The 288,358-nt window shown below is 36.2% G+C and overlaps 1 protein-coding gene across 4 annotated transcripts; it reads left to right on the forward strand.

The window, feature by feature from the left end:
- The first annotated feature begins 27,090 nt into the window (after positions 1 to 27,090).
- LOC149542709 (uncharacterized) lies at positions 27,091 to 231,178 on the forward strand. 4 transcript variants are annotated; one of them, XM_089797587.1, is made up of 21 exons: positions 27,091 to 27,223; positions 27,359 to 27,687; positions 100,159 to 100,299; positions 101,255 to 101,329; positions 101,461 to 101,569; positions 101,688 to 101,758; positions 102,270 to 102,359; positions 111,781 to 111,846; positions 112,595 to 112,659; positions 112,813 to 112,900; positions 112,996 to 113,085; positions 113,196 to 113,280; positions 118,510 to 118,642; positions 118,774 to 118,846; positions 118,966 to 119,043; positions 119,285 to 119,418; positions 159,492 to 159,597; positions 165,376 to 165,434; positions 165,596 to 165,686; positions 230,295 to 230,397; positions 230,587 to 231,178. In XM_089797587.1, exons 2-21 carry the CDS (start codon positions 27,595 to 27,597, stop codon positions 230,844 to 230,846), a joined length of 2,010 nt encoding a protein of 669 aa, XP_089653713.1. In that variant the 5' UTR covers positions 27,091 to 27,223; positions 27,359 to 27,594; the 3' UTR covers positions 230,847 to 231,178. The 4 variants fall into 4 exon arrangements, 2 of the variants coding, with proteins under 2 accessions (XP_089653713.1, XP_089653714.1); XR_016355500.1 differs by lacking the exon at positions 165,376 to 165,434; XM_089797588.1 differs by lacking the exons at positions 165,376 to 165,434; positions 165,596 to 165,686.
- The last annotated feature ends 57,180 nt before the right edge of the window (positions 231,179 to 288,358 follow it).

The following is a 288,358-nucleotide window of genomic DNA, read 5'->3' on the forward strand; positions in this document are numbered from 1 at the left end:
TTTGTACACAGGACTAGTGTGGAGAAGGTCTAAAATGGATATTTGGGCTGGCATGTTCCCAAGGTGTTCCAAGATATTGTACCGGATTTTTGATGGAGCTGATGGTGTTGATGAAACTGGTGGGCCTGCGATGTTAAATCGCGCTCTTCGAGTGGTGACCGCACACTCATTGTCTGGTCCTCGGATATTGATAACATTGACTGAAGGCTCTTTCTCAGATATACAACCTATAAGGCTACCATAGTCTATATAGGATGAAGTGTGGTCATTGTTCTTCCCATGCTGTTGGTTTGGCTGGCGGTTGTTGGTGTTGTTTTGGATAGGTGCTTTTCCAAGATTTTGGTTGTTGTGTGGAGGAAAAGCATTTTGATAAATTTGTAAGCCTGCAATGGGAGAGTTTTGGGCACCAACAGTGATTTCCTTCTGATCAATGAGGTCTTGCACATAGTCTTTCAGTTTCATGCATCTGAGGGTGGTGTGACCATTTACCCTATGGAACTTGCAATACTCATTGTCCTTGTACCATGCAACTTTGGATTGGCTTGGATCAATTTGCTGGGTAGGAGGAAATTTGATAAGGTTTTCCTTAGCCAATTTCTCAAAAATAACATCCAATGGCTCACCAAGGGGTGTATAGTTTCTAGGTGCAGGTTGGAATCTGGGCTTTTTCCCTGCAGCTACATTGATGGCATTAGCTTGATTGTTAGACCCTTGAAAGTTGGGTCTTGTATTGTGGTTTTGATAGCTTTGGTTATTTCATTGTTGGTAATTGGTAGCTTGTTGGTTGTTTGTTTGATATGGTGGGTTAGACTGGTTTCGAGAAGGACCAATGATATTCACATGTCTGGTGTCAGTAACCCCATCTGTTGCAACATGCTTGTTTTTGTTCCAATACCTAGACTTGTCATTGGAATGTGATTGATTTTGGTTGGCCTCTTTGTAAATCTTTACCACACCATCTTTGATGAGTCCTTGCTCAAGGATCATTCCTTTCTCTTTGATATCCTTATAGGTCTGCAAATAGTTCATGGTCATGTGGTGAGCCAAGCTGGGATGTGCATTATCAATAAACATTTTCACCACATGGCGTTCTGGCAAGGTGCAGGATATGCGGGTGGTAAGGGTTTGCCATCTTTGCAGGTATTCGGCAAGGCTTTCTCCACCTTTTTGCTTGGTGTGGACAAGATCAACTATTGATAGCTCTGTTTCAACAAGATGGGCATATTGGGCTACAAATGCCTCAGATAATTCAGCAAAGTTCTTAATTGTGCCATAGGGGATTCTATAAAACCATTCAAGAGCTGGTCCAGCCAAGCTTTTGGGAAAAAGGCGCAAGAGGAAGACATCATTGTATGCCACGTCCTGGCAATGCATGTAAAATTCTTTGATATGTGTGACAGGGTCTCCTTTTCCTCTGAATTTGTCAAATTTAGGTACCTCAAAGTGTTTGGGAAATGGTGTTGTGGTAATGGCTCTGTCAAATGGGTAAGGACACACATTCTCAAACTTGAATGTCTTTGGATCATTCCCTTCTTGGATGGCTTTCAGGGCTGTCTTCATTTGCTCCCACTCTGAATTGATAGGTGATGGTTGGGGTGCCCCCAATGTAGGAGTGCCTTGAGGTAGGTATGTGCTGGATGGGGCCATTGAATATGGATGGTTATGAGGGATTTGCTGATAGGGATTGTACATTGTTTGGGCAGCTGCATGGTGGATGACGGGTTGTTGAGGGGGAGGTGGCGCATATTGCTGCATGTGCTGCGAGGCTTGCTGTTGATATGGGATTTGAGGTTGGGATTGAAGAACATAAGCTGGTTGTGGGTTAAATGGATTGCTTTGTGGAGGTAATGTATAAGATGGTTGTGAGGCTTGGGGAAAGGATCGGAGGGCTTGTGGGGTTTGACCAATATATGTGGGTTGTGCCCCCATTTGGGATGGCATCTGCAAATAATTGGTGGTTGGCTGGGGTGGTGGATTACCTCCTAGAAGTGGCATTGAAAAGTAGTTGGTAAGTGGAGGTAATGGATTAGTTGGTGGTGGAGGTGGTGGGAATTGAAAGCTTGGGAATGGAACTGATGGGGTTTGATAGCTTTGTGGCTGGATTTGGAAGCTTGGTAGAGTGGTGGTGGGAGCTAGGGTCACTTGGGAGCTTGGTAGAAGATTGGCAGTAGCTTGTGGGATTTGATAGCTTTGTGGAGTGAAGGTAGTAGCTTGTGGATTTGTGGCTAGTGGTATTGAGCTCCCGAGACCTAATGGAAATGATGGAATTGTGCTTTGGGCTGTGGTGAACAAGCTGGGGGCGATAAAAGGTTGATTACTTGGCCCCATGGGTGGCATCCCTGTTGTATATTGTTGAGGTTGGCCAAAGATGCTAGCACTGATTTGGGAGATGGGTGGATTTGGAAGGCTACGTGTGGGAGCAGTAGCAATAGTGAAGGGGGTGAACGGTGAGATGTTTTGGGTAAAGGGGGTTTGGAGTGGAGAGGTATGAATCAAGGATGGAGTGGTGGTGGCTGGGTTGGCTTGCGGCATGGAGATTTCAACTTGGGTGGATGATGGTATGTTTGGGTCTGTTGGGTCATACGGATTGGCTGGAGGCTCTTCTTTTGGAATATATTGAGGATAATTTGGATCATAAGAGCCTATGGGTGGTGGTAGCTGCCCAAACAATGGGTGAGATGGATCTAATAATGGAGGGGGTCTTCCAAAGTCAAAGGTTCCTACATTGTCCCTTCGAAAATTAGCCATGATTGTCTCTTTGTTTTTGTCTATAATGGCATTTACCAATACTGCATTTCCTGGTTGGTGCATGAAAGCTTCAATGTCAGTAGGTGATGGCATAGCTGGCTCTGGGCTGAAGGATGGCTGAGTGCTCAAGGGGGGTGAGGCTGTTCGATCTAAATGATAGGGCTCCATTGTTTCTTTCTTCTTGGCTAAGCGAGTGACAGGTGGCATGAAAAAAATGCTCCTAGGGATGAGATGCAATAATGCTGATGGATGCAAAAGGGGGAAGGCTTTTCTATGCAAATGATTTCCTAGGTTGAGGCAAAGCTATATGACAAAACCTAAGGAGGATTGGGTTGGGGATTCTAACTTCAAAGATATGTTGTCAAAGTACAAAAGGTCTACTTTCCTATGTGGAAGCTTGGTGGTGATTGTGTCAACTTAAGGATAGACTGATGATCCTTTAGGAAGAACACGAGATTGACCACTTGTGAATCCCAACCTTTAGCTCAAGGTGATGAGGGATAACAAGTGACAAAGCTAGATTACCCTAGACAAAGCTATGTCAAAGGGATAACCTTGGTGAGATTGGTGGATTTGGAAGATTTTAGGAATGGCAAACTTTTAGCAAGGTGACAACAATTTTGAAAGCTTAGATATGCAGAATTTCGATTACTGGCTAGATGGTATGATTCTAAATGAGATGGATGAGCTAATAATGCTTAAGGGGATAACCTAAGATGGCTGGCTTTTCTACAAAGATGACTCTAGAGTGAAGCTTATCCAAGAAGATGTGGAGAAAAAACAAGGGTGTCTAATCATAGAAATCATGCCTAGTTGGTAAGGCATAAGCAGGATTAACTCCTGGATGTTGGCTAAATTTGATGGTGCGCTCTAACCAGGCCTCTTGAAGTGCTTCGTCGATAGCTTTGTCCTCTGCTTTGTGGAGTTTGGAAATTCGTGGGCTTGGTGTTATTGCTTTTCTCTTGGCTGAAAGTTCTTGGTATGCTAGAGATGGCTTGAGTTTGACCTTGTGAAACTTCTATTTGGGTTTGGGTTGTTCCGACATAAATTCCTGAATTTGCTTGGCTTTGGAAAAAATCTCAGTTGTTTTGCTTCAACTTGTTCAACTTCCAAAATAGGCAGTGACTACGCTAAGTGTGCCCTAAGCTAGGATTGACCAAGTTTGGCAAACATTCATTCAACAAGTAAAATAAAAACAAGCAATAGATAGGAACACCCAGATAGAAGTTTGTGGTTCTCAGAATGTGGTACTTGCGCCAAGGAGTATGTATGTTCTACAAATGTTTCGATCAGTCACTCCAAACACATTAACATCCTAGATGGTTTTCTGCAAGGCAGACAATTGGTTTAGCTAGGGAGTCCTCGATATACGCAAGGTACGTGAGGCCCAAATCCGTAGATGAGATCAAAAGGATGTCACACAGCCGAGAGGAGCGGTAACCCACTTCTCCTCTTTCACTTCTCAAGGGTATAAAGTTCCTTGAGGCTTAGCCCGAATGACAAAATCTTGATCCCAAGAGAGGTGTCTTTCGATTCACCTCCCGATTCTTATACTCCGCCGGAACACTGGAGTTGAGGTCGTCCAAGGGGTGATGAAATCCCCAAGAAGGCCTCCTAAAAAAGAAACAAGGTTTTGGATCCTAATCTTATGCACCCAAGATGGCCTCGAAAGACGACAAGGGGAGAGAAGACTCGGATGACCTTGGGCTAAAAAACACGCTTGTTCTTTTACCAACTGACTCTTATGTGTGCTAATCTAGACTTTGCAAGCACTCATGTTTAAGAGACAATGTTTAATTCCAACTTGAAGCGCCAACAAAAGTAAATCGATCGAAGAATGCACACAATAAGAAGAGTTAGGGTCAACAAAAGCAAACTCGCGCGCCCGGAGGCCCTCCACGTCAAGTATCGATTAATTTTCTTTAAGGCATTCAAGATTGAGTGTGAGTTTGTTTTAAGCCCAAAACAAAAGTGTGTGAGATTCGATTTCAAGCACGCGCCCGGAGGCTCTCTACGTCAGTTGTTGTTCAATTTTAGTGCCCAAACTTGAAGTGTGATCGATTTAATCTAGAGTTTTGACCATTTAAGAATTTTGATAAAGTTAAAGCAAACGTTCAAAGACCAAGTGAGTGAGTTAGATTGTGGAACATTTAACACCTTTTTCAAGTAGACCCATCCCCATAAATGGCGCTGAGATTGCAACCAATGGTTAATATTTGATGGGTGATTAGAAAAGAGGTGAGTCCAAGGAACTACTCAAATTGATTTTTGTAAATTTGTATTTTAACTTAACAAAGTTTCTTAAATGTCCAAAAATCCAACTTTACCTAGATTGCATGTGAAAAAGAGATTTGTAATGGTTAATTGATCCTTGGCATTCAAGATTGGATTTTTTTGTTTTAAGCATGCATTCCAAAGAAAGTTGATTTTAATCCATGACATTCAAAAGTGTGTTTTTGAGCAACATTCATTCAATGAAAAATGTGTTTAACCATTCAAGTTCATTTTTTTATCAACATGAAAACTTGCAAGAAGCATGGTTAGTGGTTCCATATGTGCTCCAACCTGCAATGAGACAAAAAAAAGCAATTTAGTTAGTTAGCCAAAATCTTCAAAAATGAGAGCTTAACTATGGGAAAAAAAATTTTAACTTTTTTTGTTGTTTTTTCTACGCGTAAAAATGCTTAAAACGGTCTAAATCCTATGGAACCACTAAAAGTCAAATTTTCATTTATACTCTTTTTTTTTTTTAGCTACAAAGTGCAGAAATAGTAAAGCAGAAATGGAACATAAGCAAGCAGAGAACACAATCTGCCAAATTACGAAGATGCTGAACTACAAGGGCGCCAAAATATGAAGAGGACAAAATAGATTTGCAGCACAGAACCCAGGTGACAAGCAGAGATGTCGATTTTCGCAGACGCAGATTTTTGCAGACGTTGATTTTCGCAGACGCGGATTTTTGCAGATGTTGATTTGCGCAGACGCGGATTTTCGCAGAAGCGGATTTTCGCAGATGTTGATTTGCGCAGACGCAGATTTTCGCAGAAGTCAATTTTCGCAGACAGAACAGGTTGCAGACGCCAAAACCGCGCCAAAAAAAAGCTGAAAAATGCGAATTTTTTTTTTTTTTTAAATTTTTAGATGGTATTTCTTCTTCCTAAGTGCGTTCTTTAACCTGCAAAAACAAGAAAAACACCCTCACAACACACTCAAACAACAGCAAACATTAGATGGTTAGAAAAATGACATATAGATGAAAATAGATGATTAAATGACCCATAGTGGGATCCCACCGGGCGTGCCAAAATGTAGAACCAGAATCAGTATGCAAAGAACATTAACAAATGAAGTAAACATTCACAAACCAAAAACTAAATTCACATATATGCTTAGACTAAGAAAGAAAATAAGAAGTGCAAACCTCACAAGAGAAAACACTCCATGCTTTCTTGATTCTGTAGATGTGTCCTTTTGTTGTGGATGTATGCTCAAGATACTCAAAAGCTGCTTCAATGGAGATGGGTAATGGCAAATTGGTAGCTTTGTGAGCTCTCAATTTGGCATTATAAGGTTATGGTTGATGGCTTTGGTTCTCAAAATAGCATGGTAACTTTAGCTCAAATATTGTTGATGAAATGGCTTGGGATGGGATTCAATTTATAGGCTAAGGGGTAGAGGGATGGAGGGCTTAGATGCAAGGATGGATGAAGGCTTAAGGAGGGCTAAGATGCACTCAAAGGGGAGCACATGGATTGTGCTTGTTTAGCACCAATGGGAAGGTGACACTTGTCACAAGGAGGATGAGTGTGAGAGGGTAGGGTTAAGGGTTGGTTAAGGGCATGATGAGTGGGGTTGAGTATGTAAGAGGGATGTAAGAGGAATGAGTGTGGAAGATCGGTGTAAGAGTCATGAGTGGGCTTGTAAGAGTCTTTATGTTTTGTAAGAGCACTCATGACTTAGTGGTTGGGTTTTTTTGAGGGGAGACTTTGGTTTGGATTAGGAAAGTATTAAACTTGTTTAAGTAATGTGACAACATTAGGGGGTGGATTAGGCTTGGGTTTAGGATTAGATTAGGGATGTTAGAGATGTGCAAGTGGATGGTATTAATGAGGGTGGGTGAGTTAGTGGCTAAGCTTGGTTAGTATGGGTGGATGGGGTGGATTAGGCTAAATGGAGGATTAGAGATAGGTTAGGGTTTTTTTGAATTTGAGGATTTCATTTATCAAATAGATTTATTTAATAAATGGGGATTTTTGGAATTAGATAGGAGAAAAGGATTTAATTGATAAATAATAGATTATTTGATTTATCAATTAGGACTATAGATGATTAATTAAATTAATCAACTAGGGGATGAAAAAGGATTAATTAAATAAGAATTTAATTAATGATGCCTTTAGAGATGGCTAAATTAGATTACCAAAGTAGATGACCCCCTTTGACCCATATTACCCATTCGAATATGTCCCTAGGGGTCCGAGGACCCCTAGAGACATATATCATCGTTTAATGGGTCAAGAGGTTCATAGGTCACCCTATGACCCCCTTTGACCCATATGAACAATTCGAATATGTCCCTAGGGGTCCTAGGACCCCTAGAGACATATGTCGTCGTTTAATAGGTCAAAGAGAGTCATAGGTCACCCTATGACCCCCTTTGACTCATATGAACGATTCAAATATGTCCCTAGGGGTCCTAAGACCCATAGGGACATATGTCGTCGTTCAATGGGTCAAAGGGTTACCTATGACCCCCATTGACCCATATAAACCATTCGAATATGTCCCTAGGGTCCTAGGACCCTTAGGGACATATGTCTTCGTTTAATGGGTCAAAGAGGGTCATAGGTCACCCTATGACCCCCTTTGACCCATATTACCCATTCGAATATGTCCCTAGGGGTCCTAGGACCCCTACGGACATATGTCGTCATTTAATGGGTCAAATAGGGTCATAGGTCAACCTATGACCCCCTTTGACCCATATTACCCATTCGAATATGTCCTTAGGGGTCCTAGGACCCCTAGAGACATATCGTCGTTTAATGGGTCAAGAGGGTCATAGGTCACCCTATGACCCCCTTTGACCCATATGAACGATTGGAATATGTCCCTAGGGTCCTAGAACCCCTAGAGACATATGTCGTCGTTTAATGGGTCAAAGGGGGTCATAGGTTACCCTATGACCCCATTTGACCCATATTACCCATTCGAATATGTCCCTTGGGGTCCGAGGACCCCTACGGACATATGTCATCGTTTAATGGGTCAAAGAGGGTCAAAGGTCACCCTATGACCCCCTTTGACCCATATGTACGATTGGAATATGTCCCTAGGGTCCTAGGACCCCTAGGGACACATGTCGTCGTTTCATGGGTCAAAGAAAGTCATAGGTCACCTTATGACCCCCTTTGACCCATATGTATTATTCGAATATGTCCCTAGGGGTCCTAGGACCCCTAGAGACATATGTCGTCATTTAAATGGTCAAAGAGGGTCATAGGTTACCCTATGACCCCATTTGACCCATATTACCCATTTGAATATGTCCCTAGGGGTCCTAGGACCCTTATGGACATATGTCATCGTTTAATGCATCAAAGGGGGTCATAGGTCACCCTATTAACCCCTTTGACCCATATGAACGATTGGAATATGTCCCTAGGGTCCTAGGACCCTTAGGGACATATGTCGTCGTTTAATGGGTCAAAGAGGGTCATTGGTCACCCTATGACCCCATTTGACCCATATTACCCATTTGAATATGTCCCTTGGAGTCCGAGGACCCCTAGTGACATATGTTGTCGTTTAATGGGTCAAAGAGGGTCATAGGTCACCCTATGACCCCCTTTGACCCATATTACCCATTCGAATATGTCTCTAGGGGTCCTAGGACCCCTAGAGACATATATCGTCGTTTAATGCGTCAAGAGGGCCATAGGTCACCCTATGACCCCCTTTGACCCATATGAACGATTCGAATATGTCCCTAGGGATCCTAGGACCCTTAGAGACATATGTCATCGTTTAATGGGTCAAAGAGGATCATAGGTTACCCCATGACCCCATTTGACCCATATTACCCATTCGAATATGTTCTTAGGGGTCCTAGGACCCTTAAGGACATATGTCGTCGTTTAATGGGTCAAAGAGGGTCATAGGTCACCTTATGACCCCATTTGACCCATATGTAAGATTCAAATATGTCTCTAGGGGTCCTAGGACCCTTAGAGACATATGTCGTCATTTAAAGGGTCAAAGAGGGTCATAGGTTACCTTATGACCGCATTTGACCCATATTACCTATTCGAATATGTCCCTAGGGGTCCTAGGACCTCTAGGGACATATGTCATCGTTTAAAGCATCAAAGGGCGTCATAGGTCACCCTATGACCCCCTTTGACTCATATGAATGATTCAAATATGTCCCTAGGGGTCCTAAGACCCCTAAGGACATATGTTATCGTTTAATGGGTCAAAGGGGGTCATAGGTCACCCTATGACCCCCTTTTACCCATATGAACGATTGAAATGTGTCCTTAGGGTCCTAGGACCCCTAGGGACATATGTCGTCGTTTAATGGGTCAAAGAGGGTCATAGGTCACCCTTTGACCCCCTTTGACCCATATCAACGATTGGAATATGTCCCTAGGGTCCTAGGACCCCTAAGGACATATGTCATCGTTTAATGGGTCAAAGAGGGTCATAAGTCACCCTATGACCCCCTTTGACCCATATGTACGATATGTCATCATTTAAAGGGTCAAAGAGGGTCATAGGTTAATCTATGACCCCATTTGACTCATATTACCCATTCGAATATGTCCCTAGGGGTCCTAGGACCCCTAGCGACATATGTCGTCATTTAATGCATCAAAGGGGGTCATAGGTCACCCTATGACCCCCTTTGACTCATATAAACGATTCAAATATGTCCCTAGGGGTCCTAGGACCTCTAGGGACATATTTTGTCATTTACCTATGACCTCCTTTGACCCATATGAACGATTGGAATATGTCCCTAGGGTCCTAGGACCACTAGGGACATATGTCATCGTTTAATGGGTCAAAGAGGGTCATAGGTCACCCAATGACCCCATTTGACCCATATTACCCATTCGAATATGTCCCTTGGGGTCCGAGGACCCCTAGAGACATATGTCGTCGTTTAATGGGTCAAAGAGGGTCATAGGGTGACCTATGACCCCCTTTCACCCATATTACACATTCAAATATGTCCCTAGGACTCCCAGGACCCCTAGAGACATATATTGTCGTTTAATGCGTCAAGAGGGTCATAGGTCACCCAATGACCCCCTTTGACTCATATTACACATTCGAATATGTCCCTAGGGGTCCTAGGGCCCCTAGAGACATATGTCATCATTTAATGGGTCAAAGAGGGTCATAGGTTACCCTATGACCCCATTTGACCCATATTACCCATTCGAATGTCCCTAGGGGTCCTAGGACCCTTAGGGACATATGTCGTCATTTAACGGGTCAAAGACCTATGACCCCCTTTGATCCATATTACCCATTCGAATATGTCCCTAGGGGTCCGAGGACCCCTAGAGACATATGTCATCGTTTAATGGGTGAAATACGGTCATAGGTCACCCTATGACCCCATTTGACCCATATTACCCATTCGAATATGTCCCTTGGGGTCCTAGAACCCCTAGGGACATATGTCGTCTTTTAATGGGTCAAAGGGGGTCATAGGTCATCCTATGATCCCCTTTGACTCATATGAACGATTCAAATATGTCCCTAGGGGTCCTAGGAGCCCTAGGGACATATGTCATCGTTTAATGGGTCAAAGGCTATGAACCATTCGAATATGTCCCTAGAGTCTTAGGACCCCTAGGGACATATGTCGTCGTTTAATGGGTCAAAGGGGGTCATAGGTCACCCTACGACCCCCTTTGACTCTTATGAATGATTCAAATATGTCCCTTGGGGTCCTAGGACCCCTAGGGACATATGTCGTCGTTTAATGAGTCAAAGGGGGTCATAGGGACCTATGACCCCCTTTGACCCATATGAACGATTCGAATATGTCCCTAGGGTCCTAGGACCCCTAGGGACACATGTCGTCATTTAATGAGTCAAATAACCTATGACCCCCTTTGACCCATATTACCCATTCAAATATGTCCCTTGGTGTCCGAGGACCCCTAGGGACATATGTCGTCGTTTAATGGGTCAAAGAGGGTCATTGGTCACCCTGTGACCCCCTTTGACCCATATTACCCATTCGAATATGTCCCTAGGGGTCCTAGGACCCCTAGAGACATATATCGTCGTTTAATGGGTCAAGAGGGTCATAGGTCACCCTATGACCCCCTTTGACCCATATGAATGATTCGAATATGTCCCTAGGGGTCCTAGGACCTCTAGAGACATATGTAATCATTTAATGGGTCAAAGAGGGTCATAGGTTACCCTATGAACCCATTTGACCCATATTACCCATTCGAATATGTCCCTAGGGCTCCTAAGATCTCTAGTGACATATGTCATCGTTTAATTGGTCAAAGGGGGTCATAGGTCACCCTATGACCCCCTTTGTCCTATATGAACAATTCGAATATGTCCCTAGGGTCCTCAGACCCCTAGGGACATATGTCGTCGTTTAATCGGTGTAAGAGGGTCATAGGTCACCCTATGACCCCCTTTGACCCATATTACCCATTTGAATATGTCTCTTGGGGTCCAAGGACCCCTAGGGACATATGTCATCGTTTAATGGGACAAAGAGGGTCATAGGTCCCCATATGACCCCCTTTGACCCATATTACCCATTCGAATATGTCCTAGGGTTGCTAGGACCCCTAGAGACATATATCGTCGTTTAATGGGTCAAGAGGATCATAGGTCACCCTATCACCCCCTTTGACCGATATGTCCGATTTGAATATGTCCCTAAGGGTCCTCAGACCCCTAGGGACATATGTCATCGTTTAATGGGTCAAAGACCTATGACCCCCTTTGACCCATATGAACGATTCGAATATGTCCCTAAGGGTTCGAGGACCCCTAGGGACATATGTCGTTGTTTAATGGGTCAGAGAGGGTCACAGGTTATCGAATGACCCCATTTGACCCATATTACCCATTCGAATATGTCACTAGGGGTCCTAGGACCCCTAGGGACATATGTCATCGTTTAATGGGTCAAAGGGGGTCATAGGGTGACCTATGACCCCCATTGACCCATATGAACAATTCGAATATGTCCCTGAGGGTCCAAGGACCGGTAATGAAATATGTTGTTGTTTAATGAGTCAGAGAGGGTCATAGGTCACCCTATGACCCCCTTTGACCCATATTACCCATTCGAATATGTCCCTAGGGGTCCTAGGACCCCTGACAACATATGTCGTCATTTAATGGGTCAAAGGGGGTCATACGTCACCCTATGACCCCCTTTGACCCATATTACCCATTCGAATATGTCCCAAGCGGTCCTAGGACCCTAGCGACATATCTCGTCGTTTAATGGGTCAGAGAGGGTCATAGGTCACCCTATGACCCCCTTTGACCCATATTACGCATTCGAATATGTCCCTAGGGGTCCTAGGACCCCTAGAGACATATATCATCTTTTAATGGGTCAAAGGGTGTCATAGGTCACCCTATGACCCCCTTTGACCCATATGAACGATTGGAATATGTCCCTAGGGTCCTAGGACCCCTAGGGACATATGTCGTCGTTCAATGGGTCAAAGAGGGTCATAGGTCACCCTATGACCCCGTTTGACCCATATGTACGATTCGAATATGTCCCTAAGGGTCCTAGGACCCCTAGAGACATATGTCGTCATTTAAAGGGTCAAAGAGGGTTATAGGTTACCCTATGACCCCATTTGACCCATATTACCCATTCGAATATGTCCCTAGGGGTTCTAAGACCCCTAGGGACATATGTCGTCATTTAATGCATCAAAGGGGGTCATAGGTCACTCTATGACCCCCTTTGACTCATATGAATGATTCAAATATGTCCCTAGGGGTCCTAGGACCCCTAGGGACATATGTTGTCGTTTAATGGGTCAAAGGGGGTCATAGGTCACCCTATGACCCGCTTTGACACATATGAATGATTGGAATATGTCCTTAGGGTCCTAGGACTCCTAGGGACATATGTCATCATTTAATGTGTCAAAGAGGGTCATAGGTCAACCTATGACCCCATTTGACCCATATTACCCATTCGAATATGTCCCTTGGGGTCCAAGGACCCCTAGGGACATATGTCATCGTTTAATGGGTCAAAGAGGGTCATAGGTCACCCTATGACCCCCTGTGACCCATATTACCCATTCGAATATGTCCCTAGGGGTCCTAGGACCCCTAGAGACATATATCATCGTTTAATGCGTCAAGAGGGTCATAGGTCAGCCTATGACCCCCTTTGACCCATATGAACGATTTGAATATCTCCCTAGGGATCCTAGGACCCCTAGAGACATATGTCATCGTTTAATGGGTGAAAGAGGGTCATAGGTTACCCTATGACCCAATTTGACCCATATTACCCATTCGAATATGTCCCTAGGGGTCCTAGGACCCTTAGGGACATATGTCGTCGTTTAATGGGCCAAAGAGGGTCATAGGTCACCCTATGACCCCCTTTGACCCATATGTATGATTCGAATATGTCGTCATTTAAAGGGTCAAAGAGGGTCAAAGGTTACCCTATGACCCCATTGGACCCATATTACCCATTCGAATATGTCCCTAGGGGTCCTAGGACCCTTAGGGACATATGTCATCGTTTAATGCATCAAAGTGGGTCATAGGTCACCGTATGACCCCCTTTGACTCATATGAACAATTCAAATATGTCCCTAGGGGTCCTATGACGCCTAGGGACATATGTTGTCGTTTAATGGGTGAAAGACCTATGACCCCCTTTGACCCATATGAACAATTGGAATATGTCTCTAGGGTCCTAGGACCCCTAGGGACATATGTCGTCGTTTAAAGGGTCAAAGAGGGTCATAGGTCACGCTATGACCCCCTTTGACCCATATGAACGATTGGAATATGTCCCTAGGGTCCTAGGACCCCTAGGGACATATGTCATCGTTTAATGGGTCAAAGAGGGTCATAGGTCACACTATGACCCCCTTTGACCCATACGTACGATTTGAATATGTCCCTAGGGGTCCTAGGATCCCTAGAGACATATGTCATCATTTAAATGGTCAAAGAGGGTCATAGGTTACCCTATGACACCATTTGACCCATATTACCCATTCGAATATGTCCCTCGGGGTCCTAGGACCCCTAGGGACATATGTCGTCGTTTAATGCATCAAAGGGGGTCATAGGTCACCCTATGACCCCCTTTGACTCATATGAACGATTCAAATATGTTTCTAGTGGTCCTAGGACCCCTAGTGACATATGTTGTCGTTTAATGGGTCAGAGGGGATCATAGGTCACCCTATGACCCCCTTTGACCCATATGAACGATTGAAATATGTCCCTAGGGTCCTAGGACCCCTAGGAACATATGTCGTCGTTTAATGGGTCAAAGAGGGTCATAGGTGACCTATGACCCCATTTGACCCATATTACCCATTCAAATATGTCCCTTGGGTTCCGAGGACCCCTAGGGACATAGGTTATCATTTAATGGGTCAAAGAGGGTCATAGGTCACCCTATGACCCCCTTTGACCTATATTACCCATTCGAATATGTCCCTAGGGGTCCGAGGACCCCTAGAGACATATATCATCGTTTAATGCGTCAAGAGGGTCATAGGGTGACCCCCTTTGACCCATATTACCCATTCGAATATGTTCCTAGGGGTCATAGGACCCCTAGAGACATATGTCATCGTTTAATGGGTCAAAGAGGGTCATAGGTTACCCTATGACCCCATTTGACCCATATTACCCATTCGAATATGTCCCTAGGGGTCCTAGGACCCTTAGGGACATATGTCGTCATTTAATGCGTCAAAGAGGGTCATAGGTCACCCTATGACCCCCTTTGACCCATATTACCCATTCAAATATTTCATCGTTTAATGGGTCAAGAGGTTCATAGGTCACCTTATGTCCCCCTTTGACCCATATGAACGATTCGAATATGTCCCGAGGGGTCCTAGGACCCCTAGAGACATATGTCATCGTTTCATGGGTCAAAGAGGGTCATAGGTTACTCTATGACCCCATTTGACCCATATTACCCATTCAAATATGTCCCTAGGGGTCCTAGGACCCCTAGGGACATATGTCGTCGTTTAATGGGTCAAAGAGGATCATAGGTCACCCTATGACCCCCTTTGACTCATATGAACGATTCAAATATGTCCCTAGGGGTCCTAGGACCCCTAGGGACATATGTCGTCGTTTAATGGGTCAAAGGGTGACCTATGACCCCCATTGACCCATATGAACCATTCGAATATGTCCCCAGGGTCCTAGGACCCCTAGGTACATATGTCTTCGTTTAATGGGTCAAAGACCCATATTACCCATTTGAATTTGTCCGTAGGGGTCCTAGGACCCCTAGGGACATATGTCATCGTTTAATGGGTCAAAGAGGGTCATAGGTCACCCTATGACCCCCTTTGACCCATATTACCCATTCGAATATGTCCCTAGGGGTCCTAGGACCCCTAGAGACATATATCATCGTTTAATGGGTCAAGAGGGTCATAGGTCACCCTATGACCCCCTTTGACCCATATGAACGATTCGAATATGTCCCTAGGGGTCCTAGGACCCCTAGAGACATATGTCGTCATTTAATGGGTCAAGGAGGGTCATAGGTTACCCTATGGTCCATTTGACCCATATTACCCATTCGAATATGTCCCTTGGGGTCCGAGGACCCCTAGGGACATATGTCGTCGTTTAATGGGTCAAAGAGGGTCATAGGTCACCCTGTGACCCCCTTTGACCCATATTACTCATTTGAATATGTCCCTAGGGGTCCTAGGACCCCTAGAGACATATATCGTCGTTTAATGCGTCAAGAGGGTCATAGGTCACCCTATGACCCCCTTTGATCCATATGAACGATTCGAATGTGTCCCTAGGGGTCTTCGGACCCCTAGAGACATATGTCATCATTTAATGGGTCAAAGAGGGTCACAAGTTACCCTATGACCCCATTTGACCCATATTACCCATTCGAATATGTCCCTAGGGGTCCTAGGACCCTTAGGGACATATGTCGTCGTTTAATGGGTCAAAGAGGGTTATAGGTCACCCTATGACCCCCTTTGACCCATATGTACGATTCGAATATGTCCCTAGGGGTCCTAGGACCCCTAGAGACATATGTCATCATTTAAAGGGTCAAAGAGGGTTATAAGTTACCCTATGACCCCATTTGACCCATATTACCCATTTGAATATGTCCCTAGGGGTCCTAGGACCCGTAGGGACATATGTCGTCGTTTAATGCATCAAAGGGGGTCATAGGTCACCCTATGACCCCCTTTGACCCATTAAACGACAACATATGTCCCTAGGGGTCCTAGAGACATATGTCATCATTTAATGGGTCAAAGAGGGTCACAAGTTACCCTATGACCCCATTTGACCCATATTACCCATTCGAATATGTCCCTAGGGGTCCTAGGACCCTTAGGGACATATGTCGTCATTTAATGGGTCAAAGAGGGTTATAGGTCACCCTATGACCCCCTTTGACCCATATGTACGATTCGAATATGTCCCTAGGGGTCCTAGGACCCCTAGAGACATATGTCATCATTTAAAGGGTCAAAGAGGGTTATAAGTTACTCTATGACCCCATTTGACCCATATTACCCATTTGAATATGTCCCTAGGGGTCCTAGGACCCGTAGGGACATATGTCGTCGTTTAATGCATCAAAGGTGACCTATGACCCCCTTTGACTCATATGAACGATTCAAATATGTCCCTAGGGGTCCTAGGACCCCTAGGGACATATGTTGTCGTTTACTGGGTCAAAGGGGGTCATAGGTCACCCTATGACCCCCTTTGACCCATATGAATGATTGGAATATTTCCCTAGGGTCCTAGGACCCCTAGGGAGATATGTCTTCGTTAAATGGGTCAGAGAGGCTCATAGGTCACCCTATGACTCCCTTTGACCCATATGAACGATTGGAATATGTCCCTAGGGTCCTAGGACCCCTAGGGACATATGTCGTCGTATAATGGGTCAAAGAGGCTCATAGGTCACCCTATGACCCCCTTTGACCCATATGTACGATTCGAATATGTCCTTAGGGGTCCTAGGACCCCTAGAGACATATGTTGTCATTTAAATGGTCAAAGAGGGTCATAGGTTATCCTATGACCCCATTTGACCCATATTACCCATTCGAATATGTCCCTAGGGGTCCTAGGACCCCTAGGACCCCTAAGGACATATGTCGTTGTTTAATGCATCAAAGGGGGTCATAGGTCACCCTATGACCCCCTTTGACTCATATGAATGATTCAAATATGTTCCTACGGGTCCTAGGACCCCTAAGGACATATGTTGTCGTTTAATGGGTCAAAGGGGGTCATAGGTTACCCTATGACCCCCTTTGACCCATATGAACGATTGAAATACGTCCCTAGGGTCTTAGGACCCCTAGGGACATATGTCGTCGTTTAATGGGTCAAAGAGGGTCATAGGTCACCCTATGACCCCATTTGACCCATATTACCCATTCGAATATGTCCCTTGGGGTCCGAGGACCCCTAGGGACATATGTTGTCGTTTAATGGGTCAAAGAGGGTCATAGGTCACCCTATGACCCCCTTTGACCCATATTACCCATTCGAATATGTCCCTAGGGGTCCTAGGACCCCTAGAGACATATACCATCGTTTAATGCGTGAAGAGGGTCATAGGGTGACCCCCTTTGACCCATATTACCCATTCGAATATGTCCCTAGGGGTCTTAGGACCCCTAGAGACATATGTCATCGTTTAATGGGTCAAAGAGGACCATAGGTTACCCTATGACCCCATTTGACCCATATTACCCATTCAAATATGTCCCTAAGGGTCCTAGGACCCTTAGGGACATATGTTGTCTTTTAATGGGTCAAAGAGGGTCATAGGTCACCCTATGACCCCCTTTGACCCATATTACCCATTCGAATATGTCCTTAGGGGTCCGAGGACCCCTAGAGACATATATCATCGTTTAATGGGTCAAGAGGTTCATAGGTCACCCTATGACCCCCTTTGACCCATATGAACAATTCGAATATGTCCCTAGGGGTCCTAGGACCCCTAGAGACATATGTCATCGTTTCATGGGTCAAAGAGGGTGATAGGTTACCCTATGACCCCATTTGACCCATATTACCCATTCGAATATGTCCCTAGGGGTCCTAGGACCCCTAGGGACATATGTCGTCGTTTAATGGGTCAAAGACCTATGACCCCCTTTGACCCATATTACCCATTCGAATATGTCCCTACGGGTATGAGGACCCCTAGAGACATATATCATCGTTTAATGGGTCAAGAGGTTCATAGGTCACCCTATGACCCCCTTTGACCCATATGAACGATTCGAATATGTCCCTAGGGGTCTTAGGACCCCTAGAGACATATGTCATCGTTTCATGGGTCAAAGAGGGTGATAGGTTACCCTATGACCCCATTTGACCCATATTACCCATTCGAATATGTCCCTGGGGGTCCTAGGACCCCTAGGGACATATGTCATTGTTTAATGGGTCAAAGAGGGTCATAGGTCACCCTATGACCCCCTTTGACTCATATGAACGATTCAAATATGTCCCTAGGGGTCCTAGGACCCATAGGGACATATGTCGTCGTTTAATGGGTCAAAGGGGGTCATAGGTCACCTTATGACCCCCTTTGACCCATATGAACCATTCGAATATGTCCCTAGTGTCCTAGGACCCCTAGGGACATATGTCTTCGTTTAATGGGTCAAAGAGGGTCATAGGTCACCCTATGACGCCCTTTGATCCATATTACCCATTCGAATACTAGGACCCCTAGGGACATATGTCATCATTTAATGGGTCAAAGAGGGCCATAGGTTACCTTATGACCCCCTTTGACCCATATTACCCATTCGAATATGTCCCTAGGGGTCCTAGGACCCCTAGAGACATATATCATCGTTTAATGGGTCAAAGAGGGTTATAGGTCACCCTATGACCCCCTTTGACTCTTATATATTAATAATATACATATCAATATAATAATAATAATAATAATATATATATATATATATATATATATACATATACATATTACATTATTATATTTAATGAAAATATTACGTTATTATATAAATATATTAATAACATACATATTAATATAATAATATATAATACATATTTTATATATATAAATTACGTTATTATATTTAGTAAAAATAATAATAATATATATTATATTTATAGATTGTAATAAGATTAACATAAGATATTATTATATATTACTAGATTATATCTTGTATGTTTACATTACGTTATTATATATATATATATATAATATATATTAAAATATGCCTTTACATATTAATATAAGCGAAATAATTTAAAAATAAAAAACTAGAATGTTTAAATCAAATTTCCCTCCAAAATTTGAAAATTTTTGGAATTTGACTATCGAGCCGAATCGGATATCCGATGTCAAATCGGATATCCGATTTTGAATCGGATATCCGATCAGGCTTGGTATTTACCAAGCTTGCCCGGTCAACCCCAAAGACGTGTTAATAGAGAGTTTTAGTGATACTCAAACTTCGGGTAGCCGTCTGACAATGTTATTTTGATCGAAATTGAATGAAACGAAATGGGTTTTTTAATATCGCTCTCTAGATTCCATCAATATAATTTCTGTCAAATTCTGAGTTCGATAAGTATTTATTAGTTAATTATCAATGAAGATTATTGTAAAGTGCTGATTGACATACTGAATGAAAAATAGCTATAAATTTCAAACGGTATAACATTTTTTAAATCTAAAAGTTGCGTCACATTCTATACTTCACCTAGTATAAGAAAAAAAAAAAAGAAGAAAAATTTGATCAAATTTTCTATTAGTTAGGGTGGTCAGACACGGGACTTTTTTTAATCCGAAAAAGTTTTGGTAGAAAATTCATATTTAATTATTTATTTGTAATAAAAATATCAAAAAATATGCGTCACATCCGGGCATGAGTCTAGTTTTCATATCTATAATTATATTAAAAAAATATTATGATTTGATTTTGATTAAGGTGGTCAGACATACACCTACTTTTTATTTTCGCCCTGAAATTTTCTTAGTACTGCATTAAAATTCAAACTTTTGACCAATCAATTATTTTTTTCTCCTGATAAGGCCTAGTATTTTAGAAACTGAGTTCAATTTTCTACAAATTATTTTCTTACAACTTTTTGATATAAAGTCCATAACCACTTCAAAATTATGTGTCAAGTTGACATAAACCTGATTTGTTGATTTTTCACTGGCACTTAAGGCCATAGTTTGGTACACCATGATCTTGCACATACCCTTCTACCTAAAGGCAACCTTTTAAAACATGGAAACAACCTCCAAGTTGTGGGACTTGAACAATGAGGTTTAGTCTCTGGAGAAGGCTAGCTTACTATTAGGGTGCACTTAAACTACACTTGGAGAGGAGAAGAGGAAAAAGCATATGCAAAACATTTACCTAATCTATCCTAAGGAGGTGATGCACCAAAATAGAGTGTTCAAACCAATCTCTACCCATACATGTGCAACTAAACTATCATGACATCAAAAAATATGTAGATTCAAACTTGTTTTAATCCCACAATCTCATGAAGGTCAAATAACCAAATGAGTGGCACAAGGAAGAAGAGTTTCACTTATATATCATTCATAGGCCAAAAGAGAGATATAGTCGTGCAAATTGCAGATAATCACAATACATTGATGAGAGGTAATTGAATCTTACATAGTACATCAATGGCTAAAAGGGGTAAGGCAGAATATCATGAAGTTCAAAGGCAAAGGGAATTTACAATCAACGTGCCAAATAAATGCCAAAGGAAATAGAGAAGGATTGATCATTACAAGGGTTTCAAAATGTGTCTTTATAGATCTAGCATGGTTGAGATGGCTTCAACTAAAAGTTATTGGTCCAACCACTATTATTAAGTCCTCAAAGAACAATCAAGGGCGATCTAAGGAGTAGATTTGATTTGGTACACTTGCAGAGGCATGAAAATCATTAAACCTTGACGGGAATAAACCCTAAAGTGATAGAAATGATGCCATTTAATGCATAACTAGGAAAATGGATAACCCAAATGGAGGAGAGATGTCCTTTGCATAGTTTCTAGCCCTGCATTCATTCGAGAGTGATTGGGATCGATCATGGAGATCAAATCATGGAAAAAAACCACCTTCTTTTCCTTTTGGTTTGACAAATCAGATAAGTCATCAAGTCAACTAGGTTGAGCAACCAGACAAAACCATGTGGACCAACCATGTTATTTCTTTTTTCCACCTTATGAGGTCTTCAAAAGTTAATCACCATATCATATGACCCTTTCCACCCTTTAAGACTTAACCACAACTGCTTGTGAAACCACATCTTAATCGCAATGTTAACTGGCGTTGTCACTATCTTCACTGAGCCTATTGCATACACATGTCAACCTGTCATTATTTTATAGGAAATAAAACCTACACATCTTCACAAAGTGACAAAGTGACAACCATTGATGTTGCAAGATTTGACAATGATCGAAAGATGTAGAGAAAATGTTGGCCCACAAGCAAAGAGTGAATGAAAATTTGCCAACTAGACCATGTTATGACAACTTCACCATCTGCAAGAAGGAAGTCCCACCCTAGACATGAGTCATGTTGTCACTTTCTCACAAGAATAAATTTTGTGCTTTTTGGAAAAGTGAGATTGCAATGACCACAAATTTGGGAAGATTAGGCGATGGAAGAGATGCAAGCTTGTAAAATATTAAATCGCACAATTACTTAGGAAATAAGGTATAACCTAAGGTTTTATAGATTTGTTTTGCATGCCCTAATATTTGAGTTATTCAAATATATGAACGTTATATGTGTTCAAATTCAAATCTTTCAATTTTGGCGGGAGGGAAAAATATCTAACAATGACCTTACCCACTTTTCCCATCATCTTCCACTTCACCCTAAATAGTGGTCTTCTTTGGCTTGGTTCTTCCTTGATAGGTTCTTTAATAAATTCCCTTCTTATAATTAGATTTTCCCCTTCTTTTGATTCTAAGGGTACTTTAGATGGTTTGTTACGACTAATAGATTCTTCTTACACATAGTTGACTCTTTTTAGACTCCCTTGGGAAGTAGAGCCTTTCTTAAGGCACCTATATGCAAGGTGTTCCATTTGGTTGCAATTATAAAACTTCATGGTTGCAAAGTAGGATGCTCTATACGTTGGTTTTTGCTTCTTTCTCTTCCCCAGTGTTGGAGCTTCTTCCCCTACTGAAACCCCTCTATTAGAATTCCCTTCTTGTTGTTTAATCTACTTAGTTTCCCCTTGGCTTCTTGAGTTTGAACCTCTACCACCATTACCCAATTGATTCCTACCATCTCTGCCTCTAAAGTTGGTGTCAGATTTCTTCTTGTTATTTTCTTCCACCTTCAATGCTAATTGGAAACATCTATGGACTATTGTGGGTGTCCATAGGTTAATTTATTCTTGTACATGTTCCACTTCAACCAACCAGATACCTAGACACCTTAATAGGTTCTTCTTCTTGAGTCCCTGATTTGAAACATAACTTCTAAAATTCTTCAGTATATGTTGCCACATCCATATCTTTTTGTTTTAGGCTTTGCCTCTTCTTGTGTATTTGAATCTCATAATCTTCAGGTAGTTGCTATTCTTTTACCTTAGTCACCATGGCTTTCCAATTTGCAATTGGTTTCTTTGCCATCTTCTCCCTTTCTTCTTGCAGATACTCCCACTAAGTTAGTTTTGATCCTTTCAACCTAGATTTGGCTACCTTGACCTTTTGTGCCTTTTGTGCTTCAGTGCCCCCCTCACACTCAAAGTGGTTTTCCATCCCTTCAACCCATTCCACCACAAGTTTAGGGTCCATCTTCGCACTAAAAAAAGGGACTTCTTGTAGGGATTTTCCACCCAATGCCTTGATGGATTTTAGAAATGGTTCTTTAGATAATGGAGGGGTTGGCTTAGGTATGATGTCTTCCCCATCAACCTTTTCCTAACCTTTATTACTAGTTTCTCCTTCTTGGTCTATCTTCTTGGTAGCCTCAACAACTTCCTCCAATTTTGTCTTCATCTCCTCTAATGCTTCCTCTAGAAGCCTATTCCTTTCCTTTTGATCTTTCATCTCCTTGGCAAGTTTTGCATGAGTCACCATATTTGTCTGTCCTACTAACTCTTTAGTGTACAAAAACACGCCACTAGCCCCAAATCTTTGGTGGCTCTAATACCAATCTAATTTAAGTTGGATTGCTTAGTAGTCCTTTCTTTCTCTAAGGACTCACCTAGGCTCTCTTCTAGCCTATTAGGGTTCCCATTTGTCACCCTAACCTCAAGAGGATATCTATCCTACCCTCCACACTTCACCATCCAGCTACACCATTGATTTCACAACTTGCACTCATCTTAAGGACATTCACACCTGTTTCTCAAGATCACAACTATACCAAAAATGAACATTCTACCTTCAACATGAAGTGAGGAATGAAACTTGATGGTTTTTAGTCCTCCCCTAACCTCTTGGACTCAAAATCCATAGGTCTTCTTATCAATTTCTTCAAATTTGACAAAATTGCGCTAATTAGGCCTCCAAATTTTATTTTTGGGTCACAACTCCAAATTTCACTTAACAAGGTTTAAAACTAACTTCCATTATGGATACCCTTTTGAGAAAGCTTCAAGATTTTGTGGGCCTTAGGTCCCCAACCTATCTGTACACCTCCTTCCTATATAGGTGCCTAAAAATAAAGGTTTTGAATCATTCTTGTTGGCATTATCAAGAGTTTCATGAATACCCTAGAAAATCTTGTCATGGGAACATCTCCTCTCACATGTGGCTTCCTTACACATCCCTTCTCCTTCTCCAACAATCAGATTGAACTACCCAATAAATTCAATCCATCCAAATTAACTTGCTAGCACTGTGATCACCTAGCCATGCACCAAAGGCTCGCCTAGGGCATCACATCAAAAATAGTAGCCGTACTTTTCTAGGCCCCCCCATTGATATGTACACTATACAAGGGATCCTCTTCTATATCCCCAAGAATCTTGATGATTCCATGGTGAGGATTTATGGGGGAGCCATTCTTCCAAAAGTTGTTAAAACTAAACCAACAAACATACTAGAAACAAAAGATTTAAAAACTATGAACAAATGAACTTTAAGAAACTTGAAATCTAAATCAAAATGTACCATAATAGAAAGAATTAGAATAATCTAAAGAAAAATTGAGACTTTCAATCCATCAATGCATTCTTGCAATAAAAAAGATACAAAATTGTAACTCTGCAATTGTATTTCATGGCTTTATTATCAAAACTTCACTTCTTACCAACTCCAACCCTTGGAATAGGTTCATTTCATGGTTTTGTAGGTTTCCCAAGAGGTTTTAGACAGTTAGAGTAACCATCAATCTCAGATTCACGACATGTCTAATTCTTGCTTAAATGTTGTCATGCAACTTTTTAAAGTTGCTGACAACTTTTGCATTTTTGCAAATTTTGGACATTTATCACTTGGAACTTTTGAAGTAGGTCCAACATGGTTCATTTATGATGGCTATGCATGATTTATCCTTTAGAGCATCAATTCACCATTTTTACCTTTCTAACAACTTTTGGCTACAATTGACATCTTTCTCAACTTTTTTGCCCAAATGATAATGTAGGACTCCAATCAATGAAAAAGGATGTAAAAACATCATAAATGACAAGATAAGTTCAAAATCATACCTTCCTCAGACTTTTAGGGAATAAGACCCATAACCCCTAATAACCTAAACACAAGGCAAACCCAAAAAACTAGAATGGACTGAGCCTAGTCAAATCCACCTAGGAGAAAAAACACATGACCTTCTAAGGTCCAAACACAACCAACTAACTTGGCTAAGGTCAGTACAAGCCAAAAAACAAAGAGTAGAGTTAGGACTAGGAGTTAGCCTAGGTGCTCCTGCACCACATAACAACACAATTTTAGACATGAGACTTCAACCATCAATTTTGCCAAGAAATTGGAATCAAATAGAGATCCATTTGAGAACTCCATTCTTCAATTCTAAAAAAGAACCAATTTGATCCCTAAACAAAGAAACAAGAAAGCAATAACATTTACTAGAACAACTCCTTTAAAACGAGGAAATAAATAGGGCAAAATGAACTTAATTAAAACATTAATTTTAGAATTCAAAATCCAGTCTAAGTATAGCTTCAAATTGATATTCAAACATCAACTAAATTTTTATAAAATAATAATAAAATAATAAATAAGAGCGACTCTAATTCTACCTCATTTCTTGCAAAGAACAAGAAAGCAACTTCAAACTACAGTGTTCAACCAAATGCACTGCAATCCAATTCCAACAAGAGATGCAATGCGTCAAAGTTCCTGCCAATAATTAGAAAATAAGGAAAGCAGAGATTTATAGATAGAAAGGAAGAATATGAAGAGAGACCTAAAAAAGAGAATGATATATTATTACAAGGACAAGTAAAGGTAGAATGATAGAGAGTTGAAGATAATTTAAAAAATATTAATAATTATATTATTTAAAAAAATATATAAATAACAATAGAAATTATATTTAATGAATGAAATAGTCATTTCTAACAATTCTGTTATAAGTTGAAATATTTGATTTAAAAAATAAAATTGTTGATTACTTAATTCAAACGACCAAAATATCTAATTAGTTTGAGGGGTAGTATTAGTTTTACAATTTGTAAAATGGTATAAAAAATTAGTGTAAGATTGTAAAATAATAGCTAGTAAAATATAGTGTAAACTTAAAGAAATAACATTTTATTTTAAAGACAAGTAAAGGTAGAATGATAGAGAGAGAGAGTTGAAGAGAATTTAAAAAATATTAAAAAATATGTTATTTTAAAAAATATAAAAATAACAATAGAAATTATATTATATGAATGAACTACTCATTTCTACCAATGCAATTAGAAGTTGAAATATTTAATTTTAAAAATAAATTGTTGATTACTTAATTCAAACTACCAAAATATCTAGTAAGTTTGAGGGTAGTATTAGTTTTACAATTTGTAAAATGATATAAAAAAATTTAGAATAACATTGTAAAATAGTAGCTAGTAAAACATAGTGTAAACTTAAAGAAATAACTATCAATGTAAAACTAATAAATATATTTAAAATAAGAAATATAAAACATTTGAACTTGGTAATCTTTTCTTTGTCGATTTCGATTTAGTTTTAGTAATTGATTCTTTGAAAGAAGACTCTTCTTTTTATCTTCCCCCGAGGCATAAGATCATTTGCATATTGATTAGACATTCATTTTTGTTCAAAGTGGTGTGAGGTAGAAGACGAAAGATAAAAATGTTACTTTTTTGAAAATCTAACCAACTTGTCACAAATGTATAAAAGATAAAATTGTAATTAATGCATTCATTAATGCATGATAGAGTTGTTAGAAAATATTTGTATTTTTGTTGTAGAAAATTGAATTTTATCCATACCAAAAATAGTATGATCCAATAGAATAGATGAAAAATGTGATTTAAAAAATAATGAAAAATTAGAAAAAAATATAAACATTTGAAATTTGTTTTAATCTTTTAAATTCTATGAGTTGATTGGTCAACAAGAAAAAAACTAATTTTTGAGAACTCAAAGAGATAAAGCAAAAGACTCTAATAGTCCAACCTCTTCCCAAAACTCACAAATGAATTGTCACTACTAACTCTAACAACCATCCGACAAATAAAACTAGAAACAATTGAAAAGGCCTTCCAAAACTTGTACAAAACATGATAAGTAAAGAAAAGTTTTGATTTGATGCGATGAAGTTGCTTTAACTGCAATCAAAATCGTATGCTGGAAAGACGCACTCAACACAAGACAAAATGAGAATGAAATGGAGTATAAAAGAACAAAACGATAAAACGGATGACATTTTGAAGTCCAACTACTCAACTTTAAAGTCCCGAACAAGTGAACTTTGAAATTCACGATCCTAATAATTTGAATAATATTGACAAATGCATTAACGAATACTAAAAGTAGTCGACTCACGATTCCTCAACATTATTGCCAGGTTCGAGCAATTAAGGGACATGAGTATTCCCTACTCACAACGTCACACCGCTTTTGTAATGGCGATGTCGACAGGTTGGCCGCCCCCGTGTGAGAAGCGCAAGCGGGCAAAAATTCCCGTGATTCCTCAACTGCCACTGTCATTACCATATATTCGTCAACTTCAGGCAATTTCAAATAAATACCAGTTTTTGCGAAAGTGAGCATCCGCGTCTAATCTTTTACTTACTTTCGATTACCAGAATTGTCGTTACCTAAAATAGTCAAGAATTTTTTATTAGGACATCTTTGAATTTGTTTGTCTAAGATACTTTGTGCAATGCCGTGTCTCCAGAGGTCGGCCATTAATGAACTTCACGAGACTTGTCTGAAACTTTCAATTATGGAATTAAGGCAAAGATTTTCCTCCTGTCCGCAAGCGAATGCTATTGCACAATCCAGCAGATTGATGTAGGCGACAATGGAGAAACTAAACCAAGTATCTCTGTGGAATTGGAATGTTTGAAATTGCAGGGGGTATCAGGGAATTGAAACTTAAGACCGAAACAGAGTGAAATTGACAACTGGACAATGAATACTCGATACAAGTTACACTCTTCTGGGGGAAGCGCTGGTCGGACTTTTGACCTCAGGGCAATTGCAGCTGGCTCCAATGGGGAGCTGGTAAGTGAATCTTTGCGACTTAGTCTCCCACTCTCTTGCTTGAGTATTAAATTACTTCAGCTTTCTATGTATGTGGTATGATGCGTCTTTTCTTTCGTCAATTCTGCTGGTAGAGTTGGCAGCTGTAACTGCTAGGATTTGAAAAACAATACTTGCAGAAATATAAAAATATAGAAGAAAACAGAGTTGTTTAGAATAAAATAGATTTCTCATTATTCAATATTTATAATATGCATAGAATCATGATTTATACAATAGTAAGCGGTCATTTGAAGGACAAATTGTGGTTGAAAACATGCAGCTAACACCAAATTACGTTGAAAGAGTTTCCGTTAAAAACGATCCTTAATTTGAGCAGTTAACAAAAAGAAATCAAAAGTTGCATGTAAAAGAAACAATGATCCCGAAATAGAGCAAAATGATGGCATGCAGTTGGAATTAACTACACGCTAACCCCCCCCCCCCCCCTTAATTCCTATTGACAACCCTCGCTTGAGGTATGACCCTCAAGTGACCTTGTGTAACATGGGAACAACCTCCAAGTGTGGGACTTGCGCTTTGAGGTTGAATCTCCAGAGAAGGTCGGCTTCTTTACAATCAGGATGCATCTAAACTAAAGCTTGGGAGGAAAAGGGAGAGAGATTGCATGAAAATATATGTGGAAGGGGAAAGGGGGTGATGCACCAAATTGAAACAATGGTTACAACTCTGCCTATAGCTGCACTACACATCAATGGAAACTCAAATACACATCTCTCAACTCTAATTTATCTTCCAAGAAAACACATGGAGGTTTGAAACTAACCAAATGCTGAAAGGAAAGATAATTTTCACTATGCAATAATTGCCAGTAGATTAAACACAACATATAAATCTAAGAAAATAGAAAGAAAACATTTACTACAAGGCACATACATGCACTAGACAACAAAATGACAAGAGAAGGTAAGAAATAGAGATTCCATTAATGGAAGGCAAAAGGATTATAATTGCAAAGCATAATGTTGTTGCTAAATGCAAACAGAGAAGAACCCACGAATTATGTAGAAACTTTGCCTTTATAGATCAGGCATAACTTCGTTTTTATACGAAGTTCAAATCCCGACCACCATGGAGTTAAAGTTGCAGAGAAGATCATTAAATGAATATCAAAAGAAAATATGATCTTTGTGCAATTTGCTCTTGGAAGTGACAGGAAGAACCCAAAAATGAAAGCACCTAGCCGTAAGGATGATCAATCCCAAAAGATTTGATCATTACAAGTATTGAAGAGGCATGGAGATGCATTGGTATTGTGCAAACAAGGCCCAAGAAGCCGCCCAACATTAAAGAAATAGTCCCTGTAATGTTTCGTGGCCACAAGAAATCAAATCAAGCCGCTGTCAAAATATTGCAATGGGATAACATGAAGTTTAACCCACCCATGTACACTTGTAGAGTTGACCCACGTGGAAAAGATTAGATCTGCCCCAAAAGTGGTGGACCATCGATGTGGATCTTCCATTTGAAATGGACGACCTAAAGGATGCAAAAAATCTCCCAATGAATGATTAAAACACAACTGTTGATGAAGAAACCTTTTAATCTGATAGTTGACACATTTTCCAATGCACGGTGGAAGAAACAACATATACTTTCACTATTTCGTGGGCCGCTAAAAATGACCCTTGCGAAATAGCGCAATGGGATAACACAAAAAGTTTACCCATTGCCACATGGCACAATTCTGACACTTTAACCCTAGGAAAACACTGCAACACCACCAAATAAACAGAATGGAGACATGTGGTAGGAAAAATGTGGGAACACATAAAGTTAACCGATATTTCTATTTTGTAAAGACAAGGAAACTTTTTGAAATAGCGAACCTTTCTATTTCGCAAAGACAAGGAAACTTTGCGAAATAGCGAGCTTCACTATTTCACAAATGGCATGAAAGTGGCACTATGAAATAGCGAACAAGGACAACACGAAATGTTAACCGCAATTCTGTGTGTTAACCCACCAAAGAATCTAGCCCATTGCAAATCTCTTAGATCGGTTATCAGTGATGGGCTGAATGGGGTAAAAATAGCCAACATTTCTGGCAACTCAAAGGGGATGCTTGCTTGCTAAGCATGAGACCAGTGGCCTTTAAGCAATCCATTGGGCATAGAGTCACCAATAGAGAACGATGCGTTAGCTAACTTATAACTTCACAAAAATCTGCAACCAACAAAACTACAAAGCTTGCTATCTCCAGGAGGGAATAGCTGTGCACGCACACTTCTTGGAAAGATGAAAACAACTAATCTACTATGTATAGATATTTACAAACAAAATAATCAAACAAAACCATTGACTAGCTTGTTGAAATAGCTGCCCTTCCTTACAAGTTGATTTCTTGTTCCATGCATGCAAGCAGTCAAATGAATCAACAAGTATAACAAACATACTGTTGCATGGAATAGCCTCCCAATGTTGAAAACAATGAAGCTCTCCAGCATTGGGACATTGTCACTTTGAGCAAGACTTGCTCACTCTTGTAGAACTCACTCTCTTGCTCAAAAGTAAGCATGATTGGGGGCAAAATGTTGATTTGTTGCAGAGCTAGATGCCTTATGGGGCATCCTCCTGATGGCTTCGGGTCTAAGCAATCAACCTTGACCGTGTTGTGCTTTGCAATGGTGGTATCCTGCTGGTTTGGAAGTGGCTCCTTCTCTTGTGAAGAAATAATCTCCACCTCTTCTTTTTGTTCATGAGCTGTCTCCTTTGGAGCTACCGGTATGGTGTGAAGCTTTGAGCAGAATTTCATTATGATGCTGGAAAAATCATCCTCCAACTCATAACTTGCATTTATCTTTTCTTCCTCCTTTTTCTCATACTTGTCTTCCTGCTGCAATTGATGGTCTTGCTCTTCTTTTTCCTACAGCACGTCTGATCTTTCCTCGCCATCTGAAGCTTGATCAACTATCTTTGGTTCCTCAAGGGTGTGAACCACCTCATCCTCCTCTGTCTCCTTCCTCTCCTCAGGCGGCCACTCAACATTAAGCTGAGGAGCTCGAGGCTCTTGGTGATTGCAGTATGGAATGGAAATCTAGGGAGGTTCACTCCTTCTGAAGCTATTAAACTTGCATTTGGGTGGCTCTTCTTTAGATGGATTTAGCAATGTTTCTCGTGAGTGGGCCTTTGGCTCTTTTGTGGAGTCTTGCAGATTAGGAGGGCTTCTCTGTCTAAAGCTAGCAAATTTTCTCCTTGGAGGCTCTTGTGCTTTAGTTGCTTGAATTTGAGCAAGCTTGAGCCTTGTCTCTTCTTCTGCTAAAGCCAATCTTCTTGCAAGGTCCTCCTCAAACTGGGCCTTTCTTATCTCCTACCCTGGAGAGTGAATGAGAGCGTGATAATTAGGGTCTTGCTGTTGAGGAGAAGCTTGAAAAGAATAATCTTCTTCATACTGTCCCTGTTGGACCTCCATTTGCTGCTGCATATCAATTTCTTGCTGCCTCCATAGAGTTTTAATATCATATTCCTAGGCCTGCAACTGCTTAATATGTCCACCACTTGGCATTTGAAAGCCAACAACTGCTCACTCTATTCATGAAACTTCATGTCCATCTTCTCGTTTTTCTCATGAAACATCCAATTAGTACAAATTTGGTATTTATGTCCCAAACTAAGGGATATAAGGCTTTTGAAGTTAAAGGTCCAACTACATTCATTTAATCAGATTGAGTTATCTGTATATCCATTAAGACTCATATCCAACCTATTACTACTCCAACTCAAAGATGGATGGAGTAGGTGTTATCCAAGTTGCCTAGATACCAACTACAATGGGCTCCCTCAAAGTTTATAGATCCAATTCCTTTAGCCTTTCATGGGATTATGCCCGCTAGGCGCTTGGGGTCGCTGATCCCTACTATATCTTGTAATAGATAGCCATTGCTTGGATTTATGCAAGCCCCTCCTTGGACACATTTTAGCTCCTTTCTTCTCAGGCCGAAATAGTAATAATTCCTAAACATATGTATATTCATATAAAAAAACATAAAATTCATATAGAATTATGATTATTGTTATATAATATAATTATCTTGATTCGATACATGTATCATAGGCCACATCTGAGTTTTGTATGCTTAGTAGGATTTAGATATAATATTTTGTCATTAGTATTTAATTCATAAGTGCTTGTTAAGGTATGATAGCGTCAGTCAGAATCCAAGGATATACCAACATTGGCAACTGTATGCACGTGTGTGCATGTATGTATACCAGTTTCTGTGAGACCATCCTTGCATTAAACTGATATTATCCAGATCACTCGAAGTATGAAAATCTGAGCGATCAGATTTATCTATCTCTTGGATCAGGCTGTAAATCCCTGATCAATATCGATCATGTGTGCTACAGAACAGATCGAGTGAATGATCCATCACTCCTGACAGATCAGAGGCTGTAAGTGATATTTGTTTAGCATATAATCATGCTCGATAACCATCAGGTGCATTTGCAAAAGGTTTAATAATTAATCATACCCAATCAGGTTTGTTTAACATATTAGACTATGCCTTCGTGTCTCTTCTAAGAGACATATGCTTGAACAATCACAACTGTTTCTCCTTATGCCTTTTGGAGATATTATATTAGTTGACCAACCATAAAGAGAAGAGTATCGAAATCAATTAATGCTCTGCCCTTTGGAGTTCGGTGACTGCAAACATAAGATTCAGAATTACATAATAATATTCAGTATTTATCAATATTGAATTGCCATTTGCATACATAGAAATTCATAACCTGGGACTCTTAACATGGTATCAGAGCTGGTTATAAAGACATGAGAAAACTTATATGGAAGCAAAAATAGAAGGACCATCATCTACAGATGTGTGAGCATACGAAGGAGATCATTGCTAGAACATTTTTTTTGGTTGTCCCCGGACACTGGAGAAATATTAGATTGACACTCTGGATGACTAGGCATTTTGTGTACGATTTGATTCTACTGCAGTGAGTTGGTAAAACCTGAGGATACATCAGTTGCAGAGAGAATTGATCATGAGTTCAATATGTCTTATCTGCCTTTGTTCAATTTTTTTTTAAAAAAAGCACTCCAGTAACAGCATATGCGATATATGACATGTGACATAGTAACATATCCAACGGTGATAAATGAGAAGAAAATACAGTCAACGATAATTGGTGCAAATGATACTCAGCGATGGAATTTGTGAGCACTCAAATTAGAACAAATAATCAAGTATGCCATAAAGACAAATGAATATACATTTACCGGGCCTCCTAAATTATTATCATTGTATATGAAGATATGAAAGGTCAATGTATATATACAGCTCGATATATTTTGATGAAAGCACAACAAAATAAGGAAACAAGCATTTTGCCAAGGTCTCGATAAAAAAAGAGAGGATTTGATTAGTTTGGCTAGTACATACAAATGGACTGCGGGTAGTAACTAAATGTTTATTTATAGAGCTTTGAATTAAGTGGTTTACTAGAGTGATTTTTTAATTACAAACTAGAGACACCATGAAAAGTTATGTCCACTCAAATTAAGAGTGCAATATAAAAGCAAGGATACATCATTTGAAAAGGCTCATATTGAAGAATATGCACTGTTTATAGCATAAAAGTTTATGCAGAAATAAACAAATTTTCAGAAAAAGTGTTGTTTCATATGCATTTACATTCATATGTTGTGAGTGATTAAGATAACAATACATGCTTAGTGTGGATTCAACAAACTTTTTTGCTTTGGCTATGTCATTGGATCTGAAGATCTCTAGAAGTTGTGACTTGGAATGATGGGAATTATAAGAATTTTAATCAATTCCTAAGAAGACATTGCATCAAATTGCACTCTCCATTTCTGCAGATAACAAGCATTCCACTCAACATTAATTTGAAGGGTCAATCTGATTGCCTAAATAATATTTGTGAGACCATATAATTTTAGTGTTACCATCTGGGAATATATAGAGAATTTGATACACCTACATTGGTCATCATTCTTCAATGTGTATAAAGGAGATCTATTCCTACATTGTGACCTACCATGATGAGCAAAGATCACATTCTTGAGTATTTTAGTGGTGGAACAAACATGAGATATGGAGGATTTTTGACAGAGATAACAGGGATGTAGTTTGAAAGGAATGAAGAACATAATTTACCAAACATCTCAACAATTGATGGTTTATAACAAATGACATACACCAACATCTCATGTAGCATGATATTCCTACAGCCTTGAAAGGGAGCTTATTAGCATCCATTATGGCTCTCGACACTTAGGCTGCTACACTTAAACATGAGGTTTTCTCTAGTCATCTATTGCCAATGAAGTTAGAGATGAAGTCTTCCATATATGACGTGATGCAAACGATAAAGAGTGGGAATTTTACATTGTGGGGGGAATAATAACCAACGTTTCATTCCCACTTGAACCATCTTTAGAGGGAAGATGTTTCATTCTCAAATAAACTAAGATGGCATTTTATGATTTGATGTATATGGACCTTCATTGAAACAACTTGTATCAAGGATGCACAAATAAGTATCCATTATCTTTGAGTATTACTGTATTACATTTATCTACTCACTGAAGTTTCTCTCTTATTTGTACATCTAGATGTACTATAAGAGCTATGTTTGCCTTGATCTTTTCCTTTGTCTTTGAAGATGTTCATGGAGGAAAAGAAGAATGGTACATCAGGTATGCTACCAAGGCATTATAGAGGACTCAATCTTAGCACTGTAGCTCCAAAGTGGTTTTGGATCTAAGTCATATGTTGATCATGCTAGAAGATGCGAGTCTATTAAAGAAAATTATCTTTCTATGACAAGAGGGAGTAACTAGAGGATCTAATTCAATTGATATTAGAGGATAGATGGATACTTAAATGTTTACAGTCATGGAACTAAGTTGTTGGCTGAAACATTTTTGAAGAAGAGGAAAATAGCATTTCATTAGAAGCAACCTTGGACGAGGAGGTCAAGAGGTTGATGAATGTACTTGGAGCTTCAAAAGGAATCCAAATTAACATGAATGCCTGATTTGGTGGATCTACCCTCTGATACTTATTTTGACTTGATATCGGTTGTGTATCAATATGTTATTAATGAGATAATCATGGTGGATATTATGTGTCGTAATATCTGTGGACATGCCATGATATGTAATGGTAGACATCATGCGACATGATATTAGTGCACATACCATAACTAGGATATACGAATTCCATTTGACTTGATGATCTGTATACTCCTTGATAACACATGTTAGGTGATATCTAAAATGGTTCATACTTAGTTATTCTCCCTAGCTAAGAGGGAGTGTCAAGATATGATAGTGTCGGTCAGAATCCAAGGATATACCAACATTAGCAACTATATGCACATGCGTGTGCATGTATGTATACCGGTTTCTATGACATAATCCTTGCATTAAACTGATATTATCCATATCACTCATAGGTATGAAAATCTGAGCGATTAGATTTTATTGGGATGTAAATCCTTGATCAATATCTCGATCATGTGTGCGCTATTGAATGGATCCATCACTCATGATCCATCGCTAATGATAGATCAAAGGCTATTAGTGATATTTGTTTAGCATATAGCCATCGGCGATAACCATTGGGTGCATTTGCAAAAGGTTCAAAAATTAATCATACCCAATCGGGTTTGTTTAACATATTAGACTTTGGCTTTGTGTGTCTTTTAAGAGACATGCTTGAACAGTGAAAACCGTTCCTCCTTATGCCTTTTGGAGATATTATATTAGTTGACTGATCACAAAGAGAAGAGTATCGAAATCAATTAATGCTCTTCCTTTGGAGTTCAGTGACTGCAAACATAAGATTCAGAATTACATAATAATATTCAGTATTTATTAATATTGAATTACCATTTGCATACATAGAGATTCATAACCCAAGATTCCTAACAGTATAATTCTTTTATCTAAATCAAACTACTGGATACCCCAAAATTTATATTCTCATGAAGTATCAGATATATGATATATTTTTAGTTCTCTTATTTTCCATTCCGAATGGAGTATGCTTAGCTTGCTTAGCTTCCCATTTATATCTTGCAAAGCTAAAGGATAACATCTTTTCATATACAATGGGCCAGCTCTTTCACTAACAAGTCTTCTTAATAAAAAATCACACTAAATTTTTTTGTTATCGCGTCTCTTCCTTATTTAACCCTTGCAAGTTATAAACTATGGATGGATATTTAATGTCATCAAATATTTTTATCATGATTGTTTATTTGGCTGTTCCCTTCTTCTTACTAACATCAGCTTCTGATTAAACTATAATTGTACCTTATTCACGATCGCTCCATGTCACTTATTGTTGTCCATGGTTTAGCGGCATTGACAATACTTAGATGCTTTTGTCAATGTCCTTAGTATTTGCATAGTCAGTTATTATGACTAGTCTTATCTCTGTTCCAATACTTAAGTGATGTCAATATTCTTTGACCCGTTGTTGATTACATAAGTTCTTAATTCGTTCTATGAGCCAACTCACAATCTTTGACCATTAATCGATTAATGAGTTTGTCTTTTCCAAATTACCATTTGTTTTTTTGATATTAATCAAACATGAATTGATATCTGATAAGTCTAGCTAAAATATTGTCTTGGCAAGTGTAGTCACTTTTGTATTAAAGGGCTGCTTTCTTTCAATATTTACGTGCTTTGTAGAATAGATGAGATGTGACTTCTAATTGGAAATAAGCCCGATTTTTGTTTCTATAAATACATCTGCTTTTTGTAGCTAGCTTTTGACATTTGAGTAACAACGATAGGCTTTCAATAATCTAGCTACCTTTACCAATAGCAGTGTTAATCATACTTATGTACCGACTAAATGATTTCCTTGGACTCATTTATTCCTATTGATGTCGAACTATTAATCGATTCTTATTATGGATATGGGGATGTCATAGTCCTACCCTCCCCAAAATTGCTTGTCCTCAAGAAACTACATGTTTCTTTATTGTTTTAAGGTGATATTTTATAACTTAAGACAAGTTTTCTCTAATATTCTACAAAGATGATCTTAGACCGTTTAATAATGGTGTCGACTGAATTTGGCCAACATCTTATTTGAGTGATATTATGTCTTAGATTCATCCTCTCTGGTTATTCTATTACACTAGATAAACCAAAGTAGAACCATTTATGGATTATGCACTTGAAAATATGGAATATAAGAGTGCACAATGCATGAAGAGACAAAGGAAACACAAATTATATACATAAATGAATGAAGACACGAAGCATACATAGAGTATACACATAACACACATTCTAATTGATTAACAAAAAAAGTTAAATGCATCTTTTATTATCAATCACGATTTATGCCTATATATTATTCAACCCAATTAAGCCCAAGAGTGTGCAACATCCTACTATGACAACTCACCTATTGGCCCATAAAAGGCAGGAATGCATACTTTTACAATTCCCTAACCTACTTCCTCCATTCATTCACATGGTCTTTTAGATATTATCCATTCTTTATATATATTTATATATTTTATTGGTATAAATTTAGATTTATTATAATGGTTCTTTGTTTTATCTTTTTACTCTATAGGATGGCAAGATCGTGCTTTGATGCCACTTGTAATGCTTTAGTCTAAGTTATTTTCAAATGAACATATATTTGATATTTATGTCCCAAGCTAAGGGATACAAGGCATTTCAAGTTAAAAGAAATATTTATTTTTCTAATTAGATTATAAGTTATTTGTATATTTGTTCAGACTCATATCCAACCTTATTATTATTCCAACTCAAAGACGAAAAGAGTAGGTATTATACAAGTTTTGTAGATGCCAATTGCAATGGGCTCCCTCAAAGTTTATAGATTCAAGCCCTTTAGCCTTTCTTGCGACTATGCCCGCAAGGTGGTCAGGGTCATTGATCCCTACCCTATCTTGGGATAGATAACCATTTCTTGTATGTATACAAACCCTTCCTTGGGCAATTTTAGCCTCTTTCTTCTTAGGCCAAAATAGTAATAAGTGCTGAACATATGTATATTCATCCATAAAACCTAACATTCATATATAATTCTAATTATTATTATATAATATAAATTATCATGATTCTATACATATATTATAGGCCATATTTGAGTTTTGTATGCTTAATAGGATTTAGATATTATATTTTGTTATAAGTCTTTAATTCATTAGTGCTTCTAAGCCACATATATAATTCTTTTATCCAAGTCCAACTGGTCATTACCCCAAAATATATATTCTTATAAAGTATCTAATATATAATATATTTTTTACTCTTAGGTTCTATGCCAAATGGAGCATGCTTAGCTTCCCATTTATATTTTGCAAAGCTAAAGGATTGCACCTTTTCATATGTATTGGGTCAGCTTTTTTAGTAACAAATTTATTTAATAAAAATCATAGCTTTTATTTAAAGTTAATCTTCAAATTGTTGTTATCGTGTCTCTTGATTATATAACCCTTGCAAGTTATAAACTATTGATGGATGTTTAATCTCATCGGCATTATTATCATGATTGTTTATTACGTTCTTCTCTTAGTCTTACTTGTAACATACAAATTTTCTAGACTGAAATTAAATACTAAATTCTGAAAAATAAAAGCAGTTTGGAAAGTAATACATAACCATATTACCGAAGTAAACATCTTTAATACCTTACAATCCATTTCACTTGAAAATAACTATCTGATTTCTATAACAATACAAGAGAAAACTAAATCATTTCCATTCATTCCATGAATTATATATTAATTATGATAAAGAAATTGCATGATAAAGATTGGAAAAAGAAAAATACAAAATCTGGTTGAGGTATTTGATGATGTTGTGCAAACCTCGGCTTTCTGGTAAGAGGAGAAGCATTAAATTAGGCTTAACCTCCCAACTACGGACCTTATCAATCTCTACACAATCTTTTGACAAGAAAGGCTCTCCCTACCCTGGGATTAGGCTTGGGGCACTATCAATCTAACAATCTGAGCATACCAGTGTTTAGAATGTCCGCTTAGTAATAGGCGGGCATGCCTGATTAACTGGCACCACTGACATCATGTGATCAAATGGAAGGCAAACATGCCTTTAAATGACCTTGGACAAGGATTTAGATGGGTTTATGATACCCGATCACCATCAATCGACTTGACAACAGGGTATATAAATTGGACAAGCATGAGCTTACTTGGAAAATCTGTAGAAGATTATTATAAAATTTATCATCTATGGTAGTTCTGATTTCTGTTCTTCCTTTGCAAGGATTTTCTTTACCTCTTCAGCCTCTTTCGTTGGCCATTCCAGCTAGGGTGAGTCCTTGGTATTGTTCAACTTGTTAGTCATGGAATACTATCCATTGGCTAGTACATCGTTGGTGTACAACCGATTCAAAGATGTACTTCAAATCAGGCAACATGCCGCTTTTATGATTTAGAACCACACTTGTTTAAACAAAAGACAAACCACAAACGTATCACAAAAGGGAAAATACTTGTTCTTTATGAAAGTCTCTCATATTGTATATCGATCCCAATCTGATATTTGATAGTTTGCATTGATCTTGAATGAAAATAAAAGAGAATCAACAGAACGTAAGCCGAGTGTATAGACATTGAATGTACAGCTGATGCATAATTTAAAAAGAGGCGAATGCATGATTTATCCAACTAGAAAATACTTGCATCAATTAAGAGGTATGAAGAAAGAATATAGAAACACCAACATAACCTGAAACAAATGCTTTATGGGAATTAAGGAGCCTTTGTCGAGCGGCTCAAGCCGACTTGACTATGATTGAAATGCGACTACTGTTTGGAGAGGCGTGAGTTGAATTAGAGGTATTGTGCTCGGTGAGTAGGTAGAACAGTAAGAGCAGAGATAAGTAGAAGAATGCCATCTCCACCAGACATGAAATGTCTTAAATCTTCTTTGGGCTCGAATGAGCCATGGCTTAAGGTGGCAGTTTCTATCAAGACCATTAGTTTTAAGTTCATCGATTTAAAAGAAAAGGTGGCACCAAGTGTACATGGTCGCCTCTCATGAAGAGGTATAAGTTTTGAATTATTAAAGAGTTCATTTTTGAAAATCTTATATATATATATATATAAAATTTTCAAATGATTCCATCATGCTATTATTATACCGAAGGTCATACCTATTAAAATACGTATATCTATATACATGTGTAATTCGGAGAATTATGATTTATTTTAACCTCATATCCTCTTGATATATACGCATGTATATATTTATACATATATCAATAGGGACAAACTATAGATACTATTTTAATATCATGGTGGCATCATACATTTATATACAAAGAAAAAATGGAGACGCCATCATAGAACAACAAAGGTAATGGTTTAGAACATGAATTTTGATTATATATATATGTTTTATACGTTGTCCAAGTAGCGCATGCGTGTCCAATGTGTGTACCCTATTATGAAGTTGTTAGATCCTTACAAAGGTAGTTAGAGGCCATACTTGGCGATCAGGTAAATGGACTAGAGTAGTGCCCCATTCCTTAAAACTCATTTAGAAATGCTTTCTCCCCTTCGTCTGCTCTTGCAACCACCTATGCAACATTTCCACGATAATAACAAGTTCTTCCATTTTAAATCAATATTAGAATATAACACAAATAATTGTAACAATGAGTAATTACCATTATCAAGTAAATATAACAAGCAACGGCTAACTACCATTTTCATTAAGCAATTATTCATAATAACTGTTAACAACCAAGTTCACACGAATTAAACAGTTAGCTATAACTTCCCTTCTCACATGATCAAAAGAAATGATGGTTTTAACTAATCATCTCAATGGCTATAAATTATTTTAATTAGGTCAAATTTTTGGGATGTAACATTACTAACATCATCTCCCAATTAAACTATAATCATATCTCATTCATGACCACTCCATGTCGCTTATTGCCATCCATCGTTTAGCAGCATTGACAATACTTGGATACTTTCTAGTCGATGCCCTTAGTATTTGCATAGTTGATTATTATGACTACGTGTCTTATCTGTGTTCCAATCCTTAAGTGATGTCAATATTCTTTGACTTGTTGTTGAGTATGTAAATTCTTAATTCTCTCTATGAGCCAAATCACAATCTTTGACCATTAATTGACTAATGAGTTTGTCTTTCCTTGATTGTCATTCGCATATTTGATGTTAATCATACATTAATCGATATCCGACAAGTTTGGCTAAAATATTGTCTTGGCAAGTATATTCACATATTTAAAAAAGCGCTGCCTTATTTAAATATTTTTGTGCTTTGTTGAATAGATGAGACATGGCTCCTACTTAGAAATAAGTCCGATGTTTTCTTTCTATAATTACATTTGCTTTCTATAGATAGCCTTTGGCATGTGAGTAACAACAATAGGTCATCAATAACCTTGCGGCCTTTTCCAATATTAGAGTTAATCATACTTATGTACTGGCTAAATGATTACCTTGGACTTGTTTATTCCTATTGAGAGTTTTATGTTCGACTATTAGTCGATTCTTATTATAGATAAGGGGACGTTACAGTTCTCATCATTCAATAATTACAATATGCATAGAAGCATGATTTATACAATAGTAACCTATTATTTGAAGGACATATTATGGTGAAAAACATGTAGGTAACACCAAATTATGGTGAAAGAGTTTCAGCTAAAACAATTTTTAATGCACGAGCAGTTAACAAAACTCAATCAAATGGCATAAGACCAGCCATCTCCCTGCGTGATGCTCCTCTGACAATGTTAGATCAAAGAAATCACCTTCTTGGTGGTTGGGGGTTTCGTACGATCACTACACAGTTCAGAATGTATCTTCGGATGTGGATGGGTTGGATAGCTCTTTTCATATTGATCTCACTTTGGATGAGGATTCAGTTGATGTCTCTGATGATTTGAATGCTGTCCCTACAATGGTTTTGACTCAGAATGTTGATGCTGACCTGTGTCCTGCTGTCTTTGTTGATCCATTTGTTGTCCCTTTGGCGGCTTTGAGTCAGAATGTTGTTGCTGTCCCTTCTATTGCTGACTCTGTCCAGAACACTGTTGCTAGTGCTTCTCTTGCTGCAAGGGTTTTGGGGGTTAGTGGGGATTGGCAGAAAGCTATTGGGAAGGTGGAGGATGGTTGAACATCAGTTAAGGAAAAAAGGAAAATCCTCCAAACCTTCATTTGATATGTCTTTACGTTCTCAAAAGACTAGACCAAAATATAAATCTTGATAGTTTGTGGACTCTTGGGCTGTTTGCCTTCTTGTTGGGAACTTTGGTGTGTCCCTCTAGTTTGTTGGGTGGTTTTCCACAGCTGTTTTAATATCTTCATTGTTATATTTTTCTTGCCCCTTTGTACAAGGTTTCAGGTCCTTTCAAAACCTATTTTTACTTAATCAAAACAAAAAGCAATCAAAAGTTGCATGTATAGAAACGATGACCCCAAATACTATAACACAATAAAGGCATTTAGTTGGAATTTCCTGCACGCTAACACTACTTTTAACGCCATCATTGAGACCATGCCAAATTTTGAGGGAAAATAACTACTTTTTAGGTTGAGCGGTTATGCATGTTGATTATAAATAGTTAGTCAGATGGGCGGTCAAGAAAATACTATTTATTGATTATGGTGGATTCTAGGATCAAACTTTTTAAAAATGTTTATTTCACATAGAGTCTTATGCATACTTACGCTAGTTTTTTCAAATAAGTTATAATGTATTCTTATTTTTTTGATCGGTAAAAGGCATGATGCCCTATATAAATTGTATTTCCAAATAATTTTACAAAATATTTTTACCCTGTCTAAAGTGCAGGCACTGAGGGGAAAATAATGGGGAAGAAAACCTCTAGTATTGCCCGAGACATTTAATGTCCCGTATACGTGTTGATTCACTTGCCTATGTTTCTTGACATAAGTTTTCAAGAGGGCTTACCCTCTCTTACATTGCTTTTTCCCTAACATAATTTGGTGACTTAGGAAGGCGTACTTTCCTTTTGCAAATTTGATTTATACATTTAATAAGATCCCTCAAATGGGATTGCAGTTCAAAAATTTTATGACTTTTTTTACATTTATTGAAACTTCATAGATTTTGGATCAGAGCCTTTTTCTGTTCTATTGCATCATCTCATTATTTTGGCTTCTTTTGATGTTAAGTTTCTAGAATCCTTTCCCTTTCCAAGTCTTGCAGCTTCATACACACTTCAATCTCACTTATAAGAGTTATTCTCCAAAATCCATTGACAAAATGTAGTATAAGATAACAAAGGATCCATGTCCCTAATTATATGATTATCTTGCTGCTTAACTAATATTATGTTTAGAGAATCTAGCAATGTATATAACGATTTCGTAAATGGATGTAAAGATTTCTTAAATCTATTTTTATACTAATTTCTTAAGTTAGTGTATTCATTATTTAAGGCTTCAACATATTTTGAGATTGTAAATTAGAATTCCTTATTATATCTTATAATTTGAAATGAAGATTTATTAACAGCCTAATCATTTTAAAACTTAATATACGATACTTAATAGAAACAACTCCTTTGGTCCATCTACAACTTGTGACGTTTGTTATTATATTGTTAGGATACAAAATTTGTGCTTTTAAACGATTGACCAATCTTATTATTAGATTGTCAGAAAGAGTTCTATATTGACAGGGGGTCAATACTTCTACTTTCATTCATTTACTCAGCTTATCTGTGAGCTTGAAAAAATGATAGATATACAGCATTATTAAATATATAATCTAATACTATTAGTTCTATGAGTTGTAAATTTTGAAGTATCCTTATTCGTTCCTTATTAAGTATTACAATTTGTATGCTAATTTGTTAGCTAATTTGTATGCTTCCTTGTTTCCTTTGCGATATATATGAATAGTTTTGGTTTCTTCAAATTTGTCTATTAGCATTAAAGCATATTCCAATTTTGAATTGATTTTTCAATTGGGAGTTCTTCTTTGACGTACTGCATTTAGTATAATTTGCAAATCTCCCTCAATAATTAGTTTCTTTATTCCTAATTCCAGTCTGAGATTTAGACCTTCAATCAAGTCTCCTAAGTTTGCTAAATTATTTGACATTTCTCTTAGAGATTTAGCACATTTTAAGATCCAAGAACCTTCATCTGAATGAATGATACAACCTATTCCAGCAGCTCCTGGATCGCCTCTAGATGCACCATCGAAGTTAATTTTTGTCTATCCTCTTGGCAAGGGTTCCCATTGACATTCTACTCTTGTTTGTTTATTAGCTTTTGGATAGGTCATTGGAAGATTTATGAAATTGCTCCAATTTTTGCGCTTATCTGTATCCCAATCTGAAAATGACCCTTCTTTGTACGAATTCCTAAGAGCATTGTTTAATACTTCTTATATGATGGCTTCTACTTTGTTGAGAAAGGAGGTCATTGTCATTTTTTCATTAGCAAATATTCTTTTGTTTCTTTCCTTCCATATTTCCCATAGAATAATAGGAGAGATTTTCCACAAGTTGCTATAAATCATGGATTGTCCATTATTGGGCCACCTTTTTAAATGATTCCATAGGTTCTGATAGCCAATTGAGTTTCTGGCATAGCCATTGCCATCATTTTCTGGCAAAGGGACATTGAAAGAATAAGTGATCTACTGTCTCAGAATCATTTTCGCATAATGAATATCTTGAGGGTCCCTTAAATCCCATTTTTGCAAATCTAGCCATGGTGAGAATTATATTTTGCATTGTAACCCATAGGAATATGCCAGCCTTGGGAAGCATGCTAAACCCCAACATAAGTTGAGAGAGATGTCTACTCTCTCCCATCTATGTGAATTAATAATCACATCATAACCCCTTTTGGCACTATAAGTCACACTTTTGGATTCCCCCAAATTAATCTATCTGTTCTTTCCTTGTGATTAGGATGTCTTTGATTAAGAGATTGTTTAAAGATTTGTTTCTTCTATTCTGATAAATTTGTCTCTTCCACAGATTTCCACTTCTAGCTTTCATATTGATCATTAGTTATTATTTGTTTATAGTCACTTATGTTCTTTCCCTATACTTTTTTTAAAGTGTTTTTAATGTTTCAAGGTAAATTATAACTATTTAGTGATAGAAGCTTGTCCCATGAGTCTTCTCAAAATAAAGTTTCTCTACCTAGACCAATATCCCAAGTTAGGTTGCTGCAAATTAGGGACCGACATTGCATCATGAAATTCCATGTTTTAGAGCCTCTAGGCAAATTTCTGGTACGAAATATAGTTAAGGGATTTGAGTTATTTAAATATTTATAGTAAATGATTTTTTCCCATTTGTTTTCATACTCACGATACATTTTCTAGACTAGTTTTGTGCCCAGAGCTTCATTTTGCCAACTCAAGTTTTTAATTCCTAGTCCCCCAAATTCCTCAGGTTTACATATATTATCCCATTTTATCATGGCTTGTTTTTTCTTGTCTTCTGTCCCTTTCAAAAAAAATTCCTAAGTTTTCTATCTAGGTTTCTTTTAATACCTTTAGGGAGTTGAAGGCATGACATTTCATTTGTTGGAATAGCGGATGGTACTAATTTTATCTTAGTTGCTCATCCGGCTTTGGTTAGCCATTTCCCTTTCTAGCTTTCTATTTTTTTATCTATCTTTTCTGTAATTAGATTCCATGATTTATTTTCTCTAGCATCTTTTTCCAACTGAATGCCTAAATATTTACAAGGAAAAGTACCTTTTTTATATTCTATTAGATTACAAATGCTTCTTTCTATACTTCAATGTGTGTTTAAGATTTTTTTCTTTTGATTTTTCTATATTTACTTTTTGTCTCGATGCTTCTATATATGTTTTTATAATGTGTTTAAAGTTACGTACCTCTTCCATTGTACTTTGTCCTAGGAGAATAGTATCTTTTGCAAATTGTTGCTGTGCTATATTGGGTACACTTTTTGCTGTTGTAACTCCTTTGGCTTTCCTTTCTGCCACAGCCTTTTTTAATTTCTCTACCGAAAGCTTCAGCCATTATGATAAATAGGAAAGGTGAGATTGGATCTCCTTGCCTAATTCCTCTAGAGATACTAGAAAAACCTTTAGTTGTATGGTTTATGAAAAGCGGAATTTCGGGAGTTGAAATGCAATTAAAAATTAGGTTTATCCATTGGCGCGAAAGTCCAAAGGATTCCAAAGTTTTACATAGGAATCTGTAGTCTACTTTATCGTATGCTTTTTGTATATCTAGTTTCATTAGCATACAAGCCTCCTTATTAATTTGAGATGAATGAACAAGTTCTTGAATAATAATTATTTCATCAAGGATTGATCTATTCGGTACAAAGCTGGTTTGTTCCTTTGAGATAATTTTACGTAAAGTAATTTTGATTCTATTGGCTAAAGCTTTAGAAAGTATCTTGTAAATAGTATTGCATATCGCTATAGGTCTAAAGTCCCCGAGTTCCTCATGGTTACATTTCTTAGGGATTAAATCTAAAAAGGTATTATTGATTTCAGTTAGGAGTGATCCCGAGTTTCTTGTAGCCTCAATTGCTTTCCATAAATCGTCTCCCAATATATCCCAACATTTCTGGAAGAAACAGGGTTGAAATCCATCTGGGCTAGGAGATTTATCTGGGTTAACATTAAAGAGAGCTTCTTTAATCTCTTCTAATGTAAATTTATTGTTTAAAAACTTATTGTCCTCATTTGTAATCAGTTTAGGAATTGTACTTTTCATTCAATTTTGGGCTGCTAAGTTTGAACTATTGAAGTTGTTAAGAATATATGTATAATATTTTACAAAGGTTTTTGCTATTTGTGTTGGATTTTCCAATATGTTTCCTTCATTATCCTTAATTTTTCATAATCCTATTGATATTTCTATTATTAAGGGTGCTATTGTGGAAAAATTTGTATTACGATCATCTTCTATTAGCCAAGTTTCTCGAGATTTTTGTTTCCAAAAAATCATTCTTTTGCTAATATATTTTCTTGTTTAGCGAGAAGTTTCTTTTCTCGCAAATATTTTTCGTTGTTCATTCCATCTTTAATTACTTCTTCATTGAGCTTTTTTAATTCCTCTTTATTATCCAAATTCTCTTTAAAAATGTTATCAAAGCGTTATTTATTCTATTTTAATATTTTTTCTTTTAGGAATTTTAATTTGGATTCAAAACAAAACATCTTGGACCCTTCAGACTTGCCTTCTTGCCAACACTATTTTTTTTTAATGAATTTTCCATCTTGAAACTATATTTCTCATATTTAAATGGATTTCTTGATGGTTTTTGTTGTTCTACTATCTCAAGTCTCAGTTAGAAATGGTTTGAACCAGCATTAGGTAGAATTGTGGATTGAATAGCATAGTTAAAAGTGCTTAGGTCACCTTTGAATAAAAATTTGTCCAATCTCTCTTTGGGACATTAGAAATATTGGAGTCTTATTTTATATAATGTTAAAATTGACTATGAGAGCATATACTCAAATTATTAAAAGGTCAACTAATATTATAAAGAGGGCAAAAGGTCAAGGAGGAATAAGACTAAATGCCAGGGGGGAAGTTGAAGAGTCACAAGGGAATGAGACGAAAGCTAGAGTGGAATCGAAGAGTCTTAGTTTGTGTATTAAAAGGGGAAAGAGGTTCATTGTTGGGCATGCCTGATTAAAGATTTAGTTCAGTTTCCTCTCTTGTGAGAGTTTTTAGAAAGCTTCAGCTTCCAGCTAGTATGAGGACGTAGCCCCTCGTGCCAACACATAGTGGACACAAACCCATTGCCCGGGGAGACATCCATTCAGGTGTTTCATATGCGCTTACAAGTTCTTATTCTAGTATTCCAATCTGATTGTTGATCTATATTTAAGGTTGGGTTTTCTAGTGCTGGTTATTGTATTGCTGTTGTATAATGCAATAATGTGTTTATGGAATTGTACAAGAGTTTCCTGGTTTATATATTACTGGTTTGTGATGTACTTTCATATGTTCAAATCCTGAATAGTATCTTGGAAAGACAGTTATTTTCTTGTGGAGAATTTGTTGATTTTATTGTTGTATCGTATTATATCTATGTATGTTGAGTTTGAATATTATATGTAAGAAGAAGTTGGGTAAATATCTATTGAGATTTCTACTGTTTTCTATTGTACCAAGATACATCTGCAATGTTTTATTTTTGAATATATTGTTAAAAGGGGAAATTTAGTAAAAATCTAGTTTAGGATATTTCACTTAGGTCACCTTTGAATAAAAATCTGTCCAATCTCTCTGCAATGAGATTGAATCATGATCTTCTGTTGTTCCAAGTGTATACCCCATTCATAGATGGAATGTCTATTAGATTATCCCTCGTGAACCATTCTCCAAAGTCTATTGTCACTTGCATTACTATTTGTATGCCTACATATTTTTCTTCCAAATTTAACAAAGCATTAAAACCCCTCCTACGAAAAAGTTTTCTGCAGGATTTCCTTCCATAAAAGTACTGATCTCCTTCCATAATGTTTTCATTTCTACTTTTGGAATTGGTCCATAAACATTTATAAGTATAAACTATATATCACTTCTAAGGCTCTTAATTATCACCTCCATCCAACTATTACTAGATACTAGCCTTTTAAAATCTATCTTTCTTGGGTCCCAAACTATACCAATTCCTCCTGAGGCCCCTATAGATTCTACCATCTCTATTTTCCAATAACCTAGTTTCATACTTAATTTACTTCCCTCCTCTTTACTTAGTTTAGTTTCTTGTATTAATATGACTTCTAATTTGAAAAGGGTTAGATTGCACTTAAACAAGCACTTCTTGTGAGGGATGTTTAGTCCCCTAACATTCCATGTTGTGAGCCTCATTAATCCATGGGAAGGCTCGTCCCCTTCCCTTCATGAAGTAAATCCTTAATTTTCTATTGATTTCCAGATTTGCAAAAGATATCCAATTTCACCATTAGGTCTTGAATATTGTTTTCTTCCATTATGAGGTTGATTTGGATGTTTGAGATTTCCTCACCATTAGGCAAAGAGATGCCAACAACTCTGGGTGAAATGCGATTATCCTTAAGTATGTATCCAAGAGCATCGACAACTATTACAAACAATGGTGGTGCCAATGGGCATACTTGTTTGATAGATTTGGAGAGCAAAAATGATTTAGATCTACTGCCATTAATGTCAATGCATGCATTGGCATCATTAAACAAAGTATAAATCATGTTGCAATAAAATTCTGGAAATCCTATTTGCCTCATCATCATAAAAATGAATCTCCATTCAATTCTATCATATGCTTTTTCATAATCCAATAGAATTATGCAAGCCTGCTGATTAGATTCTTTAACCCAATCTAATGCTTCCCAATTGGTAAATAGATTTTCTAATATATACCTGCCTTTGACAAATCTAGTTTGGGTTGAGTTGATAATTTTAGGGAGGATACTTCTTAGACTGATTGCTAGCATCTTGGCAAGAACTTTATATAAGACATTAAGGAGAGTGATTGGTCCCCAGTTTTTTATCAAGCTTTTATCCCCTTCTGTAGGTATTAATTTTATCACCCCAACATTGATATTTTTTCCAAGGGAACCTTTTGTAATTGCTTCATTAGATATTGCCAGTAGTTCTTTCCCAATCCAACTCCTATTTTGTTTGTAGAATTAAATGGGGAGACCGTTTGGGTCAGGCACTTTATCATTGGTAATAAGTTGTATAGCTTTAAGGATCTCTTCCTTGGATATTGCTTTGTCAAGTTCTAAAATATCCTCTTGTGACAACTTTTTTGGGATTAATCCTGAAATTTAAGTTCTTGCTTCTTCCATACCATCACCTATATCTTCAGATGTAAACAAATCTTTATAGAAACTAGCAAAGACATTCAGAATCTCTTAAGGTGTCTTCAATTCTTTGTTGTTTTCTCTAATACATTCAATTATGGCTTTGGCCTCTTCCAACTTTAGGGTATCATTTGTAATAACCCTCAGCTGGTTATAGTTCAACAATTAGCTTTAACACATTTATTTCTTTATCAAATTAGAAGTTTGACATTTTGTCAAACAGTTGGCAAAGAACTCTCCAACAATGTGATTGAAAAAACAAATATTTTTATTGTTCTTTGAAATTTTGTGATGAAGAGAATGGAGAATTACAACAGCAGTATAATAGTAACAACTTTGTCATTCTAATTTCAAATTGAATAAGATGATAGCAATGACCCTTCAGCTACTGTTTTTCAGATTAATTAGAACAACAATTCACTGAAATATTTATGAAATGCTACTGAATTTATCAAATACCAAATTGGAACCTGATATAATTTGTTGCATCCAATATTGGTGCTTTAAGCCACTTCTTGATAGTATTGCTGCAAGAAATAATGCTTGAATACATGCAATGACTGGACGTGATCCTTGGATAATGCCAGTTCGCTACCTTATTGCTGAATGTAGCTCAGTACACCCAAAACACAAGCCCTTAATGTAATACAATGGTCTCTACAATGAAACCACAGGCCCAAATACAAATCGCAGATTAGAAATGAATAGACGCAAGCCTCTTCCAATACTCACACAACCCGTAATTTGTTACCAATCATCAAAATTGTAAATCGCAAGTCTAGTAATTATGGCACCCAGTCTCCTAATGCAAATTGGAATCGAAGTTTACCACCTGGCATCTATAATAATGGTGTTGCTGCCTCAAACATTGAATTGACAGCCTATAGCATAGAAATCATGGCCTCTAGCAATTAAATTCACAATCTTGAACACTGAATAACTTCTCAATGATTACCTTCAGAAATTTGATCTCCAAAGCACAATAAATACAGTAGGAGAATCAGACAATTGTATACTTTAGCACAATTGCCTATGACAACCTCAAATCCGAATCTTAGATCTCAAAAATTCAGAAACCCTTGTACTTCAGCAAGGTCACAAAATGAGAAACTCAGGAAAGCCACAAAGGCAACAAAAACAAGAGATAAAAAATAATCAGATGCTTTACTCATCAAATTGGCTCATATTTATAATCTCCAAATAGCACAAAGTTTCCCAAATGAACTTCAGTTAAGAAGCTTCCCACACACAACATTAAAACATAATAAAGTGTCATTATAAACTAATTTATTAATTGCTTTTGGCTCCGAAAATGACCTTTTCCATCATAACTTCAAATCTTGACACGTAAGTCCACTGTTTATTGTTTCCATGTTTTAAAAAATTTCGTCCCAGTTCCTACGAGCTATGATATTGAGGTGACCAACCAACAACACCAACAAAAATAACAACCTCCGCGTATTTAGATGAATAATAATAATTCACTCGTCTTGTGAAAACAACTAAAGAAGCATCAGGATCAAAATCTGACCACCAAAGTGATCTTGATGATGAAAACGATGAATGAACATGACAGGGTGACTTACTATAAATAGATGCTCCCTCTAGGATTCTTGGAGCTCAAACCAGAAGCCCGAAATAAAAACTGAGAGCATCCTCCAACTCCTTTGACTCAATTGAGCTCATCGAATCCAACATATTGACTTACTATAAATAGTGAGTGCCTCAAATGGAGCCAAAACACACCATAGGCTGTTGGAAAGCCTATAACCACACAACTGAGACCCTCAAATCCTATTGTCAGCTCACGAGGGTCGCAATGGTGAACTAACCTGGCCAATTGTAGGAACTTGCTAAAAAAGGGGACATTACAGTATCAAACAAATATTTGGATCCCCTATTCCCTTGACTAACCCAATTCATTCTAGTTCTTGTTCTAGTTCCCTGTATTTGACGGTGTTGAAGTTGCCTAAGGGAGTTTCTTGCATGCCATACTCTTTCATTAAGGATGTCACAATTTGGAATTGTCTGTAAGGCTCCCTTAGCTTCAATTAGTTCATTTTGTAGATCTAATTCTTCTTTCTTCCTGTTGAGAGCCTTTTTATAACCCACAGTTTGGAAAAGAGTTTTCTAAGATTGAACATTTTGGTCCCATTTTGCAATCATAGAACTTTTAACTCCTATTTTGTTACTAAACCATTTGATGATGTTGATTGTAGTATTTACATCATCATCACCGAGCAATGTGGTGTTTAGGCAGAAACAATCTTGCTTATCTCTTCCTTTGTTTTGGTCATTAATTAGGGAGAGACAAGCTACGATGGGGTGGTGGTCAGACATGGAGTAGGGAGTGACAGTGAATGGGGAACCTTGTGAGCCTAGTGCAAATTTGAAGAAGTCTTTGTTAGTGTAGACATGATCCAATCTGCAAAAGATTCTCTTGCCCCTTGATTGCAAATTGGACCATGAGTACCAAATGCCATCGGAGCTACCCTTCTCCCCTTCGAAGGGATCCTTAATCCTCAATTTGTTCACCGTTCGATACGAGAAAAATCTTTCATTTCCTTTTCAATCAAATATGTTGCCTCCTAGTTTATCACCAGCTTTGGTGACCATATTAAATTCGCCTCCCAAAATACATGAAATGTTGGGAAGGTCTGTAATCCATTTCCATAAATCAATATGTCCTGGTGGTCATTAGGAGTGTATATATTACAGATTCCAAATTCTTGACCATCTTTATGGCATTTGATCTAGATAGCCCTATTATCTGGTGAAACTCCCCAGCCAAGAATATGCTTATTCCACATAGGGCCTACCAAAATTACTGCAACTTTACTTCTAGGCCTTTCTTTGTGGCCACATACAATCTTTTGATTTTTTGGAGTGCTAGCTGTTGGGCATTGAGAGGTTTCGGTTTGGGGTTAGGGTTAGGTTGATCCAATCCAAAGGAGATGCTTTCAACAACAGGTAAATCACACTCAATTGGGGGTTGATTAGAGGGTACCCTAGGGTTGTTGGGAATAATTAACAAATTTTTCTTGTAGAGCATCAAGTTTAGCATGCAATTGACAATTAGAAGTAATTGGGTTATTCTTAGGGCTAGAGCTTGTATAGATAGAGGTAGGAAATTAAATTTTATCAGTTAATTTCAAAGGTGCGGAGCCAAAATAGTATTATTTTTCCTAATAAGACGGCAATTTCTCCACCTATGGCCCTCCTTTTTGCATAGGAAACATATGTTCAAGCCCTCGATAGGAGTGATAGGATATGAAAAACTGCAATCATCAATCTTGAAAAGGAGATTATTAGGGATATCGACTCTAGAGTTCAAGGCGATTAAAACCCTAGCATCAGAATGAGGAAGCAATGAATTAGTGTGGTCCACTTTGATAACAAAACCAATTGGGGTTAGGGATTGTGGGATAAAACTCCATATAAAGGGTGGAATGTAACCAACGGTAACCAAGGTTTTGAAGATACAAGGGCCTATTCTCCAATATTGCCTTCTACTGACTTCTTTCTGGTGGTTTTGATTGTTACAAAAAAAAATGCCCTTTTGAATCAGTCGAAACAAGGCGAAATGAAACCCAAATTTATTAACCCAAATATTTTGAATCCAATCATTCATAAACTTTCTTGAGGGAAGATTATTTACATTATGTGCTACCAAGAGAATTACACAATCTTTCAACCTATTTTTCTTCGCATTAATTGCTATAGACATCTAGGAATTAGGTTTTATGACACAGGTATTGGGAATCTTACCATCTTCCATTTCTTGAGGTCAAAGGAGCCCTAGCTGGTTCTATTTGAAAAAACATGCGCCATTGGGTAGAGGGGGTATGCCTTCCACAATATCCCTAAAGCTTCTTCCAGCAAAGTTGCTTCTCGCCCTGTTCTTGGAATGGCTATTGTTGCCATTATCAATGCCCATAAACAAAATGCAGGAGATTGTGAAGTTAATGTAATTACCTCATAAGCTGATGTCTTTTACTATTTGCATGTCTATTTATAGTCTCTCTTTCCATCTTATGAAATTTATTCATATGATAAATATTGTATTTTTATATCACTTATTTATATTTAATACAATATTTATTATTATTTTAATACATATTGGTTATTAATGATATTGATTAAAGTGGTTTAAATGTCAATAAATATTATTAATCTAATCAATACTTATTAAAATAATAAACATTAAATATTATAATAAATATTTTTATCCAATTTTATACTTATATCTTATTAATATTTATTACAAATCCATTATTATTTTTTTGTTTTTAATATGTATCATTTAGATTAATGATATTTATTAAGTAATTTAATTTATTACTTAATAAATATCATTAGTATAATTAATATATATTAAACATAATATATTATGAATTATGTGATATTATTATTAATTTGATATAAGTATCAAAAGTTTAATATTATTATTATTGAAAAGCATGCTTGGTTATTTTTTTCTTCTTTTGATGCCTTTGTGGCTGTTTCTTCATTTAATTTTCTCGTTATTAATTCTTTGTTTTTGAATTTTTTTTTGCTGTATTGATTCGTCACTTGATAATAATTTTAATTTTTCTTGTTTGCACAAATGTTATCTTCTCTGGACCTTAAATGTTCAACGCATGTATCTTTTGCATTTGAACCTTCATCGCTGACTTGGCAGATGAATCACTCATGATATCATTCGTTCCAAATGCCACAACAAGAACCGACCTCATACTCCAAATTGATGAGATCACAATCACTGCTTATCTTTACCATATAAACTTCATGACTCCTTGTTCAAGTCCTAACAGTATCCACATAAGGAGGACCTTTCCTGTCCTACTTTTTTGATTGCTTCTCATGTGTATCACAACATATGTATTTCTCCTTTTCCACATGTTGTCACTGCACACTACCGTCCTTATCGGGTTTTGACAACGTATTTTATTTCTTAAATATTTTTCCTTTATATGTTGTTTAATGACTTTGATGTTTGTAGAGATTCTACATTGGCTCCTTGCTGACCGAGAAGTATGTATACATCATTGTAGACTATTTGACTGCTTCTTCATCACTCACGCGCATCACCTTGGAAGGATATGAATTCCACTTTTCCTCAAATACAAACAATGGTCATTTGCAATGCTAACAACTGGAATCATCGATTCAAAGACAACAAAATATATCTTGCAGCCAATGATCCCTGTAGACATACGCATACAAAGAATTCCACCTCTTGACGATACTTTTGTGAGATTGCTATTTCTTATTGTTGCGCCCAATGACTTTTTAATATTTAACATCATATTCAACTCCTCTTAACACCTGAGTGCATTGTTTCTGCATAATCCATGATTTCAAATAAGATAGTAATCGTTTCTAAAAGCAAGTCATATCTTCTTGCATAATTCATATTTCAGAATCTTTCAGTATTGAAGTGGGGTAATGTTTCATATTTTGCCAAATAACATTGTTCCTCATAATGATTGCTATGCATATATGAGGAATTTCTTCATTTTCTTTTGCCTTTTCAATATGTTTGATGTGTTATCAGGTATTGTATATTAATATCTGATTCCTCAATGTCGGGTGTGTATGCTACACACTTTGATTACAGATTTGCTATTATCTTTAAAGTTTATCATCTTCTTATTACCACAATGGCCTATTGATCAATTTGAAATTCTGGAGCCAAATTTTGTATTTGATTCTTGTCTAACTTGTCTCTCCAAAATTTGAATCTGACTAAATGGATTTTCCATAGAGTGTTGATATTCAAAGCATCTTGGGATGGTGGAAAAAGCTTGTAGCAGTTGGTTGAAGTTGATCCTTCATAGCTGCATATGGACCATATTGTCTTCGCCAGAATAGAGATAGATGTGGGTTAATAGTTTGCCAAGAAATCCATTTGTCCTCTTCTTTTGGTTCCTTATATCAATAGCTAGAATATAAGGGCATTCCCTTCCGCTACCATCCTTGTTAAAACACATAAAACCACTAACTGTAAAGGCCTCAAACTTCTTTGCAAGGGGCTGGTTATAAGGGTTGCTACTGAAGTCATTACATATGCTGCATAGATCTTACTGACATTAGTGACAAATTTCCATCAATCTTTATTAAGTCTCTAACACAATTTCATAAATAGAGACCCTACAAAATAATTTCATTAGGTGCATCAAAATACTGTTCCTCTAATACTACATGTGGCTAAGGAGGATAAGATGGAATAGTGTTAGAGTTGTCATTTATGACAACATATACTTTGTGTGAAGAAGGCACTATGTACAGATGGAGATTTCACAGTTAAACATGAAAATTGTCTAAGTACAAGTGAGCTATCTAAGTAGAACTGAGACAATTTTGATGTGTATAGATGACAAAGACATTATTGGGGCATGCGCAAATGGGTACGAACAATACAGAGTGTCAAGATGACATATGTAAGTGCGCAAGTTAGTACAATCAGTACAGAAGGAGTTATGGCAGTTTTACTAGTTGCAAGAGTATACATGCATAACATAGCATAACAATAAATGGGTAATTACGAGTTAAAGAATTATTTTTTTTTACAAAATAATTACTTGACTAATTAGGGATGACATTCTAGATGTTAACCCTAAGAGAGCAATAGTTAGTATTACATTTTGCCAAGTGTGTGGAAGCTTGAAGGGTCGACTGGACAGTTTTGTAATTTGTAAAGGTATAAAGGAAAGATAGCAATATGTGAAGTTGCAAGTAAGTTGTAAGTTATATGCGAACTTATGTGAAAGCTGTATGTATGATATGCGAACTATATGTGATGTGAATTCTAATGTATGATTAGAGCTATGTGAAGAACAACAAAGTAAAGATCATATATTGAAGATATCAACATTGTAAAGAGGTTTTTTTATCAAGGAACTATATTGTATATTGCATGTTTGGGTAGTGGGTTCATCTTGCATTCATTTTGTAATTGTACATAACAACTTTTAAAAGGATTGAAGCTTTTAACAGGGCCTAGTCCTCTAACAAGGACCAAAACACTATATGCATATAATAGACTCCTAACAGGGTCAACATCCTTAACCAGATACTTTTGTTTAGTGGTTCATTTTGTGGGTACCATTCCCATCGGGTTTTCCCCTTGGCCAGAGTTTCCCTAATTAACAAAATATGGTGTTATAAGTTCTCTTTGTGTATGGTTATTTTTACTGTTCAACATTGTTAGTTTACTTTCATATGCAAGTTATAAGGCAGTTAATAATATCTAGTTTTGGGCAAAAGGTTGTAGAATATTGATTTACCCCCCCTCTTAGTATTCCCTATTTCTAACAATTGGTATTAGAGATTAGTTACTTAGAAGAGGCTTAATTGCTTGAGTAAGATCCCTATGGATATGGAATAGTTGCAGAAGAATCTTGAAGAAGGTCTTGAGCATATTGATATTCTTATTGAAGAAAGAGATAATCTAAAAGAAAGGTACGAAGATGCAAAAGACCATTGGGAAATTGAAAGACAAGATTGATCATCTGAAATCCATTAAGGAACCTAAAGATCAGACAAAAGATAGTAATGAAGTATCAAAGTTGAAGAAAGAAAATGAGATTCTGAAACATGAGTTGAAGATCATTGAACTAAAACTGAGTTTGAAGAAAGATGATAGCAAAGTTGAGACAGATCTGAAATCTGAGAATGCAGATCTAAGATCCCATCTTAGAAAAGTGACATCTGAACTTGAATCCATCAAGTTGGAACATGCAAAACTTGAGAAATATAATACTATTGTGAAAGGAGATTTAACCCAAGCTAAGCAACAATTAGGAAAGTGATATTCCAATAGTGAGAAAATTGATGAGCAACTATATTTTCAGAGACCTTCCTATGATAAGACTAGTCTTGGATATTTCATTGGAGAAAAGTCAACAAAGAAATCTGAGGCAAGAAAGGAACCAGATCTAGTTATTGAACATCCTGAACATATGAAGGATGACCAAGATAAGAATCCAGTCAATCTAAACATGCACCAAAAGAAGTTGAGCAAACAAGTCTACTTGAGAAAAGTGACGAACCTAAATAGAAAGAGCAAGTTGAATCATCTAAAGAGGCAAGGTTTGAATTTAAAGGTAGATTCTTTATATGTAATGAAGTCGGTCATATGAAGAGATTCTATATAGGTAAGTCATTCAAACCTATTACAAATTTTTATTGTTATAATTTTCATGGTTTTGGTCATAAAGCGGTTGATCGTAAGAAACCTAAATTTGTTAGTAATAATAGAAATAGTAGAATGTTTAAAGATACTAACCCTGTAAGTAATGAGAGAAGAAGATCTAGTGAGAGGACATCTAATGAAAGGAGATCAAATGAAAGACCTAATGGAGCAAGAAATCACATTGTATGCTACAAGTGCAACAACTTTGGACATATTGCCAGAAATTGTAGAGCACCAGTTAATCAGTTTGGACCTAATCAAAGAAGTACACTAGTATGTCAGCTATGCAACAACTTTGGTCATATAGCAAGATTTTGCAGAATGGGCATGAGGAAGATAAACAAGAATCCAAATTTCAGAAAGAACAATAACAAAATTTTTAGAAGGAATGATAGCAACAATAATAGTTAGAAAGATGAATTGAGAGGACATGTGGAAGAATTCAAAGAGGTATTTGTAAAAGAAAAAGATCCATCAAGTTCACATGTAGTATTAGAAGAACAATATTTTTATGCACATGATGAAAGATTGAAGTCAACTATTGTGTGCGATTTATCCTATTCGAATTAAACAACTATTTATTGAAGATCAAGTACCGGAGAGATGAAATTGCAGTCAGTGATCGAGTTTCGAGTTGCAAAGTTAATATGAGGTAGAACAAGACATGTGGAAGCTATGGTTAAGTGCGCAGATGATTTGGAGATCACATAAAGTTATACGAAAGAAAACAAGTTGACTGGTAAATAGAAACAACTTTTTATGGATTGAGCAGTTGCACAATTAATACAAAGATCACTTTGATGAGATCTAAAGCATACAAGCAAGATTGTATGTATCATTCAATCGTGTGAAGAGTTAAGGAGCAGTAAAGTGTGAAGTAAAGTTGATTTGAAAGTTAATTCAAGGCAATTTGCAATATGAAGATTAGAAAGCCATAAGTCACACGTCAAAGTGAGGTATTTTACTCTTAAGAAAAGATTGAAGCAGTAAATTTTGTTAAGAACTCAAGTATAAAACAGAAAAGTCGTTGATTCACAATGTTGAGGAGGTAGCAAGACCTAAGATGAAGATAAACCCTTTGAAACAAATAGTTGATGACCTTAGCACCGTGCTGTCTGAATTGCCTGAGAAGGTCATTCACTTAGAGGATGTGAGTAGGTACTTGAAAAGCAAATTTTAAAATGTATGACAAGAACACATTTCTCAAGAATTCAACCTGATTTACAACCAGGACATGAGTTACCAACAAGGATTTGAATACTTAAAGGACAATGATCTAGTTAAGTTTCTGATTTACTATGAGTTTGATAATGAGGAATGGACTAAAGTGATATTGAGCAGAATCCATGATGAGAAATTTTGGTTAGGAGACAATGTGATTGAAATCTCAGCTAACTTTATTCATGAAATTACTAGATTATGCAGTGAAGATAGTATACCAGTAAATGAAAAGAATGTTAAGAAGTTAGTACTCGATAACACTAAATCTGTTTATAATGGTAGAGGAATAGTCATCAGCAAAATTAAGCAAGATGATGTTAGATTCTTAAGCAGAATTATTGCAGCAAGGATATGCTATAGTTCTAGAGACGATGATATGGAAGCAGGATTTATACAAGAAGCTTACAAGATTTGCATTGATAGAGAAAATGTCAATTTGTGTGAAATCCTTAGAGCGCAACTCATAGAGAACTTGGAAAGAATCAAGAAAGTTAAAAACAACCGGTTTGGATTTCAGTCCTTGATCACACATGTTTTTCCCCCTGATCAAGATATTTCCATTTATGCAAGTTTTGACATTAATGAGCAGTGACAGATGCACTATGGAAAATATTTTAGAGATATACAATAGACACGTTATTGAGAAAGTCAATAGAAATGCTGATTTGATTGTAAAGACATTTCAGAATGAGATGAGGGAAAGGTTTAGGATCCCACACTCCATGACAGAGAAGTATAAGAATAATATATGTTTTATGGTGGATACAAATCTCTCATACATTGAAGTAGTCGTATCTAGAATGTTATATGTTGAGCCATTGGGCTATGAAATCACTGAGGAAGAAATTGAAGGTTATGCAAAGATAATCCTTAAATCGGACAAGGATGAGGAATTTGATAGACTTGGAACTTATGAAGAGCTGATTCAATCAATGAGCCAAATACAGCTAGAGAAGATAAGTAAGAAGAAAGTTGAGACTGTCATGAAAAGAACTATGCAACAAGCTGGAATGATAGCAAAAGAAGCAAGTGCTGTGAGACAAGCCATCTCAGGAATGAGACAGATTGGTCAACAAGGGATGATGTATGTTCCACCCTTGGCATTTGCAGGACCATTTAAAGGAGTGACAGTGGTTGCACCAGCTAATGCAACACCAATTGCACCATATGCAATAGTGTCTCAATAACAACCACTTATTACACCTGCAATCCCACTGACATAGTTATCAGAAGGAGAAGAAATGGAAATGTTTGAGGTGAAGAGGAAGTCAATAAGATTAGTTGAGGTAAAGCAAGAGTCACTTGACTCTTCTAGAAGGAAAAGAATGAAGACCATGGCAACTAGACGAGGAAAGAGGCATAAGGAAATTATGCCAAGTATACTAAAGAAGAAGATGCGAGGTCAGATAGAGCCAGAAAAGCCAACAGAGAAGCGACCTGAAGTTGCGAGCTTAGGAAGGCATGGAAGCATAAGATTAAAAAGCTGAACAACACAATCATTAATGAAGGTAATTTTGCCCAATTAAATAAGTATTATCACTTATATACAAGAAATGACAGATTAGAGCTTGAAAATGCTATTATTAAACACATGATACTGTCTAATAAGAAGTTTGAAGATGTTAAGGATGAAATCCCAAAAGATCTCTATGAAATATTGTTAAATAGAAGAAAAAGAGTAGTTGATGAAGACAAAGGCATAAGAGAAAATCAGTTAAGAAAGCTATGCCAAATTGACAATGATGAACATCTAGCCAACCTGATGAAGAATCTTGAACCTTATCTTAGGAACAGGACAAGGGCCATACTGATAATGGGAGGTAATTATCACGAAGTCAATGAGGCTATTGTGCAAATGATAGCAGATCTGAATAAGGCAGAAACATCACCTTAAGTCACCATACAAAAGGACTCAATGCAGATTGACAACACCAAAGTGACAGTTGATACATCTGAAGATCCTTTTAAGGATTATGGTACAAATATTGTTGGCAATTTATCCAACAACAATAGCTCTGAGGAGGAAGCGGATGAAGAAGAACATAATAAGGAGGAAGTAGATGTAATGTCCCCGTTTTTGGCGAGCCTATGCAGTTGATGGAGTTAGCTCATCATGGTGACCCTCGTGAGCTGACAGGGTGTTTGGGGGTCTTAGTTGATTACTTACTATTTTTAGTAAGTTTATTATGGGCAGTTGCTATTTTTAGCAGCACAGTGGATGGCTTGGCAGTTGATTGTCACCTGCAGTTGATTAGGTTAAATAATTACATGAGCTCTTATTTATTTATTCATTGAGTTACTAGTTTCATGAGTTGGCTCAGTTGAAGCAGTCTGGTGGATTGGAGAGTTACATCGGTGAGTACTAAAGGCTTTCAGTTATGGTTTATGATATCTCGGAGCGTAGTCGAGTTATGTTATTTATGGAGGGATTGACTGAGCCACTCTGTGGATGGGCGAAGTCCTTGGACCCATCTTCTCTCCAGGTAGTGACGAGGAAGGCACGAGACTTGGAGTCCTCTTATCGAAGCAAGGGTGCCTCGAAATCTTCTACTCTTCCAACGGATGATGAGACCCCACCAGTTCTAGAGGAAAAGGGTAAGTCAGTGGAGAGATCTGATGACACTCCTAGAGAGGATTTGAGGAGGCGTCAACTTTTCTATTGATGCAAGGGGCCTTTCTCTAAAGGTCATACTTGTGCATTGAGGCCGAAGGGAGCAGCAAATCATGGTATGTGGGTTTACATTAATGAGATTGAGGATCAGTCATCACAGCAACATGAGGATGTCGATGGAGATGATCATACTGATGATAGAGTTTATACTGTGATGAGCATTTATAGTTTGGTATTTGACTCACATGTTCAAGATTTGCATCAGGTACTGAGTTGGTCTGAGCCTAAGCTGGATTGTCTGTAGAATGATTGGGTAGCCACAATGAAGGAGAGCGTGTTGAGATCTCCTAAGGATTTGTCTATTTGTGATGTTCCGATTTTCACATACTAGCACAAGTATTTGGTGTTATATTGTAGGTCATGTTACTGGGTCTGTCATGTCCCCTCTTTTAGCTCAGTTTAGCAGAGACATGTGAGTCAGCTTATTATGGGGTCTAGTAGGCTGACAGGGTTGGATAGAGACCCAATATGGTTATTCAGTGTTGGGGGCTTGATGTTCTGGTAGGTATTGATCAGTTGGGAGACCTTCCTTGTTTTTAGGAGGCAGTTCCTACTTTTTAGGAGGTATGATCTTGCCCAAGGTTGGGTCTCCATGAGATTACTCTTTGGGTTCAGTTTCAGAGGGATAGGGCTTGTTTCCTAAATTTTAGGAGCAGCCCTAGATTTTAGGGATGAGACTGTCAGTGGATCCTTGATTTCTGACTTCAGTCACAGACAGGTGACAGGATGATTTTATGGTTTGTGATGTCAGTTGGGCATTTTGTGGCTATTTGGGTTATATTTTTAATATTTCCTAAGTTAGTGTTTAATAATTAAATAAGGCTAAGTTATAGCCATTTTGGAGTAATAAGGGGTTTTTGGCCTCATCTGGATTGCTTATCCCTTGGTGTAATAGCTCGTTGGAAAGGTCTTGAACTTTTCTAAATATTTTTCTTTTGACTCAGAGCATTTCGGTGAACGGATTTCTTTCAATTGGGAAAAAGGTCATTTTCTAGATACTTGACCACTTTAAAAATGAGAAATATATTATTTCATAACCCAACACCAAATGGAGACACTTTTAGGGTTTGAGCTAAGTTTGGTGAGTTATAAGGAGGCCATATTCTTTCCCACGTGCAGCACTTGAAGAGCTGGAATCTGGCCATACTTCTTTCTGGGCTCATATTTCTCATTCACGCCTTCAGGCTGGCTTTGTCCTTGGTTGAATTCATCTGGATATGATTATAAATCTTCATCCGGTTACTTATTAGGCATATATTCAAGAAATTCTGCTTGAAGCGACTTTGTTTTAAATATATTCAGAATACATTTCCAGAACTGGTTCATGTTATTGTACTTTTGTTATTACTTATTGAAAATCATCAAAAATACAAAACAATCAAACCCTTCTGCAACTTCTATCTAGCTCTGCAAGAAAATTTTAATAAACAGGGAAAACAAATATAAAAATATAAATTTACAGCAGATTAGCAGAAGAGATCCCTTAGGGATCTTTCAGTGGTATCAGAGCTTACATCTTGCCAGCCTGTAGGGTTTGTGAGAAATTGTCACAACAGATTTCAACAAAAGTCTTGATAATTCATTTTAGCATCTGGGTACTGGCTAAAAAGTTTTGATAATTCATTTCAGCATTTGGGTATTGGTTAAAAAGTTTTGATAATTCATTTTGGCATCTGGGTATTGGATAAAAAGTTTTGATAATTCATTTTGACATCTGGGTGCTGGCCAGAAAGTTTTGATAATTCATTTTTGGCAAGGGTTTGGAATAGACCAGGAACCTACCATGGCTAGAAATAAAAATGGGTGCTCTAAGGTTTCATCTTTGTTAACAAGCACAAGTAAGATGCCTCTTGCCAAAACATTCAATGTTGCAGTTATGAGCAACTACCATCAGTATTGTTCTCTTCCTAAGGAAATACGCAACCTCCTTTCCTTTACATAATTTATGGTTGTACCTGAAGTAGATGATAACTGGGTATCTACAAGCTCTTTTCAGCAACAAAAAGAGAAAGAAATATTAAATGATAATAAAGAAGCTATTGGTCACAAATTGGAAGAGATTACAATCAGAGGACAAACCATTAGAGATGTTGGAAATGTGACACCAAGGTGTGAGGCCTATTCTGAAATTTGTAACAGCAGTTCAAATCATGAGGTAACATTTATTTCAAATGGAGGTGATGATGTTGATGATGGTATTCAACTTAAGAATGGAACAAGTAATACAAAGGGTTAAGATTATTTTGGTGAGTTTGCACAAGAGAGTAATTCGGACATAGGCATTTTAGAGGCATTGGGTGATGAGACTTTATGTCATGATGAGTCTGATTTCTTAGACCATACCCTAGAAATCAGAGTAGTGTGTACTCATAGTGACACTGAATCCCAAGATCGTGATTCGGTTGTATGTGTAGACACATGGGGAGCTAATGAGAGTGAGCATAGTGTGGTGATAGTAGTTTCATCGTTGATAGAGGAGGTGGTCTCAGAGGTACAAAGTTGCAGTACTATAAATGAGGATACATGCATTAGTGAATGCATACTGGATACTCCTTACAGCGATGTACATGACTCCGACACAGTATTCTACCATAGTGCAGATTTAGAGGTAGTACACATGCCTAAGAACTATCATTTTCAGACTCCTCATCGCTTGATTAGACAACTCAGGGTTGATGATAGGAGGGTAGACATAGTGGTTGAGCACTTTGATGTCACTCGACAGATGTTATCTACACTCAGTTGGAGTGCTCTTATGATTGATGAGTAGGATAGTGGAGGATTTTCCATAGCAGATTCCCATGCTCTTCATAAGGCTATGGGGATATTGAAGCAAGACTTATACTATCAGTGTTGTGATAGTGCACTCCCATCTTCAAAGGATACAGTTATTGATTGTAGGCACCTGACTCAGTAGTTTGGGAGGATTGGTTGGTGGGACTAGCAAACGGTCCAGCATTATGTCAAGGAGGTTCCGACATGGGCTATCACATCTATATCACAGAGACTTCATCTGGGATCATGGTTACAGGATGATGTCGGTATTAGCAAACATGATGCTTTGGACAATTATTACTTTCATGGTGGTATCACAGTGGTTGCAGAGAGATATGGCATGATACAGGTTTCTAGTTATCCCTGTTTATACCTGATGGATGGGTGCTGGTTCAGATGGTGTTGGAATCTGAGTGTTTTTTTGTTTGACGACTTGTCTTACAGGAATTACAGTATGTTACCACCTTGGTTGTGGGAATACTCTCATCCAGTGTGGGATCCTGGTATTATCCTATGTAGTGCATTTGATTGGGCGATCCTTGATGTGTTGCTTCATTTCACACACCCAGGAGTGTATATCAGAGTGGGGCAACAGGAGTTTGTTCATTACTTGTGGGCAAGCATCTCCGAGAGGGGAGGACTGTCATATCCCCTCGTTTAGCTCAGTCTAGCAGAGACATGTGAGTCAACTTATTATAGGGTTTTCTAGGCTGACAGGGTTGGATAGAGACCTAGTATGGTTATTCAGTGTTGAGGACTTGATGTTCTGGTGGTTATTGATCAGTTGGGAGACCTTCCTTGTTTTTAGGAGGCAGTTCCTACTTTTTAGGAGGTATGATCTTGCCTAGGGTTGGGTCTCCATGAGATTACTCTTTGGGTTCAGTTTCAGAGGGATAGGGCTTGTTTTCTAAATTTTAGGAGCATCCCTAAATTTTAAGGATGAGACTGCCAGTGGATCCTTGATTTCCGACTTCAATCACAGACAGGTGACAGGATGATTTTATGGTTTGTGATGTCAGTTGGGCATTTTGTGGCTATTTGGGTTATATTTTTAATATTTCCTAAGTTAGTGTTTAATAATTAAATAAGGCTAAGTTATAGCCATTTTGGAGTAATAAAGGGTTTTTGGTGTCATCTGGATTGCTTATCCCTTGGTGTAATAGCTTGTTGGAAAGGTCTTGAACTTTTCTAAATATTTCTCTTTTGACTCAGAGCATTACGGTGAACAGATTTCTTTCTATTGGGAAAAGGGTCATTTTTTGAATACTTGACCACTGTAAAAATGAGAAATATATTATTTCATAACCCAATGCCACATGGAGACACTTTTAGGGTTTGAGCTAAGTTTGGTGGGTTATAAGAAGATGAAGACAAAGTTCGAAGGTATTATTGACATATTACATTTTGGATTTGGGTTTTGATCTCTGATTGAGCTTTCAACATTTGGGACGCCAAACCCTCTTGCTTTGCCTATTTGGGATGTAGCCCCCAAAACAGTGGTTTGGATTCTTAGTAGTTAGAAGCATCTTGGAGATTGTGCATTGTTTCTTTAGGGGAACGTAGAAATGAGTCAGAGTTTTAGCTGGGGTTTGGACATTTTATCCACATGTGGACACTTTGCAGCTGTACGGCCGCGCCTGGCAGCCATATTCTTTCCCGTGTGTAGCACTTGAAGAGCTAGAATCTGGCCATAACTTCTTTTTGAGCTCATATTTCTCATTCACGCCTTCAGGTTGGATTTGTCCTTGGTTGTATTCATCTGGATATGATTATAAATCTTCATCCGGTTACTTATTAGGTGTATATTCACGAAAATTTGCTTGAAATGGCTTTGTTTTAAATATATTCGAAATACATTTTCAGAACTGGTTCATGTTATTGTATTTCTGTTATTACATATTGAAAATCATCAAAAATACAAAACAATCAAACCCTTCTGCAACTTCTGTCTAGCTCTGCAAGAAAATTTTAATAAACAGAGAAAACAAATTTAAAAATATAAATTTACAATAGATTAGCAGAAGAGATCCATCAAGGATCTTTTAGGGTCTGATGATGGTATTGGCATTTAGTTGATTCAATGAGGACATGGACATCACTTGCTTCTTGTGGGATCTTGGTGGAGGTTTTTGCATGATGCCAAATTGCTTGAGGACAAGCAATCTCAGGGAGGGAGGACTATAATGTCCCCGTTTTTGGCGAGTCTATGCACTTGATGGAGTTAGCTCATCATAGCGACCCTCGTGAGTTGACAGGGTGTTTTGGAGGTCTTAGTTGATTACTTACTATTTTTAGTAAGTTTATTATAGGCAATTGCTATTTTTAGCAGTGCAGTGGATGGCTTGGTAGTTGGTCGTCACCTGTGGTTGATCAGGTTAAATAATTATATGAGCTCTTATTTATTTATTCATTGAGTTGCGTTATTATAATAATGTTTATATTATTATAATAATGACTTAAAGAGATATTTCTAAAACACAAGTTGGAAAGTTTCTAGTGTTGAGTTCTTTTGGGAAACTTCCACATTTTCTGAAGTGGAAATTTATGGAAACCTTTGCCAACAAAAAAGGTTATAAATGAGAGCTCTTTTCATCGGGAAAAGGCATGCTTGAATAATTTATTTTCTTTTGTTGCCTTTGTGGCTTTTTCTAAGGTTTTGAAGTTTTGTGCCCTTGCTGATGTATAAGGGTTTGGAGTTTTGAAATTGTGCATTGATCCTACAGCTGAGATATTATGGATCGATCTCTCAAAGTTTGCATCTTCCATTTTTGTCATTACTATTGCTTGGAAGAAAGTGTGTGAAATTCTGAGATGCAATTTCATTAAATGCTGATGTAAATTGAATTGAATTGAATTAAAATTTGCATCTGTTTTAGATTCTCCAAACTGTGGTTACTGTCTATTGGAGAATTAGTGATCAGAAGTCTGAAATTGTATTGTTGAACGACTGGCTCCATGGATTAAATCAGTTCTGGAAACACTTGGAAAGCAATCCAGTAAATTGGCATTTTGTGTTGAGGGTTCGAATTGGGCAAGTAGAGGCTATCATTGGCATCTAGTGGCAGCATGTGAGCTTCAACATTGTCTGAGCTCTTGTAGCAAGACTGGACGTGATTTCCCAAGGCTGGACTGAATTATTTGTGACCTGCAATTATGTAATTTAGAGATTGCAGGTGTTTTGGAAGTCAGCAATTCAATCTATTAAGTCTGTCGTTGGGTATTGGGGGTCAGGCACATCAAAGTGGACCATCAGCACTGCAAATTGGGCTGCAATAAGGGAGTTGTGACCAGCGTTTTGAGTTAGACAGATCTGTATATATCTACACGCCTGAATTTCAGTCAACCCCATATCAATAATTGGGAATGGCAATCATTTGGAACAGTATCCTTGCATTGTTCATCTACAGCAAACAAATCAGGTTCTTTTTTATTGTTTGTAATTTTTCTATGCAAGGGTAGAATAGTTAGTTACAGCTGGAGCTGCTATCAAATAATTGTAATTGCACTAGAAACGAGTTTGATGAAATAAGTGCAAAATAAACTTAATAAGCATTTAATTTGACTGCATTGAGAATTTTAATTGCAATCTAGTAAACACTTCATTCTGAAAATTCCAAGGTTAAATTATATCTGAGCTGCTAGCATGTTTTGGTAAGAAATTCGCTGCAATATGTTTGACCCAAATGCAAACCAAAAACAATTGGTGAGACCAGAGAGATTCAAGGTATAGCCTGAACAGGGTTATTATAGTAGAGAAAAGAAAGAAAGAAAAGGAGAAAAAGGAGGAAGAGGAGAAAAGAAAGAAGGAAGAAGAAGAAAAGAAGGAAAAAGAAGAAGAGGAAAGAAAAGAAGAGGAAGAGAAGAAGAAGGAAGAAGAAGAAAGGAAGAAGAAGGCAGAAGAAGAAAAGAAAAAGAAAGAAGAAGAATAAAAGAAAAGGAGAGGAAGAGAAGAAAAGAAGAGAAGAGGAGAAGAAGAAAAAAGAGGTAGAAGAAAAGAAGGTCAGTGTACCTAGCTCATCTAGTATATACCCCTAACTCTTGCAACTTTGACAGGATTAGATGATGATGATCAAACTGAGCTGCTCTTATCTTTGAGCAAGATAATTGACAAGAACAAAAATGTAAAAAGCCTACAAAAATCCTTAATGAATGTGACAGAGAAACTACAAAGCACCCTAGCTGTACAATTGACAGATCCCGATCCAGAGGATAGAGAAAAGACTGTGATTCGAGCTTTTGATGATGAATTCACTAGTCTATCTGATATAGCAGCAGTTCAAGCTCAAACAAGGCATGATGCTCAATTGTTTGATACTCTATGTCAGAATATCAGGAATGATCTAGGAGCTCTTGATGCTTGTATCAAGGATTTGACAAGGTGTGAACAAAAAGGAAAGGCACTGTATGCCAAGTGCACAGTATCATTCAAGTTCACCAAGGATAGAGATGATGAGCTGAAGAAAAAGCATGAAGATCTGAAAGCATTGATAGATCACCTTCAGCAGCTTGACAGAAAAAATGAAGATATCAAGGCTCAGATGAGCAAGACTTATGATGAGATAAGTCTTATAGAGACGAACAAAGAAAGAACAACAAGGAGGTTCTCACTTCTGAGAGAACACTTATCTTTGAGGATTAGTAAACTTGAGCAGCAATTGGAAGAATGTCTAAAAGCATGGACATCTTTTGATAAGTTTGTTTATTCAGATTTGAATGCCGTGGAAATAGCATCCTATTGGTTGTGCGCTCTACTCAGTATCTCAGAGGGAGTTAAGGACACATGGGAGAAGAACTTGAAGAATTTGAAGGCAAGTTTTGATGACTGCATTTTAAACCTATCAACTTGAATGCAGAGGTAAAGATCTACAATTTTGATTGTATATAGATTTTGACACCTTTGTCACTAATGTCAAAGGGGGAGTAATATAGGAACATTGTATAAAGTATAATGTAAGGCGGAGTAACAAAATAGTTGAATAAGAGTATGATGTACATACAAAGGGGGAGCAATAATTATGTGAGGTATAGGAATGTAATAGAAGATATAAGGAAAGATAGTTATAAATGTAATGATCCACAAGTTCTGAAATTTTGTAAATTTTGCAAAGGCCAAGTTTTGTAAAAGTTTTTGAACAACATTTTGGAACTTAGCCAATTTTTTTATATCTTGCCATCAATGCCAAAGGGGGAGATTGTTGGCAATTTGGCTAAGGAGGATAAGTTGTAATAGTGTTAGAGTTTTCATTTATGGCAACATATACTGTGTAAAGAAGGCACTATGTATAGATAAAGATTTCATAGTTAGACATGAAAATTGTCCAAGTACAAGTTAGTTATCTAAGAAGAACAAAGACAATTATGATGTGTATAGGTGACAGATATTATTGGCACATGCGCGGTTGGGTACGGGTAGTACATAGTGTCAGGATGATGTATATAAGTGCATAAGTCAGTACAGTCAGTTCAAAAGGAGTTATGGCAATTTTACTAGTTGCGATAGTATACAGACAGAATAATACATAACAATTAATGGGTAATTATGAGTTAAGGAATTATTTTGTTTACGAAATAATTACTTGACTAATTAGGGACAACATCCTAGATGTTGACCCTAAGAGAACAAGAGTTAGTATTTCATTTTGCCAAGCATGTGGAAGCTTGAAGGCCGACTGGACAATTTTGTAAATTGTAAAGGTATAAAGGAAAGGTAGCAATATGCGAAGTTGCAATTAAGTTGTAAGTTATATGCAAATTTATGTTAAAGATGTATGTATGACATACGAACTATATGTGATGCAAATTCTAACGTATGATCAGAGGTATGCGAAGAACAACAAAGGAAAGATCATATATTGAAGATATCAGCATTGTAAAGAGGTTTTTGTATCTATCTCTTTTGTATCAAGGAACTATATTGTATAGTAGATGTTTGGGCAGTGGGCTCATCTTGCATACATTTTGTAATTGTACATAACAAAGCCTAACAGGGTTGAGGCTTTTAACAGGGCCTAATCCTCTAACAAGGATCGAGACACTATATGCATGTAATAGACTCCTAACAGGGTCAACATCCTTAACTGAATACTTTTTTTTAGTGGATCATTTTGTGGGTACCATCCCCATCGAGGTTTTTCCTTGGCTAGGGTTTCCCTAGTTAACAAAATATGGTGTTATGAGTTCTCTTTGTGTATGGTTATTTTTACTGTTCAACATTGTTAGTTTTCTTTCATATGCAATTTATAATGCAATTAATAATATTCCGTTTTGGGCAAAATTTTGTAGAATACTGATTCACACCCCCCCCTCTGAGTATTCTCTATTTCTAATAGCTACGTATTCCTGTAGTCTAAAAAAACAAATAAAAATTATTAGAACTAGGAAATTTATAAAAAAACTAATGTTAGCTAAGGCAATTTTTTTGTTAAATAAATATAAGAAAAAAATAGAAGACGAGCAAAATTACAAAATATTTAAAATGTAGAATTACCTCTTCAAACTAGCTTGAGATTGATGATGAATTGCTTTAAATCAACAATGGTGTCTTTTAAATGCTCCATAGAATTTCTTAGATACATCAAGGGTGGCTACAAATCTACTCAAATGACATTCAATCAATGTTGCTGCTAGTTTATTTTTCTATGGGAGATAATATTGAGTTGTAGTGACATAGAAGGAGAAATTTCGAAGTTTATGGCAGATTCATTGGCAAAATATTGTCATAATAATCATATCATATCACTTAATCCTCATCACCTTTTTTCCACCTTTTTCATAGTGATTCTTGCACCCACATCAATGAATTATCAATGAGTAATGGATTGGCTAAGTGAATCATCTACTAGGGTTTTAAAGAAAATATCAACAAATATAATCTTATTATAATGATATGGTAATTGTGTAGTTATTATTGAAGTTTTACTCACTGAAGAAGACAAATTAGCAGTGCATTATTCTTCATGTCAAACTAAGAATGATAGTGAGAAGTTGCCATTCTCATTTATAGTGTTTTAAGGTCTATTGTTCGATTTTCATCAAAGGGGATTGCAATGTCCCTTTTTCTGGACATTAGAAAATTACTAGCCCAACTTATAAATGTTAGAAAGTAAAGGCCACCAAGATAACTAAGAGGGGGGTGAATCAATTATGCAATTAAAACAACTCTCAATATCTTCTTTAATTCTGAAACCTGTAAACAGTAGATGCAACAACCATACATAATAACTCTAGATTTTTAACTAGGGAAACCCTTGATCAGAGAGAAAACCCCAGTGGAAATGATGCCCACAAGATGATGTACTAATATTAAAGTTCCTTGTGAAAGGATGGACCCTATTAGGAGTTAATGGAATACAATCAGTACATATGAGTACTTGTTAGAAGACTTTGAATCCCTATTAGGAGATTCCAACCCTATTAGGAGTTGAAAGGAAGATAGATGGACCCATTGTTCAAACAAATTCAATATTATCCTCACTGAATAGTACAAGTGTACATCAACAACTGTCCAACAACTTATATTGCCAAATATAATTCCTTGTAAGCTTATCGTGCCTCTACTACACCAATCTCTACTTTGATCCAAAAGATATTCGTATTCAAGCTCGCACAATACATCACATAGATATGACTACATAACACACTTTACATCGAAGGAAATGACCTTTCCTTCATGCCAAGTCCTAGAATAAATTATTAAGGCAACCTTGAGTCTTTCTCAATTTACAATAATAGTATAGGACCAACTTAAGATATCACATTACACGTTACATTATAATATTACATCTTTTCACAATTACAAGCAATTTGTTGGCTCATAGTCTTCATAACTTTACACTCGCTGATCATCTGATTATGCATGTTTAACCAAGTCATATTCAACATCTCTTCAACCTTTGTCTCAACTCGCTCAACTAGATTCCATCTTTGTTAGGAGATAAGATCCAAATAACAATACCCACTTTCCAAAAATGCTGTATGAAAGCTACCTTCACCAAATTCTTCATAACTTTGTCTAGTCTTCATATTTCTGTACGCGCTCTTAGTTGTAGCATCTAGACATACTCTAGAGCACAATCCTAGGTGCGCATAAGATGATCTTCAATCCTTGAATTGCGCAAAGCCAAACTTTGTTTGTTGCTTTACTAGTCTTTATAGAATAACCAGTATGTCGACATCAATGAAAAACTCTATTATGAATGCAACGTATAACCATTGAATCATGTCTCTAACACTACTAGGATACTCCCCTACAGGAATACCATTAACATTCATGCTAACAATCTCCCCCTTTAATATTGATGGCAACATAGGTGAAAAACATCCAAGTTCCATGAATACCAAATATATCTCTTTTGTATCGGTTCCCCCATTCATGCTGTCCATGAATGTAACCAGTTAGCAACCAATATCCCTAAGGAAGGTGTTAATCTCCCCCATACATCAACATCTTTCAAATCATCTTCATCATTCAATATGAATCTCTCCTTCAAGAACATCTCTCTCATAGAATGTATCGAGTATAATGTACTCAACTCATGATACTACTCTCTCTCCCAATAGACACATTAAAGGATGCACATATCGCTCTCTCCCAAAAGATGTTTTTCATGATATTGCTCTCTCCCCCATTGACATCAATGACAAAGACATTATTATGTCAATTCTCTAAGTATGATCTACAATAAGCTCAAGTGTCCAAAGACATTGTTAAATACTAGTACCAAGAGTCCTTAATGACTCAACTCAAACATAGATACTCCCCCATAGGAGAAGCATCAAGCATCCAGTCCAGATAAAGAAATAGTGCTCTGCTACCATTAGAATGATGCGGTCTTTGCATCAACTACTCAAAAATAGGTTGGGGCATAACCCCCAAGCATACCTCTCAAGTACTAAATTGTGTCCTTTGCCAAAGGTTTTGTAAATATGTTTGCTATTTGCTCCTTTGTGCTAACATACTCTAATTTGATCTCTTTTCTCTGCAACTTTTTCTCTCAAAAATTTGTCTTTGAATATAAAATTAAATTCTTTTGACATACTATACTTGTGTTATCACAATGTATGTTAACAGGCTCTATAAATTCAATTCCAGTGTCTTTCAACATTTGCTTAATCCAAATAATTTGATTACAACGGTTTGCTACTGCTACATACTCTGCTTCTGCTGTACTATGTGAAATGCCGTTATGTTTCTTGCTTAGCCAAGAAATTGATCTTCCTCCCAAGAAGAATGCTCCACCACTGGTGCTCTTTCTATCTACACTTCCTGCCCAATCCGCGTCAGTGTATGCACATAGAGTAAAATCATGTGATCTGTCATCCCATAATTCATAATCAGATGTGCCTTTCAAATATTTGAAAATTCTTTTTACTGTTGCATAATGTCTCTTTAGGATCTACCTAAAATCTTGACACACTTCCAACTTCACTAGCTATATTAGGTCTAGTTTGTGTCAAATATTGCAATCCACTAATCATAAATTTGTACTTTTTCTGTTCAACAACAGGGGATTCATCTTTGCCGGACAATTTACATCCAATTATCATAGATGTTTCAATAGATTTACAACTTTCCAAACCACATCTCTTCAATAGATCTTTAAGATACTTAGCTTGTGATATGAAAATACCATCTTCATTTTATAGAATCTGCAATCCCAAGAAGTATTTCATCTCACCAATCATACTCATTTCACACTCTTTCTTCATTTTCTCTAAAAATGCTTCATTTCCTCCAAAAATAATGTCATCCACAAATATTCCAACAATTAGTATACCACTGTCATTCTCTCTCTAATAAATATTACTATCAACATTACCTTTCACAAATCCCAAACTTGTTGAGTACTAATCCAATCTTGCATACTAGGCTCTAGGTGCTTGTTTTAGTCCATACAATGCGTTTTTCAATCTGCAAATCATATCCTCTTTATTTGTCAAAGGAAAACCATCAGGTTGCTCAATGCATACCTCTTTAAGTTCTTTATCTAGAACAACTGACTTGACATCCATTTCATAAACTTTATGTTAAGCTTGTAGCTTCAGTTGGATTGATTCTATCATGAGATACATTTTTGATGGTAAATCATCATTTAGATAAATATTCTTATATATATATATGTATTATTGTCAATATATTATTATTATCCAATAATGATTAACCGTAGAGACATGTCTCCTCTCATATTTATAACTCTTCAAATCTGAATTTGGAATTTACCAATAATAATGGCAATATTATTACATTTACAGAAAATGATCTTTAATAAAACACTTTAAAATTCTTGTGAGCTGCATATGCCAAAAATTTATTGCTTGTAATCTAGCAATAGGTGCAAATGTTTCTTCAAAATCCATTACTTCTTGTTGTAAATAACCTTTATTTACCAATCTTGTTTTGTTTCTTACAACCTCACCTTGTTCATTCATCTTGTTTCTAAATACTCATTTAGCTTCAACAACATTCTTATCCTTAGGTTTAGGAACCAATTCCCATGTTTTGTTCTTTTCAATTTGCTCTAGTTCCTCTTTCCTAGATTTTATCCAATAATCATCTTTACAAGCTTCATCAACATTTTAAGGTTCAACTTGAGAATTTAAACGTAGTTCTTGTACCTTGTTTCTTGTCATAACTTTTAAGTCTTTTCTTCCAATGATGTGTTCAGCAGGGTGATTCTTTGCCAAATTTATCTTAAATGTCACTTTCTCAACTCTGACTTCTTTTTTAGGTTCAGATCTAGGTTCTTCTCTCTAATTTTCAGTCCGCAAGTTAGTGTTTGTCTCATAAAATAATTCCTGCTCAACATTCTCCTTGTTAGTTCTTGGATTAGTCTCTTCATTAGAATTATAATCAAGTATCCTTTCCTAAATTCTAAATTTTTCATCAACTTTCATATTATTGCTCTCAACAATAGTCTTAGATCTCTGATTAAAACATCTATAAGCTTTGCTTCTCAATGAATATCCAAGAAACATACCTTCATCACTTGAATCAAACTTCCCAATATCTTCATCTCTTTTAATGTAACATTTACTTCCAAAGATTCTAAAATACTTCACAAAAGGTGCATGTCCAAACCAAAGTTCATAAGGTGTCTTACCAATGCCTTGTCTGATTTGTACTCTATTCAGTGTATGCTACTCTATTTATTGCTTCTCTCCAAAACATTTTTGATACATTGTTTTCAAGCATCATTGCTCTTGCTGCCTTTGTTACTGTTTTGTTTCTCTTGTCTACTATCCTATTCTGCTCAAGTGTCTTAGGGGCTGAAATATGTCTCTTTGTACCATTATCTTCACAAAAATTGTTAAAGTCATTTAAAGTAAACTCTCCTCAATCAGATCTCAAGCATTTAATCTTCAAATCAGATTCATTCTCAACTCTACTCTTAAATATCTTGAATTTCTCAAAAGCTTCAGATTTTTTTATAACAAATGCAACCCACATCTTTCTAGTGAAATTATCAATAAGAATCATAAAATTCCTTTCACCATAGAATGTCCGTCTTTGTAGGACCACTCAAATCTATGTGCACAATCTCCAACTTCGCCGAAGTGGTAAATTTCTTGCTTGGAAATATTTTTTCTTCTATTTTGCCATTATACATTCTTTACACACCATGTTTGTAGGTTTCACTATCTTAGGCAAATCTCTAACTACAAATGTAGTACTAGTCTACACAATATTATCAAAGTTGATATGATAAAATCTCTTATGCAAAAACCATCATCCACTTTTACAACTAAACATGTCATCTCAGTAGGATTCAACTTAAATACATTACCTCTTATCCTTGTACCAATACCAATCAGCTTACCATCTCTATCTTTGATAATGCAGGTCTTCTCTGTAAACTGCAACTGATATCCCTTGTCAACTAGTTGTCCAACACTCAAAAGATTATGTTTCTAACCATCCACAAAATAAACATCATCAGTGTTAGTCTTTTCATTAAGTGTAATAGATTTTCCTTTTATATGATAGGCTGCATTATTTCCAACTTTAACTGCTCCATCATAGTTGAATTCAACATACTTATTCATATCTCCAATCATGTGATGGGAACAATCACTATCTATAATCCAATCAGATTTCTTCTTTGATACTTGTGATACTAATGCTTTTTCTTCTGTAACTTCTTCTTTTTCAAGTCTTTCTTTCTTCCTTAATAGCAACAAATCCTATTTCATTATCCTCATCATCACTTTCAAGTTTCAGTTAAGAAGTCTACCATTTTGAAATTAAGATCACCGTCCTCATCAACATAAAAGCAATCCTTTGGTACTCTTGATTTATAAGACTTTCTAGGCTTAAACTTCTATAACGAGGGAAAATCCTTCCTCAATCTTCTTGTCTACATTTTCTTTTGTTTTGTTGCTACTAGCATAATCTCCTTTTGTACTTGCACTTCTTGTCAACACAGGTCTATCTCATAGTACGCTGAAAGTAGTTTCTACTCTAGGCAATTCTCCACTTTGTCTCATCCACATTTCAGCTGACTGTAATCTCCCTAGAAGAGTCTCTCTTGTAAAATCAGATGTGCAGGGAATAACTTATTCAATCATTTGTGCTGTCTGTTTGTATGTAGGTGTCAAAGTCTTGAATATTTTCCAGACAACTTCATTGTCTAATTTCTCTCCTTCACAAGTTTTAATTCCTGTAACAATTTCTAATATTCTACCAAAATAATTTCTTATAGATTCATCTTCCATCATTTTGCCATCTTTAAATAAACATATACAACTCTGTAGTCTAACCTTCTGAGCATGTTTATCACCTTCAAATGTATTTTGCAAAGCATTCCAAATTTCATGAGTAAGTCTTAAAGATTTTACTTGACCAGTTTTAGGAAGAGCTGATAATAGTGCTTCTCTAGCAAGCATGTTGTACATGAATGTATCTTTCTATGTTGTTTCACAACCTTCGAGCTTGTCTTCTTTAATCACATCTTTACTATTTTTAGCCACCAACCAATAATCTTGACCCATGCATAGCAAATGTGTCTTCATCTTTTCTTTCCAACTCTCATAGTTAACTCCATCAAACTTCGAATTATCTTTCCAGAAATGACTTGCCAAAGATCTTCTTAAGCTATTAAGCTTTTCCTTCAAGTACCCGATGCTCTGATACCGATTGTTAGAAAGTAAAGTCCACCAAGATAACTGAGAGGGGGTTGGGGGGGCTGAATCAGTTATGTAATTAAAACAACTCTCAATATCTTCTTTAAATCTAAAGCATGTAAATAGTAATCGCAACAACCATAGAAAGATAACCATATGCAATAACACCTGATTTGTTAACTAGGAAAACCCTTGATCAGAGGCAAAACCTTGATGGAAATGATGCCCACAAGATGATGTACTAATATAAAAGTTCCTTGTGAAAAGATGGACCCTGTTAGGAGTCAATGAAATACAATCAATACATATGAGTTCCTATTAGTAGACTTTGAATCCTTGTTAGGAGATTCCAACCCTATTAAGAGTTGAAAGGAAGACAGATGGACCACTACCCAAACAACTCCAATACTATCTTCATTGAATAATGCAAGTGTACATGAATAATTGTCCAACAACTACTTATCTTGCCAAATACAGTTCCTTGTAAGCTCACTGTGTCTCTATTGCACCCATCTCTGCTCTAATCCAAAAGATATTTGCATTCAAGATCACACAATACATCACATAGATATGAACACATATCACACTTTACATCCAAGGAAATGACCTTTCCTTTATAGCAAGTCCTAGAATAAATTATTGAGATGGCCCTGAAGCTTTCTCAATTTACAATAATATTATAACACCAACTTAAGATATTACATTATGCGTTACATTACATTATTACATCTTTTCACAATAATAAGCAATCTATAGGCTCACAGTCCTCATAATTGTGCTGTCTTCATGTCTGAAAGCTGTCTTCACTAAATTGTTCATAACTCTGTGCAGTCTTCATATTTCCGTACATGCTCTTAGTTGTAGCATCTAGACATACTCTAGAACACAATCTCAAGCGCACATAAGCTGATCTTTAATTCTCAAACAGCGCAAAGCCAATCTCTGTCTTTTGCTCTACTAGTCTTCACAGAATAACCAGTATGTCGACATCAATGACAAACTCTGTCATGAATGCAACATATAAGCACTAAATCATGTCTCCAACACCACTAGGATACTCCCCAATGGGAATACCATTAGTATTCATGCTAACAATAAAAATTGTAAAAAGTGACTTTAGAGTTAAACTAAAAATATTTAAAAATTCTCTTTTAATTAAAAAAGAGAAAAGGTGACAAAGGGGAAATAAGACAAAAGATAGAATGAGAATTTAGAGTCACTATTGACCATTAAAAGATGAAGTCTCATTCATGTTGTGCAGGCTTGGTTATCGAATTTCAGGTCAATTTTCTCTCGAAGAAACTCGGAACCAACCTCTCATTTTTAGATTGAGCTGTGAGGAAGAAAACCCTCTAGTTGGACACTAGTGGATGAGAACCCATTGTTTGTGGTGATGTCATTTTATGTGTCTCACTTATACTTACATTTTTAATCTTTCCAATCTAACTGTATTTATGTTTGTAAGATTGGACTTGACTGTTACTGTATTGCTGATGTATAATGTAATAACATATTTTCTAAAGAATTTATATTGACTTTCTAGTTATGATTTTGTATTGTTGAAAATCATAATACAATGGAGATTTCAAAGGTTTTCTATATGATGCATTTGTTGTTTAAATCGGAAAGTTTATTGCATAATCTATCTGTTTATATTTTGAAAATTATTGTGAAAGACACTTTAGGGAAAATATCCATTATGGATATTTTAGTGGTATCAGAGCATCAATCTTGCCATCAATGTGGTTTTGGTGCAAATTTTTTTTTTTTCCAGAATTTATACCAGACCTATCTTCTATTCTAGTTTATGAATATTTATGAGTAACAAACATTTACGGAAGTTTGAGGATTGTTATCTAGCTATCGGAAGCTTGCATTAATATTTTGAAGTGAAAGCGGTGAGTATATATTTGAGGGCCAAGAATTTAGAAAGTTTATTTGGTGATATATTAGAAGTTTTCACATTTGCATGTGTGGCAGATTTCAACTTGAATATTAATGCTCAAGTCATCTTATCGCTAGACACTCTAGAGGCTAGATTATTTAAGTTTGTATTAATGTCATGTGAAGTTGCCGTGAATCCATGCACAACAAACACAACTAGTGAACTTTGAGAAGCTATGGATTCTGAGTGTTAAATATATGTTAAACACAATATTTTATTTAGAAAGTATAATTTATATTTAAAACATATTTATATATCTTGGCACGAGCTATCGGGACATATTGGCAATCCATCCTTGCAGAAGTCAAAATGGAGGAGGTTGGGAGTATAGTCCACTTTAGGCTTTAATGATGGTCGTGCCTTCATTTTTAAAATATAATATATGGTCACGAGCACTGGGGGCAATTAATATTTTCGTTGAGATTGAATATCAATTACAAATTTGATGTAGATTTGCTGAGGAGCTCCATTAATATTATATACCTTTGGAATTTCTGAAGTCGAAGATTTAGTTGTGGGCTTCTGTTATTGTTTGTCCAATAAACACGGCATATGGTGTTGGATTAAATGTTTGCAGTCAAGCGTGGAGTTTGTAAAGTTTATTCTATATCTTCTTGTCATGGAAATTGTTTTTGACAAAAAACTATAGCCAGAATTGAGGAGAATCAATGTTTTGAGAAACTTATGACAATGTAAAGAGATGTGGATTATTGTATATAGAATACCAATGTGCGATGAACAAACTTATTTCCGTGTATGAAATGCTATGTCGGGTTTCTTCTCCCTGGCTATAAAGAGGATTGACAGAGGTTTGGCATTTTTTCTAAAGCTAGAAATAAGAAAATTCCTTAAAGCTGTGGTTTACATGCTAGATCATGATTCTGTAGAGTAGTGAAGATTGTTAGTATTCATCAATAAACCTAAAGTGCAGGTAAAATGAATAATTGAAGCTGCCATAAATTTTAAATCATAGTGTTGGTATACTGTTAGAGTTTAAGAGCAGTCGCTTCACCATGGGCCTTTGCCAACGAACATTGTTTCCATTCTTGATGAGAAGTAGACGTAGCATCTCCTTACTTGCATTATTGGGAGTTGGTCAAAACCTTGGTAAAATCAATGTAATAGAAGTAGTGCAAGGGACAATATTACCGTTATACAACTTCTCCGAGAAAATATCATTGTCTAGGACGAAAGATGACGTCAAATGAATTAACTTTTTAGTATTTTGAACTATAACAACATGAATGATTGAACTTGCTGCATGACATAGCTTTCGTGCATTGGTGATTTTTATTGCATTGTTAAAGGCAGTATTATTTGTTTCTTATACCATATATAGGTTGCTTGTTGATAGCTTCGAGTGTAGGCTTCTCATTAGAAGAGGGGACAGGGGAATTACAATGCTCCATTACAATAGAGCTACGTTAGGTTTGGTATGAGGAAACATATTGGTGAAGAAAATATAATAGTATCGTTGAGGAAACAAAGAAACTATTATTATGAGCGGAAAGTAATTCTGAAGCAAAGTGTGAACAGAACAAGGCAATTGTGACAGACATCACCGTCAACAGGAATTTCATAGACCTTGAATTTCATGAAGAAGAGTTGTGTGGTTTCTTAATCTCATAGCATACTTCTCATCTTCTAGTTGCCACAGTGCATAGGGAGCTACCTGGTGAAGTATGTGGGCTGAGCTATTTGAATAATGAGAAGGTATTGTCTGTAGCTACAGGTATTTATAAATGAACAAACATTTGCGGTTGATAGTGACCCTTTTTGTAGTGGAGCTAGTAATGAAGACCTCTAGACATTCTTTATAGAGGGGCAATAACGTGTTCATCTTCTCCCATTGATTTATTCAAACACAATGGAATGATTGTAGGAATCTATAGCAGCCGTGTTTGATCAAATTCTAAATTTAATATTGGTCATTTGCTTGCAATTTGGGACTAAGCGAATGTGCCATCTAATTTATGTACTATTTGACGAAATGCTTTGTGAGGAAAAATAAAAGTGAATGACAAAAGTTTTTTATTGGAATTACGATGGTGATAGTTCCCAAGGTGAAGGCTGACTTAGACTAGTAGGGAATCGTTGATGAGTTTTGGGATCAGAATTGGCAAAGAATAGTACAATGATCAGAAGGGGTGAACATAAAAGAAAATTTAGATAATATACATTGGGATCTTGTAGTGGCAATTAGGCTTGTGTGTAGAGAAAATTAGAAGTCAAATTTTTGATTCAAACCTGAACTTGTTGTGTTTGTTGCAGTGTTCTTGAATGAGTTGAAGGGAGCTGTAAGCAAGGAAACTATTTCTCCACTAGCATTTTGAACAATTTTCTTTTCCTTCTGTGTGCCACATGCAAATATAAAGCAAATCGTGGTTGGGCATTGATTGACTTCATTAGCATTTTCAACTATAGAAATTCTTAATGGCATCAAATGATATATTAGAACTGGCCAAAGTACTCTATGAGACTAGTAGTAAGTTGGGTTCTGAAGCGCAAATATATAAACATGCTCCTATCACCAGTGTTATCTCAGTGCGGGGGGACGTCGGGACGAGTTTTGGGTGTGGGAAAAAATGGCTTCAATTTGGGAATGACGGGGGGGACGGTGGGGGTGTGGTGGCAGGGGAGCGGAGAGGGGGTGGGGGGGGAGAGGGTTACATAGTATATATATATAATATATGATTGAAAATGCTAATTATGAAATGATACTTCAATATATTATATAACATTAACATGCCAAATATAGTTGAATACAATGAATAGAGAAAATTGAAATGTGATTCACAAACCATAAGTTCAAACTTGAAACTTGAAACTTCATAACCATTTTTAATGACCATTTAACAAATTAACTTAGTTCAAGATGCAAGATTCAAAATTCATTGTTCAAGTATTATTCTATGAATATCATATATCATAAAGATGCTCATGATGACAATGAGCTTAATAGCATGAAACAATGAAATAATAATAATGTATCATAGCCATATCAAAGTGAGTACAATCAACAAAATGACAAAATGTCAATAATGAGAATGGAATCATCTCAAGTGCTCTCTAATCATCCCCTATACCGAAGTCCTCATCACTGGAACTACTAGACTCTTCATGGGTAAGATCCCGATCCTCTAAAGGAACACCAACTAGCCCTACATTGGCTTCTGCTACATCATCATCCTCATCAATTTGAGCTGGATCCTATGAATTGGCTATTAATCGACAAAGTGAAAAGACCCTTGAAATTTAAATATTTTAGCGATTTAAAACTTATTTCATGCACCCTTCATTGAATATAACTTAAACACACTATAACATCATCAAATAGAAGCTAAAGCCTAACATACATAAACAATAAATCCATCACATACGTAAAAAAATTTGGTGTTTTTTGGTGATTTTTTACCAACTTGACGATTTTTGGGGCCAATTTTGCTGATTTTTTGGCAAAAATCACCAAGTTAGGTGATTCAAGCGATTTTTTGCCTTAGAAATCAGCGATTTGGTTTAACGAGTCAGCAAAAATTGCCCATGCTTCCTCGGATCGCTAAATCGCCAAAATTGCCCGATTTGCGGCAATTCATGTTACTATGCCGCTGATCGATCTTGCTCCTATAGTGAGTGCATTGAGTTCTCACAAATGGCTGAAGCATTCGAACAATGAGGTAGGTTTGTTGGTTACTTCTTGATTGATGGAGGTTACAAGGATTTCAGCACCTTAAGAACCTTACGAAGATGTAATGAAGGAGGTACTTAAGTTAATGGTTGATAGTTTTCAAAATCTTGGGGACACTAGCAATTGTCATTAATCAAGAAGGGCTGCTATACTAAAGGCGTTTGCAGAAATTAGATTATGTAATCTTATGCTTGACATGAGATTGTATGATTTAATACATACCATGTTCCAAAATCTATTAGGCACAATCAAAGAAGAACACAATGTAGATGTTATTGGAGCCATAGAAAACATTATGGTTATGACAATTAATGAGATTGATGCTCGTTTCCAACCACTTCTACAAATATTGCTTACAATTTCAATTAGAGAACATAAGGCTTCAAGAAGTGCTTATAAATTGGCCAACAAGATGCTCAAACAATGTAAGCCAAAAGTTGAGGAGTAGCAACAACAACAGGCTAACAAAGAATTAAAAGCAATGGGATTGCATTTTTCAGGATCTCCAACAATGAGTAAAAACAAAATGAGAGAAGAGAAGCTGTATTTTACATGCCAACATACTTGGTCTCTTGACCAGATTTGTGAGAAGAACAAGGAAAAAGAATCAGCTCTAGGAGTGCAGATTAGTTTTGAGGTAGTTGATGACTCTTTGATGCAGCTTCAACATAATGATGGTCAAGATTGCAAGGTGATGGAATCAGCTATGATTAATGGTAAAGATTATTCTAGCATATTCTAGCATGCTATTTGGTGAACTAGAGGTTTTTATTGACACACATTATGGAGATCATAAGGCTGAAATTAAGTCTCTCCATAAGGATGTATTAGGTGAAGACAATGACATAATAGTTTAGGAGACAATACATTTGGAGATGGAGGAAAATCATGAAGATGGTGTAGTTGAAAAAGAAAAAGAATCTAGCATTCAAAAACTAGAGCAAGATGATGCTACTATAAGGGCTCATTTGAAGGACTAATCAGACATTTTATTTCTAGATGATGATTTTGGAGCATATAGTTTGGAGGATAAGCTGAAAGTATCGAATGATATGATCATTGCAGCCATAGTGCATTTTGTTAACACCCATAAAAACATTGAGGAAATCATGTGGGAGGTTAAAGTATTGAAAAGGAGAAGGGAATAATGAAGGGAACTAGTAGTGCAAACCTTAACACTCTTAAGAAGGCATTGGAAAGAACGAAATCAGACTACTTGAAATTGCTAAAAGACGGGATATAGCCATCAAGCATGCAAAAGATAAAGAAAAAGAGATGGATGAACTTTATGTTCAGCTAAGTATGACTCATTACTTCTTTTACTAGGCTGAAAACCAGACTTCCATAGCAGCCATTCACAAGGAAGATGGACCTAAAGATAGAACTACGGAGATAACACAAATTATTGAAGGAATGAATGCCATTTGTGTGCATGAAAACAAGAACAATGTTTCTACCATTCTCTATCATGATGAGGTACTTTGTGGTAATGACGACCATAGGACTAGGAAGACGTCAAACACACAAGTTCTGATTTTTACAACAGTAGTAACATGATCTCACCATATCATGAGGTAGAAGATGAACCAAGTGACTTTAAAAACTGTGTGTAGAGGTGATCATTTCACTGATGGAGACATTAATTTGAGTGATGATACTCATGGTGATGTTAAAAATTAAGAATTGTCCCTAATGTGTACTAATAATATCTATCAATTATCTAGATACATATCACCAAGTCTTCATGAGATGGTAGCTATTTATTTGTTAGCTGGTGATTTTATCTTTATGCATATTCTAACTATTAGTGGTTGTTACATCTGGTCTGTCATTGGAAATGTAATGACAAGCGACTGAGAGGGGAAGGTGAGTCAAGAACCAATTGAACTTTTTCCACTTAGATTACTTCTTTAGATTATCTAATCTACTTTCATGCATGAACATGAAGTAATAAAAAAATCAACACCATAACACTTTGACACAAGATTTTGTAACCTAGAAACCCTTTGAGAAGGTAAAATTGGGGTGGGGATGACACCCACAATACTTCACTACTGCAATAATAAAGTTGGCTTGTTAGGGCTTACAATTGATCACTTCTGGTGATCTACTCTGTTAGGAATATGAAGGACTATTAGGTCCACCTTGTAAAAGGATTTTACAATACAATGAATTATGTACTCTGTTAAGAGATTCAACAAAGGACTATTAGAGGATTTGACTGATGCACCTGTTAGGATGAATTAGCAAGATGATCTCTGCTTTGTCACTTGATTTGTTGAAATAGATCCTTTGAATAATATGATGATTTGACTGTGATGGATTAGTCTTTGCTCTGCCCTTTATACTGCCTTGTAGCCTGCTTAATCTGCTCCATATTCACTACTTGTCTTCATATATATCTCATAGTACACAACTTATTTATTTTCCACTGTAATGTCCCCATTTTGGCCAGCATTGAAATTTCAAGGATTAGCCTATTATTGTCATCCTCGTAGGCTAATTATTGTGGATAGAGGGCCTTTTGAGGTAGTGTCTTGACTTGGGAAGCTCTTATCTTATCCACAATTTAGTAAGCTGCAGGCTAGTCTTCGTTTGGCTCAGATTGGACTTTGTTTGGATTTAGTTGTGTGTACTTACTATTTGTGGTAAGTTGGGTGTTGATAGAGATAGACCCTTTCTTTTTTTGGAAAGTGCATTTGGTCACATGGAGAAATAATAGGTATGACTCCTATTGTAGACAACATATTTAAATGATGAGTATTTTGAGAGATTATATTTTTAGTGGCCAAATTAGTATTAATTATTAAATGGCTTATATAAAGTTATAATTTAACTTTATAATTTTACTTAAGTTGAGAGTTGAGTTATTATTGGAAAGTGCCATTTATTGATTAGTTAAGCCAAGTCAAGTTAGAGAATCTAAAGGAAGCTTCTAATTAATGTTTTGCGGTGAAGCTTCTTGAGTGAAGTTACATTTTGGCAACAAAAGGGAATTTGGAGGTTATAAATACAAGCCCATTTGTTGAGAAAAGCATGCTTGAATATTTATTTGCTTTTGTTGTCTTTGCGGCTTTTCTGTGTTCTGATTTTTATGCCCTTGCTAAATTATAAGTGTCTGAATTCCGAGTTGTTCTATTGGATCTACGGCTGAAGTATTGTAGATTCAAATCTGATATTTTCTTCTGACTTGGCATAGGCAATTGTGCTGAGGTATACAATTGGACATTTCTCCTACTGTTTTATTGTAGCTAAGGAGAGTTCTGTGTTGAAGAATTTCACTGGCATTGGGAAAAATTATTAAATTTGTACCTGCATTTTATGTTCAAAGGGATTGGCTGATTATTGAAGTCTACAGGCAGCGTTTGGTTAGATGAGTTTCAGATTTGGAGAATCGGGAGGCCGCGATTCATTTGGTTGTGCTAAGATTAGAATTTGAAGAGATTGACATCCATCTTGGCATTACATCCAAGCTACATTTGACGAGGAAGTTATTATGTGCATTTATTCATCTCCAGTTCATTTGCTTGAGTTTCGAGTTCACCTGCAAAGTGTTTGACGAATTGTCAAACATCTAAATAATTGATGTATTTTGAAGTTATAACCAGCTAAGGTTATTACATCCACACACTTAGACAAACAAATTTGTCTTCCTTATATAGCCTTCAATCAATAACTTCATACCAAGTTGGCTCACACAAGAGATATCTTCATAATAATCAAGTTATACCTTTAGGTCGGCCTAAATACTGCTACTCAGGCAATACTGTGCATCTGATGTTATGCTGATGCTCGGGCAATACAGTAAGCTCGGGTGACATTGTTTATTGGATGCTCAGATAACTCTGTGACAGTCAGGTGATACAGGAGCAGTTTGATTTGAACTAGTTAGCTTGGTTCAAGCTGAGAACTCGGCTAACACTGTGAACTTGGTTCACACTAGGAACTTGGTTTCCACTGACAACTCAGGTAACTCGGTTTATACTATGAGCTCGGTTAACACAGTATAACCTTCATCTGCTCGGGCTACACTGAAATCTGCTCTCTGATGAAAGCTCGGTTGTAGTATTAACCGACCTTCCTATATAGCTTAAGTGGTTTGTCACTAATTGACAATATGTCTTGCCATAGGATCAACAATCTCCCCCTTGGGCATTATCTTGAGTAGTTTTGTTTGTTGATTTCCTCAAATCACTACAAATGTAGTAGTATTGCCTTCTTGGTATATATTTTTCCAATGCATCAATCTCCTCTCATATATGTTAAGAATGACACATGGAGAGACATGTCTCCTCATGAGACATGTCTATCCATTAAAATTATTAAAATAACAAAATGTATAATATCTCATATATTAAATAAATATAATTAATACACATACATACACACATATATATCTCACACACACACACACACACACACACATATATATATATATATTTATACTCTAGTCTCATAGCTTTAACCGACAGAAGCTACCAAACATCAACACTTTCTCTTAGCTAGGGAGGATAAACAAGAATATGAACAACGTATTACCTCAATGTAAAAAATTGGTTTCTGGAATGTCAACACATTTGACTTCCTTCTTTATTGAATGCCAACTCATTTAGAAAATGTCAACTCATTTGACATTTGAAAGTCAATTCATTTGACATTTATGAATGTCAACTCATTTGACATTCACTAGCTGCTTAAATGTTCATAAGGCATATGCACTGGCATTCTCATAATGCTTACCATATAAACATCCACCATGCAAAGTATAATCTATCATGATCTGCATAGACATCGTAAGATATCCATCATAATAGATTAAGTTATTGAAAGATCATCACCTTTCAATAACTTTTACAAATACAAGTGATGATCATTTGGAAGTCGTCACTTTCTTATGATGTACACATGGAGCAGGCCCATTAAAACTATGTAGTCACACACATGATACCAAAAGTTTACATAAAATCAAAACTCCCTTTGATTATGATATGATCATGGTTTTCAAAGATCAATTGAAATATATTCTCTATTTGTTCCTTCAGACAGATGTGCAAGACTCCCTCTAAACGTGAATCTTTTGAGCTCCTTAACCTTTGAAGAAGTGTCAGACTCCCTCTGAGTCTGAAATCAATCTTTCCATTCCTGAAATAACATTCTCAGCAAAGATCAAGGTAAATAGCTCTTATAGTAATAAAATAAGAAAAGAGATTTACTATAGAATACTTGAAAATTTTACTAAAAAGAGAATTATCTTATACATTAGTCAAAAGATAATGTTCTTCACATGACTTCCTTATTCATTACTAATTTTATTTCTTATTTCATTTTATTCAATGACAGTAGTACTCAATTATATTGTTTAATACATTCACATTATATTATAATATAAGAGAGCATTATACTTATGTTCATTGTCCAATAATATAAGAAAACTCTGAATATATGTTACCTTAATATACTTAAGTCATGTGGTGGGGTCTGATATAACTTCACCCCAGATGCTTTTATCACTTATTTTGAATGCCACTTACTTTGGTTCGGACTCTTCCTTGCTTGTCTTCATTTTAAACTTAACCTTTGGGCCCACCACTTATGTAGCACTATTCCCTTTAATTTTTAATATTTAAAAATGAATGACCTAACCATGCGTAGGCTCGGGCCCTGAAACAATTCTTGTCAATCACATATTTGTCAGGGAGGTATTTGTTGTTCGTTTCAAACAAATTGTTCCTCAAATCTTCCATTCCTTTTTCAATGATGATTACCTCCAACTTAGATATTAGTCGTTTTACTTTGTATTCTGTTTTCATGGAGTTCAATTTTACTCGTATTTAATACCTAGGTTTCTCTTTGCATACACATCACACTTCCTTTTAAAAGGAATCCATGCTTGAGAGCTTGCACAATAATCTAGAGCCATACAATGGCAATTACGCTAAATATTAATGATTTTTTCACAACACTTGACTCCACATATTTCACCCAACATATTTGTGAGTTCTCAGCTCGCTTGGTCAACTCACCATATGCATGTCAAGCACATGGACCATAGGAAGATTCCTCATTGTGCGTGCACAGTGGAGTTTGCAATTGCTAGAACATTCAAGGGAGACCCACGATCCTTAGTGATCACCTTGCTCAACATTCACACTTAGTTCTTTGTATTTATCTCCAACGCGAGAGTCTTACCATAGTCAGCCAACATGGTTGCAACTTGATCAGAGATCTGCCCCCTCAATAAGAATAAATTATGAAGGTGAAGTTCTAGTCAACTTTTGAATCTCAAGGCTCTATGTGATTTGAACTTGTCACATCATTTTCTATCCAGTCAAAGGATTGGTATGCCTAACTTTCCGCTTGCATATCGGGTCTCTACCGGTCATGCCAATAATTTATTTTTCCATGATCACTAAATTTATTCTCTGACTGCAATATTTCTTTGGTCTATGCCTTGCAACACATATTTAATATTTTATATCTGTTCACTTATACATTTGTAGTTAGGCTCTAATACCATGTTGATTTTCTCAGATTGCTGCAAATGTAGTAGTATTGCCTTCTTGGTATATATTTTTCAAATGCATTAATCTCCTCTCATATATGTTAAGAATGAGACATGGAGAGACATGTCTATCCATTAAAATTAGTAAAATAACAAAATTTATAATATCTCATATATTAAATATATATAATTAATACACACACACACACATATATATGTATATTTATACTATAGTCTGATAGGTTTAACCGACTGAAGCTACCAAACATCAACACTGTTAGCAATCAAAAAATGTCTTGATCAAAAATTTCTGTCAAATTCCCCCTTTGTATGTGCTTGGTACTGTAACTCGGTTTGAATTGAAAACTGTAGCTTGGTTACAACTTATCTGAATTTGGATTTTTCAGAATTATTTTTGTTTGCATGTACATCTGATCATATATGTTTCCTCTATACATTTCTCCTTTATACATATTTTATTTTTCCCCCTTGTTTACATGTAATATTTTCCCCCTTGTTTTTGTTACAAATGCCAAAACATATAGTTACAAGGTAATACCAAAATGTGTGAGGAAATCATTATGTACTTTCAAAATTAAAGAAATAGTGTTATCCCAATTTTCTTGTAGTACCTTCAAGATGTGCAGTTCAATCTGAATTTCAGTTGATAGCTACATCATGAGATCTGCCATTGAGAAGTTGGTGTCATGCACTAATGTCTTTGCATGTACAATATGTTTTTGCATCACATCCGCGTGAGGAAGTATTATACTTTGAATATTTGATATTGTTGCCCTTATTTTGGCTTCCTCCCTCAACAATTCTGCCTGCAAATCTATCAAAAATCTGACCTTTACAAAATGATTTGAGCTGGAACTTGGGTCAAGTGCTAACTGACTAGCATTGGTCTTCAAGTCTTCATCAATCTTGATCAATTTATCCTTTCATTTCCTTAGTGAAAATTGAAGTATCACATAACTTTGTAAATAAGGAAACAACATTATTTACAACTTCTTCAAGAGTTCCAATGAGAGTGGACAATTCCACTTGATCAATAGCAATTTTTTTTGCTACATTCTCCAAAACTTTGCTTTCAAATTTTCTTTTTGCCCTCTGCAGAAGTTTTTCCTATACATCTATGTCCTTATTGAAAAATGTACAATATCAACTAATTGCTCAATTATAGGGGCCTTAGTATTTACCTCTATTTGCATAACTTCCAAGAATATGTCCTTGATGTCTTCAAGAACCTTTCCTTTGTCTCTTTTCTGCTCTCAACTTTATTTGCCATATTCTCCGACTCCATAGATCACTCAGGATCTCCATCTGATCAGCAAGGAGATTGGATTGATCCCAGTTTGGAATCACAATCTCAGTATCAAGTTCAATCTCATCAGAGATCTTTTCCTTTTCCTCTCCCTTTGCACTAGGAGAAACTATGATTGCTTTATCTTTAGCTTCATCCTCCATTTCTCCACTTGATTGACTCTTGGATTCTTTTATATTTTCTTTGTCAACCTTGTCTTCATGCTTTGGTTTTTGCTCGGTTAAAGCTGCCCTAGAGTTAGACAGAGTCTGCAACTCAGTTCCTACTTGGGTGGATGGAAGACTATGTTTCTCCTTCTCCTTCATTTCTGTATTTGATGGAATGATGGCTTGGCTTGGTGTAGAAGGTATAGTGGCGATCACTGAAGCTGCCATCATTTCTATATCAGACTCTTCTATAGTTTGTATCTCTTGCTCTTTATCTTTCTTTATTTTACCTTCTTCCTCAAAAATAGTTTTCCACAACTTTGTTGTGGACTATACAACATCTTCAATATTATTAGTCAAAATTTGAAATGCCTTGAACCTAGGAGTCTGCCTGATCTCATGCTTTTTCATGGCCTCCTTTATTTCTTCATTTGATAAGTTAGGCATGATGTTTTTCAATGTTTTCTCTCTGATGCCCCTCTCTATTTATATAACATTTGTCCATCTTTGTGTAATTTCCTTTAATAGGATATCAAGGGCTTGGCCTTTTAGCTCATTAGGGTCATATTTCCATTTGGTCATTTTCTCTACCAGAGCATCCTCTATCTGTCGTTGTTCCTGTTTTCCCTGGATTCATACTTGATGTATATGAATCCTTCCATACCACTTCCTTCTCTTAATATTTTCACTTGCTGCTCAACGGTTAGTGGGGGCTTCTTTAGTTTGATGATAGGAGTGTTATCTTCTTCATCATCATCGTCATCATCCTGAAATTTCAATTTCCTTTTGGATTTTCTTGCAGTTGTGATCACAGGGGTAGTTGCCTTCTTGGGTGTAGTCTTCTTAGGTGCTCTTATGATCACTTTGTTACAAGCTAGAGTTGCCATTGCACCAAAAGATAGACCTGTTAATGCTTGATACAACCACTAGACCTATAGAACACAAGAGGTGGTTAAGCCATGTCACGAATCCCGAAGGGGAAGGCTGGCGGTTAGTCCAACAATCCCTCTTAACGTTACTCGAGGAGATTCCAACCTATGACCAAGCATTGATACCACTTGTTACAAGCTAGAGTTTTCATTGCACCAAAAGATTGACTTGTTAATGCCTGATACAACCACTAGACTTATAGAACACAAAAGGTGGTTAAGCCATGCCACGAATCCCGAAGGGGAAGGCTGGCAGTTAGTCCAACACACTTTCCCTTTCTTCTTTGGAGGTTCTTGTTCCTCTTCTTCCCTCTTCCTATTCTTCCTCTTCTTTTTCCTCTTCTTCATCCTCATCTTCACCTTTTCCCTCAGTGAGCATGAGAGGGTTATCTTTCTTTTCCAATTTCTTCTTCAGGGTTTTCATCCTCTTCTTCCCTCTTTTCAAAACTTGAGGAATCTCTATTTGTAGAGATATCCTGGTCTTGGCTTCATCATAAGTACCAAAATATGTTGCCTTGGGGTCAACAGGCTCATACAGAAGAGCCTCGTTGATATATCTTGTATCATCTATGTTCACCTCATATCTTAAGGGTTTTACCCATGTAGTCCTAGGTACAACTGCCTAAATGTGAGTATTATCACAATCAACTAAGAAACAAATATCTTGAGCATATTGCTCAACCAATTGCTGAGGTATCCTATACCTATTCTGCATCTTCTCCTTGAAATTCTCAAAGTATGCATCCATGATACCATAAAAATTTTCTCCTAACTCTTTTATGAATTCATTAATTTGATAGATTATTGGTCTATTCTTACTCCGTATCACACTGCCTTTGGATGGAAAGAACTTTTGAACGTAGAAAAATAAACACACAAGGAGATATCCAAACTTACACACATTCTTCTTCGATGCCCGAATGCTCTCCATGTTTTTGCCTAGTTGGCTCAGCTGCAAGTCGGCAAGGTCTAAGGATAGATTGTCCTTCACCACCTTGTAAGCCAACTACTTCACAGGGAACACTATTTGGCCTGCTGGAGCTGTAGATCTTGTGTGCAATGACATGAATCCCGAATTTTATTTCCATGTCAGTGACATTGTTGAGCTTCATTCCTTTGCTATCCCTTTCTGCTGGGGTCTTCTTGGCCAGTCCACTACGAGCTAAGGTTTTAGTTGTTCTAGGTCTATCCAACATAGGGTAACCCGTAACTCGGTGAACCATCTTCTTGGTGATCTTTACAGGTTGCTGTAACCAAAAAGACATGTCGTGTACCCTACTCAAAACATATTTGATCCACTTTAGTTTGAAATCCTTCGGCATGTACAGGGCATGTGTCAACCCTTGACTTCCGGATGTTTATAATCAGGCTTCAAAACTTCATTCTCACATAGGGCATTACAAGCTTCATTCATCTCAAAAGAACCTAATTCCTGAATAGTGTAGTGATAAAATGACTTGATATCATTTATCAACAGTACCTTTGGTGGTATACTTGAGTGCGCTCCCATTGGATCCTTTTGCTCGGCAATTGTAGGATGTAGTTTGAATTTGAGTGCCTTGTAGATTGCATTCTTTACCATCTCTAAACCCTTCTTCACCTTCAAACTGGAGTTGGATGCCATACTGCTTGATGAAAGATGAATTCACAACAGTAGATAACCTTTCTTGCAACTTTGCTTCAACACCAATTCACTCTTTAATCACTTGGGAGCTTGAAATCACTCTGAAATTTGAATGCAAGGTAAGAAATAAAACCCTCGATTTCGCCTTTTATGAAAAATTTCAAAATTTTAGGGCCTCTTAAATGCATCGTACAGTGGTAGGTAAGAAAATTCGACAAAGTCATTGAATCGCAAGCTCGACATGAATTGATCATTGCACAACTCGGTTAAAACTGAGTTCTAAATTGTCTTTTCTTAGAGATAATAAGCAGCTCGGTTACAACTAAGTTGTAACTCGGCTAAAACATAATTCCTTTACTTAACCTTTTGCATCTTACTATGCAAATTTTTTAATGTTCTTTTTGCACATCTGGAACTGGTGTAAGATCTTCTTGACTTCTTAGTTCCACTCATCTCCTTGACTGCCTAGTTGGATGTAGATGCTTCAGCCAACTCGTTGGATTGGATGATAATAGCTTCATTGTCTTGCCTTGTGCTATCCTCTAATTTCCTTACCCATTTCTGCTTCCTCTAAGTTTTGATTTCTTCACCATTATTTGTTGTATCTCTATTCATACAGTTTCTTGCCAAGTGACCTATCTTTTTGCATACATAACATCTCACATTGGTATTTCTTTTTCTGAAGTGAGTCTCTACACAATTTACTCCAATGTGTCCATATTTTCCACAATGATGACATCTCCCCATATATTGTAGTCCCAACCAATAAATTCTCTTTGTCTGGTTTTATTGTGCTGAATGTTTGACCTGCACTCTGAAGATTTGTGACCTTGTTTGTAACATGTAAAACAATTCCCTTAAAACTTTGTTTTGGTTCTACATTCATTTTCCTTGTGACCATACTTGCTGCAATTGTAACAATGACCTTTGAACTTGGGTTGCATAGCATTGCTCCAACAAACATTTGATGTATGACCTACCTTTCCACAAGTGTTGCATGTAGGCCTTTTGTTCTTCTATGCACCTTGTTGTGATTACTTTCCTTGATTAGTATACCCTAAGATAGCAGTGCCTTTGGGTCTATTCAAGGTTTTCTCATATAGTTGATTCACACTTTCTTGTGATCTCAATCTTCTTTCATTTAGTTCCTTTTCAGCCCTTAGTTCATTCTAGAGTTTTTCATATTTTTCTCTTAGATTGGTGTCCTTGATTTGCATCATCTAGCTGATCTGCCATGTCTCCTTGATGTTGAGATAGTTGTTGAACTTCATTGGTCTTTTCTTCTAATTTTGTAGCAAGTAGTCTTCTGTCTTCATCTGCCATTTCTTTGTCATTTATTGCTTTGTTCTTTTGTTCCATGACTTTACATAGCTCGATAGAGTGACTTTCTTGTTCTCTTTTCAATTTTCTTACTTGTTGTAGAGTGAGATTTCTCACTAGTAAATCTTCTATGGCTACATCTACTTCTTCTAAACTTCTTTCTTTGCAAAAATCTATTCTTTTTTATATGTAGAGATTGTCATTCATATGTATAGCCAAATCCTTTCTTCTTTTCAGAGATTGAGTGAGTTGTTCATTGAATTTCTTAACTTGCTCCATAGCTATGTGTTGATCCAATTTTTCATTGTGAATAGCTTTCTCTAACTTGTACACTTCCATTTCCTTAGATCTTTACTCTCTGGTTGTTAAGCCTCTGATAGGAGAACCTTGCTCTGATACCAATTGTTGGAAATGTAATGACAAGCAAGTGACTGAGGGTTGGGGGGGGGTGGTGAATCAGGAAGCAATTGAACTTTTTCCACTTAGATTACTTCTTCTTTACTTCTTTAGATTATCTAATCTACTTTCATTCATGAACACAAAGTAATAAAGAAATCAACACCATAACACTTTGACACAAGATTTGGTAACCCAAAAACCCTCCAAGGAGAAGGTAAAATTGGGGTGGGGATGACACCCTTAATGCTTCAGTACTATAGTAATAAAGTTGGCTTGTTAGGGCTTACAATTGATCACTTCTGATGATTTACTCTATTAGGAGTATGAAGGATTGTTAGGTCCACCTTGTAAAAGGATTTTACAAACAATGAAGTATGTACTCTATTAAGAGATTCAACAAAGCACTGTTAGGTCCACCTGGTTAGAGGATTTGATTGGCACCTGTTAGGATAAATCAGTAAGATGATCTTTGCTTTGCAACTTGATTTTCTGAAATAGATCCTTTGAATAATATGATCACTTGGCTGTGATGGATGAGTCCTTGCTCTGCTCTTTATACTGCCTTGTAGCCTGCTTACTTAATCTGCTCCATATTTGCTCCTTGTCTTCATATATATCTCATATTACACATCTCATTTATTTTCCATACACTTAGACAAATGAATTTGTCTTCCTTATATACCCTTCAATCAATAACTTCATACCAAGTCGGCTCACACAAGAGATATCTTCATAATAATCAAGTTATACCTTTAGGTCAGCCCAAATACTATTGCTCGGGCAATATTGTGCATTTGATGTTCTGTTGATGCTCGGGCAATATAGCAAGCTTGGGTGACACTGTTTATTGGATGCTCGGATAACTTTGTGATACTTAGGTGATACAGGAGCAGTCTGATGTGAACTAGTTAGCTTGGTTCAAGCTGAGAACTCGGCTAACATTGTGAACTTGGTTTCCATTGACAACTTGGATAACTCGATTTATACTATGAGCTCAATTAACATAGTAAAAGCTTCATCTGCTCAGGCTACACTGGAATTTGCTTTCTGATGGAAAGGTCGGTTGTAGTATTAACCAACCTTCCTGTATAGCTTTAGTGGTTTGTCACTAATTGACAATATGTCTTGCCATAGGATCAACAGTCCAACCTTTCTAGTTTAGCGAGTTGCAGGTTGATTCGTGGAGATTCCTCATCTTGAGACACACACCTTATGACATGGTTACCCTTCCAGTACAGGGGCATAGTGATAGCAACGTCATCTTTTGTATTGCTGGTCTTGTTTATGACAATGATATGTGGTGGATTTATGAGTCAATCCTCATGCATTTTTCACAATTTTGGTTGGGCGGTATGTTTGTTTAGTTGGCTGACCTAGGATGATAGGTTGTTAGACATCCATTACTTTTGCCAAGATCGTATTCATAGGATGGTTTGGGATGTAGGTGTTGACTCAATGTATGTGTGGTAGTCTGAGGATTTGGTTCCAGTGCTACACAATTTGAGATTTGATGCAATTATGATTACAATCGTGTAGCCTACAGATGCAACAATACTTCACAAATTGACAAGGGATTTAGGGATTTGGTTGATGGATGAGTTGCATTTGGACACCTTGCTTTGCATTGTGGTAGGATGTGTTTTCAAATTGGGCTATAGGGCTACCAGAAGATTTATATGGGGATCCTGGTACTAATTGCTTGAGGACAAACAATCTCAAGGAGGGAGGACTGCAATGCCCCTTTTTGGAGACATTTTATATTAAGATTGTTTACATATCGGGTGCTCCTTAAGAGCAACAATTACAATTTATTCAAGCTCCTTATGAGAAATCACACTAGAAACAACAATTGGAAGACCAAGAGTCACAACTTAGAATCCACTTTTTACAATGAGACAAATACAACCAATAGAAGACCAAGAGTCACAACTTAGAATTCCACAAAGATGTCTGTCTTGGGATTTGAACCAGGGTGTCCACAATGAGAATTCATTGCTTCAACCAACTAAGCTAAACCCCTTGGACCTTTTTGGGGACATTAGAAAATTACTAGCCCAACTTATAAAAATATTTTAAAACGAATTTAGATTTAAATAAAAAATATTAAAAAAGTCTGTTTTAATTAAAAAGGATAAAATGTGACAAAGTGGAAATAAGATGAAAGACAAAATATGGGAATTTGGAGAGTCATTGTTGAGCATTAAAAGAGGAAGTCTCATTCATCTTGGGCATGCTTGGTTATTGGATCTCAGATCAGTTTCCTCTTGGAGAAACTTGGAAGCAGGCTGCTTTCATTTTTAGAATCAGCTATGAGGACGAAAACCCATTGTTTGTAGGAGACGTCATTTCAGGTGTCTCACTTGTGCTTACATTTTTAATCTTTCCAATCTGACTATATTTCTGTTTTTAAGATTGGACTTGACTGTTATTGTATTGCTGATGCATAGCAACATCAATAATATATTTTCTGAAGAATTCATATGGGCTTGCTGGTTATGATGTTTTATTGCTGAAAATCATAATACAATAGAGACATAAGAGGTTTTCTATATGATGCATTGTTGTTTAAATCTGAAAGTTTATTGCAAGAACTATCTAATATATTCTGAAAATTATTGTGAAAGACACTTTGGAAAAAATATTCATTAGGGATATTTTAGGGTTTCTCATAGAAGTTTGGTGTTGCAAAGAGTAGATAGAAAAATACAGAAACTAGGTTTTTGGTACTATTGCAATGCCTCTTACCTTCTCATTTTGACATTTATATTTTGTGGCATGATTCATATAGCCATACGTGTAAATTTAATTTAGGATTCTTTTTATCACCATTCTTTTCATATTGGCATTAGTATTCGATGCACTTTGTGAGACACTAATAATAATATTATTATATGTTTAGGATGATGTGATATTTAAGTTAATCATGACATGTATGTTTATTTAACTATTTTCTTGATTGTGATGTTGATCTCTTTCAAAGAAATTGTATGTGCTTTGGCTAAGATATATGTATATGCATTGTTACCCTTGATGTGTGTTGAGTGATGCAAATACAAGGTATTTACTTCACTTGGCTCCATAGGTCCATAGATACTTTGACCAATGGTTAGCATGAGATATCACATTGGTCAAATTTCACTTTACCTTACCTAACTATTCAATATGAGCATGAACCCCTAGAAAGTTATCCAACATTATACCTTGGGTACCATGATTGATATTACATCAAGAACCTTAATCCCCATGTGCTAAAAATACTTGTTAGCCTAATCTTTTCCTTGGTCCTTTAGACAGAGCATTACGACTATGCAGTAAATGTTTCAAAATCATTGAGATCACTCATATGTCAATTTGTTATTTACAGCAATGGATAGTTTAGACAATTTTTAATTCCAATATATTATTTTTGGTTGGAGATGGTCTAATTTTTTTGGCTACTTTAATTAGTTAATATCTTATTAATTGTTTAAAATTTTAGATTAGACTTTCCTTAAATCCACTTCTCCATATTTTTAGTAGCTTTTAAGCATTTCCTTTTAATGTCCCAAATATTGCGCATTTGTAACATATACTTAAGCGCTTTGAGCCGATAAATGCAGAGATGATAGTTGATGCTATGCTTATGTATTGTTCAACTGGTTTATTTCTGTATTCAAGTCTTTTAATTAACTTTGAACTGAGTAACATCATCAACTTTTATATTGATGTTTTCTATTCAATAAGTGGTAGCTTTGTATGCAACTTAACAATTTACTTCTAGGAATTTTTTTGTTCATTTCATTTTTCTTTTAGTCTTGTTTGCATTGAATATCTAGTATTTGTTTTAGATATTTGTAAGGTGTCGCTTGTGTGTTTAGTTTAGATTTTTTCATCCTTTGATAGCTAGAAATCTTTCTTGTCAGGAATGATTGTTAATAGTTTGGTAGATTTATCTAAAGCAAAAAGCATAAGTACGTAAATATTTCTTTTGTGGAAGATCCCTAGTAGAGAATATTGTAAAGTGTGCATATCTGTACATTTTGTCTATATTTTTCTAAGTGTCAGTTTAGCTTAGGTTTAGGTTTTAGATCACAAGGAGCTTCCCCTCTGATTTCAAAGAGAGATTTTAACTTACATCATTCCATTTTTCTGTTGTCTTGCAAAAGATAAATAAAAAATCCTAGCAAAACCATGTGTAATTTTTAGCTTATCTATCCTTTTTGCTGGAGCAAGCTGTTTTTCTATTAGTTTTTACAATTTTAGATCTTTCAGATTGATTTTTTAATTTTATGAGAGCTCTAGTTGCTCCAAAATGGACTTTACAAATGTAGCATCTCTTAGGGACAGCAAGAACTTTGAGGACATTGACGTGTATTTCCATGCATACTTTTTGAATACTTCCTATATCTGTATATGGTGTTATGTGTAATATCTGTGAACGAAAAATTAGTTTGTTTCTATATGAAATTCATTCTAGTTTGAAGTTAGTGGCAACATGGATGTGCTACAAAAAGAAACATTATGGAAATTAGATTTCTTTAAAATAGTATAAATGTTTGAATTCACATTTCTATTGAGGAGTGAATATGGCTGTCAGTATGACTTACAATTATATATGTTTAATAGCATGCAAAATGATGCCTAATCATCATGAGATTTTCTAAATAAAAGATGGACTAAGAAATTTATCCCCAGTTGATTCTAAATTTAAAGATCATTGGTGATGATTACATGATAGTCTATTTGAATATTAATATGAATGCAGGTAACAAGTACAAACAGGGCATGCCGTGTCACTGTCAAAATTTATCAAGCAAAAGATTTGAAGAGAAGACTTTTAGCATACGATGTAAGCGATCTATTTTTCAAATTAAGACTGGAGGATATTACACACAAGTCAAGAGAGGTAATTAAATATATTAAAGAACTCTGTTTAGCTACTTCTATATTCTATTTCTTGATTTCCATAACATGTTATGATAAAGTAAGATTACCCAGATCCAGGTTCTGCAGCTTAAAGGATTAGATAACAAGGTCCAGATGACTTGTGAAACTGTATGCATGATTATATTTCAACAGATCACTGGCTATTTAAATGCATCTTGCATGTGGAAAAAACTCATGGAATGATCCACACTCAATTAAGCTTATCCTTGATTATGGTTTTTAACATAACTGACATTTGAATTAAAGTTTTGATTATGTATGAAGTTTGAACATCAGAGCAAATACATTTGGTGCTTCAATTATACAACTGGGCATCAACTTGGTTCATTTTTTTATTTAAAGAGAAACTTTCCATCTGTTGGCTATGCTTCATGTGCACATAATATAGGATGTAAAACCATAAGTGGATGTTGGCGGTCTTGCTGCCCTGAGCCTTTGTAGTTTCCGTTTAATCTGCAAAGCACTGTTTGCTAACTGACATCATTCGCACAAGAATTTTTAGAACCCATACACACAGATTGCTTGCAAAAGTGGATTAATGTTATATGCTGTATAACAAAATTGGAATTTTGATGGTCCAAGAAAATTGTAGTGAATTATTGCATTTATCGGAAGTGCTTTGCAAGGAATAAATTCCAAAAGATTCAGATTCTGACAAATTTATTTAACAAATGCGCTAAAAATTTAAATGTTTGTTTTTGGATATATAAACTTTGATTGTCATTCTAGTTTTCAGCTTTACAATTTTTTTAAAGCTGTTCCTTTAGTATGCATTAGGAAAAAAATTGAAGTTTTCTGAATGAAATAATTTATTGTGATTGCTGGATGGTATTCTTGTCTATTAAAATTGTGCCATTCAACTAGACAATTAATTAAATGGAAATTTAACTCATGTTAATGTAGCATGTTTGCAGATCAAGGGTGTGGTTGATCAAAATGGAGTATTGGTGGTGAATCAGAATTTTACTTTTGATGTTAAAGACTTTCAGGTATGAAAATGGTGGATGTGTTTATTTGGAGAGAGTAGCTCATCGACGTTCTTTCAAACTACCAGAGAGTTATTCAAAGCAAGACACTGTAAGAATCCTCTAACTACCCACGATTCTGTTTTCTTTGTCAGAGTGCCCAGCTTTTAGTACAAGTATATGGAAAGGGTATGTTTGGATTTGATGAGCTGATTGGAGCAAGCCAAAATATTCCTGTTAAACTCCTGATGGATATTAATAATGGTAAGAGCATCTACATTTATTTCATTCAGATATTGTTCAACTTTATATTCAATTTTTATGATTTATTCTTCAACATAGCATCTCAAACAGCTTATTATAATAAGTTTTTTCTTGTCAGGGTATAGTGAAGGGGACGGCAAGTGGTATGATCTTTTCATAAAAGATGGGAAAAAGAAGTTACCAGGGAAGGTAAATCCACATGGCTGTCATACCTGTTTATGATTCATAACCAGATATTTTTAGTTTTCCATATGATGTGGCTACTATATTTTCCTCATATATATAGTTTAGTGTTTTTTTCCTATTAAATATAATAAAAACACTGAGGAGCAGTTCGGTTACAAGATCTCACAGCTTATACCATGCCATATTCTAGCACCTATACCAAGATACAATACATATCATTGAGTTTGATGTGCAATTAGCCAATTACAGATATCTGAAACAAGCAGATGCAGAATATGGGAAATTATTAAGCAAAAAAGGAACAGAGCTATGGTATCTTGAACCAGGCAGTCCATGGCATGGGGCCATCTGCCCATCATATATATAAATTTGCAATTTTCCTTTATTTATAATTTATGTAACTCTGAATTGATCGACAATATATGTCACTCTGTTTGCATTTATTACAATTTGAAGCTTTCTACATTAAATTTTCTACTTTTTATTTGGACTGAGTAGCCTTCTTTCATGCTAGGTTCTGATGAACATTGTGGCAGGCATAGCTGAACCAGAACAACAAATATGTATATTTGTTGGAACCTGGAATGTTGGGAATGCTAGGCCGGTAAGATTTAATGGGATTCTTGTTATAAATATAAAAAATGTATTTTTGGCAGCAAGCTACATTGTTGGAAGTCTAGCATACCTATATATCAAAAAAGTCTATGTAAAAGGCGTTGAGAGAGTTCAAATTTCAAAATATTTAACAGTCATAAATATGACTAGATCACCAGAGTTACTATAAATATTTAAAAAACCAATTACAAAAATATCATAAATATTTATAAAAAATTCTCTTTATGCTTTTTTTAATAGTTAGTCTGGTGATTGAAGATTTATTATTATTTATTAATGTTAAATATTTTGGAATTTGATATTTCTCAACATTTTTCAAGATACAAGTATGCTAATTATGTTTCATTAATAGATTAATGTAAATTTAGTAATGACTGTCTCACTAAAATATGTGATGTTACAGCATCAAACTAGATTCTGCATCATTTCTGAAGAATAACACATCAAATTTATTAGAGTTTCAATTTTATCAAAAAACTATTTTAACATAAAACATTAAAACAAAATTCTATATTATCTACTAAAACTGACATATTAAACAGTTTAGGGTTTGAATTTCATGTAATAACTATTTTGACATGGGCTTTCAGGCTGTTATGTTAACAAAGCTGGCCTGTCTTTATCAGTCTAGATGAACTTTGATATCCTAACCTAAATTGTAGTTTGATTGCCATATTTATTTCTTCTTTTGTTCAGCTTCCTTATCATTAAGGTTTCTTGCTATGCCTTTTTTGTTTAAAGGGACAAATGCTTTTGGTGTGGATCTATGAACTGGTATGGTTACAAATGGGGGTCCTCATCCCTGCTGTTAGCATTCAACAACACCACCACAATGGGCTTTGAACCTTCATGGCAAGTAAAAAATAACGACAACTTACCATCACACTATGCTAACACTGTCAAGTATGTCTTAATCTAAATATGTTTAAATAAATTTTAAAATTTCCCATTACATTCCAATATCACATAACCATTCTCAAAAATAAATGTTCTCTCACATCATAAAACAAAAAAAGGAAAATAAATCATAAAGTGTGGCACACGATATAATTTCTGTCCCTATTTTGTTTTCACAAAAGTTTTTTCCCACCTTTTTGTTACACAAGCTTATATTCGCCTATCAACTGTATTTTTCCATAAAACTAGGCATATTTAATAGCTTTTTGCAGCATTATTGTGCTTTTGCCTTTCAATTTAAATTAATTTTTGTTCCCACAAGCTAGCCACTACACAAATCCCTCTTTCCTTTGGACATACTCTTATTTTGATTTACATTGGAACAAGAAGACACCAAAATTGCCTTAAAATAATTGGACAACTCCTACACGAGCTGCCGATATTCTAAAAGAGTTAAGACATTTGTGATTATTACATTTGCATTAAAAATTTGTAAAGCATAAAGTTATAAACCAATGGAACAACCTCACAAGATGACTAGACCTGGGAGTGGGTGAATAGTGATAACTAAAATAATAAACTATTAAAAACTACATCTCCAAGTACCTTGGTCTCCTATCTCTCAAAAATAGACATGGTTATACTGGTACTAGTGTCTCATAACAATACTAGTACTAGTCTCCTGGAAACCTTGTTTATTGTTTGGAATGGATTTAGCCTATAGATGTCCTCGTTGCCGTCATATTAGTGGTGTATTTTGCCACGAGAGGTTCTTTCATACAACATAAATCCATTCCAAACTGAAATATCCCGTATGAATATTTTCTCTAGATTTTTCCAACTATTTCACAAGAATTTAAACAAATAATTTTTACGCCATTGCAAATCTATTTTCTTTTTATCCAATAGAATGTACTAAAAATCATATGGCATTAGATTAAACGAGAAATTTGGAATTGAATATGTAGATAAATCATTATAACCTTGTGTTTCAAACAGATATAAAATACCTCAATTCCTTAAAGTTTGTTTTCAAATGAAGATTTCACAAATTTGCCTAGCTACTGAACTTTGTTGTGTAACCACCAAGAAAATGAATTGGGTTTATGTTCAATCCACCAAGAAATCCTGAAGGTTACCATCCTCAGATTTCAAAATTAAAGCTAGAAGCTCCCAAAATGTCTAAGAGAAAATAATAAACCAAGTATGTCCTAGATGAGCCTCTGAACGTTCTTTAATAACCCATCCCCATGGCTCTTTGTTTTCACTTTTCTCATCTCTTTGTATTCCTTTTCTTTGTCTCTATCATCCTCCTTTAAATTACAACGACTTCATTAATTTTCGTTAAGCTCAATTAAAGTCATTTTAATAGTTTATTAAATATATAAATTAAGTTGTCATTAAATTTGATATAATTTGACAACTTAATTGTTTAATTGAGTTATAATGTCTCAAAAGGGGACATTATAGTCCTCTCTTCCTTGAGATTTCTTTCTATCAAGTGAATCGCACCTACATGTTGTAACCAATCCCTGGATCCCATATCAACTTGAGCAATGTTGCTCTGTCAATCTACTACACTACTCTGATGTAAACATTACCATACCCGGAATTGTGAAGCCCTCATCAAAATCCCACTAAAATAATGTGCCAAACGTACCACTGCTAGTGTACCAAATAATCATCCTTCACAACTATCAAATATGAAGCGGTAGTAGTAGCTCAATGAGCTATCTGTTGGATGATGAGGGAGATCGTTGGATACCAATTTAACTTGCTGATTGATTTACTTTGTGATCATCATATAGCAATTAAAGTAGACAAAAAAGCATTCACAAAAACTTTGCACAAAATATAACATGGAAACCCAACTCAGGAAAAACCACTACCAAAAAGGCTGCTAGGATCTATTGTCCTAATCGAGCCTGAAATTTGAATCAGTTACACTCTTTAAGGGCTTCAACCCCTACTCATAGAGCTACAACTCTTTCACCCAAGAATCTACTCCTTTACTATAAGCATCAACTCCATAGCATTACAATCAAAATAAGTTATATTTCAGTTTATAGTTTGAAGCTGTAATGTCCCCTTTTTGGGACATTGGAAATATTAAAGGCATATTATGTATAATATTAAAATTGACTTGGAGAGCATGGACTCAAAATATAAAAAGTCAATTTTATATTATAAAGTGGGCATAAAGGACAAGGAGAGATACGACGAAAAGCCACAAGGAAAGTCGAAAAGTCACAGCTGTGAGGATAAAAAGAGAAGAGGCTCTTTCATTTGGGCATGCTTGGTTTTATTATTCAGATTTCAGTTTCTCTCTTGAAAGAGTAATCGAAAAGCTTAAGCTTTCAGCCAATGTGAGGATGCTGCCCCTTGTGCTGGCAGACAGTGGACGCAACCCCATTGTCCGTGGAGATGTCATTTTAGGTGTCTGGTATGCGCTTACAATTTCTTCTTTTAATGTTCCAATCTGACTGTAAATTTTGTGTTTAAGATTAGATTTCGAGTACTGGTTATTGTATTGTTGTTGTATAATGCAATAACATGTTTGAAGGAATTTAATTAGAGTTTACTGGTTTGATTCTGTTTGTATGTAATGTACTTTCATATGTTGGTATTTTGAATATTAATTTGGAAAGAACGGGTTATTATCTTGTGGAGAATCTTCTAATTTTATTTTTGTATCGTATTACATCTGTATATTTTTAAGTTCTAAATGTATGTTGGGTAAGAACAAGCAAATATTCGGTTTGGGGATATTTCAGTGGTATCAGAGCGGTGTATCCTTCTAGCCTGCAAGGTTTACATTTGATCACTCATGTGATAATTTCAATTTTGAGAGTATTGAAGTTTTATCTAATATTGAGAATTAGTAAGTAATTTTCACAGAAGAAATATCTATTTGCTTTCATTGTGCTTTAAGTTTTCAGTATATTTCTGGAAGAATATGAGGCTATTGAAACAAGGAAGACAAAGTTGAAAGTAGATTTGCCGACTGCTGAAGAGAGTAAATTTTTATAAAAGACGACCCTGATAAGAAGTAGTGAATGAACAATCTGGAGAAAATTCTAGCATTGAATCAAGTTTTGAAACTTGATTAAAGTCCAACTTTATTGATATCGTGGGCCGTAAATATTTGAGTGGTCTTCATAATGTTTTCGGGGATAAATTAATATTTTGGAAGCAGCTTGATGGTAAATGTTTTAAAAGGACTTGATTGAAGGAAATCATTGACCAAAAATATTTAATATTCTTAAATAACGTTGGTGGTAAAGAATATGGGAAATTTTTAAATTATGAAAATCTAAGTAGAATTTGACGAAGGAAATAGAAATCAAGAAAAATAAATATCTAGCGCAACAGACTCTGGTGTAGGGTCAGATAACTCAAGGTGGATATTATTTTAAGGAAAATATCATTTCCAGGAATTTATGCTGATGTTGAAAGACCCTTATCTGTAAAGATCTAAGTTCAAAAATATGGGGTCGCTCTAGCAGTGAAAAGAAGAGTCATGTTGCTCAAGGAAAACATATTTTTCTATCAAAGGAAGTCACAAAGATCGTTCATTCCATTTACACCATAGAAAATTCATACAAGAGCAGGAGCAATTTGGAGAGTCCAAATTTTGGCAAACACTTACGATAATAATATGTTCATATTGGTCAATGGTCGGCATCCTACTATAGAGTTGCGAAGGCAGGAGTGGGAAATTTAATCATCCCTCTGGAAAAAAAAACGACTCCAACTATAGAGGAAGCAACTAAGCCGTTATGCCACCTATTGAAGTCTCAGATGAATATAAAAATTTCTGTCAGTCACTGTGATTATTGCGGGCATTACCATGAATGACTGTCATGAAAAAGATCATTCAATACTCATCATTTTAAATTTTGGGATCTTTTAGTAACCAGTGAGTAAGTAACGTCATTCTTTGAAACGGTAAGAAATATTGTGACCAATTGGTGAATCATCGACAAGTTTTAAAAGGAGCCATGATTCATTTTTTATCTGCCACGTGGGGGTCCATAGGAGTGGGAAAGTAACAGATAAAGACACTTATCAATGGACTTTGGCTGAGGGTAACGAGCTCTATAGAATGACTTGTCTCAAGATAAGACACATCATCATGCATAGAAGATACATGGCAGTATTAACAAAATGACTAATTACAGATTGTCGTGTGGTTTGTTGCTGTTATAAGTTCGGTGATTTTTTGTTTGACAAAGAGTAATGCTAGGTATTGAGCAGGAGAAACTTGCATCTTGACTGAGTCTTCCCATCTTCTTTGTAGATGTTATCTAAAAACCACAATTGGTAAAGGCTTTTCAGTGGTTCTTATAGTTTTCGAATATAATTTGGTGTACATTGTGTTTTTTGTGTGAAGTTGGGCATCAAATATATCAATGTGGTTGGAGGACATTAATATTATAGCATTTGCCATCAAATAAATTAAATCACGGATTACGATACTTGTTTGAATATTAAGAATTGGCATAGTAGTTGCTTATATACTGGTCCATATATTTAATCACCCCCTGGATATATCAGAGACAGTATAATTCATCAATATTTTCTCTAGAAAGGTGAAGGTAGAGATAATGACATGATATGTATTAGTGGATTAAAATTTGGAAGTCATTTCTAATTCTAGTGGTGATATCTATCCATTTCCTTGGAGGAAGCTTTTCAAAAAATAACACATGGATGACAATACATGCCATTTTTAATATATGAGACTTCTAAATTATGTTGTGATTATAAATGTCCTTAGACAGGAGTGTGACAACACCTGAAATGTTGACTATGTTCCTGGTTGGTGAAGACAACTACAAAAACAAATATATTATGCTCTTGTAGTTATTGTATGCATCTGGAGAGCAAACATATTAATTTGCATACATTTATCACATACCTGTGCATGAGCTATGTTGTTTCAGGTGGCATTGGTTTTATCATCAATGCATTCAGTGTTAAGTACCAAGGGGGGCAAAAACTACTGATACTGATTGCGGATTGGTAAAGACTTGGAAATCAACAAAAATGTTTTAGATAGCTGTTGAAGAGCTGAATATTGCTCAATGAGATATTTATTTTTTGGAATCTGCAATTTGTGAGAGTTGAGCTTGAAGATATCAATGTTAAGCGACAATAGTTTATATATGCAATGTGATCCTTGTTGCCTTCAAATAGCTAAACAACTTGGTGTCGGTCACAAATTTCCACATTCATGTGTACATTACCCATCTGAAGGTGGGATAGATTCTTATACTGTAAAATATTCAACATTGAATAGTCGGGGTGGCAATAGTGCAAAAGATAATGTGGAGATTGACTATTTGTATGAACTTCCTAAGGCCTAGATAGTTCCACACTATAATAAATACTATCCACAGGTATCTTTTGACAATAGTTGTGGTCTTGCTGTGAAGAATTCAGGTATTTGATTATTGGTGTTTGAACTACAGCTTTCTATTAGAAGTGCTTGATACGGGTGGGGAAACACTTCAAAGGAACGCGATTGAGATATTACCCATTTTAGGCAGCATGCTGAATCATCAACATAATGAAGGTGCAGATGGAATACTCGAGAATCATGATGCTGTTGTAGTGGCAACCTCTTCTATTATCTCTGCACGACCTAAAACAAGAGCAATCAATAGGCAACCCTTCATGAGTTATAGCAATCTTCAAGAAAGAGTTGAATATTCTGGACCATGGGTGACCCAATCAATAGATATAAAAATAGAAATACTCAACATTTACAAAGTGTATCAAAAACTTCCTACTCGAGTTCAGAATAACTTACCATTCAATGATTACTTGGAGCTTCATCTAGAGCAGCAAAATAAGACAAATATGGCAAAAAGAAAGTACTTTGAATTTGTTTAGGATATCCTTGAAAAAGACAATTGCAAAAATTTGTATGAAGAATTTCCAGTAGGCCATAATCATTTAATAGAGGATCTTGAAAAAGAAGAATAGTCAACCACCATTGATTTGCAGCCTTCTCGTGATCATGCAAAAGTTGTTACACAGGGTGCAAGTTTCTTCATTGGTGAATTGGAGGTTAGCTTTGACAAGCACATTGATGAGATAGGTTGCACACGAGGTAATGGTAGGTTGGGATCCTTGTATGATGAGCCCTTATATGCAAATGATAACATGGAAACACTTTGGCCTTTGCATACAAATCAAGAGAACAAGGGAAAGAATACCTATGATTTTGAGAGAGGTGATGAACCATAAATTTTCAATATCCATGACATGAAATTGGAGGAACAAATTGAGACGACACTGCAAGACGATGAACCATGTCAACATGACAACAATGAAATGCATATCTTAAAGAACCAACTGAAGGTTAATGAAGACATGGTTGTGGCCTCATTGGTACGTTATGACAACACACAAAAAGGTTGAAGATCTCTACAGGAAGGCTCAAAAGAGAGTGGAAGGGGATTGACTTGTTTTTGATTTACAGGTGATCAAAACAGCTCTTGAGACTATGAAATCAGATTACTTATGTTTTTTTTTCGACAAGGATTATACTCTTAAGGTTGTTGGATCCTATATCGACCAATTGAATAAAGAAAGGAATGAGATTAAGGAGCACAAGGAGCTTAAGTATGTTTGTGAGGCATTAGTTGATACACAGTTTTCCCTTTAAGAAGTGGAAAATCAGATTTGGAGCACAAACCATTTTAGGGAACATGAGGATACAGAGAGATAGGAATTTTTCCTAGAGGCAATTGATGAACTTGATAGCATTTAGTAGACCTATGATTTGAATAGTTGTCCCGAGCGACCAAGTTCCAAAAATTCAGATCACATTTAGGTTATGGACAACCTGTTGTTTGAGGTAAATGCTGTTTGGATTTTCGATAACCCACTTTTTGAGGTAGAGGAGAGAGTTCCTCTTGATTTCCAAGAAGAGGACGACGTTGACTTCAAAGATTCGGATCAAGCTATAGTTTTTAACATGAACCTTAGTCGCAGGATTGGTGTGGTGAAGTGACTATTGCGGCCCCTCTTTTGTACAACCTTTACATGGTTCCGAATTCTAACTTATATATAGGTCGGATGGATTTCTTATTTCAGCAGTTAAACAGGTCCTAGTGGAGGATTGAGGAGAGTTATGTGTTGATCATAGGGAATGCTTTTTTAGCTTCATTCTTTCTCATGACCCCTATGTTTTTAGGGACTTTTTAGAGTGATGATGGCAGTACTATCTTATAAGACCATGGTCCTTCATAAGTTCAAATATGCAATCTGGCAATAAAGCTGTTGGAAATTGGGTTTGAATTATTAATGTTATAATGATAACATATTTGTATAACTTTTTTATATTTACATATATATCATAGAAATGACAATTGGACTCATTGTGTCCTCAGCACGGCTGACCCGACCCGAGATTCAACAAAAACTAGGTTTCTAGGGATTCTCGCCTAGGGAGGTTTCTAGAGAGTCCTAGGTCCTTGGGATGTATATGTGCATACTTACATTCGATCATATAACATTACAAATGTAGTTTTTTATATTTATACACATACATTTTTATTTTCCTTGTGTGTGTGTATAATCATGAAGTTATCATTGTAAGATTGATAAAAATAATTGAATTTGTTAGATTATATGACCTCTGGATAAATTTAATTTGAGAGTTCTCTTCAATTAATCACATGGATTAAACAAGAGAAGGATCACCTTATCCACACTGAGAAGATGACTGACAACATACAACCACAACTCAACCTTACAACTCTAGGTTAACCAAACAACCCAAGGGTTTCTTATCTCCAAGTTCTAGGCAAGATGGCAACTTTGACCTTTTCTTGTGTTTCTGTCCCCCTCCCTGACTATACTCTCTCTCCCTTTTACGAGGGTGGTCCAACATCTTGCATCCACTTAGGCAGCCAAAGGTAGTTGGATGTAATCTTCCTACCATACTAGGTATTAATATATTAAAATATTACTTGCTAGCATTTTCATCATAATTCTATTAATCCAGCAATAGATGTATATACTGCAAACATATTTCAAATAGAAAAATTACATCTCTAATTATGCAATTTTAACAGTTATATAAATAGTTCATGAAGGGTTGTAACAATGACGACGAGAGTACTATCATTATCTTAAAGGCATTTATAAACATTTTCAGATGATAAGCTTTGATTGATGTAAAGCTACACAGTTCATTCATTGATATGTTCACAACTTATTCTATTCTTCTTGTGTTAAGGAAATCCATGTTCTATCATTAATTCAAAGGAATTATTACTAAGAAAATGCATAGGAAAAAGGAATTTTCTTTTTGTCTGAGGTAAATAACTGAGTGGGTTCATTGAACATTATACAGGGTCTCCAATTTTGAAACCTAAGTCATGTCATTCCTGCACTTTGAGACAAGCTTACCCATTTCTGTCTATAGGATCCCCTTTGAGACATATATTCTTGGTGAAATGTAAAAAATTACATTGTCTTTACTTGACTCTTTGCAGCCAGAAGACTTGTCTGCTTGGATTCCAATATCTGGTGCTTATCAAATAATGGCTATTGGCACACAGGTAAGTTTTCCTTGTTACTGAACTTTAATTTTATATGATTTTTGCTTTGGTTTCTATGAATATGAAATATCTGCAGACATTTTGGGTTCTTCTCTTCTAGATCTTGTCACTTTCTTTGTCATTGAAATCGAAGTGGCCTACTATAGAATGTGGCTAACTACATATTTATTGGGAGTTTCTTTTAGAAATTTTCACAGGTTGTGAGAGTTGATAGGTTATTGCTAAAAAGAGGTGACAGATTTGATTGCAGCCTAAAGTTCGGCAGGTTATATTTTGACTAGCATATCTTCTTAACAGATCTAGTTCATCAATGATTAATTTGATGAACTGCCTTTGGAAACTGAACCAAAAATTCATTAAAACTGAATTGTTTGTTTTACTTTTTAAAACTTTCATAGTAAGGGAGCCACATTTAGCTAGGTAAGAATTTGCAGGAGTTTAACTGTGCCAGCTATATTCTTTGTTTGGTTTGAAGGCTGTTTATACTAAAATTTTGCACTTTCCATACTGTTAATGATCTGGTTGATCATGCATGATTCAAACAATGAGAATTTCCTTGTTTTGATTTACCATGTGGATTACTTTTCTCATTTATTCCTCAGAAAAAAGTGTAGTATATTTTTTCAGTTAAATAATTCTATGCAGGTATCAGATGGATGTTTCAATCAGCTATTTTTAAATTTACATAGGCATCAAATAGTGGAATATCGTTTACTTGTAATGTTATCTATTCTCCTGGAAACAACAGGAATGTGATTATCCACCAAGGCCACCATTTACAGACTGTGGAAAGGATTGGCTTGAGACTCTTAGGTATGGGCCCGTATGTAGATTCAAAGAATTAGGTCTATGTGGAATTTAACCTTCTATTGCATAGAACAAATAGCAGAGTCATAGATGTATTTGAAATGAAAATATATTAACTCTAGAAAGTGTGTTGAAACTAAAAGTTGCCATTCCTGACAGAAAACATATTGGCCGACAGTATAGAGTAATTCGGTACACTTCAAGAGGTCAAATGCGGCTGATTATTTTTGTACGAGATGATGCAGAGGTACCAGTGGATCTTACCGAAACTAATTATCCCATCTTTAATGTCATATTATGTGCTTGAAGATTTTAATCGATTTATTCATTGTTACCGAGCAGAAAGCAATATCTGATGTAGATAGTGGAAGTGAAGCTACTGGTGTTGCAAATGTAATGGCAAATAAAGGAGGTGTTTGCATTGCATTCAAGGTCCATATAAATCAGAATTATATTCTCTTCATGAAAAGCTAATAGAGGTGAGCAGATCTGAATGCATGGATTTCATGAATATTAATAAATTTTTTAAATTGTCTTAGCAGTTCTGGGATACAGGGCTATGCTTTATAAACTGTCATTTTGCTGCTCATGATGGCCAGTGTCAAATTCGGAACAGCAACTATAGAGGTAGGCATCTACATAATGATCTAGTAGATACTGAGATATGTAGCTTTAAAAAAATTAACAACTCCATCTTATACACATATATAGATGCTTTTCATGTTTGGGTGCTTTCCTTGATTTGATCTTCAAAACATGTCTATAATCCTTTTTGATATTTTGTAACATATGCCCATCTATCAACATCTTTGGATTCATGCAACTTGCAAGTAAACCTTTTAGCTTATGGCATCTTATTAATGTGTTTTTCACTCCTGTTGATTAGGTTTACGAGTTAACATTTATTTTATACACATTTTAGGTTCCAGCTCTTTGTTTCCATAAAGAAGTGACAAATTCAGCAAAATAATCTCCCAACTGTAAACAGGCATGATATTTAAGAGGATAAATATTTTGAAGAACTACTTGGGGACCACAAGGAATGTATTGGTGGGATGCACACCCCATGTTATTCAAGATTACATAGTAGCTACTTATTAGGAAATTAGAAAACATACATTTTGTACAACAAGCCAATAAGGAAAAATCATGTAAGTGGGTCAATTAGATTCATGGATGATACACCTTAGTGAATAGGATTATTCTAGGATTAATAAAGCTTTCTATCTCAGTAGAATCTATGAAAAGATGCAGAAAGATGAGGGATTACATGGTATATATATTGTGTAAAACAAGAAAAACATTAGTGGAGCTTGTGAAAGGATACATAATAGAAATAATTTTATTATGCCATAGTTGAGTCTGGTGTTCTCTTTATAGTAATTTTTAGCATTTGATTTCAAATTTATATATTATGTTTGATGTTTTTATATGGACTCTTTGCAGTAGATATAATCCTCACTTTTTTTAATCAGTTTTTATGAATTGTGGATTCACAACTCTTCTCACATAATTCAGGCATAAAATTTATCATGCCATAGTTGAGTCTGATGTTCTCGTAATAGTAATATTTGGCATTTAATTCGAAATTTATAGATTATGGTTGATGTTTTTATATGGACTCTCTATAGTAGATATAATCCTCACTTTTTTGAATCAGGTTGTAGGCATTGTGGATTCACACCTCTTCTCACATAATTCAGGCATAAATCAGTATGGAGTTAAAAATCTAGTTTAAAAAGGATGCAGAGGATACAAGAACCCATTCATGCTTCTGAATAAAACTACATTCTTTTGTGCTTAGTGTCATAACATGAATATGTTATTCAAAAGTTTACTGCATAAATTGTGCTCAATGAGAACAAAGAAATTAGAAGTGGTTGGACGTTTTTTTTCATAGATTTCAAAATTTTCTAGTGCCAGTATCCATAGTTGAAAAACTTGTACTTGATAACTTTTTGCTAAGGCCCAAAAAAACTCGACAAAAAATCAGTGATAACTTGGCAACTTCTTGGCAAAAAACTTGGCAACTCCTCAACAACTTCAAAAATTGCTTAAATTTAATTAGAAATGCTTTTTTTTTTGCAAAATCCAATGAGGAGGTGAATTAATGAGTCAGTAAACGAGTAAACAAAAAAATAAGCTGAGTCTATATATATTTAAATGCAAATTGGGTACAACTTGGCATGTTTATGTGGAATGTTGATGGCTAGTAGCCTGATAGTCTGAAGAAAATTAAAATAGAAAACCGTCTTTATAAAACTATAAGTACATACAAGTAAAACATCAAAAAGTCTACATTTTCCTCTTCCCCTTCCTAGCAACTCTAGTAAAAGCTATGAGAGGGGTAGGGGGTCTAGTCCTGGGAGTCCACTGTGGCTACACCTTCCTCAACACAACTAGCTGTGACTAGACCTCCATCTCGATGTAGATGGTGCTGGCATGGGCAATGACTCCTCATCATACTTAACCTCCTCATCCTCCTCAATGTCTTCCAATTTCATTGCAAATCCACCCCCTTCCTCCATAGCCTACCTCTCCAAATCATAGATCTCATCCTCTGTAAAGAATAGAGGTTTGCTCTAGTGATCTCCAATTACGGTAAGGATTTATGTCATCCAAATCAAGCGTACCAGTTGGTGTTGTATATGCCTTCCTTGTGTGCAAATGAAGGTTTTTTTTTTGATTGATTGATGTGTGCAAATGAAAGTTATATTGCACATAGAAAAGGTCATTGAGGCATTTATGCACTAACTTCTTCTTCTTCTTCATGTGGATGGTCTCAAACAAGCTCCAATTTTGCTCACAACTAGATTAACTACAAGGATGGCATAAGATTTGGAGGAAAGCCCTTTGCATATTTGGGACATTTTCTCTCCAATTTTGCCACCAACCATCTACAAAATAAAATATTGAAGAGTTAAATTGAGGTGAAACCATTTACAAATTTTTATCTACTTATATGGGTTTGAAAGACTCCAAAATTCCAAATATTATACCTAGAGTTTGACTATTTCTCCTCCTTGGCCATGTCTGAAGAGAATAGCTGACCCTTATATTCTAGTACATGTTCAATTCAAAACGAATGAAGTCTTTCACCTTAAACTCGAGTAGCATCCTTTGCATGCATTCAATAAGACCCTTTATGAGCTCTCCATTGGGATTCAAATAGGATGACAAGAAGCAAAAATGAGGGTTGAGGAAGTACCCTTCTGCATGAATGGGTTAGTGGAGCTGATTGCCTGACCTCCTCTCAATAATTTCCCATATGGGGTTAGATGTGAGGCTGTCCCCCATATAAATTTTTATACCCTCCTTGATCCTATCCACGTCCTCATAAAGATACCCCATTTAGGTTTGATCCTCATCTACCTAGTGGAGAACTCTAACCAAGGGCATTTGTGGTCTGCACTCTAAAAAATGAAATTCAACATAAGTTATCAAGATTTAAAACTAAAAGTTAAAAGTTAAAACAGTTTAAAAATTAAAACAATTGAATTAACCTTCCGCACAAACCTGCACAAGAAGGCACCTTGTAGCCCTTTCCAGCCCGGTAGTTGTGGTAACCAAATTTATCCAATCTGGGTTTTTTGCAACACTGAAAGGGATGTTGGTGAAGTACCATCAATTGGCACAAGCAATGTCTACTCACTGATGTGCCTCTCTATTCCACCTAGCTCCCTCCAATTATAGTTGTGCTTTAGGTGTATTTCTATGCTCATTACATCTATCTATAGGTTGGAATTATGGAACCCATGGCAGTGCTCTACTAGAAGTAGCATAAGTGGTGTTTGAGAGGGTGTTGTATCTATGGATACATGTGCCACAAAGAGAGCCCACTATGCCCTCAAGTGGTGCTTCTTCTTCAAGGTTGATTGGAACATGTTGATATTCAATTGTGCATGCTCTCATGGCTAGTTTTTCCTTCACAAATTCTCCTCTTCTTGGGTAGCAAGGAGTTTATTTTTCTTTTTATTTCTTCTATGGTGTTGTCACAAGCTCTTGCATTGTGCTCATGATGTCTGCAATGTGGTATTTCAAGCAGTGTTTGCCTCCAGTAATTAATTTTTCACACTTGATGCAATTTACGGTATTATGTTCAGGGTCCTTCAAAGGCATACTTCCAAGCCTTTTCTCTAGCGCCTTTAGAGCGTGTGCCTACATATCCAGATGGGCATGCATCTACAAAGGTAGTACAGAATGTGAAGATGACCCAGTAATTACTTTTTCAGACTTGATGCAATTTACAGTATTATGTTCAGGGTCCTTCAAAGGCATACTTCCAAGCCTTTTCTCTAGCGCCTTTAGAGCGTGTGCATACATATCCAGATGGGCATGCATCTACAAAGGTAGTACAGACTGTGAAGATGACTCAGTTGTATAAGAATCTCTATTTGCCATCATCAATTAATTTTCAACTTACACGTACAAATTGAAACCACAAATTAATGTTTTAATAAAAAAGTTAGCAAACAAACTAAATCAGTTTAAATAATTTTAAAAATAGTTGAAACTTGACAAAAAGAAGAAAAGAAAAATTGTTAAGGTTTGAAATTGTAGGAAAAGTTGAGGGAGTAAACAATGAAAAAATTGTTGAAAAGTGGTGTCAAATCTTGTTCAGTACACTCTAAAACAATTTTAGAGTACTTAGGAAATGTTATTATAGAATTTCTACAAACCTAGATGCAACAAAGAGGAGATAAAATGACTTAATTTATTAAAAAGAAAAAACTGAAAACTTACCCGAGAATCAGCTTTTTCTTCAAAATCCTCTTCAAATGTGCTTTAAATCCACTCAAAATTGATTTAATTTCTTGCATGTCACCTTGCGATACCTTGGAAGGTTTTTTTTTTTTCCTTGCTTGGACAGCAAAATATAATTCAAAAAATTTAGAATGACCTTTTGTTATGACTTCAAAACATTTTATAAATCTGCAGCCGAGAAATAACCACTGACTTGCTGATTTCTCTGCAAGAAGTTGCAAAAAAATTGAGTGTTTTGGAACTTCTGAGCAAGAAGTTTCGGCAAGTAAATGTGGTGATTACTGACTGCCTCCAATTTCTTACAAGAAGTTAAAAAATGGTCAATTCGTTGGCAAGTTTTGCATCTATATGCTGGTATCAACTCGACTAGATACCTTGTGATTAGGCAGCTGACAGCAATATGATGTACAACCAGTATACATGCAACTGGAATATAATGACTTGAACCTACAGTGTAACAATTAGGCAGTAACAGATATCTTTACTAGATGTCGTCATAGTTGAGAAAATGTATGTACATCAGCTAAATGTATGTACATAGTAGTAGTATGATCTCTGGTATTCTTCTACATCTTGAATCAAAATACATTCATTGGGCACCAGAATAAATATTCTCTTGATCATTATTAATAATCACACTTAAAGGTGTCAATTATAGCTGATCTTAGAACCTACATATTTGCAATTTTTTTTGAGACTCAGAGGCTCTATGACATCTTCATGTTCAAGGTTACTATTATGATACCTTGGAAATGATGACAAAACACAAGAGAACCATTCTTGACTTTGATAGTATTTGTACACAAACCACACAATGATTAAAGCCCAACAGCTCTAGAATGGAGGAAAAGCATTGCTAAAGTACATCAGAAGATGGGAATCCCTTGATGCTCTCTGTGTACGGGGTCTTTAATTTGAGACTCCAACCAATGTGAATTCATTGTGTAACTTAAACATGTAATACACAGTTTAGTGAAATAATCTAAGATAAACACATGTTTTCTATGACTATCTTATACGCTCTTGTATGTTTTTTGCTAAACACACAGTAATAGAAGTATTTCTATATAAAAGAAACATTTTTGTTAACAGATATAGCTGGGCAGCTACAAGTAGGACTGCAAAGCATGGACATCTTGAATCAGTTTCACCATGTCTTCTGGATTGGAGACTTAAATTATCGACTTGACTTTGGGAAGCACGAAGAAAAGCCATTGACGCCGCAGTATGTTAACAGTAATAACTTGCATTATGATGCTTGGTTTAAAATTTTCCCATGATCATACAAAGATAACTATTTGTTTGCATGCCTGTAAAGTTAAACCCAACATATATACCTTATCACTATTTGTGTAGAAGAAGATTTTGGAGTAAAATGGTCAAGCAGATTCTTGATGGAGGATATAGAGAGCTGCTTCAGTATGACGAGGTACTGTTACTGTAACAATATTTTCTAGCCTTGGCACAAATTCCTATTTATATATTTTTGTGATGAGAAATAATTCTAAATGCAGTAGCAAAATCTTTAAAATGTTGGCATGCCATTAGCTGCAAAGGGAAAAGGCATCATCAAGAGTTCTCCATGGCTTCAAGGAGGGAGTTGTTCAGTTCCCCCCAACTTATAAGGTAAGAATATAGAACAGCTAAATGAATTTGGGATGCATTCTGATTTATACACTACTTTTTTCAAGCATTAAGGAACTTGAGTTTTCCAATAAGGTTTGAAAAAAATGAAAGATAATATTTCATATATCAAGGACAAAGAATTGTTATGCATGTTTATTCTTCTTGTATGGTGAGTGATCAAAAGAGTTTACAGCATCTGAAAAGACAATATATTGAATTCTTATTCCTTTTTCTGACAAAGATGCAAAGGGATTCCACACAAATGTATGATCAGAAGCGAATGCCAGCATGGTGTGATCGTGTTCTTTGGCGAACGCTGCAGGGATGCCACACAGACCTTATATCTTATACATATTCACCACAAATTGTAACAAGGTTATGTCTGATGTTCTGCTTAAATATTGTCTTGTAACTTATGGGATGTGATGCCTTGGCTAAATGATAACTGTCATTCAATCTTGCATTTAAATTTGTTCATGTTGCTGTACAGTTTAGTGCTTTGTAATAATTGATTATTAAATGAATATATTTTCTTGTTGAATTCATTTATGTGTCTTTCATTAGTACACAATAATACTATAAATACTTGAGCTTGGGATAAATGACACCGGATGCTTCTCATTGCTTTGTTTAGAAATGTGTTGCAATATTCCCATGTTATATCTATGTGAAATTTAGAAACTAAAATCAGGGACAGAAAGGTATGCATTTCTGTAATATATTGATCTTTTCTTATTTCATCTCTTTTTAGCTATATTGGAGCTAGGTAATAAATAGGTAATATAATTAAGGAAGGAAAGTCTAAGCACTGATACTCATGATAGGGTAGGGGCAACAGCATGCCAAAAAGGACTGAGTGGTCAAAGTGGTAAAGAATGTACCCTCAAGTCAGGATTGATATATAATAATATAGATTCATGATTTCTTTGAGAGGGGTTGCTCCTATCTATAGAAAGATGAAACTAGAGAACTAAACTGTAGGCCAACATGATAAGCAAGCGCATTGTAGGACTTGACTGGTATATGTCCTACTGAGATAACTAGGAGTAGGAGTTATGATATCACAATGGGCTCAAATTCCAATTATTGAAAAATATGAGCTTATACGACTATATAGCTGAATAAATAAAAGTATAGAAGTGTTGTATATCCATGCAACAACAATTACACATGATTCAGCATGTCCTAACTTCCCAAAAATGATATTTTTTGTTTGGATGTTTCTTCAAACATTTTAGCTTCGGATTTTGGTTTCAATGCTGTTGATAGAAGCTTCACTCTTATATGAACATTTATTTAAGCTCCTTCCATTAAATAAATAATATATTATTGCATTAGCCATTTCTGAAACTTACAAGATGTGTTTTTGTTGGGTGCATATTCTAGAACCTACAGTTTGTTCAAATTCAGTCACAAAATAGGATGACTAGCCATAGTGTGTGAGACAAAGTCTCTCCTACCTTGAAGGGAAGGCTCCCCCTTCTCACTGTTCCTTGGATCAACTCAAGGTAGGCAAGAAGTTAATGGTTTTTTGAAAGGTGTTACTAATATTCTTTCCTCTAGTTTCAGGAAAGAATCCACATACTTGTGGAGCTTGTAACGGGCAAGAATGTCATGTCCCCACTCTAGCTCAGTCTAACAGAGACATGTGAGTCAGCTTATTATGGGGTCTCGTAGGCTGACAGGGTTGGATAGAGACCTAGTATGGTTATTCAGTGTTGGGGACTGGGTTTTCTGGTGGGTATTGATCAGTTGGGTGACGTTCCTTGTTTTTAGGAGGCAGTTCCTACATTTATGGGGTTCATTCCTACTTTTTAGGAGGTATGATCATGCCCAGGGCTGGGTTTCCATGAGATGACCCTTTGGGTTTAGTTTCAAAAGGATAGGGCTTGTTTCCTAAATTTTAGGAGCATCCCTAGATTTTAGGGATGAGACTGCCAGTGGATCCTTGATTTTCGACTTCAGTCATAGACAGGTGACAGGATGATTTTATGGTTTGTGATGTCAGTTGGGCAGTTTGTGGCTATTTGGGTTATATTTTTAATATTTCCTAAGTTAGCGTTTAATATTTAAATAAGGCTAAGTTAATAGCCATTTTGGAGTAATAAGGGAATTTTGGCCTCATCTGGATGCGTATCCCATGTTATGATAGCTCGTTAGAAAGGTCTTGAAATTCTCTAAATCTTCCTCTTTGGTCTCAGGGCAATTCGGTGAACAGATTTATTACTATGGTGGAAAAGGTCATTTTCTAGTGACATGGTCACTTTAAAATAAGATTTAATTTTTTTTTTATAGCCAATGCCAATTGGGAGTCACTTTAGGGTCCGAATTGCTTTGCAAGGGGTTATAAGGAGATGGGCGCCATTTCTCATGATCATGCATATTTTTCAAACACTTCTTTTTAGATTTGCTCTACTTGAGCGATTTGCATTCTGGGACGCAAACCCCAGGGTAATTGCTGGCTGGGACGTAACCCTCAGTAGCATTGGGTATTGGTTTGTTAGTAGTTTCAACTTTCAACAATATTCAGGAGGAAGGTAGAAGCCACTTCAGCTTGGGCCTACAGTTGTTTTGTTGGGCATGTTCTTTGGTGTATGGGAGGTGAATTCTAGCAGCCGTACAACTTGCAACCGTACTCTGTCATTTGCAGCACTTGGATACATAGAATAATCGGTTACTCAACAACAGTTTCTTGCATCTTATCAGCCCGTTTTCATCAGCCAGTTGTGGTGTCATTGTTAGAGGAAATGTACTGGATCTTTTATTTGGCTCTATAATTCAGAGATCTGCCTGGTACGATTTGTATCAACTCTGATTTTACTACATATTGTTATTTATTTTCAGATTCTTTTCTTGCCATTTGCCACTTCTCATTTCTATGTGGAATAATCATCAAAAACACAAAAACAAACAAACCCTTTTGCATTTCCGTCTAGTTCTACAAGAAAACATTAATAAACAGGAAAAAACAAAAAAATAAAATAAATCTACAGCAAATTTGCAGCAGAGATCCATCGGGGATCTTTCAGTGGTATCAGAGCTTACATCTTGCCAGCCTGTAGGGTTTGTGAGAAATTGTCACAACAAATTTTGGCATCTGGGTATTGGATAAAAGTTTTTGATAAATCATTTCAGCATCTGGGTAGTCACTAGATGGTGTATTGAATACAAATCTATGCATCCTGGTGGAGAAATACACAGATTCTACGAGCGCAGAAGAAACCAGTGGCAAGCAGAGGTCGCCAGAGATGCACAGATACCAGCTATGGGTGAGGCACAGGGTGCTGCTGGCGATGGCATGCCTACAGAGGCAGAAGAAAGAGAGATGGTGCAGACCCTATTCACTACTCAGCCCAGGATCGCTCAGGCTCTAGACAGGTTACAGGATACCTTGGAGCATTTGGAGATGGGTGGACATAGAGGTAGGCAAAGTAGATCAGTTTTAGTGACTGGTAGTCAGCGCAGCCATCAGTCCCATTCTTCAGTTGGGAGCTCCCTTCATTCCAATAGGAGGCATCGCAATCATACACCTACTACGAATAGGCCACTGCTTCCCCAATTCATACCAGGTGAATGGCTAGCGCAGGTGGAACCACCAGAAGTGGGGTTTCAGGAGTCAGTTTTGGCGGCCACAGCTGAATGGAGAGCTCTACCTCATGAGGTTAGGGACGTCTTCCCTCTTCCCCAGTATTGTGCACAGCGTAGAGATACAACCAGGTTCAGGGGAGATCGTGGTAATAGACTACCACAACAGCAGCAGAATTATGACCTCAATAGAGCTACTGGGAAGATTACATTGGCCCCATATAATGGCTCAGGAGACACTAGTGCACGATCTTGGGTCCACAAGCTGGACATATACCTTTCATTGAGGCCCATGCCTGAGCGTGAGGCTATTCAGTTTGTTGTGTTGCATTTAGAGGGGATTGCCTATGATTGGTGGCACCATGGATTGGTCACCCAGGATCACGCCTTAGTTCACTCCTATGCTGAGTTCACCGAGCGACTCATTGCACGATTTGATTGTAAGGATACAGAACTTTATTACAGGGAGTTGGCTCACCTTAAACAAACTGGTCATGCAGAAGCCTATATTAATGAGTTCCAGCATATTGCAGTTATGGTACCGGATATGGCCCAGAAACATAGTGTGATGTTGTTCATTGAGGGTTTGTAGGATAGACTAAAAGGATTGGTACGTGCTTTCCAACCAGCTACTCTTAAGGAGGCTATTGATGTGACATTGAGATTGGATACTGTTCCCACTTCTTATCAGGCAGATAAGAAACCATTTAGAGATTCACGGCCTGCACAGAAGGCCAATACGACACAGAACAAAGGAGGGACCTCATCTAAAACTCCTTGGATGAATCAGGAGACGAGGAATGAATTGAGGAGGAAAAAGTTGTGTTTTTCCTGCAAAGAACCATGGGAACCAGGACACCGTTGCATGGGTAAAGGAAAGGTTCATTTGATTGAGGTGACTTCTGAGTTAGGGGATGAGGAGGTTCCTGATACTGATATTGAGGATAATACAGAGGATGTTGAGCAATTTCCAACACAGTTGGAGTTAGACACCGCTGAGCCTGTGGCATCAGCTAAAGTAGCTATGGCTACCCTCTCCAGTTATCCTAAGTTTCATGCCTTCCGGTTGAAAGGTACACTTAAGGGTAAGCGGATCACCAGTTTGTTAGACAGGTGCTACGCATAACTTTATTGATCAAAAATTAGTTGAGAGGCGTGGCTTACAGTACGAGGAGTTTGGTGGTTTTGGAGTGAAGGTGGTTGATGGTGCCATTTTGGGTTGTACCAAGCGGATTCCACAGCTTAGTATTCAAATGGGAGATTATACTTTGATTGATGACTTTTATGTGCTTCCCATAGAAGATTATGATGTGGTTTTGGGCATGCAGTGGTTACAGGGTATTGAGCGTTACATTATTGATCACCACCGTATGCAGTTAGAGTTTCTTTCTGGCGGGCAGAAGGTGATTTTGAGGGCAGTGTCAGATGGTGGACCCAGGGAGGTGACTTCTCGCAGGGTGGAGACCATCCTTAGGCATAATGATGTGCTTTGGGCTACACACTGTTTGGTTAAATCCAAAACACCCATATCTCAGGATGGCCATGTATTTCATTTGGACATTCAGTCAGTGATGGTTCGTCACAGTAGAGTGTTTGGTAATATACCTCCTGGAGTGCCACCAGATAGAGGGTTTGAGCATGGTATAGAGTTGGAGGATGGAGCGAAGCTAGTGATTACTACCCCATACCGTCATCCTAGAGCCTATAAGGATGAAATTGAGAAGACTATTCATGAGCTATTGGACATGGGTTTCATTCGACCTAGTTCCAGCCCCTTTGCTTCTTCTATAGTGCTTGTTAAGAAGAAGGATGGGACTCTACGGATGTGTGTAGACTATAGAGCTTTGAACAAGAAGACAATAAAAAACAGATATCCCATTCCGCGCATTGATGAGTTGTTAGATGAGTTACATGGGGCTGTCTACTTCTCTAAGATTGATCTTCGTTCAGGTTATCATCAGATAAGTGTCCGAGCAAAGGATGTAGACAAGACCGCCTTTTGTTGTCATTATGGGCACTATGAGTTTCTGGTAATGCCTTTTGGCCTTACTAATGCACCAGCTACTTTCCAGTCCTGTATGAATCATATCTTCAACAAGCAGTTGAGGAAATCGGTTCTAGTGTTTTTTTGACGACATATTGATTTACAACAGTACTTGGGAGGACCATCTCAGACATCTCGAGGAGGTACTTAGCATAATGGAGAGTCAGTCTCTATTTGCTAAGCTTTCCAAATGTGAGTTTGGATTGGGGGAGGTGTTATATTTGGGTCATGTGATCAGTGCTGAGGGGGTGAAGGTGCATGAAGAGAAGATTCAGACGATTCAGAATTGGCCTGTTCCTCAGAACATTACTGAGTTACGAGGGTTCCTTAAGTTGTGTGCTTATTATAGAAGATTTGTAAAGGGTTTCTCACAGCTGGCAGCACCTTTGATAGATCTCACAAAGAAAGGATCGTTCAGATGGACAGAACAAGCACAGGGGGTCTTTGATAGACTCAAGGAGGTTATGAGTACTTGCCCCGTTTTGGCACTACCTTATTTCTCGCAGCCATTTGTCCTGGAGTGTGATGCGTCAGGCTTGGGTATAGGAGCGGTGTTGATGCAGAATAGACACCCCATTGCCTATGAGAGCAGGAAGTTGCAAAACAATGAAAAGTTGTACTCTACCTATGATAAGGAAATGTTGGCTATTATGCATGCGTTAGCCAAGTTCAGACAGTATCTTGTTGGCAGTAAATTTGTGGTGAGAACAGACCATAACAGTCTGAAGTATTTCCTAAATCAAACAGAGCTCAATGATCGACAACAAAAATGGGTTAGCAAAATTCAGGCTTATGACTTTGATATCGAATTCATAAAGGGGAAGAATAATACTGTGGCTGATGCACTCTTTAGGAAACCTTCATTGGCTGCCCTATGTTCATTGAGCGAGATTTCAGCAGATTGGAAGGCTCAACTTTTAGTTGAATACTCCAAAGATCAGCATGCTTGTGAGATTATGGAGGGATTGATAGTGGATGACAGATACAGTGTGGTAGATGATATTATCTACTATAAAGATAGGGTTTACCTTGTTTCGGGTTCTCAGTTGAAGGAACAAATTTTGCATGCTCTCCATGATATTCCTACAGTCGGACACCCAAGATATGGTAAGACTTACAGGGTGGTATGTGAGAGATTCTCTTGGAAGGGTCTCAAAGATGATGTTTTATGCCATGTCCGTGAGTGTATGACTTGTCAGCAGAACAAGTCGGAGCATACCTACCTAGCGGGATTATTGCAGCCCTTGCCTATACCGAAACAGAAGTGGACAGGGATCTCCATGGATTTCATTACAGGTCTTCCTCGGGTTCAGGGGAAAGATTGCATCTATGTTGTTGTGGATAGGCTAACGAAGTATGCCCACTTCTTTTCCATTGCATTAGATTTTACAGCATCGCAGGTGGCTGAGTTGTTCTTCAGGGAGGTGTTTAGACTTCATGGTCTTCCCAAGACCATTGTGAGTGATAGGGACAGCAGATTCATGAGTTCCTTCTGGCAGGAACTTTTTACACTAGTTGGTACTTTGTTAACACCTAGTACTAGTTACCACCCTCAAACAGATGGGCAGACAGAAATAGTTAACAAATGGGTGAAGGGATATTTGCGTAACTATGTGTTAGGGCAGCAAAAAGCATGGGTGCGTTGGCTGCATTTGGGCGAGTATTGTTATAATACTACGCATCATATGTCCATTGGCATGACGCCTTTCAAAGCTCTCTATGGATATGAGGCATTATCTTTCACTGATTTGGCATTTGGTGACAGTAGAGTTCCCTTAGCTCAGGATTGGTTACAAGAGAACTAGGATGTCATGAGATCTCTTAGGGAGAATTTGCAGCAGGCCCAAAATCAGAAAAAGATGTACGCTGACAGGCACAGGATTGAGAGGGCATTTGAGGTGGATGATATGGTCTTTCTGTGTTTACAACCATATCGGCAGAGCACCCTAAAAAGGGGGGGGAGCTGAGAAGCTCAAACCACGTTTTTATGGTCCATACAGGATACTCAGGCGAGTGGGAGAGGTTGCATATGAGGTTGAGTTACCACATGGCAGCAAAGTTCATAATGTATTTCATGTATCTTGCCTGAAAAAAGCCCTTGGACAGCATATTATAGTTTCAGCTGAATTACCTCCTATGGATGAGGAAGGTAAATTGATTTTGGTTCCTGATGAGATTCTTGAGGTGAGGGAACGACGGCTGAGAAGTCGAGTGATTCGAGAGTATTTGGTTCGATGGAGAGATCTTCCCATAGAGGATGCCACCTGGGAGGGTGAGAGCATTTTACAGCATCTTGCATTACAGTTGCTTGTGGGCAAGCATCTCCGAGAGGGGAGGACTGTCATGTCCCCACTCTAGCTCAGTCTAACAGAGACATGTGAGTCAGCTTATTATGGGGTCTTGTAGGCTGACAGGGTTGGATAGAGACCTAGTATGGTTATTCAGTGTTGGAGACTGGGTTTTCTAGTGGGTATTGATCAGTTGGGTGACGTTCCTTGTTTTTAGGAGGCAGTTCCTACATTTATGGGGTTCATTCCTACTTTTTAGGAGGTATGATCATGCCCAGGGCTGGGTTTCCATGAGATGACCCTTTGGGTTCAGTTTCAAAACGATAGGGCTTGTTTCCTAAATTTTAGGAGCATCCCTAGATTTTAGGGATGAGACTGCCAATGGATCCTTGATTTCCGACTTCAGTCACAGACAGGTGACAGGATGATTTTATGATTTGTGATGTCAGTTGGGCAGTTTGTGGCTATTTGGGTTATATTTTTAATATTTCCTAAGTTAGCGTTTAATATTTAAATAAGGCTAAATTAATAGCCATTTTGGAGTAATAAGGGAATTTTGGCCTCATTTGGATGCGTATCCCATGTTATGATAGCTCGTTGGAAAGGTCTTGAAATTCTCTAAATCTTGCTCTTTGGTCTCAGGGCAATTCGGTGAACGGATTTATTACTATGGTGGAAAAGGTCATTTTCTAGTGACATGGTCACTTTAAAATAAGATTTAATTCATTTTTTATAGCCAACGCCAATTGGGGGTCACTTTAGGGTTTGAATTGCTTTGCAAGGGGTTATAAGGAGATGGGCGCCATTTCTCATGATCATGCATATTTTTCAAACACTTCTTTTCAGATTTGCTCTGCTTGAGCGATTTGCATTCTGGGATGCAAACCCCAGTGTAATTGTTGGCTGGGACGTAACCCTCAGCAGCATTGGGTATTGGTTTGTCATTAGTTTCAACAGTATTCAGGAGGAAGGTAGAAGCCACTTCAGCTTGGGCCTATAGTTGTTTTGTTGGGCATGTTCTTTGGCGTATGGGAGGTGAATTCTAGCAGCCGTACTTGCAGCCGTACTCTATCATTTGCAGCACTTGGATACATAGAATAATCGGTTACTCAGCAGCAGTTTCTTGCATCTTATCAACCCATTTTCATCAGCCAGCTGTGGCGTCATTGTTAGAGGAAATGTACTGGATCTTTTATTTGGCTCTATAATTTAGAGATCTGCCTGGTACGATTTGTATCAACTCTGATTTTACTGCATATTGTTATTTATTTTCAGACTCTTTTCTTGCCATTTGCCACTTCTCATTTCTATGTGGAATAATCATCAAAAATACAAAAACAAACAAACCCTTCTGCATTTCCGTTTAGTTCTACAAGAAAACATTAATAAACAGGAAAAAACAAAAAAATAAAATAAATCTACAGCAGATTTGCAGCAGAGATCCATCAGGGATTTTTCAAAGAAGAACTTCTAAACTACACTTCTATCTAAGAATTGGAACCAGTGATACCGATAAACCAACACCAACTCAAAGGCTGATTGAAAGCGTATTGGCTTGGATCTAAGTCCAGTTGGTCTACACTATAAAAGTAAATCACTAATATTGGAGGACAAAGACTTCTAGAAGTAGACGATCTCCTATAAGTTATTTCAGCTCAAAGACATGAAAGTAATTTAAATTTAACAAAGTGTACGAATATCAGATAGCAATATAACCTATAGTAAAAGCTTCTAGTTTTATATTACTACAATCACTCCCAATCAAAGTTTTGGCTCCAATTGTTTCTTTTACTCACTTGCTCTAATAAGCATACAGTAGTAACATGAATCAAAGACAATAGACACAAATCAAAGTCACAACTTGTAATTTTTTCTATCACAATTTCTCCCAATAAAAGTTTTGGCTTGAATTGCTTCTTTGTATTTACTTTTCTTCCAAATTGGTACTACACAATCAAAGTTATGCTTGCACAAGTTTGGTAGAGATCTCTTGCATAAAATAAAAGATGAGATTTACAATGAGAGGGGCACTCCTTATATAAGAAAAGGAGTGAGAGAAAGGAGGAAAAAGTGGAAGCAACTCAATCAACTTGACCTAGTCAAGCTAGGAAAGAAGATTTATTGAATACATGTGCTGAAGGTTCGTGTAATCGAATTACACGTAATCTATCTTCTGAAACTGCAAAGCTGAAAAACACTTAAAATATGTTTAAGTTGTTGATTCTAAATGAATCGATTCTGTTTATTATCAACAAAGGCCTTGTACTTATGGTGCAATCCTAGATGATCGTCGAATCGGGAGTTCTTGTATTCTGCGTCACTGCATTCCTTTTAATGAATTGTCAATTTTCATTTGAAAAATTGATGTAATCAAGCTTTTCCTCATTCCATAGTTGTTGTGAATTCTTCTTTATCAAATTCGCACATTCTGGAGTTTCTAACACTTTGAAAACCTTCTCAATGATGCCCAAATGTAAATCCGGAACAACTTTCCCATCAAGATCTTTAACTTATTTAAAAAAAATTTTGGATCAAAATGTTTGGTGCATTCCCACACGAACTCAGGTTCCAAGACTGCCTTTGGGAAAGTTGAGACCACACGAATAATTGCTTCTTGAGAATCAAAGCATGTCTTCTCAACGAGATGTCTCTATTTTTTGAAGAAGTTTTGATAGATTTTGAAGAGTGTGTCGCAACATGAAGATGAAAACATCTTCCAATGACATTGGATATATGAAAACTTTGGGATTTGAGTTACAATGACGGATCCATGAGGGTTGAGTATTCGAAGTATGGATTAGATACTTATTGACCACTTTGGAAGGCGGCAAATGTTTTTGACAACTTGTATTTTGGGCGAAAAATGGCCAAAATTGGGTTTAAGATGGTGGATTGCATGTGGGAAAAATGAGGCTTTTGCTTTGGGTGACGAAGAATGCAAGTTGGAAGCATATGGACATGTGCAAAATGAAAGTTTTGGCATTTTAAAATGTGAGTTTTTACCAAAAATTGGGTTTAGGAGATGCAATTACATGTGGTAAAAACTTATGCTTTTTACTTGATGTAAATATGTAATCGGGTTTAGAAGGTACAATTGCATATCTAGGAAGATGAAGTTGAAATGCATTTAGAAAATGGATTGAGTATGGAAGATGAAAGAATGGATATGCACTTGCATTCTTGGGTGAAAATTGTCAACATTTCTCCAAAAAAAAAATCAAAACAAGCAACAAGATGTATACCAAAATTAAAAACAAAAAGAAAGGCACACCTCTTGCTTTGACTCAAAACTTTGATAACTCCAAAACTTCTCTTTGCATGCAATTTCATTTTTGAGATGGAAGAGCTTTGCATTTGCAACAAAGATAAAGATTTTAAGCTTATTTGATAACTTAATGCAAAAAACTAGGGGTGCATTTCAACAAATGGATAGCAATAAGCCTAAAAAAGCAACAAATTAGCAAAACAAGAAGGAAATGCAAGAAAAATCAAATGCTCACTTACTTGGAGAGCAATGAGCAAAATCTAGAAGAAAGAGAAGTTAGTATGAACTTGTGTTCTCCAAAATTGGGTTCTCCAGGTGCGTTTGCATGTGGTAATCAAATGTCTTTGAAAAATTCCAAGTTTAGCTTCAAAATGTGGTTGCAAGATGCAAATGCATGTGCAAGGAATTGCCAATGTGATTGCAAATGTCTTCCTAAGTGCAAATCACACTTATGAGAAGAATTTTCATGTTTGAAAATGTGTCAATTAGGAAAGTCGTGGTCTCCAAGGGGAAACACATGCAAATGTGTTGAAAATGCTTTTTGCCTTCTTTATGCAAAATTGGGTTCTCGGGGTCCTAATACATGGGCATTTTTTCCCTTGAGAGGTAAATTGTGGTCTCAAACATTGAACGCATAAAGAAAAATGCATAGGAAATGCATGCTTTTAGGTTTTGTAATGCAAATTGTACTCTAGAAGGGCAAATGCATGTTTTAAAATATGCAAATGTATTGCCTAAGTCCAAGCGTTTTTACTTGGAGAGCAAAAACGGACACTTAGAGGGAAAATGCATGTAAAGTAGAAATATGTTCTTAAAATGCATTTACATGTAGCCATTTTGAGTGCAAGAGGCAAATCGCACTCTCCAAGCCTCTTTACATGTTTTTACAATGTATTAAAATGACATGTGTTTTGGGCGTTTTTGTAGTTGAAGGCCAAGATCAGGGTCTTCACATGCAAACACATGTTTTAAATATGCAACATGGATGCATGTAAGTCATATTGCAAGTAAAATCAGGGTCTCCAAACCCGTTAACATGTTATGTATTGGCCCCTAGAAGGAAATCACACTCTCTACATGCCATTACATGTGACGTTTTTAGAAGCAAATGCAAAATTGGGTTTAGAGTGATCAAATGCAAGTTTAAAATGTGCAAGGAATGTCATAAAACCCATCTTTAGACAAAAATCAGGGTTAGAAGGGCTCATTGCATGTCATGTTTTCTTGCCCTGCATTTACATGTTATGTACTTACTATTATTTTGACTAGAACTCCACCTCCAAGCCAAGATCACTCTCTAGGAGTGATTGCATGTTTTAAATATGCAAGGAAAACACATGCATTTGGGTATTTTTGGAGTCGAAGAGGAAAAACGTGGTCTTGGAGGGCATTTACATGTGCATCAAGCCAAAATTGCACTCTCTAGATGTAATTGCATGTTTAATATGCAATGCATGTGCACAGATTTACATATCTAGGCCAAAATTGGGTTCTCTAGATGCATTTACATGTATTCTATTGATTGTTGACATTTGTTCTTGATTCTATTGATTTCTTCATCATGTTTGGCCATCCAGGAATCTTGATTCTTCTTTAGCAATTTGTTTAACAACTTTGTATCTTCTGCAATATTATGATTAATCTTGCAATGTAGTTTACTAGGTCAAGTAACTACTAAAGTTCCTTGATAGAAGTGAGTCTCATGGAGGCAATACGCCTTGGATTGTGTTCTTGTGCCTCCATCTCTCCCCTGGGTAGAAGTTTAATTCCTATAAAAATGATGGATTCCTGGCAAAAGTGACATATATCTGGGTTCAATAGAAGACCATGTTGAAGACAAATAGATAGAAAGGTTTGAAGATGTTGCAGATGGGATTTTGGACATTGACTAAAGATCAAGAAGTCATCAATATATGACAATATAAATTTGGAATACGGGCGTAAGATGTTATCCATGTGGTATTGAAATATAGATGGTGCGGTTTTGATACCAAATGGTAAGACATTCCATTCATTTAAATGTTGTGGGCTAGTAAAACCAATTTTATATCTGTTAGCGGGATGAACAGAGATTCGCCAAAACCCTTTTGTTAAATCAAATCTGGAATAGATATTTGTACCTTATATAACTTGCCAAATATGATCCTTACTTGGCAAAGCGTATTGGTTGTCTAATATGTATTCATTTAGTGGTTTGTAATTCGCAGTCAATCTTTTTTTTGGAAGGTCATTTCCAAATTCATCTTTCTTGGGAACATATATGGCTTGGCATACAAAAGATGATTGGGTTATAGATATTATACCCTTTTGTGGGAGCTTAGCAGTCTCCTTTGCTAATTCACCTTCCTGTTTTCTCAACAAAAAATAATTTTCTTTTTCTTTTGGGAACATTTCTTTCCCTTATGCATCATTTTTCAGAGGAAGTCTAGCTTCCAAAGTTCTCCATAATTTGGTCAGGTCCTTTGATATGATTTTTTCTTTGAATTCCAGTTGTAGTTGTTGGTATTCACCCTATAATTGATCATCTTGTCTAGTAAACCAAATCCTATTATCCCTTTTCTTTGAAGTAAGTACTGACTTAGTTTTACTAGTAACTGCCTCAGGTTCATTTAGTCGCTCAAAGTTTGACCATTGAGTTTAAAATGATTGGCATGTAGTTTAACAAGAGAAGAAGAATCATGTGTATCTAATCTTGGTGTCAAAAGGTTGCCATTTGTTGGTAGGGAAACAATTGTATCTGGCTAGATTTATATCCAAACAAGTGTCCAATAGCATGTGCAAATCATACATTTTATGTCTTGGAAAGTGTATTGACAATGTTATACCAAGACATGGAGTGGACTTAATCATGGAACAAGATTTTTCTTTTGAAGATTCATGAGGATCATTTCCCTTTGTTTGAAGTTCTTCAATGTATTATTTTAATTTGACTTCTTGTCCAAATAGCTCAAGGGAGACTTTTCATTCCTTTTCTTGTTTTTCTTCTACTTGTAAATTGTCCAGTTCAATAGATACTATAGAAAGAACCTTTATGAGAAAATCGATCCTTTCATGCTGCCATGTTTGGCGATCAAGATATCCCAAAATTGTGTGGTCTTTTGAGCTTGTTGCTGCTACTGAGCTTCTCTTTTCTGTGTAATGTTCCCATTTTTGCCAGCATTGGAGTTTTAGAGATTAGCTTATTATTGTGATCCTCGTAGGCTAATTATTGTGGATAGAGGATCTTTTGATGCAATGGCTTGGCTTGGGAGGGTCTTGTCTTCTCCACATTTTAGTAAGCTACAAGTTAGTCTTCGTTTGGGTCAGATTGGACTTCGTTTGGGCTTAATTTTGGTTTACTTACTATTTGTGGTAAGTTAGGTGTTAATTGAGATGGACCGTTTCTATTTTTGGGAAGTGCATTTGGTCACATGGAGAAATAATAGGTATGACTCCTATTTCAGACAACATATTTAAATGATGAGTATTTTGGCAGTTATTATATTTTTAGTGGCCAAATTATTATTAAATAATTAAATGACTTATTATAAAGTTATAATTTAAGTTTATTATTTCACTTAAGTTGAATATTGAATTATCATTGGAAAGAGTCATTTATTAATTAGTTAAGCCAAGTCAAGTGAAAGAATCTAATGGAAGCTTCTAATTAATGTTGTGTGGTGAAGCTTCTTGAGTGAAGTTACATTTTTGCAACAAAAGGGCATATGCAAGTTATAAATACAAGCCCATTTGTTGAGAAAAGCATGCTTGAATATTTATTTATTTTTGTTGCACTTGTGGCTTTCCTGAGTTCTGATTATTTGTGCCCTTGCTGAAGTATAAGGGTTTGATTTTGATCGTCTTCCACTGCTGAAGTATAGTGGTTTGATTTAAGAGTTTGAATTTAGAGATCCCTCTTATTGTATCTACTGTGGCAACTTGTTTTATGAGGAATTTGGAATCAGAGTTATATATCGAATCTACTGTTGAAGTATAGTAAGTTATTACTAGCCTTGCTAAATCTGAATTTTAGTGTCTTCCTTCTGTATTTGTTGTGACTAGGAAGACTTTGCTAGTGATTGAGAAATTAATTGCAATTGTTCCTGCAAACTCTTGGAGTTCGAACTTGCAATTTTTATTGTTCAGAATTGGGGTTTGGTATGGATATAGGGTGAATGATTTAAATGCAAATTATGGAGCGAATTTCTCTTGCATTTTGAGTGATTCTGTGATTGCAGCTAGTGCCTAAGTTCTCCTATTGTTAGGTGTTTATCATTTATGTTTTGTGGGAGAAATAAATCTGCAATTGAGGCACTAGATTTCCAGCTCTGGCATCACAGTTAGCTGGGGTTCTGGGCAGCATTCCAAGCCCTATCAGGTGACTGAAAATTGTTACAGTTGGGCAATTATTACAGATTAATTTCAGGGCCTTTCTTGACATGACATTCAGCCTTGCTGTGGAACTGGAAATGGGTCAGGCATCCGTAATTAATGTCCCTGTTTGACTGTTGGAGATACTGGTTGCTACAGTGCCATGTTTGGGTGAATGGTGGAATCCTGTGTTCAGTCCAAAGCATGGTCTAACACTACAAAAAGGGAAACTGCTTGTCATCAATCAGGTTTCTTCAACCATTGTTTGCAAATTTTTCTATCATTACAGTATAAGTTGGTGGCTAATAAATTGTAAATCTCTCAAACACATTGCAGCAGTAATTTGTGAAAATATTCACATTGCAATATATTCAGTGTGGCATTTAGCTATGGTCATTTTCAGTATCTCATTTGCTAAATCACTAAATTGGAGTTGCATTCAGTTGATTTGCAAATACAAATTAGGAGTTGAAATAAGTGGAGAAAATAAATTTGTGAAATCTTGATTCTAGAATAATTTGAAATCTATTAATTAGCTTAATTAGTTGGAGCAGTCATTCGCATATATCAGTATTGTGCTTAAGAATTCATAAGTTCAGTAGTGTTAGCCAATAGGGTTCATTACATTCTGGCAGGATGTTTCCTCTAGGAAATCCTCAAACTCTTCTTCCTCATACTCCTCATCTATCTCTGCAATGTTTTCCTTGATGGTAAGTCTAGTGTAATGAGGTCTTTTAAAAGACTGGATTGTTCTTTTTTGTTTTCTTTTCTCAATGATAAGAGTTTCTAATTCTTGTTTTTGAGCCTTTAAATTACTAAGCTCATTTTTTTCTCTTTTCTACTATCCTTCTATTAGCATCATTTTTGCTAGTTAAGCTTTTGTATCACTTATGTGGATCTTGGAAATGAATACTAATCATCATTTTGTAGATGAATGACACTTCACTATCACTTGATTCGGTGATTTTGCACATTGGAAATTTTCTTCATCCTCTCATGCCTAAGCGGTTGGAATGTCATCATCAGAAGAAGGGATGCCATTAATATATTCATAACGCTCTTCGTCACTAATCCCTAGGTCTGGTGTGACTCTTCTAATCTTTTCTTTGCCCTTTATTTTTCACCTTTCTCCCTTTATTTTTGACCTTTCTGGGCGTTTATTTGCATAATGATCTCCTTCACAAATATAACATGGAGTCCAATTTGTTTTCTTTTGAATGACCTTGAACCTTTTCGACGAAAATATCCTTTCTTATACTTCCTTCTATGATTTTCTTTTATCATAACATGTACATTCCTTTCCTCTTCCACGTTTACACTTTTTGTTCTTCCTTCTCTTGTAATCACTCTTGTGTGAATAACATCCATAATTTGGAGTTAGGCTTTTAGAAGAAGCCCTAGTGATTACTAGTGAAACCTCTTTCTTCTTTTTCCTTTCTTTCTTTTTTCTACATAATTCTCCATTTATAGATTTAATGAAATTTAATAATTGTGGAAATGTTTTATCTTCAAAATTCTTGTCTTGTGCAACTAAGGATTGTAATACCTTATGCATATAGAAGCTTCCAACTTCTGGAAAGCTTTGCAAAGATGTGGTGTAGATATGTGCACAGTCAAGACTATGACCAGACCAATAAAAATTGAAGTATTGGTCATCAAAGTACTCATTGATTTTAGCCAAATCACAACGTTTTCTTTCAAGAAATCTTTTATAGCAAATGTTTCCAATTCGTCCCACATCTTCTGCAAAAGGACTAACTAATTGATTTGAGACCAAATCAATTCAAGATTTAATGAGATCAATCTTATATTGGGTATCTAAGGTATCCCATTTTTTTTGGCTAGACCTCTAAGGCATGACAAAGCTTGGTGTATATGTTGTTGACGTGGAATACCTATATTAGTGGCTTGAGCATTTTGTTCCCAACTTCTCATAGATTTGATTTCTCATAAGTTCTTTATTGGGTTTCTCGAATCAAAGTTGATCCACGATGGAGTAGATCCTCAAAATATTTGTGTATTATCCCATTGGGGACCTTCTGACCTGGATCATGTCGTGGACCTCTAAAAGGTCCTAGTGCAGCTGAAGGAAGAGGAGTCTCGAATGGCTGCCTTCCAAACAATGCATTAGATTTTTTCATAGTTACAAGAATTGGACTCGCCTCTGACTTGGAAAGTCAAGATCTGACTCGGACTCGAACTCAACTACTGGACTCGGCAAGGACTCGGAAAATTGAAAAACCCATGAAATTCAAAGATTTTTAAGGATTTAATTTTTTTTTCATGTGTCTTTTAGTCAATTAACATTACATACACAATAATTGAGATAAATAGAAGCTACTTAATACACACAATTTTGCATAGATTACATAAGTATAAAAGTAAATTTTTGAAGGAAAAAACTGAATAACACAAATTACAATATAAACTTAAACTAATAAACCTAGTGTCACTGCAGTGTCAAATGTCTACAATATTCATGGATTACGAAATCCATGGTATCAAAAGTTCAAAAAAATATCAAAATAACTAGAGTGCAGAATAGTAGAAGACTAAGGCTCATAGTAGCCTATGTCCTCCTCTGAGTATGCCTAAGATAAGTCATGGAAGACTATAGAGCCATCCTCTCTCCCTCTGTCTGAGGCTGAACCTCATCCTCATCCTCACCCACATAATCCTCATCATTAGACTCAGATCCATCACTCGTAGCCTCAGGGTCCTGCACTCTGTCTCCTTGTGCTCTAGCCTCCTTGACTGCCATCACTACTGCCTCAACTTCCCGATCCACTTGATCAACCCACTCCACATCTTCATCACTGAAGACAAGATCAACAATCTCCGTGTTCCACTTTGCATGTGGATCAACATTCTCTAATACAATCGGTGATATATTAGTGCCCAGGATCTGTCTATGGTGAAGGCGAAGGTTGTAGTGAACAAAGACAAGATCATTCAATTTTTTCACTGCCAACCTATTGCGCTTATTCGAGTGTATATGCTCAAATAGACTCCAATTACGTTCGTATCTTGATGCAAGAGATGGCTAGTTCAAGATGCGAATCACAATCCTTTGTAAATTTGGCACCTTAGTGCCAAACATCTCCCACCATGTATATGAAACAAGAAATTTTTAAATCAATTCAATAATTTTGAATTTTTCAAATTAAAATGGTAATAGAATTAGAAATTAGAATGTAGAATCAAAGATTTTGCCAGACATCAATTCTATCTTATTTTTCTTGCACAACTCCCGTGCAAATAAGTCCCCTTGAGCTTTCTTAAATAACTCAATCTCACAAACTACAATTGTTCCAACTCTTGAATCAAGTGACATTCTCTCTATGTCATAGAGGCCACTCCACAACTTATCATGAACCTTGAAATGTGGACTGAATTGGTATTCTGGATTAAGGAAGTAGGCCTCTACATGTATAGACCTGTGAAATAGATTGTGCCAATGTCTATCAATGACATCCCATATAAGCCCATACCTATCTCGATTCCTTGCAAAGGAAGAGCGAATGGTCTCCTTAACCCTATCCATGCCCTCATAAATGTAGCCAATTGAGGGCTTCTTTCCATCAACAGTTCGTTAGAGAACAAGCGGCTTTATGAACTGTAATCATTATGAAATTTGGAAGAGAAACAATCAACTTTAAGTTTTTTCTTTAAAAAATGAACACTAATTTATAACATAATTTCATAAACAAAAAAAGTTGAAATTAGGACAAAAAGGAAAATTACCATCACAATATCAGTGATCGGTGTCCAAAAGGAAGCCTCATCAAAAATGCGATCAGCTGCATCAGTCCCTACAATGGTCTTTGCCTATGATGATGCAATCCATTCCTCACTTACAAACATGCATCTCAAACCTCCCGTTGAATCAAGCAAAAGTTGCAATGTGAGAAAATTGGTTGCAAATCTAGTGACCCCTGGACAAGACAACTGCTTTTGGTCAATGTATTTCCTCATGAGGCTGAGGACCCATGTATGATTATATATGAATTTGCATACACTCCTTCCTTGCTCTATAATTGTTTTTTATCCAAGGGAGTTTGCCAAGATCCTCTAACATGAGGTCAATGTAGTGAACAACACAAGGGGTCCAAAATAAGTGAGGGTGTCTCTCCATAAGAAGCTTTCCTGTAGCAACACCTATAACAACATAATTTACTGCATTATCTATAACTATCTGCACCACATTCTCCTCACCCACGTCCTTTATCACTTCATCCATTACCTCACAATGATATTCAACATTCTTTGGTTTTCCTAAGGCATCAATTGATTTCAAAAAAATCGTAGCACCTGAAGAAAAAGAAACAAATTAGTATAATGATCAATGATCAATCATAAGTTCATAATTTATAAACTTAATCACTTAAGTACTAGTTCTACTTCTAAATTTTTAATGTCTACAATTACCTGATGAGGAGACAAGAAAGTTGAGTGTTCCACTCCTATTAGTCCAACCATCAATCATGATGGTGTAGCCCTTTGTCTTCCACACCTCATGCTGCTCTTTGATTGCACCTTCTACATCAGCCACCCTTGGGCCTCCTAGCTTGTTAGCAGTAGGGGTTTTGAACCTCGGACCACAAACAATAACAACATCGATTGCAATTTGCCAATAGGGGACTTAAAACAAATTAAATAAAATTTAAAGTGAAACAAATTAGTATATTATATTATTACTATTAAATTTGAAAATAAATTAAAATAAACAAAATAAGCATATTATTGTCTCTAGAAACTTGAAAGCAAGAGAAGTAAGATACAAATTAAAATTTAAATAAATAAGTACCTTGCTGCATTGAATGAAATGTTGTTGTAGATGAAGAAATCTCCAAGCGCCAAATTTGCATTATCATGCTTCTCCTTATTCCAACCCATGCTCTCAAACGATGGTTGTGCACCTGGAGCGGTGCGTGGAACAAAGATGGAATAAAGTGTCGATCTTTTCTTACGAATGCGAGGCCCAATGGTCACACTCGTAGAAGCAGTAGCAACAATAGGTGGACTAGGGGATAATGGGAAGCAAAAATTAGATCCTTGTTGGGGTGGTTGTGTCATTTCTTCTTGTTGCTTCTTTTTCAATTCTTTTTTCTCCATTTTTTTCTCTAGAAGATCTTGCATGTCTCGCATAACATCCTAGGGTACTTCTTCGCATTTTTTAGCATCACGCCTAGGTATGTGCTAGGTGATACTTCAATCTATTTATGCCTCCCGCGTTATATATTACACCGCAATTCCAACATGTAACAACTCCCTTTTTGTGGCCCGGGATGACATATTTCCAAGCCCTATCCCTTGCTATTGCAGCTAGGTTTGCATTAGGGTTAAATGCAGTCCTAGTTCCACTTTCAGAAGGCTCACCCTGAGGCATGATGTCAATGTGTTTGCTGCTGCAATATGAATATATTATAAATAGAAAAAAGTTAACATCAAATCAGATTTTTAAACTTTAGGGCCTTCTTACTTATCAAGTTTGTCATCAAGATAAATTAGAATAAATCTAAATAGTAGATACTAGAAGTATAGACTAAAACAAATGTATACAAAATGTGAAGTAAACAATATGAATGTAAAATAATTTATAAAACAACACAAAGAAATGCAACTTGTTGCTTACCTCTTCAAATTTTGTACAAACAATGGAAATGCAAGTAAGTTTGTAAAAGCCTCCAAATGCTTTCTTAAGCTCTTCTAAATGCTTAAGTGCAAGTTGCAAAGTTGCACAAACCATCAGCAATCGATATGGGAGAGCCAACTGGTTTGCTAATTTCTCTCTCAAAACCCCAATACTCTTCTCTAATTCTTTCCTCTCTATCACAAGCATTAGCAAAGGGTGGAAAGACCTTTTTAGGTCAAATAGATGTTATACAAACCGAAAAAATGCAAGTTAAGTCTTTGGTTTTTTTTATTTTTTCACTTTTTGGCCTTAGCCGCCTGTGAGAGTCTTGGGCTCAAGACTCAACCAGTGCACGTGGACTATGCCAGGCCTCGGCCGAGTCTGAGTCCAGAGACCATTTGCCTTAGAAAGGTTGCCTCTCCCTCGGACTCGTAGAATCCTAGAATACTGGATTTTTTCCATGAGTGGATTTAATTCACTCTTTTGTATCTTCCTTCAACTGGATCCCAAACCTATTCAATTTCTTTTCCTTATAGTGCAGTTAGCACATTAGGCTTGGTGATGAGATTGTCAGAGGAAGAAGTGGCTTTTGTAGGAATGGGAAATGATACATCATATTGCTTTTGTGTAGTGATAGAGGGAACAATTTGATCAATTAGAGGCTTAAATTCCTTAGTTTGACGAATTGTTTCAAAAACAATTAGCTTTTGAGTTCTCTTAACCTCGGTTGTTATTGTTTGTTGATCAACTGTCAATGTACTTACATTTTGAGAGATAGTGTTAGCTTGCTGTTCTATACACTGTTGTCATGTTGTACATTGTTTAGGAATTTTTCTTGCCGTGCCCACCTTGCTCCCATAGACTACACAAATTGCAAGTATTGGGAATGTAAGGTTTCAATTTTCTTTAACAAAAATGCCTGGATTTAGGTGAGTATGGATTGAATACACACAATATGGGCCATGAGCTCATGACTATGTTGGTTTTGAGAAATCTTAGCAAGGGCCTGAGCAACTTTAATCTGGTGTTGCGTATGGAAGCTATCTTGGACTAGTAAGGTATTACATTGGAGACACAAATTAGTCCAATTAGTTAATTTGGAATTGGATTATGGATATGGATCATTAATTTTGAGGATATGTTGTGCCCAATATTGAATTTTAGTATTTGAGTCAAGATATGCATAAAATAAATCTTGGATTGGAGGAATTGTTCCGACTGTAAGACTTCTCATATTGTGGCCAGCGATTTCTATTTCAGTTTCTTTTTTTTTTGTACTATAAGGGAGGTCTGGCATACACTTGATCATTCTATTGTATCTATTTTTGAACTGGTAAGAATAGTTGTTACACTTATGTCTACCAAGATCATCCATTGCCGTAAAGTCTGCATGAGAGTGGACTAATAATGGTAGTGCTAATACTTGTTGGCAAATATCACATTTATGTGACCCGGAGGATTTAGGAATAATGGGTCCATAATTACATTGTGACTTTGGCTATTTAGAAATAGTTAAAGGAAAAGATGTGGATTGTGCATTAGATTTTCTATGGACCAAAGGCGTAACTGGCTAACTTCTTTCTCCAAAATCAAACAAAACTTGATTGCCTTGTTCAGTGACTCTTAAGGCACGAAGTTGTTCTGGTTTTTCTTCAAGCTAAACAAATATAGACATAGCCCAAGTTTTTGGGGTTTTAATCTGACTAAATGGAATGATGGGTGGGTGCTAAGATTTTACCTATTTGGGATTTTGTTTTCTAGACAACACTATATTGCTCTTGTTAGGCCAAAGTTATGCCCTAGGGTCTTTCATGATAGGCATGGTTGTATTAAACAACCGGTAGTGAATAACCAAATGTAAGGTATGATCTATTGATCCCTTATGGAGTTTGAGATATCGAGTTTTGAATTCAAAGCTTAAGACATCATCAAGATTATCGTCCAAAACATTGACAAACTAATATACCTGTAGAGTGCAGACTCAATAAATTTAATATTTATATGATAAGCAATATGTGTAGACTTAATAAATTTTATATTTATATGATAAGCAATATTTGTCTTTTGCATACATCATTATTCCCCCACATCATTATTTGTAATTGCTGCCATTTTAAAAAGTCAAAACTTTCCATCACAGTTCTTATATTATTCTATACATAAAATTTTTTTACAAAATTTGGTGTGTATGTTTGTGTTTTTAAGAATATTTTAAGAAATTGTATATTTTCAAATGTTTGATAAAAACACTAATTTATTGCCCAAATTTATTTTCAAGTTTTTGCCGGTTTTGAGATTTTCAATTTTTTTGGGCCAGCCAAGATGTTGCCAAAACGGAATTTTTAAACTATGGAATACGAAGCTATGAACAGTGATTCTCCTGACTGGTAAAAGCGTCCATTATAAACTTTTCTGAGAGTGTTTCATACTTTGATGATAAAGTGATTATGGACTAAGAATATGAATATCAATCTCTATGTAATCCAATATTTCCTATTATGAAATTTAAAAAGAAAATGAAAAGAAAACTGCACCTTTGCACTACATTTGGCTGAACATGTACGAGTCCTCAACAAACTCATTTTGTGCATATTTTGCAATTGCAATATTCCATGAGCCAATGTATTAGTTAAACAGTACATACATGCCTTGTCTATATTTCTGCATTTTGCACATGTCGACTAGAGAATTTCTATGCTCTCACACTACTTACTAGAATAGTTAATTATTATGTAAATCTATAGCCTCCATGATGCTCAATGTCACAACCTTGTTCATGATCGATTTTGGTGTCTCACTTCTTCTATTGAGTAGTAATCGTTCAAGATTGCCTTACCAGCTATCTGCACCAACCCTCACATCGTAAGGAAAGCAGTCAAATCAGAAACGTCAAATAAAAAGGGAGAGCAACAAACATGAAACTATGGATGGATAGGATCCCTCCAATCACCTTCCATCATAAAGACATAAATCATTCTAACAATTGCACAATCCAACAATGAGTAACATTCTAATTGTCTTGCATGCCTCTCGTTATACATAGACCATTGATTTGAAAAGCCAGATGGTCCATTTCAAATATGAAATGCCTTTGGCGTAACTATGTTCAAAAAGTAACATTTCTCTTAAATGTTTTAAAATAAAACATCAAAGTAAATCTCAACATTAAATTAGAGTATATAGTGCATAAAGTCACTTGAGTGAAAAATCAAAAAGCAACTCAACATCAAATTATAACATTAAGTGCACTATAGTCACTTAAGTGATAAAGTAATTTAAAAACATAACATGAAATCATTTTAAGTTAAATTTTTCAAAAAGTGCAACTCAACATTAGAATATAACATTGATATTTTAAATATGCAATTAGATTTGGAGAACCCACTTTTTAGACACCGAATCAAAGGGAAAACTAAAAGCAATAGATTGAAAGAAACCAAAAGATCAAAACAATCTAACAAACACTCAAAAATGCAAAAGGGACTTTGGAGGCCTCAAAAATCAAGTATAGGCTAACAAACTGAAAAATCAAGAAAAACTTGATGATAACCTTCAATAAAAGGATTCCCTACCCAAATTGGGAACGATTGGCTGATCAATGTTCGTCAATTAAACAGTAAATTATCTCAGAAATACACAAAACTTAGTGAAGAAGTTTTGTATTGTTACCTACATTTTGTAGTGACAAATATAGGACAACAATTTTCAATTCTTCTCATAGGGAAGCTCATTGGATGGTGTTTGCACAAATTGATACCAAATGTGAAAATTTAATTGACCTCATGAAATCATGTATTGAATGAGTCATGAAATCCCAATAGCTACTTCGTGAATTACATTTTTGTGATTTTTATTTTTTAATCTAACATTCAACGATAGTTGTTCCAAAGAATTTACTTGGTCTTTTATTCCTATTGGCTAAGTATTTTTTAAGCCATTGTAACCACATCTTACAAAATGAGAATTTTGGGCAACGGTGTAGTAAGACAAGTCTTTCCTCTCAGCAATAAGGAGGCTCCCTTCTTACCATAGGTGGCTACAACAGAGACCTAATTGGAATTAACAAATGGGTGGTTGACAGGATCAATTCCCCTTCTTTTAGGAATGATCTTATACTAACAACAACTATTTGCAATTTAACAAAAGGAATCTACTGCTACAGTAATACTAGTGGCTTAAGGGTTGACATAAGAACAACCTTAAGACACTAGTTATAACTTAACTTATTTGATTAACAACAAGAACCCAGAGTCTCCTACAAGAAATCTATTTGAAACAAAAGGACGGACAACCAATAAAGCTCAAAATCTTTGTTCAACTATTCACATATGAAGTAATATACGAAGAAGTAAAGCTCAAAGTCTTTAAATCCTAGACTTGCAGCCACTATCAAACTATATGAATCTTGTTTATGAAAATTCGAAGTCTTTCAAGAACAACATCAAATACTCAAATGCTTCACAAAGAAAGAAGCAACAAAGATGAATCGATCAATACAAGGTAAGAGACAAAGATTAGTTCCAAGTATCAGAACACAAAGTTTGGGAAAAACTTGCTTCTTTATTCACTTCAAAGATTTGCAACAAGAAATACAAAACCTTCTAGTCACAAGCCCAACCTTCTCCTATAAAGAAAAAGTTGATTGTTCACAGTGAGCTCTCTACTTTATATAGGAAAAATGAAGAGAGAAAGGAGGAGGAAAAAGTGGAACAACCTCAACCATCTTAACTTATCTCTAACTAACTACTTGGACTTTATTCAAAGTTGCATGCGATTGCAACTTAACTACATGAGCTGATTGTACAAGTACATGTTATCTTGTACTGACAACATAGATACTCTTTACATGTATCTTTCCTACTACTATTCTACTTAAAACATATGAAAAATTGAAATGTTCACAGAGTCTCAACAATCTTTGCAAATTTTTGCAATGAGTTGTGCACAACCTCGACATTGGGCTCACTGGTGTACTCAACAACCATTATGATCCTTCGATATGTACTGGTTGCCGTTGCAACTTCCTTGATAGAATTTCTTTTTGCTTTGTAGCTCATCTAGTGAACATTTCCAGATTGCAAATGTATTCATTATATTGAGATTAAAATTATCTGCTTCAAGCTATAAGCGAATTGCTTTAGTGAACCTTGTGAGAATATCCTCTTCCTTCTTGAGTTCTCTTTTCTTAGTGATAACTCCACATGACAACCTTTTGTAGTATTCATTGATCATGTGTTCTTGCTCACCGATCTTCACTACCGTTGCCTCTGCATCCTTCATGAGTTGTTGCACGACTTGTTCCTTTTTTATCATCAGATGCTTGTAATCATGATACATCTCAACAGATGAGATGACTTCATAATCACATAAACCATCCAAATCAAGCTCCATCATACTTTTCCAAGCATCAAGCTCCCTGTCCAACAATTGTAATTGTTGTTTAAGTGACCCTTGAATATCACTTAATTGAGCAGCAACTTCCTTTCCTTTCCTTAGCACCCTGCAAATATCACGACTGAGTTGATAACCTTGTGATTCAATGCTGGCTGCCCATTCATCCACAACTTGTTCCTTTCTATTGATCTTCTTAGTAGAAGTATCTAGAACAGATTTAGTACTCGAAGAAGACTTCTCCAATTCCTCAATGAACCCTAGGAGACATACATTCTCCTCTGAGTTTTCTCTTCTTATCCCATAGTTGATCATTCTTCTGAGGTAAGAAGTTGACAACCTCATGCACATCTCGTTGACAACTCAGCCTAGTTTGTTTACCCAGTTCAACTCTTGTAATTCTAATCAGAAGGTTGCATGTCTTTAGTAGATTTCACCACAAGTGGTTCAGCTACTTCAACATACTTAATATGGTTTTTCATCAACCACAACTCGAGAAACTATTTGGGCTTTCTTATTGTTTGAAACCCTTGGTTTGGTCACCTGCTTGTCAGATTCCTTAGGTGAGATTTTCCCTTTCTTTCTCTGTTGCATGACAATAGTCAACCATGGAGGAAGGTTGAAAGAAGAAGCATTGGCTAAAGCGGTATTCACAATAGTTAATTCTAGATTGCTCTGCATGACAATAGTGACTATAGTAGGTGCCTCAGTTTGAATGGCCACGGGAGCAGGACTAATATGTGTAACTTCAGTCATGAATTGCTCAAACTAAGCTGGAGTCACATCAAGCATTGTCGAAGAACAAACTATGAAAGAAGGAATTGACAAGGAGTATGTATCAAAGGCATTCTCATAATCATATTGATCTTCCCCTGTTTTTAGTGCAAGTGCAGTTGAGGACAAACGCAATGCTATAGTAATGGTCACAGGATCCTCAAGAGATGGATGCTTTGTATAAAATGCATCCATTGCCATGCCTAGGGGTGAATCATGAGATTCATCTGATACTGGTGCTGAATCTGGAAGACAAGTCGTAGCAAGAACCTCAGGAGGACTTCCTCACTTCATCATCACTTGAGTCAACTTTAATTGATTGAATTTCAATCCCCTTTACTTCAAGTACTCTCTAGTCCTTTTCTCCTTTGATAGATAGCTTGGGAAAATTCTGAATAGGAGGTTCAAATGTAGATGATGATGTCCCATCTGATGGAACTCTAACTTTTTCAAAAGATTAGAGTCTCCATTTGAGTAATAGGATTGGAGACTTGTCACCCACATCAAACAAGGGCATGGAATCATACATTGTAGGTACAAGGGTAGAAGTGTGAGTGATGTCAAAACTTGAGACATAAGATGTTCATATAAGTAGGTGAAGAGGCAATGAAATTTTGATTTTTAAGAACAAATGTTTATGCATATATACTAAGGAGATGAATAGAAGATATATACATATTACACACAAAGGCATAATATTAAGTTACAAAGTTCATCCGATAAAGAATGTCTTTTTAGGAAACAACAACACATAACATTGTCATCAGTATATGCAAGGATGTAAGGGAACATCTACTTACTGATTTAAGCATCAAAGTATAAGTTCAGTCATCGATTTAGAGAATGATCACATGCTGTAGAAGGTTCTCAGAGATGAGTCAGCAATGATATTGATGAAGGGAGCACCATGTAATTGAAATGATGTCCAAAATCAAAGTCACGATGGATAGCAGTAAATATAGTTGCGGAGATATAAGATTGCATGCTCATAAATACAAAGTATCTAGGTCTGAAAATATCAATGAAGATGGAAACTATTATAATGCATACTTGCCATTTCTAAAAATGAAAGTATTGAAGATGGAGGACATGTTGCATTTCCAGAGGGATATACACCCATTTGCACTTGCACAGAATAATCAGATCTTGAGCACATATAGGAGGCATCACCTGAGGTGAAGAAAGCATAGAGAAGAACCATTACCATGCAGAGAAAAGGCGTGATTTGGCCCTTCTTCAGGATATCATTTCCCAGGTTTAAAGAATGACAGAGATTATTGTGCATGAGATATTAAAATACTAATCAAATGGTGGACAGAAATGGCTATGGACAATCAATTCAACTCTATAAATATATGGCCAATATCGTCTCTGAATATGCTTAGAACTTATCGCATTCATTTTTGAGATATATGGGAGTCTATTACCGTGCATTTGATATTGTCGCCTGGGTAGGGAGTTTTGATACTTCCTAGTGTTAATCACTTCCAGATTATTCACTCCTAATGTGAGTTTATGTTTTGTTGCAAATCTTTGAGCATATACGGAAGAGTCACTAGTAACATCTGCAAGTTGGAGACAAGGAGTTAAGCAATTTCAATGACAATAAAATTGAATAAGCACGAGATGAGGAGCCTACACAAAATCAAGTCATCTTATTCAATCATAGATGCAGAGTGATCATTGACATCTAATATGGGGAATATTTTGAAGTTCAGATAATCACTATATGGCTCCAACAATGTCGTCTACGCACATGTGATGCATACATAAATATTTACCTCCAGTTTGGAAGATGGAAATTACATCTATGATATTTCTCGTGATGATACCAAGACTACATCATCTGTTGAAACGATGTCACCCTGTTTGCCATGGAATCCAGAGGTTCACAACCTAGATTCTCAGGTTGGAACCACGCAAGGAAATAAAACACAAAAATTCCTATGTTTGGAGGCCGCATGAGAGATTTTGTCAAAGCATAGATTTGTCATTAGTTCATCAAATAATTTTAGAAAATCCATTTTACTTTCCAAGCCGCCTCTTTTAAGTTAAATATTATAATTTGTTTTGGATTCATTACAAAGGTGATTGTAACTAGGTGTTGTGAAGGGGTGTGCCCATTCATTTCACACTGTTTTATTGTTTATAAATATGTAATACAAATGGAGAGTGAGAGACAATTCATATTCATATATATTCCTACAAATTTTGCACACCCAAGTTATACGCGTGCACTTTGATATATTTTATTCTTTCATTGGTAAAGAAATGAAGTTTTGAACTAAGCCTGTGAATTGTGGTTTATTGAATATATTCATATGCGATTATGGAGTCAAACTGTATTGGATGGATCACCTGTAAGGAGTGTCTCCAGTACAATTTCCAGCATGATCAGTAAGAAATATTTATTTTATTTTATTTGCATGAAGCTTTAGAGTTCAAATATTATATAGTTTCGTCCATTATAATAATTATTTTAATTTTATAAATAATTTATATGATAGATAAGTGGACAGGATCAATTATAGCATTTTCAAATTGAACATCATAGATATTGAGAAATATTTAATTGTTTCTGAATCTATGTTTGGTTTGTCTCCAAACCACAGGAGTTAAAGCACATTCCAGACTATTTTAAAATTTGCATCCATATATTTGATTTGTCGCATCTTGATTACTAAATTGTTTATAATTAATGTGCGTAGAATTTTATAAAGTTGTATGTTTTAAACTTATAATACTGACTTTCACCCTTCAACACTAGTCTTTATATTTTCCATAGTTCGTAATCCATATGCTAGCAATTATTTCATATCTTTCCTTTGAAGAATTAATGTATTCATTTGTTGCATTAATCTATATTTATTCTAATTTTGAAAATATTCATATATTCATCTATTATTCTTAATTCGTAATTTGCAAACTTAAAGTTTTCTATAATCCTTGCCGTTTGCCATTTGGGAAACTTTTCATTGTATTCGTTTTCTAACCAATCTACTATAAGGATCTTGGACTTGAGTGATTTTTTCAGGATCAAGTACACCCACCTTGGTTTTGCATAGCTAGAAGTGCAGGGGATTTGGATTGTATCAATCAATCCCATCAAGTTGGCCATTAGTTGTTGGATATCCAAACATCAAGTTGGCAAGGCTCGTAGGATTCCAATCTATGATTTTTGGAACCAACAGATTGGCAACTTTACTAAGGAGAGTTGCTTGCAATAGGCGTTGTGAAGTTACCCAAAGTTTTAGATTTCGTAAGACTAGAATCAGAAAGTAGTTCTATCAATTTGTTCGGAAGCGCACTCTGCTGGAAGTGAGAACCTTGAAGATTAGAAATCAATACATTCCTCGAAAGAGGTGGCGACTCTATTTAAAAAGATTTCAGTTGGTAACTTTGTTGATGGAAAAGACTCAGAAGGAAGTGATTTGATCGTGTACTATGGAGGATACATACTATGATTAGGAAGTGGGTCTATGTTACACAATGGAGGAAGTAGACATACACCCCCTAGATGCCTTTTTCAATCTAGAAAGATATGAAGGTGAGACATTGGCACATTTGTTTATAAGGATGTTGAATATTTTTTAGGAGGTACCTTCAGACATTATGCCTCCACGTAAGGAACTAATAAGAAAATTTCGTCAATTGGGAATCTTGCCAAATGATCTTGATTTGAAGCTTCTCTTCCAAATATTGTATGAAAGTTCAAGTTATATAATTCCTTTGGATGCATTTTGGAACTTAGAAAAGCAAGAAGATGAATCTGTAACACAATTCTTTATGAGGATGTTTAATGCCTATCAAGAAATACCATTAGAATACAAACCTGCATCATCTGATCTTCTTAATAGGATGCAAGAATTAGGTCTCTTATATGATCATCAATTTCTTGACTTTCTCAAACTTATGGATAATGAACTAGTTGCAAAGGAAAATGAATGCAAGACTGAAGTAATAAATGAGTTAGGTGAAGCTTCAGATTTGAATGAAGATGAAAGTTTTGGATATCCTGAAGAAGAATTTACCCATGATGACATTCATATGCCTACAAATGACAATGAATGTGAAAATGAGGAAAAGGATTCTCTCAGCGTGGAAGAAATCTCAGCTTTGTTAGATATCGAATATCATAAGCATGTTGAGAAAAATGGCTCAAATCTTTTCTCGAATCACCATGGTGAGCGAGGTGATGGATTAGTGCATTCTCAAGAGGTATTGGATGAAAGAGCTTATCATTCCGAGGAATCATATAGTGAGGATGAATTTAGTACACTACTTGATGAAACATTTGCTGATCTGGATGAAGGATCTCTTGGAAATATGCTCGAACGCTCTATATTCTTGAGTTCATTGTTTGAAGAAGATTTTTAATATCAAATATATCAGCACTATGATAACATGCCTAAGGATGATTCTGAAAATAATTAAAATCATAGCGTATGTGGAGAAATGTGTTCAGAGGAAGAGCCATTTTCCAATCCATTTTATGTTCGATATTTGCATTTAAAATGTGAGGATGAGATGGAATCGAATGTACATAATAAGGACGTGTGGAAGTTAGTCTTGAAAGTTTTTCAAATATCTCAATTGATCAGATTCTTGACAAAACAGAAGTAATAATGCTTGAATGCGAGTTATATTCAAAATCTTCTTGTGAAGAGAATTATTCGGAATGTGGGGCAGATTGTGTGCAAAAGGAAAATCAAACAAAGGTGACTTGTTCTAATGCAAGTATGACTGATTACATACATACGAACTTTCCATTCAGTAAAGATCACAATACACTTAACGACTTCTCAACAAGAAAACAAAGGTCAAATAGCAAGGATTGCATTGAAGAAACACAATCAATAAGTATTGCACATAAGAATGATGCATTTGATACAGGTATGAGGTATGAGTAGCCTACTAAGGTAAGTATCCCTAAAGACTCAGTGATAATATTTGTTAATAATTTGCTTAAGGAGATTTTTTAAGTTCTCAACACAATTCTTTTGAGGATTTTTCTTCTCTATATACTAATCAAACAAATAAAGCAAGGGATCAGATTTTTGGATTAAATGATGATGACATTTATTTCTTCTCAAATGATACTATTGGTAAGGCTAATGAAAATTTTAATCTTGAACAAGAGATGCACATGTCATGTGATGATTGTTTTTTATTTTCTAATGGATTAGATCATACTAGGGAACAATATGATGCATCTACTTCAGCAAGGTTCAAAGTGTTCAAAGTGTTACATGATTAGAATTAGGTGTTCGATAGAGGAAAGAATCAGTGTTCACTTTTTTGGGGGGCTTGGGGGCCACCCAATTTCACTTTGCATCATGCTCAGCATGGGTGCTTGGTCTGCTCTTCCAAAGATAGTTGGAATCTCATTATGCCCACAAGGAGCATATGTCCCCAATATGATTCATTGATGGAACTCTAACTTTTTCAAAAGATTAGAGTCTCCATTTGAGTACTAGGGTTGGAGATTTATCACCCACATGAAACAAAAGCATGGAATCATATGTAGGTACAAGGATAGAAGTGTGAGTGATGTCAAAACTTGAGACATAAGATGTTTGTATAAGTAGATGAAGAGGCAATGAGATTTTAATTTTTAAGAACAAATGTATATGCATATATCCTATGGAGATGAATGAAAGATGTATACATATTACACGCAAAGGCATAATATTAAGTAACAAAGTTCATCTGATAAGGAATGCCTTTTCAGGAAACAACAACACATAACATTGTCATCAGTATATGCAAGGATGTAAGGGAACATCTACTTACAGTTTTAAGCATCAAAGTATAAGTTCAGTCATCGATTTAGAGAATTATCACATGTTGTGGAAGGTTCTCGGAGATGAGTCAACAATGATAGTGATGAAGGGAGCACCATGTTTTTGAAATGATGTCCAAAATCAAAGTCACGATGGCTAGCAATACATACAATTGCAGAGATATAAGATTGCATGCTCATAAATACAAAGTATCTAGGTTTGAAAATATCATTGAAGATGGAAACTATTATAATGCATACTTGCCATTTCTAAAAATGAAAGTATTGAAGATGGAGGACATGTTGCACTTCCAAAGGGATATACACCCATTCACACTTGCACAAAATAATCAAATCTTGAGCATATACAGGAGGCATCACTTGAGGTCAAGAAAGCATGGAGAAGAACCATTACCATGCAGAGAAAAGGCGTGATTTGGCCCTTCTTCAGGCTATCATTTCCCAGGTTTAAAGAATGACAGAGATTACTGTGCATGAGATATTAAAATCTTAATCAGATGGTGGATAGAAATGGCTTTGGACAATCAATTTAACTCCATCAATATATAGCTAATATCGTCTTTGAATATGCTTAGAACTTATCGCATTCATTTTTGTGATATGTGGGAGTCTATTACCATGCGTTTGATATTGTCGATACTTCCTAGTGTTAATCACTTCCAGATTATTCACTCCTAATGTGAGTTTATGTTTTGTTGCAGATCTTTGAGCATATATAGAAGTCACTGGTAACATCTGCAAGTTGGAGACAAGGAGTTAAGCAATTTCAACGAAAATCAAATAAAACAAGCACGAGATGAGGAGCCTGCATAGAATCAAGTCATTTGATTCAATCATAGATGCCAGGTGATCATCGACATCTAATACAGGGAATATTTTAAAGTTCAGATAATCACTATATGGCTCCAACAATGCCATCTATGCACATGTGATGCATACATAAATACTTACTTCCAATTCGGAAGATGGAAATTACATATATGATATTTCTCGTTATTATGCCAGGACTATATCATCTTTTGAAACCATGTCACCCTGTCTGCCATGGAATCTAGAGGTTCACAACCCAGATTCTCGGGTTGGAACCACGCGAGGAAATAGAACACAAAAATTCCTATGTTTGGAGGACGCATGAGAGATTTTTTCAAAGCATAGATTTATCATTAGTTAATCAAATAATCTTAGAAAATCCATTTTACTTTCCAAGCCACCTCTTTTAAATTAATTATTATAATTTGTTTTGGATTCATTACAAAGGTGGTTGGAATTAGGTGTTGTGAAGGGGTGTGCCCATTCATTTCGCACCTTGTTATTGTTTATAAATATGTAATACAAATGGAGAGTAGGAAAAAATTTATATTCATATATATTCCTACAAATTTTACTTACCCAAGTTATACATGTGCGCTTTGATATATTTTATTCTTTCATTAGTAAAGAAATGAAGTTTTGAACTAAGCCTGTGGATGGTGGATTATTGAATACATTCATGTGCGATTATGGAGTCAAACTATATTGGATGGATCATCCGTAATGAGTGTCTCCAGTAAAATTTTATATCCGGCATGATCAGTAAGAAATTTTTATTTTATTTTATTTACATGAAGCTTTAGAGTTAAAATATTATATAGTTTTGTCCATTATAATTATTATTTTAATTTTATGAATAATTTATATGATAGATAATTTCTATGTCTGATTTGTCTCCGAACCACAAGAGTTAAAGCACATTCCAGACTATTTTAAAATTTGTGTCCATATATTTGATTTATCGCATCTTGATTACTAAATTGTTTATAATTAATGTGCATAGAATTTTATAAAGTTGTATGTTTTAAACTCATAATACTAACTCTATCGCCCTTCGACACTGGTCTTTATATTTTCCATGATTCGTAATCCATATGCTTGCAATTATTTCATATCTTTCCTTTGAAGAATTAATAGATTCATTTGTTGCATAAATCCATACTTATTCTTATTTTGAAAATATTCATATATTCATCTATTATTCTTAATTCGTAATTTGCAAACTTAAAGTTTTCTGTAATCCTTGCCGTTTGGGAAACTTTTCATTATATTCGTATTCTAACCAATTTGCTATAAGGATCTTGGACTTGAGTGATTTGTTCAGGATCAGGTACACCCACCTTGGTTTTGCAGAGCCAAAAGTGTAGAGGATTTAAATTGCATCAATCAATCCCATCAAGTTGGCCATTACCGGTTGGATATTCTAGCATCGAGTTGGCAAGGCTCGTTGGATTCCAATTAGTGGTTTTGGGAACCAACACCATTGTTACCTTTACCCTTTATTTCTGATCTCAAACCAATCAGACCAATAGGATCAAAGTCTTTTCCAGGCTTTATTCTAATGCATTTCAGACCCCTTTTCATCCAAGTGTTGGTGTTAGAAAAAATAGATTGAAATTGATTCTAAATTGAAGTACCTAACTTACATGACCATGTAGGAGGAAGAATGGGTAACTTCTGCACATCATGTTGAAAATATTCAGGATCTAGAATTTGATCATCATCCTCAAAACTAGGAGGGATTGATGCTAAGTTGAAATTCACAATCTGCTTCATAGTCAATCAAGTAAAGTCCATGCACCATATGTCCACCTCAATACATACATCAATCCAAAGATCTTCTAGACTATGTATATGTAAGAATTGCTCCCTCATCTTATCATGTAGCCCTCTCTAGTCAAAAGAACCCCTGGCTTCAAATCTTTTCAGCATGATCCTTTGAAGTTCAAATTCCATGTTCTTCACTTTAGGCATAGTATCCAATGACTACCCACCAATCTTCAATGGGTTACATGATGAGATCCCCACTCCTGGCTGGTGCAAACTTGATTGATAAGCTTGTACCTCTATGAGTTGTCTTGCCAATTCCATGAGTATAGTTTTATCAGTAGGGTACTTAGGCAACGTTTATGGCTCTCCCTTGAAGCATCCAACTCGTGGATATGTGAAGTTGGGAAACTGTAAGAACATACAACTATACTCATTTACCTTGTTCCACACTTCATTAGAGACTTGCTTGTTTGGGAGTTCTTTATAAATTAAGCACATGAAATGCCCAAAAAAGGCATCTGAGCCCTTTAGAAATGTATCTGACTTTACTTCAAAGGCAATTGCTCACAGTTGTCCCACACATGAACTGTAGACATGTCATTTTTTGTTGACAAACTAGAAAAAGTACCTAGGGCATCATCAATATATACCATGTAGGAGTTCATGTTGAACACATGATAGACAACACATTCACCAACTACTCATAGATTGAATTATTCGCTAATTCAAGCCAAAACACATTCTTTTTTGACCTTATTATGAGTGAGATGTATTTATACATCCAGGGTTCGAAGGTGTTTGAATCCTTGAGCCCTGCCAAGTGATTGAGCAATGTAATGAGGTGATTGATTTCTTCCTTGAAATCACACCGACGCATGCCCTTTATTGGCCATCTAACCAGATTTGGCCTCTTAGAGACCAACCAATTATCATTGACAAACTTGGTACAATAGGAAGTATCCTCGTTCCACCACTCCATAGCCTTTTGTCTTTTGATGTTTGTAACAACTGGAGTATGAGAAACATGAGAGATATGATCAATAGTCTCGGGATCAAGACTAATGATAGTATTGCCATCCTAATATCTGTTGGTTCGAGAGGACACATCAAAGTGTTTCGCACATGCAAGGATATATTCCAGCTCATGTGCTGCCAAGGGAAAAGTAGACAATAGATGGATCTGCCATATTCTTGAGGTTGTTTCTGCATTGACTCTTGCTAGGAAATCTTCAATGTTCATGTGAGATATATCAATATTCCGCACTTCATCACAATAGGAAGTTACTTGTGACGGCGGAATGGAATTATGATACTAATCATATTGATACTTCATCTTCTTTTTGTCTTTACCCTTTGCTGTAGTAGGTTCTCTTGACATTGCAAAATGATACACGTACACAATTGTCACATTAAAATCCCATAATATGAGAACATCTTCATGTGAGGGGTCCATGATAAGTCTTTCGATATAAAAACACGAGTTTTGGACAAAATATGGATAGGGAAAATGGATGGAATGAGTAGAGATGGAGAATGAGCAAATGGGTTAAGCTCATAATGGCTCCAATATGAGTAAAATAGCCAAAAATGGGTTTTTTAGAGTGAATTGCATATACGAGCAGCAAGCTTGGAATTAAGTGAACAAGGGAAAAAATGAGTAACACGTTGAGCATCGCATGTTTTAACAAGTGAAAAATGTGAGACTTTATTTGGTAAGCATGTGGAAGAAACTTCAACCATAGGGCAACCATATGGAGGCACATGAAATGTATGATGGTGGGGTTTTAACTTGCATTTGCATGTGAGGCAAAAATGATTTTGCCTTTCTTTTAAAAATGAGATTTTACACCTGACTACATATGCAAGTAAAATGAGATCTTGCATATGCAACTTGGAGAAGAAGACAAAAGATAGAAGGAGCAACTTCATTTTCATAAAAGGCGATGCAAATCTGAAAATGGAACTGACAATGATTTGCAAGAACAATCTAAACAAATATATACAACTGCCTTTAGGAAAATAACCAAGGAAACTTACGTCAACTCCACCAAGAATGAGAAAAACAAGTCTATATCCAAAACTTGAGCAAATCTGAAATAAATCCAAGAGATTTAGGATTGTATCCAATGCCAAAGACTGAAATAGATTTTGAAATCCAAATAACATGGTTTGAATTTGGACATGTGGAGATGGTTAGAGAAATGCAATGCCTAAAATGTGGAACAAACTTTGACATAACAACTCAATGTGCAAAAGCATATAAAAATAATGTTTAGGGCAAGAGATTAACTTGCTAATATGATGAAAAACAAGTTTAAAACCAAAACACTTACCCTAGAATGCTTCATGAAGGTATTCAATGCCAAAAATGCCTTGGAAAACAATGTTTCTTAGTGAAGATCAAGCTCAAAATGGGCTGTTTTTGACAAAATGCATATGCAAACTCTCGAAAAATCGACACACAGCTCTTAAAGGGAAAATGCAGCCTTCAAACAACTTTTAGAAAGGCATTAACATTTCACAAAAATGTGCTTCCTTGGCGAAAATTGCCGCCTAGAATACATAGGGCAAAAAACACATTTTAGAGGAGTTCTTACATATTTCAAACAAATGTACTTCCAAAAATCGCCACTTGGGAAAGACGAAATATTTTTATGCCAAAATGCTTTTCTTGGAGGTCATAACACGTGTTTATCATATATGTTTTCCCTTGAAAAATCACCACTTCTCTCTATATGAAGGCAAACACATTTTATAAAGTCAAAACCATGAGTTTTTAATATATGCCAAAGCATCAAAAATCGCCACCATAACGAATGGAAAAGCAACTAAGTGTAGAACGCGTTTATAGAGGGTTTATGAATATCATTTAAAAAACATATGCAATAGGGTAGAAAATTGCCACCCTTGACTCTTTCCTTTATGACCAAAAGCATAACGCATTTTTAAGATGCATATACGCATTTGAAATGACATGCTTTTGAGCAACAAATCGCCACTTTCCTCTTAGTAGGGAAATATAAGTCAAAAATGCATTTCTCATAGCCATTACATGAGTTTAAAACATATGCAGTTGGCTTCAAATTCGCCACTTTGACTGAGGCCAAAGGGAACAATGTATTTTAAATCAACAACATATGTATTTGGGTCCTAAATTGCCACTTTGGCTTAATGTGGGTAAAAGCTCATTTTAAATTTACATTGACATGTTATAAAGATGTGCAAATGAATTTTGAAAGCCCACTCAAATGGTGATTTAAAATACATATGCATTTGATTATTGAAAATGAACTTTAAATACAATAACATATATAATCATATTTAAAAATCACACTTTCAATGATGCTGGGACTTCAAATTTATTGGGAGTGGATTTTCATGAAGTATTTTGCATGTGGATATATACAATATGAAATAAAAATTCCACTTTATGCACTTAAGTTGTCTCAAGTATTTATAGTTAATATTCAACTATAATCGTTAATAAAGTAACATGAAAAATAGCCAAGAAATAAGCTATTTTCATTATAAAAAAAACTATGCTCAAATCAACTCAGAACGAGTTGAAATTTAAAAATAGACCACAAAATCCACTTTAGATATTAAATATAATTTTATATCGTGCAATTGCCAATAAAAACCCACTTTAATGAGGTTTTTAATAAAAATATGCAGTTGACCTGGAAAACTCCATTTTTTCCCTTTAACTTGAGCTAAACAACTCTGATTTGGACCTAAGTTAGCTCCAATCGAGCTGAATTCTGAGAGCTATTCACCTAAGGAAAAAAAACAAGACCAAAAACTATTACAACATAAAAAAAAACAAAGGACATGAAGGTTCACCAAAAATCGAGTGTTTGCAATGTGAGAAGAAAAACTCTTACCAACAAACAATTGGGGATAATCTCAATGGAGAACCTTCAAAAGAACACAAAGACATGACTACATGAAGAACAATTCCGAGATAATGAATTTTTTTCATGGTGCCTCATCAATGCATTGAAACAAAGAGGATTTGCCTACGAATCCACGAGAAAATTGTGTAGTTTTGCCTCAATTTTGTGATGTCAAATTGAGGACAACAATTCCATAACAATACATATTAGTTTTTCCAAATAGCTTGTACACTTTATATATTGCATGACATCTAAAAGAAATCAAACAGAGATTGGAAGTATTTTTGCACAGTTTTATTGACCTCTAAAAGCGTTTGTAGTTGACTCTGTGTGGATAATGATATTAGATATTACCTTTTGCGTATATGCCCATTTGCAATACATAACATTGCATGGTGCATGGTTCTCATGCTTTAAAAATGGTGAAGGTGGTATGTGTGGTCCTAATAACTGTCACTCAGTGTGGTGGGATATTGAATATTTAAGGAACTTATCTTTTAATTTGTATTTTTTTATGAATGCAATATATCTTGATCTTTTTATTATCATCTTTTCATTGAATGTGTATATGCTTAATATCCTTTAAAAGAATCCTGTACTATGTATATATTGGAAGTTTGATGGTATCTACAGATTGTTGGAGGCAATTATTGCTGTATGTAGTGCACCTAATGCATCACAAATAATTTGATTTATCTGTACATATGTACTTATTGCTAACCATATGTCTATTCTTAAAGAGATACGTAAGCACACATTATGCATGAAACAAATCCATCAATACAACTTTTACTGAATGCTTTCCCGTTCTCTAAATTGACTGCTGTCTATGTGCAGTGACCACAAACCTGTTAGTGCAACATTTGGATTGACTGCTTATGCTCTTCCTTCATCAAAATCACGAGCCTCAAATGATTCTGATGATAAAAGATGGCATGTTCGAGTATGTAATTCTTTCATTATTACCTTCTCTAAAATCATGCAACGAGTTTTCTTTTTTAGCATAGAATACAAAATAAATCTTATGAGCAAGGAAATTGTACTTTCTTAAGGTGTATTTGATTTCCTAAATGCAGTAACCCCAGCAGGTTATCAAATATTTGTCCTAAATGTTCAATATGTCTCAGAGGGATTTCGTCAAACATTTGGCAAGTAAAGTCTGTTATAATTTTCTGAGTTACTATGTCACCCAAAACACCACACAAGTTACAAGTGCTTTCCATAGAAACTCTGTCAAACATTTATAAGGTCACAACATGCTGAAGTAATCACTTAAACCACAGAGACAATTCGTCAAACATTTGGTGTGCCACCTCTTGACATGAGAATTCCTCTTTATTCAGTTCAGGAAATGATTTTAGTAAACTGAACAATTATTGTAACACGAAATGAATTTATGACAATCTTGAAACCCAGTATATAAGCGCAGCAATGAGTTATTGTCTTAAAATTAGTCACAGCATAAATATGTGGCCCAAAAACATCTAGACGCCAAAGTATGAAGTTCAAATGCCTCTCAAAACCCACACACATGCGCTTGAATATTTGGCATCATTTCCAAGGACTCACACAGCTTAAAGTCAGAATGCGGAAACCGTGAAACACTCCATACACTGGTCTAGAAGGCTGCAATCTGGTTTTTAGATGTTCCTTATTTCTTTGATGCAATGCTCTTTGAATGTAATCATAATTTTTGATGCAATAACATGACTCCACAATACCTGAGAGGAAAATCATGAACACATGATTGCATGAATGTTGTTGAAGCTTGCCACATGCTAGATATGAAGAAGGCCTTGAATGCTTGAATACTTGAATGAATTGATGGATGTGAAAATGAGGGAGGGTAACTTGCTTTTATACATCTTCAATCATTTGGGGTGTTAATTTTGGGGTAAGCTAACCATTGAGTGGTTTGAATTTGGGCGAACATTGGCGAGCAAATTGCTCAAGGCGACTTACTCCCTCCAATGCAAGACTAAATTGAGACCAGAGGTCTGAAATGCCAAGGAGATGCAAGAATTTCGGTTGGAATTGAGCTATGATGTTGGAATCACATACCAAAGGCAATACATACTAAAATAGGGCCTAGGTAAATAAGAAATTTTATAAGGATGTAGTTTACGATGCTACAACTGCACAAAATGGTAATGCCACTAACTCGTTTTTGGTGTTACATGTGGAAATCCCATTAATCAATATACTTATGTCCCACTTCCTCTACTTTCCCTTTTCTCTCTCAAAATGTTAACCCTATTAGAGTTAAATCTCTCTTTTTTTGTTTCTCTCTTTCGTATATTTATTTCTATTTCTATTGGTCACTTCTCTTCCATGTTGCTATATTCTTTCTTTGTTCAATATGAAAACTTTATCTTCCTATTTCTCTCTTCAGAATGTTTCTATTTCACTCAGTTTGTTCTTTATAGAAACATTCTTGTGCATACATGTATACATAGATCATTTATGATCTTTGTTTAGTAACACATTCATTATTTTACCTTAATAAGTTATCAGAGCTTTTTTTTTTTTTTTAAATCATTATTAAAATTTTCTGAGTTATTTTTTGAAATAGGGTTTGAAAACCTTTAATTTCTTCTTGAAATTTTAGATTGGTAAGATTTTTAACATAATTTGCTGGGGTGTGTTCAAATATCAATTTGACTTGTCTCTCTGTCAATACCTGACTAGGATATTTTTTGAAAATTTCGTAGCCATTTTTTCCTACAAATCTTAGATTTTATTTTGTAGCATTCATTTACTTTACAACCTGGGTTTTGGCTTCTACAACTCCTGTCGATGGCCTAAGCATTTTTCACTGCATTTTACGATAGTCGTCTATGGTTGAATGCCCATTTTTTCTACCGTTTTCTTCTCGAATACCTATGCTCTGAGCTTTTTTTCTAGAGCTCATGCTCCTTCAGTTCATGAGTGACATTTCAAAAAAAAAAAAATTGTCTTGGTCGTTTTTGGTCATTTTTTGCATTCAAAGGGATTTTTTGAGCTTTTGTTTTTTGCAAGGGTTCTTGTCTCTGTCGCAATCTTCTCTCTACAAATTGTGTTTCTCCCTTTTGCAACCGGTGCAATTTCTTTTGCATTTGGTGTTTATTTTTGCTAATTTTGCAAAGAAAAGAGTATCCTCCCACAACCATTTTTTTGACGATATTTTGGTGACCCGTCTCTGCAAATTATCTCTTTGGCTTCTTCTGGTCAGTCTTGCTTCCTACAATTGTAATCTTCCCGCCAAGTCTTCCTACATTCTCTAGTCTTTGCTCAACGAGAGTTTATCTGAGCTTCATGGGATTTTTTTCCCTACAAATTTTCACGAGCTTTCTTTGCTATAAGAAACAAATTTTTTTCTTATTTTGTGCATGCAAGGTTGTGTTTAGCCTCCTCCAATAAGTTTTTTTGTTGCAGATGACATTATTTTACTGTTTTTTTTACTTAAACTTTTCTGATTCGCCCATGGCCGCCTAGGGTTTTTGCACATCTTGGCCAGGGTTTTCACCCTTCATTTCAAATAAAAAATTTATTTTTTCTGTGAAGTCTTTAAGGGAATTTTATAAGCTTAATTTGGGTGCATCATTATTTCGTGCCTCCATTTTTGAGCCAACGGATTCAAAATCTGACATCAAATTGTTTTTTGGGTTTTCAGCCATCTTCTAAACGTGTTTTTATTTTTTTGGGATCTTTCGTCAATCTACCTCATGTTTTTTTAGATATTGACATTTTTTGCTTCAAAAAATTGTGTCATGGTATCTCTCACCAATCTTCTCTTGGAAGGTAACCAATGATTCAAATGAAAGAACTACAACATTTGGAAGAAGAGAACGATGACAATCTTTGAGTATCATCGCCTTGAGGCGAATATTTTGGGTATCGCGAGTCATCCTACCACAGTTGATATGACTCGAGATGTTTGATGAGTGTAGCTGTGAAGTTGCTATGCTCATTAAGCTTTCTGTTACTGATGATCAAATGCCTCAAGTGCCATCTTGTAAGACAACTGCAACAATCTGGATTACACTGAAGGATCTCCATGAGACATCAAACAAAAGTAGAGCTTTCTTTTTGAAGAATGAACTATTCTCTATTATTACAGATGAGCACATGTCCTTATGGGAACATCTTCTGAAGATTAAGAACATTAGAGATCAGCTTGAGGCCATTGGTTGTACAATGGAGGAAGATGATATAACAGTCATTACTCTGAAAAGTCCACCACATTCCTATGAGCACTTTATTGAGACGCTCAATATTACCGTAGCTAATGTTGATCTCCATTTTCAAAATTTGTACACCAAACTTGTGCAACAGGACCGTTGAAAAAAGCAGTTTGATAGTAGTGCTGCTTTATCCTCCTTTGTACAAGCATTTACAGCCCAATCCTTTTGCAAGGATAAAAGTCACATCTCAGTCATCAACTTAGTCTTGATATAGCTCCAAGAAGAAGCAAAATTGGTGCAACTAAGCCAGAAATTTGGTCACATGATTATGATTGTAGGGCTCGCATTGCTTCTAAACAATGGAAGTAGGGAGGGTCTCAACCGCAGGCCAATAATGCAGAAAATGTAGAACTCACTTATCAACCCAAGTCTGCCTTTTACGCCTTCTAAGAATTCACTTGCAGATTTTTTTTTTGAAGTTAGATGACCATTAAGGGAGTGTATTAGAGTTAATTCTCTCTCTCTCTCTCTCTCTCTCTCTCTCTCTCTCTCTCTCTCATTGATTTATTTTTATATTTTTAATGGTCACTCCTCTACTATGTTCCCATATTCTCTCTTTGTTCAAGATGGAAACTTTTTTCTTTATATTTCTCTCTTCTAGATGTTTCTATTTCTCTCTCTTTGTTTGTTTAAAAAAAAAACTTGTGTATACTTGTATATAAGATCATTTATGATCTTTGTTTAATAACACATTGATTATCTTACCATTATAAACTCTTTAGTATCACACCGTATCGTTATTCAATCCCCTCCACATTTTACTTACCTTAATGTTCCACCACCTACAATTAATTCTATTCTAGCTTAAAATTCCACTCTCTGACATACCAAATCCACTTCCGATTTTGTCATAAACCAACTATAACTAAATGTGTCTTCATCATATAAACAATTAGCCATCATAAACTGAAGTCAATCTTAAATAACACTTCCATCATATTGTACCCATAGTGTATTATCGTGCACCATTTCATAGGCTCCTATTTCAAAAAAGATTTGGTCATTACATTTTAATAAATGCAATGGGTAAGGAGACCCTAACAATAATGTGTGCACTTTTACCACATTATGCACCATCTCATCCTTGAAGATGCTCTTCTTGCAAAACTCTTTCCTTGGTCATGGAAAGATATGGCCCTAGATTGGTTTTGCTCATTACCTAACAATTCAATCTTCTCATTCTCACAAGTTTTCAATCAATTTTTACAACATTTTAAAAATAGCATTGGACCTCAAATCATGTTAATCGACTTATGAGGGAAAACTACTCTAGATGATTTATTGAAACAACAGTCAATTCATAAAGGGAAATTACAAATACTAAATGTTGCAGGAACAAGGTGACCACCCAACAATAAACTAGCTATAAGAAAAGTCCATGTTTAATATGAAATTTCTTATAAAGTGTAGCATGGAACTGGTGTCTTTTCTGATGGAAACTAATCATGACTTAGTTATCATCCTAAATATTATGATGACAGAGTTTTGAAAGTAATAAGTTGAACCTAGACATGAGAGTGGCTGTGAGGTGCCATATGGAATTTCATTCATGCAAAATTCTTACTTATAAGAGCTCTTAAAATTCAATGGTGTAAAGAAGATAGAATCGCAAAGAAAAAAACAAAGCGGTAAGAAAAACATTGGAGATTATATAGACTCTAGAGTGTATGTATTTTGTGGAGTTACCTGAGATCACAGTTATTGATTTTCCTTAATTATTTAGTTGTCAACTTTAAATTTGCATTATCCGGCCACCCTTAAACATCACACGCTAAGGAAGCAATCAAGCTTGAAAAAATAAGGCAACTTTGACTATTTAGCACTTTTGACCTAGAAATTAAGTCTTAGTGTGTGATGTTTAAGCCATCCCACATTATCCACGTATGGTTCAATGATAAAATTGATGATGACTCCTTTATTTAGTGACAAGGAAACTAGGGGAGAGGACCTAGTACTTGAACGTGTTCCAATAGTTGTGATAGGAGTTGTTCACTTAATACCTACACTTATTGACTTAATGTCCAATTTTTTTGAAACATTGTACCAATACTTGTGACTTTACAGTTGTTAGTAGAATGCTAACTACTCAAAATTGAATAAAATGTACCCTTAGTTATAAAAATTAACCAATGATGTGATGCCACATCAGCTATTCAACTATGGGTACCCTTTATGCATGACCATTGGTCTCACTTATTTTTTGGGCTGTTTTGGACAACTTGGCAAATTTCATGCTGATGTGGCATCATAATGGGTGACGTAGACTTGAAACCTTAGTTATAAGTAGACGACTTGCCAAGTAAGCTGCTGTAAAAAATTGGGAGCGATTTAAAATTTTTACGTAGGATTTTGATAAGCGCAAAATTATGGTGTTCAAGTATTGGGTCCTCTCCCCTACCATACATGTCAATTGAAGATGGGTGTTGGTGGATTTGTAAAATATGATGGTGTTTCTTAACATGGTCCATATCCATGCTGATTTTGATTTTGTTTTCTAGTTCACATCTTTGAGAGCAAAAAATCTGCGGGCTTCACACATAAATGGCTTTTCAGACCCGTAAGTATTAGTTTCTTCTTTCCTACTCTTGATCTTTCAAATTACATTGGTGGGCTTGCATAATATTATGCATAGATAGATAACTATGTGAACTGGCACGAACAATATGTTATAGTTGTCAGCTGTTTGCTGACTCTTGTTATTTTTGTTTTCTTAAACAGATATATATCATTTGTTGGACCAAATCTAGTTCAAAGTTTCAGGTCTAAAGTGAAGTATCAGACCCTAAATCCTGTATGGAATCCCCTGAAGGTAGTACCTCAATGTCCCTATCACATCTTCGTTGAAGTAATAAAAAAAAGTTGGCTTCTCTTACAATTTCCTTTATAAATATATGCAATATGCATTGACATATCTCACCAAGTTTACTGTGTTTAGCATATTGGTTGGATTTTCTTAAGAAAATTTAAGGATTGATTTGTTCAGATTGTTTCTTGTGGCAATTCTTGAAGATTATCTTGATATATATTGTGCAAAGATAATTCATTGAATATAAACAATTGATTTTTAACATCCCTTATATCTGTCGCTTAGCTGGTCATTTTGAGCTGACAAGCTAATACTATTGAAGTGGCATGGAATTTTATTCCATTCTTACCAAAACTACTGTATTGAGGTACTTGCTATAGCTGAAAAAAGGGTGCTGATTTCCTTTGTCTTTTACTGTAAAAATGCAAGCTCAATAAGTGTGTGAAATTCCAAACTACTATATGTAATTCTAAGGGTCAATTTCCGGAAGTTGTTCTAAACATACTGTCAAGTTCTGAATATAAACTCTGAATCGAGTCTGAATAGTGATTTCATTTACCAGTACAAAATCTTTCTTAAATATGAACTTGAGTTGTATATAATACTGGAAAGTATTTATTGAAAGTATGCAAGGATGTTACTCTTTCACAAATTAATTCAGAATATTATTATAATTGTGTATCTGTGACATTGCATCAGTGATCGGTTGCTAACCAGACTCCTTGTTTGGAAGTTTGTCTTTACCATTGGTATAAAACTGTCACGATCGATTATTTCCAGTATTCCTCCTGCTTCTTGTCACGCTCCTAATTACACTATTCTCTTGTACGGTTCAGATTGTATGCATACCATTTCATCCAGTTCTAGAAATTAACAGACTGAAGGATATTGTTTATTTGCAGATATAAACTACGCCATTAAGTTCATACATCAACTTGTATTTGATGGAGAGGATACCAATTCCCATCTTTGTTTGTCTTCACAACTGGGCACCCTTCGATTCATACTGGCCCTTGTGTTAATACTTCCACTGAAAGACGTCGCACATTGACAAATAATCTCCTATTGAATCAGACTCAATTCTGTAGATAATAAACTGGACGTTTTCACCCATGTATTCTTCTTGGGCAAAATTGTAAGTCCATCTGATTCTTCCTGAATAAAATGGTTATCAAACCTCCATCGATTTGAGTAGAACTGTGATTGCTATGAATCCAATAGGCCAACAATATGTTAGCAAAAGGATGGAAATGATGTCTATGTAGCCCAATAGACCAGCAACACGTTGGTGAAAGGATGTGAGAATATATCTAAGAGACAATATGATTGATTTCACCATGTCCCTCTTTGAATTCCACCATCTTATTTAAATTGCAGGAGATGGGTAGAATTCCCGATAACTTCCTGCAACTCCCATAGGAATTTCTCACCCGATTAAAATAAACAAGGATTTAATAATCTTATTATTTAATTATTTATTTTACTAGAGATAAAATAATTAATTAAAAAATATTATTTGTCTTTATAGAGACAAATTGAAAGGGATATTGCAAAGTGATGAAAAGACTCATAACAATATTCTCTTTGGCAGTAAAGGATTTTTCTTTTGGTATTTGCAGATCACTATTAGTAAATAACATAAGCAGTACATCCTTAACTGTTATTAAGTTTAAGTTTATTCCACATGAAGCACAAGAATATGGACATTATTGGATCTTGACAGTTCGGCTATCCTAGTAATATCTTCCAACATATGCATAGCTAGTTAAATTTGTGAAAAAGCCAAAACATTATTTTAGGGAGATTTGTGTGACGTACACCCTTACTCTTCTTTTGTTGTTGTTGTTGTTCTGTTTGAGCATTTGTGTTATAGGAAGCTATGCCAAATATTTGTTTCCCAATAATATATTTATATAGCAATATAATAACTCAGAAAATGACAATATATGGAGAACTTCTCAACTATATAGCGTTCAGATTTTATTTCAGAAGAAGGGATACAACGTATTATCAAAATAGGCAATACCCAGAAAGCTAAGATGAATTATAAATACATTTCAAGCATACTCATTAACTCCAACACATAAGCCTGAGATGAGATGAAAATCAACAAACTAGCTTTAGCAAACTTGCATGTCACTCTCCAAAAACACTTTCAAAGGCCACAGTAAGGATTGGAAATATAAAGCAGGCCCAAAACATCACCAAGCAACAACATATACCCCAAACCCTAGCTGTCACCTCTCCCGTTGCACACGCTACTCCTAGGGCTGTATGACCAAGAAATGATGTGTGGCCTCTTTAAATGTCCTCCGTGGCCTCCTTAAATGTCCTCCAAAACTGCACACACCACAACTTCCTCCCCCAGTCTCCTCTTGTGAATGATCTCTAATAATAAGAAGCCCAAGATTGTGTATTGCTAGCAATGTCACAATTTGACTTGTAGTGGACATTACCTCCTATTCAAGAAGCCTTGAAATCTGAAGGCTGAACCAAATATCCATTAAGCTCTAATGTGATTCCTAAATGGAACTACCCAAAGCATGCAAGTGTTAGAGTTTTAGGTGACTTTACAACACCCCCAGGATCAAATGAAAGACCAAGATAACTTCCACAAGAGATTGGCAAGACAATTGCATGAAGATGCAGGAATGCTATTGTTGATAATGGACTTGATTGACATCCAATGGATTGATTTGAAATGTACATAATAGGCCTCCTTATATAGGAGAGGCGATAAGAGAATGATAAGGAGAAGATAAGCTATCACCCACACAAGGTGGAATTACATGTCCACCAAAGGTGGATCATCCTCCATTATGCAATGAAGTATGTGCAATGATGAGGTTGATAATGTGATAAGTGCACTAAAGGTGGAATGAGATAACAACTATGACCACCTAGAGTGGAATTCTCCTACACCATGTGTTTAATTGAGGTGCAAACTCCTAAGTGTCTCAATCACAAACTACTATGCAATGCATTATTCTAAGTAAGCTTAAGTAAGTGTAATTAGTGAATATTTAATTACACCAACACCCCCTCTTAAGTGCAACTTAAGGGAATGCACTTAAACTCACAATGTAAAATGGGTTCCGGCTACTAGGCCATTTTAGGTACCCATGTACAATATGCAATGCAATACATGAAATGCAATCTGTCATAAAATGGAGGAAGAGAGAAACCTCATGGGAAAAACCCTCCTCCAAAAAGAGAGATGAAAACAAGATGCATGGATGGATGGAGCACTCAAGATCCTCCAAAAAATGCATAGATCATATATATGCAAAGAATGATCCCCCCATACGAAGGAAATAAGGAGACATGATATCCCCCCAATAATGAAGAAGCTCCAATGTAGATGAAGAGTACCTGCAAGCAAAATATAATCCAATGCCTACAAGAAACATGTTTCCCCTTAAGAAGAGATAAATACATCAAAAGATGAAGAAGCCACTCCATGTAAAATGTGAGGAAGGAGGAAGAAGGTCTCCATGTATGCATCTCTAAAGACTGAATAGGTGTCTCCAACCTCAAAGATTCTGTCACACCATCAAACTGACCTATGAGATGTGAAAAACCAAGAGCACATGAAGATTTGGGAAATCCAATCTCCAAAGAGGTGAAGAAGTATCTCGAAGAGAAACCTCCTCAGATGTATTAACCAAATTTGCATTATGAGACTTATCTAAAAGAGCATCTAGGAATTCATCCCACACTGCAAAATTTGAAGCACAAAGATCATCCTGCTGAATAGTAGAACTCATGTTTGAAGAAGCAAGAGGTGGAGTAGGAAGTTCAACACTTGTCTCAAGATCAAAATGATTCAAATGTCCAATGTTCTCCTCACATGAATTATTCACCCTTGATAAAGGGTTAGGTACATCATGAATATCATCGTCATTATCAACAAAATGTGCAAAAGAATACAAGCGTGATGTATGATCAACAACTCCCATAGCTATGACATCTCTAGTCTCCATATCCTTAATATAGACACAATTAGGAGTGAACTCAACAATTTTACCTTGTGCCCCATGAGTAATCTGGTAAATGGAAAGGAGGTTAGTGGTCAAGGATGGTACACAAAGAACATCATTAAATGTACCCTCTCCCAAAGGAATAGAACTTTTTCCACAAACCTTCATGTATGTATTATTACCCATCAATATAGGTAGAGAAGTACAAGGCTCAATAAAAAAAAACATATCCATAGAAGATGTCATATGATGTGATGCACCTGAATCAAGAAGCCATTTACCTTGCTCAGGATGTGGTGAAGCAATGAGTGATTGTCCTTTGCCTCTGGATGATGATGTAGATGTAGTAGTTGCCTAATATTGAGAAGAAGGAGAAGACACTGATGAGCGCAACTGGATATTGTTCTTTTGAAGAATGTGAGTAAGCTCATCAATCTTCTTATGAAAAAATTTATGCTCATCATATCCAAACTTTTTGCAATAAGCACATTTATCTCTCTTTCTTCTCGATGATTCCTCTCTTGAAAAGGACTTGGATTCAATATTATGTTGTGAAGGAGAGTCATCACCTTTTTCATGATGCTTAGGATCCTTCTGTTGTTTGTTTCCCTTTCCTTTGAGAGCCTTTGGAGAGGAGTCATTTGCAACCAATGCTTGATGCTTTAAAGGCTTCAATTGACCCATGTGTGCTAACTTTGCTTGTTCTCTTGTGAGCTGAGCTGTAAATTCATCAAGAGAAGGCATTTTGTATGCACTACCAAGAGCATCCATAGTAGTGTAGAATGTGGAAACAAAGATTGAATATTCAAGACCTAGCATGGAAAGAATAGATAGTATCAATTGCTCATCATCTTTAGTAATGCCACAATTAGAAAGCTCCAATCTAATGGAATCAAACTTAGAGAAAAAGTCTTGAATATTGTAATGTCTCCGTCATAAAATAAATTAATTTAATTAAACTTTGTAATGGGCCGATTGATTTAATTTATCTTGGTCCCATTTTTATTTTTGTGTTCGAAGTTTGTGTCGCTGTCAGCTATCTTTGTACACTCTCGGAATGGTTTCCCAATGGGTATGTAAGCATGGCTTGCAGGAAATCTTAGGTATGCTTTTTGATTATATTTCTCTGTACTATGAATTCCTGTTGGAGTTTAGAAGTGTTTGGCATTTCGAAAGTGAAAGATCTTCTCTATTTGGCTCATGCAGTTTCGGTGGGATTCAACCCTCACCCTATTCCATTGTTGCATGTAATTCTTTGTTTAGATTTGGCAAATTGGAGCATTCTCTTCTGCAATTATTATTTGTATTCCAATCTCTATCATTTTGTGAATTTCATCTATTATTTGTGTTCGTATATATTGAATTGGTTTCCAGTATCCAACTGTGTGTGTTCTGCTCATTCCTCCCTTTTTGTCGGCATCTCTCACTCCCCCGCACATTCTCCCTTCCATCCTTGTCCCACACTTTACGCCTTACCTACTCCTGATGCCGTACAACCCAAATTTTAGGTACGACCATCACCTAACCCTCTCCGTACTGCACTTATCTTGTCGTACGGTCTGCTACCTTCTCCGTACAGACTCCCCACACAGTTCCTCACTGTACGGTCATTGCCTTGTCACCTGTGTTCACCGTACGACATCCATATTCATTGGAAGGCTAAGTAACCAACCGTATAGCTTAACTAGCCTGCTCTGTACGGCCTTTTAATTGCCACTGTACGGCGTGCAACTTCCCATCGTACAGCCATTATACTTCCAGCTATACGGCTTCATTCATTCATGCTTCTCTCTCATTTCACATTGCTATACAGTCTCAACTCGGGTGTAGCTGTACTTAATTGCTTTCATATGCGTCATACTTGTCCGAAACTTTACAGTGGTATTAGAGTGCTTCGATCGTGCCAGCCTGTCTACAGTGAATGAGAGTATAGCCAGAAGAGGACACATTTTGCTGATCGAATGGCTAATGAATAGGAACCGACCACTGCCGAACTTGTGGCTCTTCTGAGGGAACTTGCTAGGAATCAAGCACAGATCACTGATATGCAACGACTTATGGAAGAAACTCTCAAGAAGTTGGCAGAAAACAAAATATCTGGAGAACAAAATGGTCTCAGCGTGGACTTGGTGTCGGGGAAACCAAACCCTTAGCCAGCATACTCTCGACCCTCCATGCCGACTTTTTCACCACGGACGGAGGCACAACACGAAGGGAGACAACCAACTTTCGAAGAGATGAGAGAAGACTAGAAGAATGCAAATCTTGAAAAAGATATATCCTATAAAGATTATGCAGATCTAAGAATGAGATATTTAGGAGGCGGAAACAGAGGATACTTTAATGATGATCTCCGGAGAAAGTTGAGTAAGGTAAATCTGTCTCCATTTGACGGATCGGGTTCCATATTAGTGCAAGCGTGGAATATGAAAGCCGATACCTACTTCTAGCTAAATCCTATGCCAGAAGAAGAAGCAATCAAATTTGTCGCATTATACTTGGAGGGAGTTGCGCATGAATGTTGGCACCACGACACCATCACATTAGGGCATGATCAAACAAAGACTTATGCGAAATTCACGAAGAGATTGATAGAACGATTTGATGGTAAAGATCTGGAGCTCAATTTCAAAGAATTGGCTCAACTGAGACAAACTGGATTGGTAGATCAGTTCATTGCAGAATTTCAGAAACTCTCTATTTTGGTCATGGACATTTTCGAAAGAAGGCGGGTAGTACTCTTCATGAATGGAGTGACTGAACCTCTAAAAGGTTGGGTGAAGGGATTCAATCTGGCTACCCTGTTGGAAGCAATCAGTAAAGCACGAAGTATGGCATCATCGTCGGCATCATCCTTATCCTCTCGAAGTTACTCACATCCTAAATTGTCGTCGTTTTCGAGGGACAAACCTCTGCCCAAGAAGCCGTCGCTGGATGAAGCTACCAGATAGAAACTCCGAAGGAAGAAATTGTGTTTCAACTGCAAGGGACCTTGGGAGCCGAGTCACCGATGCCTCGGAAAGGCGAAGATCCATTACATTGAGGTCGTGTCCGATGATGAGGACGAACAGTAAGAAATGTCGGCCGAAGATAACCAACCCCACCATGACACCAACATCAGTCTAAATCGTACAGTGAGAATTGCCGCTTTCGTACAGCGCGGAGGAGCCATTGCATTGACTAGCAGCCCTTGCATTGACTAGCAGCCCGAGGTGCATAGTTTTTGTGTATGGGGTACCCTTCAAGGACAAAGGGTTACAGTGATGTTGGATAGTGACGCTACTCTAAATCTCATCAACTCATCCTTGGTAAAACAAAGAAGTCTCCCTACGGAGGCACATGCAGGCTTTTAGGTCAAGGTAGCTGGAGGACTTTTCTGCCCTGCATGCACCTTGTTCCTCAACTGAGCATCACAATGGTGAATCACACGGTGACTGAGGACTTCTTCATAGTGGACTTGGCTAAAATGGAAGTTATTCTTGGCATACAGTGGATGGAGACCCTTGATGAATACACCCAGAGTTCCAAACGGATGGACTTCACTTTTGTGATTGACGGGAAGAAGGTTGTCCTCCGAGGAATGGCAAATGAAGGTCCGAAGGAAGTTTCTGCACATCGGATGGAGGCAATTTTTCTGCACAATGATGTTGTGTGGGCTGTGCATTGTTTTATCTCAGCGAAACCTATGAAGGGACATCGAACAGCTCCACAAGATTATGAGCTTTAGGATATTTTAAGAAGACATGATAAAGTTTTCATGGATATTCCTCATGGCATACCACCACATCGGGGGTTTGAACATACTATCAAGTTGGAATCAGGAGCAAAACTAGTCATAACCACACCGTACCGCCGCCCAAGAAATTCAAGGATGAGATCGAAAGGACAATTCAGGATCTGTTGGAGAAAGGATGGATCCGTCCCAGTTCCAGCCCATTCGCATCATCTGTTGTGTTGGTCAAAAAGGATAGGATGATGCACGTGTGTGGACTACCATGCGTTGAACAAAAAAACAATAAAGAATAGATACCCCATTCCAAGGATAGATGAGTTGTTGGATAAATTGCATGGCACGGTCTATTTTTCAAAAATAGATCTCAGTTCCGGATATCATCAGATCCGCATGAGGGAAGAAGATGTGGAGAAAACGGCTTTCCATTGTCACTATGGACATTATGAGTTTCTGGTCATGCCGTTCGGATTGACCAATGCGCCTGCTACATTTCAATCATGCATGAACCGTATCTTCAACAAATAACTGTGTAAGTATTTGTTGGTATTCTTTGATGATCTTATTTATAGCAGGACATGGGAGGAGCACCTGAAGCATCTAAATGAGGTTCTAAGTATCATGGAAGAACAGTCCTTGTTCGCCAAGCAATCCAAATGTGAATTTGGTATGACAGAAATATTGTACTCGAGGCATGTCATCAGTAAATACGGAGTTCAAGTGCATCAGGAGAAGATTCAGGCTATCCTTGACTGACCTCCCCCAAAATCACTCACGGATTTGTGAGGATTCTTCGGACTATGCAGTTACTATAGGAGGTTCGTTAAAGGATTCTCGCAGCTCAGCGCACCTTTAACAGATCTGATGAAGAAAGGGTCATTCCAGTGGAACGAAAAGGCACAACTCACCTTTGATAAGTTGAAAGAGGCCATGAGCACTTGTCCTGTGTTGGCACTACCTGACTTCACTCGACCGTTCGTTTTGGAGTGCGACGCGTCTGGGGAAGGCATTGGAGCAGTACTAATGCAAGATAGACATCCCATCGCTTATGAGAGAAGAAAGCTTACGCCAACGGAACGCCTATATTCCATTTACAACAAAGAAATGTTGGCCATCGTACATGCACTAACCAAGTTCCAGCAGTATTTGGTAGGTGCCAAGTTTGTTGTCCATATGAATCACAACAGCTTGAGATATTTTCTGGAGCAATAGGATTTGAACGAACGACAATAGAAATGGGTAAGCAAAGTTCAAGCTTTTAATTTTGATATTGAATATGTGAAAGGGAAAAATGTGGTTGCAGATGCCTTGTCCCGGAAACCCACCATCTGCTCACTAGACTGGATTTCCATTGACTGGAAGGCACATCTATTAGTGGAATATTCCAAAAATACATTTGCCTGTGAAATAATGGATGGCCACACCCACGATGATCGGTACAGAGTGGTGGATAACATCATCTACTATAAAGACCAGATATAACTGGTACTAGAATCCAAATTGAAGCAGAAGATCTTGAAGGAAATGCACGACTCTCCTCCAGTTGGGCACCTAGGTTTCTTCAAAACTTACAGAAGTCTTTGGGAGAGGTTTTCATGGAAAGGACTTAAAGGGGACATGTTGCGGTATGTAAGAGAATGTACGGTCTGCCAACAGAAAAAGTCCGAACACACTCTTCTTGCCAAGCTGCTATAACCTTTGCCAATTCCCAAACATAAGTGGCAAAGTATATCAATTGACTTCATAACAGGTCTTCCCAAAGCGAAAGGAAAGGATTGTATCTTTGTGGTGGTTGACAGATTAACAAAGTATGCACATTTCTTTAACATCCCCTCAGACTTACAGGCTGCACAAGTTGCCGATCTGTTTTTTAGAGAAGTCTTTCGTCTGCACAGATTACCCCGAAACATTGTCAGTGATCGAGATGGACGATTTGTCAGTATATTTTGGACAGAATTGTTTCAGATGGCACGGACAAAATTATCGCCAAGCACAAGCTACCACCTGCAAATGGATGGTCAAACCGAGATTGTGAACAAATGGCTTGAAGGCTACCTTCAGAACTACGTCTCGGCACAATGATGAGCATGGGTAAAATGGAACCATCTGGGGGAATATTGCTATAATACCATGTATCACATGTCTATCAGGATGACACTATTCAAGGCTCTATATGGGTACGAACCCCTCTCCTTCATTGACACAGTTCTGGGTGACAGTCGCACACCAAGGTTGAAAGATTGGCTTCAAGAAGGACAGGACATATTGAGGGGCTTGAAAGAAAACCTACAGCATGCACAAAATCAACAAAAGATGTACACCGACAGGCACTGAATAAAGAGGAGTTTCGAAGTGGGGGATCTGGTCTATCTTTGGCTCTAGCCGTACCGACAATCTTCATTAAAGGGAATAGGAAAGGAAAAATTGAAGCCACAATTTTATGCCCCTATCGCATGGTTCGTCGCATTGGTGAGGTAGCGTATGAATTGGAACTCCCAGAGGGAAGCCGCATTCACAATGTCTTCCATGTTTCATGTCTGAAGAAAGCCATAGGGCAAAACATCACAGTTGCTACTGACCTTCCACCCCTCAACGAAGAAGGAAAGCTCATTTTGGAACCTGTCGAGATCCTCGAAGTACGTGAAAAGACCTTACGGAACCACATTGTGAAGGAATACTTGGTACGCTAGTGACACCTACTTTTGGATGACACAACGTGGGAAGGCGAGCACATTCTCCAGCATCCGGCATTGCATTTGCTTGAGGCCAAGCAAATTTTGGGATGGGAGGACTATAATGTCCCCGTCATAAAATAAATGTATTTAATTAAACTTTGTAATGAGTTGATTGATTTAATTTATCTCGGTCCTATTTTTATTTTTGTGTTTGACATTTGTGTCGCCGTCGGCTATCTTTGTACACCCTTAGAATGGTTTCTCAATGGGTATGTAAGCATGGCTTGCAGGAAATCTTAGGTATGTTTTTGGATTATATTTCTTTGTACTGCGAATTCCTATTGGAGTTTGGAAGTGTTCGCCATTTCAAAAGTGAAAGATCTTCCCTATTTGACTCGTGCAGTTTCGGTGGGATTCAACCCTCACCCTATTCCGTTGTTGCATGTAATTCTTTGTTCGAATTTGGCAAATTGGAGCATTCTCTTCTGCAATTATTATTCATATTCCAATCTCTATCATTGTGTGAATTTCATCTACTATTTTTGTTCGTATATATTGAATTGGTTTCCAGTACCCAACTGTGTGTGTTCTGCTCATTCCTCCCTTTCTGTCAGTATCTCTCACTCCCTCGCGCATTCTCCCTTCCATCCTTGTCCCACACTCCATGCCTTACCTACTCCTAACACTGTACAACCCAAATTTCAGGTACGACCATCACCTAACCCTCCCCGTACTGCACTTATCCTGCCGTACGGTCTGTTACATTTTCTGTACGGACTCCCCACACAGTCCCTCACCCTACGATCATTGCCTTGTCACTTGTGTTCATCGTACGACATCCATATTCATTGGAAGGTTGAGTAACCAACCGTACAGCTTAACTAACCTGCTCCGTACGGCTTTTTAATTGCCACTGTATGTCTTGCAACTTGCCACCATACGACCATTATACTTCCATCCAGAGTATAATATACTGGCGAATTTTCGTATTTTGGTGAATTTGACGTTTTGCCAGTGTTATTTTTGGAGATTTCTAAGCCCTTCCATGGTTTCCTGGTTGCCAAGCTTTGTTGGGTTTACCTAGTTGCCTAGCATTGTAATCGCCAAGGCAAATGTTACGTTTGAGTTTTTCCCTGGCAGTATTTGCCTTTCACGCAGCTGACCAGGTAACGCTTATCGTGGAATGTTCGCCGGGTTTCAAGTTTCTGTTTCATGCAATGTGGGAGAATTCGCCATCCCAGTTTCATTTTACCATGGAGGAGTCGGCTCGTTTCACGTTATGGGAAGTGGAGGAGTCGGCTCGTTTCGCCAACACACTTTCATTTTGTCGTGGAGGAGTCGGCTTGTTTGGCGTGGTAAATTGGTAATTGTATTGATTTGTAATATGTATAAATTCGAATTCGCCCAAGCAATGAGACCTTCACTAAATACTGTTGGCACTCCATCAAATTTCTAGCAGCGTAGGACACATCGCGGGCAAGACTCAGACTCCAAAGATAGCTTCCACAAGTGGTGGTACACTAGTATGTGTAGCTGTGCTGTAAAATACTCTCCTTGAACTTATGTAGTTTAATTTAATCAGAAGCTTATCTACAGTTTCCTTTCTTATCTCATTTTCATTAGAAATTTTTCAAAAAGTGGACGCAATGCTAAAAGTTGCTGGTGACATTAATGGTTTTTAAAGCTTGCATGCATGGATATTGACCACCTAAGGTCAATATCCTATTTCCTTTTCTGTGGAATGTCAATTCACCAACTGTCAAAAATCAGATTTGGAATTTAACTTTTTTCTTTAAAGTTTCAATTCCTAGTCTGAAAGTAATACTACTTATTCTCAGGGAAGTAAAGTTTAAACGGATTATCAGTGGATTGAGATGTCAGGGGAGGGTGAGTTTGTAACTAATATTGCTCTGTCTCAGGGAAGTGACAAGGGTAAGACCCCCAAGGGCAGTGAAGGGATTAATCTTACATCAAAATGCCGAAAACTTAGAGATACTACCATAAAGGCTTTCTTTGGAATTGACAATGTTTCTGGTCCACCAACTTTGGCAAGTACAAGTGTAGAAGGAAATCACAATACCTCACCACCACTAGAAGAGCAGGTTGTTATTCAATTAAATCAAAATGCATCAAATGAGGATAACAATGTTCCAACAACAGAAGATGTTGTAACAGAAGATAATATTGATGTTGGTAGGAAGAAAAGAAAAAGGAATGTAAAAATGAGGTGGGACTGGGAAATGAAAAGGACTTTCCAGGTTGATTGGGTAGAAAAGTACTGGTTTATTGAACCAGTCACAAACAATGATGAACCACCAACATAATGCAAGTGTACGATTTGTACTTGAAAAACTAAAAGAGAGAAAAAGTTGCAGTTAAAGCTCGACACTATAGAAAAACATATTGGTAAGGTTTATGAAAAACAAATCATAGATGGAAAGGAAGTAGCGACAGTGAGATGGAAATCAAAGGAAGAATGCCTTCATGTTAAGTATGCCATAGAATATGAAGAGCATTTCAAAAAAATAGTGGTAATTGCTAGTGGCAGTAGTGGCAATCCAATCAAGGATGGGCTTCAACATGCAGCCAATGATGCAAACTTGGCAAAGATCGTTCAGATGAGTGTTATTTTTCATATTCTATCTAGAGGGCGTTCCTATGAGAGAATTTTCAAAATATGGTAATTTATTATCTTTTTTGAGAGTTCCTCACTATCCTATGTCACATTGGTCAATATACGCTGGATGGGAAATGGCAAGCTGTCTTGCTGAGGTGGAAAAGCAAAATGTACAGGAGAGTGTAAAAGAATCCAAGTTCATTTCATTATCCTTAGATGAAGTCACTGCGGTAGATAACACTGCTTGGGTCTGTATGCATGTATATACTGTAAAAGATCATGTCCGTCAAGCTAATCTACTTTGTGTTCGTAAAATGAGGGCCAATTCAACTGCAGAAAATTTATATTTAGAAGTTAAGAAAGCTTTGAATGAAATTGCTGGTATGGATGACTTGACAATTGCAAAGAAGTTAGTGTTTGTCGGAGCTGATGGACCTGCAGTAATGCAAGGGCAAAGGACTAGTCTTTGTGCAAAATTACAAACTAGTATTGCACCTTACATGCTTGGCATACACTGCATGGCCCACCAAATGAATTTAGCATATAAGATTGTAAGTACTTTTCCTACAGTGTCAAAAGTTGAAGATCTAATCCGTGAGCTCCACTCGTACTTTTGCAGAAGTCCTAAACACTTTGCAGAATTTAAAATTTTTTCTGAGGGAGTAACAGCAGGAAATAAGATTCTCAAGGATGTTGAGACCAGATGAATATCTTTGCATGGACCAGCAGAATGAGTTCTAGCAGAATATCAATCCTTGATTGGAGTTCTATATGAGCAACGCCTTATAGTGGACAGAGCTCCTGATTTGTTAAATAAGTTAAGTGATATAGAGAACCTATTAACTTTAGCTAGTCTTTTCCCCATGCTGGATTTAATGAACAAACTTGTTAAGAAAGCCCAAGACAGAACTATATATATTCATGAGTATTCTGATTTACGTAAAATGACATGCATGGCTCTAGATTCTTTGTATTCAGATCTCTCAGGTCATAGCCCAATTTTTTCAAGGTGGGAGATAATTACAGATTTGAATCATGCTAAGAATTTTTTACAATTCAATGGGAAAAATGAGCTATGTGTGTTTGTGAAAGGATTTGAAATACCAATGCACCAATCTAAAACAACCAAGAGAGGCAGAGTACTACCAGTTAGAAAGGATGATTTTGAGAAGATTGTTAAATCTGTTAGTGAAAATTTGAAGTCTATTTCCTACCAACTTTCAAGTGAGATTCGTGAAAGATTCCCTCCAGAAGAAATTCTTGAAGCCATGAGTTGTGTGTTTCCTCAATTTTGGAAACACTTTGGACATAATCCAACTAATGCAAAGTTGTTTCATAATAAACTTGACGATAACACAGTTTTCAAAGCATATAGATTGCAATGGACAACTAATACAAGGAATCTTAGATTCAAATAATCTTAAAAATCAATGTAAACTTTTTGCATTGTGTATGAAAAAACAGATGGAAAACTTTGAGAATCCATTCGATCCTGGTGCAATAACAAGGCTCTAGAAAAGGATAAGTCAGAGTGAAGTATTACATAATTCAATATTTCAGGATCTGGAGTCCATATGGGATATAGAAGCATCACATTTGAGACTGAGTCAATGAAGTGAATCGTGATTTAGTAATGTAGCATTCAGTTCTAAGGAATTTATAGGTATACAGTATACTCTACTTCAGTTCTTCCATATTCATTATTCAGTCATATTTCAATTACAATTTACAAAAATTGAGTTCAAGATTTTTGTTACTCTATTGTTGACATAATGTTATTTTTGTACCTTTATCTTGATTTGAGTTCAAGATTTTTGTTAGTTGTTAATCTATTCATATTGTTGACACAATGTTATTTTTGTATCTTTCTCTTGATTTAGTTGTTGGATAATAAAAAAAGAGATAATAGAGACATGTGCAAAGGCCATAACATCACAGAGAACTACTGACTACAAAACATAATGGAAAATTGAAATACATAGAGTTGGAACAATATCTGCTCTTAAAGAAAATTATACTTAATTTGAAAAATAACAACAGATCGGACCATTTCTAAGCCTTGGGAACTCATATTTATATCACTTGAGTTGCAACAAGCTTCAGGCTTAGAAAGGTTACATCATGATTCATTACAAAAGAAAAAAGATAACAACAATTAAGATAATCATTACAATTTGTTGAAACCTTTTGTGACATATTTTAACAAAAAAAGGGGAAACAATTACAAAATGTGACAAGTGGCAACTGATCATTAAGCCTGTCTTCCAGTTCTAACTGCAGCATTACCCACAGCGGATGTACCGCAATGGTAAGGTAATCTGTTATGATGAACAGCTTCTCTTTGATATTCTTCTGCAACACTTGTCCTCCAATTGATTCCCCGGGGCCACCATCTTTTCTGCTAATCATCTTCTACTAAAGGGATTGCTTTGATATCTGCTATAACCTCCCAGATGACAATATCTGTATCCACAACAGGCCATGCTGTATTTCTAATTGCCTCTAATTCACTCCTCTATACATCTGATATTAATTATTCAAAATACCCTAGCTACTTCCAGCCAGCAAGGCCTTTATTTCACCCACTACTTCCTAGACATAGATTTCTCTTTTGGTGGGCCAGTCAGTGTCCTTTGCCCCTTGCAAATCTTGTATCGCTTTAGTCCATCTGGCATCCATAATCACCTTAGCCTCAACAATAAATTTGTTTAGATTTATCTCTGCCTTGAAAAGATGATCAATCAGTGAGTGGAAAGGGGAATCTGATTTGTCTTCAAAAATTGCTGATGTAGATTCCTGGGTCAAAATGTTGTCAAATGAAGTTGACCACTCTTGCCAGTCCCTTACTACATTAGTAGTATCCAAAATTGATGGTATACAAGGTTCCATTCCATCTGACAATGTCCTCAACTTGCCTTGTATAACCTGTAACTTACCAGAAAAGAAACCACTCAATTCTTTTACCATTTCTAGGCTCTCTTTAACCGTGAAAATCTTATCTAGTAAATCTGGCTTCTTAGCCATCAGCATTATCAATCTATCCAAAAATTGCATATATGGTCCCCAGAGGTTGAAGGTAGGAGTTAACCATGAAAGTGCTTCATTGCAAACTTGCTCAACACTCTGCAGAGAAATGAATGAACTATGAGCTTGTTGAGATAGGTTCTTTAGAGTACCAACCCTGTGGCTTATCATAGATTTAAGGATCCCAGTCCTTAGATTTTCCCCTTGCTGAATTGACTGAGAGTCAATGCTCATCCTCCTAGGCTGTGAGGATTGTTCCTCTTTTGTGTCTTCAGTCTGTACTAGAGCCTCAGCAGTATCCCTGGCAGGCATTGAAGTCCCTTGTCCCTCCTCCACCTGAACTGGAGCCATCCTTTGTTCTGCTTGTGTTAATTGATCCTTGAGGGATGCAATTTCATCCTCAAGTGTTTGGACCTTGGCTTCAAGTTCAGCAATTCTTTCTCTGTTTACATGACTACTTCTGAGCTCATTTTCATAGAGCTTTCTAACATCAATGTAATCATGTATAGCTTGGGACAGTTTATCTTCTATCTCATCGATCTTGGCCTCATTCATAAATGAGAAATGTTGAATTGCCTTGGAGATTTCCTTGTCGGAGGTGCCATGCAGAGTCCAAATTATCATGTTGCCCTGTTCTGTGCTCTACACATCCATCAATCTTGGTTTATTTGAAGCAGGGGCCATGCACCAGACTGCCAAGGATTTGGTATCAACATTAAAACCAGTGCCCCTCTTCAAACCACCAGCACCAATTGCCCCATAGGAGATGGCATTCTGTTGTCTTTTGATTTGATCAAGCATAAATGCTTGCTCCAAGTCCCAACCTGGTACCAACAACATACCACTTCTCTGAACCAGATCCCTAGCTTCCTATAAGGTCATTACCTCACTTTCAGGATCATAGGCCTGCAACTTTTCAATCAATTCCATCCTCTGCTCGTCTGGTTCATCAGGTTTCATTTGGAGGACCAACTCACTCTATTTTATCTTATATAAAAAGCTTTTGAATTCATTGGATTTGATGAACTCATCATCCTCCAAGAATTCTTGAGCTTGGATAATCCTGTCGTCCAATCTTGCTGTTGCCAGTTATAGATCTGTCAAATTATTCTCTGGTGCATCAGCCCTAGTTTGGATATAGTTCTGTCTCATGTCAAAAAAATACTGACTATTTCCTGGCAGATCAAGGCTCTTTGCCTGACCTGAGGAGGAATCTGTACAACCTTCTGTCTTTTGTGTCCCCTTGCCATCCAAGATGATTGGGGTGCCTCCTCCTCTTCAACCTCAAGGGCTACATCAGGTTCAGGGCTATCTGGGCACACTCTTTCTTCTTCCCCAATTGGACCTTCTGGCATTTTAGCCATTATGTCAGCATGGTCTGCAACCATCTTCCTGATTCTATGGGGATAAGGGATATCCATATGAAATCCTGGGAATTGGGGATCAACTCTTTTTAATTCCGTTTCTACCCTCAATACATCTTGCAACTTTGAAAGTTTATCAGCTGCCTCCCCTTCTGCTACTATGTTTGAAATGATGTCTTCAAGGGGTGATTGTTTGGAATTGGGCAGCACATAGTTTCTCATTTCTTTTAAAGTAGCCCTTATCCACCCATCAGGGTCATACATCTTATAAGGGCCAGTGCATAGATTATAGTGGTGTAGGAAGGCATGGACAGGCTCTAGGGCTTCTTTTTCAATGGTAAAATCCCCAATCTTAAAACATCTACACAAAAAGGTTCCCTTATGTACCTCAGGGCCTAAGTATTCCCTGTTAACCATGAACAGTTGCCAAATGAATTCAATTATTCCCAATCTAGGAGGAATGTACTTTGGTAAAATGTGGGGTGGTTGAGGGCAACCATACACTCTCATTAAAGAAAAGGTAGGAAAAAGGAAAATATCTCCCCAATTATGGTCTAGCCTTCTTCCCTCAGGCAGCAATGATGGTCTTAGGAGACATTTTAAAATTTCAGGGGCCCTAAAGTACCTCGGGTCTAACATTTTCATAATAACAACACTAAAATTATTGAAAAATGAAAGAGAGTCAGACAAATGGTAAGAGCTATCCCATACTCGTGTCCAAAGTTGTACTGGCAAGGCTCCATGTAGATCAGAAGTTTGCTCAATAAAATTAGGGCTGATGTATCCCACATTTCTATAGAGGATCAAATGCATCAGCAAAGAGTAATATGGGAAGGTGAACTCCCTCATTTCTCCAAACCTTGCCCTGGCAATATTCTCCCTCATTATATCCAATATATGACTAACATAGTCATATTCACAGGCATGGAAAGCATCTTGTACATCTCTAGCAATTATATACTCTGCTCCCCAGACTTCATCAGACCCATCCTTGCCTACAACCTTATGGACACCATATATGGTTTTGACAAAATAATTATTGAACTTGTCCATGGGCATCTTATCCTTTACCTTTTTTGGGTAATCTCCCACCCTTTTGAATTCTCCAGGGATATGTTGCAACAATGAATTTTCAGTGAAAGCAATAGGGTGTGCCTCAAATCTTCTTTTCAAGTCCTTTAAATCCAAAGGTTGTCCCATTGCTCCAGTCAATCCAAATGCCTCAATGAAAGATTCTCTATCTAGTGTGCATAGAACTGTCCAACTCTTCTGTGGAAAGACTTGGTGGTCGGATTATAACATTGAAACAGAGCTTTCACCAAATCCACATCCACGAATACCTTTGGAAAAATTAGCTTGGCAAGGTTCTTCTTCCATGGATTGCAAACAGGGACCTTCTTCTCCTAGTTGCAGTAGAAAAAATAGAAAAGCTCAGCACCATTAGTATCAGGGCACTTAGCATCTCTGTAGTTGGCATACGCGTCGAAGAAAACATGATCATCGGCAGAGTTTGCGTTTGTGGATCCTGGAAACAATCTGATCCACTCTTCCGAGAACTGACTAGGCTTCCTCTGTCTGGCTTTACCTCCCTTTGAGGTAGATGTCTCTGATACTGTCATCTCTGTGGCTGAAATTTCTTCCACTTCCTGGTCTGACATTCTAAATTTGCAACTGGAAAATCTGTAACTGCAATTAGACCTTAGAAACAATAATATAACTTTCTCAGGCAACACAGGATGAAATTCCAAATCTGAACTTGTGAATACTTGAAGAATGACGATGGACATTTAGAAAATCATATAAGTTGACAAGCGTAGCCGAATGTTTAAATTGCATTAATTTCAGCATACTTGGGAAGGATATCAGTTGATTTTGCCAACTTGGAGGAACGTTGTTATTAAATTCTATCTATGCATTGTTTGTACCACATTCAAAATTGATTGGCCGAGAAGTTCAAACTTCTTTTCTTGTCATTATGTTCACTGCAGAGATTAGATTCTACGATATTATGACAAGGTGACTGAAAAGACCTTTCGTACTATCGTAGCACTGATCTATTAGCTCTTCCGACCTTACGCCAATCCCTTTTTTTATCTTTATCGAGCAATCGAGAAAGCCAAGGAAATCTTTTACGATCCTATGACAACCTCCTTTATCTCTGCACCGGCAGCTTACTCATTCTCTTTTACGATCCCATGACAAACAGCCTCGGGGCATCATAAGTCATCTTTATAAACCCTACGATTTCACGAACACGACTGAGCTTACCACTTTGTAACATCGCAACCCTTCAATTTTCTCTCTACGATGTTACGGTTAGGTTGAAAACAATATATCATAACATCGTGGGCTCGCAAATTTATTGCTACGATGCTACGACAAACCATAATTGCAACATCGGGAAACCCTGCCTCAGAGCCCTGAGATCTTACGATGAAAAGGTTATCGTAAGATCGAAAACCATGGGCCATCGGCCACCTCACAACCCTCAGGTCCCATAATGCTGACGATGAACTCAACTGGCATGTACCTGCTGGCTCTGCCTTAATAGGAAGTTGACATCTGTAGACTGTCACTATCAAGAGGGGACGCCTTTATCTTTATAACGCTTACGATGTTACAACAACAGGTGTCACACCATCGCAACAAATCTTCACCTCCTACGATCACACGACGAGGCTTTGATTTTCCCTTTTAAAACTCCCGTCATAGAATCGCAAGCATTCAAATCTAACAATCCTGATCATACGACAAACCACTCCTCGTAGCATCGGGCTTCTTTTTAAATCATTCGCCAAGCTCAAATCATAGCACCAGAGGGGCCTTGAAAGTCTTTCCCAATATCACGAAAAAGGTACACTCGTATCGTCGGGGGGCTCCATCCATCTATTTACGACCTGACGACAAAAGACTTTGTCATAGGGTCGTGACCTTTTTGTTTTCTGCTTCCGATGCTGCGAACAAGTGTCAATCATAAGATAGGAAAAGACCTTTTCACCTACAAAACACAGCGCAATACGATCTCACGATACAAGAACCATCGTGAGATCGCGGAAGATCACAACATATGCTCGTGATATTGCGCCATTTCCCTTGTTGCAAGATTGGAAAGGATCATTAAAATATGAAAATCACGCTCGAATTATGGCTTAAGGCTAGGGCATGATGATGCATATTAAATTCACTAGGATTTCTCTTTTTCTTAACCTTGAATACAATGAAATGATTCGCCCAACAAATTAAAATTTTACTCTGATTATTATTTTTTGTTCGCCAATGTATAAATTTTTTGTGGTTTTAAAATAACACAATTCGCCCAGATTTTACACATTGTTTGAGAGACTATGAATGATTCGCCAATGCAGATTATTATTTTTTCTTTGTAAACTATTTTTTTCGCCACAAAAAATAAATTTTTTTGTTCGGTGTTTTACACCTTTCGCCAATTTTTTACACCTTTTCTAAAGGAGGGGTTTCTTAAAGTATACCCTGCTTCCATCCGTACAGCTTCCTTCATTCATTCATGCTTCTCTCTCATTTCACATTGTCGTATGGTCTCAGCTCGGGTGTAGCCATACTCAATTGCTTTCACATCCGTCATACTTGTCCAGAACTTTACAAATATTGTCAAAATCACATGAACTTAGACCTATAAGCTCATTCTCCAATTTGAATTTTCTTAGGTTTACCAAAGATTCCTTCCAATGTAGTCCAGGCATCATGAGGATGTGTGCAAGATGCAATATGATATAACAAATCATTGGAGATGGTAGATCTAAGAGAGCCAAGTGCTTTATCCCTTCTATCAAACCATTTCCTTCTTTCTGCAACACTTATGGCTAGTTCTAGATCCTGTTCAAGAATCATTCTAAACAATCCAATACTCATCAACTGATTAGAAACTGCTTGTTTCCATTCATGACAATTATATGGAGTGAGTAATGAAACTTTTGAAAAATCCATAATGAATCAAATGATGACTGAAATCAATTGATAGCTCCTTCAAATTACTGACTCAATTAAGAAAATTGAAATCCAAGTATTCACCAAGTGCAAATATAGCCAAAAAAGACATATTTTTGAAAGTGGTATGCCCACTTCAAATCACTGAAATCTGATAACAGATCTAAAAAGTAGAGGAAAAATCATGCATTTTCATAAATCATTGCACCTAAAAATGTTGCCGAATGTGCCCAAATAGAGCCTTAAAAGTTGCAAAAAAACGGGATTTGCGATTTTCAGAAAAATTCTGAGATAGAGATCCAAAATCACCTGCACAATTGTGTAGATTGTGAAATTCTACCCCAAAATTAAAAAAATTGCTCAGAAAAAGGAGTTTGTATATGGGAGATATTGCTATTTGAAAATTGCCTCTAAAATTATTTTTCCTGAATCGTCACCACTGCATCTTCAAAAATCAAATGGCTCTAGATTTGGCCTCAGATGTCTGATTCGGATGAAACAAAATTCGGTTTAGGGGTTTTGTAACCTCCTCTATATGATGCCAACCTCCGATTTGCATCAACAAGCTTCAATTTTCACCTGCAATAGGTGGTCACAAAATACGACTACTGAAATCTCCTCCAAATTGTGATGTCCAAATTGTCAATGCTGCACCAACAATAAGTCAAGCCAAGATTGCACTTCTTGAGAAGAGATCTTCACACTATGAGAGCTCTGATACCATGTTAGAGTTTTAGGTGACTCTACAACACCCCTAGGATCAAATGAAAGACCAAGAAAACTTCCACAAGAGATTGGCAAGACAATTGCATGAAGATGCAAGAATGCTATTATTGATAATGGACTTAATTGTCATCCAATGGATGATTTGAAATGTACATAATAGGCCTCCTTATATAGGAGAGGCAATAAGAGATAGTGATAAGGAGAAGATAAGCTATCACCCACACAAGGTGGAATCACATGTCCATCAAAGGTGGATCATCCTCCATTATGCAATGAAGTATGTACAATGATGAGGATGATAATGTGATAAGTGCACTAAAGGTGGAATGAGATAACAACTACGACCACCTAGAGTGGAATTCTCCTACACCATGTGTTTAATTGAGGTGCGAACTCCTAGGTGTCTCAATCACAAACTACTATGCAATGCATTATTCTAAGTAAGCTTAAGTAAGTGTAATTAGTGAATATTTAATTACACCAACATGGATAATGTTGCCTACAAGGGATTTTGTCTTCAGAAACCTTCAAGAAGAACAAGTTTCATTAGAAAAGAAGAATACCAAAATATCAACTCAAGCATACCCAAAAATGAGTTCTGAAACATACTTAAATAGGTTGTCCAATGCTTTTTATTAAATCCTTATATCTACCTCATAAAGAAGCACCCACTTCTAGATGACTCCTCATTAGTACTTACACTCTATCTTATAATTTGGGCACCCATATCCACTATTGAACAAATGGAATAAAATTAAATATTTACTTTAACTTTTTTTATTAGTAAAAAGGTTGAAGCCCTATAGATTATGTAAATAAATAAAAAATTTACAAAGTCTCCATTTAAACAGGCATTGGTAGGATTCAAAGAACAGAGAAGAAAATCTCTGGTCTTGCTCGAGACCTAGGTCCTAGACAAAATACAAATTAAAAAGGGACATTCCCCAATTTCCATATCTTGATGAAGGGATAACCCTTATTTACAGCTGTATCTAGGCTACTTGATTATTTTAAGTTTTAATTACAGGTGCCCCTATCATTTTTGGGGTCTTGAGAAGGCATTCCTTCATTTTCTTCCTTGTTTGAATGATTAAAGGGTCCCTTAATCATAAGATCAGTTTGAATTTCTGATAAAACGTACATTATTAGAATCTCACTTTGCACCAAATATCTAGCTGAGAACGTAACTTCATATGGCTTGGGTATCGTAACATCAAATCCTTCCTTTTCCTGAATTTAGGAGAGCTGCAAAGCGACTCATCTTGGCAAGATCATTGTTAGGAATAAGTGTCGGAAAAGTGTTATTGATTTCAGCCAATAATGATCCAGAATTCCTAGCAGCTACGATTGCTTCCTAGAGTTCCTAACCTAATATGTCCCAACTTTTCTAGAAAAAGAAGACTTGGAAGCCGTCGGGTCTAGATGAATTGTTTGGGTTTAGTTGAAAGAGAGCCTCTTTAATTTCTTCTTTGGAGAATTTCTTATTTAGGTTTTTATTATCTGCATTTGTTATGATTTTTGGAATGTTTTCTAACATTTTATTTTGAGCTATTAAATTTGAAAATTTGAAGATATTATAAATTTCATTAAAATAGTTTGTCATTACCTCTGGTATTTTATTAGGCTCTTCTACTAAAGTTCCATCGATATCCTTAATTTTAGATATTCTATTGATGTTTCTATTGTTCAGCTTATTGTCATGAAAGAATTTTGTGTTCCTATCACCTTCCGCTAGCCAAATTTCTTGAGATTTCTATCTCCAGATTACTTCTTTAGTGAGAATATCTTCTTGGATTGCCAACAACACTTTTTCTTTTGGTATTTGTCATTGTCCATTTGTTCTTGGATTACTTCCTTTTTAAGAGTGTTTAATTCTTGTTCATTTTCTAACTTAACTTTGAATATATTATTGAAGTGTTCTTTATTCCATTTCAGAATTTTATCTTTTAATGCCTTAAGTTTAGACATAAAACTAAACATTTTTGAACCTTCAAACTCTTCTTCCTGCCACCATTTCTCTAAGTTTTTGAGGAATTCTTTCTAAGAGGTTTGGTTGCTTCTACTATATCTAATCTTACTAGAAAGTGATGATCCCAAATGGGGTAAAATAGATGTGTTAAAGAAAAAATTAAAGGTAGTGAGATCTCTTTTAAATATAAATCTATCCAGCCTTTCAGCTATGTTACAAAAACCTTTTCTTTTATTGTTCCATGTGAAGATACCATTGTTAGTAGGAATGCCGATTAAACTATTCTCTCTAAACTAGTTATTGAATTCTATCATAGCTTGTGATATTGTTGTTACCCCTCCTGCTTCTTCTTGAAGATTTAGTAACATGTTGAAATCTCTTCCTAGAAAGAAAATCTGATTTTGATTTGTTTCCAAGAAGTTGCTGATCTCCAGCCAAAGGTTTTTCTTTTTTGAATTCGTTATGGGTCCATAAACATTTATAAGACTGAAACTTAATTCGCTTTTGAAGTTTATTACCCTGCCTCCCATCCAATTGTTGTGTGATTCTTGTAATTCAAAACTGACTTTTCTAGGGTCCCATAAAGTTTCGAGGCTTCCTGAGGCTCCATCTGACTTTTGTAGTGCCAATTCTCGTAAACCTACTTTCTTTCTACATTTCTCTACTTTATTTAATTTTGTTTCTTGTATTAATTTTATTTTTTATTCAAAAAATTTAAGGTTACGCTTTAGTAAGCATTTTTTGTTAGGGGTATTTAAGCTCCTAACATTCCACGTGGTTAGTTTCATGGCTTCGTGGGAAGTCGTGGGAAGGAACTTCCCCTATCCTACATTAAGTAAATCATTAATACCCAGTTTTCCTGAATTTATGCTTGCATTCTGAGTACTTTCTGCTAGAGTTTCATCTACCTTCTCAATCTCTTATGCTAGTTCTTGCATTATTATGTTGTTGATTTCATCATCTGGGTTTTTAATCTCCTCCTCCAACCGTAGGTGTTCTGAATATTCTTTCTCTGTATCCTCCTGTACTCCAAATTCCTCCCAAAACTGCTGCATGGTTGCTTCATTCCCTTTTATTTTTTCTAGCTCTGGATTCAAAGTTGAACTATCCTTTCTGTTTGTGTCTTAAGACATGATAAGAGTTTCTACTTCCAAGGGTATTAGGCATCTCTCCCTATTTATTGCGTTTTCTTTTTCTTTTATAATATCTTCCTCAATGGGGTTTTTCCCATCCATCGGTGTTTGCCAAAAGTTAGTGAGTTTTTTCCTTGACTGTCCTGATTGTGTTTCTGTTTCCTTTGGTTACTAACTGACCATCTATTCTCCTCTTGAGTTCTTATCTTGTTATACTGGTTCTACTGCACATACTGTATATTTAGTATTTACTGTTGTTGCAACTTACATGATGAGGAGACTATGTTTACTTAGTATATCCTTTTGAATAATTAATTCCTTCAAATATTTGACTTACCTTTCTATTGTCTGAAACATCTTTGCTGTTGCACTTAGTTGGCAATACATCTTTATCTCGAGAAAGAATCTATTTCTGAATTGGGCCTTCAACTTCTATCTCTTTATTACTTTTCTTGGTCATTTTTGCTGAAATCTGTTGTCCTTTTGTCTCCTCTCTAGGTTTCTTGATTGCATCTTGGTAAACCCTTTCCTGGCTAAAATTTGTTTCCATCTCCTTTTCTAAATCTCCTTCTTCCCTTAACAATGAGAATCTTTTCATTATTTTGTGCCTTCTCATCTCTATCAAGCTAATATCATCATTCAACTTGCCAATTCTGCTTTCCAAATCTTCAATCTGCACATTAGGTATTTGTAGCTCATTTACAATACTTTGCAACTCCTCTTGTTTGCCCTTTAAATCTTATGTGACGTCTCTAATGTAATTATGTGACAAGGCACATTGTCCATATAAAGTCTTTCCTTATGTCAGACATCTTCTTAACTCCTTGATACATGAGTCAATATTTACTAAATCACTTCTAATATTGTCACATACCATGCTAAATAATTTTGCATCATGACTGACTCGTGCTTTAGCTGATGCACCTTCCAGAAGAGTGGTAAACTTCTTCTCTGGATCTGATTCATTTTTCTTGACTGAGATGATGTTTTGCAACTTATTAGTTACCTTCTCAAGAGTTTCTTGATTCTTCTCAATACCCTTACTCTTCTCAATGATTTCGCTTGTGGCAAATGCTGATATTTGATTAAACATTTCAATTTTTGCATCTCCTATGGCTGCCAAAGATGTGTTGCTCATCATGTTTGCCAAGAATGAGTTCAAATGGGACTTGGATGAGCTAGGTACTTCTTTCCTAGGCTCCTTGGTGGGTGTGATCAACTGTAGCTGTAGATTCTGACTGTCATCTATCTCTGTGGTATGCTTTCCTACCTTTGTCATAGTCTTCTCTATCTCTTTCTCTTTTTTCTCCAACCGCTTCTGATGTTTGAACTTGCTGACTGGTCTCTGAATTAGGTTTGTTCTGTTGAGGTTCTGCAACCTCCTCAGTCCTTGTATTTTCTTCTTGTCTCTCCTCTTTTCTTCTTTCTTTCTTTTCTTCATTTTCTTCTTTGTTATCTGTTTTCATTTCTTTTCCTCTTTTAATGTTTCTTTCTTCTTCTTCTGAACTAGAGCTGGAATAGTCTACATTATTCTCAGCTACCAAATTGCCAAGACTCAACTCTGATTAAGTTCCAAATGGGTCTATTGAAATATTTGCGAAGGGGTCTTTGCTGGTGTCAACTGTGATGAATGCTCCCCTTATCATCAAGTTTCCTTCCTCTTGATGTGGCATATCTATCTAATCAATAGTTTCTTCCTGCTCAGGTGCATCCAAGGTGATGTCAATTAATGGAGTGTCTGTTGCTGCTGTAGAAGTAATCATTTCTGATGAACTACGTGGCGCTGTTGTTGATGAAGCTGTGATCACTCATTTCCAGCCTCTTCAATGTATGCTCTTCTCACAGGTTCACTTAATATCTAATTGACAAGTTCTTTAGCATCCCTTGTGACCTCTTATTTTAGACCCCCCATGAGTCTTATAACTCTCATTTTATCTTGCACAAGTGGATAGAGTCTATGGATGTTGTTTCGATGTAATGTTTCGTATCCTTTCTATCACAACCCTACAAGGAAACTATCAATTGTTTGCCAGAGATGCCAATTGGGATGACCGTATGCTAGTGTCAGATGACAATGAACTTGTTGTACAGTGGTAATAGGATGCTTTTAGGAATGGCCATATGGTATAGGAGTATGACCATATGGTACTGGTAATGGAGCACGAATGGTGTACGATGAGAGAGACATTGTTGTGGGTGCAAGGTTGTATGGTCGTATGGTGGAGCACTGAGCCGTACGGTAGGAGACCAACTAGGTCGTACGGTGCATGGTGAGATGGTTGTACGGTGTGTCTAGGATGCTACCAAAAGTCATATAGTGAAGGGTGGGTTGTACGGTGTTTCTATGTTGATGTCTGTGTGCCAAGCTAAAGTACGTATGGTTGTGTGGTTGTACGCATGAAGTCGTGGGGTGGTGGAAGGTGAGTTTCAACAATACAACCATGAACAAGATAAAATCCAAATAATGGAAATTGAACACAAAGATAATTAATATTTGCACACAAGATGGTGCTCGAATTGCCAGATCCGAGGAAAGAATTACAAGCAGCGAAATAGGGTGAGGGTTGAATCCCACCGAAATCACGAGAGCCAAATAGGGAAGATCTTTCACTTCCGAAATGGTGAACAACAAAGAATCCCAATAGGAATTCGTAGTACAATGAAATAATCCAAATTGCCTACCAACAACTACCTACAAGCCATGCTTAAATACCTGTCAAGGAAACCTTATTGAGGGTGTACAAAGATAGCAGACAGCTACATCTACCTACAGAAACAAAAATAAAAATGGGTCCAAGATATGCTAAATCAATCGGCCCATTAACAAAGGTCTGATTAATTATTTATTTTATGACGGGAATATTGCAGTCCTCTTGTCCCAAATTTTGTTTGTCCTTAAGAAAATGCAGTGTTGGATACTATAGAATGTACTCGCCTTCCCATGTCGTGTCGTCCAACAGTGTCTCCAGCGTACCGAATATTCCTTCACTGTGCAGTTCCGTAGGGTCTTCTCACGTACTTCAAGGATCTTGGCCAGTTCCAATATGAGCTTCCCTTCTTCATTGAGTGGCGAAAGGTCTGCAACTACTGTGATGTTTTGTCCCACAGCTTTCTTAAGGTAGGAGACATGAAAAATGTTATGAGTGCGGCTCCCCTCTGGAAGTTCCAGCTCATAGGCAACTTCACCGACGTGGCGAGCTACACGATAAGGGCCATAAAATTGCAGCTTCAATTTTTCTTTCCCCTTTATCTTCAATGAGGACTACCTATATGGCTGAAGTCTGAGATAGACCAAGTCTACAACTTTGAAACTTCTCTTGATTCGATGTCTATCGGGGTACATCTTTTGTTGATTCTGTGCCCTTTATAAGTTTTCCTTCAAGCATCTCAAGATGTTCTGCCCTTCTTGAAGCCAGTCCCTCACTCTTGTTGCATGACTATCACCTAGTACTGTGTCGATAAATGAAAGGGGTTCATACCCGTATAGTGCTTTGAAGGGTGTCATTCAAATGGACATGTGGTAGGTGGTATTGTAACAGTATTCCACGAGATGCATCCATTTGACCCACGTCCATTGATGTGTCGAAATGTAGTTCTGAAGGTAGCCTTCTAACCACTTGTTCACAATCTTTGTCTGTCCGTTTGTCTGAGGATGGTAACGAGTACTTGGCGACAATTATGTTCCTACCAACTAAAATAGTTCTGTCCAAAAGATATTGATAAATCGTCCATCCCGATCACTAACAATGTTTCGGGGTAACCCGTGAAAATGAAAGACTTCTTTGAAAAATAGATCGGCTACCTATACGGCCTGAAAATCTAAGGGGATGGTGAAGAAATGTGCATATTTTGTCAGTCTATCAACTACCACGAAGATACAATCCTTTCCATTCACCTTGGTTGAAAGATAAAGTCCATTGAGATACTTTCCCACTTTTGTTCTAGTATAGGAAAAGGTTGCAATAACCCAATGGGTAGAGCATGTTCAGATTTGTTTTGCTGGCGGACTGCACACTCTCTTACATACTGCAATATGTCTCCTTTAAGACCTTTCCATGAAATCCTCTCCCTGAGTTGTCTGTAATTTTTGAGGAAACCTGGGTGTCTAGCCAAGGGTGAGTCGTGTACCTCCTTCAAGATTTTCCACTAAGTATATTTGATTCTTATAATAAATGATGTTATCCACCACTTTGTACTGGTCATCCTGAGTGTTGCCATCCATTAGCTCATTGGCAAATGCGTTTTTGGAATATTCCACGAATAAATGTGCTTTCCAGTCAGCTGAAATCTGAGTCAGTAAGCAGATGGCAAGTTTCCTGGACAAGGCATCTGCAATCAAATTATTCTTACCCTTCACATATTCAATGTCAAAATCAAAAGTATGAACCTTGCTTACCCATTTTTGTTGTCTCTCGTTCAAGTCCCGTTGCTCTAGAAAATATCTCAAGCTATTATGATTAGTGCGAATGACAAACTCGGCACCCACCAGACACTGTCGGAACTTAGTCAGTGCGTGAATGATGACCAACATCTCTTTGTCATAAATGGAATATAGACACTCCGCTTGTGTAAGTTTTCGACTCTCGTAGGCTATGGGGTGTTGATCTTGCATCAATATCATGCCAATGCCTTCTCCGGATGCGGCACACTCCAGAATGAATGGTCGAGTGAAGTCAGGTAAGGCAAGTGTTACATCCCAAATTTTGACCTAATTTAAAATATAGCAGTTGACGTTCATGTGAAGTCAGTTGACAGTTTAATCTATTATAATCTTGCAAAATGGTAAGAAGGTTAGTTGTTATAATTTCATGTGAAAGATAATATGCTAGTTGATTATTTATCACGAATTCAGAGATTTGAAAAGGTGGTTAGCCGTTATGAGTATTTATAACTTGTTATGATAATATGATTTAATTATGGAGAATTTCCTTGCAGGAAACACGTCAAAGGGGTGGAAGTATTATCAAAAAAGAATTAGAATTAGGCATAGGAGCATCATCATCACTGGGTAGATGGGTTGAGGACCTAACCACTTGAAACAGGATACATCTGTTGGACCTGCATGAGTTATTAAATAAATAATTTAAAACGTAAAATAATTTAATTAAAATAATGGAGTTAAATATAAAACATACCTCAAAGGATTTTTGATCTTTCATCATATTATTTCAATAAATATTTAAATATGTGCATATAAATACAAAAATGATTTGGCACCATTATAATTTAATAATTTAATAAAGTGATTTGAACTATAATATTCGAATTATAATCTTTCAACTCTATTCTTTCCATTTTAATATTCTTGCTTTTAACCGATTAACGCTTGGCATGATAAATCGATTTAATATTTGGCAATTCGAATTGTCTTATAATATTTCCAACTTCTCTTTCAACCTTTTTATTTTCTTTTCCTTCTCTTTTTCCGATCAAATTAATGTTTGAATTTGAACGGTCATCTTGGAAACCGATAGAAGCTGAGGAGTCTCGGCTAAGTCTTTAAGAGAGCCGTGAGTCAACCAAGCAATTCCTTCCCTCCTTCTGATATGTTTCTCCACTAGACCGTACTGATCTTTCTAAGACGTGAAACTCATTCCTAGCCGAGCCATTTAAGTTATGTTTGCTAAGTTGTCAATACACAAATCCATTCCTTATTCTGTCAAGAGACCAAGCTAGCGTTGAAAAGAATTTCCCTACAGGAGCACCGGCCAAGGACAGGAGGAGCCACATCCCGACTGACATCAGGCCAAGCACAGGTCATGATTTATTTGCTTTGCATTCCCATTTTATTCCTTCTTCCATGAATATAAGACCGCCTGCAGTCGGCTTTTACAATGCTAGGTGTATGATCTATAAACATATGTAATCGATTTATGCTTCCCTTACTGGAGTAAAGGTCTGACTACAACTGCTCATATATTAATGGGACTATGAATGAAACATTTCATGTAATTGAATATCATAAGTCTACCTTCATTAGGTAGCAAACCGAATGCATCCAACATACTTATACCTTGTTGATGGTCTTATGCAAATTCTTTGAATCATTGAGATCTTTTAGTTTTATCTCTGTAAATTTGTAACATCTTTATGAAGTCAAATTGTAGCTGTAATGAGTATTGAAATTAGTAACAATAAACATGCTGTCATAATCTTCAAAATAATGAACAGAATACTCATGGATTTAGAACACCTAGGATTCACCAGCAAAGATGCCATGAAATGGTGAAGTGTAATGTCCCTTATCCGGTCCTTGGTTAATTGGGACTGATTTCTTAAAATTCAAGAGACCTTTTCAATATGAGCCCCAATCTTGGGTCTAATATATACAATATATTTAGATATATGAGGTATCAAAATATGTCAAGTATATATGTATATATATGAAATCATTACTATGTCAATATTGATATAAATTCAAATATATTGAAATGGAGATTTATAGAGGCAAGTTGTGCTTGTGGAAAGGATAGCCACCCGCTATTCTTAAGGTTTGTTTTTACTTAAATAACAACACGCTTTCCTATGCTTGATAAATTAACATGTTCGCAGGTCAAAAGTAATAGTTTCCTTCATTAAAGCCTTTTCCCCTATCATTCTATACACCTTTATAGTTTTCTTGTAGAGACGGAGCTGGTTGGATTCCCCTTAACTTGTTCGTTGTGATCTAGTTAATGTTTTTTTGTACTATCAGCACGATAATAGAAATAACTAGCTTATCCTTATTTATTCATTCCTAAGAGCCTTGCAAATATTTATTTTCAGCAACTAGAGATGTTCGGCTATCCTCTAGTATCTTTATTAGACTATATCTGTCATTGATTACTTATTTCTGATTGCTCTTCTGAATATCTCTGAATAGATATTGATACATAATACTTGCTTATTGATCACGCTCCAATATTTATTGCTTCTATAAGGAATGTGTTGTGCTACTCCTTATATCTTGTGTCATTTCACTGAAGTTCCAAACAATCATTTACTATATTAATTTGTCACCCCTCTATGTATAAATTTATATCTTCCAGCGATCTCTGTTATCGTTCACTATGTTTAGACTGCACAGAATAGTATTTTATTTATATGCAGGCAGGTTGCCCACAGCTCCTTACTTGTAGTTCGATGGTTCAAATACATCCCCCGCTATTCTTTCCTTATTCACTAACTGCAAAAGGATCGACTTGGTCACTATTATTATTCTTGTATACTATTTATCCTTTTATACAGATATTCTCCAGTCAATGATCGCTGTCTTCAGATTTTTGCTGTGTCAAATATGCTATAAATTCCTCCTCCTTTGGTTCACTGCTTTCCTAATAGCCTTTATATTGTCCTCCTTATAATCATTGTCTTTTATTTCCTGCTTCTTCTCCAATTATATGCACTGGTTGGTTGTTGTCGTTCCTTCCAGCAATTTCCTCCAACGTAGAACATCTCTTCTATTTCCTGAATTCATCTGGCTCAGTTTGACGGCTTCCCTGTGTAACATGGATGTCTTGTCTTGGCTGCTTGCTGCTCCTCGTGGGGTACACTATATCCCTCCCAATTTGACTGTCGTTGCTTATCTGATGATTGGTTCCTTGTTTTTGTCTTTGTTTCATATCTCCCTTATTCACCCTGTCTACCATACCCCTTTTCTATCTCCTTCAATCATTCTTTTATATCTTGAAATGATTCATTCAATTTTGTAACTAGTGAGTCATGACTCCTCTAGGCAGCTTCTTCATAAAAATGCTGCTTAGCTTTCGTCCTAATCATCATTTATTAGTTGTATATCTTGTAAAACATTATTGCTAATACTTTGTATTCTCATTTGGAAATTGGTTGATGGTATAAGTGTTAGAATGTATTATCGAATATTCCTAGTGATTGGTGTGCAGATTATGTGATAATAGGGATCAATCTTTCCCATCGATGGTATACATATCCGAGCTACATGAAAATATCAGTGGTTCTAATTATTGTCATGCCTTATTTCCCTTGTGGATATACAGCTAGAGGTATAAGTGTCTAACGATATTCTTTGTCCACGTAACATTCACTAGACTGTGTGGAAGGTGTATTTGAGTTGTAAAAGACTCTTGACAAATATACCTATATGTGTTGTCATTATTATTATTTAGAAAATTAAGGACCGATGGATATCAAATTGATAATGTTATATCTCTTTAGGAACTTATAATTATAATCTAGTCTTATTCTATTCATATATATATATATATATATATATATATATGGGGACATGACATGAAGAGGTGTAAATAATAACAAAATGCTCATAATCTTACAGACACTGAGGAATTCACCAGCAAAGAAGCCATAAAATGGTGAAGAGATGGAATGAATCTACAAGAATGCAGAAAAGAAATCAGATATGATTAAGTTAATTATTTAAACAATAAATTCTACAATCCTTAAGAATATCATTTTCGAATCATAAATTGTGATAAGCTAGAACATATATGTTATTCATGAATTTGCTGGAAATCAATAGATAGAGCCAATTACTCTGAGATCTAAACACCTAGGATTCATCGGCTATATAACTATGGAAATGGTGAAGAGGTGAGATGGAGTCTGCAATGACTTAGAAAATAAAAGTCAGATATGATACATTAAATCTAGAATAATATCATTTAATAGCTCAAGCATGATCTTGGTAATGTAATTCTTACTGTCAAGTCTAGTGATATGGTTAGATACCAGGATGCACAGTAGATGACAGATGATCCAAGTCCAATTCTGGGTAGAGAGCGTCTTTCTCGTTAGAGATTGTGTGGGGAATAAGTTAACGTCTGAGGTTGGGTGTTTAAGCCCCTGACAATGTTTTACCTCTCCCAAAGTTGTCGGATGTACAACAAAAAAAGATAAGCTATACATTCAATTGTTTGTCGGAAACAAGTAATATCACTTTTATGATGTATATGCAAAAAAGTAAGATTAATTGAATTATTTCATAGTTAAGTTATTTTATATGAATATCGAATATGAGCATAACTTCTAACTTTGAGTTATTGCCAGAGTTAAGGAATTGGAAGGAAATAAATGATTCAGTGGTACCTGAAGCTCTAATTGATTCAATGGTATCTGAAGCCCTAATTGATACAGTGGTATCTGATGCCCTAAATGATCCAGTGGTAATTGAAGCCCTAAGTGATATAGTGGTATCTGAAGCCCTAAATGATTCAATGGTATTCAATGCCCTAATGAATATAGTGGTTTGTGATGCCCTAATATTATATAACAGTATTTATTAGTAATCATCATTTGTTTTTGATATAGCGGTATTGAATGGTAGTCATTATATGATCTTGTTATAGTGGTATTTGTGGACTAATCTAGGTGATTGCAAAAACATTCTTACAATGATTTATCGGTTCAATTTCATGGTATGTGGATTTTAATTTCTATAGTAAATTCCTTGATGGTGTTTTAAGTTCTTAGTTAAGAAATTTTGTTCAGCTGATTTTAACTGTCAATCTCTTTCATGTGAACATGATTGATATAACTGTCTTCCTATGAAAATGAAGTAATAATTGTATTTCTCGAGTATGTTAGTTGTTTATTAAGACCCGAGAAATTAGGATGTTACAACAAGTACTGGACAAGTGCTTATTACTTCAATGTATCAAAAGTGCATTGCGCCTTTTCATTTCACTGGAAGGAACTCTTTTTCGTCAGCTCTGTTAATGGCGCACTGAGCTGAGAGAATGCTTTTACAAACCTCCGATAATAACTGCACAGTCCAAAAAACCCTCTCAACTTCGAGAGTGATTTTGGGGGGGGGGGGCAATCAAGGATAGCTTGAATCTTCTCTTGATGAACCTGTACTCCATATTTACTGACAACATGCCCCAAATACAATATTTTTGTCATACCGAATTTGCACTTGGATCACTTGGTGAACAAGAGGGCTTCATTTAGATGCTTTAGGTGCTCTTTCCATGTCTTGCTATAAATAAGGATATCATCAAAGAATACCAGTAAGTAGTTATGCAATTGTTTGTTGAAATTGTGATTCATGCATGACTACAACATAGCAAGTGCATTTGTTAATCCAAACGACATGACCAAGAACTCATAATGCCCGTAGTGACAATGAAAAGATGTCTTCTCCACCTCGTCTTCCCTCATGCGGATCTGATGGTATCTCTAGCGAAGATCTATTTTTGAAAAATAAATTGCGCCATATAATTCATCCAACAATTCATCGATCCTGGGAATAGAATATCTATTTTTTATCGTGTTTTTGTTCAATGCACGATAGTCCACACACATACGTATCATCTTGTCCTTTTTAACCAATACTACTGATGATGCAAAAAGGCTAGAACTAGGATGGATCCATCCTTTCTCAAGCAGTTCCTAAATCATCTTTTCAATCTCATCTTTGAATTTCTTGGGATGGCGGTAGGGTGTGGTTATGACTGGCTTGGTGCCTACTTCCAACTCGATAGTATGTTCAAACTTCAAACCCACAATGGGGAGGTATGCTAGGAGGAATGTCATCATGAGCACTCAAGATATTCTGAAGATTGTCATCTTGGTGAGGTTTCTGTTGTCCTTTTATGGGTTCTGTCGAAACAAAACAATGTGCAACCCATACAATGTCATCATGTCGAAAGATTGCCTCCATCCGATGTGCTGAAACTTCCTTCGGTCCCTCATTGGCCATTTCATGGAGAACAACCTTCTTCCCATCGACAACAAAAGTGAAGTCCATTTTTTTAAAACTCTTGAGTGTACTCATCAAGTGTCTCCATCCACTGTATACCCAGAATAACCTCTATATCATCTAGGTTCACTATAAAGAAGTCCTCCATCACAATGTGGTTCATCATGGTGATACTTAGTTGGGGAACAAGGTGAGTACAAGGCAGAAGGGTCTCTTCAGTGACCTTAACCTGGAGTCTTGCATGCGGCTCAGTAGGTTGACCTCTTCGTTTCACCAAAGATAAGTTTATGAAGTTTAGAGTGGCTCCACCATTGAGCATCACCATGACCCTTTGTCCTTGAAGGGTTCCCCGCACATGAAACACTGTGCACCTCGGGCTCCCGAATAAGGCAATAGTTCCTCCGCGCCGTACCAATGCTGCAATTCTCTTCGTGCATTCAAACTAACCATTTTGGTGTCCTCGTGGGGATGGTTGTCTTCGGAGAGTAGATCTTCCTAGTCGTCCTCATCATCAGACACGACTTCAATGTATTGAATTTTTCCTTTCCCAAGGCATCTGTGCCCAAGTTCTCACAATCTCTTGTAGTTGAAACATAGTTTCTTCCTTTGGAGCTCTTGTCTGGTAGCTCCATCCAACAACGGCTTCTTTGGCAAAGGTTTATTATCTCTATCCCTCGAAAACATTGGCAGTTTGGGATGTAACTTCGAGAGGATGACGTTGATGATGATGCCATACTCCGAGCCTTCTCAATGGCCTCCGACAAGGTGGCAGGATTGAACCTTTTTACCCAACCCTTCAGTGGTTCTATCAGTCCGTCCATAAAGAGTACTATTTGTCTTCTTTGGAAAATGTCTGTGATCAAAATAGAGTTTCTGAAATTCCATAATGTACTGGTCAACCAATCCAATTTGCTTCAGTTGTGTCAATTTTTTGAAATTAAGTTCCGGATCTTTACCATCAAATCGATCTATCAATCTCTCAGTGAATTCTACTTAGGCATTTATTTGGTCATGCCCCAATGTGATGGTGTCATGATGCCACCATTCATGCACTACTCTCTCCAAGTGTAATGCCACAAATTTAATTGCTTCTTCTGGCATAGGATTAAGTTGGAAGTAAGTATTGACCTTCATTACCCATGCTTGCGCAGATATGGATCTACATTTGTCAAATGGAGACATATTTGCTTTACTCAACTTCCTTCTAAAATCATCGTCAAAATATCCTCAGTTTCCGCCTCCCAAATATCTCATTCTCAAATCTGCGTAGTCTTTATAGGATATATCTTCCCCAAAATTCGCATCCTTACAATCTTCTCCCAATTATTCTTGAACTTCCTCAAAGGTAGTCTATTTCCATTCGTGTGGTGCCTCCGTCCATAGGGAAAAGACGACATGGAAGGTCGAGAGCATGCTGGATGAGGGTATGCTTTACCCAACACCGAGTTCGCGTTGTGACCATTTTGTTCACCGGATATTTTTTTGTCTGCCAAATTTGTAACAAATGAATTTTCATAACTAATTTAAATCTAATAATAATCTATTTTAATAAGTAACTAATTCCATTTCACATGACAACGACTTCCATTAATTGAATATAACTATGATAAAAGTAACTGTTTCTAATCTAACTATGTTTCACGTTCAGCTGATATATCAAGATCAAAAGGAATAAATAAAAATATACAAATACATTGCTAACAATTTAACCATTTCTAACTGATAACATATTCAGCTGAAAATAAAGTAACGACTAACTTTCTTAACTAAATTATATCAACTGAAATATTTATTCAATGTAAATGTCAATATTTACTTTATCTAGAAAACTAAACTGTCTAATTATTCTTCTAAGGGTTAAAAGTAAAAGTGAAAGAAACATACAGTAATAACGGAAGAATTCCTTTATCTTGTTGGTCAAGCCTCGGCATTGGTGAGAGGAGAAGAATTGACATAGGCTTAACCTCCCAACCTTGGACCATACTTATCTCACACATCCTAACTTATTAGAATGACCCCCCCTACCTCGAGATCGTGCTTGGGATGTTCTTTAGTCCAACCATCTGAGCTACCAGGTGGTTGAGTGCCCCATCAGTTATACCTATGTAATTGACATCTATGGACAATGAAGCGATCTCAAGATTGACACATATGCCTAAAACTACTTTGGCCAAGGATTTCAATTGGATTCGTGAACCCAATCTCCACCACTTGACTTGACAACAAATTCTATTACCAGGACATGCATGAGCTATTATTTATTTATTATTCAAATATGATTTCATTGTTAATTCTTGCAGGCCAATTCCACCTCTTCACCCTTCTGTGGCTTCTATGCCTAGGTGAATCCTAGGTCTCTAAAAGATTATGTTCACCTTGTTATTATATACACCTCTTCACCATTCCATGGCTTCTTTGCCGGTGAATTCTTCGATATTTGGAAGATTATGAGCTTACTGATATTATCTACACCTCTTCACCAATTCTATGGCATCCTGCCGGTAAATTCCTCAGTGTTTCAAGAATTCTGGATTTGTTTGGAAAATTGTGATAACATGTGCATTGATGTTGATTCATACAATTCAATTCAAGCTTTCTATAGCTACCATTTGAATTCATAAAATGTTGTAATCTCAAGGATACTCGATGAGGATCTGAAAGAGTCTCAACATAATATAGAGAACCAACATGTTACCAAAAATTATCTCAGATTGAATGTAAAATCGACTATGGGTGGATATGGATTAGAGGGGGGTTATGTTTTTGAATACACATTTAATCTCAGCCTATTTGTTTATACTGTCTAGCAACAGACATTACAATCAGTGGAAATTGAACTATGAATAGCATTACTTCTTTGGTATTTCATTCAGCATCTAAAATAAAAGGGGAAGCCGGCTACAATCGGGCTTAGACTTAGCAGAGAAAATAAAATAAAAATAAGACACATGACCTGCGATTAAATATGGCTCTTCCTCCTGTGGCCGGAACTCCTATTCACTTGCTAATTGATAATATAGTCCATCGGTAGAACTAAAGAAAAGTTGGGAAGTCGGGGATGAAAGAAATACTGAGGTATCTGGCTGTGGTCGTCCAAACCCGGCCTAGAATTGATTCGTAGCAAATAGAGAAAAGGAGAGGATGGCCGAATGGAAAGAGGAATGATCCACTAAATTGATTCATGACATTCTTTAATGGTTGGTCGAGACTCCTCGGCTACCATTAGTTATCAAGATGACCATTCGAATACATCATAAATTTGAATTTGAAAAGGAGAGAAATAAAGAGGGAAAATAAATAAGGAGTTGAAAAGTTTTAAACTTATTTAATTAATGCCGATAGGCATTCTACAATGGCAAAATGGAGGAGTGGGATGGTGTGAGCATGTTAATATTAACTTTTATTCTTCTAGGTTAAATTTGACAACCACCTACATGTCAAAAGTTTAAATCTTATTATAAATAGAATATACCTTTAAAAACAATTTAATAAATATCACATAAAATATCCACTTAAATTATAATATTTGGAGATATAAATCATCCATTTAAAAAAAAAATTAAAATAAAGAGATTAAGTTAGTAAAAAACTAAATAAATAGAGATAAAGGAAATATAAATAATTTTAGATGTAGTAAATTAAATTATAATTATTTTATAGTGGATATCTATCAGCATTTCTTTAGATAGATTTATTTAAGATATCTATACTAATTGTAATATGCTCTTGCATATGTTCACATAAGTATATTGATGAGGTGACATCATTAGATTATATTATTATAATTTATTGGTGCCACTTCATTTTTATATTTATGTGTTCGTATTTAAGTGTTTATTATAATGATAAAATAAGAAAATTTAATAATAAATTTCTAAAGGTATGAATTATAATTTAGTTTAGATTATTTTATGTTTTTAATATATTGTTTCCCTAATAGCTCATGCGGTCCCATAATGTAACCTGGGGTCAAGTTTTTATATCCTTTCCAAAGGAGTCTTAGGTCATACCCGTCGATCCTGATGACTGAACCAAACAACCATCCCATTCCGATGATCTCATTTAGCAATGCTTCCCCTCTCTTCAATCTTCTCCTGCAATCACCCAAGCAAAACATTCTTGCCAAAACATTAATTCAAAAATATATTTGATTGTTAATTCAAATCAAACAACTTTTAGTCATCTAATATCAATTATAGGTTACTGATCATTTCATGAACGTTTATAAATAACTAACTCATTTCACATGATTATAAAAAGAAATAATTCGTTAACAGTTGGTACAACGTATATAAATAACTAACTCATTTCACATGATCAGGAAAAGAAATAATCCGTTAATAGTTGATACAACGTATATAAATAACTCATTTCACATGATCAAGAAAGGAAATAATTTGTTAAACCAACAATTATGATCAAAAAAATTAGGGCAAAATTAGGGATGTAACAAAATTCTTGAGAGTTTCTTCCATGAGTCTTTGAGTATCGTTGATCTGTGTCTGATTCCTCGCAAGTTCTCTTAGAAGTGCCACGAGTTCTGCAATCGTGGGTTCTAGTTCTGCCGCCATTCTATCAACCAAATGGGATCTTCTCTTCTAGCTATAAAATCTCATTCATTGTCCACAGGCTGGAAAGATTGGAACTTTGATACTACTATAATGTTTCGTTTCCCTTCTATCACAACCCTACAAGGAAACTATCAATTGTTTGCCAGACACGCCAATTGGGATGACCGTATGCTAGTGTCTGATGGCAGTGAACTCGTATGATGATGGCAATAGGATGTTGTTAGGAATGGTCGTACGATATAGGAGTATGACCGTATGGTACTAGTAATGGAGCACAGATGGTGTATGGTGAGAGAGACAATGCCTTGGGTGCAAGGTTGTATGGCCGTGCGGTGGATCAATGAATCGTATGGTAGGAGACCAACTAGACCATATGGTGCACGGTGAGATGGTCGTACGGTGTGTCTATGATGTTACTAGAAGCCGTACAGTATAGGGTGGGCCAAACAATGTTGCTACATTGATGTCTGTGTGCCAAGCTATAGTTCGTACAACCATGTAGTTGTACGAATGAAGTTGTGGGGTGGTGGAAGGTGAGTTTGAACAATACAACCATGAACAAGATAAAATTCAAATAATGGAAATTGAACACAGAGATGCTCAATCAATATTTGTACACAAAATGGTGCTCTGATTTGCTAGATCCAAGCAAAGAATTACAAGCAATGGAATAGGATGAGGGTTGAATCCCACTGAAACCGTGAGAGCCAAATAGGGAAGATCTTTCACTTCCAAAATGGCGAACAACATAGAATCCTAACAGGAATTCGCAGTACAAAGAAATAATTCAAATTGCCTACCAACAACTACCTACAAGCCATGCTTAAATACCCGTCCGGGAAACTTTACTAAGGGTGTACAAAGATAGCCGACGACTACATCTACCTATGGAAACAAAAATAAAAATAGGTCCGAGATATACTAAATCAATCGGCCCATTAACAAAGGTTTGATTAATTATTTATTTTATGACGAGAACATTACATTGCATTCTCTCAGTATTTTTTACATTATAACATTTTCTAAAAACCTCTTCTCTCAATGTTTCTTCTCCCTTCGTTGTTTTCAATCTAACTTCATTTAGTCTATCATACAATTCTTTTGGAAGTTGTCCATGAATGGTAATTAAAGGCTTCTTAAACTTAATCATGTATTAGATTATGGTTACATCCAAATTTCTTTGCTCATAGACTGAATATCTATCATAGTATTGCATAAGCTTCTTAAGATTAACTTCTTTTAAGATAGAGTCATTCACATTCTCTATTCTAGGCTTCCAATTTATCTTCTTTTTTCTGCTGCCTTCTTCTTGTTGTTGTTGTGGTTGTTGTTGTTGCACTTGGATTTCATGTAGTGTGACTTGTCTCGTTTTCTTTCCTTTATAATTGCTTTCACATTTTACATTTTGCTTGGACTAATGGCCATCTCTTTAACTCTTTTGGGTCTAGATGTCTTTGCTTGTACTTGTTTCACTTCAACTAATCTTGTTGATCTCCTTGTGGTGTGACTGATGGTGCTAATGGTGGTGATTCAAATCGTGGTGTAGGTATAATTGATGGTGTTGCATCTGATGGTGCAATGCTAGGGCCTTCCTATACTAATAGTGGTGGAATGACTAGGACATCTTTCTATCCAATCCGCCTCATCTCAGATAAAGTTTTCTTGACATCAATAAACTCTTGGTGTGTCATCTCTATTTCTATCAAGATCTTCATTTCACTATCAACCTTCTTCCTTGTTGCCTTTTCAACCATCCTCATATTCTCGTTACAAGTACCAAATCTTGAACTGTTAGGATCTAAATAAGAATTTAGGATCCTTTGTGCATATCCTTGAATTGCTTCCTCTATGATCTCATAGCCAAGTTTGTCTACATACATCACTCCAGGAGTGACTGCCTCAATGTTGGTGAAATCAATATCTATCATAAAAAATCATTCATCTTTGTACTTTTATACCATAGACTTGGGAATCCTTGTTGTTTGCTTCATTTCAGACTGAAATTTTTTCACAATTACTGTTGCATTGTTGTCAATCTTATCCATAAGGTGCCTTTATATAAATCTATAATATTTTCCATTGTGCACTTCTCATTGTTCCAATCAAACATGGGCATGAATGGAATCTCTTCAAAAAGTGGGAAAACATATAGGTTATTAATGACTGAAATCTGAATTGAGCATTCTTGGTTTTCCTCATCCTTTCAAGATTGTCTATCAGTTGGATTCTCAAAATTCACATATATTTACTTAGTTTTTGCAACACAACTTATATTCTATGTTGGATGGATATTTTGCAACCGATAGCTTGGGGTAAAATATAGTCACAAAATAGGATGACCAGCCACAGCGTGTGAAATAGAGTCTCTCCTACCTTAAAGGGAAGGCTCTCCCTTCTCACTATTCCTTGGATCAACTCAAGGTAAGCAAGAAGTTGAGAGATTTTGTAAAGGGTTGTTACCAATATTCTTTCCTCTTAGCTTTTAGAAAAGAATCTAATTACCCACAGAGCGAGTAATGGGCAAGATGAAACCTCAAACTACACTTCTATCTAAAGTTGTAAATGGTGATACCAATAAAACAACACTAACTCAAAGGCTAGTTAAAAGCATACCAGTTTGGCTTTAAGTCCTATTTTAACCTATTCTATAAGAATAACTTCTACCATTGGGGTGCAAAGACTTCCAAAAGTAAGGAATTCTAAATATTTTTCATGAATTTGAGATGGTAATACAAGCTACAGCCAAAGCTCCTAGTTTATGTATTGCCACAACCGCTCCCAGTTAAAGCTTCGGCTCCAATTGCTCTTAAATCACTATGCTCTATTATTGAACACACAATAATAATATGAATCAAAGACAATAGACATAAATTACAGTAAAAGCTTCTAATTTGCTCTATCACAATTGCTTCCAGTCAAAGCTTTCAATCCAATTGCTTCTATTATTCACTTTTCTCCCAAATGTGTACTATACAATCAAAGTATGCTTGCACAAGTGTTGCAGAGCTTTCTTGCATACAACAAAAGATGATTTTACAATAAGAGGGCACTCCTTTATATAGGCAAAGAAGTTGAGAAAAAAATGGAAGAAAAAGTGGGACCAACTCAACCAATTTTGACCAAGTCTAACTAGAAGAGAAATTATTGGGTTACATGCAACTGTAAATACAACTTACATTACATGTAATTACATATTTTCATGCAATGCATCCTCTTCAATTAAAAACATGAAATAAGAAGAAGAAAGACAGAAGAGAATTGAAACAATCCTAGTGATTGTTCTGAAGGGTCTTGTACTTGGCGATGCTATCCTGGATGATCACAAGATCGAAATTTCTTATATTGTGTACCACTACGTTCATCTTGATAATCACAGTGTTATGTCTTTTGATAACCTCTAACTCTCTTTGATGAATTGTCCATTGTCATTTAAAAACTTGATGTGATCAAGCTTTTTCCGCTCAAGTTCTCGTGAATTCTCCTCTGTAGATTGGTACATTCTCGAATCTCCAATACTTTGAAAACCTTCTTGATGGTGTCCGCATGTAAACTCGAAATAACTTTCCATTAGTAGCTTTAACACCTTTTTTTTTGAAACAAAGTGTTTGGGCTTTCAAGATGTCATTGCACGGAAAATGAAGTATATGTATATGGAACATGTAATGAAGAATGAAAAGTGAAATGACATGCGAATGCGGATGGAGAATGAGCTTACATGTAAGTGGGGATGACGGATGAGGTCAAGTGTGTAATGATATGAGAAGTAGAATGACATGTATTTTTCTCATGAAGTGTAAGTGCATATGGAAAGATGGAAATGCAATATAACTTGAGGCGAAGTGAAATTATAGTTGTCTTTGTGGAAGGTGGAGTCAAAGTACATGGAAAAAATGCACATGACATTTTTGACCTTTTAAAAAGTGTCTTTAAGTCAAAAACAGGTTTTAGAGATGCAATTACATGTAAGAATTTTCATCTAATCATGTCGTACGATTGGATGCGGAAAGTGAGATGAGTGGAAATGGAAATGGAAAATGAGATTACATGTACATGTGGATGATGGATGAGATGAAATATATGTAATCGCAATTTATGAATGGGATGCGAAGTGTTGTGGCATGGAAAGATGAAAATGGAATGTGATGATGCTTTTGCATGAAATGGAAGATGCAATGAAGTGAAACATGACCAAGTTCTTGGGAAAGAACTTGCAACTACTCCAAAATGAAGAAAACACACCAAACACAAAAACGAACTTCAAAAGAAAAATGTACCTTTGGCAAAAGACTCAAACATGTCAACAAGCAAGCCACTTCAACATATAATTTTGAATTTGGAGTTTGTGAAAAAAACAAAAACATGAAAATGAACCATTTCATCATTTTTAAAGGAAAAATACACTTTTGATGGCAACAAAATCAACAACTATAAATCATCAAGCTAAAACATGCATAAAGTCAACAAGATAAGCACAAATTAATTAGCAAGAAGGAAAATGTCCACTTACATAATGATTGTGTGCCAAAAATGGAGGAAGAAGCTCCAATATTGAAAAATTCTCAAACAAAATTAGATCTTTACAATCTTTGCAAGAGGAATTCGTAATGGGCAGAAAATAAGGCATTTTCAATGCACAATGCAAAATCGTGCCCTAAAATCCCTCAAACTTACAACATTTTTAGCAAAAGATGAAAGAAAAACCTATTTTTGATAAAAATGTGATTCCAAAAGAGCATTACATAAGTCGTTTTTTACCATAGAATGCAAAAATGTGCCCTCCAATATCCTCTAGAATGATTAAAACTTTAAAACAACTCCTTATTGGACAAAAATGTACATTTTGGAGGCCTAGATTTGTGCATTCTTCCTCAAAATGTAACTTCAAATGGATCTGAGAACACATTTTTGGCAAAATGATCCAACGTTTTTGTATAGAGAGGATTACATTTGCAAAAACATCCCTAAAGGAGAAGATTAGAAGATATCTCATGAAGAAATCCAAGATTTTTATTGGGAAGAACTTGCATGGAGTTTTGTCCAAAACGGGTTCATGAAGTTCAAATGCACATTTTGGAGGTGTTTGCATATATTAAAAATGCAACATAGAGAAAAATGCACCTTTTAGAGGCCATTATGTGTTTTAAAAACATGTAATGGGCTCTTCTAAGGAAAAAACACACCTTTTAGGTGCATATGCATGTTTTAAAAACATGTTTTTTGCCCAAAAACGGGTTTTGGGGATGCAATTACATGTTTTTGGTGTAGAATGCACCTTTTGGTGTAAAGACATGTTTAAGTTACTTGCATATGCAACCCAAGACAAAAACTCACTATTTTGATGCATATGCATATAACATATGTAGCTCAACTTTTTAATGTCATTGCACATTTAAGTTGAGTTTACATTTAATTGCATAAAAAAGGTCCACCTTTTAATGTCATTGCACATTTAAGTTGAGTTTACATGCAATTGCATCAAAAAAAGTCCACTTTTAAGATGTCATTGCACATTTAAGTAATTTTACATGCAATTGCATAAAAAAGGTCCACTTTTAAGATGTCATTACACATTTAAGTAATTTTTTAAGCATATGTCAATTCAATTTTGATAAAATATTACTTAAGTGGGACATAAATTATATTTACATTATCATATTAACAATATAATGTGTAAATATCATTTAATAAGTAATATTTAGAAAGCAACCATTTTACAATCGGCAAAGGTAACTTTGGTGATAAACATTTAAAATGTTAAAAGAATAAGGTGGATCATGGCAGAACATAGAAGAATTGTTCCACTTCTTTTAAAGGGAGTAATCATGGATTGAAAAGTAGTTCTCAAGAAAATATCAATACAAACAAGGAATGTATTGATACCAATGAACATATGAATATGCAAAAGGCAGATGAAAATGCTTAGGGATTGAGTGTCATGCCCAAAACTTGGGCAAAACACACCAACACTTTTTTTGAAAGAGTTAAACAAGTTGTACTTTGTACCTAAGTCACACAATGTTTGCAATTAGAGTTAGTTCTTAAGTTGAATAGAATGTGCACACAAGGTTAAAATGTTTGATCAACTGAGTTTATTGAAGTTTTATAATTTAGGTTTTTGTTAGAGTTTACTAGAAGATGAAACTATTCGATGCTAACACCTTGACAAAGGTTAAGGGTTTCGTTAAAGTACTCTAATAAAAGTTATCTAATCCAAAGTAGATGAAACCTAATGATATTAACTTCGCAATTTTCTATCTTTATTAACTATATAGGAGTGTTTAACCAACCAATGGAAGGTTTACTACAAAAGGATGTTATAATTACCTCTCTACACTAATACCAAATGGATTAATTGAATTACCTACTTATGCATCTAAATAACATACTTTGATTTAGAATCTCTCTAAGGTCATTCAAAATTATTAAATTATTTATCTTAATAAAATCTATCATTAAATTTACTACTATTGAAATTTATTCTCTTATAAATTGTCACATAATTCCTATAAAACAAAGTTTAATACAAACACCTCTCAACTTAGGATTAGGAAACTAAATTTCTAATTTAAGAGAATCACCATTTGACTTTATTATTCATATTTTATTATTTCCTAATTCGGTTATCCCATTTATAATATTTAAATTCTAGAATTTTTTTTTTTTACAAGTGTACTATTTATTAAATGCTATATAGAAGTGTTTAACCAACCAATGGAAGGTTTACTACGAAAGGATGTTATAATTACCTCTCTACACTAATACCAAATGGATTAATTGAATTACCTACTTATGCATCTAAATAACATACTTTGATTTAGAATCTCTCTAAGGTCATTCAAAATTATTAAATTATTTATCTTAATAAAATCTATCATTAAATTTACTACTATTGAAATTTATTCTCTTATAAATTGTCACATAATTCCTATAAAACAAAGTTTAATACAAGCACCTCTCAACTTAGGATTAGGAAACTAAATTTCTAATTTAAGAGAATCACCATTTGACTTTATTATTCATATTTTATTATTTCCTAATTCAATTATCCCATTTATAATATTTAAATTCTAGATTTTTTTTTTTACAAGTGTACTATTTATTAAATGCTATATTTAATAAACAATTATATATCAAACTACATTTTAAAATATAAATAATAACCATCATATTTATTTGAAACCATATACATTAAATTTAACATTTCTTGAAAAAAACTATATTTAATTAATATGCTTAATAGATTTTATATATTTATTATTTATAACATAATAATATATATTTATTAAACATTAATTTAAAATAATAATTTAAAACAAAATTTTAAAAAAGCTTAAGGTTCGACCTTCTTTAAAGAGGGTGGCGGGGCCTGCCCACCATGGTAGGTTGGTTTGCCTTGGTGGGAACGCTTTTCCATATGGTAGGCGCAGGGTGCAGTGGTGGGACTCACAATGCATGGTAATGGGGGGTTGGGTGTAAAAACCCCTACCAAAAAAGTTCTAATTTTTTTTTAAAAATTTTGTTTTTGTTATATATTTTTTAATAATTTCAGCCTCCTACCCTATAGGAAACTTTTTTTATAGTATATTTTTTTTCGCCTTCTAATTTTCTATCTTCATTTTCTTTGCTTAATAGAAATTAATCCCATGGGTATTTATGTTTTTCTTTTCCAAAGTGGATGGTTATCTACTAACTTCTAAGTGACTATCCCATTAATTGATTAGCCTATGGATTTTAATGATATCTATAAAATCATAAAATGGAATGAAACATATCAACCTTATAAGCAATTTGAAATATAACTTTTCCAATACAACAAAGAGATCTTAACTATATCACATACAATTTGTTTCCAATGAACATTTTAGCATAGATAATTTTGCACAAAAGATTTCCTTTCATTATTGAATAATCATTTATTTCTCATCAATGGGAATGCATTTCAGTACAATTCAACTCAACTTTTAAATTGAAACTAATCCTCCCTTTCCTTGAGATGAATATACATTTTTATACAACAATGAATCTAAAGTTCTTTCTTTCATTACAAGATTTCAACAATAAAATGCAACAAGGGTGGAGAATTCTCCAATGCAACATGACAACAATTTACAACACATTTTCTTTATCCACATGACCAACATGAAGACCATTTTCCTTAGCTTTCCACTTAAATTTTATCCACAAAACCTACACTAACTACTGAGCATAACTGTAAAGTTTGTCAGCCGATTGGATGGTCCCGGCCGTGTTTCTGTAGCCGACGGAATGACTGTCGTCGATGTTTTGTATTTTGTAGCCAACGGGTAAATAGTTTGTAGCGGACATAATGTTTGTGGCTGACGGACTCTTTCGGGAAGATTCGGCAGATAGTATTTATATCCCGTCTGGGATCGTTGTAAAGGGGCATCTTCTATTACTCATCTTATGAAACATAATGTATGTTTGGCATATGCGAATATAATTTTGCTGTTCGTGTCAGTGTTCATTGTCTGCATGCATTGTGTTAATTTACCCGTACAAGGAGGATTACGGGTCAGATGAGGACAGGTGCCGGGATTACCTCAGGACTATGAAGTCTGCATTGAAGAAGGGACATGATGTGGCAATTCAGGCCCTGACTCGGCGGAGGGAGTGGCATTTGATCAGAGCATATATCCGTGGGATCTGTCCTCGACGATTTTAGACTTGTTTTGTAGACAGGGGTTGGCTAGCGGTGGAGACAGCTGAGATGTTGGCAGATTGGGCTACTGAGCCCGAGTTGGGACCCAGTGAGACCCCTCTGATGAAGCTGGCACATGAGATTGTGAGATTGTACAAGGATGTTTACTATGGTCGTCGACGTGCGGAGGCGGACAGGGTTGCAGCAGAGAGATCATTGGCAGCTGAGAGTGAAGCTAGAGAGAAGCTAGCCGTTGACTTGGCCGACCAGTAGGCAGCATGGGCCACAGAGCGAGCGGCACTACTGGCAAATATGGTAGCAGTGGTGCAGGAGAGGGACGTGGCTAGGCAAGGTACAGAAGCGGCTTTCTGAGATAAGGATGTGGCTGAGCACGAGATACAGTTGGCTAGGAGGTAGGCTATGGATGCGGCGATTCTTCTAAAGGAGGCTGTCGAGGTTAATTCTCAAATTCAAACAAATCTACGCATCAGAACAGAGCAGGTGTATGAGTTGCGTCGCCAGCAGCACTCTTCTGGGACGCCCCCTTCTCTCTAGTATTTCTTTTGTTGTCTATAAGTTCTCTTAATTTTGTTAGTCATCAGGAGACGACTGTTCTTTTTGAGGGGGATGGTGTCAGCCGACTAGATGGTCCCGGTGGTGTTTCTGTAGCCGACGGAATGACTGTCGTCGGTGTTTTGTATTTTGTAGCCGACGGGTAAATAGTTTGTAGTGGACATAATGTTTGTGGCCAATGGACTCCTTCGGGAAGGTTCGGCGGATAGTATTTATATCCCGTCTGGGATTGTTGTAAAGGGGCATTTTCTATTACTCATCTTATGAAACACAATGTATGTCTAGCATATGCGAATATAATTCTGCTGTTCGTGTTCGTGTTCATTGTCTGTATGCATTGTGTTAATTTACCCGTACGGTAAACAAAGTTTATTACCAAATTTAATTGATTGCAGAATTTTGTTGCAGATACAAACAGTAACACCAATGTTTTGAATCACTTCCAGAATCTGCAAACATTAGTGCAATAATAACATAAATGAAGTATATCAAACTCAGAATTATCTTCGATCCTTTTGGAGTGCTTGCGTTAATAGATTTTGATGCCAAGATTACATTGGGCGGATTGGATATATACCAACGGAAGGGGTGTGGGGATGAATGGCCATGTCTCCAATTGGAGACATGGACATTCATTCTCACACATGTTCATTTAACTAATACTCATGATTAGTTACTATCATAAACACAGTGATTAAATGTATAACCAATCATTACATCTGTGACTCAATATAAAGGATAGATCGATCATGATCTAAACATCAAAGGGACCAAAAATAATCTTAATCATGCCTTAATGATCACGGAACATATATACATACATAAATACATATATATAGGTTGCAGACTGTAGAAGGTACAACAACATGTACGTATGCATATATGCATAACAGCATGTGCATCATGTTGTTGTGCATATATACATACGTATGTGCTTATCATAGTAATGTCAGAGCGAAGCTACATGCATTAACACTCCCTCTTAGCTACGGAAGACAAAGTGCATATATATAAGTTCTTTATATGAAAAGTAATATCCTCAAGATATATATAAGAAAATCAAGTCTTATGATATTCTTTCTAGTTATGGTGTGTATACAGATATCAAGTCACATGATATCCACCATAAAAGATCATGGTACATCCATAAATATTAAGTCACATAATATCCACTGTGAATTTGAACATATTGATCTTCAACAGATATCAAGTCACATGATATCCATCAACATGCTCTTTTAACTATCATGATTTTTCCTTGAATATCAAGTCACATGATATTCATCATGATAGTAATCTAATAATAATAAAGTTGTCACCTTATATTATCAGAATCAATATTTCATTATAAAAGATTATCACCTTAAATAATGAACATAGGGTAGGCCCATGAGTCATAGAGTCACACATATGACAAAAGAGTTTACACTTTAAACATGTTTATTTAAATAATACAAATTTACAAAGTTGAGACTCAATCTCATAAACTTACATTTCAATCAAGCCAAGTTTCTTCCTAAAATGATCAACTTTCACTTTAGGGAAAGCCTTGGTAAGAATGTCAACTGTTTGTTCACCTGTATTAATATATTCTAATTGAATATCCACCATGTCTCTTACATAGTGGTAAGGAATTTCTATATGCTTAGATCTATCATGAAATACCGGATTCACAGATAACTTGATGCAAGTTTGGTTATCACAGTGAATAGTGGTAGGTTTCATAGGTTCACGAAACAAGTTAGAAACCATCTTTCGAAGCCAAACTGCTTCTCTAGCTCCCAGAGCTGGTGGCATATATTTTGCCTCAGTAGAACTTTGAGCAACAGAAGCTTGCTTTCTACAAATCCAAGAAATCATGGCTGATCCTAAACTAAAGCAACATCCTGATGTGTTATTCCTGTCTTTTACACTTTCGGCCCAATCGGAATCAATATATCCATGTAACTCCAAGCTGGTATTCTCATATTTAAGTTCATACCCAATAGTACCTTGAAAATACCTCAATATATGCTTCAAAGCAACAAGATGAATCTCACAAGGTTCACACATGAACCGACTTAATGCATTCACTGCATAGTAGATATCAGGTCGAGTATTTACAAGATACATCAAGGGCCCAATTATATATCTATATAAGGTGGAATCAACTAATCTGGATTTAGCACTTGCTTCCTTTAGCTTGTGAAGGTTGGTTTCCATAGGTTTAGACATAGGTCGACAATCCCACATTCCAAATCTTTTCAAAATATCAGTAGCATACTTCTTTTGATGTGGAAAGATATTACCAGACTTCTGACATACTTTCAAACCAAGAAAGTAATGAAGAATTCCTAAATCCTTAATTTTGAATTCAAAATCCAAATCTTTCTTACACTGATTAATGAGATGTTCTTCCCATATAATTAGAAGATCATCAATATAAAGAACTAGAATTAGCATATCACCTTTAAATACCTTGAAGTAGAGATTTGGATCAACACGTTCTTGGTGAATCCAAGACTTAAAAGGTATTTGTCAATCCTTACATACCAGACATGGGGAGCTTGTTTAAGTTCATATAGAGCCCTCTTCAATTTACAAACATGAGAAGCAACACCATGAGTTACAAATCCTTCTAGTTGTTCCATGTATACTTCTTCCTCTATTTTTCCATTAAGAAAAGCAATTTTTACATCCATTTGATGGATTTTCCAACCTTTGGCTACTGCAATAGCTATTACAGCTCTAACAGAAGTGTACCTGGCAACTGGTGCAAAGGTTTTTTCAAAATCAATTCCTTCCTTTTGCGAGAAACCTCTAGCTACAAAACGAGCTTTATGTTTTTCAATGTTGCCATCTGCAGCATACTTAACTTTGAAGAGCCATTTTGAAGACAACACAGATTTTTCCATAGGTCTCGGAACTACGTCCCAAACATCATTTTTTAGTATAGACTGGTATTCTTCCACCATGGCGTCTTTCCAAGCTTGATGTTTAAGTGCTTCAAAAGTACTAGAAGGTTCAGAATTCAAGCTCTAATACAAGAAAGCATTATATGTCAATTTTCTAGGTCTCTTGCTTTCTCAGAAGGTTCCTGAAGGAGTTGCGAATCCATCTCCTTCCTGTATTATTTTCCTTGCCCAAAGTGGTCTTTTGAGTCTCTGGAAGGATTTCAGTTTTAGTTGAAGTCTCTTTAGGGAACTCCCTCTAAGTCTCAGGAGTAGGAGTCTCTTCTGGAGATACATCAAATGTATCTAGTTCATTGGAGGTTTTGGCTCTTCTGAAAGCAGTGTCTTCCTCAAGGATGACATCTCTGCTTAGTTCTATTTATTTTTGTCCAGGTATGTAGGCTCTGTATACTTTTACTATTTCACTAAAACCAATGAGAATACCCTTTATTCCAAATTATTCTAACTTAGTCCTCTTCTCCTTAGGTAAATGAACATATACAGGACATCCAAATATCCTTAGGTGACTAATGTCATGTTTCTTTCCAAAAAATGCTTCTTCAGGAGTCTTATTGTCCAAATGTGAGTGAGGGCATCTATTCTGAATATAGACTGCAGTGTTGGATGCTTTAGCCTAGAAGGACATACTCAAATTTTGATCAAAAATCATAGCCCGAGCAACTTCTACAATAGTTATGTTCTTCCTTTTAGCAACCCCATTTTGTTGAGGATTGTAAAGGACTGTGAACTCCCTCTTAATCCCACTGAGTTTGTAGAACTCGTTAAATATTTTAGAAGTATACTCCTTCCCATTATCTGTTCTCATAACTTTAATGCTCTTACCAGAGTTCTCAGTGATAGTTTTGAATTCTTTAAACTTAAAAAGAATCTCTTAAGATTCTTTGCATTTAAGGAAGTATATCCATGTCTTCCTTGAAAAATCATCAACAAATATCAAATAGTACAAGAATCCTCTTATAGAAGGCCCACATAGATCAAAATGTACTAGTTCCAACACTTCTTTAGTTTTGCTCAAACTACGAGGAAATGACTTTTTAGTGTTTTTCCCTAAGGCACAACCTTTACATGATTCATTGTGAATATGATTTAACTTGGGCATTCCGGATACTACCTTCTCCATTGATGTTAGAGCATGTAAGTTGATATGACCTAGTCTTTTATGCCATATTTCATTTGAATTTGAGGTCTCATGTACAAGTGCAAGGTTTGTCTTAGCACATAACTCACATAAAAGTCCTTGTCTTACTCCTATTGTTAGAGCCCTTTTAATGGTTGAATTTTTAGGCCATGCTAGTACTTTCCCTCCCATGAATGCAATTCTAAAAGCATCATCTTCAAGTGCAGATATAGATATCAAATTCCTCTTAATACCTATTACATAAGGAACACCAGAAAGTTGAATAGAATTTCCAAATTGCAATTTTATGGTGCAGGTCCCAATTCCTTTTACGGAGTGTGCGGAATCATCACCAATTGTAATTTCTTCATCTATTTCTATTTGCATGTTTTCTAGGTTATTCTGATATCCAGTGATGTGTCTAAAAAGACCCACTGCCAACTATCCATGTATTCTTTTTGGTTGATATTTGGTTGGATAATGTTTAATAGAAGGCATATTTCTCCTATTCATTTCCTTAATTTGACTTCTCATATTTTGCAAAAGATGCTTGAGGTTTAGATCTATCGGGACAATTTATTGTATAATGTCCATACAGATCACATCTGAAGCATTGGATTTTGGACAAGTCTTTCTTCTGGTTGGATTGTCCTTTTCCATGAAAATTTCTTTTCTTTTTGTTGTTTTTCTTTTTTTCTTTCTTATGAACATTTGTATTAAGAACTTGAACATCTTTATCTAGGATTTTGTGTTTTCCCTTAATCATTAATCTTGATTCTTCTTGAAGACATTTTGATCTTAAACAATCTAGTTTAGGGATTTTAGACCTAGCACTTATACCTTGTACAAAGGATTCCCAAGAGTTTGTAAGTAGTCCTAGTGCTATTAAGGATAATTCTTGATTTTCAATTTCATTACCAAGTGCAAATAATTGATCTCTCAAATCTGTGATTCTCATAAAGAAAGCATTTATAGTTTCTCCTTTATTCATGCTTGCATTATTCATCTGCCTTTTAAGAGCAAGTTTTCTGCCTGTATTATTGATTATAAATGCATTTTCAAGAGCACGAAACATATGATATGTTGTGGTATGTTTTGCCACAATAAGTACTATGTGCTCTCGAACAACTTCCACAATTATCTTCATGGCCTTTTCATTTTTCTCGATCCATTCTGATTTCTTAGGATCATCTTTAGGTTCATCTTTGTCCTCTCTTACAAATGATTCCAATTTTTTTTCTTTTAACAACATCATTAATCAAAGTTTCTAGGATTCGAAGTTATTAGCACTTCCAAGGTGATGTTTGAATCTCATTGTGTTTGTCATCTTTGTCGAGAAAGGAAGGACTGTTATTTGAAGTAAAATCTAATCCTTATAAACTTAGTGTGATCTTTCCTTAACCAAGCTCTGATACCATGTAAAGTTTATTACCGGATTTAATTGATTGCAGAATTTTGTTGCAGATACAAACAGTAACACCAATGTTTTGAATCGCTTCCAGAATCTGCAAATGTTAGTGTAGTAATAACAGAAATGAAGTATATCAAACTCAGAGTTATCTTCGATCCTTTTGGAGTGCTTGCATTAATAGATTTCGATGCCAATATTACATCGGGTAGATTGGATAAATACCAATGGAAGGGATGTAGGGATGAATGACTATGTCTCCAATTGGAGACATGGACATTCATTCTCACACCCGTTCATTTAACTAATACTCATGATTAATTACTGTCATAAATAGAGTGATTAAATGTATAACCAATCATTACATCTACAGCCCAATATAAATGATAGATCGATCATAATCTAAACATCAAAGGAACCAAAAATAATCTCGATCATGCCTTAATGATCTTGGAACATATATATATCTCATTGGTTGCAGATTGTGGAAGGTACAACAGCATGTACCTATGCATATACGAATAACAATGTGTGCATCATGTTGTTGTGCATATATACATACTTATGTGCTTATCACAGTAATGTTAGACCGAAGCTACATGTATTAACAATAACCATGGAGTGTTCACCTCCCAACCTAGGTCTCTATGAGAACACCCCCAAGCTTGGAGAACCAAGGCTAAACCAGATACAAACAATAACATCACACAAATGCAAAACACAACACAACATTTAACTCCCATTCATTTTAGCTTCATAATTAGGTCACCTAAGAACCCATAGAAAAGGCTGAAAGTGGGTCTATCGAAGGAGGAGATTACCATACAAACAATAATAAATAACCAAGCAGTTTCATGCCTTTCCAAGGCTTCAATATAACATTTTTCCTTCATAGCTTCCTCCCCTTATAATCCCAAAATACAATTACCAAGTTTGGCCACATGGAGCCCATACTCCATGAAATTCATCTCTTCTCAAAGAGGAGGCTCTCAGCTACGATGGCAAGTCCAACCAACTCCTTTACCCACAAGGCCACTACTTCCCTCTCAAGGGTGAGTGATGCCTTGCACACCCAAGAACAGCATACTTTCAAAATAACAACAAGAAAAAAATGCCAAAAACTTTCATACTCATCACATACAAAATATCTACAACAAATCTACATAACAAGCAATGCATCATAATCCTACATATTCATTTTAAAATTAACAAAAACTAAGCTACAAAATGCAAGAGTATCTCCTTCATGACAAGAGCACCAACCTTCAATCCTATGCAATGGCAAATGAGGTTTGAGAAGATTGTTTCCCCTTTTCTTTCTCATATCTTTCTGACTCCAAAACCCTAAGCATCTCTAAAACTAGAGAATGGGTGAACATCCACAAAGTCTTACAAAGTGCACTAAAAAGGCCTCTAAATTCTTACCCAACCACTAGCCATAAATGTGAGTTAACTACAAATCTTTTCCCTTCCCTCTTGTCCCCTATGCTTAATGGGAATTTAACTAGGAGTGTGGAACAGGTTAAGTGCATGTGACCTCTATTTTCGCCACTTTTAAGAAGTGGTCCTTTTGGAGTGCCATAAATGTGATCTAGACCTTCCTATGACCAAACTCTAACCCCTAACTCATAGTACCCCCACATGGTTAGTTAATTTGATTTAATTGGCACCTTGGGGTCACTTCTAAGTCCTCGAAAGTTCACTTAAAGTTTAGCTATGGTTTTCATGATGATGGGACCACATTTGACTCTTTCTAAATAAGTGGGTTTACTAAAGTAACCTATTAGGTCTATCTTAGGGTTAGATAACTCTTGCCAACCCTAATTTACGTGTCACTGTAGAGTACAAAAATACACTTCACAATACAAGTGACATCAAATTTACATGATACAAATTAATATAATACATTCATTCAAATTAAATTTACAAAATAAAACACATCACAACAAGGTTTAAATCTCTTCACTAGATTAAACCTTGGCTTTCACAAATTGCACATAGATCTACCCCTGGTTCTCCAATTTAGTACCATGGTCATTTCCTTGCACACTAAACTTGAGCATCAGTAGTCCAAGGAAAAATCACACACACACACACACACATATATCAAATCACATTACATAATTGAATTCAATATTCGACATTCATAATTCAAATTCAAGTAGCTTTTTGATTTCTAAAATAATGTTCATATATAGTACTTGCAGAATTCAAACATCATGATAGACTCATCAATATCAACTCTTAAAAACAAAATTGCTATAACATTTTGAATCTAATCATGATTCATAAACATATATATATATATATATATATATCAAAGCATATAATCTAGGTCCTAATCCATACCATAAGTAAAATCAACATAATATAAATCATCACATAGCATCAATTAACATGAGTCATTGTCTAATCAGTCAAAAGTGTATCAAAATCTCGAATCATGAAGTATCAAAATTTGAATGTATCAATAGTGCTATGATGAGTTGGGGTGGGACCTCACATTGTGGTAATCCATTAGACTGAGAAGGCTTCCTGCTATATTCTTTGATTTTGAACTTTTGTATTCTGAAGAAGCAAATCTAGAATTATTGTTTTCAGACTAAGTTGAACCAGCAAGTTTTAAAGAAGCTTGTAAAACATCATATTCTCACAAATGGGAGGTAGTGATGCAAGAAGAGATGGACTCTCTATTGGCTAATAACACTTGGGATTTGGTTTTATTACCGCCTAATTGAAAAGCTTTGAAAAACTGATGAATTTTTCGGTTGAAAGATGAAGGCCAAGGTCAGAAAAGATGCAAAGTCAAGTTGGTTGTTAAAGGCTTGGATCAATAAAAGGGAATAGCTTTCAATGAAATCTTCTCACTTGTGGAGGACTACGAGCTATTTCTGAGCTATAATATGTTAAGGGTCGACAAAAGTAATAAAGGAGAGGAAAATGAATGTCTGAAGGAATGCAGAGAAGTGAAAGATGTAATGTTCTGAACAGTTTTGGTAATGTTCCCGAAAGTTTCGAAGATGCTCCCGAAAGGTTTTTACTCTGATACCACTGTAATGTTTCATTCTAGAGTTTCCTTATGAACTCTTGTAGTATGATTTAGGTATTCTTATCGTGTGCTCCAAGTAGTATCCTTCGGTGCTTCAAGTGGCCAGTGCTTCAAGTCAGTGCTTCAAGTAGTGCTTTGGGTCAGTGTTTCAAGGTAGTGCTTCGGTTGGCCAGTGCTTCAGGTCAGTGTGGTATTATCTTGATGTACGGTAGAGTGTAATGATTTGTTCACCCTAGGTGCTTGATAGCGAATTCCAGAATGCTAAATGTCCGTACAGACGAGGTTGCAGGAAGACTGTACGGTAGGAAGTATGATTGTACTATGTCTGGGGAAGGTGTACGATAGGCAATTACTGAAGCACATGGTGTACGGATCTTCTATTGTTTACCTTGGTGACTGTACAGGAAGGTAAGAAGTTCATATGGTGAAGCTAGAGGACCGTATGGTATGTAAGAGAGTAGATAGGTATGGGGAGCAACAATGGATGAAGCCATAAGGTAGAGATGGAGGTCGTATTGCTGCACTTGGAGGCCATACAGTAGGCTTGTGAGATTGTATAATTGAACTTGAGGCCTTCCGAAATGTGGAGATCGAACTGTATTTGATATCCAAACAACGCACTCGCTGAATATGCTATAAAATGATAGAATAAATGATTCAATACAATTCCAAATATATATATATATGCATCAGCTACAAAGATTGTGCTCAAATTTGTCAAATCTGAGCGAAGTATTACATACAATGGAATAGGATGAGGGTTGAATCCCATCGAAACTAAATAAGCCAAGTAGGGAAGATCTTTCACTTCCGAAATGGAAAACAACAGAGAATCCCAACGAGAATTCGCAATACAAAATAAATGATCAGAATGCATGTCCACGACTACCTACAAGCCGTGCTTAAATACTTGTTGGGGAAAACCTTTTCGAGGGTGTACAAAGATAGCCGACGGCAACACATACCAATGGAAACTAAAATAAAAATAGGTCCAAGATATATTAAATCAATCTTAACCACAAATATGAATATTAACTTGGGCCCCAATATTAATTAATTAAAGTAACTAATTAAAGGTCCTTATATTATTTAAATTCTGGGACTAGTTAATTAATTAATTTAATTAAAAAATTAAATTAAAATTTGGGGACATGACAAAAGAAGAAAAGATGATTATGGCTGAAGTTGAAGGAAAGAACATACCGTATGACTAGTACAAGCGAAAGAACATACCATACGAACCCAACAAAAGGAAAGATTCCAGCGTACAGTACATGGTGAACGGACCGCGCGGAAAGAAAAGGTTACACCTAACGATAGATTTAGTAGAAAGGTGGCAACAACAAGAAAAACACATCATACAGTTAGCACGAGACAAAAAGAACTACATAGCAACCAGAAATGCACACCGTACGACCACTAGGGAGTATGGTATGGATCTCACACATAGACACTAAACATACATCGTACAACATAAATTGATACAAGGGACAACCATCGTACGAACACAAAAGAAGGGTGACAGGAGGTTCTAAAAAAAGAATGACAACAAATCAAAACAGTTCACAATGAATAACGTATGGTACCGAAGAAAAGACATAAACGGGTATTGAAGAAAACATAAGCGGTTGGCAGAAAGAGTATGGGATCAGAAGAAAATCACAAAAAAGGTGTGTTCCATGGACTTCTGTGTGGATTTGAGGGTGCTAATTTGGTCTTGGCGGCGGGGGCGCTGCCCCAAGACCCTCAATCAGTTCAATTATCAATCTTGGGAAGTGTGACCAGTTGATGAGACCTAGAGTTGCTGCAAGAATAGAGTGTTTGTATGCTAGAGGTGGAGAGAGCACTAGAGCAAGCCTTTCGAGAGGGGTACTACGCTTTGAGGCACTCAGAGTAGGTGTTGGTTGGACTTGAGGCTGTCTTGGTGGATGCATAGAGAGCTCGGGAGGAGCTGACTACCCAGTTGGAGGCAGTAGAGCGACACTTGGCTTAGCATACCCAAAAATTGGAAGCAGAGAAGGCAGCATGGGTGGCTATCAAGGTCAGATTGGCTAGGGTGAGAGTATTGTGTTAGCAGAGGCTACAGATGCAACATGTTTTTGGAGACCAGTTTGGTGCAAGCACGGGAGGAATGTGAATGTGATGTGACAAAAAAAAATCTACCTGTTAATATATTCCATTTTGTTAATCTGTCTCGAACATTTTGTAATTGTCATCCGGAGATTACTTTTTGGGGGGGGGATGATGTCGATAAATTCTTATGTTCCCCGGGGATGCGTACCCAGCCTAAAACTAGGCATTTCGAAAATGGGGACGTCCCAAGGATAGGGGGACGAGTATGGGACGTCCCCTAGCTGTCCCCAAAAAGTGAAAAATTGCAGGGGACATCCTTGAAACTTGGGGACAACTAGGAAAAAAAGGGGGACAGCTGGCCATCCCTGATATGAAAAGGGGATGCCTAGACGTCCCCCAACCGTTCTGGGTAGAGCCAGCCGTCTCCAAATTTTTTTTTTAATTTTTAAATTTTTTTTATGCAAAACAATTAAAAAGATAATATTAAAAAATAATTTTAAGGCTCCTTACTAGGTCAACAAGGTGGTCCCCACCCCTCCAAATGCGGTAGAGGCAGAATAGGAGCAACAGTCTACTTCATTTTTCTATGTTATGTTTTTTATGTTGAAGTGAACATGATTATGATACATTTATACTTATTACTTTGTGGCAGCCCTCTAGCCTTTGGCCGTATAGCTTTAGGCATATTTAGATTTAGATTTTCAGATTTATCATGTTTATCACTATGATACTATTCACTAATATTAATATGCATTTTGACAATTGAATACTGAAATCAGATATTATTTCCTAAATGCCATTCAAATGTTGTATGTTATGGTTCTATAGTGTTTAAAGTGTTTAAATGACATGCTTTGTGCTTAGTTTCATATGAATGACATGTATATTTGCAAATTTCAATGTATATTTACAAATTTCCATATATATATATATATATATATATATATATATATATATATATACATATAGCCATCCCTATTTGCCGTCCCCCACCCATCTCCAAAATCGCCAAAAAAATTACCCGTCTCGAAAACCTGTCCCGCCATCCCCCACCGTCCCTGTATCGGAAACTTGGGGGAACATAGGTAAATTCTATATTGAAGCCGACGAGTAGAATTGTATCCGAAAGGACACATGACAATTGAGTCATCCCTTCAGGAAAGTATATGTACACCGTTCGGAAGGGACTATTGAGACATCGTCATAATCATTATCATTGTAAGCATTATACTTGGAGTGCATATTGCACATATGAATAAAGTATCTGTTTTGTGTTATATCTTACTATACTACATGCAATAAGTATCTGTTTACCTGTACGGTAAACAACTCGTAGTCAAGATGACTACAATCCGGACAATTCTTGGTCTAGTTACTATTCGTAACCTTGAAATTGAACGAATGGATGTTAAAACCACATTCCTCCATAGTGATTTAAATAAAGAAATTTATATGATGCAGCCTGAGGGATTTGTCAAACATGGAAAAGAAAATTTATTTTGTAGATTGAGGAAGAGCTTGTATGTGCTCAAGCAAATACTAAGGCAATGGTACCTCAAGTTGATAGATTCATGATTGAAATAACTTTGTTCGTTGTGAATCTAATCCGTGTCTCTGCTATAAAAAGTTACCTAATGGCTCCTTTTTTCTTCCTTTTCTTTATGTTGATGACATGCTCGTAACTAGTTTCTCTATGAAGTTCATTTCTGAATTGAAAGATAAGTTGTCACAAAAGTTTGCAATAAAGGATTTAGGGGCAGCAAGATGGTTACTCAGTATGAACATCACCCGTGATAGACACAAGAGGGAAATAAATCTTTCTCAAGAACACTATGTTCTCAAGGTTTTGGAAAAATTTGGCATGGTGGATGCCAAACCGGTCAGCACTCCTCTTGCTGATCACTTTCGTTTATCTTCAGCCATGTGTCCCAAGACACAAGAAGAGAAAAACTACATGAAGAACATCCCATATTCCTCAGCAGTGGGCAGCTTTATGTATACAATGGTATGTACTCTTTCAGATATTGCCCAAGCATTGGGAGTTTTGAGAAGATTTATGAGCAATGTGGGTGAACAACATTGGGATACAGTTAGATGGATCTTGAAGTATCTTAACAATGCTTCTGATTTTGTTTTGTGTTTTGGTGGCAAAGATGCTTCACTGAGAGGATATACTAATTCTGACATGGCTGGAAATCTAGATAATAGAAGATCGACTACTAGATATGTTTTTACTTTTGTTGGAGCAGTGATCAGTTGGGCATCAAAATTGCAACATGTGGTCTCACTTTCATCCAGCAAGGCTGAATATATTGCTCTCACTTGAGGGTCAAAAAAGTTGATTTGGTTGCAGCGTTTGTTTGGTGATTTTGATTGGCCTCAACAAGGATCAGTCTTGTATTGTGATAGTAAAAGTGCTATTGATTTCACAAAGAATGAAGTGTTTCATAGCAGAATTAAACATATAGAAGTTCGTTATCATTTCATTCGAAGTAAATTTGAGGAGGGCAAACTTCAAGTCATGAAGATAAACACCAAGGATAATCCAGTTGATGCATTCACCAAGGTTCCATGCAAGAAGTTGGAGTTTGCCGAACTTATATTGGCATTGTAAAGAAATAACAATAGGGGGATGAAGGGAAGTCTCATTCATTGTAGCAGCAGGACTTCAAGTGGGGGTTTGTTGGGTATATGTGAAGCCCAACAGCTTCATTATTTTATTATTTCAATTTAATATTGTTTCGCTCCAATTTAACATGACTCTTCAATTATTTTGAGTCCTTATAAATATATGTACTTGGAGGTTCATTTCAACAAGCTGAAGCAGCTGTGATGTAAAAACTAGATTTATATTGATTAAGAGATTCCTCTGATCAGTGTGGACGTAGCCACAAAATGTGGTGAATCATGATAAACACTTGTGTTTATTTTTTCTTGCTGTTTTGTATTTGTTTCACTTTGCGCTTTCATCATATCTTCACGCTTTTAACACATGGTGATGATTTGACATCTGACCTGCTTAATCAATTGTTTTTCACACCATGTGGAAGATATGATCTTTCTTGGTCAAATGCATTTTGAGTGCATTATTCTACCTTTGTTGAGTCAGCTTAGATGTCCTCGCTTTGGGAGCTGAAATGGATATAATGGCTCTACCATATGTTTCAGGCTTCAGTCCTTGTCCTTTGGCATGATATTGGCCTGCAATATTATTAGATAGTCTGTATTATCGCTGTAATTTTCTCCGTGTGTATTCAAGGTGGGCTTCACCCTAGTATATTATTTATTCAAGAGTATCATTTCTCTTAAGATGGTCAGCACTATCTCTTGTGATTTTGAGAATATATGTAGCAATGTATTATATAAGGTGATCTGAAATGTTGATGTTGAAAAACAATGCACAGTTTAATTCAGAAGCATACACACATACGTATTGCTTCAAGACTTGAGAGAGGTTCATTGTGTGGATCTAGAGATTCATGTTTTTTGGTTTGACCTTGGTAGAACACCACCAAGAAACATGAGATTAAAAATGTATGGGCTAGGCCGAAAATAAATTTAATAATGCAAAGCTATAGATATTTTGTATCCTGAGTATTCAGCAGTTTTAGATCATGGTTTGCAATCAATCCTGCTCAAGTAATTCTTGTTGGATGCCAAAATTGTTGTAAACTTGTGGCAATGGTTAATGTTTCGGCACAATCCACTCAAGTACTAAAGGGACTGTAATGGTCAAATCAGTATTCGAATCCTCAAATAGGATATCTGACAATTGCAAACCACCTATTAGGTTTTAACATCGATTATGCAAACAATAGAGATTTTGTATTCCAATTTTTGTTTTAGGTCATGATTTCAATCAGTAATGCTTAAGTAATTTGTATTGTATGAAAAAAAATTATGGCTTGTGCATCATGGCAAGAAAGTGAATTACCCCTATTCTAGACAATTACTTCCCTAGGGCTAATTTGCACACACGTAGACAAATACGGCTGTAGTAAGGGTTATTGTTTCGATACAATCCGTTTAAGCCCTAAAGGGAGTGTGATGGTAAATCAGTATTCAATTCCCTAAATACGAACCACCATAGGCTATAACTTCTATTGCCATTACGACATTTTCTCGGGCTCCTTCCTCCACTATGAGTTGGGCTCACGGTTTGTAGCTCAACCAGCGTGGCCATGCTCATTCTCATTTAGTAAATAGACAATATTCAAAAGCATCATTTGAACAAATTTAGCAACCCTTATTTTAAGTATGGAATAACTTTCTATAACTTCAATTATATAAAACAAAGAAGGGTATAAATTTTCAGCGGATTATATTATAATTGACCTTGTAATCTCTTGGTCAGGAATTACCAACACTAGTACTCAACATTTTCCCTCTACAACGGCTAGAAAAGGAATATCTGATGGTTCAGGTGCGCGATTCTCAATCCACAAATGATATTCTTGGTGAGTATCCTGGAAAAATTTACTGTATCTTGTCTGTTATATATGATTATTCTCAGTAATACCAAAGCATGTTTAATTATAGCGAAGTCAGAGCCCAAATTCAACCAAAAGTTGCAGGATTATTAATAATGTTTTTTGAAAAATCTGGTACAAGAACCTACTTATGTGTTCGGTCTTTTAATGGTGCAGGCTATGCTGCCATTCCTTTGGCGTCGGCAGTTACTGCATTCAATAAAGGGCCTCGTGAGCTTAGTACTTTTAGAGTGGAATTATCACATTGTGGTTTGCCAGCTGGAACTCTCGAGGGTGGCATGAAACTGACCTGGGAAAGGAATGTGATCAAAAGGAGATCCAGATTTGCTAGGGAAATCATGGCAAAAACATTAAACCTACGCAATAGCTTGAGGAAAACAATGTCCTTAGACAAATTTGCACATGAAAACGGCTGAAGTTGTTTTCCCGTTCCTGTGAGTCAGTGGCTGTCTAATGACCAATGGTGCCCGTCCTGCCGAGTTTTCTTTTTGGGAGTTACAGAGTTCCATTGCCTGTTTCTGTCTATAAATGCATTAATGTCCCATCGCGTGTTGCCACCATTCCATTTCATTTTATAAGTCACCAAAAGAGGTGCTGACTCTAAAAAATTCAATCCCTATTAGCCCAGTACTAGCAATTGTCACTTGAGGTCTTTAACAGATCCTGTTTAAATCTGAGATATCACATATACTATAATATATCAATTAACTTGAGATATATTTAATCTATCATGATGGGATTCTTTCCATATCGATTTTTTTATGGATATCTTATGTCCGAAAAATGCTAGGTTAAATCAATCTCCAATCTGATTTTTGAGTGCAATATATTTAATTGAAAAAATGTCATTTTCTTCACATTTATAACATTGATATTTATAGCATTGATATGTAGTGTTAGAAATTTAGGTAGTAGTGAGACATATTTTATGATCAATATATTAGATAGTACAGAATAGAACTTATTGTCTTGAAAGCTCAGAAGATATAGTCAATTGCATTTTAACTATGAGATTTTTTTCTTCAAATTTATTAAAAATCTAAATTTTTAATCATTTTAAGTATGTTATTTTAGGTATAAAATAACTTAGTGAGGAGATGATCTAGGTTTGACATTAAACCTTCCAATAAATGAGATAGTCATATGATCTCACTAATGTCTAAACCTTTTGGAGTGGATGTACTAAGGAACATGTTTTCTTAATGGAATGTTTTTTAATTTTTTTTAATTTTAATATGATAGATATAAGATTTATCAATTCTAGTAATCAATCTACAAATGAAATAAAATGAATTGATGGGTGCTCGAGGACATATCTTATAAATGTTCAAATTGAAATAAGATGTCCAATTTTACAAATTGGAGGGTCTTCTCGATTGAGATAATAGTGGAGGCATTATATCCTTACTAATTATTGGTCTTTGTCAAGGAATTGTCTCAAATATTATTTTATTTTTGCAAGGTTTTCAGTGTAATGGGGTTGAGTAGTTATTTAACATTTTTTTAATTATTAATATTTTCACATTGAATCTTTATCGCATTGCTATTGCATCTACAAATCTCAGTTGTTCATAAAGTTTATCCGATTTGGGATAATATTAATATGTGGTTACAACAGATTACATGTACACTAATGGAGAAAATGATATAGGGTGCACATTGATATCTATGACCGTTGAAGATCGTTAGGATGAATGATAATTTATTTTGACACTCTTATCATAATATGAAATCTATCATTGCATTGATAGTTTGAGATGGAATGGGTTTGGGTGGTAATTTAAGTCTAACAATGTGATTCGTTAAAAATAGAGTCAAGTTTGTAATGGTGAATAAGTTTTTTAAAAACTATTATGCTAATGACACTTTACCATAAATATAGAATGACTCTCATATGCATGCCAAAAATTGACTAATAATGGAATTGTACCTCTTGAGGAAATAAAAGGAATTGGTGCCTTTGTGAGGGTGCATCTTAAAAACAACCAAATTCAAATACGATGCCCAATTTTACAAATTTGGGGATCTTCTTAATTGAAAACAATGGAGGGATTTGATCCTTACTAATTGTTGGTTATTTGTCAAAAAAACACACTAAATATTATTTGATATTTGTAAGGTTCTCAATGGCATGGTGTTGAGTATTTTTTGTTAGTGTGAAAGGGATTCTTTACCTATCTAATTATTTATTGGCTAGTTCTCTACTTTAGCTCTCGTCACAAATAGTTACATTTTCTTAGGGACTTTTTTTTAATGCCCCATTTGTTTTGCTTTTAGTCTCTTGAGTGGTAAGTGTCATACATATTCACCTATAGCTTTCTTACGAGCATCAAATACCTTTGTGTTGGATATAGCTACAATTTAATTGCATTTTGTAAGAGCTTATCTTCATTCTCCTAATGCTACTTTGCTTCTTTAAAATTTGCATTTCTCTATTTGAGGCTAACTTTGTGTTCTTATTTTGATCTTGTATCATCTACATTCATAATTTTACTTATTTGTCTTCACTAGTTTTTATTGGGCTATTCATCTCTTTAGATTCTAACATGACATTCGAGCTATTCTAGTGCAAGAATAGATTTAGTTTATTTTTTTCAGAGACTTAGGGGGTAGTTTTCTATAGATTTTCCAAAATTCCAATATGTTCTTTTGGGATTTTTGTACAAATATTTTGTGAACTTTGGATGTTTGCAATATTTTGGTAACCATAGAGTCTTTTATCAGCTATTTCATAGCACCTACAAAGTTAATAAAAGTTAGATATGGCTTTCATTTCACTAAAAGCATAGAGATAAAACAAAGAAAGAGTAGAGGCATTTTTATTTGCACCAAATCTAAGTCTTCTTCTTGTCCAATATAAAAATGAGTTTTGGGTACTTTTTGTTGTTAAGAAATATTTCTGGGTCCATGTTATCTTTTTCATCCCATGAAGAGATTTTACATGAACAAATTATAAGTATATTTTTTTGGTTGTAAGAAGGTTGTTCTAGCATTTTTTTTTTAATCATAAATTTAGCCTCTAATTGTCAGATTTCAATGAACAAGATATTTTTAGAAAGATAAAGATAAGTATTTTCCATCCATATTCTACTAGGTCACTTTTTTGTCATTCTTTTTAAACAATGCAAGTTGAAGTTGGTACCGAGAAAATATACTAGCTAATTTTTCTTGATTTTGTTACATTTTAAGCTTTTGTGGGGCATGATGCTATTATAATTAGGGAAATTCTTTGTTATTACATTGTCCTATAAAGTACCAACATTGTAATATGGGGGGAGGGGTGATTTTTGATACCAATGTAAAAGGTTGGAGTGCATTGGTATTCTTATGTTCTCTTTCTTTCAACACTTATTTCCACATTTCTTCATCATAAATCAAAATGCAATTCTAACTATAAATCCTTAGAACTATTTTAAGTGGAATTTCTGGTTGATAATATACTTCAGAAGAGTTCATTTTTATAGGATAACAATAGGTTGACAAAATGAATCTACTACGGATGCCAAAAAAAGTCTATGTGGCTTAGCATATGTGATGAAGGATATGGAATTGTGTTTATTTGTTTCATATAATTTAATCTTTCATATTGAATCTTTGATTGATCCTAAGGAAATTTAGTAAAAAGATATAAATTTTTTGGAACCAAGATTCAATAAGGTGTGTTGGGAAATGAACTCGTAAGTCTAAGTTAGCAATTTTAACACAATCTAGGATTTCTTCACAAAATTGAATTAATAGGGTTGGAGTTAAGGTGTTGAGGTTTTAACAAGAAAAATGAATAGATGATTCTTTGTATTCTCTCCAAGCTAAGTTCTAAATATTCAATATTTTTTCTACCTTTTATGCTACTAAGGGTGCACTTGGGACTTAATATGACAAGTCATAGTTGATTTTTTTTTATTTCTCTCATATCAAAGCAAGATAAGCTAATTCAGTTGGGCACTCTAAAATCCTCTAAGTCACATGCCTTGGTTTCCAAAAAAGCATAAAATAATAGAAAGGAAAAAGTGATTAAAACAAGGATAAGAAACAAAAGAATAACAATAAGAAGCACCTTTGGGTGTATTCTATCTTGGAGGTGGTGGGGGATGCCCTTAGGGACTTCTTGATGGTAGATACTACATCTTCCAATGTGTTAAGGACAACGTATGCCTATATCTTGGTTGAGATCGACATCTCCAAGGGATTCCCTGAAATGATTAAGTTGAATTCTCCACATGGTCGTTGGATCCAGCTTCTTGATTATGAGGGCATCCCCTTTTGATGTAGGATATGCCACAAGACTGACTACCTTGTTGCCCGCTGCTCCTCTGAAAAATCTAGACTGAAGAAGTCTCCTTCTTGGTGGAAGGGGGTTTCGAATGATCACTACATGGTTCAGAAAGCTTCCTCTGTTGGGAATGGTGACTCTTCTCAAGACACTTTGGTGGCAGACTCGACTATTGTTTTTGATGGAACGACTGTCCCTATGATGGTGACCTCTTCTGATCACCCTCTTCTGGATTCTATCTCTAGCAATTCGATTGTTGCCCCTCTTGCGGCTTCGTCTCTAGATATTGTTGCCCCATCTCTAAATGTTGTTGTTCCTTCTTCTGTTGTGGTTTGTTCCCCGACAACAGGGGTTTTAAGGGATGGTTGTGGTGTTGCTGACTTTGCATGGCAGAAGGCAACTAGTTTAGTGGAGGATGGATGGACCACGGTAAAAGGTAAAACGGTCAAGCCCTCCACTCTTTTTGATATGGCATTATGTTCCCAAAAGTTGGGACCAAAAGGGAAAGCTTGAGTTGTGGTTGCCCCTTTCTTTGGTTTTCTTGGCTCTTTTGGTTTGTTGTTCTTTGTTGTCTGACATGGTAAGGGACTTATTGTCTATACCTCTTTTTTACTGTGGGGTTTTACGTGCCCATTCAAAACCTATTTGTGTGGCTGATGAGTATTGTGCTATCTGTGATGCCACCTTGGTCACTATGTCTTGTTAGGTGACCTGTTTCACCTTTGGGTGGTAGTTTTGTTTGGTTTGGGCTTCATTGAAAATTTCATAATTTGTAAAGGGTTTCAGGCTCCTTTCAAAACCTTTTTTCCTTAATAATAAAAACAATAAGGATTAGAAACAAGATACTCAAAAAGTGAATGAGACCTAATCTTTGAATGGTACTAAGCCTAGGAAAGATAAGGTCAAATGTGCCTATTGTAAAAGATTCAATCTTTATGAACATAAATCTTTGAAGAAACAAATTGATTTCTTAAAATACATTCTTGAAAAATAGTAATATCACCATTCCTAAATTAGTAAAACAAATAAACAAGGTCTCTAAAAAAAATAAAGAAGTCAATGAGGAGAAATAAAAGAGAAATGTCCTTGTATAATTTTCTTTATCACCACGTACTTGGGTACTTGATCAGATGTCACATGCCCCATGGCTTCATCAAGAGATCAACTTGCAATCTCGAAGCCATGTTCCACGCCTTCTATCTTCATGAGTGATGAAACTCTCGTTGAGGTGTGTTGGAGAAGGTATGTTGATGTGGGGGATGAAATGTTTAATGATGTTCTTTAGATTCTCTCTTTATCAACCAATAATGTATCAACCATTAGATCACTCACGCAAGTTCAATAAGAAGGTTGAGTTCTCTCTTGATTTTGTGATAATTCATGAGTTACACATTGATTCTATAATTATAGTTTGGAGAAAAGATCATCAATCATGACTTCATTTATTTACTCATTTTGTCCAAGATCCTCTTCCATCAAAAAATTTCACTCGTTCTAATGAAATAAGTAACTTGTGGCATTAGTGGTTTGGCCACTTATAATACTTCTATATGGAGAAGCTTGATGGGCCTGACATGGTTATATGATTGCTTCTAGTTCACTTTTCTAAAGGTGTTTTTCAAGTATGTACTCTTGGAATGCATGTGGAAGTGAAATTTGACAAAGGAAAATCTTGGAGAGCTGCACAAATTTTGGTGTTGGTATCTAGTTTATGTTTTAACCTTTATTAATGATTTTTCTAGAGACACTTTGATATATTTTCTAAACTAAAGTTTAAAATCTTTGATTCATTATTGGATTTAGACAAAAAAAAGAAGCAAATATTTCAATGTTCTATGTATAGTTGGGAGTGGTATATCAAATTCATATTAGATATTTTTTGTACTTTAGAGGGTACTAACTTATAGCATACATTTCTCTACAACCTGTAATAGAGTGTGTTTGTAGTAAGGAAAAGTTGATCCTTGAAAGAAATGGTGAACTATATGATATGCTCCAAGTCTTGAGAGCATCACATTGGTTAAAATTTATTAAATTTGTGTATTATATGCAAAATTTAGTTCCTCATTAAGATATTGAGTTACTCTCTTTGAGTCTTGGATTGGTGAGAAACCCTTACTTAAGCACTTTTCAGTATTTGACTCTCATGCATGTGCACATTTAATAGAGAAATGCAAGGCCATGGATCCATTGAGAAAATCTTGCATATCTATTGGATATCTAGATGATGTCAAAGTTTGTTTGCTTGTATTTCTACCATCCATGAGTCATTTATTAAGAGTGTTTAGTTTGAGGAGTGTCATGCTTACTCTTGTAGCAAATGTCCATTGACTATTACTTTGGAGTAGTTGTAAAATGATGATAGTTATGTTGGCAATTTGGCAAAAGAGGTCAACATAGAAATGTATGAAGGTTGTCATTTGTGGAAACATATTATGCATATTAAGTTAGCATATTATGAAGACTAAGTTTTGGTTTGAAGATTTAGAAAATTATCTAATTGTTTTAAAGGATAATTGTCAAAAGAGACACCTTTCTAGTTTTTGAAGTTTATAGACAACAAATTGACACATACACTCTTGATGAAAACTAGAACAAGGTATAAGGATACTCCATCTCAAAGCACATGTCATTATGAGTAGTATGGACATAATTATTCAAGATTTACCAATTGTAGTATTGTATAGGAAGAACAAGACAAAGTGAAGGAAATGGTAATTTATGTTAAGAAATTATTTTTTTTATCAAAATAATTGCTTGACTATTTAGGGACAACATCCTAGACGTTAACCCTAAGTGGGAAAGAGTTTGCTTTTATTTTTGGGACACGTATGAAGACATGAAGGTTGATAGGACAAATTTACTTCTTATAAAGGACAAAGTTTTGGATGTGAAGTTGTGTAATGATTTGTGACATTGATATGCACTTATTTTGTGATGCGAACTTGAAGTACAGAAGAGAGAGATCAGTATGTGTGAATTTTTGTACATAAAGCTACAAAGGACAAATAAGATATTACAAATATTAGCATTGTCAAAAGGTTTATGTATATATTCCCTTTGTGTATAGCATACATATGTTAGAAATAGGAAATATTGGGAAGGGGGGGGAGAGGGTGAATTAATATTCCACAAACTTTTTCACAACTATAGATATCATTAACAATATTATAACTAGCATAACAAATTAAACTAATCAAGTTGAACTGTAAACACAACTATAAAGCAATGCAACACATAACACACCATTATTTGTTAACTAGGAGCCAAGGGAAAACCCCAGTGAGGGTGGTATCCACAAAATGATCCATTAATCAAAAGTATATTGTGAAAGATATTGACCTTGTTAGGAGTATGGTACATCTGTATAATGGACCTTGGTCCTTGTGAGGGGACTAGGCCTTGTTATAAGCCTCAACTCTATTAGGAGTTGTTTATTACAATTAAAAAATGTATGGAAGATGATCCCACTTCCCAAACATGCAATATACAATGATATTATGTGTACAAAGGGAATAGATAGAAAAACATCTTACAGTTGCTAATATCTTCAATATCTAATATGATATTTATAGCTTGTTGCACAATTTTTGCATGCACTTCCCTTTCACTACTCTCAACATCAAAGTTCGCATCACAAAATAATAGCATCACAATCACAATACTTGCACATTTACACACTTGCACACATAACTTTGCATTTCCAAAACTATCCTTTATACCATATTTTTCTGTACTAGCGGCTTTAATACTTTCACACATGTCCCAAAATGAAAAAGTTCCTTTTGATCACTGAGGCTTAACATCTAGGATGTTGTCACCTAATTATTCAAGTAATTATTTTGGTAAAAAAATTCCTTAACTTAAAATATCCAATTTCTTAACTTCGTCCTATTCTAACTTTTCAGTACTACAACTAGTAAATCCGTAATAACTGTCTACACTGATCCAAATGACTTGTGCACTTACAAGCATGTAGTCTAATGTCCAATTTATCATTTTTTAACCGTGCACATGCCAATAATGTCTTTTTAAAGCTTGTTGATCAAAATAGTGTTTGTGTTGGTAGATAAACTTCATGATACTTAGAGAATTTTCTAAGTCTTCTTACCAAGACTTCATCTTCATAATCTACTCACTTAATGTTGAATATATGTTTCCATAAATGATAACCTCATACCATCTACCTTGGACAAATTGCCAATAATCTTCCCCTTTGGCATTGATGGCAATGTATGGGAAAATTAGCTAAGTCATGTTGTGGCTTCACAACACATGCCCCATTTTCAACTCAAAAATAGGGACCCCCTTATTTTGTTTGTAAGACAATGGATTTCACTCCCGCAAACAAGGCATCTAGTCAAGTGTTACAACAAGTGCATCCCCTACTTTGGATCTAGGAGAGTTCGGTAGATTTAGTTGATCACCACCATACCAAGTGGGGGAGCCATAAAGTCAAATTTTACTAAATCAAAAGAAGGTGCACATATGCGCACTTGGGCACATGTACACCTATCAGGAGTGTGCTTAGTGCACATTAAATCACAAGCCTAGAGTGCACACATGCACACGTGTGGCATGCGCACCTTTGGAGGTGCACTAATTGTGCACCTCAACACCCTAGTCACCTATAAATGTGTGACCCCCCCCCCCAATAGTCATTTACATTCATCATCTGTTGTCAATTGCACCTTTGCACATTTGGTCATATGCATCCTTTGCTCGCACCATTCAAGGTAAATCCTTGAGAGCACATACACACATTGCACATCCTTGTAGGTGTGCAACATACGTATGTGTGTTTATCAGTTTCAAAAGAATATTAGGAAACCATGCCCATCGAAAAATACTAATCACACTTATTGCACCTTGCGCTACCTACACATGATGTGCACTTAGTCCACTACAACACCAAGGCACACCTACATAGGTGCGTTAGGTGCACAAGGTGTGCCAGTGTGCTAAACTCAATCTTCATTCCCTTTTGCTAGTTTATTTTCAGTCTTGTCAATTTTGACTAGTGTAGGTTAAAATGGAATCATCATCATCTATGGTGAAAAGACAGCACCCAAGCCACCGACCTTCAAGTTCTGCGGTGCACCAAAGAAGTCCCAATTTATGGATAAACATTCAAAGCTCTAGGACACAAAGATGTGATACAAATATTGGAACCATTCTTGGGGAAAGATCAAAGATGATCTCATCATGGTCTTAAGTGGATTGGTGAATTCAACTTTCCACCTAGTATTTATATAAACTACAAAATTGATCATGGCATTGGCCTACCATTATGTGCCAAAAGAGAAGGTTGTGAAAAGCACCATAGGGGAGATGGTCTTGGACATACACTCTGATAACATTGAGAGGTTTTTCACCTACTATTTATAGATCAGTTCTAGAGAATAACTTATGACATAGTGGATAGGTGGTAGAGGGAGCATAGAAAAGAAGAGAAAAGAATAGTACAAGAGAAGTTCCTTCTTTTTGAACCTCCTACTAATAAAAGAGTTGGAAGGGTCGACATGACATGGGGGTAAATGATAGATGAAATTGGCTATATCATAGTTCTCCTAAGTAAATTCATGGGACTCCTTGAAATTAATCACCTAGGAACATGGGTGGTTCACTTCATAAAAATCATCAAGTGGAAAAGATTGCCAAATGACTAGGTCACCATCATTAGCAAAAACTTAGATGAGAAGCTTATATCAGTGAAGCCAGACCCTCAGTTCTACATGATTTCCTATGTGGTGTATCTTGTGGCAACAAGGCCGATAGACTACTAAGGGTTGATGAAGAGGGGAAGCATGTGAGATGCTAACACTTGGATGTACATAGTGTACCCCCAAATAGTATGAAAGAAACTCACATTCAAGAGCCCATAATAGAGATTGGTTAATGATGGTTTAATCTTTTCTATAATCTAGTTCATTGAACAAGATTATGCAAAGATGTTCTCTATAGAAGTTGTTGCCTGAGTGATGCAAGTGGGTTCTTATTTCATCTAGTTCAACACATTCACACATATCTAGGTTGTAGGGACCCTCCTATGTTCAAAGAATACTCCTTTCTATCCATCAGAGAGGTTGATATTTCTGGAGATAGCTGGGCAATCAACCTCCACCTATGTTAGGGTAAGAAAGCAACACAAGAAGACATGGGTGTGACCTATCACCATTGAAGATTTTGAGGTCAAGAAAAAGGAGGATATAGCTACTTATGAAATTGAATTGGATCAATATCCCTTGGATGATTATCCAATGTCCTAGCCCTACTTTGAAAACATTGGGATGGTCTAACATCTCATAAGGAAATAGTTCATACTCAATGCTTCTATTGAAGATCAATAGATGAATTATGTAGATGACTATGATGTTTGAATGAGGAACTATTATATGATGAGTCTACAACTTTCATAAAGATCTCTCAATCTAAATATAACTTTGAAGAAATGGAACAAGGAGAGTATAGATGTTTTGGACCCACTATACAAAAGGGAAAAAATATTTGAGAGGCCTATAATGAATGTCGAGATTGACTAGGAAGAGAATGATGACATACAACATTAGGCCAGCCATGTCATGCATTTAAGGATGGATTGGGTGAGGAAGCCTTTTCACTTAGAGCCAATTCCTAATGTGCAAATATTGCAAGCTACAACAAGGCCTAAGAAAGGTAAGGGAACTAAAGTCATAGTTTTGACTTACCAACAAAAGTTACTAGTGTGACCAAGGACTGTATACAAGCATGAGAAGGAAATGGAATACTTTTGCAGTGATAAGGTCAAGGGGAAGAAAAGGAACAAGGTTGTATAGGAGGAGGAAGCCCAACCAGAGGAGGGTTAGAGTGAAGAAGCACAGGCTCAAGATGAGAAACCTTAGGCTCTACCTAGGGAAGCCACAACCCAAGCAAAAGTTGCACCATTAGTATCTAAGAGGGATAGAACCAAAATGGTGGTGATAGGAGAGAAGATGATGATGAAGAAGAAGAAGAAGAGCACCCCATCTCCCAAAATCTCAGAGACTGTACTCATAGGAGAAGAGGGAGAGGAAGGGGAAGATATTGAATATCTCCTGCTCAATAAGAGAACCTGATCAACAAAGGCCATGAAAGAGGAGAGACGAAGGAGTATGACTTAGATACCTCCCTCCATTCTAAAACAAACAATTCAACTTGAAGGGTCTATAGACTAGAAACAAAAGGGATGAATGGAGTCTATAGAAGAAGATGTTTCTGATGTCTTTGATTTCTTAAGGTTTGATTTTATATCGAATAGGACTCATTTAGAGGATGGAGTAATAAAGGATACTCCATGAAGAGAATTTATTTGTGAAGATTGGAATCAGTCAGCCCCACTTATACAAGGGGCATTAGGCATACCACCTCTTACATTGGGAAATCCACCATTGCCTCCTCCTCCTCTACCATCAGAACAAGAAGCCACCCCATTACCACCACTAATCATATAATCTAACAGTTAGATGATAGGAGGGAATGACTTCCAAAAAATCTACACTAATGAGGTTTCAGAGGAATGAAAAAATACTAAAGAGATGAAACATACACCACCTGTACAGGGACTAGATATCCTTTGCTCCATTTATGATAATAGCCTCTCTATTATTCAAGCCATCAAGAATAGAGAGGAACCTAGAGAGAAATGATAGGGGCAAAAGGATAATTTCAAAAATGGCTTCATCATTAGGCCATTACGTATCTCATATGGGTACTAGTATGGCATGGTTAAAGAAAGAGGTATTAGATCACAAAAGGAGATATGTAGAATATATAGAGGCAAAGTGATTGGAGGCATTGATGAAGGTAGTGAAGGCACTGACACCCATTGAGAGTGATCCTAAGAAACTGACATTTGTTATGAGTAACCAGAGAAATGATTTGATAGCGCATATAACTATCTCTCCTCTACAAGAAAATGTCGAGAAAATTTCTCCTAAAGGCTATTAGGTGAAGGAAGTAGTGTTGGGGAAGGCCGCCTGGGAGATAGACAAAGTTTTGACCACCATGAGCCTTAAACAAGTGTTCTGACACTTTAATGAAGATGAGACTGAGATTTTAGAGTTGAGGAACCATAATGATTTGTTACAAGAGCATGTGAAGGAGTTAGTTGGCCCATTAGACCCCGACCATCCTAAGGTTACCCTATTAGCTTCCCTCGATAAATGAGCTCTAACCAAAGATCAAGGTGACTCATTTTTGGACATATGCAAGAGGTGGTGTCACAATTTTGAATATAGAGGTTTATAGATTATTGAGTCAAATATGAACTCGTTACTAGGTATGCAAAAGAATGTGGACATGCTAGTTACTACAATGCACCAAGATTTTGGGTTGATGGATGAAGTGGCCACCAAGACCAACAACTTAGAAGCATTAGAGAAAATTAAGGGTTTGAGATATTAGATGTTGTTAGATATATATTTAGCAAAAGAGTTAGATAAAGTAGATGATTGGATAAAGAAAATAGTGGTTGGCAATAGGGTGATGATCAGGTTGTATGAGGATACCCAAGATGTGAAGAAAAGAGCCCTGATCAAAATTTGGAAGTTGATAGATATTATATAATGACCAATTTTGAGATTTTTGAAGATGACTCCAGAACTCAGTTGTACTCCAATGAAATAGTAATGCAAAATTTTCAAGCCTTGTTTGAAACCACATCCTCTTAAAATGATGTCAAACACATTTTTAGAGCTAAGGAAGCACTCACAAAGTTAGACTCCAAGCTGGAGAATTTTAAAGAGGCCAGGCAAGGAGTTAGTGAGTATTGATGGGAAGTGAGAATGTAGTATGAAGCCCTAGACTTCCTTGATACCCTAGAGATCTCCACTATGATTCAAGAGTTCATGGCAACACATCTAGGCATTGTTGGTGGAAGGATTACAAACCTAGATGTTGTAAACTAAAATTTTGACACAAACAAATTTTGTAAGTTTTGTTCCTCTCACCACTAAAGGTGTGTAAGTATGATAGTGCCAAGGTGTGCTATTTGGCAAGATGTGCATGTGCACTGAAAATTTTGGAGTAGATGATGTGGTACCAATAGTTAACTATCATTTTCAATTTCTAGGTGTTTCATTCATTAAAAATGCATTTTGGTGGCAATTTAACTAATAGAGACATATAGTTGAACCTAAGTTTTCATATAAAGAAGTACCACAGACTCCCAGACCATATGCATACTTCTCTCTTCGTATTTACTTATTCTTTAGGATTTTTTGAGTCATGTAAAGGTCCATGCAATAATTAATAAAATAAAGAGTGCAAGCCTACTTAGCACCTAGTCAAGAGTTTGTTTGTACATAATTTTCTTAAAATTAGTGATTTTAGCATGGTTTTTGCAAAGAAAAAGCCTTTGATCCTAAATTTGAATTAATGATGGGGTTTCCTATAAATACAAAGATGTAATATGTATTTAAGGCGAGCATTTTGATACAATAAACTATGCTATTGGAGGACTCATTCTTTGTGTAGTATTTCTTGTTGGAATGTGTATTTCTTTTATTCATTTTATTTTCATGAATGGCGATGGAGCCAATGGTTTTATTGTATGTTAATGCTCATGCGATCAATTAGTTTTGGTGTTTTTCATATGATAACAAATTCCTTTGTTGTGACAAATTGGAAAAAGGATCACCTTTGATTTCTTGCATAGAAAATTGTCTTTATAAGTGCACTTTCTATAGCTATATAATTTGATGAGTTGTGAAAGATCCTATAGTTTTCGGTGTTCCCTTTGATGATTGCATCAATGGAGTTAAGGACACACTACTCCTAATTTTATTGGTTTTCTATTCGATCCTTTTGAAGATTTAATTTTTAGATGCGTTGTGGCTTTGATTTATGTCCATTAGGAATTTTATTTTATTTTTTTCGAAAGGTGGCAAGCCACCATGAATATATATATATATATATAAAGTTGGTTCAAGGGCTCGTGAAGGGAAGAACTCAGCAAGAAACCTTTCAATCTTTACCCAGATTACAAAAATTAATTGATATAATACTATGCATTTCAACAAAACTAAAAGCCTTCACTAACATATTACATTTGTGAATAAAACTGATTGCCACAAAAAACAAAGTTGTGAAGATGGAAAAAATTAATGCCCACTAGCCATAGCCTCAAAATGGCATGCAAATGTAATTACAGAACTATGACCATGATACCAATATCATATTAAATCTAGTACAATGCACTCCAAAAATCCAATTGAAGAAAAATGTAAACTATCAGTATGGTTCTCACTCCATTTGAGAAGGTTCATGATCAACTGAAATGTCCAACCTATGCAAGGGGTTATCAATTTGCATGATGTTGATAGGATGCTAAACTGAAGACCCCACCATATCAAATTGCACAATACATCATGATCATGCATAATAAGCTCATCAACTTTACTAGCCTTAACTCTTAATTGGTCAGAAGCCTGAGGCGATAAATTACCTCTATAGCACTAGATTAAATGTTCAAATTCTCCTAAATTACCCACTCCCAAAGCTTTTGAAAAGGAAACCAAAAATTTTTGGAAGTCTGAATTACACTTATCATGCAAAAAACCACTTACCCCTGCAAAGGGTAATACTCTCATTGTTATTACATACTCACGCAGAGCACTTCGAATACCATCCATTCCAAGCAACATACCAAAACCAAGCATATCTGCAATGAGCTCGACCAAACTCAAATCTTGCAGGAGGTCAACAACATACGTGAAGAAATGAGATAAAATATGTGAAGGGAGAAAGACATGCAGTTGCATTGGACACGAATTTGCAGAACCCAAAATTATTCTGAAACAATGCATGCAGACTTCACAATTGATATTCAATGTTTCCCTTAACTCATTTGCAAACACACTTCCGAACCATGGAAATTCATGTTCACTACCCGAGATGAACACTCTACAGTAGCTACACATATTGTCTTATAATTCTATTGCCCCCAAATACATACAAATACACAATACACCAAGAGAACTCTAGGCAAATCTATGTATTTAACAAGTTTCATGATGATAGCAATTAATGAATAAGAAAAGCCACCTTTCTCCACCTTACACAGAAGCCAGCTCAATAAGGACCTTTAAAATTCCATGAAGTGATCTAAATTTTCCAAATTCATCCACGTAGTATACTGTAGCTCTCAACTTGCAACTCGTAATACTCCAAATCTACTAACAAATCTTGAATTAACTTGTGCCAAATTAAATACGAAAAATCTATACCACCCTTATTAATCACTGACACAAACTTTCAATTAATATTTTGTACCCTTATAAAATGAGACCCTAGCAATACAACCTTTAATAGGTGACTAATACCCCTTCACACTCAAGCAAGACTACCTAATACATGGTGGTCAATGAGACCCAAGTAAACTCAATAACCTTATGCAAAAAGAAATTTGGTGAACTTTGAACTGAGTGACTTAGAAGGCAATGAACCCAACCACACTCAGGAAGCTTTGAACCGATTCATTCAGTAAATAATAAAATTGACCGCACTCGATCAACATTGAGTGGAGTCATTCAATCTATTTTTCTACCAAGTACATCGGTAATAAATGAGCTCGGCCATGTTTATTCAATACGTGAACATTGAACCGAGTCACTCGATAGGCCTGACCACACTTGTGCAGCTTTAAATCGAATTGGGTCATTCAATACGCTTTTCTACTAAGTACATCGAGAATAGATGAGCTTGACCATGCTCAATCAATACTGCATGGGGTCAGTAATTTAGCCAACTTTATGCCAAGTCACATTGAAACACTTAGTCAACTCAAACATGGAGTCAATCAATCAGTTTAGAACTGAGTAATACAATAAATAATGGAACAGAACATGTTCTAACAACACTACATGGAGATAGTCAACCTGCTCTGAATCACGACAATTGCAAGTCACTGCAACCACTCGGTAAATGGTAAACCCAAAATTCTCCAAAACTTCTAATTCAAAAAAATTATAAATGGATCAATGTGGCATTAAAAAATTTGCTCTTGCTTGATTAAGGTAAATAAAGAAGGAAAATTGGTAGGAATAAAATCTATAATTACCTCAGTATCCTTCAAGTCACAACCAATATTAGATAAATTATTTACAACCTAGTTTCCCTCCCTGAGGGTATGAGAGAAGGACACCACTTCAAACTTATCAGTCATTTCCCAAAATTTTTCTAGAATATAATCAAATTTCTAGTTTTGTGAATCTTTCTTGACACATGAATTAATAACCACTGAAGAATCCCCCTCAATGTGAATATTAGCTATGCTTAGTCAAGATGCCAGTTCTAAACCAAGTAAGAGTGCCATGGCTTTAGCTTTATTCTGTGTACCAATTGGTAATTTTTGAGCCAACATACCCAACACCTATCCATTATGATCTCTTATACATACTCCAGCTCCCGATTCACTAGGATTGCCTCTCGAACAACCATCAAAATTTAACTTACAAATTCCCCTAGTAGAGGGAATCCATTTAACCATCTTTCTATTAAGATTCTCATAAGGACCTCTCGAAGTAATTAGTTGATAAGATGGAGAGGGTAAAGAATCCCATCTATTAGTCAAAGCAATATCCCAACCTGTGACAATAAGATGCTTAGGAGTTCTTCTGACATAGGCTAGAACAACTTCCCCAAATGCAACTTCTAATGCTAACAACACAGATTCAAATGTGGAGGGTTGACTTCAAAAAATCCTTTTTTTCCTTTCCCACTAGATAGCCCAAATAACTATTGCTAGGATACACTTCTAGATACAGGAGTAAAAGGAATGGTTAATTGGGTTGGCCAGTCATGAAACATATCCCATAATGTGTTAGGAAGGGGCATGCTATAATTTAATTTTTGAAGAATGAAGATCCAACATTGATGTGCCAATTTACACTGAACAAAGAGGTGATCAAAATTCTCCACTTCCTCCATGCATATAACACATTGCATATTGTGAACACTGTTCAATTTTGATAGCTGGTCTCCTGTCAAGATTCTTTTTTTCAAAGCTAACCAAGAAAAGTTTCCTACCTTTGGTAAGACTACTGGGTTCCAACAAAATTTGAAAGCCCAAAATTATTTATATCCAATTTTTATGTTCTTGGCAGCTAGGTAACCAAATTTAACTAAGTATCTACCCTCTTGGTGTGGGGCCTAGATTAGTGTGTCTAGGAGATTAGATACTAAAACAATCCTTGATTTACAAATGTTAACAAATTCTTTTTTGATTTGATCAAGAATTGGTAACTTATCTGGGTTTTTCCAAGCAACTCTGCCTAACAAAGGATCAACAAATTGGAAATAATCAACAACATAGGGTCCCCATTCATCATAGAAAATTGTAATCCAGTTATCAAAAGATGGAGAGTTACATAGTGGAGGAAGGCCATTCCATGAATCCTGCCAAAAAAGTGCCTTGGAACCATTATTAATTTTCCAGTCAAATATCTAGCAACTAAATCTCTAGATTCCACCAAGAAGTTCCAAACAACTGACCCTTTAGGCAAATGCTCCATAGTAAAAATTCTAGAAGAGTTAGGAGAATCTAAAAAAAATCTTTGGAAAATCCTACACCATTTAGCCTCAGCTTTCTCATGCAAAGACCAAACTAATTTTCTTCCAAAAGCCATATTTCTTAAAGCTAGATTGGGAAGATTAATGCCACCTTGATATTTCTATAGAGATATTTCATTTAAAGAGATGAGAGGGATTTTGCTAATACCTATTTTATTTTCTAACCATAAAAAACCTTGAATGATGCTTTCAATTTGCTTAATAATATGCCTAGGTGCTAATAGTATAGAGAAGTAATAATTTGGGATAGCTGATAAGACAGACTTGACTAGGAGAATTTTTCCAAATAGAGAGAGCCATCTTACCTTCCAAGCCATAGTTCTTGCTTTAATTATGTCAACTATATTTTTCTAGTAAGAAGCTTTATTACTATCCATGAAAAAAGGAACACCCAAGTATGTAGATGGTAACTTATCCTCCTCAAATTGAAGAAATTTTTTAATCCTTTGTACAATAGTGGGAGTTGTATTGAAAAAGAAGATTCTAGATTTACCCATGCTGACTTTTTGACCTGAAAATAGTGAATATTGCTCAGGTAGATATTTAATATGCTTAGCTTCATTAATGTTTGTAGAACTAAACAATAAAGTGTCATCTGCAAAGAGAGAATACTAGAAATTGGATGCCTTTCCAAAGCTCCAATCTTTGAGATTGAATTATGGCCCTACTAAAAGCTTTTGCCATCAGAATAAATAGGGCTAGAGAGAGAGGATCACCTTGTCTAATACCTTGAGAAGATTTGAAGAACCTCTCCGGGGAGCCATTAATAAGAACCAAGAAAGTAGCCCCCGAGATATAGGCTTTGATATATTTGCACCAAGCTTTACTGAATCCAAATTTCTCCAAAACTTTGATAAGAAAGGACCAGTTAACTCTACCATATGCCTTCATCATGTCAAGTTTGATGAGAAGGCAGGGATTTGGTTTTCTTTGATATGATGAAGAGTTTCATGAGCGAAAATTGTCCCTTCTAAAGTCTCTTTTCCTAGCACAAAATGACCCTATTATGGAGAAATGATACAAGGCAACAAGACTTGCAATCTAGAATAAATTGCCTTTGTGAAGATTTTATAAATAGTATTACATAATGAAATTGGTTTGAAACTAGCAAAAGTCTGGGGATCACCAGTCTTGGGGATGATGGCAATATCAGTAGTATTAAAATTCCCACACATATAACCCTTGCGATGGGAGGATTCAAGGGCCATAAGTAAATCTTAACCCAGAACATCCCATCATTTCTGAAAGAAGAGAGCTATAAAACCATTAGGACCAGAAGCTTTGTCTGGGGGCAAGGATTGAACTATTTTCCGAATTTCCTCCAGAGTGAAGGGTTTCATTAGAGCATAATTATCTTGGTCTAAAATAATTCTTGGGACCACCTCTAAGAAAGAGTTAAGTTGATAATTGTTTATATCCATTTATTCTACTAGATCAAGAAGTTCTTTAAAGAATCTAACCCCTCCCTTTTTGATACTTGCCTCATCTAATAATATATTGCTCGTAAGTTGTTCCTTGATTGAAAAAATGGATTTATTTGCTTTTTTTGGCTTGCTGAAGAATGAAAGAATTTTGTGTTATGGTCACCATCACTTAGCCATAATTCTCTAGATTTTTGCTGCCAATATTCTTCCTCCTTGTGACACAACTCCACCTAAAGAATTTGCTTCTCTTTCTGACGAGAATATGAAATAGAGTTCAAACCAGAACTAATGATTTCTTCATTAATTTCTTGGAGTTCTTGCTACACCTTATTTTATTCTTCAAAAATATTTTTAAAGACCTAGTTGTTCCAGACTTTGATTTTACCTTTAAGATTTTGGAGTTTCTTATAGAACCGAAACATACTATTACCTTTTTCCTGTGGAGCACTAACCCACCATTGTCTGATCAATGGGAGAAGCATTGGATGTCTGAACCACACACTTTCACATTTAAATGAAGATTTATAACATGAAGATTGTTGGTCCACTTTATTATCTAAAGACAATGAAACAGGGAAGTGATCCGAACCTGAGAAAGGGAGAATTTCTGCCGAAAATAAGATAGGTGATATTTTCCATGCTTGTGAAACTAAAAATTTGTCAAGTTTTTCTGCAATTTGTAGGAAACCATCCCTTCTATTGTGCCAAGAGAAGCATCCATTAGACATTTCAATTTCAAAAAAATCATTGATAGTGATGAAGTTATCAAAATCCTCCATAATTTTTGGAGATGGAAAAATTCCTCCCTGTTTCTCCTTATTGTTTTGAATTGCATTGAAATCACTAGCTATGATACAATTTTGCTATGGTAATGATCTAATTTTTTATGAAATGACGTTCCAAATTTTGGCCTTATCTAAAATACTAGAAGGACCATAAATGTTAAAGATAACCATCAAAGTTTCAAAATGTTGGAACTTAAAACATTTCCAACCCAATTCTTGCTCTATTAAGCTACCAATAAGAACTTTCAGATTCCACAAAGTGGTTAAGCCTCTTGATGCCCCAACACTAGGACAATGTATAGATTTCTAATGTTTCCATTTAGCAATTGACTCCTCATACTTTTCATCTAATAATTTTATCTCTTGTAGTAGTATAATGTCACCTCTCGACTCATCAAGCAATTTTTTAATCTTGCTTCTTTTGTCAGGGGCGTTTATGACCCTGACATCCATGTAATGATCTTCATCCTTCCACTAGAAGGCCCTTGGTCCTTTTGGTGACTTGTTTTATTGATTGAAATTTCTCTTCCAAAGTGGATTGAATGCTTGCTAGAATTTCTTATTTAGCTTTTGCACTTTTACTCTTTCTACCCCAAGTCTTTGGTGTGGAGGATACCATAATGGGATCTCCAAGAGACTTCATGATCGAAAGGGTTTGTGAGAAATCAAAAGTGGTCCCACACCCAATGTTTCCATTGTTCAATTGTTCAGGCTAGACATCTTTAAGTTGACTTTGGTCTTCCTCAAGATTTTCTCTTGAAATCTAGGATATATCTTCTTGCATAACTTCATCTGCAATTAAATGAAATTGTTCTAATACCACAAATGTTGAGATCTCATTTGCTAATTGATGTAGCTCAGCTTCCACATTACTACCCATCCTAAGGGCTTGTATAGTTTTTTTACAAGTCAGAACAAACATCTCCATAGAGGATTGATGAAACATAACATGATGAGTGACTGAATCTGATGATGAGATCTCATTTGCTAATTGATGTAGCTCAGCTTTCACATTACTACCCATCCTAAGGGCTTGTATAGTTTTTTTACAAGTCAGAACAAACATCTCCATAGAGGATTGATTAAACATAACATGATGAGTGACTGAATCTGATGTAGAACAAGTTTGTTTGTTCTAGTCAGGCATCACAAAATCATGGTAATTCAGCTGCCTACAAATAATTTGATGAAAAGAGATGTGGTTTTTTTGAGCATATGCCATCAAAACAAATTGATTTTTAAAGCGTACTACCAGCAAATACATTGGACAATGTCTCACAAGATGGCATTTCACAAGGCCCCTTCTATCCATTTTCTTGAGACCATCTTGTGAAGTGATAGAAATCTGAGATTCCAATCGAAAACTAATCTGAGTTGGAGATTGATTGTTTCCCTCAATTTCCAAAATTGAAGGGAGGATCTAATTGTTACTCTCAATTTCCATATTTAAGGGGAGAATTTGATCTTGTGATGAATCATTTGGAAAATCCAAGCTTAAATTATAAGTTCGAAGAAGATATGTACTATTATCATCTATCTATCTAAATTTGCAATTGTGAGGCAATGATGAATGGTCCTCACATACCATAATCTGATCTAGGTCAGTCAATTATTTATTTTTCAATCATTTCTTGTCATTTTGAATGCAGAGCAAGAACAAGAAGAGCACAAAAGTGATTAGCGAACAACAATTGAAGCTTTTGCATGGATTTCAACAAAGATCAATCACCATTTTCATCGATCTAAGGTATTTCTCAAGTGTCGAGTTGTGCAATCATAAAGTTTAATATCTTTTGAAACCCTAGATTTACAATATGGCTTCTATTTCTAAAAACCCTAAGGAAAAGGAAGGCTTCGAGGTTCAGTTGGTTAGTAATGAAGTTAAACAACTAGATTTTAGACCAATTCTAGAAGTTGCTTATAAAAATGACCCTACCAGCACATTATCCATGATTCGACGCAAAGTCATAATGGTGCAGGATGTCAAGAAATGTTACAATTGCAAGATAGGAGCAATAAGAGATCTGAATATTTTTCAAGCATATGATAAACTACATGAAAATTGAGTGCTTAAGGAAAAATTTCAAATAGTTGAGAAAAAGGGTTTAACCCATGCCCTAGTTTTGCCCACAATTTTTAAAACTAAATGGATAAGAATTGTTCAAAGAAGAATACATAATGGTTGTTTATGGCTAGAAGGAGGACCTATCATGATAACAAAGAGAATCGTGCATAGGGTTACAGGTTTTCCAACCCTACATCGGCATAAGGCCCTGTGAAGTGATTCAAAAGAAGCTATTAAAAAGAACACCAAGGAAAAATGGAACAAAAGGGGCATGGCTATTGATACAATCATAGATCCCCTTCTAGACTTTGCAAAAAGAATCATATCTCATAAGTTCTATCAATCAAGAAGATTGAATAGTGTTCCATGCATTGTTGTGGATGTGGCATACAAAATTGTTAAGAAAGATCATTCATATGATCTAGCAGAACTATTATTACAATAGATCATGGAGAATTTGGAAGCAATAAAAAGATCAAAATGTGCTTAGTGTAAGTTTGGTTCAATTTTGATTTGTATATTTTTCTATGTTTTAGACGAATTTCCATCTTTTGGCAAACTAGACTAGAAATTAGATATAGTGTTTTGGGGGAGTTGTGTAGTGCCTCTCCCATTTGACTTTTGTAAGTCATCCTGATGGATGCAACCTTGCTGATCTTTTATTGTGATGGGATCATGATTGTGACCCTGAGTGGTCTACACCGTCAAGGTGTTTCGATTTATGTTTCTGTATCAGTTGCTTTGATTATGCTTTTGACTGATCTATGAGATTATGATGTGATTTGTGGTTCATTGAGGTTTGTGCTAGTGGTTACCAGGATCGATGTGGTATCATGAGGTTGTTTCGTGATTACCTTGATATGTGTACAGAGATTGCACTATGTTCTATTACCATGCTATACTAGACTAGGTTCCTGTAGTAGTGGTTAGTCATATTTATGACTGTGTTTGCTTATGTGTTTTAAGCGCCTTTTTAATGCAAAGTAATCAATCATTATTAAATACTTAAGTAATTAGAATGGATTGTTCTTGTTGGATTATTTGGTTATGTGCTGCAGACATTTACCTTGTTTTATTTTGATATGAGAGATATCTTTTCTTATGTGATGTTTTACATTTGAGATGACTTGAGGGTCAAATGTTACTCTTTGATTCTAGTATCATAGATATTAGACTACTATGTTGTTCAGTTAATCATATTGCATGATGATGCCATTTTGAGATGACAGTGTGTTTTATGATGATATCTGGTTATCTGGTATTTGGACATACATCTGGATTTGTTATGTGATGGATTTAATGCTATGGTTTTTTACTTCATTCCTATGTTGTTATGCTTTATGTGAACATGAGTGATGTAAATAGATTATTTAATATAATTAAATAAATGGTTAAATTAGGTGATTTAATGCATTTATTGCTTCGGCTATGTTATTATATGCAATTGCACTTGATCGTGTTGTTTAGCGTGCAGGATTTATATCCTTGGTAGTGGCACATGGAGTTAGTGATTCAGCCATTCATATTTTACCAATGTCGTCCTTGTATGGTCAACGTATCCTTTATTAAAATGTTTAATTTAAACCTTTCGGTGATTATCAAGATGGAACTCATTTGCATTATGTGATTAGACTAGTAAGTGTGTCTGTGCATTTAGAGGTTCACATTGTCGCGAAAGTTATTAAGGAGATTTATATGTTTTTGGGTTTTTGGGCTTTTTAATTGATAAATTATAATTTCTGGCAACTTTTCCATAGATGAATTCCTATTTATAGGAATAGCCTATTTTCGTTTGGGTCAATTCGGGGTTTAACTAGATTGGCTGGTTAAATGCCCTAATCTATTATTCACCCGAAAAGTGAATAAGTATCCAAAGAGGAATTTAATTCCTCACTTCTCACTTTTGAATTGGAAAGTTGGAGAGTAAAACCCTAAATCCTCTTCATAAGGATTTACTATTTTGTTCGTTATGGGAGCTACGGGCGTGGGATCGTCGCGAGGTTGGGCTCGTTGGATCCAGCTCGGGGAAACTTTGGATTGCTGCGATTTTTAGCTACTTCTCCAGGATATTTATTTTATGGTTCAGATTCCCGTTTTGCCCTTTTGACTGTGAGGTAGGGCTTTCTTGTTTTATTGTTTCTACTCCATTTCTGCTTCTGTTTTTGGTAGCCATTTGTTTGGAGGCTGAGAACTAGTGTCCCCCTCCGTTTTTGTATGCTAGTTCTACTCGGTTGGGCGGGTATGAACATTTCCCTATTTTTTGGGATGAGGGTTTGGAATTTTACGCTGTTATGCTGGACGTTTTTGCACATAGTGTCTAATTCCATTTATTTTTGGATTTTTGGGGTTTTTGAACCCAAAGGCCAAATGGGTTTTAATTTTGAAGTTTTCCAAATTTTTAGGATTTTTACCTCGTTTTGCATGTCACCCTGTTTTCTCGTATTTTCTTGGCACAATGTGGGTTGTGGACCTTGATGATTCATTTGGATATCAGTCAGACCACTTTTGCAATTTTATGTTGCATTCGAATGCGTGTTACATCCGTACTCTCGACGTTGTGTTCGGTTGAGTGATTTTATACTGTTATGGTTTTGTTGGACCTTTGCTTTTGTTTCATGAACGCTAGGATTCGTGTAGAATCCATACTCTCAGATTGAGGCCGGTTGAGTGAGTTCACGATGTTTGGTCTTGTTACATCATTGAGATTCGTGTAGAATCCATACTCTCATATTGAGGCCGATTGAGTAATTTAATGATGTATGGTTTTATTGGCTTTGGGATTCGTGTAGAATCTGTCCTTCCCGTGTTGCTTTCAGTTAGGTGTTTTCTTTGCATTATGTTCTCATTCCTTTCCTTGTGTTATGATCTTTGTGATGGTGGTGCGCCACCGAGTACGTGCACGTACATTTGTTGGGTGACTTGCAAGGCCCGATCTTCCATGGATTTGCCGAAAGTTATGATCATTGGGGTTGGGATGGGAGTATGCATGCCCATGGGCACTTGTCGTAGGATGAGCATGGGTAGGGTAGGGTAGCATATGGAGCGGGCTTCTACCTTGCAACCTGGTGATCATTGTGCCCAGAGGGTTGGCGAAGGAAGCTCTAATTAAGTGAAAATTAAATAAAATGTGTGAATGATAATAAAACTTAAGATAATAAAAAGGTTTGGGGTGCAAGAGCCTTTCCGTTGAGGGATGTTGAATCTGCGCAAGTCCTAGCTTGGGCTTTTTGATGCCAAGCAACTCTCCATGATGTCAATTCCTACATAGTAGCCTATTGAGTGTCTGACCAAGACCTGTACTCCTTGCATTGTCTTAGGTTTTTGGTTGCAGCCATCATACTGTCTGGCGTGAGTGTTAGCCTTGGATGTTATTTTGCGTGTTTGTGGTTGGATCATTATCTCCATCAGCATGGCAGGTGTGGACCTACAGGTTCCACGTGGTTGGGAGGCATAGCTACCTTCACCACTACTAGGGATCGATGTATAGAGATGATCTTTTGTCCTAGTGCGACCGTTGTTGGATGTCTTCACTTGGTACTTCGGGTTTCGGAGTATGCTTTCTTTTGATTTATGCTTTCATTGGGATGCTTGTATATCATGTTTAGATGATGTTATTTTATTTGGCACATTCCCTTATTATGATGTTTAGCATATGATTAGATGATGTGATTTGCTTTAGTAGTATATCTGTTGCTTACTGCTATTTAGCATGTGATAGGTGATGTTATCTACTGTAGGATTATCTTATGCATCATTACTAGCATGTTAGATTTTCTTATGCTGTTATTGTTGCATGTTTTTAGTAGTGACGTCCCTATTACGACAGTATCGACGATTTGGTCTGTGGCTTGGGATGTTATGTGCGGGGGATGGCTAGGACCCATGATGGTCTTATGATGCTATTGACAGATGAGAGGATCCACATACTTAGTTTGGTTGTTCAGTTCACTGCGATGTTTATTTTCAGTGTGTTCTTTGCTGTTGTAGTTTAGATGGATTGATGTTCTCCTTTCTGTGTTGTTCTTGCACTTGAGTGTTTGTTCCTCGAGCCTTTGTGGATCCAGTACTCCCTTTTTCTTCTGGGAGTGTTTTCATGTTTCTATGGGCAACATTTGTTTAGCATGGTGCGACACTTTAAAAAGTATCGCACACCCATGCAAACTATGTCGTATGACACTGTAAAGTATCGCACGCCTTCTTGAAAATGTCGTACGACATGCAAAGAGTGTCGCATGCCTTCTTGAGAAATGTCGTACGATGCTGAAAAGTGTCGCATGCCTTCTTGAGAAATGTCGTACGACACTGGAAGAGTGTCGCATGCCTTAAGGAGAAGTATCGCCCTCCCTTAGTAAAAAGTGTCGCACAATTTTTGTGAAAAACCTGTGCATGCCATCAGCAGGCACTTTTCTTCGTGATCTGATCTTTTTGAGAGTGGTTTTGGATACCCTTTTGGGCATTCTTCGACCGTATGCTGTTGCATATTCAATTCTGTCGGTTTCTCTTGAAATCGAGTTTTCGTGTTTCTGTTTTAGTCTCTTGGTGTTTAAAATATATCGTTTAAATATAAGTTGACATATATTTAATTTCTTATAAGTTGACGTATACTTAATTAAATATACGTCAACTTATAAAAAATTAAATATACGTCAACTTATACTTAAGATATATTTTAATATATGCGACAAATCGTTTGAGATAGGTTTCAGACCTCTCGGAGATAAGTTATGGATTCTAGGAAATTTCAGAGCTTCAGAAATCCAGACTTAGCCAATTTTCAGGGCTTCAGGATTTCAGGCTTAGCCAAATTTTGAGATTCTGCATTTTACCCTAGCTTGTTATTTTGTTGATGAGTGGTCATTCTTGTGCCCTCATCTTGTTGTGGTCGTTGTTGGCTTTTATTTGGGTGTGTCAGTTGGGTAGTGGCATTCAGAGATTCGTTGGTTGTCGGGATTGTGTTGAAGTCTTCCGTTGCAATCTTTGTGATCCCTGTATGATGTTGTCTTATGCATTCATAATTGTAAAAAAATAAATATCTTGGCTTCATTTGAATCCTTGTTTCCAAGGATCTCCGGGTGGGGCATTACATCTGGTATCAGAGCCCATGTTCAAACACTGAGATCTCTGTGTTTATGTTTCCCATGTAGTTGTTGCTGCGTTGGTTGAGTGCGAGTGTCTTGGTGAGAACTCGTGATCTTCGTTGCTTTGGTATCTACTTGTGATGGACATGCCTGTCCAGTAGATGCAACTAGATCTGTGTGAGGAGAAGGAAGTGAGTCTTCCTAATTTTGTGAGCGAAATCATTGTGCCTTGTTTGGTTGGTTTCTTGTGTAACCCTTTTTTGATGGAACCACTGATTGGTGTCCATGTGTTGGCTTTGAGTGCCTCTTTTTGTTTCTCCTTGTGGAGTAGGTGCATTGTTTCCTTGTTTTCTCCTTATTGTAAGTAAATGAATGAATCTTAATTGTGATTCTTTATTTTGTTGATTATAATGATGAAATGGTTCCTTTCATATAAAATGAGTGTTAATTGTGAATCATTGCAAAGTTATAGTTTTGCATTATATATTTGGGTTAATGACTTAAGTCCACAATCTGATTGTTTCTTAAGCTTATGTAAAACTGTATTAGTTTGATGGATATCTAAATGTTGCATTGCATGACAATTTTTGTTTTTTTTTTTGCATATGCATGAGATTATTGATGCTATATTGTTTGATGTGTGTGAGTTTTTTCTCTAACATTGCTAGGATGATGTATTCCTTAGCATTGTGTGGTGATTTATCCCTCTTGTGTGACTATACTCAGTCATCACCTGTAATGTAATTATTTTGATGCCTTATTTTATTTGGCTGGAGATACTTTCCTCATGTTGTTGGGCTAGCATTGGTTTTTAGTATTTTCTTCTCTTGGAGTAGTCATCAAATTTTATCTATCGCTCTCTTTGTGGCAGTTGTCACATTTGACTTATTGTTGAAATGAGCTCTTTTTGGTACTTACTGTTGGAATCGGCAATTCTCCCATTTGGGCTTTTTATTTTTTTTCATGATCACTATTTTGGATGTGTTTTACTATTGCTCAGTTGTGTGTTGTGACTCTACCATGTTCATCTCGAACCTCTGGTAGTACTTACAAGGGATAATATCATGAAGAACATGCTAGTGTGTCTTTGATAGATTGAAAGTTGTTAATGTTATTGGATGGTTTAAATGGTGATTAAACTTAATTTTATTTTTGAAAGAAATAGAAAGGTATGCACTTGTTCTATAGTGACTCTTGGACCCTTGCTTGAAAATCTTTCAGTTCATTATGCATTAGTGCTTATGTTATGCTTAATTAATGAATTTATGAAAGAAAAGTAATGATGGTTTCAATGTGTGATTTACCTTTCATTCTATGCCTTATGTTGTTTTGGGCATGTGTGCTCTTGTGTGGATTCGGACATTTCGTCTGTTGCTTGTCTTGGTGACCAAGGCTGTTGGTTTTGTCTTTGTTGTTTTGATTTGAGTGGTGGCTCAGATCGTAGGTCTTGGTCTCTCTTAGCTTCTTCATGTTGTAGTCCTTGTTGATATCTTTTTAACGCTTTTCAAATGGAATCAATCCGAGTCCGACTGCCAGGCTATGGCTTTTGGAGTTGTTGATTGATGTTCTGAGTATGACCAATTCAATCATGACATATCATATTTATGGCTATTGGAGAAGTTTAACTCCTCATGTTATTCATAACAGAAGAGTTATCTTGTCTTCATAATCTACTAGGTACTTGTTGGAGTTCGTGCTTGGGTTTTTGTGTTTCCTATTGCACTGACCCACCCTTGTGAGGTGTAGTGTGGTTTGTGAGCGTTCTTTGTTGTGGATGATGTTGCCTTATCGTTTGGAAGTGACTCAGTTTTTTGATGAGTCTACATTCTCCTTTCTGGATGTTGACGTTGGCACATCTCCGTATTCTTTCTCTCTTGAGAGAGTAGGCTAGTGTGGTTATGCAACTAGCTCAGTTAGTGTTTTTCTGGTGAGTATGTTGATGGTTGGTGAAATTGTGAGTTTCCTAACGCATCATGGACTAGTTAGTGTAGAGGTTGAGAGAGAGACTCCCTCTCAGTCCTAATACTCTGTAGTATCCTTCTCCCTAAGCTTATATCTTCATGTGGATTGTCTTAGTCAAGTTTTCTCTTTAACTATTGACTTGAGGCTATAGATTGAGTTTAGTGGTAGATTGGGTGTAGTTTTCCTAGCATGGTGCTAGAGGGACATGGTATCATTGGATACATGTTACCATCTCGTGAGTTGGTATGCAGAAATTTGATGATTGTGTCCACTGACGAAAGTCTGTGCAACCTTGTGGAAAGGTGATATCTTGTCTGGTTGGGTTGTGTTACCCTAGTTTCCAGTGGTAGTTGAGCTTTTGTGCTGTGGTGAGCCGTCATGCTCCTATGCTTGGTGGTGAGTAGTCCTTTGGAGTGTGTCCTTTTGTTGGTAAAATTTCATCCTCTTTGTTCTAAGGGTGAGTTTAAGTGGATTCCAGAATGATCATGTGTGACATGATAGTATTCTTGGAAAGTTTGGGATGGTTATTCCCCATGATTCCAACTTTTGTTGGAAGTGCTTAGTGTTTTGACCTGGTTTTGTGGTCATGTGGTTGGTGCATGTCGTGGTTGCGCACCTGTCTACAAGGTAGAGTGGCTTGTTCCTTACCTTGTATTGTTGATTTTATGCCTAGATGGTTTTTCCTAGCGCATAGAAGGTTCCTTGTTGGAGGATCTTGTGTTTGTGTGACACCCATTCTCTTGTGGTTAACCTATTTGGGGGTTAACGTGATGGTTTGAGAATGTTGGAGTGTTTTGGGTTTGACTAGTAGAGAGTTGTTGAGTCATTCCTATTGCTTGCTTTTGATTTTGTTCTTGGTGTGTTTGCTTTCTATTCTTAGATTGCAGGCTTCCAGGAGTAAGCCTAGTCTTTGGGGAGAATGATGTAGTGCCTCTCCCATTTGACTTTTGTAAGTCATCTTGATGGATGCAACCTTGCTGATCTTTTATTGTGATGGGATCATGATTGTGACCCTGAGTGGTCTACACCGTCAAGGTGTTTCGATTTATGTTTCTATATCAGTTGCTTTGATTATTCTTTTGACTAATCTATGAGATTACGATGTGATTTATGGTTCACTGAGGTTTGTGCCAGTGGTTACCAGGATCGATGTGGTATCATGAGGTTGTTTCGTGATTACCTTGAGATGTGTACAGAGATTGCACTATGTTCTATTACCATGCTATACTGGACTAGGTTCCTGTAGCAGTGGTTAGTCATGTTTATGACTATGTTTGCTTATGTGTTTTACGTGCCCTTTTAATGCAGAGCAATCAATCATTATTAAATACTTAAGTACTTAGAATGGATTGTTCTTGTTGGATTATTTGGTTATGTGTTGTGGACATTTACCTTGTTTTATTTTGATCTGAGAGATATATGTTCTTATGTGATGTTTTACATTTGAGATGACCTGAGGGTCAAATGTTACTCTTTGATTCCAGTATCATAGATATTAGACTACTATGCTGTTCAGTTAATCATATTGCATGATGATGCTATTTTGAGATGACAGTTTTTTTTATGATGATATATGGTTATCTGGTATTTGGACATACCTCTGATTTTGTTATGTGATAGATTTAATGCTATGGTTATTTACTTCATTCCTGCGTTGTTATGCTTTATGCGAACGTGAGTGTTGTAAATAGATTATTTTTAATATAATTAAATAAATGGTTAAATTAGGTGATTTAATGCATTTATTGCTTCGACTATGCTATTATATGCAATTGCACTTGATCGTGTTGTTTAGTGTGCAAGATTTATATCCTTGGCAGTGACACATGGAGTTAGTGATTCAACCATTCATATTTTACCAATATTGTCCTTGTATGGTCGACGTATCCTTTATTAAAATGTTTAATTTAAACTTTTCGGTGATTATTAAACCGAAACTCATTTGCATTATGTGATTAGACCAGTAAGTGTGTCTATGCATTTAGAGGTTCGCATTGTCGCGAAAGTTATTAAGGAGATTTATGTGTTTTTGGGTTTTCGGGGTTTTTAATTGATTTATTTTAATTTCTGGCAGCTTTGCCATAGATGAATTCCTATTTATAGGAATAGCCTGTTTTCGTTTGGGTCGATTCGGGGTTTAACTAGATTGGTTGGTTAAATGCCCTAATCGATTATTCACCCGAAAAGTGAATAAGTATCCAAAGAGGAATTTAATTCCTCACTTCTCACTTTTGAATTGGAAAGTTGGAGAGTAAAACCCTAAATCCTCTTCATGAGGATTTACTGTTTTGTTCATTGTGGGAGCTAAGGGCATGGTATCGTCGCGAGGTTGGGCTCGTTGGATCCAGCTCAGGGAAACCTTGGATTGCCGCAATTTTTAGCTACCTTTGCGAGATATTTATTTTATGGTTCAGATTCTCATTTTGCCTTTCGGCTGTGAGGTAGGGCTTTCCCATTTTATTGTTTCTGCTCTGTTTCTGCTTCTGTTTTTGGTAGCCATTTGTATGGAGGCTGAGAACTAGTGTTCCCCTCCGTTTCTATATGCTAGTTCTACCCGATTGGGCGGGTATGAACATTTCCCTTTTTTTTGGGATGAGGGTTTGGAATTTTACGCTGTTATGCTGGCCGTTTTTGCATACGGTGTCCGATTCCATTTATTTTTGGATTTTTGGGGTTTTTGAACCCAAAGGCCAAATGGGTTTTAATTTTGAAGTTTTCCAAATTTTTGGGATTTTTACCTCGTTTTGCGTACCATCCTATTTTCTTGAGTTTTCTTGGCACAATGTGGGTCGTGGACCTTGATGATCCGTCTGAATATCAGTCAGACCACTTTTGCACTTTTATGTTGCATTGGGATGCGTGTTACATCTGTACTCCCAACATTGTGTTCGATTGAGTGATTTTATACTTGTTATGGTTTTGTTGGACCTTTGTTTTTGTTTCGTGAACGCTAGGATTCGTGTAGAATCCATACTCTCGGATTAAGGCCGGTTGAGTGAGTTCACAATGTTTGGTCTTGTTACATCATTGGGATTCGTGTAGAATCTATACTCTCGGATTGAGGCCGATTGAGTGATTTAATTATGTATGATTTTATTGGCTTTGGGATTCGTGTAGAATCTATCCTTCTCATGTTGCTTTTAGTTGGGTGTTTTCTTTGCATTGTGTTCTCATTCCTGTCCTTGTGTTATGATTTTTGTGATGGTGGTGCGCCACACACGAGTACGTGCGCGTACATTTGTTGGGTGACTTGCGAGGCCCGATCTTCCATGGATTTGCCAGAAGTTATGATCATTGGGGTTGGGATGGGAGTATGCATGCCCACGGGCACTTGTCATAGGATGAGCATGGGTAAGGTAGGGTAGCATATGGAGGGGCCTTCTACCTCACAGCCTGGTGATCATTGTGCTGAGAGGGTTGGCGAAGGAAGCTTTAATTAAGTGAAAATTAAATAAAATGTGTGAATGATAATAAAACTTAAGATAATAAAAAGGTTTGGGGTGCAAGAGCCTTTCCATTGAGGGATGTTGAATCTGTGCAAGTCCTAGCTTGGGCTTTTTGATGCCAAGCGACTCTCCATGATGTTAGTCCCTACATAGTAGCCTATTGAGTGTCTGACCAGGACCTGTACTCCTTGCATTGTCTTAGGTTCTTGGTTGCAGCCATCATACTGTCTGGCCTGAGTGTTAGCCTTGGATGTTATTTTGTGTGTTTGTGGTTGGATCATTATCTCCATCAGCATGGCAGGTGTGGACCTATAGGTTCCACGTGGTTGGGAGGCATAGCTACCTTCACCACTGCTAGGGATCAGTGTACAAAGATGATCTTTTGTCCTAGTGCGATCATTGTTGGATTTCTTCACTTAGTACTTCGCGTTCCGGAGTATGCTTTCTTGTGATTTATGCTTTCATTGGGATGCTTGTATATCATGTTTAGATGATGTTATTTTATTTGGTGCATTCCCTTATTATGATGTTTAGCATATGATTAGATGATGTGATTTGCTTTAGTAGTATATCTGTTGCTTACTACTGTTTAGCATGTGATAGGTGATGTTATCTACTGTAGGATTATCTTATGCATTATCACTAGCATGTTAGATTTTCTTATGCTGTTATTGTTGCATGTTTTTAGTAGTGATGTCCCTATTATGACAGTACCGATGATTTGGTCGGTGGCTTGGGATGTTACGTGTGGGGGATGGCTAGGACCCACGATGGTCTTATGATGCTATTGACGGATGCGAGGATCCGCGTACTTAGTTTGGTTGTTCAGTTCACTGTGATGTTTATTTTCAGTGTGTTCTTTGCTGTTGTAGTTTAGATGGATTGATGTTCTCCTTTCTGTGTTGTTCTTGCACTCGAGTGTTCGTTCCTCGAGCCTTTGTGGATCCGGTACTCCCTGCTATGGAGGTTCTTTGCTCTAATTTTGGTCCTTTTTTCTTCTGGGAGTGTTTTCGTGTTTCTTTGGGTGACATTTGTTCACCATGGTGCAACACTTTAAAAAGTATCACACGCCCATGCAAACTATGTCGTACGACACTGTAAAGTATCGCATGCCTTCTTGAGAAATGTCGTACGACATTGGAAGAGTGTCGCATGCCTTCTTCAGAAATGTCGTACGATGCTAAAAAGTGTCGCATGCCTTCTTGAGAAATGTCGTACGAGACTGGAAGAGTGTTGCACGCCTTAAGGAGAAGTATCACCCTCCCTTAGTAAAAAGTGTCGCACAATTTTTGTGAAAAACCTATGCGTGCCATCAGTGGGCACTTTTCTTCGTGATCCGATCTTTTTGAGAGTGGTTTTGAATACCCTTTGTGGCGTTCTTCGACCCTACGATGTTGCATTTTGAATTCTATCAGTTTCTCTTGAAATTGAGTTTTTGTGTTTCTGTTTTAGTTTCTTGGGGTTTAAAATATATCGTTTAAGTATAAGTTGAAGTATATTTAATTTCTTATAAGTTGACGTATATTTAATTTCTTATAAGTTGACGTATATTTAATTTCTTATAAGTTGATGTATATTTAATTTCTTATACTTAAGATATATTTTAATATATGCGACAAATCGTTTGAGATAGGTTTCAGACCTCTCGGAGATATGTTATGGATTCTAGGAAATTTTAGGGCTTCAAAAATCCAGACTTAGCCAATTTTCAGGGCTTCAGGATTTCAAGCTTAGCCAAATTTTGGGATTCTGCATTTTACCCCAGCTTGGTGTTTTGTTGATGAGTGGTCATTTCTTATGCCCTCATCTTGTTGTGGTGGTTGTTGGCTTTTGTTTGGGTGTGTCAGTTGGGTAGTGGCATTCGGAGATTCGTTGGTTGCTGGGATTGTGTTGAAGTCTTCCGTTGCGATCTTTGTGATCCCTGTATGATGTCGTCTTATGCATTCATACTTGTTAAAAAAAAATATCTTGTCTTGATTTGAATCCTTGTTTCCAAGGATCTCTAGGCGGGGCATTATATCTGGTATCAGAGCCCATGTTCAAACATTGGGATCTCTGTGTTTATGTTGCCCATGTAGTTGTTGTTGCGTTGGTTGAGTGCGAGTGTCTTGGTGAGAACTCGTGATCTTTGTTTCTTTGGTATCTACTTGTGATGGACATGCCTGTCCAGTAGATGCAACTAGATCTGTGTGAGGAGAAGGAAGTGAGTCTTCCTGATTTTGTGAGCGGAATCGTTGTGCCTTGTTTGGTTGGTTGCTTGTGTGACCTTTTTTGGATGGAACCACTGATTGGTGTCCATTTGTTGGCTTTGAGTGCCTCTTTTTGTTTCTCCTTGTGGAGTAGGTGGATTGTCTCCCTATTTTCTCCTTATTGTAAGTAAATAAATGAATCTTAATTGTGATTCTTTATTTTGTTGATTATAATGATGAAATGGTTCCTTTCATTGAAAATGAGTGTTTATTGTGAATCATTGCAAAGTTGTAGTTTTGCATTATATATTTGGGTTAATGACTTAAGTCCCCAATCTAATTGTTTCTTAAGCTTATGTAAAAATATATTAATTTGATGGATATCTAAATGTTGCATTGCATGGAAATTTTTGTTTTTTTTTTTTGCATATGCATGAGATTACTGATGGTATATTCTTTGATGTGTGTGAGTGTGTTCTCTAACATTGCTAGGATGATGTATTCCTTAGCATTGTGTGGTGATTTATCCCTCTTGTGTGACTATACTCAGTCACCACCTGTAATGTGATTTGTTTGATGCCTTATTTTATTTGGCTGGAGGTACTTTCCTCATGTTTTTGGGCTAGCATTGGTTTTTAGTATTTTCCTCTCTTGGAGTAGTCATCAAATTTTATCTATCCTTCTCTTTGTGGCAGTTGTCACATTTGACTTATTGTTGAAATGAGCTCTTTTTGGTACTTACTGTTGGAATCAACAATTCTCCCATTTGGGCTTTTTATTTTGTTTCATGATGACTATTCTGGATGTGTTTTACTACTGCTCAGTTGTGTGTTGTGACTCTACCATGTTCATCTCAAACCCCTAGTAGTACATACAAGGGATAATATCATGGAGAACATGCTAGTGTGTCTTTGATAGATTGAAAGTTGTTAATGTTATTGGATGGTTTAAATGGTGATTAAAATTAATGGTATTTTTGAAAGAAATAGAAAGGTATGCACTTGTTCTATAGTGACTCTTGGACCCTTGCTTGAAAATCTTTCAGTTCATTATGCATTAGTGCTTATGTTATGCTTAATTAATGAATTTATGAAAGAAAAGTAATGATGGTTTCAATGTGTGATTTACCTTTCATTCCATGCCTTATGTTGTTTTGGGCATGTGTGGATTTGGACATTTCGTCCGTTGCTTGTCTTGGTGACCAAGGCTGTTGGTTTTGTCTTTGTTGTTTTGATTTGAGTGGTGGCTCAGATCATAGGTCTTGGTCTCTCTTAGCTTCTTCATGTTGTAGTCCTTGTCGATATCTTTTCGACGCTTTTCAAATGGATTCAATTCGAGTCCGATTGTGAGGCTATGGCTTTTGGAGTTGTTGATCGATGTTCTGAGTACCTTTTCGAGTAGAGGCCAATTCAATCATGACATATCATATATATGGCTATTGGAGAAGTTTAACTCCTCATGTTATTCATAACGGAAGAGTTATCTTGTCTTCATAATCTACTAGGTACTTGTTGGAGTCCGTGCTTGGGTTTTTGTGTTTCCTATTGCACTGACCCACCCTTGTGAGGTGTAGTGTGGTTTGTGAGTGTTCCTTGTTGTGGATGATGTTGCCTTATCATTTGGAATTGACTCAGTTCTTTGATGAGTCCACATTGTCCTTTCTAGATGTTTACCTTAGCACATCTCCATATTCTTTCTCTCTTGAGAGAGTAGGCTAGTGTGGTTATGCCACTGGCTCAGTTAGTGTTTTCTGGTGAGTATGTTGATGGTTGGTGAAATTGTGAGTTTTCTAACGCATCATGGACTGGTTAGTGTAGAGGTTGAGAGAGAGACTCCCTCTCAGTCCTAATACTCTGTAGTATCCTTCTCCCTAAGCTTATATCTTCATGTGGATTGTCTTAGTCAAGTTTTCTCTTTAACTGTTGACTTGAGGCTATAGATTGAGTTTAGCAGTAGATTGGGTGTAGTTTTCCTAGCATGGTGCTAGAGGGACATGGTATCGTTGGACACATGTTACCATCTCGTGAGTTGGTATGCAAACATTTGATGATTGTGTCCGCTGACGAAAGTTTGTGCAACCTTGCGGAAAGGTAATATCTTGTCTGGTTGGGTTGTGTTACCCTAGTTTTCAGTGGTAGTTGAGCTTTTGTGTCATGGTGAGGCGTCATGCTCCTACACTTAGTGGTGAGTAGTCCTTTGGAGTGTGTCCTTTTGTTGGCAAACTTTCATCCTCTTTGTTCTAAGGGTGAGTTTAAGTGGATTCCAGAATGATCATGTGTGACATGATAGTATTCTTGGAAAGTTTGGGATGGTTATTCCCCATGATTCCAACTTTTGTTGGAAGTGCTTAGTGTTTTGACCTGGCTTTGTGGTCATGTGGTTGGTGCATGTCATGGTTGGGCACCTGTTTACAAGGTAGAGTGGCTTATTCCTTACCTTGTATTGTTGATTTTATGGCTAGATGGTTTTTCCTAGCGCATAGAAGGTTCCTTGTTGGAGGACCTTGTGTCTGTGTGACACCCATTCTCTTGTGGTTAACCTATTTGGGGGTTAACGTGATGGTTTGAGAATGTTGGAGTGTTTTGGGTTTGACTTGTAGAGAGTTGTTGAGTCATTCCTATTGCTCGCTTTTGATTTTGTTCTTAGTGTGTTTGGTTTCTATTCTTGGATTGCAGGCTTCCAGGAGTAAGCCTAGTCTTTGGGGAGGATGATGTAGTGCCTCTCCCATTTGACTTTTGTAAGTCATCCTGATGGATGCAACCTTGCTGATATTTTATTGTGTTGGGATCATGATTGTGACCCTGAGTGGTCTACACCGTCGAGGTGTTTCGATTTATGTTTCTGTATCAGTTGTTTTGATTATGCTTTTGACTGATCTATGAGATTATGATGTGATTTATGGTTCACTAAGGTTTGTGCCAGTGGTTACCAGGATCAATGTGGTATCATGAGGTTGTTTTGTGATTACCTTGAGATGTGTACAGAGATTGCACTATGTTCTATTATCATGCTATACTGGACTAGGTTCTTCTAGTAGTGGTTAGTCATGTTTATGATTGTGTTTGCTTATGTGTTTTAAGTGCCTTTTTAATGCAGAGTAATCAATTATTATTAAATACTTAAGTAATTAGAATGGATTTTTCTTGTTGGATTATTTGGTTATGTTTTGCGGACATTTACCTTGTTTTATTTTGATCTGAGAGATATCTGTTCTTATGTGATATTTTACATTTGAGATGACCTAAGGGTCAAATGTTACTCTTTGATTCTAGTATCATAGATATTAGACTACTATGTTGTTCAGTTAATCATATTGCATGATGATGCCATTTTGACATGACAGTGTGTTTTATGATGATATCTGGTTATCTGGTATTTGGACATACCTCTGATTTTGTTATGTGATGGATTTAATGCTATGGTTATTTACTTCATTCCTGCGTTGTTATGCTTTATTCGAACGTGATTGATGTAAATAGATTATTTTAATATAATTAAATAAATGGTTAAATTAGGTGATTTAATGCATTTATTGCTTTGGCTATGTTATTATATGCAATTGCACTTGATCGTGTTGTTTAGTGTGCAAGATTTATATCCCTGGCAGTGGCACATGGAGTTAGTGATTCAGCCATTCATATTTTACCAATGTTGTCCTTGTATGGTCGACGTATCCTTTATTAAAATGTTTAATTTAAACCTTTCGATGATTATTAAATCGAAACTCATTTGCATTATGTGATTAGACCAGTAAGTGTGTTTGTGCATTTAGAGGTTCGCATTGTTGCGAAAGTTATTAAGGAGATTTATGTGTTTTTGGGTTTTGGGGCTTTTTAATTGATTTATATTAATTTCTGGCAGCTTTTCCATCAATGAATTCCTATTTATAGGAATAGCCTATTTTTGTTTGGGTCAATTCGAGGTTTAACTAGATTGGCTGGTTAAATGCCCTAATCGATTATTCACCTGAAAAGTGAATAAGTATCCAAAGAGGAATTTAATTCCTCACTTCTCACTTTTGAATTGGAAAGTTGGAGAGTAAAACCCAAAATTCTCTTCATGAGGATTTACTGTTTTGTTCATTGTGGGAGCTACGGGTGTGGGATCGTCGTGAGGTTGAGCTCGTTAGATCCAGCTCAGGGAAACCTTGGATTGCCGTGATTTTCAGCTACTTCTATAGGATATTTATTTTATGGTTCAGATTCTCGTTTTGCCCTTTCGACTGTGAGGTAGGGCTTTCCTGTTTTATTTTTTTGGTCCGTTTCTGCATTTGTTTTTGGTAGCCATTTGTTTGGAGGCTGAGAACTAGTGTTCCCCTCCATTTCTGTATGCTAGTTCTACCCGGTTGGGCGGGTATGAACATTTTCCTATTTTTTGGGATGAGGGTTTGGAATTTTATGTTGTTATGCTCGTTGTTTTTGCATACGGTATCCGATTCCATTTATTTTTTTATTTTTGGGGTTTTTGAATCCAAAGGCCAAATGGGTTTTAATTTTGAAGTTTTCCAAATTTTTGGAGTTTTTACCTAATTTTGCATGCCGTCCTGTTTTCTTGAGTTTTCTTGGCACAATGTGGGTCGTGGACCTTGATGATCTATTTGGATATCAGTCAGACCACTTTTGCACTTTTATGTTGCATTAGGATGCATGTTACATCCGTACTCCCGACGTTGTGTTCGGTTGAGTGATTTTATACTTGTTATGGTTTTGTTGGACCTTTGCTTTTGTTTCGTGAATGCTAGGATTCGTGTAGAATCCATACTCTTAGATTGAGGCTGGTTGAGTGAGTTCATGATGTTTGGTCTTTACATCATTGGGATTCGTGTAGAATCCATACTCTCGGATTGAGGCTGATTGAGTGATTTAATGATGTATGGTTTTATTGGCTTTGGGATTTGTGTAGAATCTGTCCTTCCCATGTTGCTTTCAGTTGGGTGTTTTCTTTGCATTGTGTTCTCATTCCTGTCCTTGTGTTATGATCTTCCTGATGGTGGTGTGCCACACACGAGTATGTGCGCATACATTTGTTGGGTGACTTACGAGGCCTGATCTTCAGTGGATTTCCTAGAAGTTATGATCATTGGGGTTGGGATGGGAGTATGCATGCCCACGGGCACTTGTCGTAGGATGAGCATGGGTAGGGTAGGGTAGCATATGGAGCGGGCTTCTACCTCGCAGCCTGGTGATCATTGTGCCCAGAGGGTTGGCAAAGGAAGCTTTAATTAAGTGAAAATTAAATAAAATGTCTGAATGATAATAATACTTAAGATAATAAAAATGTTTGGGGTGCAAGAGACTTTTCGTTGAGGGATGTTGAATCTGCGCAAGTCCGAGCTTGGGCTTTTTGATGCCAAGCGACTCTCCATGATGTTAGTCCCTACATAGTAGCCTATTGAGTGTCTGACCAGGACCTGTACTCCTTGCATTGTCTAAGGTTCTTGGTTGCAGCCATCATACTGTCTGGCGTGAGTGTTAGCCTTGGATGTTATTTTGTGTGTTTGTGGTTGGATCATTATCTCCATCAGCACAGCGTGTGTGGACCTACGGATTCCACGTGATTGGGAGGCATAGCTACCTTCACCACTGCTAGGGATCGGTGTACAGAGATGATCTTTTTTCCTAGTGCGACCACTGCTGGATGTCTTCACTTGGTACTTCAGGTTTTGGAGTATGCTTTCTTGTGATTTATGCTTTCATTGGGATGCTTGTATATCATGTTTAGATGATGTTATTTTATTTGGCGCATTCCCTTATTATGATGTTTAGCATATGATTAGATGATGTGATTTGCTTTAGTAGTATATCTGTTGCTTACTGTTGTTTAGCATGTGATAGGTGATGTTATCTACTGTAGGATAATCTTATGCACTATCAATAGCATGTTAGATTTTCTTATGCTGTTATTGTTGCATGTTTTTAGTAGTGACATCCCTATTACGACAGTACCGACGATTTGGTCGGTGGCTTGGGATGTTACGCGCGGGGGATAGCTAAGACCCATGATGGTCTTATGATGCTATTGATAGATGGGAGGATCCACGTACTTAGTTTGGTTGTTCAGTTCACTGCGATGTTTATTTTCAGTGTGTTCTTTGCTATTGTAGTTTAGATAGATTGATATTCTCCTTTCTGTGTTGTTCTTGCACTCGAGTATTCGTTTCTCGAGCCTTTTTGGATCCGGTACTCCCTTGTGTGGAGGTTCTTTGCTCTAATTTTGGTCTTTTTTTCTTCTAGGAGTGTTTTCTTGTTTCTATGGGTGACATTTGTTCAACATGGTGTGACACTTTAAAAAGTATCGCACGCCCATGCAAACTATGTCGTACGATGTGGTAAAGTGTCGCATGCCTTCTTGAGAAATGTCGTACAACACTGGAAGAGTGTCACACGCCTTAAGGAGAAGTATTGCCCTCCCTTAGTAAAAAGTGTCACACGATTTTTGTGAAAAACTTGTGCGTGCCATCAGCGGGCACTTTTCTTCGTCATTCAATCTTTTTGAGAGTAGTTTTGGATTCCCTTTTTGGCGTTCTTCGACCTTATGCTGTTGCATTTTGAATTCTATCGATTTCTCTTGAAATCGAGTTTTCATGTTTTTGTTTTTGTCTCTTGGGGTTTAAAATATATCATTTTATATTTAAATTGTTGACATATATTTAATTTTTTATAAGTTGATGTATATTTAAATTAAATATACGTCAACTTATAAAAAATTAAATATACGTCAACTTATACTTAAGATATATTTTAATATATGCGACAAACTGTTTGAGATAGGTTTCAGACCTCTCGGAGATAAGTTATGGATTCTAGGAAATTTCAGGGCTTCAGAAATCCAGACTTAGCCAATTTTCAAGGCTTCAGGATTTCAGGCTTAGCCAAATTTTGAGATTCTGCATTTTACCCCAGCTTGGTGTTTTGTTGATGAGTGGTCATTTCTTGTGCCCTCATCTTTTTTTGGTGGTTGTTGGCTTTTGTTTTGGTGTGTTAGTTGGGTAGTGGCATTTGGAGATTTTTTGGTTACCGAGATTGTGTTGAAGTCTTTCGTTGCGATCTTTGTGATCCCTATATGATGTTGTCTTGTGCATTCATACTTGTAAAAAAAAAATATCTTGGCTTGATTTGAATCCTTGTTTCTAAGGATCTCCAGGTGGGGCATTACGAGTTGTAAATAAGAATGAAAGATAAAAAGAATGGAAGGTAACACAGATACATAATACAAAGCAGATCAGATACATTAGCTCAGGGGGAGCATAAAATTTTTGGCTACAGGAATGGTAATGGCACAACAGCTCAAGGGGGAGAAATAATTAAGAGGTAGATATAGTGTTTTGGGGGATTTGTAAATAAGAATAAAAGGTAAAAAGAATGGGAGGTAACATAGATATAGAATACAAAGTAGATCATATACATCAGCTCAGAGGGAGCATAAGAATTTTGGCTACAAGAATGGTAATGACACAACAACTCAAGTGAAGTTACAAAACTTTTGAGGTATATATATAGATAGCTTTCATAGAATTTTGAGAAGTTTTGAAGTTTTGTATATATGCCAAACTATATGCATATTTTACTTGAGGAGATCAGATTTTGGTATACTACTAAGTATTTTTGACACTCATTTCAAAGGGGGAGATTGTTGAATCTAAGACTAGGTTTTGACTATTTCATGTTAACATAGTTAAGATGTTTACTAAGTTCATGCCAAACTAGTAACACATGTCGAGTAAAATATGTCTAGATGTCGAGTAAATAATTGATGCCAAGCTAGATAGAACTACAACAGGTACCAAGTGATCTTCGTGTGCCCAACAATCTTCATGTGACGAGTGAAGATCAAGTGTCGAGCAAACTATAGGTGCCGAGTCACTATAGAAGCTGAGTGAAACAGAATTGCTATAGGTGCTGAGTGATCCAGTTTTTCTATATGAGCCGAGCATCAGAGGTAACGAGCATTGAGCAACACAGATTGGACATAGTTGTTTTTAATTGCAAAAACTCCTATGTAAACCATTTTTTGAGCTGACATAGAAGGATCTCGAAGGGTATTAAGGATAAGAATGAATCTTTTATACTTCCTATGCAATCAACATGCAACCAATAAGAAAAGTGCAAGGAATGAGTAGGAAATAAAGATTTAATATGGATCATAGATTCATCTCTAACCCTAAGTCTTTGAAATCCTTAAAAGGAGGATGAAATCCCATTGTATGTGTGGATGAATGAAGTGTATGGGTAAACTATAGCGAAATTCAGAGGGAAGTGTGAAAAGACTTAGAGGAACAGAACAACATTGCAGTATTTAGTTGATCAAAATAGAGCAAGGGCATCGAATATATATCAGATCTAAGAGGATCAATATCAGAGAGAGAAGATCAAGTGCCTAAATTTAGCAATCAAGGATTGTAAGCTATCAAGTTTATTAATCTAATACTCTCTAGCAATTGTATTAGAAAGAAAATCCTATGTTGATAGGTTAGGTTAACAGCTAGGTTGTAGAACCTTTAACAAGGTGATAAAATCCTTTAACAGGGTGACACTTCATGTAAAGTGTTTGTAAATCCTTTAGATAGGTCACTATTGATATAGTGTAAAGCCTTTAACAAATTAGGAATTGTTAGAGTAATAAAGTACTTTCTTATTAATTAAATCATATTGATTTAATTATTAAGTCACTTATAATATCTATTTTACTCAAGCTAAACTTTAGGCATGTAATAATTAATTCTTTTATTAGTTATTATCATGCAACCTAGGTTTTACCTGTTAGGGTTTTGATCTCTTTTATAAGGACGATTTCTCTTTGTAATTATCACATTCATTCACTTTTGATAATAGTAATCTCTATTTTTTTTCTCATCAAGAATGTCTCATCTATGGATCTGGGAATTCCAAACTCCACAGCTTTTGCTTCTCTCTTTTTGTGATAGGTGTTTGCATGCAAGTGATTCTTGGGAGTTGTGGAGTTGATCTTTCATCAACTTCAACATGGTATTAGAGCTTCAAATCTTCATGTCCCAGTTTGGCTTTTAGACCTTTATTTTTCCTTTTAGAGAATTTCATTTTTAAAGTTTTTTTTTTTAGATCTAGAGGGTCATCATTTTTCGATGCACTTTGAGCCCAAACAGACCTCACCTTTGAGCTCAAAGTACCCCAAAACCCCTATCTTAATATAAAACATGTCCAATTTGGACATAGTTGGATTCTAAGGGCAAACAATATTGCTCATAGATTGGGCACATTTCTCAAGGTAATAATTTTAAGATTTTTTGGTACAATTTTTTTTTTAATTCTCAAAACTCAAGATTTTTTTTTGTATGGAAATCAAGATTTTTTTAGCACAAAAATCAAGACTTTTTTGGCATGGAAATCAAGGTTCTCTAGTGCAGAAATTGAGCTTTTTAAGCAAAGAAATCAAGATAGTTTCTGGTATAGAACCAACATGCTTCCCGATATAATTTTGGTACATAACTAATGCACTTCTTGATGTAATTTTTTGTACAAAACCTATGCACTTCCCAATGTAGTTTATGATACTAGTTGACATGCTTCCCAAGGTGATATTTTTTATATTTCCCTTTCGACTCTTTTTTGAAGTATCTATGGTTTTTTGTTGTAACTTGCTCATCCTGACTTCGTTTTTCACAAAGGAGATATCGTCAGAAAGCTAATTTTGAGCTTGTAATGATGATGTAATTTATTTAGAATTTTTGTGATGTTTGGTTTTCATTTTATTTGGTCAAAGTCAAAGGTTCTATTTTGCAATCCGAGAGACATATCTTGAGACATTCTATTTTCTAGATTCTACTCTAGGAACATCCCATTTAGTTTTTCTTTTTTTTTTGCATTATGGTGGATATCTTGGTTGTTTCAAGTCTGGGGATTTATTTTGTTGCTTTAGATGATTTTCATGGCTTGTACTATCTCTTGTATCAAGATTATGTCTCTTTTGATCTCTATTGGCATCCTTTTGTAGTATTTTTACAAACACACGAAGATAAAGTGCCACTGTATTGCATTTTGGGATCTTGCACATCTTTGTGTTTTGTTGTACTTGCACTACATTATAGAGCACCTTAGGGGGTTTCATGTTGGCCATATTTTTCATCTTCCTTTGTTAAGTGAGTGTTCCTTCTATGGCATTAGCCTTATGATGTGTCGATAACACATGTCATTATAGGTGTTTCTACTTCTTTTACACTCTCGATGTTCCTAGTTCTTTGCACAAGAGATATTGGATTTAGTTTTAGTGTTCATGTCTTACCTCTCAACATTAAATGGGGCTATGTTGGTTCTATTTCTTTCTTGGTTTGATGGAGTGAGCTATGTATTCAATATTTGATTCTATGTAGTAGGTGATTGTAGTGGCTAGATACCTATGAATTTTGGTGAGATGCATCATTTACCATATATACATTCTTTCATTTCTATTTTTTTAGGCCATGAAGATACCTTCCATCTTTGATTATCAGTTCTTTAGACTTAGTCTTCTCTACCTAGTCATGTTCTATACAGTCGATGTTCTTCAAATCAACAGTTTGACAGTGTTGGCAGGTTAATGCTTTAGTGGTGTTCTTCATGATCATCTTTTGTTCCTATCTTCTAAGACATTCCCTAGTTTGGAGGCTTCTTCAGTCCTCCACTAGTTATTTTTAGCATTAAATCCATCTCTTTTTAGAGTAGGGTTTTTCCCATGCGGGTTTCTCTATTTCTCCTCTTTTTAGAGATTTGGTTGTGCTTGGGTACCTCATTAGGCTTTGTTGTCGAGACCCAAATTTACTTTCAGTAGTAGTTTCTAGGTTTTCAGCTACTCCCTAAGTTTATCTTAAGGGGGTTATTACAGTAATAAAGTATTTTCCTATTAATTAAATTATATTGATTTAATTATTAACTCACTTATTATCTCTATTTTACTTAAGCTAAAATTTAGGCACATTAATAATTAATTATTTTATTAATTTTTATCATGCAACCTAGGTTTTATCTGTTAGGGTTATGATCTCCTTTATAAGAATGATCTTTCTTTGTAATTATCACATTTATTCACTTTTGATAATAGTGGTCTCCTTTTTTGCTCATAAAGAATGTCTCATCTATGGATCTGGGAATTCCAGTCTCCATTTCTTTTGCTTCTCTCTTTTTGTGACAAGTGTTTGCATACATGTGATTCTTATTATTTGTGGGGTTTTTGTTTCATCAACTTCAATAGGAATTACTTTTTCAGCAATTTCTTTTAAATTTCTTATTACCCTGACTCTTTTATTTTCTTTTGAAAATGTGGTTAGAATAGGAATTCGTATAAGTGCATTGCTAGCATTTGCATCCATCATAAAACAGGAAATATAAAAAATACATTGATTTGTGGATTGTTTTTTTTAAGAAGTTTTGTAGGTTAAAGTATCAAGAAAATCCTCCTTGTAATCATTCACATTTATTTTCAATTGAGCTATCAAATAGGTTAAAAAGAAAACATCTAGAACCTTGGAGTTGGTTACATTGATCAACTTTTCAAGAGAAAAAATTGCAAGGATTTATGTCATTAGCATCATGTGAAATGATCACTCAATAGAAGCAACAATAGAAGGAAGGCATACTAAAATTTTGTAAGTCTCAAATCTCATGATTTGAAAATTCTTAAATCTAGATTTTTACTATCACTAAGGTGTACAAGTGAACTTGTGTAAAGGTGTGCATATCAGCAAGGTGTGCCTAAACTGCAAGGTGCATTGAACACTAAGGTGCATCATCTCATAGGTACACAAACTAGAAGATCTTGATCCAACATCTCCCTTTCAACAAGCTTTCAGGTCCTCACCCAACAAGAATGAGTTTGTAGAGCTTGAAAATTTCCAAAAGCATTGCAGCAACAAAGGGATACCAAAGCTCCACCTATTCACTTCACAAATGCCATCATTGTCTTCGACCTCAATTTCCAATACCTTTACCCGAACCATTTCATAAAAATCTCACAAGAGAAAAGTCTATAGCCACCACTTCCATCAATGGATTTCATTGCAAATGCACATGATTCACCCATCAACTTATAAGGTACACTTCATGACCTTCCCAAAATCCTAAAAACTTTAGTTTAAAGTTCATACAATGAGATAGGATGAATAGAAGATCATGCTAAAGTATTCAAAGAAATATGAAATAGAAAGAAAATTCAACATGAAGATGTGGTCCTCAATCTATTCCCTTACACTTTGGGAGAATGTTCATTCAACTAGTATGCAAATGTGTCATTTGCATCCATTCAAAATTGGGAATCTTTTGAGAAATTGTTCTTGGATCAATTCAAGGCAGTTATCAATCTAGCTATCATGCATGACCAATTACTGCTGATAAAAAGGGATCCAACAAAAACTATCTTTAGGTTTAAGCATAATTTTCATATGACATACCAGAGATTGGAGACTACCTACACCATACTCGTAGAGGCTTCTTTTCAAATCTACTCAAATTCCATGGATCATCTTATGGCTATCTTCCTAAGAAGACTTCCTATTACCAACTGTTGACACTTTAGAAAAGGTCTTCTTCATTCAAGCTAATGCCACCTAAATAATGCCACTGTATCTAGCAGAAGTACCAATGGTGCCCAACCAATATCCCTGATTGAATCTAGTGCCAATACAATAGGTTCCTACAATCTCGACACCCACCATAACCTATCTAGGATATGAGCCTCCCAAAGCATCATTTTTTGAATAGAAGGTTGTACCTACAGCCAAAGAAATGAGAAAAATTACATCCAAGTTAGAACAAATGAAGAAAACCATGTCCCAAATCATAAATGATCTCACTTATTTGTGATTGTCACAAGGGCAAAACAACAATTTCCAACAGTTTAATGGAAACTCAAACAACAATACTTATGGGAAAAACCAATCAAAGAACTTCAATTCTTATGGGAAGAATACTATTGAAAATAATTTCAACCCATTAGATTACAACATTGTATTTCAAAAAAAAAGAAGCAATGGAACACTCAACTGAACAATAGAAGCACACTGGTTAACAACAATAATAATGTCCAATTTTTTGAAGCCAATTAGGTGGATGTAAATTAGAGTATATCCAATGCAACATGTTTTGCAAAGGAAATCAAAATGCACGACAAAGCTCAAATATAGGAAATATACCCCCTATCTAATTTAACACCATGTTGTTAGAATCCTACATTTCCTCATTGCATGCTGAGACAAGATTTTTCCAATGAAGAATTTGTTTCTCTTTCAACTAGGAAGTAGAACCTGAACTTGCTGAAATGTTTAACTTCTGCAATGACAATTGAAACACGTATAGTTTTCACAACTAAAGGGGCCACTAATGGATGGGATTCCCCATGGATTACAACCTATTCCTATTAATCTATGAGTAAGAAACAATCATACATCTATACGTGCACTTATCTAGGCACAATAAGCTCAGGCTTAAGGAGTTCTACCCACCTTATTAAAGAATCCCACATGTTCCACAAAAAAGTATAGTGTTTTTGAGGAATTGAAAAGGGCCAAGGGAAACATATCTATGTATGACATGAACTGCATAGATATCCCACCCAAAAGGAAGCACTTTTAAAGACACTGGATCACACCAAGGCATCCACTTTTGCCAACACACGAAAGTTGAACTCCCCCCAAGTCAATATTGTTGAAGCTATGCCAACCATATTCAAGAACATGATAGAAGTACCTCCTTTTCTAGTAATCATCCAAATCTTTGGGAAGAATCTCCATAATTTCCTTGTTGATTTAGGCGCTTCATGCAATGTCATGTCACTCTCAATATCTCAAAGGCTAGGTGTTACTCAACAACCCACTAATCAAGTTGTAATCTAGCTTGACAAGACAAAAGTAAAAGTCATAAAAGTATTAAAGGATGTATCAGTTGACTACAAATCCCCAATTCCAAGATATCATTAACATTCATGTAGTAGATATTCATGAAACATATGAAATTATATTAAGAAAATAATAGTTTGGACACCTTAGAGGATAGTTTTCCATAGATTTTACTCAACTATGGTTACCATGGAAGGGATTGGACAACCAAATTAAAATTGATGTCAAGCCTAAACTAAAGAAGATGATTACATAATACAATACTCTCAACGAAGTTTTGTTCCTCCAATTTGACTTAGGGTCTTATAATTTGATGTCATTTGATACCTCCTAAACCAATGAATCTAGTCATAACCCTAACACCAATTGGAAAAAGTTCCATCTGTAAGACATCATCGCTTAGTTCATATACAACATGATTACCAACTTGTAAGACCTTGGAGAAGACACATACCCAATCATCTTTCTTCTCCATGGGTTTTGCATGTTGCATTGTATGAGCCATTTTGAATGTGAATACCCTAGTTGCTAGGATGTTGTCACCTAGGTGTTGACCCAAATTTCTTCATTCAAAAGTACCAAGGAAGCCAACCTTTATGTGCTAGACAATCAAGCTACATATGACATTCAAGAGGACACTTTAAATCCCCTTTAAAGGGACTAGCACTAAAAAAGGCATTTTAATAGAAGAAATTTAAGAAGGTTTTAATGCATCATACAATGATACATCTTTAGATGGGGGAGCTATGTCCCCTCCTCTTGAAGGGGTAGTCACCATACATAGGTAGAAACACTTTGTAATAGGTCAAGGATAGGTATCGATGGTTTTCCATCCTGAACCCCACACTGCCAAGGTCATTGACCTAATTGAGGAAATTCAAGAGAAGAAAAGGAACCAAGTTGTTTCAATGTTAGAATTTACTACTAGCAATAGACTGACACAAGAATATATGTAGTGGTTTCCCAAGAAGTCTTTCAAGGATCAAGCAAAAGAGAAGGTTAGAAAAAATAAATGTAAGTTGAAGGCACCTAAGTAAGAATCAATTTGGACTCTTAGGTTCAATGGCTCCAAGTGCAAACAATGAGTCAAGCCTAAGATTAAGCTAATTAACCCCAAGGGTAAATATTGCTATGTGGCCTATCACCTAAAATTTATATGTACTAGAAACATGGCATAATAAGAAGCTTTATTTAAAGGACTCTTCTTTATACTAGAGAAGAATGTGAAGTCCCTTGTGGTAGAAGGATATTCTCAACTAGTGATCCAACAAGTCAAAGGAATCTACTCTTGTAATGATAAAAGGTTAAAGGCCTATCACAAGTGAGTATGAGACTTTATAGAGGACTTTGAAGCACTAAATGTTAAATCCATCCCTAGAAGAAAGAATATGATTGTCAATGCATTAGCTACCTCGAGAAATGCATTGCAACCCATTGAAAGGAAAAAACTCAAAAGGTTTTATGTTTGTGTAAATACGTATTTACTATTTACACTTTACTTAAGTTTACTTAGGTTAATGCATTATTTTATTATTTATTTTGTGAGACACTTAGGAGTTTTCATACTTTTATGAGTTGTCATGTTGACAACACAAAAGTAAGCAACTCTAATTCAACACATGGTGTCTACAATACTAGAGTTTGCATCATTAACTGAGTTGTCATGTAGACAACATAGTTATTCACACTCCTAATTTATCACATGGTGTCTAAAACATTAATTTGCATGCTACACCATTGTAGGCTTATCCTCTCATCATCGCACTTACTCATGTGCCTAATGGAGGATAACCCATATCTAGTGGACATGTGCTTGGTTGTATGACTTATCATGATGTTGATTCCTATGCATTCCAGAAGCATTCCAAAGGCCTTTATATACAGGCACTCCTAGTGTACTTTCAAATTGAATTGAATACATATTGATATTCTAATCATACTCTTTCTGGTCTATTATTGTGCTTGTGCTTGAGTTTTTTGATCTTGGGTGATTTTTTCCCTAAGGAAAATTCTTACATGGTATCAAAGCTTGGAGAATCTCTCCTCACATAGTAGTTTGAGACTATTGTTGCTTCAGCATCTCGACCCAAATCTAGAGTATCACAATCATTACGAGTGTCTAGAGTTAGAAGGGACCTTGCCATTGCATCTAGAACGTCGATTTGGTGAAAATTGGCTATAAATTCACCTACCCTAAGCCAAAGTCAATTTTGAGGCAATTTTTTTTGCAAATTGGCACCCAAAGGCCTCGATTTACAAGTTCAAGTATGATATTTTAGATCTATTTAATTAATTTTTTCTTTTCTTTTTTGGATAGAATTTTTTGAAAAAACAATGGCCAGGTGGCCCTACAAAGAATTTTTTTTTTGTACAAGTACTAAGTAGTAAAACCCCAGCCCAACACACTATGTGGAATATTCTATTTGTTTTAAAGAATATTCCTTTATATTGATTGATGGTTTATTCTTCCACACCTTACCATGGCTAAATTTCATTTCTGACATACACTACACAAAGTTTAGCCAAGAACAAGTAGCAAGTCCCTTCCCACCAGTGGCTTGTGTTTATTTTGTCATCGTGGCCACAGACTTTTAAACAACTCATATCATTTTTTACCCATGCATGTGGGATTAAATATATAAACTCTGGCCCACACTTTGACCATTTCCTAGTAGCCATGGTTTGAATTCTGGCATGATTCTCCACTGTACAAAGCTTCCAGCAGGTGCAATGACTTCTGATCCTGTTGAATTCTCTTCATTCAAGTCTGACAACTGCAAACTCAATTTCTTGACCATTGAAAATCTTTGGCTAGTTTCCCGATGCTATTTGAGCACCTATGATCACAACACAATGTATATGAATCTTTGGCCACCCATTATCTACCACGCAATGCCCTTTAACTGGGCCACACATCATTTTTAGAAGCTGCCACATGTACACTTGAATGTGTCCCTCTCTAAACCCTTCTATCCAAACGATTCCATGAGTTTGGAATGCTTGGATGCCGACTTAGAGCTCCCTATCCATGGAGTGCAAGAGAGTATATTTCAAGAAAAAGAAGGCTCTCAGATGAGCCTTAGAGATACTCTTCTTGCTAGTAAACCATGCAATGGGAGGTTTCAAAGACAAGATGCAAGAATGCAAATGTCCCAAGGAGTTCCTCAAGAATGCAATGCAAATGAAGATTAAGCTAGAATGAGATGCAAAGTGGAGTTATGCTAAAACATGTATGAGAATGTTACAATACCATTATTAAGCTATGTGAGATTAAGCTACATGTAAAAATGAAAGCTAAGCTAAGTTAGAATGCCATGATGCCATGGATGAGAGAATGTAGACAAGAAATAGAAGTTCTCCACAAAGCTCCAAAGAAACCTGTTAGAAAACTTGCAGCATAACAATATAAAAAAATGAGGATTGATTGAGGGGGAAAGCTCTCTCCCTTTTAAAGATGTATGGACGGTAGAGATCAAGATGAAGATGGTGGATGATAAATGGTGGAATATTAAAAGAGGAGTGATCCATGTGCACACACAAGTCAACCAATAGAATATAAGTTGACTTGTCATTTAAGACAAAAGTCACAAAGCCTTTTCTTTTAATTGCAAAATAGAAAAAGGACTTTATGTGTGCACTTTAAGTGGGTTAGAAGAATGGGGTCTTTTATTTAATTAAAAGGGGACATGTTCTTTTAATCAAATAATGAACTTAGGATAGCATAGTCAAACTATAGGTTATAATTGAATAAATTAATTATTAGCAATTTGGTCTAGGTAAATGATTAAATTAATTTAGCCAAAATGTTGAAAAGGGGGCTAATAGTCTAGATGACCATTTTTAGGTGATTACACCACACAGTCTGAAGACACATCAACACCTCTACTGCCACAACAACACACGTCAATGCCAATAGTATGATCACCATGTCAGATCTTCTTACATAATGACACATCACCAATGACTCATCCACTACACCATCTATGCTAGCTGGACTGACGTACCATCTATGTGTTAATTTTGTATAGTAGTACGCCCTGTCAACCTGCCACATTAGCAGAGGAGGCTAATTTTTTTCCACATTAGCATTTCATGGGATTTAATTTGATGGTCATCTAACCATTATTCCTAGGCATTTTCCAACTACTATGATGGCTATTTTATCATCAAATTTAAGCTCATAGTTTTTTGCCCAAACCCTTCTCCAAATGTAGTTTTGATTTGGTAGCCTGACTTTGAGAGGCCATAAATCGATCATCTAGACTCCAAATCAGGTGCTTTTTTTTTTTTGGGTAGAATTTCCTAAAATTTTTAGTGGTGGTGTTTTTTTTCTAGTTTTGGTACAAGGATTTGTCAAAAATTAGATTTTTTGGTGATTGTACCTATTTAATCCTACATTTTGGAAATTAAAACACTCTGTACGAGCTCATCTGGATACATTTTTAGGTTCTATTTTTTTTGAAAGTGCGTTATTTTTCATCTACTTTCCAAATTTTTAATTAGATCCCAGGATTGTGTGGACAAAAATCTCACTTTTAGACTTAGGACCTTTTCTACATTGTAACGCTTTGATTACTTTTCAAAATTGTTGTGAGCTACAATGCTTAGTGATAGATTTGAGCCTCAAAAGGTAGTTGTAAATAGAAAAATTAGAAGTCCACTTTTTACATTTTGACAAGTGGCATATTGTACATGCATTACATATAAAGTGCCAAAAGCATCTTTTTTGGGGGGGTCTTTTGATTGAGTGAAAAGGGAGGGGGGGGGGGGGGGGGGGGGGAGGGGGGGGGGGGGTGTATTATGTTTTGTGTCTCTCTTGTGTGCTCTTTTCATTTTTTGCATCATGGGTTCACCTAAATGTCCTTTTCTAACTTCACATAATTATTCTACATGGAAAGATATTGCATGGAGTAGATTAATGGAAAAATGTCTAAGTCTTTATGTTGATGGTACAATTTCCAAACCCACTGATGCTACACCACTTGTTGATTGGAAAAAACAAGACCAACAAGCTTTAGGAATTATCAAGAATTTTGTACATAGAGATATTTTCTTCTACATTTCCAATTTCAAGGAATTCAAATCTGCATGGGACAAACTTGAAGCATTGTATGGTAAGGTGGATGAGGAAAAGGGATTCCAGATTGAGAATGATCTACTTCTATTCGATCCAAACAACTTTGACACAATTCAAGATTATATCAACAAAGCCAATGAGTATAGGGCACTACTTAAAGATTGTGGAAATCTCATGAAGGATGAAAAGTTGATTCATCATATCTTGAAGAGCCTACCTTTAGAGTATGCTTCCTTTGTTTTGAGTTATAATACTCACAGGTTGACCATGGGAAGTGCTTTCCAAAATCTTACATTTGATGCTTTTACAGAGATGTTGATTCTTGAACAATCTCACCTGATAGATTTGGGACTTCTCACGTCATCAAAGACTAAAGCATTGGTGGCTAGTGATGAGAACAAATCAACTCAAGGAGGAAAAAGTTCAAGTAACAACAAGAAGAAGCAATGGAACCAAAAATCACAATCTGAGACACAACAATCCTCCTTACAGCAAGGCAATTCTTCTTCCAACAAGAAGGGAAGTAATGAAAATAAGGACAAACTTTTTTGTGCATATTACAAAAAGCCAAATCATGATGAGCATCATTATAAGATTAAGAGAATCGATGAGTTGGAAAACCTACTCAGGAAGAACAAAATTCAAGTGTCAGGTACTTCCAAGGATTCAACTCCAACCTCTTCAAAGAGAAAAGGGCAAGCACTTATGGAAAACACAAGTTCTTCATTAGAATGGATTCTTGACTCAGGTGCCTCCTATCATATGGGTTCTTCAAAGGGAGACTTTTCTTCATTGAAGTAGTTACAAGTACCACACATCTTTGTGGGAGATGATACCAAAATGGAAGTTGAAGGGGAATTTTGGAGATGGAAAATGGAGAATTTAAAGATATTCTCTATGTTCTCTAATCTCCTCTCAATTTACTAAATCACTCACCTTGGAGATGGCAATAAAGTTGAGTTCCTTCCAAATTCAATAATGGTGTAAAGTCTAAAAGATGATTCATTGGTTGCACTGGGAAAAATCAATCATGACAAGAGGCTTTATTCCTTCTCCCACTCTATGCCTAAGTCTCCTTCACATGCCTTGTTAACTCAATCTAATTCACAAATCAAATTATGGAGTGAGCAGTTTGGTCATCTTGCCTTCCACTATCTTCAACAACTTTTCTCGAAACACATGGTCAAAGGTCTACCTAACATCAGCTTTTCTAAGCGTGAGTGTTCATCATGTTCATTGGATATGCATCTCAAGGAGAATTATGATAAAAGGAGGTCTTCAAGAGCTCCAGTTATTCTTTAGTTGGTTCACATGGTTTTAGCAGGTCTTTTTGCAGTGACATTAGTCAGCCAGGGTCGCTACATCCTTACATTTGTTGATGACTTTTCACACTTCACATGAATTTTCACACTTCAAATGGGTCTATTTTATTCATCACAAGAGTGAAGTAGTTGATAAGCTTCAAGCATTTAAGATTCATGTTGAACAGAAATCAAGGAAAGCCATCAAGGTTCTATGGGTGGATAATGAAAATAGATATGTGGACAAAAGACTTAAAGACTTTTGTAAACTTGAGAGAATTGATCTTCAAAATCCACCAACATTTAGTCTGCACAAGACAGATGTTGCAACACTAAGGATTAGAACTCTTAAGTCCATGGTTAGTTGCATGATTAAAGCCAAGTCTCTTGATCTAACACTTGAAGTCAAAGCCATTAGTAGTGCTACTCACATACTTAACAAGTCTCCTCATAATGCCCTAGAAAGGAAGACTCCTTTTGAGGCATGGTGCAATAGAAAACTAGTTGTGAGTCACTTCAGAGTCTTTGGTTGTCCAGCATGGGAAAACCTATCTTATAGGGGATGCAAGGCACCACCACCTAGGCCTTTTACATTCATCGGATATGAAGATGGTGTTAACACATACATACTTATGGATCCTGAGACTCATAAGATTTTTGTGGAGAAGGATGTAGACTATGAGGAAACTTCACCAAGCTTATCCTCTAATCCTCTTCGCACTTCATACACTATGGAAACTAATAGTGATAGTAGCAATAATACTTCAATAAATTCAAATACAGGGGGTTCTATTGATAGTTGCAGCAAGAATCATGGCATCAGTATAGTCCACATGCATACATTTCCATAGTGATAGGTCCAACACAGCAGGGTACACCTTGTCTTCTAGCTCCAGCAACAAGGGATGACTATATGGAAAACACTACAAGTTTGTTCATGGAGTCACACATAGCAGACTTTGGAAACATCCTTAATGATTTACAACTTCTCTTTGATGAAGATGATCCTTTTATATTTTTTGTGAGGGCTCACTTTGACCCTCATGTCCATTCTCTACATGATCGATCTTTATAGGTTGACATGATTGTGGATCCTTATGTGTAGCAACTATAGGAGGTCTCTTTATTAGTTGAGGAGACAGATGGTTCATTGGGATAGGTTCTATAGACATCCCTGCCAAATCTACACTCGTTCTTTTTAACACTATTGGAAGGGGCGACCATCAATATCAACACAGGGACACTTGAGTAGGTTTTAGGGCCACCATACATCTTTAGGATTGTACCTTTGTCATTGTTTCTTCCAAAGGGGAGGAACATTATTTTGCACTCATGGACCAGCTTCTTCCTTGGAGCAGCAATCACTGGTCAACATTTTTCATTAACGGAGGGACTACCTTGTTTCTCTTCCTCTTCTTTCTTATGGGGGGACTTTTTCCTCTTATGAGGTTTTTTTTTCTTCTCATTCTTCACTATTGTATATACTTGATGTATGTCGTAATGGAGGGGTCTTGATTACTCCATCCATCCATGCATCTTGTCTTTTCATCTCTCTTTTTGGAGGAGGGTTTTTCCCATGAGGTTTTCCCTCTTTCTCTACTTTATGAGAGATTTCATTTCATTATGTACATGGGTACCTAACATGGCCTAGTAGCCAGGACCCATCATGCATTTCATCTTAGTTTTTGTAAGTTTAATGGAATTTCCCTAAGTTGCACTTAAGGGGGGGTGTTGGTGTAAATATGTATTTACTATTTAAACTTTACTTAAGTTTACTTAGTTTAATGCATTATTTTATTATATTGCATTATTTTATTATTTTTTTGTGAGATACTTAGGAGTTTGCATACTTTTATGAGTTGTCATGTTGACAACACAGAAGTAAGCAACTCTAATTTAGCACATGGTGTCTACAACACTGGAGTTTGCATCATTAACTGAGTTGTCATGTAGACAACATAGTTATTCACACTCCTAATTTAGCACATGGTGTCTACAATGTTATTACATTATTTTGGATGCTATACCATTGTAGGCTTATCCTCTCATCATCACACTTACTCTTATGACTAATAGAGGGTAACCCATATTTAGTGGACATGTGCCTGGTTTGTATGACATATCATGATGCTTATTTCTATGCATTCTAGAAGCATTCCAAAGGCCTTTATATACAAGCACTCCTAGTGTACTTTCAGACTGAATCAAATACATATCGACATTCTGATCATACTCTTTCTAGACTACTATTGTGCTTGTGATTGAGTTCTTTGATCTTGGGTGAATTTTCCCTAAGGCAAATTCTTACAATTTTCTATTAAACTTAAAATGTTTCCATCAATCCCAAAAAACATTACAAGCTTCCAATTTTTTCAATATGATCAACATATCTTAAAATTTATCGTGTGTAGTAGTTTTTTTGAAGGACAAATGACTGATGGCGAGCTCAAAGAAAAATTTGAAGATGAAGAAGATGATGGCATTCTAAACCACAAAACTAACACTATCCTAAAGGGATGGTATATTTAGAGAACACATTTGATCATGATGAGTTTGAATGCCATAAGAGATCCTTTGAGGAAAGGGAGAATGATGAATGTGATCCCTACAACTTGAGTACAAAAGATGATCCCACAATGGTCAACATCAAGAAGGAAATCAGCATTCAAGAAAGAGATCAAATGTAATGCATACTCATCAAGTAAAGAGACATCATCTCTTGGAGTTAGGAGGAGCTTAAAACTTATAACCCAAATTTCATCACTCATAATATCCTATTGAAGCTAGATTCTAAACCTTTTTGATAGAGGTGAAGACTGGTGAACCTGATCATTGAGCCATTAATCATGAAAGCAATATAGAAGCTACTAGATGCTAACATTATCTATCTTATCCAACATTCAA

Source organism: Cupressus sempervirens, chromosome 8, assembly GCF_028749045.1.
Source record: "Cupressus sempervirens isolate cs-2001-9-10 chromosome 8, ASM2874904v1, whole genome shotgun sequence".
Lineage (NCBI taxonomy): Eukaryota > Viridiplantae > Streptophyta > Pinopsida > Cupressales > Cupressaceae > Cupressus > Cupressus sempervirens.

Bases quoted from the DNA above. Each gene is read 5' to 3' on its own strand.
- LOC149542709 (XM_089797587.1), top strand. From the start codon at position 27,595: ATGAATACTCGATACAAGTTACACTCTTCTGGGGGAAGCGCTGGTCGG. The intron at 113,086-113,195 runs GTCCATATAAAT...TTGTCTTAGCAG, and splicing joins GTGTTTGCATTGCATTCAAG to TTCTGGGATACAGGGCTATG. The intron at 159,598-165,375 runs GTATGTAATTCT...TTTGTTTTCTAG, and splicing joins ATAAAAGATGGCATGTTCGA to TTCACATCTTTGAGAGCAAA.